A 288,358-nucleotide genomic window follows, 5' to 3' on the forward strand; every position below is an offset into this window, starting at 1 on the left:
CCCTGAAAACACTGAAAGCAACAGCTGGTAGAACAGCAGCATGTCTCTCCTGGCTAATAAAAGCAGCTGGAAACATCTGTATGTGCTGCTAATGGAACTACTCAGTGTCTCCTTCAAAGAAGATGCACATCAAACTCATGGGTGAATATAAGGGTTTAGCCACTCAGCACTCAACAGCATCATTAAGTCACAGAATCACAGAATCATGAAGATTGGAAAAGACCTTTAAGATCATCAAGTCTAACCATCAACCCAACATCACCATGCCCACTAAACCATATCCTGAAGTGCCATGTCTACAAGTTTTTTGAACACTTCCAGTGATGGTCTTTGCACAGGGCATAACTCAGCATTGATTGGATGCATGTTGTACTCAGAACTAGGTGTTGGAGTCTTCACCAGGTTATTTCTCTTGCAGATGACAGCTATCCATTCAGCATTAATGGAAGCAGCATGCACAGAGATGGTTTTATGTCACTATATAGTGGCTTATGGCCGCAGAGAGAGTTGAAACCTTTGTGCTTACAGTGCTGGAATTTGCTGCAGCTTCGTCGGCATGAAGTACAAGGTATTACTATTATGATATAGTAGGAGAAATATCCCCAAGAATCTGTACAAGAATATTATCTGGAATAATATTAGTAGCTTCTCCTGACCCTTTAGTGCTAGCATATCTAGTCTGAGGCATATCCCATTATACTAAGGTATTGCAGTGTTGGATGGAGGTCTGGTGTTGTCCATGTATTTCCCTTATATGTGACTGCCATGATGTGGAGGGGACAGAAAAGGTGAAATAATCAGGTGATTTTCCTGGGACGTAGCAGGCATTGGTCTTGTCAATATTTGCATGTTCTGCTCTTCTTAGGTGCCCTCGTCCAGAAATCTTCCCTTACCAGTAGGCACCAGGAAAAAAACGTAACAAAAGGAAGGGTACTTCTTTGTTGGTGTTTTGGGGAACATTTTTGTGCAAAGTTTTAACACTTGTTTTTGCAGAGAGATATTTACCTTAAAACACAGACAATTGACAAACAAGCTGGAGTAGGTTCCTGGGTTGTATCAAGACTGTTTGGTGACACATTAACATTTGGTGTCATGACTCCATTAATCAAAAATATTTTGGAGGAAATTCTTCCTGGTTCATTCATCCACAAATAATTCACACTGGGAGCAGTGGGTCTAAACCTCTTTGGCAGACTGAAATCAAGGAGCATGATGAACAGCTAGCCTGGCTCCTGAGTGACCAGACACCCACTGCTTGCCAGGGGTCTCATTTTTTTTTTCAGGCATGCAGTTAGTCTGTTGTGCCTGGAGGGAGCTTACAGTAGATATTTGTGAATGATAAAATAAAAAGAGGCTGAGGGCCCAGGGACTCAACAGAGGATCTTAGGTGAAAGAAAGTGCAGTTGTTAACCTTCCTGTGCCTGATATGTGGTTTGTCAATTAGGCAGCAGAAGCTGAGTTGGTTGTATATTGACCTACAAGCATTAAACAACTGGCTGGGAGCCATATCCTGTGAAGACTGTACTGTCCTTTTGATTTGAAAAGCAGCACCACAGTTGTGGTTCCACTTAGGGTTTTTGAAACACAGGCTTTAATAAAGAAAAATAAAAAAAAAAAAAGAAAGAAAAGTGTCTTTCACCAGGTGCACTTTGACTATTTACTCGGAAAAAATAAAAAGGATTTTGCACAGAAGTATCCATAGTTTTCCAAGCGTTATTAACATGCATAGCCATGCCTGGCTTGACTGTGCAGTATGCTCCTAGAAAGAATGACAAAGCTGGAAAAATGAAGTCAAGGAAATATGAGCTGATTTATTTTTTGTGCGTAACAAGCTAAACCTTGATCCAGTGCATCTGTGGAGCAAAAGAATTATTTATTCAGTTCCACCATTGAAAACACTGAGAAACACATGAGGTGAGTGTGAATTGTCTCAGCTGAACTCATGTATTCTCCAGACATAATTAAACACTGGCCCAATTTTTAATGTGGGCTACTTACTTGGATGTCAGAAATTCCACATTTGGAGGTTCAGTTTGACCTTTAGTTACATAAAAGAAGCATTTAAGAGTCTCCAGTGAGCATCAGTGTCTGAATGCAGATGCCTTATTTGAAAACTGTGCTCCTTTACAATGATGCATTCCAGGAGGAGAAAGCCCTGATCCTGCAAACAGTTTGAAGCAGGCTTCAGCTTGCTGCCCCTGCCACCAGCTTGCTGGAATCCACTGTTCCAGGGAATGGTGCACTACTAAAGACGAGCACATGTGGAAGCGGTTGCAGGGTTCAGGTCTAAATTAGCATGAGTTTTTTCTCCCATCTAAATACACCATATATTTGAGAATACACTTGTCTCAAGATGGAGACTCAAAAATAGAAAGAGAAAGTGCTCAGATAACCATCTTTCTCAAATGCCAGAGGTTTTGTAGAGAAAACCCAAATCAATCACAGTGAGACTTTCAGGAAGTGGTAGAGCTTGTTAAAACTGGTGTTACCAGGTGAAAATGGGACTTTGATAAACACACACAGGGTCATTTTTAATCCAGCCAGCCTGGAGGAGATAATAGCACTGAAACCTGGCAAGATCACCTGTAGCTCACACCATCCACCTAGGAAAAAAGCAGGGGATGTAGATGGGTATTGTTGGTCATAGCTGTTGGAGAAGTCTGTAATCCCTAGTGAAGTTTCCTGAAGGAACACTTCTGGAACAAGGAAGTCTTAAGCAGCTGAAGCTGTTTGCTCAACAAAGCTTTATCTGTGCCCCAGGACCTGAAGAGACTCTTGCAGCTCCTGCTATCTCAAGCTTGACTGCAGTCAGTGCATTGCACGGCAGAGTTAAAGCTAAGTGAAGTAGGTTATCTGCATACTGCGAACACTGCTCCCATAGATAGGCTCATATAGGTTGTGGCTGACATCAGCTACCTTTGCACACAGTCTGTGATTCCCTTTCTGTAGTTTAAAAAATGGTCTTATTACAATACCAGAAAATTAACTCATAAAGGGGAATGGTTTGCTGACTGGTTTTTAAATGCTGTGAGCTGCTTACAAGGTTTAGAAATGATGTGAGAATCTCCAGGCTTAGCTTTGGTTTCTAATATTGCTTGGATCTGTATGTACAGGTCCCCATTTACTATGACATTATGCTGAAACATGCAAACTGATGTTCTTGTACCCATATTGATTTGTTTGGTCGATTAAATTAATGTAAAAAAATGTAACTTTAAGGGTAAAAACGACATCAGTAAAAGGCATTGCTCTCTGAAGTGTGATCCTTACTTGCCAGCTACTACTTGGCAGGAATGAACAGGCAAGGTCATTAGTTTGGTACTTTCAGAAAAAGGATGCGGTAGACTTCATACAAACTGCAGAATCCAGGGGGATGCCAGACTACCAGAGTAGAGTTATTTTGTTTGCTGAGCCCCAGGGGATGTTAAAAATCTGTAGATAACTTCTCTTCTTTAAAGAAATTTTCTTACTGCATATGGCTTGCAATTCACACAGGGCAGATATCCATGAGAAAACAAAACTAGGTGAAAACTGTACCGTCAGTCAGCACTAAGTATGCTTCTCTAACTTGAATTACATCCAGAATATTTGCTAGTGCAACTATATATATGTAAGACACTTTGAATTGGCTTGTCTTAAGTGTATAAAGTACTCTAGCAAACAGGGAATTCCCCAGGAGAATTATGTTTGTCTTTAGAAGTAATTCTTTTTCTCATTGTATCTGTTTAAGAAGAAAATGTTTCACAGGTAAAGAAATGGAAGTTCTTTCCAGGCAGAAAAAATATTGCATAATAAATAAGATATGGATTGGATAATTCTAGTGATTTGATCATAGCCTATGGAATATACAAGGGAGCGATCTACAGTCTTGTTATTTCTAGTGGTTCTTAAATCACAAGTCGATCCTTGCAATATTGTAATTGGAATTTTGAAGCCTCCAACCAAGGCTTCAAAAGTAAAGACAGTTATGAAATAAAAGATTTTTAAGCAAAAGTAACTTAGGGTTCATGTTTCCAGGTTTTTCTCTGAAATTCTGTGGACTAGAAGCTAAAAGAAAAGGAATACTGAAATTCTCAAGATTCCAGGAGCTGGAGCTTTCTTTTTTTTTTCTGTTTAGAAAAAGTCCACCCAGTATCAGAATAAGTAGCAAAAATCATAAGTGTGGCAATCCTCTTGTCACACTGAATTTCCTGCACTTTTTTTTTTAAGCAGATGATGGCCCTGGTGAGGGGGTGAGACTGTGTACAAATGCTTGTGGTTTAGAGCCCAGTTTTCCAAAGAGGAGTCCAGAATACACAATACGTCACCTGTTTGTGCTCCAGCTCCATGAGGCAACTAAGACAGAATTATACAGCGTTTCCAGATCAGCTCTCCCATGGGGCTTTAAAGCTGAGTTTTGGTCTCTGCAACACACAAAAATGTTTCCCCACATGAATTCAAATATTACTTCTTGGCTGTACAGCATGCTACGGGCTTTATCCACTGGTGTTACACTTTTATACTGTTTCAACCATTCTCAAACTAAGGTGGGGAGTGTGGGTTTGGAGCATAGTGTTAGTCTGCTTTTGGCTAAGGAAGTGTTTGCATTTCTTGCTATTACTGCTAAGCAGATTATTCACTGCTTATGTGAAGAAAATTTATAATGTCTTGCAAGGTTGTAATATAAATGAATGAGAGATGGAGAGGATTTGCCTCCACCTCCAGTTTGATCCCCTTTTATGACTGACTTTGGGAGCAGCAGAAATCAGACCCAATGTGGATGTTTTTATTTGATGTTATGTGAGTTTAGAGCCCAGGTGAATACCTGGGCATGGCAAAAGAAGGATTGCCATTGTCTTCAGCAGCATTGGAGGATATCCAGTGAGTAGTACCAACAAACACTTTACTAAAATTAGGACTGATGCTGGCAGGTAGCTCCTCCTCTGTGCCTTTCTCCTAGAACTTACTTCCAGTCTGTGAAGGGAGAACTTACCCTGTGAGAATGAACAATTTTAGGATGGTACACAGATTCTCTCATCTGATAGACAGAAGGAGAATCAGCCAGTGTCCGAAGTCCCAGTGGGCATGTTTATTCTGCCCCATGGTCATCCATGCTGGGGAATCTATTGGCTCCTTTCCGACTTGTGCTCCCTTGGCCCTGCTGTGAAGACGTATGGCATGTAGGCCAGGTGCTGTCTCCCAAAACATGGAGTAAGTCCAACAAAGGTGGATTTAAGCGATCCTTCTCCTGTGTTTTCTGAATACAAACAGAAGGAGCATAGAGCATGACTATTGCGTACAGAAATGAAGAAGCTGTCGATAGATAGCTCAGTTTTTTATTACAGTTTTTACCCACTTACCTATAGTGTAGTTCCATTGATTATTATTACATTTTTAGTTTTTACAACTATTTCTAATTCTTTAGTTGTAAAAAGTTTGGCCCGGTGGCTTTAAGCTCTCAAGTGATACTTATATTAGAGACAAGTTGTGGTCATATTTTCAGGCACGTTGTGGTCATATTTTCAGTCAGGAATTAGGGCAAGAATAAGACCATTCTCCCCTCTGTAGTTACAGATGTTGGATAGAGGCATCTGTCTGGTGTCTTTTTGTGTTTGTTCATTTTGGTGTGGACAATGGACGGTGTCAATCATGCTGCCGTGTTAGTAGAGCAGAAGGACTACACAAGGAGGGGAATTGATATGTATCCTTAGACTCAAGGGAGTACATACAGTGCAAATAAATGGAGAAGGCAGGTTACTCGAGTCCACTGAGTGTTCCCTTTGTACATCAGATTGTGATTTTTGGCTTTTGAGGGCAAGTAGGTGGGCAAAATAGAGCAAAGGAGAGTTTTTCCATTAGCCAGGTCCAAGCTCGCATTTGCCAAGAAAATAACTTTTAAGTGCAAACGGAAACCAAATCATATACAACTGCATGGTGAATTTCAAGGGATGGAAATGTTGTGTGAGAGTCAGAGTCCATGTTTGCTTTTTTGGTGTGGTTTTTTTCCCTGCTCTCTTGAAGAGGAAAATGGAATTTAAAGTGGGGAAAAGAGGGGAAGGAAAGAGCTGGCAGAACTGATAAAAGCAAAATATATATTGCCACTACCTGACAATAATATGCATTTGACTGCCAACAAAGGGAATGCTAAATAAATATGGCGCACTTACCAAGTGCTGCTAGCCAGATTTATTTTGGTTTTGTGTGGGTTTTTGTTCTGCCCTCAATGTTTTTTCTAATTGTAATCTGCGACACCAAGAATATTTAATTCTGTTGAAAGGATGTGTGGCTTTTTGGGTGGTGGGTGTGAAGTAACCAGGTGTACTACAGAGGTGAGGTGTCCTAAAGTAAAGGTTTTAAAGCGTTCCCTGTCCATCTAAGTAAGCACCTTCTCGTGTGGGACTTACATGCAGCTTTACCACTGAGGCCACCTTTAGGGTATTCTCTGCGCAAACCCTTATAGTTTCAGTGATAAAACTCCATAGTTCAGCAAGGTGGTTTCAGTTACAACAGGATAGATGTCCTTATTCCAGTTTTATTTGTTTTGCTGATACATCTTTACTGATTTTAAAACCTAAATGCAGAATGCTGTTATAAAAAACTAGCGATCCTTGTATAAAAGCTGTGGAGTCTGGACCTGCGTGATGAATGTCTTTGTTGTATGTCCTTGTTCCTGTTGTTCTGCAGTGTGGTCACATCTATCTGCTTCTGGAGGCATCTGCTGTAACCTGGAGGAGTCTACTGGTGTAAAAGCGAGGGCATCAGCTTTTCTGTCAGCCTCCTCGCGAACTTCAAATGTTTGTCTGAGCAGAAGGTGAAGGAGAAAGCTAGGACACTGCTGAGTTTCCTTCAGATGTTTAAGCCATATGGAGCCTTAGACAGCTCATCTGCTTTCACATACTTTAGGCAATTTTCGAGGCTGAGGGAACTGGATGACACTGCATGCTCTGGGAACCTGAACTGGCCCTTTTTCTTCCTACCTCCACCTGGGATACCAGTTGGGAGTCTTCCTGAAAGGATTGCCCATAGCAAAATAAGTCAGTCCTAATTCACTTGGCTCGTTCCACTGCAGCCAGTGGAATCACTGTGTAAAGACGACTTGAAACGAGTTACATAGCTGCAGGCTTCTTGTAAAGTGTTGAGAGACAAGGCCCAGAATCTTATACTCTTTCTTTTTTTTTAAACCTGGAAACCCCTCCAAAGACTCCATTTCAGAGGCAAACTTATTCTATCAAGGTTTAAAAAAAATAAAATGTATTTATGACTCCTTAGAGTATGCACAGAGCTTATCTATTGGCAGGAACCAGGACAAAGTTCTCAATGTGGTTATTTTAATTCCTGTTTTATTTGTGGGGAGGTAGCTGTGAGGAAGTAACGTGGCTTCTCCACTGAAGATGTGTGCTTTGGCAATGCCTTCAGGAGGCCCATTAGTTGCTCAAATTAAAGATTCTGGTGTGTTACTGCAAACACCTGTTCTTATTAAACTTGCTTATTCAAGATAGTGATGAATAAGCCTTTAATCTCATTTGTTGATCAGTGACAAGTCAGCAAGTTGATTGAAGGTATTACTAGCTGAGGAAATGTGTGTTTGCTGCTGCTGAGTCAAAACAAAATTGAGAGTTTTTCTTTATTGCCTTGGAAATATTCTCCAAACTGTGAAGTAGATCCTGTCCCAGGCTCACTTTGTGTCTCATCTGCCGTATACATGAGGGAATTGTTAGAGGTCACAGGTAGCAATTGTTATGGCTTATCAATAACCTGTACCAGTTTCAGTTGGATTTTGGGGGACAGGACTTAGACATATAAGGGAGAGGGCCCATGACATAGAGGTATCACAGTATTCTCTGTGTTACAAGTGCTGACACAAGGCTTTTTTTTTTGTTAAAATCCTTCTATGGACTTGCCATGTAATTCTTGCAGGCTTCAGTACCACAAGAGCTGCAGAGCACTTCTGACAGTAACTCCCGCTGAAATACTTGCTGGCAGAAAATACTAATATTGTAGAACTAATTAAGTTTCTGTTATAACTGTGTGTTTATAGATAATGATCTGCTGATGGTGAGTGGTAATCTATGGTTATAAACCTAACGGAATCAGCTCAGCCATGATCCCTGTAGTCCAAGAATTCTTCTGTGGTCACAGAGACCAGTATCTCCAGAAAATATCTCAGGTGGTAGATGTTGTCTGTCTTCCTGCTGACTACAAGGGGATAGGATGCTTCAAACTTAAGTTTCTCTTAAGGAGAAGAGAAGGAAGAGTTTACTCAACCTTTAAGTTTCTAACAGTAGATAGCATGAACCTGGAACTAGGGATTTCTTTTTTCTCTCTCCTTTTTTCCCCTTTATAATGTAAGAAAGGTTTAAAAAAATGAGGAAGCATTTTCACAAATAGTAGCCAAATTATAATAGCATTTTCTTCTTTCTCCTTCTACTGCAAAGAATAACACAATTTCTTTTTCGTTGCACACTGGACATGAAGCTGAAATGAACGTTACGTTTAGAGTAACTGTGGCTGGAACGTGTAAGAACCGAAGTCATGCTTTGGGATTCAAGTTTGGAAGGAAAAAATGATTACGCTAGTCACAGCCTTGGCATTTCAGACTCAGAGCTGTGATCTTTTAGGGCCATGTCTGCTCAAATGATCTTCAACTAGCATCTTAACAGCAGTGATATTTGTATTTTCCAGGTTGATTCTACCTTTGGTCTGTTTCTCTCTACGTGTGCACTCAGGAGAAGACAGCTCTCCGTCACTTCAGATTTGGTAAGTCGTCTTTGGGATGGAAAAACCAGAAGCCTTAAGCTGAAAGCTCAAACCTAGTATGAATCTATACCAAAGCCAGTAAGTGCTGTGCGACAAGTGTCCATCTGTATCCTGATATCTCTGAAGAATGGCAAGAGTGTGGAATATCTTAGATACAGCAATCCAGTGAGTCTGTTGTATCTACCTATGTTTTGATGTGATGGGCCAGCTTCATGGTGTCTTGGTGCCTTTTCCACTCCCACAGATTAGTTTAAAGTTAAGGCTTTAACTAAAAAAGAAAAAGCAGATACTGATCTGTTGACACACAGTACAGTGTTTATTGCACCAGTGTTTTGTTGACATAAAAGCCCCCCCAAAACAGTAGGCCTGGAAATAGATGTTTCTTTCATCTTGGCAGCGGCTGGGTGGTCTGACTCCTGAATGTTTGTTACCCATTATTGAAGACCACTGTATAAAGGTGAGTGTCCACAAGTACTGGAGCTTGCACTTCTTACATAAAAGTACACTCGTTTATACACTTTTTAGCTTCCCTACATAGTTAATAGTGCATCCCATATGTAATGTTTGAGGGTTTGAGCTGCTGGAAGTCCACTGAAACCTAGTCTTCAAGTTCAAAGTTAAAGGGCTAAAACAGAGCTGGTACATTGTTGTTGTTGTTGTTATTATGATGTCAGCACTAAAGAAAGCTATCATCGCTTTTATAGCTCAAAACTACACGTTGCATGGTTACAAAGACTACATGTGGGGCTGGTCAAAGAAAAGGGAGAATACTTTTGGGAAACAATTTAAAATTCCAGAAGTGGAGTAGTGGTGCTTTTTTCAGGGTTTTAAGTACAGCTGTTCTCTTGCTAGAGAGAACCTCCCAAAACTAGGTACCTAATAGAAATTAGATATTGAATCAGGTTGTATTTTTAAAAACTTCAGTAATCATGAAAATTGGGAAATGTTAGATATGCTTTTGTCAAATACATATGCTTATACTGGAAAATCCTGCTAATTTTTTATTTATGTACTACATAGATAAATATATGTAATGTGTTTGCATTGGTATCGATGCATACAGGCACTTCGGGGACATTATTTATTACTCTAGTAATGGGTGTAGCAGACCAACTTCTGGGAGTCAAGTATGAAAATATAATTGTAGTGGCACAATCAGAGCTTACTATCACTGTGCTCTGCAGCATTAAAACATAGTGAATGAAGCGGTATGTATGCGTGCAGACTGTGTATATTATGCAGGAAACATAATCTTGCCAAAGCTGAATCAACTAAAGGGTTGGAATTGATCTGAAGTGGGAATGAATAGGGGTATGCTTTCCAAAAAGGTCAGCTGAAGATTTTCTTGCATCAATTGTCATGACAATAGGTGGCACCCTTATGCCAATAAATATAACCTTGTTTAACTTAACTAGACTTTCTTGGACTTGTGTAGTGGAATTCCTTTAATCAAAATTACTGGAATTAAAAGCAAAAGCAAGTCATCAAAGCAGAATATTCATTAGGGAAAATTGGGGACATGCCTAGAAAACAAAAATATAAACTCTGTTCTGACTCTTGAGTTTTACATGCGCCCTAACTACCAGTATTGCTCTGTCGAGGAATTTGAGAATTTTGAGTATGGGCGTATATATAGTGATGCACACAAACTGTGTAAATGTATACTTTAGAACTGAGGTTTTTTACTTCTTTGGGGTTACTTCAGAGCACAAGAGAAACAAAATGTGTCCTGTTTCATTTGCCCTTGTTACACAAACATTTGGGCGCATGGGGTATCCAGATGATCTGAAACTTACACCTGTGTAAAATCAGAAAGGGAGTCTTATAAGAATGGACTTCTCTCAGTAGAGTTTTTGTCACTTTTACTTCCAAAGTGAGCCAAAACCTGGAAAAAATTTGTTAATCAAACTTTGTCAAGCCATAAGCATTTTGGCTTGCAGTTTGGATAAATGTTCAAGTCACTTCTTACTGTACCCTGAACAGACCTTATTCACGGCTGGCTCCTCTGCTGAGATTGAAAGGAGATTAGGGAGAGGCAGAAGAGACAACATTAAAAATGCCTAAACGCATTGTAGAACAATGAGAGGACACCACATATTAGGAAGTGTGAAAAGACAACTGCTTTTATTTTTTTTGCTGATCTAACTGGGTATAAGAAAAGTTTTGCTAAGCATAAATTTTATGCATTTTTTTATTTTCATGAAAATAAAGTTTAAAGATCTGATGTAATTCTAGGACATAAATTGTCTTAGGCCTACAGATGGCCCGTAAAATTTGCAAAGCCTCGACCATTTATAAGCTGGAATTGGATCAGAAAAAGCTTCAGGATTCATTGAACTTTGCTAGTCTTGGCAATGTCTCTGTTATGCTTTTGCTGGCATTATGTTTCATCCTTACGTTACAAAAGTAACATGGTGGTAGTGCAAAACTGAAGGGGAAAAAGAATTTTGAAAGAATTGATGAAGCTAATGAGGTTCCATTCTAATTTATGAGTCTTAACACAGCTGTTCTCTTAGCTAAAATTTTGCTGAAGTAGCTATGATGTTGTAGGGAAAATTAAAATTTCCAATGTTTCATGAAATGTTATTTATTTGGACCTCTCTCCATTTCCCTTTCGTCTTCTCATGCCGATTTTTGCAGAGTTTTTTGCAAAGCAGTGTAATACCTGGACAAATTGTATTCATTAAGATGAGAGCTGTCTCCAGGCTTTGGTGACAAAATGAAATTGTTGAATTTCCGCTTAGCATTTGCTCCTCAGCAGCAGTGGATATGTTTTTTGATAGGTGGTTACAGAGCCAATAGGACCAAGAGACTATTGCAAGTCAGTTAAGTCTATAACATTGCACTTAAATGATATTAAATGAAGATGCTTTACCAAACACTCTCATCTGCTCATCCTGGACTGACAGATATCCTCTTGCCACTATTAAGTGTTTCTGTTCCTTGAATTTCACAGATGGCAAAACTGATGGGTAGAAAATGAAGTATCTTGTAACACTGTCATATTTTGCAACTTTTTATGAAAATACAAATCCTAGGCCTGATTGCTTTATGTTTTAAAAAAATCTTTTTTTGCACCTGCAAGTTCTGTTTGTGATAGCATAAAAACAGCTTAGGGAGCTGTACCCTCCCCAACCTTTCATGTGTGTGACTGCTCATCCTGCAGAAAAGATGCATGTTTCTGGATAGAAATACTTGTAATACAGTTTGGGGCCTTCGGTATTATGCTTTTTAAATAAGCTTTTCAGTATCAAGGAGAAATAAGGTAGAACTCCTAGATGGAAGGTCTGTGTCAAAGTTGCTGGTAGCACTCCAACCTGTTTGGAGACCTGTGTCATGCCTTTGCCAGCAGTAAGGAAAAATTTCCTCTTTTTCTTTTTTTTTTTTTACATCACTATTAGTGTAGGCAGGAACCATTTAATTGCAACATGTATCTTTGGGGGTGGTGAGGAGAAAGGCATGCCAATCCAAAACTTTTCCAGTGAGGCTGTCATTTGGTAGAAGTATGTTCTGCTTTTTCATGGGCAAATAATGAAATTGAAAAACTCCCATCATCTTTTCGTCTTTCATGAAGTAACTTTAGATTATTCTTTGAGAGCATAAAACATTACTCATCCACAGTACCTGAAACAAAAAGGAAGAAAAAGTATTCTATATATTGAGGGAACTGTGCAATGGGACTGTATGGAAAAACCCTTCCCGTCTGCATTTTGCTTTCACAACTAGAGTTCTCTTTACCTGGCTATGATTATTTCCCCTGGTATTTTGCATATAAAATCAGTTATAGCTGATGTAAGCTGTCAGGCTCCTGAATAGCAGTAGTAAAAACTAAACACTCACTTTGGGCGAGAAGGTGCCATCTGTCTTTAAATAACACTTTTCCTGAAGACATTCTTTCTTCATACCGTTATATGATGAAAAGTTGCACCAATCATGCACTTGTTTTAAATTTCCTGTACTTTCTTGGTGGTAGAAAAACTGCCAAAACAGTGGTGACAAAGTCGTCAACATGTGGAGTACTTAGTTTTTGGTCCTGGTGAATCACTTACAGTGTGGTCCAGGAACTTGTCCTATTTCCACTGGAAAAACGAGCTTTTCCTGGCAGTGGACGACAGCTGAAAGGCACAGACCTCTGTGGTCCTTAGTGAGTGGACAGTGGACTCTGGTTTATGTGATACAAACAATATATTAAGTTTGTATGATATCTTTGTATCTGTATAAATATACTCCAGGGAACGATTCCCTCAGGTCCAAGCTGAATATTGTAACATGACCTGTGTGCACAACGCTCTGGGCTAAGTGCATGTAGAGCTGATGTGCCATGTTCACATCACACAGCACTTACTTCTGGGCTTTATATTATCTCTTTGTGGTCCAAGACATTGCAATTACTGTTTGGTATTTTTATAGTTCAAAATGTCTTAAAAACTCTATGTAGGAGCTGTACTGCAGCCCCCCAGAGTGAGGTTCTTAAAGCATTAAATTGTTACAAGTCCTGGTACATGCAGTGATGTCCAAGGATAGACATCTTGCTGGAAAAATGGAGCCCTGCACAAGGAGGATGGAGACAAAGATGATGCAGTTGCATTCACTATGTTTCATGAGAACATTCCATGAAGTGAACCGTAGCCAGAGTTAAACCTGGATTTTGTTTCAGGAGGGATTAGTCCGCTGACTCCAGGACACTGCCTGGAAGGAAGCTGATGTTTCTGTAATTTGTGTGACTGGGGAACAGGACTTGAGGCTGAACTAGGAATTCTTGATTTTAAAGCATACACGTACCCAGTCAATGCTTTAGATAAGCTCCATGACACAATGGAGCACTGGTACTGCAAGGGGCAGGAGAAAGGAAGAAATGTCTTCCTATTACAAGTGGTAAAAAAGGAAATGTTGTTTGCCTTAAGCAAGATACTGTTGAACTACAGACTGAGTTCAGGGAGGGTAGAAGGACAAAGGCTCTTAAGATCTCAATTTTCTACGTGGCTACAGAAGCACTCTTTGCAATCCTGATTTGAAGGTTTTTTAACTGGAGTCCACCAGGAGTTGAGTCCAGAAATACATGATTGATTGTTCACACGTATGAGTGAGGTACATAAATACATTACTGGTTTTCAGGGACCTCTCTAATGATTCAGCTATGGGACAAATAGGTGGATTCCTTCCTTCTGTATAGCGGCTTCTCTAAAGCTTGTTTGTCATAACCTACCAAAGTACATCAGTATCAGAACAGTATATTGGGGGTAATCTGCATAAGCATTATTTCACAAATGTTTTAGAATTTCTAAAATCAGGATCCTGCCTAATCTAGTGGATTAAGCATTAGAATTACAAACACTGATGGTTCTAAATAGTATTTTTGACTTTGCTGTTGATGGGACAGTATTTAGGATGTCTAGAGCATACTGTACCGTGGCATTGGTGCTGGCATTGTGCTCTGTCATTTTCATGGTCATTACTTTATTTGGGTTTTTCCTTCAAGATACATTATTTGGATTTTTCACAACGCAGTCATTTTTTGTGATTTTTTTTTTTTTTTATTTCTGGACATAGAATAAGTAATTTCACATTAATTTTTACTCATTTCCATAAGAAGATTGTTCTAACTTACAGAGTCCAAAGTTTAGGAGTAAAAAATATTTACAGAAGGTAAATACTATGGTGTATCAAGCACTTGAAGAACCTTTCTTCACAAGAAAGCAAGGGCCTATTTACAGCTCACTTGTACATACACAATGTATGAAGTATTCTATCTCACTAACATCTGGCCAAATTTTGTATTTATATATTGTGTGGTTTGCAGGGAGTTGCAAAACTAAGTGAAGCACATTAAAAATACGTTTCTGGTCTAATTCCATTTTCCAAATCCACATATTAAACATGAATATAATAGCCCAGGCTTCAAAACGAACAACGGTCTCCTTAGAACTCAGCATCTTTGTTTGCATTGTGTTAGGAGTTTCCATGAGTTATGCTGTACTCATAGCACACAGAGATGGCTGTGGGTAGGAGGACGCTGGCCCTCATGTGACAGCCCAGGAAATTTTGAGCAATATGAAGGTTAGAGGTAATGTCCACGTCTGCAAGCTTCGTTACAAGTTTCTCAAGGGTTTGAGTTTCTCAGCTGGGGCCTCAGATCTAAATTCCAACCTAGACTTCAAGGATGTAAATACTTTTCTAGAAATAGGTCTTAATGCCTCTATGATTCAGTGCTCTGTTTTCTGCCTGTGGGCTGTGCCCCTTTGCCTGTTGAAACAGTAAGTTCTTTGGGCCATAGTCTTCTCCTGTGGATACATACGGATCCTTGTGTGAGGGACTCTGAGCTCATGGGGACAGGACCTCAAACTTTTTTTTCCTCTCATGGAACATTGCTCTCTGGTATGAGAATAGAGATGTAAGTCAACTGAGTGTGTCCCAGTTTTCAGGCTGGGACAACCTGCTCAGGCCTGGAAGCTTTGCAATGATATAAGTAGTTGCAGGAGATGCCTAATTACCTGGTGAAGTAGCTGTGAGAGTGAGGTATGCTTAGCCTTTTGTGAGAGTGTACAGCTTCTGATGTCCTTAGTCAGGCAAACTTTTGGCTTTCCCTTGTTTCCAGCAGTACAGCAGAGATTCCAGGTGCTTTGTTGATGCAATGGATCAGTTCACCTCTTAGTATCTCCCCTTTCTGTTCCCCCCACATTTACCAGCAAATAGCTAAATAAGGTATGATAGCATTGCTAATCTTTGACAGTCCAAGTGCCTTCATGCATCAGACGTTTCCAGAGGACCTGTGGGGAGACAACAGTAGGGTTGACCACTAAAATGTGCTATTTTATTGGACATGGACAAACAAATAGGGTTTTGGTCAAAGTGGTTAACAAAGACCAAACTGGCATGCTACTCGCTCATTTTTCTGAAAGTTTTGTGTGTACTAGGGAGCTTTGGGCTTAGCTGGAAATCTTGGATGTCGTTAATGAGCCACTGTGCTTTACTTACGAGCCTTCAGTGTAAGGTTGAAAGGTGAAAAAAAGAAATCCTGGACCTGCAAACCATAGTGCAGAGTACACATATTTATCATGCATGAATCTCTGGAGAAGTCTCCCACCAAGCTGACACTAACACCGACAGCCAGATGTGCAACTCGGATCAGAGCAACAATGAAAATAGACTGTGGTTTACAAGTGCTTGCAACAATAAACAAAGCATATCAAAGGATCCCCCAAAACACACTTTCCTTGTGGAAACCTACATGGTTTTATTATTCTAGTCTCTAACTTTAAAGCATTTTTGTCATTTTTGTAGAAGAAAAATTAAATGCTTGCAGATTCCTACAAGGGACAATTGTCAGGGACTGGACTGGGCTTACTGGTCAACCACATCCATCCCAAAGAGACTCTCTGCATAGTCAGCAAAAACTTCCTTAAGGAAGATGTTACTTGCCAAAATCTACTTTCTTAAATTTGCAATGCATTTTTATAGGGGCATTACTTATATAAGACTCTTCCCACCACCCTGTGTAAAATGTTACAAATGTCGTTTTATGTAGCTTCAGTTGGACTGTGCAATATTCAGTCCTTCACTTAAATGCTGATGAGTTCAATCTGGTTAACAGGATGAAACAAGAGGGTCCAATCCCTCCAAGCAGATATTAATTGCTTTTTACAGGTAGACACAAATATCACAATATGGCATGACGAAATGCCATTAAGAAGCCTTTGAAACACATTGCAGTATGTAAGCATTTAAAATGTGTAAGGTATAAATTGGAAGTGTTGTCCCGCAGAAAAATTAATTCAGCTTTGCAGACTGATCTGGAAGAACTAACCTGTGAATGGGAGAGGGGCAAAAGCAGCTTTAATATGAAAACACGTAAAGCCTCTGTTTCAGCTTGCTTTTTTCCTGAATCTAGTTTAAATCTTTAGCATTCTTTTAGCCTCCAGATTTCTATAAAGTTGAAAGATGCCTTGTTCTCCAAGGCTCGTATCACCTTACTAGGAAAGCCATGGAGGAGGATTCATAATGTCTTCTATTATACAGCTATATCTTTTCTTAATGTTGACACAAAATTCCGTGCTAAAGTTCTGGCAATAAAGTTGGAGAAACTTATTCCCTAAATTGTTTCAGCTGACGAAGCAAAATTTGGAATTCTCTCTATGTCCTGAGACTTCAGAAAGTTAATAGTTTGTGTTATCCTGACTCAGTCAAACTCCTGTCACTTTCCTGGAATCTTTGTGGGATTAAATACTTGGGTATTTTTGCTTTTGCATACATCTGCACTCTACCATGCAACTAAATGTGAGAAAATTTTAGTTGTGTTTTATTACTTCAGAATAGTTCCCTGTAAGACACTCTAGGTGGAAAAGAACAGACAAAACAATCATTCTTGGATTAATTTCTTCTATTCTGGCTCTCATTTTTTTGCATTGGTGTATTGCTTCTGCAAGGTTCTGGATTTTCCTGAATCAAGCTAGGAATAGTCATCAGGCAACAAAATATATAGGTGATAATTTCACCCATGCATGCTAGGTTTTCAGACTTCAAATGACCATGCACAATGTCATCCTTCCTTTGCTTCTCAGAGGTCACAATTTAGGAAGCCAGTTGTTAAGGAAGGATATCAGAAAGGAAATGCCTGCAAAGAAATCTGAGAGTTCACTGAATTACAGGAGAATGAAGGGAGTTTTTGAGCACATTGCTGAGAGGCTAAATGATATTTCTTCTAGCAGCCTTTGTCTACACTGGATGTTACCCCATGATAGCTCTTCTCTAACACTGAAGATGAAGCTCTCTAAGAAGGTTAGATGCAGAAAAAAAAAAGGTAAAAGCAATCAAAACAGATCTACCTGTCAAAGTTGGTGGCTATGAAATTCTGGATGTGGACAATTGTGACCTCTTGAGTTTTAAGATGAGATTAAAATATTCAGAAACTAGAGACAAGGACTGTGTGCCCTCGTCTCCAGGCTATACAAACACTTTTCTCACTGTCCTGAAGTCCCAGAGAGCTTGACACCCTTCGTTGCACAGTGACATGGCTACAGAAAGGAGGAGAGTTAGTCCTGGCTGCAAAGTGGGAATACAAGCATAAACATGAGACTGAAGAAGACCTAGTGCCCATGCGTCTCACCTTCTGGGCATATACTGTTCCTGGTGTCACCTGTGAGAAGGGCAGATAGTATTTGCTGGGAGTCTTTATCATCATCTGCATATTTATCATTACTGCTGTAGGTAAGCCGGTAGCTGTCCCACTATGGCCCCCTTTTCCCAGTATTCCCGATAGATTACAGGCTCGTCAATGAGTGGAAGTGGGGTGGAAGCTGGAGTGCTTTCCTAACTCACCGGATAGTCTTTACATGGTGTAACAGAAAAGCTCTTGTGGTCATGGGATTAAAATATTACAAGCATTGTTTTGAAACAATGACACAAGGAATGTTTGCAATGACTCCTTGTGCCGTGATTTGTGATTTAGCTCATGTCTGGAAACCACAGTTTCTAGATTGCAGGACAACTCATAGCTTGGGAATTTCCAAAGCGACTATTAACTGGAATGTCAGTTTATATAACTGCATCTGTGTGAGTTCAAGTTTTGTCCTTTTACAGGTGGCAGTGGTGCTGAGCAGGGGAAGGGGGAACAGGAGGAAACCTCTTACTGTTCATTTTCTGTGGGTGTAGTGGAAATTCAAACTTTGACTCTCACCCACCATGTCTGGAATTAATCTATCTGGCAAACCAAGTACAATCATGGCAAGAAATTATATTTGCTACATTGAAGCCTTTCCTATGGGACTGATCCAGCTTCTTATGAGGTCAATGGAAAAGCCTTTGTAGGCTTCAGTGGGAGTCAGAACAGCTCTAAGTGGGCTCTGTAGGTTCTTCAAGTCTTAAATGGATGCAAGAGCCTCTCATCCATTCTGAAGTTCATTCTGAACTAGACACTGCAAAATGGATGGGATCAGAAAGAGCGTAGGAGGGTATTTGAGACCCTTTGCTAAGAATGAGTCATACCATTATCTGTTGTGTCTTGGTCATATTTTTGGTTCAGTGATTACCTAAGGTAAAACACTTAGAAAGTCCTTGCGGAATACTGTGACCTAAATACGTAACAGCAAGAAATGGCTTCAGTCTGACCCTCTGGTCCTACAGAGGAACTGGACTGCATCTGTACATTAAGGACCTAACCTCAGGCAGGAGGTATGGTTTCAGACACACCTCCCCATTTAAATGGTTTGCACAGTAGTTGTTAGAGATCTCTTGTTAAGATCTCTGCTTTCTTTTTTTTTTTTTAATTTGCCTTCATCGTATATGAAACTAAGGTGCAAGTTCAGCACTATAAATGCCAGCCCTCACAGTGCTGACCAGCTCTGCTGTTTCCTTATTGAATACTTGCTGAAGCAAAACCACACAATTTCAGTTCTGCAGAACAGGACAGCTTCTTAGCATGGGACCACATAAAGTCAAAGACTGAGAAGGAGAGACTGTTACTTGCTGAAGACACCATGAGCTACATGAAAAACCCTCGTACAAATTCAGAGCATGTCTGAGCTGTCTGGATGCCAACAAGTGAGAAGAAACATTAGGAAGGAATGAGAGGCAAGAGGCTGTGTTCAGAATGTACTTTCTTAGTTTCGCTTGGGTCAGTATATCTCCAAGATGAAAATGAAAGATTCTTCAGGCACTCAAAGCTTTGTGCTTTTCTGCTTTCATTGCCACTTTCTTCCTGACAGGATTGGTGTTTGCGGCAGGTTTGGTGCTTAGGGAATGCAATAGAGAAGCCAAGAACAGATGCAGTACAGCGGCACACTTAGATCAGTGGAACTTAATGAGCTTGTGGCAGAGGTGCTTTCAGAGGACCAAACGCAGTAATCTGGTGACAACCCAGCTGTGGGCAAACACACCAGGATAAGAATTGCTTGCCTGAATTTTTCCTAAATTGCCTTCCCAGCCTCTCAAAATAGCAATACTGGCCTAAATATTAAAAAACAGAAAACCATAATATAACCACTGAATTATTTTTATTTGCCTTCTCATCTCTTTCACCTGAAGATGTCTAATTATGTGTTGTTTTCATCTTTTTGGAACTGAATGCTTTTAGACTCCCACATAAGAGGAGCTTAGCTTAGCTTAGCTTTCTCCAGTGCTTAATTAGTGCCTTTTTCTTTAGTCACCAGTGGTTCTTTGAATTTTTCCTCGTATCTATCATGACTAGAAATCTATGCTTTTAAGGTGAAAGCTCTGATTGCAGTTTAGTGTCTTTGACTGGCAGAGCCAAATCTTTTCAACAAGAACTACGAATAAAAGGGTTCCCAACACAGTGGTGAGAAGTGTTAACATTACAGACATGTCTACTGAAAAGTGGCGGAAGTATAGTGAAAATGGGGGGGTGAAAGCTAATGAACCCTGTTATAGAAACTTAAAAGCTGCACTCATAGCTGAGACCCTCATGTCAAGAAATGTGGTGACATGCTTTCTTCATAAGCATGAGTTAGCAGAGTTTATAGCAACCTGCTTCTGACCCTGGTATAGATATTTTCCAGAGATAAACTGCTGCTCAGACTCTGTGAATCTGAAGATTATTGCAAAAGAGGGACAGCAATCCTTTTTTCGGAGTAGATCTTAGATTATTTTGTAAGATGCGGAATTGTGCTAATACCTTATATGTAAGAGAACAAAATGAATGAAAGGATTTTAAGATGGATTTTATCTCGACAAGTGAGTGATGCATTTTAATGCACCATAAACATGTAACCCTCACCTCTTCTGCATTACAAGGTAACATATTGTTTTGTTTTCAGTTTACCTCCCACCCTCTAACTGTTCTGTTTTCCATTACTGCAACTTGCAGTGTAACAACAGAATCGTTGAATCATATGAGAAGGGTCCAGCAAATCTTATTTGTTCCACCAAAATTCCTTCCATGTGTCAAAGCTTCCTTTTTTCTTTTGCTAATTTTTGTCATGTGCTTAATTTTAGTAATTTCTCCCACACATTGGAGGCCAGCATCCTTCCCTCACCACTGGCAGGTTTCGAGGCCTTACAAGAAGTAACCAAAGCCTGTTGGACTTACCACATCCTTAGAAGAATGTAATCACCGTGCATAACTGAAAGCTGCCCTCAAGAAGAGGGGAGAGGAGAAGAGCAAAGAAGAATAGCAAAAAAAGAGGACTTAGGCTGGAGAATGTAATTGGTGATTCAAATTGGATATGCTAAATGGTATGAGAAAAGAACTAGACAAGAGCTAGACTTCTTACTAATATTGGAGGAACATATGATTTCAAAATGGCTAACAAGACAGAAAAATCAATTAGCTGAACTCAAATGAGGGAAAACATTGCACCTCCATGATAAACTGAGCAAACTCGTATGGGAGAGTGCAAGGCAGTGTGGGATTTTGAGCATGTTTCTGCAGTAGGCCCTTTGAAGTCTCTCAGCTAGAGCTCAGAACCATACAGGATTTTGTCAGGAACTACTGTGCACTTCATTTGCTCAACAGTGCATTTTGTGCATATAGGTTTGGCGGCAGATTTCCAAACATGTAATGCCTCTTTCTTTCCTTTGGGAAAGAATAATTTGGGTCATTGGTCTCTAAAGAACTTTTTCCAACAACGGTTTTGATTTGCTCAAGGAAAGTGAATGGGAATTCTATTAGAAGCAAATGCATAGCAGAGACATCTACTACTGCCCTTTAACTGCTGGAGTCTTTGCTCTTGTGTGTTTTATTCACCTCATAAAAAAAGCTTAGAACCTTGTAAAAAATATATATCACAGAAAAGATGTGAGACTTAGCACAAATACATGCCACACACATAGGGTGGTCTTTTCTTTGCATGTATCCAATAAACTTTCTTTTTTTACGTTGTTTTTGCCAACTTCCCATTGTTTCCTTATATATGAATTTGCTTTGGCGTGGGCCACGCTACCTCAATTGTTGTCTTTTTCTCTCTACAAATTTATAGCTACCCCATAAAAAAAAGAGTGAGGCTACACTTTGTTAGCAGCGCCAAAGTATGTAAATGTTTATAAGAAGTGATGCTTACAATAATCTTAAGTAAACTGTAAGAACATGTAAAACTTAAATGCTTAATACTTTCTGGGCACTACATTTTGGTACAGGACTAGAAGAACTTTTGCTGGCCAAAATGTTAAGGATTAGAGAACTGGAGCTGAAATCCAGTACTGTCCCATATAAGTTTTGAATATAGAAGGTTTTTAAAACAGTATTTGAAAAAGTATTTTAAATTATTTGGGTCATATTCGTAGCCAGGCCCCAGAGGAATCTTTGTATTCTTCCATTGGGTCAAAGGCCTATGTTTAGAGAGGTGGAGAACTCAGTGTGCTTCCTCATGGCCAGTCATCCATCAGTGCAACTGTCCTAGTTGCCTCTGCAGTTGCTGTTCCTCATTCACATTCTCACTGCAGAAGCCAGTGACGCTGGAATGTGGATGCTGAAGTATGGTCTAAATTATCTGTCTTTTGCAAGGCAGAAGTTTGCTTTTCAGCACAGTCTTTAATTGCCCAGAAGAAGTTAGGCAGAATATTTGCACCAGCATGCTACTTATTAGCAACGTGGCTTTCATTTGAGAACTTTTTTTTTAATCTATTTGAGATTACTCTCCTTTTTTAAGATCTTGGACTTCATTTTCTTAATCTTAGGATCTCTCAAGTTTTCTGCAGAAGAATAATTTGTCCATGACCTCCTCTATCTATTTTATTGTGCTGTTTCTCATATGAGATGAATTTGTAGTGATGCCTTTTAGTGTAAATGAAAGCTTCCAAGGATAAGAAAAGCCCATGGAAATCATTATTTTGATGTAGTGGGTGTTACTGGCCCTTGAAAATCACACCTGTAACGCTTTCTGGGCCCAATAACTCCAGTTAGACTAAAAGATTCTAGAGAAAATGACAGTTTGACCAATAGGCTTATATTACCATTCTTGTGAAACACTGTAGCAGCCCCTGTAAATTGATTTTTATTTTTTATCTTTTTTTTTTCCTGAAAAGGAATTTTTTGTTAGGAGAAAACACTTCAAATGAAAGCTATTACTTTTGCAGTTTTGTTGCAGTTTTGTATGTGTGTGTAGGGAGAACCACTATCTGGCCTATCCAGTGAGATGTCCTTCGCATAGCCTATGTCTGAAGAAATAGTGTTTTCTGAATACAGGTGTCAGCAGTTTCTGTTTCATATCAGAGCGTTTGCAGTTCTTCTACATTTAGAAATGTGTGCATAAAGAAAAAAGTGCATTTCTTCTTTCTCTGTCACCTGTGTGAGCATGACTCTGTATTTCACTAAAATGCAACTCAATCCCAGGGAGTTTTTGAAAGGAGATGGTAAGCTGTGATTTTTCAAAAATAAGTGGAATTTACTATATTTACTTCTGAAGTCATGATTTCAGTAAATCTTCATGGGCATTTTGAACACATCGCTGATGACATTGGGAGATCTGTAAAAAACTGAAGGAGTTAAATGAGCATTAATGATGCGCTGGTGCAATACAACGTGAGCTCAAACAGGCCATAAAGCAGACTGTAATATGGAGATTGAATAGTTACATAAACAGCATAAACCACTGCTTTCCCAGCGGCTACTGCTTTGTAAAGCTGGCTGGGAAGTAGCCTGCTTCCACAGGATTCCTACTCACGGGGCTGTAGTGGGGTACTGTAGTGGCTGTGCTCTCAAGAGTTATTTCTTCTTTGTCCCAGCACTGACATGCCATCTTATGACAACTTCCAGGTGTCTGAAATTTCTCTTTATTCTGCCTTGGAATGAAGACAGGTCCACCCAAACCCATGGCTCGTTCACATGCTTTCACAAGAAGCAATGGCTTCTGTTTCAAATTGAAAAACTGAAGTTTTTGACCGAACTCTCTCTTTTGTGAAAGTGACTAGAAAGCCCTCCTACATGTTAGGAACATTATTGTCAAAATCTCTCTTCATGGAACATTTTAACAGAACTGTATTCTTTTATGAAGAAAAGCTCTGTCAAAAATATTCTGACCATCTCCTACAAATGTTTCATAAGCAATTTTTAACCATCTTACTTGGATTTGCACTTTCTTCTGGCAGGGTTACGTGTCTGAAATGTGCTGCTATTCCTTTGAACTGTTACTGTTTCTGTGTTGAGATAGTCCGTTAAAGACTGAAATGATACTCTCTGAATCTCTTTTGTGCCTCTTCTCACCTCCTCCTATCTATGCCTGCCTTTATTGCCACCAAGGAAGTCTCCCCAGTGAAACCTGTCTATCTATCCATCACAACTTACTTTCTATGAGATCTGTACTCCTCCATCCAATTCAATTGAAATCAGCCAGTGGGTTCAGAAGTTCCTGTTGGGGGAGAGAACACACCCGTGCCCACAAGCACAACATGCTCACATCAGCCTCATTTCCTTCAGAAACCAGCTAAAAACCACAGAAGTGTAAATTACTGCCCGTGGTGAAAGACTTTGGCGAAAGAGGCCCTGTGGTCCAGTCTGTGCTCTGAATCACGTTAGCGTCAATGCAGATGAGATGCAGAGACATCAGGGAGGCCAAGTCCAGGTCCCACACACTCCGCAGTAAAGCTGTGGCCTTGGGAGGTTAAGGTTATGACAAAGGTTATGAGGACTCCTGGACAAGCAGCCCACACTTCTTTGGCCTTATTGGTGATTTGTGCTAATCTCAGTGCAATTCTTGCAAATAATTAACAAGAGTTACCCTTGCGGACTGCAGAAACGCTGTTCACAGTTAAACAATGTACTGACCATTCCTTACTTCAATCTTTTCTCAATGTTCCTCTCTGTCCTAAATGGAACCAAGGAAAAGTTGTTTTTACTGAAGCTGAACTTTGAAATCTTCATTACTTAAGTAGGTTTGATATTGGTTTACAGTCAGACAAAAAAGAAGTTCACAAATGTCCGCTAATAATATTTCCTTTTCACTCTCCTCAAGCTGTAGTTGTGTCTCTTTTACAGCCTGTTTCTCTTTGGTGGTCTTAAACCCAGAAGACTCCTTCCAGAGCTCTGCTGCTCATGCCAGATGCCTGCAGTGAAATTCAAGGGTGGTAGGAATGGGCTCCAGCCATTATACAACCACAAAAATCTCCTGATGATTCAAAAATTTCATTTAAACAATAAAAAGCAGGGTACAGATAACAGACAAAAGAAGAAAAAAGTAAGATGCAAGTGTGTCTCTCCTTTACATTTCATAGCCTACATCTGTTGTAGTTAAAGATTTCATTAGTGCAGCTGTTGGCTTGCACTGTCTACTTTATACTTAGTTCTTCCTATGGAAACATAATGCATTAAATCTGGGCTGACTGCATTAGATGCCCTGTTCTTAAGATGCTTGGGTGACTAGGGGATGACTCTGTCACTTTATAGATCAGCCTATTATCTGTATAGAGCTTTATAGGATATCTAGCAAAAAAAGGGGTGGTGACTTGAGTCAGCAGCTGTGTGGAAAAAAAAGGAATAAAATATTGGAACATTTCTTTTTATATGCTTGGCAATAAAATTGAGACCAAAGGCCAAACTAGCAGCTGCTCATTCTCATTGAGATGTAGATATTTCTTGGGGGGATCTTGAGTCACATTTTCCCCCTGTGACAGCCACACTAATCCACTGATTTCAACGGAGGAGGCATCTGACCTTGTGACTTTTCATTAGTAATGGTATGGCCACAGAACTACAAGAATTGCTCCTCTAGAGCAGGAATCCTCCCTTGAGTGTTTCCGATGTGCACAACTTTGTTGCTAATGCCTGTGATACTAATTCTGTCATTTTTAAGTCAGTTGTAACAGAATTGGGGGACTTAGCATAAATCAGATCGACAGCTGCTTGAGTCGGCAGTTTACCTTATCAGAGGTGTAGGTTTGTTGCAGAAACTAGTGGACTAACGGTAACCAGCTCAAAGTTTTCTTTCCTTCCAGCTTTTTTTGAGCACATCTGTTGACATAAAAGAAAGTCTTCCTGGTGGGAAAGGGAAATCAGAGCACAGGAAAATTGTAGAAACTTTAAGCCAGTAACTGTCTGATGCTGGACAATACTTTATTTCACATTCTTAGCAAAGGATGCTGGTCTGATGATATGAATAATCAGCTTTTTCTAAATTAGGAGAATAACTTTGATCTTTCTAGTCTTCTGTCAACTATGCCCCTTTCTCTAATATTCCTGTTTCAGATGGGGCTATTAGAGCCTCTCCAGTTGCATTTTACGAGTAACTCAGCTCAGTATCTGTCCCAGTGTCAGTTGTGAGTAAGATGTCTTGCGAGTCATTGTCATGACTGTTCACAGTTGGCAACAAATATTTAGACATATAGAGAAGCTGGTAACAGAGCGTTATAAACCTGTGGAATTAGTTGTCATCTGACAATGGATTTTGCCCCAAAATTTAGGTCAAATGCAACTTAATTGCCTACATTCTTTTTCTGGTTCTAGCCTAGGTTCCCCTGTCCCAATTAAATTGGTTGTGCTCCTTTGAAAAACCAAGCTGATGACTGTTAAAAGGCCTGGAAATGTTTTGGCTATGCAGGAAAAAAAAAATTCATATCCGAACTCTGAGCTTTGTGTACTGCGATCAAGAATGTTATCACATAATAATTCAGGGAAATTATCTCCACTCAAAGCATCTTCAAGTGACCGCAGATATGTTCTGTCACATTCTTTGGTACATCTTTAATGTGTTAGTGGACTTTTATATCCCATTCCATTTGTGCCTTTCCCCTTGGTCTGTCACGAGATTTTTTGTTTCATCTTATTCTTCAGCTAGCAAACAAGGTTATAGGAACAAGATTTTTAAAACTATTTGCTCTTGGGAAGTAAGTTTTAATTATTCAAATGCCTTACATGTATAACAACTGTTTTAAAACAGACAAAAATTTATGGGGAAGAATCCACACACAAATAATGCTGGGGTTTATGTTCCTTATTCAACTGAAAATATCATTGAAGTAATTCAGATTTTTGCATAACACAATATCAAACTTTTATTCTTTTAAATACGGCTTTCGCTACATTGACAGGAACATGTCTTACTTTAATATTTAAGTTCTGATGAAATAGTATCAACTAGCAGCAACGTAATTAAGGAAAAGAACAAGTGACATTCTCTACAGACTAACCACAGGCTTTGGAGAAATCTTATTATTCTCAGGCACAGTAGCAATAAGAACTTCTTTACTCCACTACATCAATATAAAGCATGATGTATGTCTATTGCTGTAAATGGGGTTCATTCACATCTACCCTGTGCATTGCATAAGGTTCAAATGCCCTTGAAGAACTTAACAATCAGACTTCTTTACTATCCCAGTCTATTTTGGGGAAAAACAACATAAAAGTTACCACTTAAAGTGAATCTGATAAGTTTTCAGGCAGATAGCCTTCTGATGGCATTATCTTCAGTGGACTCGGGGGTGACATAAAGGAGAGTTTTGATCATATCTGTTCTCCTTAGAACTTCTGTGCTAATAAAAATTTAGCTGAAAAAACCGTAATCAATTAAGAAAAGGACAAGGGAGGAATTTTTGAGGGAAATATAATTTGGAAATGCTGATTTTTTTCCAAGCCAGAACAACTTCCAGGATGAAAGTCAGTTTCAATGTTTTTGATTTTCACACTCAATTTTGGGCAAAACCAGCAAGAAGTTACACTTTTGGCATTCTTTAAATGAAAAATTTTGTTTTCCAGAGCTAAATGACTATTTGAGATGCAAACTCCTGTTAAAACAAAGAGTTAAAAGGTTAACATTGAAATATCTTGTATTCTAAAGAAGTCCTTTGAATGAAAACTGTGGAGAACCTTCATATTCATTCAGATCTAGACAGTAGCAAACAGAGAAATGGAAGTCTTGTGTATCAATAGAAAGCAAAAAGTTGTATCTTGCTGCTGTCATTATTCCCATTTTACAGATGTGAAGATTGAGGCGAAAGAGGAGAAATTATTTTTTTTTCCTCATGCCTAAAGGGGGTAGGAATCAAAAGGTACGTCAGTAGGTTCATGATATTTGTATTGTATCCTGATCACAGGAGCAGCAGTTCTGCCTAACTGCTAAAAGAGAGTGTAAATTTGCTTGGGCACAGCTCTTGAAGCACAGGCAGATGTGTTTGTGTCTGCTTGTTCGAGTGTAGATAGCAGTATCCTGTAGAAGCTGCACTGTGACCCACAGGTTAAAAGATGTTGCCTTTTCCAACCTGGTGCTTATATTTGGTCTGTTGATAACTCTAGAATGGGTGCATTTGCTTGGAAGCAAAAATAGAGATGAGAGTTGCAACTTAACCTCTATTTGTCTAGACCACAGAATAATGTTGACTGCAGGGGGACTTCTGGAAGTCATCTAGTCTAACCTCTTGTTCAAAGCAGGTCAGCTTCAAAGTGGGATCCACTTCAGAGTTAGATCAGATTGCTCAGGGGCCAGACAGCAGTTCACAGGGTTTGGAAGATACTTTAAGTAGATTTGTACTCCAGCTCTGTGCTCTGGGAGAGAAGCCATTTTACAACTCGTTCGGATAATGTGGGCAGCAGAGTTTCAGTGATGAAGAGTAAAAGTCTCACAAACTTTGGCTTTTGAACTGATGAAATTAAGAACAGAAGTCATTATCGTTCAGGCCAATATGTAATATCTATGCAAGCAGACAACTGACAGAGCAGCACCAAATGCCACAATAAATGGCTGCCCGATAGCAATAACTGGTTTGCCAGGAGGGGAAGCAACATGGACAACATTGGCAGATAACCATCAACAAGCAGTGGCCCTGATGTAACATGTGGCAGTGTTGCCAGCAGCCTAGCACAAGTGTTAGCAACTGGATTAGTGAGTCTTTTAAAGATAAGGGCTAAGTATACTTTGTTCTCTCTGTGCAAATAGTGACATTAGCTAAGTGACCCTCTGATGAGCTGGCCAGTCTATCTGCCCGTTACTCGTGTGGGGCCCAGCCCTGACCACAGACTTGTGACATGATGCTGGATCATGGCACCATGCCAAGTGGTCATGAGAGGGACCAACCACCCCCTAGAGCATCTCCTCATCGTTTCTCTAGTCTGTGTGAAATTGTGCCCTCCTGTTCAGGCTGGCCATACTGAACTGACGTGACCTAGCCGAAGAGATCCTCTGACAGTGATTCCAGGAAAGAGGCAGATCCCCAGGGAAGGTGGTTGTATATAATGGCTTCTGACCTCTGGCTGTGGTTGAAGCTGAGATGTCATAGTGGGGTGTGGGTTGCAGAGCTCGTGCTTGTGGAACAATCTGCTCATGCAGTCTTGGCATGGGATGGGGATTTAGCACTGAAGCACCATGTTGAGATGACAACTGGCTCATGGGGAACTATGCAATGGCTGCGGCAGCATCTGGATCGCCTTGAGAAAAGTCACAGGAAGCTTGGGAGGGGGTGAGAAGATTTTTAATTTGCAGGCACTGTCATTGCCCCTGGTTGTGTGAGCCTGTATGCGGCCTGACAGGCTCGTGCCTTCTGTGCTAATGGCAGCAGTAGCCTTGTTGCTAGCTGACCAGCTGCCCCTTCTGCCAGCCTCCCACTTGCTGGAGTGAGGCAGGGAAAGCTAGCAGGGACTAGCAAGGAGCAGATGCAGCCCCAGGCTGGGTCTAGGAATGGGAAAGCTGTAAGGAAGCAATCCACTAGGAGTCCAGGATCTGGTTTTGTGTGTTGGTGTAGAGGGGGTATCTATTGCAAATAGCCTCTGCAACGAGTGCTGCTCTGGAAATTGGGCCATGCCCCTATGACTGTGATGGAGCTAAAAAAGATGAGCTGAATATTTTTCTTTTGGAAATGTCCTAGAGGGATAGTTTAGTTTGTGGTGTTAATAATGTAAGAATTCAGAGACAATTGCTGGCAGAAGAGAAAGTGGATGTGGCCCTAAGCATGAGGAGTTTCTCCTTGAGGAGAAAACTCACACTTGAGTGATCTTGAGACTGAAGTAAAATCTGCTAGGCAGGAAGGGATTGCAGGTACTAAATACAAATAGGATGATTATCTGTAACCTCTGAAAAAGACCCAATAGGACAAACTGTCAGTTATTAGAAACAGGCTTTCAATTTCAGATAGTGTAATGGTTTGGGTAATATTAATAGTAAGCTGAAGTACCTGATCAGAGGGGCTCGTTGCTTACCTTCTCAAGAGGAAGGGATTGATTTAGATGGGTAGAAAAGGCTAGCATCGTCGTGTTCATAATTGAACTGGAAAACCTTTCCATCGTATCGGGAATACAAAGCCATAGCAAGGCGTATCTAGCAAGTACTGTGATCTGCTCATAAAGCATTTGCTCTACTGATAAGTAAGTACTGATAGCAGTACATTGATATATTTCAGGAATGCCAAAAGATGGGACCAAAGGAGAACTGAAGGAAATTTAACATTACAATCACTCACAGATGCTTATATGAGTTTAATAAGTTGTTACAGGAATTGTGAACATTTTCCAGAGACTGACAGTAAATGTGTCACTGCTTAGCACAGTATAACGTGTACTGAGGAGTGACAGCACTGGCAGAAGTAATGCTGAAAATGTGTCAGTATTAAAGAAGGAGCTGTAAAGATAGAAAGCAAAGGAATTAATCTTCTACCAAATACTTTTTTGTTTCCTGGAGATGAGAAATAGTGTGTCTGGGCTACTGCATAGGGAGGGAAGGTGGAATCATGGGAACTGAATACAGTGAAGCCTTGGAATACAATGGAACTCTGAGCATATTTCTTGTATAGGATAATGTCACATGTTTCTTCCAGAGCTGCAGCCTTATTAGAGCCCTCCTGTCAGCTTGTAAGGAAGGAGACAGGAAATGTCTAAAAAGCTATTTGGATAGTTCAAGCTCCCTAATGATTCTCTACCCTAGACAAGGATTTAATCTGTCATGTGGGGCATTGCCTGGAGGGTAGGGGTAGTTGTGTCACACCATTCTAGGGATTTCAGAGAATGACAAGCTGGATATGCATCCAGATACTGGCTAAAGCTGAATGGGGCAACTCCCAGAGAGAAAGAGAGCATCTATGTTTCATTTGGGAAAAATATATACTCTATAGCTTCCCGTCCCTGCCCCTCTCCCCCCTGAACACTGTCTGCATGGGAAACCTTCTAGTAAAATGACAGAGATCAAAACAGCTGTGAACTTCTCACCAGTTCTCATCTTCCTAGATATAGAGCTGTACTTCTGTCTTACTCAAGAGAGTCCATAGCACAGATCATGGGATGCCAGTCTTGATGCCATTGGCTGTCTTTGTACAACAGGTAAGAGGGGAAAATAAACTAATGAAATGCTGAATGGTAAAGGCTTCCCTGAAAATAAAAGAAATGCCAAAATTCTTGCCTTTCTTGGATCTGACAGCATCTGCTTACAAGGCTGGCAAAACTTGGTAAGGGTGAGGCGTCTTGTGAAGCATGAGATATCGTTGTTTGGTGGGATGGGATCATGTTTTCACAAACTTATGTGAAGTATGTCCTGCATTTTTCACATGAAAGCTTTGGCTTGGAGCTATTTTGGTCACCAGGAAGATCTAGAAGAAATAGTGAAATGTAATCACTGTCACTAGTTATGCCAGTAGATTGTCCTGCTGCAACGTGTGTTCCATGGAAATGGCCTGGACACCTGTAGTTGAAAGATGAACACTCGGTAGCCTTCCAGCTGGGAAAATGACTGGTTGTAATCAGCATATGCACACACTTGAAATAAGTAAAGAGTGTCTAACTCTTTACTTGTAAGTAAATAAATGAGTAAAAATGTACCTAACAACTTTCACTTCGGAAAAACTCACCCATCTTCTCACCAGCCATAGGCAGGACACTTGCTGAGTAAAAATTAAATTAAATCTATTAAAAATTTCCAGGTCACCCAGATTCAAATTACCAGGGAGGGATAGTCTTTACAGTGGAGATGAAAAGTAAATGATTAATGAGAGCTTGGAAATTATTTATTTGGAAGTCTATAAACCCAGCCCAGATTTTGATAGGAAGGAAGATTAAGTTCTCAGCATGCAAGTGGGTGTGTAAAGGAAATAATCCTCTGAAAAAGAGTCCTGGGATTTATGCCAGAGATGAAAAGTTATTTCTGAAGTTGGGTCAGTCTAGTATTAGTAGCAACTCAGTTTCCAGGCTGGATACTGGAATGGCCTGAATTCATGGTTCTTAGTGATGATCACAAGATAGGTTGATACCGGGATTTCTTGTGAATTACGTAGAAACAGCAGAGTCTTTGCACTTCAGTGGTGGCCATCTGCAGGAGCAGAGGCCAAGAGCAAGTGACATTATTTTGCAAATGCCCAAATCAGATACATCTAGAGCTGCTCTGCCAGAAGACTGCCAGAAGGCCTAAGGACAGATCCAACCAGTGTTGAGGCCTTTGAAAGAGATGTCTGGGATGTAAATGTAGAGGGGAGGGATTAAGGAGAATAGTTGTGCTAACGCTGTGTTATCCAGAGTATTACAGAGTGGTGCCATGCTTTGCTCCTCCCATACTTACATCTTCCTTTGCAAGTGGAAAGTCAGCTTCTCCTCTCAGGCACCACTGAGAAACATGAGGGTAAGGTCCTGTCTGGGGTGCTTTGAAGGAGAATTTGAAGAAGGAGAGAAGGTGGACTGTTCAAATGAGACTTTTTTTGTGTGTGTAGGGTGCCATTAGACAAATAAATCTCACTGCTGGCTCCAGAACTGAAAAACAACCTCAGAAAAGAGTTTGTCAACAAGTGAAAGACGAATCATTTGGAAGAGGGGGGAAAGGTCTAAGGAAGGCCCCCAACAAGGAAAGGAAGGTAGTCAGCTTGCTGATGTTGGAGGTTATATTTAGTTAGGGGAAGCTGATCAACGAAATCCCTTTCTATTTGTTCAGTTTTGACAGTGCTTGTGTTTTAGCGGTTTCTGAAGCTGAACCATGCCCAATGTTCATGTGATTTTGCTATCCTTTTGCTGTTTTGTTTTTTACACAGATGAATTGCATATTCAGATTGCAGGCTTCTGCGAAACTGTCAGAGTGTAGCTCATGCACAAGGCAAAGTGGAGGTGTCCTTGTCAAATACAGAGTCTGCTGTGTATAGATTCTCTATCTGTGAATGGTTCTTGTTCACAGAGTTCTGCCTCACCTAGAGCCCAATGAAAAATCATCTGGTTATTTCCTCTAGGGATGTGCAGTGTGAACTAACTGAACTGTACCCGTGCTGCCCATTTCGACAGTAATTTTTAACAAAGGAAGCATTTACACAGTGTGTTACAGGTCATTCTGTAAGGAAATCCATGAGAAGTATGTGATGACTACTCATGATGTTCAGGGCAGGAGAGTACAGACAACTTCTGCAACTGTTGGCAAATAACTGAAAAAGCATATTGTTTACTGTAAAATAAATGAACAAAAAATACAAAGGCTGTGACCTGCCTGGATAGGGGTAACTTGGACTTTTTAAAGCCTGTTTGCAGAATTCAGCCTGACACTATGGAAGCTGAACAGGATCTAATGGAAACAGGGAATTTCTTCAGTGTTGTCATAGTTAGCAATAGTGGAACTGGCTTTATCAGGGAGAAGGCTGTACGTATGTGTAGGGACCATACCACTGTTACCACCTTTGCCATTTTTGCCTCTCACCTTGCTGGCCCTCTGATGCTGTCCAGCAGAAGTCACATAGTTGCTTTGTGGCAGTGTCTGGTAGGAGGGCAATCCTCAAGCTGATCTCAGCCAGGTCACCCATGGTTGTTTTCATGTTTCTAATGCATGGAGGAAGCCCTGGCATAACTCTGCTTAGACAATCCTTTATCTTTCATGACAGCTGACAAAAAGAGCCGAGCAACTTTCCTCAGAATTTCCATTCTGAAGAAATCCTGACAAGCTGATGGTTATTTCAGTTCCAAATCTGAATGAAAAGACAATATAATGGAAGTTTTTTATGAGTGAAAAGCTCAGAGCAGTTTTCATGAGAATTAACTATTTGTCAGACTGAAGCAGTTTGGTCAAAAACTGTCTGTCCTTCCACACACTTTGAAGAAGTCATGGAGAGACGTGGTTTCAGGGCTGTTAACTTACTATTTTGCGTTTCAAATCATGGTCTTGATTTGGTTGATGTATCTTTTCATGTCTGTCATTTCCACTTTTGACCTTATCTCCAGACAAAAGTGTTGTTGATGTGCAATTTTATTATCATGAGCTCTGCACAAATCAAGACGTGCTACTTTATTGACAATACAAAATGTTTTCTTAAACACATGAAATTAAACTAGATTGATAGTGCATTGACTTTTGCTTCTGATTTTATAAAATGAATGAATGCAATTCATCCTGTAGCTTTGTACTTGAACAGTAAATGAGGTCAGAAAAGACAATTCAGGACAATGCAGACCGAATATTTCCCCATCAGAAGATGGGATTTAGTCAAAATAGAAATAAATCTCTGCATCTGTTTTGTGGTGGTGTCTCATGGGACTCATAGTTCCAAGCTTCTTTTGTTTTATTCTCTCCTCCAGAACCTGGATGGTATCTGCATTACACTGCAGGATCTGCTCTGATACTGCACAATTTTATGAGTGATGAAGTCTGGCAAAACCAGGTTTTAGGGATGCAGGTGCTGTAAGACACCCAGAACTACTCACCTTCAGCCACAGAAGAGATTCATTTATTCACTGAGATGGATATTGATATCCAAAAAAGTATTTGGATGTGATTTTTTTTCCTAATGAGAATTCTGTGGCAATTAGTTCTTTCCTGCAGAATGATAAGAATATGATTACTGATTATTTTTCAATGGGAAAAATAATTCATTGGATTTTTTTCTAATTTGTTATTATTTGGATTTCAGTCACTCTTCAAGTCTCATCTGTGTTTGGGACTCATTTCCCTGGGTACTATGCATCCTCTCAGTTAGAACCAAATGAAAAAGCAAAGTTTGTGAGTGACTGAACACATAGGTCTCTTACACTCCGTTCCTGAAGAGAATCTATAAGAGCAGGATTCAGAGTTATTACCGAGATAAAAGAAACTGAGGCATTTGCACCAGATGTTCTGCAATCTTAGGTAAAATAATTTTTATTTATTCAAAATAATCTGGTTTCAATTAAATTTTTTGATTTCTCAAATCTTCACTCTGGACTAGAAGTTTCTCCCAACCAGCTGATGACATTGGTCTTCAAACAAACCAAACAACCCCAGCTGCTCCAAGCTCCTGCTAATGTATCTCTCTTCAGATATGCCAAGGTAGGGCATTCTCTTTGCCTCCCTCACAGTGAGCAATCCCAGAGCACCAGAAATTATTCAGTGGAAGAAACTAGCAGGGTCTGGTCAAGTGATTGACCGGTTTCCTTTTTAGATTACTTGTGTCAGGGACAGATTGATGTTAAGAACTGAGAAAGGATGCTGTAATGTGCCTGAAGGGGAAAGGTGAAAAGATTTTTCAGGTTTGGGAAAGAACACTGAAACCTCTACATGCTAAGCTACACCTTATCAAGCCTTGAGACTTTACAGAGTTTACCTTTTACTCATCATTACTCAACATCACATGATACCTGGCTGTTTTCTGTATGGAGATGGTGAAATTATTGGTACTGGGCAAGTTGATGGAGATAACATGCCCCCTTCTCTTCAGCTTCCTTTATTCTAGTATGTGTGCCATCTTGGCTCAGTATTTAACCTATTTGGAAAGTGGTTATGTAGCTTTGAAATGTGACTGGGTGATACCGCTGATTTCATGGGTGCTTGAAGGGAGAGAGAGAAATAATTGGCTTCTCTGTTATATCTTGAGGCATTGGAAATGAAATTGCTTTGACTTCGGCCCAAAATAGCTCAGACCTGGTTTCCCAATATAAATTGATAAATTGATAAAACATCAAAATACCTCTGTTGAAATCAGTATTTCAAAATGCTCAGATGAAGGCGACCTGTGTGTAACCAGCTCTAAGTATATAAGGTGCGAGCAATTTCTGAAGGAAGGTCAGTCTTTAGTGAAACTTAAATATCATGGTACTCCTTATTCTGCACTGTTATCAAATTCTTCTCAGTTGTGGTTTCTGTGGAAGGCTCATTTTGTCTATCCCCTACTCTAAGAAGTTACTATTTTCCTTCACCCTAAGAAAATAAACTCAATGGAAGTATATATAAATATTTGCTTCAAGCTACTCCAGTAGAATCCAATCCAGTATGCGCAGAAGTCTTTCTAGTGACTGCAGTTTAATCATTTCCATTCAGTCCTGTAGTGAATGACAGTTTATTTTAAAGAAAAAAGATAGGAAAAAATCTTTGGTGAAAAATAACGTTTGGTATTTGTAAAATGAATCCAAGTGTAGCTGGTTTTCTGTTGGCTGACACAGTTGTGTTGTGTGTTGTACTTTCAGCAGTTCACATGTGTTCAGAAACATTGATCTGCATTGAATCCAGTTTGATCTCCAGACGCTTGTTACTTACATACCTATGTAAATTCTTAACATGAATGATTTAGCCAGCTTGAATCCTAGCAAATGATTGCTTTCTCTGACTGTATCAGCTACTTGCTGTTTTGCAAGTGCATATTCAAAGGCACCCGAACAAAACTGCATGATAAAAGCAGTTCTGAAGAGTCCTAGTTAAGTCTGCTGGGTTCAGAGGGCATAGTTCTTCCCTCATTGATACTGTGCAAGTAAGGTCCGCATGGTGCGATACTGATTTTGAATGAGTGTAATAAAAAGCAAGACCAGACTCCTCAGCTGTGAAAGGAATGGCTTTGCAGGTCATAGTCATATTTTGGTTTGCTTGTGACATGAATACCTAACTGTACACCAGTGCGTAACAATAATTTTGAATTTCTATGACATAAATGTGCAATTATTTGAACATGGCACCAAGAGAAGCAGACTGCATCAGGAGTTGAGTTATTAGAAATATCAGCAGACTCACTCATCCTCCATCTCAGGATAAACAAATCCCATGTGTTGTCACCATAGGATGAGATACCTCAGCCTCTTCTTTCATGCTTTTAAGCTGGAGCCTGAGCAGGACTGTGTGCTGCAGCTTGTCACATTATGGGGGAAGGGGAGCACCAAAGTGACCTTGGAGTGACAAGCTCTTTTTGTTGCAGTTGGTGTGCACAATGTCAGTTCAGCAAAGTCCCAAGGAGCTTACAAAGTACACCATATGTAGGACTGGTCCCATTACCTTAGACACCCGATTTCTCTTCCTGCCTTCATGTTAATCTCATAGGGTGTTTCTCCACATGTCAAATGTTTTGATTCGGATCTCCTTCTTTACCAGTCAAACCAAGTCTATACAAACTCCTTGTCTGGACAGGTTTTCTCTTGATGATGTGTCATGCAGCATGTCTCTCTCCTCCAGCCAAGCTCAGATCGTATGTCAATCATAGGAAGTTTTAAAAAACATGTGGTTGAACCACAAAACCAATTTCCAAGACAGAAAATCAAAAATAGAGATGTTACAGAGTGGGATGCCAAAGTATCATTGCCATCTGGGAAGAAGCCGTTGGGTAAATTAAATAGAATTTTTCTGTGGAGATGTAAAAAATGGCAAGTGTGTTGCAAAGCCTGCAAAAGTCTCTGTAGTCCTTGATTTGGGTGAGTGGTGGACTGGACTTTGAGTGGCTATTTGATATCCTAATTATTTATACAAAAGGTAGCATTATTATTTCCCAAGGACCTTTGCTCAACTGTTGCTTTTTACTTGTGCTAATTGCCACCACTCACACATGAGTTATTTGTGTAGAATGAAAGCATTAATACACAGGAAACGGAAGGTGTCTGGTGTACATGTTTCCCCTTACCCTCTCTGCTGCACATGTAGAAGAAAACGGCATTTAATTCTGGCATTACCTCCCAGTAGTGAGCTATTGCTGCCTGTATTGCCAATTCCTGATGCTTGGCCCACTGTCAAGATGATGTGACATATATTCACTGCAGTGTCCCAGTATCCAGAGAAGTACTCAAAACAAAACAGTCAACAATTCAAGAGGAAGTTTCATTGCTTTTATTTTGTGTGCTGACTACCAGAAGTGTAAGATGCTATTTTTCATTGCTTAGCCTAGGGCATTAGATGTGACAATCTGTTTAATAGCACTGTTTTTTAAGATATGGTCTAAGGAAAATGATCCCTTGGTATAAACTGACATCGTTTCACTGATTTTGCTAGCGAGAAGATAATTTGCGTGAAGTGAGGATCATACTTACAGTCTGTGTCCTCAAAGATCACAGGTGTATGCCAAACCGCCTGAGCCTTTTGCACTGCTGCAGCATAACTAGGCTGGTTTAACAGGATATTATGTTCAGAGATGTGGACGTACCTGTGTAGACACAGGCATGTCTGTGGATTGACCAAAGTATCCCAAGATTAGTAAGCAAGGAAGGACTGTAGAAGTCTGTCTGTTGGACTCCCAGTTTATAAAAGAAATACCTGAAGGTTTGATTCAGTCGCATGTCTTTGCCAAGGGGAAAATGGACCTGAATGTTGCATCATGCTGAGACTTCCGTCCTTCTTCTCCTTCCACCTGGAGCCTTGGTGGTGATACAAAAGCCTTGGGTGATACAAAAATGCTTTGCCAGCTCTGATGTGAACCCCTGTACTGGGTACATGGCGTCTTTTGCTATCTCGTCTGGCTGAAAAGGACACAAGAGACTTAAGCTCGTGCATGTCTTTAGAGACCTCCCCCCTAAACACACAATTCCAAAATGCTGACTTTTCTTTAGCATTCAGTACATCTGAGGGGGAAGGGTGTTATTTCTCACCAAGAAGAACACAGCCCTCAGCAGTATTGTATTTTTCATCAGAAGAAGCCCAGAGTAAGATGAGCACCAAGTTAAAGGAAACAATGGGAGTGTAAATGTCATTTAAACATATACATCTGCAAGCCATTCCCTCCAAATGCTTGGAAAGTTTACTGTCTAAATATTGCTTTTTCTTACTCTTTCCCTGCTCTGTCTAGCTCTGATTGTTCTCAGCCTCTGGACAGAAGGTGGGTGCAGCACACAATACCATGCAGCACACCATCGCTGCAGAAGTCTTTAAAGTCCAGATATCGCTCCGTGCAGAGCAGCTGAAAAGCTCTGCCATTAAACAGGCAGGTGGAAGCCTCGGCAAGGAGCCCAACGCAGGAACTAAACCATTGCATGCATGGCCCCATTAAAGTACCTTTCAGTTTGGAAATGAGAAAAATGCCTTAGGCAGACCATTCTCAAAATAGCGTTGCAGACACAAAGCCAATATAAACATTAGAAGCTCTTAAAGTACATTTGTTTGAATCATGGGTTTGAATTGACTCCTTCACCACTGACAGACAGTGCATATATCTCACTAGCACCTCTCCAGAGAGTTCTCAGCTGTTTGCATGGAGAGACAGAGACTGTTCTTCAGGGAGGTTTCTGTAACATGGCTGTTTCTAGAAGGTAGAAGGTCAAAAGCAAAGTTCTAGAAACCTAGGAAATAAAATACTATGACAGCCCTACCCATCGTCTGTGTTGACAGAATTCTCCTGGAGTTATTAGTGTTATTTATTTGTTTTTACAACAGCAGCACTAATTTATTTTTATTAGAAGCCCCAGCTGTGGTTGGGGTTCCATTGTTACAATCAGCGGAGAGGCATGTTGTAACAGACAGGTCCTCTTTGAAATAGGAATGCTTTATTCTGAGCATCGAAGACTGTGTATGGGAGGTAAGAAGGATTCTTCTTCCTGCTCTACAATTGGAAAATGGTGGCATGCAAAATTTCACAAGTTGGCCAAGGCCAAGGCCACCCACAGTCCAGAAACTGTAAGCTGGGGATTGTAAATCTGTCGTCTTTAATGAGGTGTCTGGCTGGAGAGAGTCTCATATGAGTCCATTTTAAAAATTAAACAGAAAAAGCACTGAAAAATGTACTTTAGCCAGCATATTGTGTGCGTGGTCAGTACTGCTGAAGGCAGTGCAGCATGTTTCCATGTACTCGGGGTGCACATATGTGTGAACTCCCCTTGGTCTAGATTGAAGCAGAAAAATGGAAGATTTCAAAAGAGAGAACGAAGTTTGCTGAAAATGCAGACCATACAGTTTGAAACCACAGTTTACCTCCTTTCTCAAAAGTGAAGCAGCTATAACCACTTTTACTACCATGAGTAGCATTTCTGACATGTCCCTCCATGACTGCATTAACAATGAACATAGGCTGCTCTTTCTGGACATAACGGGCCTTAATATTGTAAATCAGCATAGAGTTCCTTGACCCACTGAATTAGGTGTTTCCCCTCACACCTGCAGCAATGCAGGTGCTCGCAATTAGTTGGATGATGTTTCCTGACTTTCACCAGGAGGTCAAATACAAAGTGCAATGAGAGGGAAAATAGTCTAGCATATGGTGGTAGAGGGGGAAAAAAGAGTGGAAATAAAAATTATTTCCATTCTGAAGCTAAGAACTTTAAAAATTCATTTGTGAGCTCTTAATAGTTCCTGTCATGCCTCATTCTTTATTTTATGAAATATGAAGATAGAATATTCCAGATGGAAGTAAGTTGCCAGGATGCCGGAAGATTGTTTGTGCAAACTAAAAACCTTAAATATTTTCCTTTCTTGGGGCTGGGAAGATGGTATTCACAGGTAGCATTTGTATTGCTATGACCCCTGAAAGGACTAGGTTTCAAAAGTCATGCAGATAATCACTGATGTTGTCCTGCTTTAGTCACTGATCAGCTAGTTTGAGCTACTGCTTGGGGAAAAGCAGCAAACTGAATAGGAAAAAGTCTGTTCTCACCCAGAAACAGGGCAGAATGCTATAGAGAGGATCTGTGTTATTGAAGATGAAGGAAGTCTTAATTTCTATCACCTTTCATCATTCTTGATTTCTTTAATGGCAGCATGAATTGATGGTGTTATGGTAAGGATGTTATCACAGGTTTCCCAACACATGATTCTAATGCTGTGAGGCTGATAAGGGATCTGAAGGGAAAACAAGGAGCTCTTCTAAGGATGAGCCTGATTCATTGCCAAGTGAAGTCAATGAAAAGACTTCCATCAGCTCCAGTTAGGCTTGTTTTTGAGTGTCATCATTACATGTACATTGTGATTCTTCTTCCTGTTTTGCCTTCCAGCAGCAAATAATCCTTTACAGTCGCAAGCATTCCATTTACTGCTAGTATTGTTGTCAAGTGGGATAGGAAGTGCAGGCTTGGAGTTTGATTGCATCTGACTACTTGATGTTATCTGACTGGGAAGAGACTTTAGGGCAGCCTGCCATGACCTTGCCACTCCTCTTGACTGTTTTAGCAAGGAAGGAGCTGGGCTTGGAGGGTGAAGGCTGGCTTGCAAGTAGTGTGTCCATGCTGCTTTTATGGAGAGCTGTAAACTGAGGAAAGGCTGGGTTGGGAATATACCACTTTTACAGAGTGAGCTGTAGCAGTTCTGAGCTTGAGGTAGAGCTCTTTTTATAAGGTGATGATGTTAGCGCAGTTCTAGTCCTCATTTGTGTGATCTGAATGAAGATGCCCCCTGCACCTAAGGGGGATGATCCCCCTACACCTCTTGCCATCAGGTACATGTTTGATCATGGACCAAAGCACATGCTTGTACCTATGGATGGGCAGCTTTCATCTGTGTGCAGTGGGGTACGACCAAACCTCCTAGAAGGTAGCTTGAACAATTCCTTACTGTCAACATCTTGGGGGCCCTCAGGATATAGTAGTGCAGAAGAGAAGTAGGCTGGGTGAGCTGCACTGGCAGCCCAGCCCAAGCCTATGGCACACGTATTAGCAACCTCTGATGCAACCTACCAAAACCCTTGATACAATAAATAGGGAATATATTATTTCTCCATCTTGTCTGTATATGCTATATTAACAATTCACATTGCGAGGAAAGGAAGACACCCTTTAATTAGATGCTAAAACAGGCTACTTCAGGCCAGTCCCATGTAATAGAAAACTGTTCATCACTATCTAATTCTGTTCATCATGTTTGTTTTTCAGTCTTTACCACCGTTAAATAAAGGAACTCCTTCAATTTCAAATAAAGGGCATCTTAAAAATAGCTTTGATTCTTGTGAATCAGAAGGCTACCTAAAGCGTACACCAAACAGGCTTTTTTCCTCCTTATTGCAGCTATATCAGTGAAATCTGAAAGTAGATCCCCAATAGCCTCTGGAGGGACAGGACATAGGAGGCATTTGCACCTTTTAAGTTGTGGCCAGCCCTGCTCAACTGGCCCCACCTGCACTAGGTGTTTTAGCAAGGAAGGAGCTGGGCTTGTAGGGTGAAGGCTGGCTTGCAAGTAGTGTGTCCATGCTGCTTTTATGGAGAGCTGTAAACTGAGGAAAGGCTGGGTTGGGAATATACTACTTTTACAGAGTGAGCTGTAGCAGTTCTGAGCTTGAGGTAGAGCTCTTTTTATAAGGTGATGATGTTAGACTGAGGAGTATTGCCTGGATGAAAGCTGTTTCTGTGAAGGTACCTCGTGAGGAAGAGGAAATAGCGCGGGGAAGCAGTGAGGAATGGAGTTCTGCTGCTCTGCACAAGATTTCCTGAGACCTTGGAAGTTTTTTCCCTTGGAAAAGGGGAGACTATTGAGGGCACTGCTGAGAGCAAAGAGTAAGAATGAAAGACTTGGCCACGTGGTTGCAGCCCTGGTCCTGCAGTGGGTCTCTGGTGGTAGAAGAATGAGGCCTGGCAGGCTTGCTGTGTTGCTTGGTGCAGGTGAACAGCAGCAGCAAAGAGTAAAAATGAACCCTGCTGATTTGGGCTGGGTGAGAGATCCAAGTTGCCTTTTCCTCGAGAAAATCCTTCTTTGAAGGTCTGCGGACTTGATTAACTCGCTGTTAGTTGTCTACAAATGGCTGGCAGATGAGATCTGCTTCAGACACAGGCAGCTTGTGGAAGCAACGCAGCGTTCGTAGGTGCTTCAGAATGGTAAGTGGGTCCTGTGGGTCTTAAAGTGCAGATGTCTTTGAGAGGCTTGTTTGGGATATCACAGTCTATAATGCCCTTGGCAGAGATGATGGGCACTGGATGGCATTATTTTATGCATGTGCATACAAGAAAGTACGTGCCAACCTACTGCAGAGCTGCGGCGAGCCCGCCAACTTGCTTTGCATGGCTGTGGGTGCCCTCTGCCTGTAGCTCACCAGTGTGCGTTCTCTGCAGCCGAGGATCGAAAAAAATAAGGCTGACTTGTGATGCAGTCTGGTATTTGAGCCTTTTGTTAAACTGATGGCATGTTGTTAGGGTAATGTCTGTGAAGTTAAAGCTTTTATCAGAACAAGCAGTGATGCTTTGATTTACGTACAAGGAGGATGTTGTAAATCCTGGGGTACTGCAGGTTCAGGGAAAGGATGACATCATTTAGACATGCTTTTTAAGCAGGTTCACCATAATCTGCAGACATTTATTGGTCCAGATGAGATTGCAAGTGCCTAATGTCTGACCTTCATTTCTTTTACCCTTTGAAGAATTAAGACAGATATTGATACATACTGTTGTTATTGACTGGAAGGAATGGCTTGGAATCCTTTGTTCTAGGATGTAATTTTTTTTTTTTTGTTTGTTTGTTTGTTTTTTTTTTGTTACCAAAACTAGTTAAGACGCACTTAACTCCTGGAGCAGTAACCATGGCTTGTTATCATCATGTGAAAAGTGATGGCCAATGGGTTGCTATTCCACAGAAAAGTCTGAAGCTTGCATAAAACTCTCATGCAGCTTTCCAACAGCTTGTGCCTGAACCAATTTAAGGGGAAGCAGTAGGATTTATGGGGAAGCAGTAGGAGTGCTGGTGCTTAGCTTTTTGCTAGAAAAATCACTGTGAAACACCACCCTTACTAATGTAAGGCAGCTCTTTCTTGCCCAAGCTAGTTGTAGATCCAGACTGTGTTGGGCTGATGTGTGTTATGTTTGTAGCAGACTACTCAGTGTTTGTGATTTGCCTTGAATAGTCCCTACTCTGTGATCGTTTGAATAATCAAACTAGTAATGGTGGTAGTTATAGCACTGATGAAGTTACTAGCCTTCCCTGTCTCTGTGCTTGGGGAGGCATGCAGAATGCTTCCCTGCGTCTCACATTCTGAGCTGAGGAGGTGTCTCCCACACCTCATCTTTGTTGCAACTCTGTAAAATGCTGCTAAATTAATTTTTGGCTGCTGCTTCGTAAATATCCTTCCTTTCATTGTAAGGATAAGGAGTGAGAGTTTGAGGAAACCAGAAGACGCATTTCAAAGCTATAGGATCTTCCGCCTCTTCATTCCACTTAATTGATGTTGGCTACTGGTATTTAGCCATCCCTTCCAACTAATGGGTCATTCAGAGTGATAAGGAACACAGTCTAAGGAGTGTTAGTAATTATGTTGTGCAGCCAAATGTCCATCAGAGTGAAAATACTAGTAATGTTTTGCCTGCTCTGTGTGATGCCTGGTGCAGTTAATCCCTTCTTTTTGAAACAGACTGTGGTTTGGGCAGGACAAGGGGTAGTTGTTGTTCATGAAACCTAGCACTTTTTGATATTAGTCTGTTCCCTGATGTATCAGCAGGGATGCTGAACAATGTGTCTGTGGTCCAGAAGCTGGCTTATCTCAAGTGTATCACTTACCGGCTTGTCTGGAGTTCTGTAGTCGCCATTACTTGTGGGATTTTTTTGTTTGTTTGTGTTTTGTTTTTGCTTTCATTAACAATAATGTTGTGGTCTGTTAAGACTGTGTCCCGCAAAACTTTGTGGAGCAGATCAGTTCTGCCTAGAGACCACTGAATCTGCTTGAACAGAGAGCAGGACTGGGCAGGTAACAACATCTCAGCAGGGGTCTGAGAAACCTGCTGTTCACGGAGAGGCAGGGAAACTACTGCTTGGGAGTAGCCAACCAAGACTGAGAGCAGAATCTAAGACTTTCCCAGGGGCCTGGGCAGAACTTCTAAAACTGTTCTAGAGGGTAAAGAGGTAGGAGGAAAGGTTGGTGTACAAATGTCTTTATCTTGCATGGAAGGTAATAGGAGGTAATCTAGGAGCCAGACTCCAGATGGCTTGGGGTCCAGTTTCAGGCTATCTTGTAGCTGTTCCCTGCTTCTTGCTGTGTCCCTCCAGAGTGGTGGTGCTGTATCCCAAGACCTACAATCCGTTAGGAAGTTCTGAATCCTCCAGTGAACATGTATGTACACATACAGTTGCATTTTTATGCTTTTTCTAACCGATGTTTTGACTCAAGTGATGAATGGTGTGGTAGGAACCTGTCCTTTCCACCCTTCATATCAGCTCCAGATGCTGAGGGAGGCCTCTGCAAAGAATTTCTTCATCAAATATTTTTTCAGAGTCTCAACAGAACAGCAATAAGAAACAGAAATGGTGAGGAATAGTAAATGTAATGTGCACACTGTAATGGAGGAATAATGTTTTTTGACACTTGCAAGTTAAATGGAATGATTTTTCTAACCTCATGACTTAAATTTTGTGGAATTTCTGTCCTTGGAAATGTTCAAGACTCAACGAGACAAGTCCCTGAGCAACCTGGTCTAATTAGAACTGGAAGTTGGAGTAGATGACTTCCAGAGGTCCCTTCCTACTTAAATTATCCCATGTTTTTAATAAGAATATCCCATGCTTTGGTACCTTTCTGTGTGGTATGTGGTACATGTAACACTATTTTGGCAGGCATTTTCTGATTCGTTGAAGTCATTTACACTGAAGTAATCCTTGAAAAGCTTAATAAATATTATACCACGCAATATCATCTTACCATGTGTGCTACTCTTCATATCAATGCTTGGCTGAATTTGTGGCTGCTGTAAATAGCTTTAGCTATGTGGATAGTTAGTTGCAACACTTTAATTTCTCTTCTATATTCACATCTGAAACTTGGTTTTCTTACTACTGTGTCCGAGATACGGTGCTTAAAAGATGATTAGTGTTTGGGCGTTATCTATTGGCTTTTAAGTTCGTAATGGAACCTCTTTCTAACTTGGGCTAAGGCTCCTCAGGGGCAGCCACACAAAATTCCCGAATGCTTCTAATCGTTTCCTTATTGCTACTATGATTTAAAAGATCCTCTGTGTACATGAGAGCTGGGCCCTAGGATGCTTTCATTTTAAGATAGGAGTTAAAAATATTTATTTAATGTTAACCGCTTTCAAGCTGGTGAAATGTCACTGATCTTTATTGGCAGAGAATTTGGCATATTCTGCAGTGTTTGAGGGTTGACAGATTGAAGATCCAACCTCTGCCAGTTGGCTAGGAGGGAACACCAAGCCTTGGATGTACATAATCTTTGTGAGAACACTCTACTTCTGGAAATGAAGAAATATTTCCTTAAACTGCTGATTGCTGGGAGGCTATACCACAAGAAGGATAATTCACTTGTTTTGTTTCTGTTCCTAAACAGCTGTTTCCTGGACAGGGCTGGAAACGGGGTACTGGACTAGAAGGACCTTTGGTTTAACTCTTTCTGGTTGCTGTTATTTCTCTGTAAAGTAATAGCTGGTTGGAGCTATGCCTAATAATGGTTGCTAAAGGAGGCTCCAGACAAATGATACAGCTGGGAATTAAGGGAGGTTGCATTGATGAAGAGTGATGGAGGTGGTCATACTTGACTGTTGAAATGAGGCATAATTGCTGCTGTTCAACAAATACTGCTGCTGTTCAATGCATGTTGCTGGCTAAAGTCTTCCTTGATTTTAAGGTCTTAATCATATTGCCCTGACAATCAGCAAAATGGCCATATTATGTGGACCGCAAGATGTCAACAAGACACACCCACTGTCCACATTTGGCAGCTTTTTATAAAAAAGTGAAATAACAAGCTCCAAGAGAGCCAAACCAAACCCAAAATGAAGACAAAACCAGAAGGACCATCCAGATGGGTGTGGCACTGTCTGTTTGAAACGGACCTTTTTTCAACAGGTCTCATGACACACTTGTCCTAAACTGGAATCCAAGTCATCAGGTTTATGGTAACAAATGATTCAAACTGAGCAACTCCCTCCCCTTCTGTGTGTTCAGGTTTCTTTGGATTTCTATTGTGAGATGAAGGAAGGAAGAAATCTGTGGTTGTCTAACCTCAAACCTCTCATGCAGAATTCCATTACTGGTGATGGATTGCCTGTTGTGGGCATACTAACTGCAAAATACATTGATTAGGTTGATGCATGCCTTAATTAAGGGTTGTCTCAGACATACTTGGAGCACCCAGGTCACTCTTCTAAAGGGCTTAATGGAGGCTTTCAAAGCATGAAAATCTCATTGTGTCCCAAAATATAAGGACTAAGATGATCAAGGAGCCCTCTGAAAATGTAACTGATGTTACTGAACATGCTGTATTTACTTCTTCACCTATTGCATGACTATGAAGATGTATAGGCAGTTAATTCTTTATAACCTTCCTTTTTGTGCACCATTACTTATGTAGAACTGATCACGTTAATTTAAACATTCTTGCTATTTATTGGATATTTAAAGACACTTTTATGAAATATTCCAGAGTAGAAATCAATAGTTTAGTTCTCCATAGACAAAACTTGTTGTTAGATGTTATAAATGGAGGTGCTCTTTAGTTTTTTCCTCTGTATTGAAATATTAGCTAGGACAAAAATAATCTGCTTAACTTTTTTAGTTCAGTCTGACTCTTGTAGTACTTCATCCAGCTTTCCAAATCTGCCACAGTCAATTAAGGTTCACAGCACTTGCTTATTTTGAGTGAAATTTTGGAGCATGTGGGTTTTTCCTCTCTAATATATTGGTGTCTTGGAAGCTACTACTGTGTGCTCTCTACCTTCAGTCATAGAGAACAGAGTGGGTAAGCAAAACTTTCCATCCGTTTATGACATGTGGTCAAAGTCGCATTTCAGCATGCACTAAACAGATCTTACTCTGTTTAAGTTGGTTGACATTCAGGGATGGAAATGAAATTATAAAAATGATTCCTTATTATATATATGTTAAAGGTGTTCTCTTTTGCAATAACTTGAGAAAGCATATTAATGTTTGCTTTAATGCATAGCATATTATTAATGATAGCTCATCTGAAAATCCTCTTCTAGCTGAAGGAGGATAGAGGCTATTTAGTCTAAGTGCACACTCAGGACTAATATGTAAGCAAGGCACTTTAACTGTTTTTACGTATTGAAGACTTTGGGTAAAATTCTAATCTTGTATCGGCAAAACGTGTTGTGGATTTTTTTCTTCTGCAGAGGAAAATTTCAAATTTATATTTTGCAAAGTGATTCTTCGCAAAGTCTTGCCCGATTTCACAATTATACTGTTTCTTCCTATATTAAATAACTTCTGTACTTGTGATTTATAGAGGTCCCCAAAAAAGTGCTGAGAATGTGTGTGGGGTACTTCTTCTAGAAAACTATTCCATAAAATATGGCTTTGTGGGTTTAAAAATGTATTGCAGAAGTTCCTATGAGACTGTATCATTGTCTAGGATCATTAGGTGTAATGTAAATACAACTATAAATAGTTCTAAATAGTGATCTGAGTGGAACATCCTCCATGGAAGGATGTGATTTTATTCTTTCCTAGGCTAGAAGAAGACAAAACCTTTTAGATTTGACCATCCTTCTCTCCTGGAGAAAGTTGGAGGGACAACAAGGATTCTGAGAAGAGAAGATTAAAACCTGAGATGTCTAATCAACATTTTAACATTGGTAGTCCTTTTGCTGTCTTACAACACAGGTTATGCTGTCTGAGCATGTATACTGTCTGAGCGTGTATATAGTGTGACTTAGTCACAATTGCTTGAATAAAGCTGTTGCCATCCATAATGTAAAATGATGACAGTACAGTACTTCCGGTGGTGATCCTTCTTGGCAGGTTTTCAGAGTCCAACTACCTTTCAGGTATAATATGATGTCCTTGTGCATAGAAATCAAGAAAATTTCCCTCAGTGGCACCAAGGCTCCCTGTGTTTTATAGATGAAGGATTCATCAGTTGGAGTGGTGGGGTGCAAGAGCAAATACAGATTGGAAGCCATCCTGGCTATCTCAGAAAAGGGGTCACAAGATCTCAACAACCTATAGCAGATGGGTAAATGGACTGTGATGGGATAAACCAACAGTGATGACTTTATTTTATGTGATTGGCAAAACTTTAGGAAAGCTGAAAGAAATGTCTTTTTAATAGTGGAAAGAGTGTTTTTTCTTCTGTGTTCATTACCTTTGGATGAGTATATATTTCCCTGGGAAGATGCACTGTATTTGCAGACTAGCATGTTTGCCAAGTAGTACTCCAATTAGAATAGTAAATATTTGTTTTTGATTGAAAGCCTAGTAAATATTTGTGTATAACCCATATAAATGGCTAGAGGCATTTTTACAACTACAGCTGAGCAGACACAGCCTTGCACTGGACTTTCCAGAAAGTTTTCCTCTCTTTCTGAGAATTAAGTCATATAGTTTTGTGGGATAGATCCAGAAATAGCTGTCACGCTTTCCACCTTCCAAGGAACTGGAGATAGGGGCAGTGAAAAACCACATGAATAAAGATGATCCTCAAATGTTCAAACTTTTCTGAACATTAATATTGAGAGAGGAAGTCCTGATCCAAGTCTCTGCACCCCAGGCCCATCTCTAATTTACACAGTACAGCTTTAAAATATTGGGGTTTTTTAATGGGGAAGGAAAGAAGCAGGACAGAGGGGTGGTTGCTCCTTATTCCTTACTCTGGGTATCGTGGTTCTTTCAGCGTATTTCTGGTTTTCTGCTTGCTTCGTATAAACATTTATATTATCCTCTACTGGGATCTAAAAGGGCTATTTCTTTTCTACATCTAGAGATCATCTTGCTGCTATTCTACAAATATATCTGCTTTTGCTTAATCACAGAATCATTAAGGTTGGAAAAGACCTTTAAGATCAAGTCCAACTATCAACCCAACATCACCATGCCCAGCAAACCATGTCCTGAAGTGCCACGTCGTAGCAGAAGTTGTATAAATGCATTGGTGTTTAACTATAACTTTATCTGTGGTTCACTTTTTTTGTTCTGAATTCCTTGTGGCATCTTCATAGTGGTATAAATAACGTAGTCAAAATGCCTTCTTGATCCTCCTGTTTCAATAGAAACACAGTGCTCTCCCAGAGTCATTAAACTGATGTGAAAACTGTGTGCAAGTCATTCTGTAAGTGATTTCTCTCTCTGCTGGTTGTTAATATGCTGAGGCAGAGCTTATGCAGTAAGGTGAGTCTGCTGCAGTGTGGGTTCAACAGCAATAACACAGAAGATGCTTTCACTGCTGCTGATAGGCCTTGAAGGGGACATGAAAGGATGGTTTCTCCCCCTCCTATTTGGGGAGTCTAAAAACTAGGGACAAGTGTAGGGGAGAGGAGGAAGCTGGGAGTGTTATGATGAACACTGTGACTGTACTTGGCAATGAGAACATGCATGTTAAAACTGACATAGCAGTTCACTTCACAGTATCTGTATGCAAGATTTTTGTCTGAGGAGGAAATGTTCCACACATTATTTATTTCATACTTGTTCATTACAGGGTTTATTCTTCTACACAAAGCACCTCGTGCAGATTGTTTCTCAGGACTTGCTCAAAGATGTCTTACTGTTCTGGCAGCATCTAGCAATTTCTCCGATAGGTTCCTAAAATGTGTGAGGCATGTCTAAATGTAAGAGGGGGTAGAGTAGTAACCAGTTTATCAGTAGGCAGTATATCAGTTCCATATGAGCAATATCCATATTTGCAGTCCCCCAACTCTACTACAGGCTATAGAATGATTTTCTGCAGTTACATTAACATCGGCACAGGGATGTGGCACCAGTGATCTGTCTCTTCATAGATATACCTGCATCAAGTATTTTTAGAAGCAACTGTCTTTTATCTGCCTCCGTAACATACCTATCTTGAAAGGTTTTATTCCATGACTGTGGACTTGCAGTTTAGCAATGCACAATTAATGACATTTATCCATATTAGGTGACTTGCTGAATGTGAGTAGTTGTTGGGGTTGGTGCTTGGAAAAAACCTCCCTGGCCGAAAGTATGGATGTGCATGTCTCCATCACTAATTTAGTGACTGGGGTATGGTTATTTATGTATGATCAGATAAGTGACTACCCTTGTAAAAATTTCAAGCTCATTGTTCAGACTTGGCACTTTATATCCAGCTATTTGGAGTATTTTGTTTTTTGAGTTGTAGTCTTTCACTAATGGCAACATGAAGAAAATGTCCAACCTCTGTATTACAGGACTTAGGTTTTCCTGGAAGACTTCTGTTAAAGGTGTTACAAAATCACTAATCAATGTCTCATCCTATGGATTCATCAGCCAGTTCTGAATGCAACTCAGATAACTTTTGCAGTGTTCATTACCACAAGGTCACTAAGGCAAAACATTAACACTACTTTAAAAAACAAATGTGCTGGGCATAACTGTGGATACAATGGACATCTCGAATCATCTTGTTACATCTCCATCTTGCTTACCCGGGGTGCTTGAAAGGTAAACTCTCTTTTCTCAAACATGTAGAAATAACTGGCTCAAAGGTGTAATGTAACAACAAAACACTGATCTTGAACATGCTTGTGGTGAAACTCTTCCTTAAAGCTGAGGGTCTGGAACCAGACCTGAGGAAAACCCAAACCCTGAGAATTTTCAGGTACGTTCACTTTATAAATATTTCCATGATGTGGACTTGGTAGGTAACCAGTCTCTACAGAAATGAAAGAATAATAAAAAATGCAGCTGAGAGGAATGCAGTTGTTCTGCACATCCTCTGACTGTGAGCAGGATCAAATCAAACTATGTCACTCCTTACAGATTTTCTATAAAGCTGTCCTTAATTCTCCTAATGGTGGATGTTCTGTCCAAGAAAAACATTCCTGTGCTTCACTGTTCCTTTACTTCCAATGTTTTCCTGAATATGTGTAACTTAATCGTAATTCTATTTGTTCTGACCACCATGGATTAATTCTTTCCCCTTTTTTCAGCAGCCCATTTCTTTTCACTTTAAGCAACCCCAGTTTCTCAGTCTTTTTTGGCAGCTCATGATTTTTGAACTTCATACTGTTCCCATGACTTTTCTCTGGAATTTCTCTAAATGGTCCAAATCAGGGCATAATTATTCAGCTGAGGTCTTGCAAAAGCTGAATGAAGTGGGCACTTCATATGCCTCACAGTTTTTACTCCTGGTTATGTGTTTCAGGATGATGGTTACAGCTTTATTCAAAAGTCTGGTTCCCTTCATGTAGCCAACAGTTCTGCACAGTCCTGTTCTAGCCATGAGTATTCCTATTTCAGTGTAAAAATATTGCACTTGCGGAATTTCCTCTGACATTGTTTTTATCACATAATTTATTAATATAACTTGGAATTCTAGTCCTGTCTCCAAGGCCGATTCCCTATCTAAGTTACGTTGTGTAGGCCAGAGAATCTGCCCAAGTTAATGCCCAGTTAAATGTTGGGAACTGTGGTTGAAATGCAATTTAAAAGTCACATCTTGGCTTAACGTCCTGGCCAGTCCCTACAGGAAAGGGGTAGTAAGAGGTCTGCATCCCATTTTGAAGATGAGAAGACTAAGGCCCAGAGGAATTAGCAACTTGTTCAAGGTCATGGAGAAAGATGGCAGGGGGACAGGGTCCAACCCCAGCTGTGTCAACTCCTAAACCAGTGCCTTAACCACGAGCCCATCTTTCTGCCCAGCTGAGTTTTTCTGTCTGCCTCCTGGGCAGAGCCCAAGCCCATGGTGAAAGATCAAGATACAGTGTAAGCAAACTTGTGTTTATTTTAAAATGTGGTACTTTGCAGGCTCTCGGGTAGTCAGCATGGCTGCTGAGCTGCTGGAGATGTTGGTGTGCGTCATGGGGTTTGTGCTACATTGGTATGTGTATAAACCCTGTGACAAATACCAGTGTAGCCAAGGCAGGCTTTAGGAAGCAGGAGGCACCTCAGCTGGAGTTGATTACCACTTCTGTATATCCTGTCGGCTCGGGGAAAATCTGGCAAATACATGTTGGGAAGAGTGGATAGTGAGAATAGGAAGGAATTAGTGGTCATAGAGAGGTCACAGTGAGTGTCACAGCTTGTTAATATTAGTCCTGAAGCCAGATGGGCTCATAAGATATATTGGCTTTGGGAAAGGTGATGCACTACTCTCTTTGGATACCTGTCCTATGAATTCACTGGGACATTTGGGTAGACCAGCTTCATAGCAATCCCAGCTGTCTTGCTGTAACATGTGTCTTGGGAGTAGAGGGGTGATTATATGCCCTTCTTTGTTTTTTGCCTAGTTATCACAGGAAATGTATGTGTACTTCACTGGTGGCCCATCTCACAAATGTTGTTGAAGTACTGGGCCCTAGAACGATCAAGCAGATGTCAGTAAAGGATGGAGTTTCTGATTAAGAATGGCATCTCTTGTAACTAGGCTAGTTCTGTTGTCAGGGATTTATCTTTGAGAAGAAAGGACATCTAATTAAAAGAATATCACCTGGTTTAACCTACTTGGATATAAAGCCAGAAAAAGAAGGCCATCTCTAAGAAGAAATGTCTAATAGTGAAGTGATTTGCAGGGAAGATCCTTTTCTAGTCCACTTAGTCGTGGATCAGGCAACTCTGCGTTGCCTAACTATGTAAAGTGCTAGGTTTAAACTTGTGATGCACAAGTCCTGAGTGATTACTGGAGTGTTCAAAATGGTAGGAACCAGAAGTAAGGATGATTGTGAGATGTGCTGTCATGCTTGGGAGAAGTATCTATGCTCTAAGCTCCTCTGAGTAGGAGAAAGAAAGAAGGGGTTAATGCAGCTTGTGGGGGAGACAGGAAATGTCCCAGCTGGAACTGATTATATCTGCTGTGTAGCCTAGGCTGTTCAGATGGGAGGCACATGGCAGAGAGTAAGATGTGTTGCTTAGCTCGAAAGGATGTGCTATCAGTAAATGGGCCTTTTGCATTGGTTAGCAGTCTCCCTCCATACTTAGGGTTGGATCTGCTGGGCTATTGGCGAAGTGTCAAATCGCATTTAACCTTTTCCACTGCCCGAGAGGAGGCACGTGAAGTAAAAGTTGCATGTCTTTCTGCATCTGGTCAACAAGCTGACACGCCTGCTGCTGTGTGGTTTGAGAGCTGTCTAAATGCCTTGCTGTTCCTGCCCATTTGCCTCTGTCTTGTAAAACCGTGACACAATTGGTGAGGCAGCATGGGGCATTCAGAGATGGGAGCATGACCAGCAAAACCCTACTGTCAAACAGACTCTTTATAACTTGACAACTGCCAGGGGCATGTTAATTGTGGCTGTATCTAATTAGCAGGGCACGTGACCTCTGCACGAAGTCCTAGTTCATAAGCAGTTACAATACATGCAAGTTTCTTCTGAGTCATTACAGTAGGGCCATGTTTCTTCTAAAACAAATACAGCCATGGGCATAATCCTGTGTCCGGCAGTGGTTTCTACCAGGGTCTGTGCGTAATACTTCCTAACGAACAGCTGTGGGACACGCCATCTCCAAAATACTTGTCTGTGGCTATTTTGGTTTTAAAAAAGTATTTGTTACAGAATGCATCCTTATTTTCTTTTTTCTGTTTTTGCATGTTGTAGTGCTGAGGCAGGAGTTTCTAGAAACATTCCACTGTAGGCACCTGCTTGGCTAATTTTCTCCATCTTTACAAGGTGTCTTGCAACCTCTGTCAGATCTTGGAGTTTTTCCTTGGACTCTGGATGCAGCAGCTGGGGAGCATCAAGGCTCATGCACTAAGGCAAAGCTTTGATGTTGCTCCAGCGATACTGTTGATAACACCTGATTGTTTTCCATCTAGATCTCCCCAGAAATTGAACTTGATCGAACACATGTTAAGCCCTGTAAAACTACACAAAAGCTTCTCCAATGGGGCTAAAACAGCAGTTGCACAGCTTTGGGTTTGCTTTCTTTAATAAACTATTTTCCTTTTTTCTCTCTTTTGCTGGGGGCAGAAGCAGATGTGGGGAGAGACAGTTCACACTGGGGAGAGAGCCGATCACTTTCCTGCTGATTAGAACTGCATAAAGCAAGTAATTTTTGCCTTTGAGTAGGAGCTCTGGTATTACTACAAGAAAACTGCAGCCGAGTGCTATTCAGTGGCTCAGACAGGTTCAACTCCAGTCTCTTTTACAATAGAAGGGCTCTTCTAGCGAACTGTTGCCCCTTTCCCTAAAGAGCTATGTCCTTAATGATTCAGGCTTTGTGTCCGACCCTGGCAATTTGAGAAGATAATGAAGGTTTCCATTTTGAGCACATTGCCTGAAGTTCTGATGCTGAATGGATTTGAGCAGGTACAGTTTTTCCTCAGTTCTGGGAAACAAAATGAACACTTGTGGTGGGTTGACCCTGGCTGTATGCTAGGTGACCACCGAAGCCTCTCTATCACTCTCCCTCCTAAGCTGGACAGGGGAGAGAATATAATGAAAGGCTTGTAGGTCAAGGACAGGGAGATCACTCACGAAGTATTGTCATGGGCAAAACAGACTTGACTTGTGGGGGAGAAAACATAACTTCTTACCAATCAAGTGAGAATAGAATGATGAGAAATAAAACTAAATCTTAAAATACCTTCCCCCTCACCCCTCCCTTCATCCCAGGTTTAACTTTACCCCTGAGTTCTCTACCTCCTCCCCTGCCAGCAGCACAGGGGAATGGGGGTTGTGGTCAACTCATCACACATTTCTGCTGCTCCTTCCTCCTCACAGGGGAGGACTCCTCACATTCTTCCCCTGCTACAGCGTGGGGTCCCTCCCATGGGAGACAGTCTTCCATAGACTTCTCCAATGTGAGTCCTTATAACTCACATGAAAATTGAAAGGGTGGAAAAGATTGCATGCATGGGGATTTGATGGGGAGAAGCCAAGCCTGCCACAGACAAGGGTAATGATGTAGTGGTTCCCTCTGCCACATGAAGGTCTTGGAGAGTGGAGGTCTTGCTACCAGCCTTCCCAAACCCAATGGGAGGATTAAATTGTTCCCAGGTAGGGGGTGGGCACTTAGTCTATTTGCCACTTAAAAGGGTTGAGACAGGAGTGACCCATAGGCCCTGCTGCCTAAAGGTAGATGATTTCTATTGAATAGTACTACTCAGGATAATTAGAGGTGGCAGCTCTGGTCCCAGTTGGCTTTCATGTACCCAACCAGTTAAGGACATGTACAGCTTCAAACCCTGCAGTAGTTCAGTTGACTTGATTTTGTGCTGCTGAAACCAATGGCAAAGCTCCCATCTTGACTTTCATTACAAGAGGATCAACATCTGCGTTGGGATATGAAATGCAGTGAAGACTGTGTTAGTGGGAATTACTCCTGTACTTCTGAAATACAAATATCTGTACCATAGCGCAAGGCTAATGCAAAAATTTCCCATTTGTTGTTCTGACCAAGAATTTGCATTAGTTTTGTAATGAGTGGGAAGATTGCTGGCAGCACAGGGGAGCGTGTCTATACTGCTCTGTTCATTTTTAGCATGCAGTAAAGTCTGAATACATGACTCCAACCTTTTTTTTTTTTTTCCCTGATGGAGTTTGCCTTCACTGGGTGACCGGGCCACTTATTCTTCTCTTCCCTGCGAGTTTTATCAGGGCTCCCACACTCTGGCAAACATATCTCAAATATTTGAGGCCCTCAAATTTTTTCCTAGATTTGATTAAAGTGTGATGACACAAATGATGTAAAAGCTTTTGCTAGATGATTATTTGAGCCTTAACATCTTTAAGTGTTTTCTGATGTTCTGCAGCTCAGTATGCGACTTGCTGCTTTTTCCATGATCTGCTTTTGTGGAGATCTTGACATCCTCTGCTTGCTTGATGAAACAAATCTGGAGGCAGAACTTGAATCGTTTCAGAAAACATCTTTGGTTCCCTTAGTGATGATGATTTAAACACCACTGATAATTAGAATCTAAGTGACTTGCTGGAGTTCAGAGCAGAACTTCAAAAGACCAGGAGCCTAATGACTGAATGGCTGTTCCTATTTAAATAACTTGCAAAAATGTACTAGTTAGTAAGAAATTATGAGAAAGCACCTGAAATTTTTTTTAATAGCTTTTGGGACTTGGTGCAAGAAGAGGATGTACCCGAAATATGGTTTATGTAGTGAGCGGCTCTGCACAGTTGCAGCAGAGCTCTGCTAGATTAGTGACACAAGCTGGAACAGCAACCTGGCTGTGAGCAGGTGGAAAGGAAAGGTGGTGTGACCTCCTGGCTCAACCAGATCAAGGAAGGAAGATGGGAGGATGGTGATCTGAACTACTGGCCAATATTCATCCCTGCCCTGCTTCTGCTGCAGTAGCATTTTATTAACAAATCTTGCTGCTGAAACCAAGATGAGACTGTGACCCACATGGCAGGGGAAGAAGGAAAATAATTCCATTTTGAGTTCTCACATGCTCTTAGTGCCACATGATGGGAGGGAGGAGGTGATACTCAGTATAGCTTTACCTAATTCTGCAGGTCATGTAACTGAGGTACTCAGTGGCCTGGCCAACTGTAATGGGAAGAAAAATATTATGAGATTCTTAGCTGATCTTATCCCCCAGTTGAGAATAAAGTCCCTTTCTCTACAGATGAGCAAACCCCAGTCCAAAACAAGGAATGCATTTCTGCATAAACGTTGCTTAATGGATAAGAGTGTAACGTTTTATGCGTGATTCAGCATTCTGGCTCCCAAAAGGTTATTCAGCTAGTCTAAAATATAATATGCTTGGAACAATAACAGGACTCCTTCTGTTATACTGTAGAAACTTTTGCTGTATTTTGTTAAGGATCAGTGAAAAATGAAACATTACTCCTTAATCCCTGAAGAGTCATCTAGCAGAGCAGTTGAAATGCACAAGGAATAGCTATGAAGAAGAAAATAATGGACTGGCTGTTTAGTCCAACAGAAAGTCTTAGGTGGCTACTCCTCTTTTGCTATGAATAGCAATTTCTCTGTAGCCTTTTTATTTTGCATTGATGTAGGTCAGTAAAGCAGAAAAATTTTGTACACAGCCAGAAGTAAAAATGATGGTTAGTTATATACATAAACAGAAAAGGTTTACTTTGTATCTCTGCACTCATAAATTATGAAATGTTTACATTGAGAAGATCAGCCTCTAGTATATGGAAGCAGAAGATCTGTCTTTCTTGAGGCCATCTTCTTGGAAGGGAAAGGCATCCTCAATATAGTGATGATGAACACCTCTTGTATTTTTCTTTTGGATTCGCTGGCAAGAAACTAAGCAGATACCACTGGGCTACTGGTCCTTATAGTGTGCGGATGTTGCACTTGGGGACAAATTCTCAAGTGTACTTAAGGCAATGGAGTGTATGGTTCCTGCTAGGATTACCTGGGGGATTGGCATATCTGGTTCTCCAGGTGGCTCTGAAAATTGTACTCTAACTAGCAAATATATGCCTTCTTTCAAAAACTGCTGAGATCTACAATGTACCATAAGATATTAACCGAGGTGGGACTTTTAAGATGGGTTGTATTTCAGGAATACATTAGAAACATAAGATCTAGTAACTCATTTTCCACGCCCTCCCCGTGCTCCACCCCCCCTCCACCCCAGCACTAAGCATTCCTAAATCACATATGTACTTAAAAGTGTCATCGTCAGCCTATATGTGGGATTAAAATACTGCTGTGCCTTATGCTGCTGCCACAGTTATCAAACCTTGGGACAGAGGAGAAAGTAGACATTAAACACTGGCTTGGCATTCCTCTCGGGAAGAGCCGTGGGCTATGCAGAACCACTGCTAGTGCAAATCGGGGTGTAAAGGAGCTGTCGCCAGCTTAATAAATTGCCTGATGCTATCTCCCTCTTGGCTTGGGAGGACTGTGGTCAGGAGAATCATGCATCTGGACCATGCTTAAAAGTCAATTTTGAGCCTGCGTCAAATAATTAGCATTCAAAAGGCAATGCCTTACTCTTGCAAACTAAGACTATCCCATGTTGTTCTGCCACTTTTTTACTAATATTGTGGATCTCATGAAAAGGTAAACCAGTATCACATCGTGCTATTGACTTGACTGCAGCATGCCCTATATTTAGTTGCCACAGTATAGTATTTGTGCTGTATCCTGGCCAATGCTTACTTCTAATGATGCTATCTGTGTTTCAGTGTTGCTGGCTTTTAAAATGGGTAAAAAACATTCAAAGTAGGAACTGATAGTTAAAAATTAGTTGCAAAGTCTTTGACATGCTGCCCATTACCAAGGTGTTTGCAGAGTTGTAGAACTCAAGACACAGTGATGGAACAAGACTATAAAACTAGACAATTAACTCAGCAAAGGGGACCTTGGCAAGAAGATAATAAAAATAAGTAATCCACAGTGGTTTTTGCTTTTAAACAGAAAAGGAAAACCACAAAACCTTCCTGCCCCAAGTGGAATAAAAATAATTGCAAAACAGTCAATAACAGAAATGCAATGCTTACCAAGGGCTCTAGACAGCAAAGAAGAGGGAGAGCGTTCCACATTTTGGAGTACAGTCTGTAAAGGCATGGTCTTGTGGCTGAATGCATCCTTTAAGGTATCTTCCTTTCACACAAGCAGCAGCATCCTCAGAAATTACAGATGCTGCCATTTTAGCAAAGCATTACATGGACACTGGAGGGCAGATGGACCTTGTTGCTTTATGATTTTGGGGCAAGCAGCTCTTATTAAGACGGTAAGGATTGCATTCAAGTAATACCACTGAGGACCGTAGCACATATAAAGTCCCCTATGTCACCTTGGATGTTATCCTAAGTCCTTTCCTCCCTTTGTCTAAGTTGGGAGAGTGGCTAGCAAGTGAAAAGCTGAAGGTTGCCTCTGCTAGTTCCCATAGCAGAGTTCTGCTGCACAGGGCTACTTTGCTGCTTGTGTGGTGCAAAGGCAACCTAGGAGAACAGTGAATCCAGTCGGGGTATCACTCACGGTGAGGAGGGTTGAAGAGGTTTCATTTTTTATGTGATCTGTGCTAGACAACAAATAGCAGAATTACGTGGTGTGTTATAGCAGCACTGGGAGCACATAGCCTGTCCACAGTCTCACCACATTAGCGGATGTGATCTACATGAAGGCTTGTAAAGTCTTGAAGCTGACATAGTAGCTGACCTGAGTGGACCTCCACCCAAATACCCAGCAGCAAACTCTTCCAAGAAGGAAATGCAGAATTCCCAGGGCTGTCAGGATGCTGAATGCTTGCAAAATGCTTCTGGGTATACATCTGTTTACAGCTCAAAGTGGGAGAGACCACTTTACAAATACTTTGGGTTGGCAAGTCATGGAAGACCAAGGCTTGCTCCAAATGAGAGTATTGATTGAAACATTGTTATTGTGATTGATTAAGCAATGAATCTCCTGCTGAACTCTATGTATAATGCTGGTTTGTATGATGCAATTTTTTACTACTTTGATCCAAAGCTGTAAATAGACAGATTTGGAAATGTGTTTGTGTGTGGTGTCATGCATGTGCGCTGTTGTTCCTTCTGATCTTGAAATTATCCAGTTTTGATTGAAATATTGTGAGTTACCAGATGGATAATAAATAAGCAAGCTGATCATTTTAGAGGAAGACATAATTCTAGGGGGGAAATATCTCCAGGGTCTTGTCCAGCTGCCTGTTTAAATTTTCAATAGTGCATAGAAACTGCAAATAATAATTAAGACTGATACTTTTTGCAGGCACTGAAGAGGGGTCCCATGAGTTGATTACCAGAGCGGAGAAATGTTACAGTGGCAGAATCCTGATACAAATACAGAGCTTCAGTGGGCCAAAGCTGGACAACTTTCCAGCTATTTGTACTCTTTCTTGGCTTTATAGGTGGTCTAGGTTTGCAGCTAGTGTAGTGTAATGGTAGCAATTATATTTTTGTCTTCTAGATCTTGACATAGGTGGAAAGACCAAAGGAAAAGAACTTCTAATGCTTGCCAGGAAACTAGAGCTGCTTATACAACTTATCCCTTGAAAACAGATGTGTGCTAAAGAAAAAGGGGTGTAAAATGCTAATCAAAGATCTGTTCAGGAATGTTCTCATATGGTTAACCAGAAATATACCTTTTAGCTTTTTTATTTATTCGTTTGCTGAAAGGAGTGAATAATTGTAAGTTTTTGGGGCTGGAAGGAGAAAGAAACTAATTCTGCTCTCTGTAGATAGTACTTTGATTTGCTGTGCTTTGCTAGACTGCTGGCTTCAAATGGAATAGAAAGACTGTGCACCTTGCAAAAGCAAACCCTTTAGTGGCACAGGTTACAGGGGAAAAAAAATGTCATCTGCAAGGGTATGAGAGCAGAACTTACCATGGGATCACCACCGTAAAGTCTCGCTGTTCGTAAGTTGTTCATGTAATTCCCTTCCTCTGCTCTTATCTCCAAGATGAATTGCTTTGGCATGGCTGGTGTCTTTGCTCACAGGCAAAGAAATGTTCACAGTTTTTCCTCAAAAGGCCTTCACCTCCTGGAAGGCAATACTTAAAAATAAGGAGAATCTTTCAAGAAGCAGAATTAAAGTTTCTTATGCTTCTTACTTCTGTCTTCTAATACTGGCCTACGTATTGTGCCAATAGTTTAGTCAACCCTGGATATAGGGAGGTTAAATGCTTGAATCTCTGTGTGGAAGAATATGTAATTCTGAGCAACTGTCTAAAGCTCACTTAAAATGTTCCTGACATGGAGTTAGGCTGACTAGCTTTGACCGTGTACCATGCTCTGCTAGGAAATGAAAACTAATGAAATTGGTAAAATTTGGAAAGGATATGGGATACCAAAAAAAGTGAGCATTTCCTATTGCCTTACATCCTATTAGTGGTGAAATATAAGCTGCTGCTTAAAAAGGAATTTACATGATCACATGTAGCTGCTGCAGATAGACTCAGTGCTGCTTAACAGTAAATGATGGGGAAAAGTGAACTTCAGAAAACCCCTGGCTCCTTTCCTGAGCATTTAGACAGCTGAGTTACTGGACGGTTGCTAGAGGTTGGATGTGCATCAGACCCAAGTGGGTGAAAAATTATTTCAAGTTACTTCCAAGAAACTACACACTTTGCATGGCTCCCTGTTTCTTTCTGTACTGGGAAAATGTGAATTAACTTTGATTAAACTTCACTGATAGTATCTAAATTATGAAGTGTCTTGTTAGATTCAGCGGGCAACTTGGGCAATGAGACTGATGGGATTTTTCTTCTGAGAGGCCCGAGGCCTTCAGAACCAAGGGACTCTTGGCAGGATATCTAGTACATGGCTTCATGGGCTTTTGTATTTTTGAAAGCTAATGGAAGAAATGAGCCTAGGAACAGCTTGAAGGACCCTATCACTTACTGGATTTAATTTTCCAGAAAATAAAGTTGTAAGTGTTGATCCTGAGCCCGCATGTAAGAAAGGATGCTGAGTTGAGTAAGGAGACAATGAGGACTCAGCCTAGGTGATTTGGCTCTGGGTGGAACTTGGGAATGCTGGTGGTTGCATGCAAATCCACTTCTGGTGGCTAGCACTGATGGAGCAATGAGTGTGCTTCCCATTAGCATCTGTTGTTACACAGGAAGACAAATTGCTTTTTTGGCAAATGGCATGGGTCCTCTGCCAAAGACAAAAGTTTTGTTCTATGTCAAAACTGAGACACGCATATTTTTTTCTCATACATAAAAAAATTATAATTAATTATTTTTCTTTGCTACGTGGTCGTTTCCAACCCCAGGCTTTGACATGGAAGTCCCTGTACGTCTGGAGAGCTAAAACAAGACCTTACTTATATAGGCCTCTTGTTTATATCTTTGCCTCTTTTTGAAGGCTCATGATGGTCTAATGAAGGTTTTGTGCCAAGACTTGTGCAGTTCAACCTACCCTCCATGATCTAAAAAGAATGAATAGCAAGGTGAGAGAATTTACCTCTGATATGAAGTTATGCAGACAGTCAAAACTAAAGCTGTCAGTGGAAAAAAAGGTACGGAAAGATGTCATGACAAAGACTGATAAAGTCAAGTCAAATATAAATGAGTCCTCTGCTACTGGCTGCTATCCTGAAGCCTATTCCAAGCAGGCTTTTTCCTTCCCTAAGGAGCCAGTTCTGAGGAAAAGATGCTAATATAGTTTTTAGCATCTCTTACACCTAACTCCCTTTGGTCTTGCAGCGAAGTTCCCAAGGTTCTGCTCTTTTGGTGGAAAGTGAGAAGGCCTCTCCAGGCCTGAAGCTGGCAACAAAACGTACATCAGGATGCTGACACGGTGTTATCCCACAAGCTTCACGGGCTAATATTTGCTGTGGCTTGAAATGCGACTTCTGGGAAGTTGTGGTTGATATCTCTGCTGCTGGCAGTACCGTCGTCTTGTGGCTGTTGCTAAGGCCAACATCAGCACAGAAAAGGTGGGGTCAACCATAATTAGCCCTTTTCAGGAGGTAATGCTTTTAATGCTAGCATTGGAAGGAGGAGAAGATGTGACTGTTCAGCAGCACTGCTGTTGCTGATGACTGTGCTGCCTGTCCTGCTCATGTAGTTGGGGCAAATGTGTGCTTCCTTAAGCAGTTCAGAGGCTGCTGTGTTGTAAGAGAGCTCTCAAGGCATCAAACAACAGCCACGGTATTTGTATGCTCCTTTGTGTGTCGTGTAACGTTCGTGTGAATTGTATGTGCATTGTTATATCTTGTTTTGGTTTTCTTCCTTCATTGGTTGGTACCAGGATGTTCGGGATGTTTAAATAGAATCGAATGTTGCTGGTTTTTTCAGTGCTAGAGCCTTGTCTTGCTGCAGATTTTGCTAATATCACTTTCTCTTGCTGATTGCTGTTGAGACTTCTGACCAGCTGCTGATAGACACAAATCTCTGTATGATTTGTTACAATGGCTAGACTTAATTCAGAGCAGAAATAGATCTCAAAGAATTGTTGCTTCCCCTTGTTCCTAGTAAAGTGTGTAGAGCTTCAAATGCCCAAGAGCACGTATGGCTGCTAACTGAACAACATCCTGTTTGGATCCATCCTCCTCGCTATTGATCACAAATCCTGTGGCTGCTGCTACTGTAGTATGTTTCCTCCCTGCTCCACCCACTCCAGGCTGCTGCTGGTGGTCTGCAGCTCCATACTTCCTTCATCAAAGACTGAAATGTCCATGTCACAGATGGTGTTAATAATAACAATTGTGTTTCCAACAGTGCTAATGGCCGCGGGCTTCCTTTCATCCATCTCAAATGTTTGAAATCCTCTTCTAGCACCGACCACCCCTTTTTCAGGCAACTCAGTGGGGCGGTTTTGGCCCCAGAATACCAGCAGGCGCACTGATGATGAAACAAAATCTTAATTGCAGTACCCCATGGATTCCCCATTCCCAGTCCCTCCTCGCTGCTAGCTGAGGAACAAGATAGCAGCTATGAAGCTAGGTCTTAAAGTGTGGATACAGGTGTAGCCCATTGACCACGCTGGCCCATCTGATGTGAGCTCAGAAACTTGTTCCAAAGTTTTGTTTGAAGAATAAATGTATTTCTAGGCTTTTTATGTGATGCAGGGAAAACCTTGAAAATGAATGGAAACTTTCAAATGCAGCCTTTTTCAAATGAAGGTCACATCTTTATTTAGGAACAAACTTTTCCATTTTCATCCTTTTTTACTGTTCTTCTGTTTCTCTGACCTATTCAATCTCCCTTAAACATGTCCTCTCTTTTTCCACTGTGTGAAAGTAAGACTGGAAGGATGGGGAAGTTGCTGGCCCCTTCAGGGGCAACAGCGGGTTTTGAAAGAGTAAAACTCCTGTCATAAAGGCGGCCAGTATAGTCTGTAAGTCACAGAATACTCCAACTAAATCAGTAAATTTAACATTCCTTTGTGCTGGGTCTGGCTCAGTGTGCAGCACTACAGGGCCTTCCTCTGGGCAATGTTTTCAGCCCCCCAAGCCATCAAGGGAAAACATGAGATAGTTCTTGGAGTTGGCTCGTAGAAAATTGAGCCAGGAGTCAGCTGACCAGTATCTTATTTTAGGCTTTTCCTCTGCTCTGCTGCATGTTCATATGGATCACTTTCTGTCTACTCTTTCGCACCTCCTGAATTCTGTCTGGCTTCATAGTCTGATCTACTTTCTGATTTACTTTCTTGGGCTGCCATGCTACACACAGCTTGACTGGCCAGGATGTGTAGGCTTCCAGGTGGTACCAAGATGGTATCACAGACTGAACAAGAATAACTTGGGAGTACAATGCCCAAAGCATACGGGGAGAGAGAAAGGGAGGGGAACCAAACAAACTCCTTTATCTTTTGATTTTTCACAGTATCATATCCCTGGTTTAGATTTTATGGGACTGACTTAAGTCTTATTGGAGAGGGGAGCTTTTTGAAAATTAGGTAAGCAAAATACCATTTGACTATTTCTGCAAACTTTGAAACTGCTGAAACCATTACAGGTCTCAGCCTTAAGGGGGACTTTGATTTGAAAATATATTCAGAAAGTTCCCCCCTTTATTTTGTTTAATCTGGGCACTGCATTGCATTAAACGTGTACTAACTTAATGCTTTTTTTTGCCTTGGAAAATAGGCTTCAAATGAGGAGGTGTCTTCTGAATGTTGATGATAGATGCCAACCTCAGTTTGAACTCAGTTTGAAATAATCACAAATTCAGAAAGCATACGTTGTCCATTTTGAATTGCGAACTATTCGCGGGAAAAATAGTAATATGTTTTCAGTATTCCTTGCTGACCCTAGAAGTTAATACGATCAGTAAATATTCTGGTCAAGGTCATTTTTACAGTGAGCTGAGTTAAGCAAACTTCTTGGAGAAAACTGAGGGAAGTGATGTACAGAAAGATCCCACCAAGGCAATGATGGGTTAGAGCAAAGTGTTCAGGAGCATTCAGAGCAATCCTTTTCTTATTGAAGCTTGCAGCTATGCTCCTTGCAATACAGAATGTCATTTCCCAGTACACTGGGAGGTGAGGGAGAGGTTGGATAGAGCCACAGAAAGCATGGAAAGGTATGTACGTAAGTATGTATGCGTACAAAGCTATTGTTGCAGTTCTTGTGTTTACCTGGCCTGCAAAGCCCTTGCTGTCTTTCTCCATGAGCTTCTAGTTTTGTTGTTTTGCCTTAGATCTTCACATCCAGCATACAAGGCTTAAATCTACAAGCCAAAATACCAGGTGGTATAAAGAGTAGAGTTTCTTGAATAAGGATTTGAACCATGTCTCTTTAGGGAGGAAGACTGGGTGTTAAACTGCTGTCCCTCTGCAGGGGCTTTACTAGAGCTGTGTATTTCTATGCTCTGGAGTACCAGTCTTCATGGGATTTCACTCATCTGTTACAAAAGGCAAATGACCCTGATTTGAACTTCCTCCAAATCTTCCCCTTGTTGCTCGAAAGCCTTTATTCTAGCCAACTGAGCAACAGTTCAATCCCACCCCTTCTTCCTCAAACACCGCTTCAGTCTCTGAAAACTCTCTTGCATATCCTATTAGATACAGTGTACATTAGATACCTTGAACTGAGTCTTGCTGCTCCTGGCATTTCTGGCAGAAGGGATTCTTGATTGGTGTGGGAATAGTTGCCCAAGTTTTGCTTACTGAAGAAGGGATGCTCCCAGAGCTGCATCATGAGCAAAGACTTCACAGCAAGGATGTGGAGTTTTCAGAGCCACATGGCAAATATTGGCAATCTCTGCAGGGTTTGCCTAGGAGTCGGAATAATGAAGGGATTCCTGTTAACTCTCTTGGATATAAAGACTTAAAGAAAGAAATGGTGCTATTTCACAGTCTGCTCCCACATCATACTGTGGGCATTGACTCTGCTCCTGCTCTAGGGTTTTTTTTTAATTATTCCCACGATCCCCCAAAAATGCTCAGTTCTTGCTCTTCCTATCACCTACTACTGTTGGTTTATTGTTCTTTTATGTGAGACAAAAGAGGGGCTACACTTTAACTGAACCATATTCCCATTTCCTTCACAGCTTCCCCTGAAGTATACTGGGAGATGAACATCTCCTTTTTCCAAATGAGTATCTTGGCTTTCCTCCCGCTTTCTATCTTTGGCAATCCCTATGACAGGAACCTAGATCAAACCTTTTTTCATCAACATCAAACACCATCAACTCTATTGGATACGGCTTTTGTCTGAAGGCATTAAAGTGACAGGATGGGAGCCTATTTAGTCCTTTATTAGGTCTTACAAAATCTCTGATAACTGGAAATAGAGAATCTCTACGAGTCCATTGTGAAACTGCATAAATTCAGAACTTAATGAATTGTAATTAGTGGCATCATAATGGGCTCCATATGTTAGTAAGTCATTTAGGAAGAAATACAGTTGTTTGCCATTCTGCACAGCACTGACAAATTAGGATTCAAACCATACAAGCCTCTGTCTTTCATGGATCTCTTATACAATATGTTTGTCAAGAATGTACTAATACGAAATGATGTGCAAAGCAGGATGCACAGAACTGTTCTGTCTTGTTTCCATGTTGCCTCTTTGTATGTGAGAGAATCAACAATGTGCATGCCTGGTCTTGTGTTGCAGGAGGGTTGGACCATCATGACGCTTGGATAAAGCAGTCCTCAGACTATAGGTTACTTTCTGTATTTCACTACATCCTAGACTTAGTAAATAACTACTTCCCAGGGAGGGAAGTATTGTCTAATAGATTTGGTTGTCATGCCTGAAGGTGCTGTATAAATGACAAACAGACATATGTTTGTATAATCTTCATTACTTTTAACACAGCTCAATATAATTTCACAAAATGTTTCATTTATTTTTATTTCGAAGATTGTGACAGTTAGGATTTTGAAGTACAAGTTGCCATCTGCAATCAATTTATGATCTCTCCCTAGTGCAATTGTGGAAAAAAAAAAAAAAAAAAAAAGAGGAGAAAAAAAAGACAGAATTATTTGGAGTAAAAAGCATTGAAAAACAAGTAGAGTGGAGTAATAGCACATCTGTTTTCATAAGAAATCATGGAACCTGGACTTTTTTCAGTGTGGTATTTTACTACCACATGGCTTTAATCCTACATCTGGGCCTGTTGTTTTATGAAATATTTCCCACAGATGATGTCAATTATAATTTTTGTCCCGCTCGTCAATTTACGGACTTTTGGAATAAGACAAAATGAAACAACCAGAAAAAGAACAACTTATGTGGTCTACTCTCTGACAAAATTATAGCTGTGTGATACACTTCTAAAATCAATAACTCTGTTAATGATTAGCAGAAAACATTGCTTAGTTTATGAGCAGAGATGTGGCCCACACTCGCCAGATGTTTGGCTCTAAGTTGCATTCTTGTTTGCTGTGTATTTACCAGCAGATGTTCAGCAGTTTATTTAATACCTCTTGTATGAGCCAGTAGTAGGTCTAAGTCTGTGCGACATTTATAAGCCATCTGCCAGCAATACAGGTGGAATGCTTTTATGATTTTTCTCTTCCCTCTTTTTTTTTTTCCCAGTGGTGATCTATCAGTGAAATCATAGATAAGTCTTTATGGATTTATATAGCTGTTAGGAAGTAGAACGCTTTTCTTTGTAAGACGACCCTAAAAAGTATACCTCAGCAGATGTCTTTTCAGCTGTTCTTTAATTATTATTTTTACACTTAACCTGCAGTACTATATGAAAGATCTGATGAAACTCTCCTCAGGGATATTCCAGCTGTTTTTAAGTTTAGACCTTTATTCATGTATGAATGTTCTGAAGGCTTATGCTCATTGGAGTCTGAACCTTTTTTGAATTGGCCTTTGAAAGAAGGGCCTGGGCAAAGTAAAGATCCAGCTTGTGTTCCCAGCTTTCCCAGAGCTCAGGAGTATTTGAGTTTAGGGTTTGCAGTGAACTAGACTCAAATTGTTTCAATGCACGGGCATGCACAAATTCCAGTGCTGGTTTTAGTTGGAAATGCTCGTGGGGTCTGATCCAAATCCTACTGGAGTGAAAGACTCTTGTTGACCTCAGTGGGCTTTGGATCAGGTCCATGGAAAAGTGTTTCTATGAAAAGAATGCCTTTACTGTGGCCCTGATTCAGCAAGGTATTTGAGCATGCACATAGTGTTTCAACATGTGTATGGTCTCGTTGGTATATACATGTTTATTGTTATGCAAAGGCTTGCATTGCTCCTTGAACAGGGTCCCTCAAGAGCTGTCACCCTGTCCAAGTTGAGTGAGGGTTTTTTCCCTGGTAGGGGAGGGGTCAAGAGTCTTAGCTTCAAGTTCTGTAGCGCTTCAGAAATCTGCTCTATGTAAGGGAAATCCATGCAAAAAGCTTGTATTCCTGGCTCAAGACTTACCCTGACTGGCTCTCCAGAAGCATAGCTGGAGTAGGTAATAGGATATTATCCTGTTTTTAATGGCATATTGGGCTAGATTATACTTCAAGAAGATGGTCAAGGGAATACAGTCAGGCAAGGCAGTCCCTGGTGCATGATAAACTGCAGATCCATAAGATATCTGAGGCCAAAGCTACCCAAAAACTGCAGAATCGTATCACAAATTGTATTAGCACATGAATTTAATTTCTAGGTTGTGTATTAATATCACTTGGATATGTACATGCTCCTCCTGAGTATTTGCCACAGTATCCAAAACTGGTGCATAAGGAACCACTTTGGTAGTGAATTAAAAAAAGTTTATTGCTCTATACAGGAGGAAATATCAGAAGTAGACTATGTAAAGAAGGGCAGCAGGCAGAAATAGAGGAGACATTCAAAGACATTCCATATCAGTTGGAACAGTCATTGATATTATCACTGGCTATTGCATATTCTGGCTGTGTGAAGTGTTGCAGTATTTTCTGAACTTGGTTCCTTTCCTTGTTTTTACCTGCTTTGTGCCAGCCGTGGTCAACCCCAAATCAAGCTGATCAAAAAGGAATACTTGAGTTTTCAAGAAATAGCTTAAGGTTGGTAGAAGTCATCTGTTGGAGGTGGGAAGAGTGTGATCTGTGAAAATACTTCTTTACTTTTTCTAAGTAGAAGTATCACATATGTCAGTTAATTAGTTTCCACTATAGTGAAGATATAAACTTGATGAAGCTTTCAGCCTCCAGGCTCAGTTCAGTTCTGTGGTGAGTGTGACCTTTGAATGTATAGAAGAGTGTATACCAGCAGTGGTTTTGCCTCTCTACACAGTGTTAAGACTTGTCATTGCCCAGTCATTGTGTTCCTTCATAAGGAAGGATTCAATGTAACAATTTTCAGAGACCACCTCAAAAACGAAGCTAAGCCTAAGCATGGGGCTTTTAAATCTCAATTTATTTAGCTATCACTGCTGAAGTTGAGGTGCCTTGAGCACTGTGTGGATATTTACATGTGAAAAGATGTTGGGATGGTTCCAGTTTGCTGGCGTGCAGAAGTGAGATCTAATGGCTGGTCAGACTGCTTCAGCCTAGAGTGAAGGTGAAATTTCGTAACAGTGATGTAACTAAGTCCTGGAACAAACTAAGAAAAGAAAAAAAAAAAGTACAAAAATTGTTTCATCAGCCCTTAAGGCCCTCAAGTAAGGATTTGATTCCGATTTTTACAGAACAGCTCCAAGACACTTAAAACCTAAGGTCTCTGGAGAGATCTGGCTGAGGCTGGTCTGAAATAGGACTGTAGGTATTCCTCCCCTTCTGGAGGAGCAGGCAGGTGAGATCCCACCCACACCTCCCCAGCATCCAAAATAGCCCTAAATGTCTCCGTGCAATGGAAGCAAACCCTACATGTCTGTCTGAAGGATATCAGTCCTTTACTCCAACTACAGAGAGAAATTATTTGGTATGTGGTAGTATTCATTCCCTTCTTAGGGGAGAACAAGAAGATCTATGCTGGTTTCAGTGTGTTCCTAACCCTTTTGAAATTGAAAGCTGTAACCAAATCTCGTGTTTCAGGGCTTCAGCCTGCAGGACTTGGGAAGGATTTATTGTTTGCTTTCCACTGAGGCACCAGACTTTTTCCCAGCTGGAGGCATGACACTGGAGGTAGGCCAGTGCTTGGACGTGGTACATAACAACTTCTTTTTGCAGATGACTGGCTGGCCAAACTGATTTGATTACCAGATTTGGGAAGAAGTTTTCTTCTGCATCGCTTGGTAAGGCCTAGAACCATAACAAGGCATTTTGGTTGGAAGGGCAAAGCCGAGAAGGCCTTATGATGTGGCAACTTAACGGACGTACCTGAGCCTGACAGAAAGTCTTAAGTTGTTGGCAAAATTTCAAGGGGATGTGCTCAAATTCAACCCAACCATGAGTTCAGTAAAGTGTCTCCCAGTCCTCTTGCCTCTTTGTCCATAGGAATGGATCTAGGCTGGGCTTCACTTAGAGTCCTGAGATGAAGTTTCTAGTACTAAAATTAATGGCTCACAGAGAAGCTATGCTTCTCCCCCAGAGCCTTGGGGCTCTTAGATGACCAAGGTTATACTGGCTGGTTTTCCTGCTGCTCCATAAATGTGGTGTTCCCTTTCCTCTTCTGGGGAACGGGTGCCTCTCAGCTTGCTATGCAGTGGCATGAAGAGGCAAGAGTCCCATCAAAGGTGTAAAGAAGTTCACCTTCCTTTACATCCAGAAGCTTTCTCAGCAACCAGGGGATGCTCTGGGATCAGCTAGCAACTTTGTGTGCCACAAGGTAAAGCAAGGCTGGTGTACTCAAATCAAAAAGCTTTTTAGTCACTAAGACTCAAAGGCATTGGAGTCAATGCCTGGTGAGATGCCTATTACCAAACTAGATTTCTTGGCATTGCTCTGTTTGAATCAGTTGTTGACAAAGCCTGAAGAAAATAGCAGCAGCGGGGAAAAATGCATACACTGAGATAGTCAGCGCTACCTGCAGGATTTGGGGGATGTTCATTTCAAAACTCATAGAAATGGAGTGCCCAGGTCTTCTAGAAAGCTTTGGAAGTCTCACGGCTTACAGCTAACTGCACTCAAGCTGTATGAGAATCTGGAATAATGCTCAACAGCAGGATCTTTTCAACCAACTGAAACAAAATAGCTGTCTTGAAACTGCCTGTTGACAGAAATCACAGGTTTTCAATTAAGCTTACCTTGAAAAAAAGGCTTGCTTTCCAGGGAAACCTTTTTCTTGAAAGCTGTTTCTTGAAATCCAAAATGTTTCCATCTGGATAAGCTGAAGGGGTAGTGAGGGAATTTGTTGCTATTCTGCAGGCCTAGATCCCCATTCATTTCTCTAGTCTGTGTGTCCCACCAGGAATTAGGAAATACATCTTCGGTGATGCAGGAGCTCTTGTCTGGAAACAGGGAAATCAGCTGTATCATGGGGCTTAAAGAGAGATGAGAGTATGAGGTCTGGAACTCCATCTCCCAGGGCACCATGCAGCAGCATTTCCTAATGGAAATATTTTTGGGTTTTGGTTGAAATATTTTGGTATTTGAGTTTCAGCCAAAACATTGAAATTTTTCCTTTGAAAAATCGAGATGAAAACTATTTTGTGTTTCCATTGAAGTTTTGCCCAGGAAAAATAAAGCACTTTCCAACCAGCTCTACTGAAGATCACAAAAATTACTTTTTTTTTTTTTTTTTTTTTTTTTACCATTTAAGCAGCTGTTAGAGGATTAAGATGGATGCTACAGGCAAGAATAAAATTGAGAAGGTAGCGCATCAAAAAATGATGGCCAAATTTTTTTTTTTAGAACAGCGTTTTCATATGTGTTAGTGAATTGTATATATAAGCACAAAGCATCAAATGTGCCTCCTAAATGTGAAAATGTGCATGAAAGTTATAAAGGCTTGTCTGCTTTTTCTGTTTTGGATTTGCTACTATTTGTAAGCAGGCTGTGTCAAGATACTTACAACACTTCAGTTTAACTTGGTTTTTGAAAATGCTTATGAAAATGTTGACTGTCTCATCTAGAGTACTTCCTGGATCCATCTTTCCTCTTAGCATTACCAACCAAGGAAAAGAAGAGATCGGAGGCTTAAACTCTCAGCCTGCACACTTGTAATTTTTGCATTATCATAAGCACATACTTGACTGCTTACAATATCAACAGATCAGTATGGCTTTTGTTTTTTCTGCGCGTGCACTCTTTGTAGCTTTGAGTACCAGTCAAATATGTGTTAGATAAATGGAATAAAGCCTAAAATATGAACATCTCTCCCTGCTTTACTATTTGAGTCAACTCATTCCTTACAGAAGGGTACTTAGTAATGTTAAGAGTGACCCATCCAGGTCCTGATGCAGTCTACAGAAATTGTACAATGTCCCTTAAACACGTTTCAACTTGCCTAGTGACTCTCACTGCACCATGCTCAGCGTGCCAAAACAGCAGCAACTGTGTGCGTATGCACTGCTCTGGTGCAGCATTTCATATGTGCTTCACAGGAAACAGCTTGGACTCTCTAAGTGTAGAGGTTTTGCCGTGTCAAGAGTAGAACATGCAGGAATAGGTGACTGAAGAGGAGATTCTTTGAGGGGAAAAGGTTTAGAAAATGCTCAGCTTTGTGGGATATTTGTGTGGAGCTATAGTCATAACGTGCAGATGCAAGTCCTTGTATGGACAGCTTCACTCCAAAATAAGTCTTCTTTTGCTTAAGGCATGTCACCAGCATACAAGGAAAAACACTAATTTTTCAAAGCTTTAATGATAGATTGTGGCCATGCCATTGATAATTATAGTCTACATAAATCCTGAGACAAGGTTGAAGCTATCCTTAAGGCACCCTGACCACAAAGCGTGTTGCAATGATACTCCTCTCTGAAGATGGTCAGTTGTTATTATAGGTTTTTACCTAACATAGCAACAGCAGTTCATCCTGAGTGAACTGCTGCACGAGAAAATGAAATGGTATCCATCCACATGTGCTTGTGACAGTGCAAAGGCACAAATGTTGTCTGAGATGTTTCACGTGTTTTCAGTGCACCACTGCCTGCATTGTCGCACCTTCCTGGGAGAAAGGCTAAATCTTTTCTTATATGGCAGAAGGCCTCTTGTGTTTGGTTTTAAATATTTCCTTTTTGTGATGTAGAACCATCTTCAAATTGATAGAAAAGACCTGAGATTCTGCTAGAGGGTTAAGAAAAGCTTATAACTGTGCTGACAGGGGAAAATGCTTTGCAACTATGCTAAATCACCAGCTCTTCCTTCTTATCCTAGGCACAGGGGCACTTGCCACAGGTGTAGCATGACTAGAGGTGGGCAGTACTCTGTGGTCACTGTTACAAGACTGAGATAAGGATGTACTAGCAAGTGAGGGTTGCTTTTTGTGCCACCACTGATGGAGAAAAGGAGGGGTACAGATCTGGAGACAGTTAAAGTATCCTGGGTTGCACAGCTTGAATATTGCTAGTAACAAAATCCAGCATACCTAGAGAAGCTCAGGTTATGCATCTCAAAAAATATGCGCAAGCTATTTGGGAATTGATGCAGATAATGCTACAGTACTTACAAGAGGTGTCTTTCTGACATGTATCTGCTTGACGCATGTTCTGAAAATCTTGACGTAATGTGCAGGAATTCAGCTAGTCTTTGCACAGAAAATGGAAGAGTTAAGGCAGCTCAAATCAAATAATTTATGGTGATTTATCTTCTAAAGGATCCCAGTTTGCTGTCTGCTCTGTCAAACATCTTGCATGATCTCTTTTGTGACTGATGCAAATGGATTAACTGACAGATATATCCTAACAATCTGTGCTATGGGATCTGCTGTGGGAATTCAGGTAACGATACTACAAACGGCATGATAGTGTATTCATGGGTCATAAATTAAACTCCTGCCTGGACTTGCTCAAGCGTAATTCATAGAGGGACACTGGGTTTCTTGATTGTTTTGTGCTTTTTGTCTTAAAAAAGTGACTTACTGGGCACAAATAATTGCAGTTGGTGGTAGAGTTCTTGCAAAGAAGAAAGGTCCTGGAGATAATTTGAGTAACTGCGTCAGACTTATCTTCTGATGATTTAGAAGTGACATTGAACATAGGAGTGTTTGCAACACCAGCAATCAAGCACAATTTCAAAAGGAGCTTCTTACATCAGTGCTGTGCCTTCAAAGCACAGAGCATACGATAGTCACCGATGGTGATATGTGATATTGCAAGTGAATCAGTCATTCTACTTCAGTGACCAAATGCTGCAGAGTAGAGAGTGTTTATTGAAAAATCTCTAACTACTAAGTGCAGGCACTGCTCCAGATGCCTGTGAGACATTACTTAGACAAAAGTCATCATTGACCTCTTAGAATTAATTTGTGGATGAAAATTTAATTATAGTAATGCATTTGTAACTTTTTGTTCTTTTCCCATTAGGACATGAGGAAAATGTAGGGTAGGTAATAGCTGGATGCCACAGATTTACCCAGATCATAGGCCCTGTGGGACACTGCTCTGTGCTTCCAAAACCAACTGGAGCATTGCTGTGTTCGTATCTGCACGTAGATACACAACAGTGCTGGTGTGAATCATGGCAGCCTGAGCAAATTTTGGTGACTTTAATACTGCCTGTGATCTTTCTTCTTGCTCCAATTGCCTCGTTATTACTTAATAACACTAAAATTGCCTTTTGATTTTAGTGTCTTTTGTTTTCTCCTTACTGATCAAGATCAAGCTCTGTCCACTTGCCTTTGTTGTCTTCCCTGGATGCTGTACTCTGTGAAAGGTAGCAGTACAACAGATATTACAAAAGGTGTTGGGACACCTTAAATCCCCCTTTGGGCTATCTTTTACGATCAGTAGATTTTTGGGGAAAAAACGCCACCTTCAAAGTTTAGTATTCAGCAAACCCCATCTGTGGTTCTTACCAATTTTCTTGCTATTTTATCCAGTCTTTCAGCAATTTATTCCATGTTTCAGAATAGACTTTCTTTTCCCCTGCTTGCTGTTCCTGAATAGCCTGTATGTTCCATGTTAATTTTCCAGTCATACGAGTTATTCCATTATATGTTATGCCAGCTAACCTATAATTTTGATTATGTACTGATGCTTTCAGTTCCTCCTTTTCATTTCCCATACTACTTGCCTGAACATGCTGACATCAGCAAATCGACCCTCCATTTCCCTTTCTGTCCCTTGTATAACCCTGTTATCACTAACCACATTCCCTTCCCAAGGGTTAGGCTTTTTTCCAGGTCACCATGTTCTCCCTTGTTGCCCTGACTTTACTTCAGCAGTCAGTCAGTCAGTCATACATGCACAACCCCGATCCAGGCAATCTCTTCCCTGAACTACTTGGTAAACTTTTTTTTTGTCTGATGGTTCTTTCCACCCCTATGCTTTGGGAGGGACTGAAGAGTCTGAGAAGGAAAACAGAATTGAGGAACAAGCCAGCAAGCTGAAGAAAAATCATCGGGGTGGGTGGCAAACTATAGTCCAGTCTTAACCAGTGTTTGTGATTTGTTAGGCGAGCTGCTGTATTTAGCCTGAGTTATTGGAGTGCTGCAGTGTACCATTACCAATATCAAGTATGTCTGCTAGTAGGTCTAGGAGGTTTTATAGTCTGTCTTGCACCTAAATTATTGCAAGTGACATAGAACCCCTTCGAATGGGGCATTGCTAAAGGACTAGAGCTAATGACATGGGTGGTCTGGGGATTACTAAAGTGACTTTGAGTCATTTTAATTTTCCCTTTCATGTCTACCTGTGTGGCCCAACAGGAAGGAGAATAATGAGGGAAGCACTCATTAAATGTGGAAAAGGGATCTAGTTACCCATTTTCAGGTGTGTCGACATGTGTGGATCCTATATGGAAAAATCAATTTATAAATGAAGGGAAAAAAATACGTGAAATGTGAAAGTTTGAAATTCTGCAAGCCTTGCACCTGCCTTGCAGTGTGACATGTGACAGGCAGAGGGGAAAATTGGCTGAATTATGCCAATAAAACACTTGAGACCTAAAATAGCAGCGAGAATTTTTATGCATCAACAATCCTCGTACTGTAGGAGTTTGCTAACTGCTGGGGGAACAGGCCGTTTTGAAACCAAGGGTTTTCCACATGTCTAATAGGTGCATGACCTTTGCTACTCTAGTAGAGGAACTCGTGATAGTGTTGCTGACATTCCTCTGCAGGTGTCTTGGTATGGGAGTGCCAGTGTCTGTCTGTCTCCGTTCCAATGTGAGATGGGGAGAAGTGAAGTGACTTGTCCAAGATCAGGTATGCAGGTGTTTGTAGGCGTTGGGAGTTCCTCACATCAGCTAAGGCACTGCCATGCCCCTATTCCCCCCCATTCTGTTCTCTCTCTGCCCAGGATGGTTACGGGGCTCTGCGCTGCCTAATTCAACAGTCTTTCTAAAGCTGTGATTGTCACCCATGTGCCTTTCATTCATCCTGGGGGCCTTCAGGTGCTGCTAAAGTGAAGATGTAAGATACCTGAGCGTATCAATGCTTCCCCTAGCTTTTAAAAAAGGGAAAGTTTTACGTACCACATTTAGCATTAGAAGGAAGTTAGTTCACACCTCTGCAAGTCATGGCTAGTAATAAGAGTGTAGCATCTCCCCTGTGATATGTATTCTCCATATACAATTTTTTCACTTTTTTCCACATAGTTCTCACTACAACAATATTGACATACCTATATTTCATGAGCCCACCTGCAGCATCTGTCCCTCTTAAAGCTTTGATTTACCTCAGTGGTACAGGATCAGGCACCCTCTGAAGAAGTATGCAGTCTACAGTTTCTATTCTATGGCTGTTTCTGCGCAGAAATGCACCAGCAGGTAACACAATAAGCGAACACATGGTAGGAAAATTGTCCAGTGCACAAAAGAGATCCTGGATGACATTAAACAAATGGCCCAAAGTAGCTTTAGAAATGGTTTCATGCATCTTGGGCTGTTAGCTGTTTTATGTTTCCTGTCTGGAACGAAGAGAGAGACAGGGCAAAAGAGTCGGGGCCGGGGCCTTGTTTATGCTCGTGTGTTTATTGTATCAGAGGCATTTAAGTAGGAGGATATGACAGGTTTTCAAGGGGACAAGGTATGACTCAAATCCAGGTGCAGCTTATTTTCCATGAAATGCATCACTTGCCTATTAGACATAGATTTACCGGCGGCCAAAACAAATCTTGGCAAAGTTGGCATTCTTCTTACCGTAAATGAATGGCATCTCAGCTTGTTATTGTTATTTTACAAATACAACAGGTGTTGCTGATTTCTGCTTGATAACCTGCTGTTTAAGGGGACTTATTTAACTTATACACAGAGATAAGTGGGCTGCTAAACCAAATTCATCCCAGGTGTAACTGCAACAATTTTTTTTGGTTCCTAAGCTAAAGATTCTTATCCTAAATCTTATTTATTAAAGCTGGACAGATGTTACTGTGTTCTTCCTAAATAATGGATTTTGAGGTGTGTTTGCTTCAAGGAGTTGAGCTTTTTTTTTTTTTTTTTTCTTTTCCCTCCAATCATTTTGGTGCCTTCTATTTGCATTTGCTCAGGAATAAATGGCATGGTAAGCCCACAAAAGCATATATCAGAACTTCACATTCTTTGAAAAATAGACATTGTGCTGTGGACATGCCAGGAATCCAGGTCACAAATGGGATTTCAGCCTGTAAATGCTCCTGTACTGTGTCAGGTAAAAGAAAGCTTATTGGAAGAACTTGGAGGAATTAATTTGGATCATAAATATGTTTTAGAAATCAGTGTCCTTTGTGAGATTAAATTAACATGTCCCGTTTTAAGAAGCACCCAAGCTAAAAGCAATGTTTTAAAAACTTAAGCTAATGAAGTAACTGTCTATACATGTTAATGATTTTAATTTTTTTTTTTCAGGGGGGGACCAAACAAACACTTCTTTAAATACTGGAAGTTAAATCCAAGGGAATGGTATTTCCAGGTAGCCTGCCAGCATTGGGTGCAGATAAGATCTGCTACACAGTTTAAAGATATTTGAACACTCCCCACATTTTTGCATGCTTCCAAAGAGAGAAATACCACAGACCTGAGGTTACGGGTGTCTGTGTTGGGTTTGGTGGGAGGGAACAGATTCATCTAGTCACCCCATGGCACTGAATCATTATTTCCAGAAATGTTACCTCCTGAGTCAGTCAGTAATTTGGGGGTATCCACAAGTCCATGCCTGTAGGTGGGTACATAAGTACCCACTCACATCTAGTGTAAATACCACTGGCAGGATAACTTCTGCATGAACTACTGTGCAGTAATCCTTTAGGCGCTCAAGAGTTAGTGTTGCCTCAGTGGACCTTTGGTTATGCTAAAAACTGTCCCCCAGTTACTCTTGTCTATGGATGGAGACGGCTTGACAAACTTAGCATTTTATAATCTGAATCGTGGTAATGGTTTTACAATTATTTCAAGTTCTACCTCTGACATGATTCATCAAAACGGCATGCAGTGTAGCCCCACATGATGTTCCTGGCTTTTGTATCTCTTGGTTTAGTTCTGACTACAGTCACTAGTCTTTCCCATAAAAGAGTTTCTGAAGGGTTTTTTTTCCCAGAAGAAATGACAGTGGAAGAGACCTGTCTTTCAGTGCAGCTTTGTGAATGAAGGTACGCCACTCCTGCTGCTGCTGGCTGCTAAATCAGTTTTATTGTTGTATGTGCTTTAAAACATATACCATAGATGAGGGAGGCTCGATTGGTTTGTTTTTTAAGGGTTACTTGTTACTGCAGACTCCAGCTGATACGGTGGCCTCTCATGCTTGATACTGTATTTACAAAATTGAGACTGGTTCCTGGACTACAGAGGTTTATAAACTCAGCAGACAAGACAGACAATATGTTGTAAAATACTATTAGCCTTGTTTTATAAATACACAGAAGTCTTAGAAGACAAAGCAACTGGCCAGTAGGTGACAAAGAGAAACTGTGGCAGAAGCAGGAACTATCTGATTCTAGAGATCAGAGGAAATTCAGTCTTTGACTTAAAGCATGAAACCTGTCACAATTTATGTTCTGAGTCAGTATTTTGGTACTTACTGATAAAACATAGTTTCTCTGGTGAACTTCTAATAGGCCAACAACAAATAGGCTGCCAGCAAGAGCCTTGGGGCAAGTGTATCCAGTCATGCTGTATATGCAAACATAAAAACCAGCCAATGAAGCAGAAATCTTATCCTTCTCTTGTCCCCACTCCATACCCTCTGCAGCACACAATATACCTGATCGGAACACCTTTGTTTCATTTAGTGGCTTATTGCATTGTGCTGTGCTTATTGATGTAGCATTTGAGCACCTCCTATATTATCAGTGATATCCTATGGGGTCTCTTCAGGAAAGGGATGTATGGCTTTGGATTCTACTCTGTGTGCCAAGTGACTAACCAGGTTTTTAAAATTTGCCTCTAATCTCTAGTTTACCCCAATGTGTTCTTACCCTCGTTAATCTGCTTAGGACAATGAGGAGTGAAGGGAAAAGTATTTGTATGGTTGCTCTGTTCTCTTACCTTGTTCTTGGTGTGCTCTTTGAGAGCAGAAGTTCAAACTCTGCCTTTGTATTTGGACTGGGAGAAGCGTGTATTGCTGTAGGGATCTTGAGCTACTCCCAGATAGGAGCTTCCCACCCAGAGGCAGCTCTTGTGGCGATGTCTGTCTGCAGGTTTTCAAAAGAGCTGCCTCCAGGCTCGGACACCCAACAAACCCAGCTTGCGTTCCTCTTTCTAAATCAAAACATAACCAAATGGGTTTGGGGGTCCCTGTAAAATGACCTGGCAATCCAGTTGTGGTCAACTGTTTTCTTCTTCTGTGTGACTAACTTGGCTATTTTTCCATACTCCCCTTGTAAATGTATAATGGCTTCCCAAATATCTTTCCCCTTGTTACTTCCTACTGTTAAGTCAATTAAATTTGTCTTAACTCTTTGCCTTTATCCTGGCCAGCTTTTCTCCTGCACTCCTCGTGTATCAGTGATATACCCACCCCCTTATCCAAAGACTGAGGTATTGAGGCTGACTTCAGATGCTCTGATTACTTGGTAAATGCAGCTGTGTAAACTGGAAGCCATCTTTTCCTTCCCTGAGACATTCTTTGGGGTCTAGGAATCTTACAGACAGCTTTTGTCCTCTTCTGTACCTTTAATCCAGTTGTTTCTTGCTCTGGGAGCTGTATTTGTCAGACAGGGCTATTTTGTATGAACTCAGTATTCCTGTTGCAAAATATGCCTTCATGAGACATACTGTGCAGATGGCAAACAATAGCTGTCTCCAGCCAGGGAGGAAATCCATTTGTCACTGTTTCATCATCGGTCCCCATTGTGTTGCCTTCAGACAAATCCATTCATCAAGACAAGTTCCAAAGTGCTGGTGTTTATCAGGGATACTGCACAAACCCCATCTGTTTAAATGCAAGTCCTCCCTCTGTAGTTTATAGCATTGCTTTTTATTTCTGTTACAAGGATGTCTAGAAAGACTACCTGAGGTCAACAGCCTGTTTGCAGGTGATGGTTACTTTTGAACCCTGAGTGAGTTGTTGGCAACAGGGACAGAATCTGGGACCTTTTTCTGACAAGCTGTTCAGCCTAAGTGAGAATAGGTGGCTTTTATTTACTAACATGAAGCAGAACGTGAGCTTATATGTGCCATCCTCTACATGTTGCCCACCATGCCTGCCAAATACCTCATACTGAAAGGAGCCTGTCTTGATGGATCTTGCAACCTTTGTTGAAATGTTTGGAAAGGGGAAATGATGTCTTTGTGTTTATCGGGGTAGTCGCAGAGTTGGTTCTTCTTGTCAGTGTCCTGTCCACTCTTTAAAGCTTTCTTCTGAGGCTGGGTTCTTACCTGCTGGTGTACTGACATCTCCAGAAGAACGCATGCTCTGAAGGTGAGGAGGAACTTCTGTGGTCATGTAGAGGGACTGGATCCCTCAGACAGGGAAAGTAGCACGCAGGATTAGGTGGCTGTGTCACTAGACCCAGTAACAAATGCCGTGTGCCCCACAAGCTCAGAAGGGCTGGTGGGTACTGCAGTGTCTGTCCCACTACCCCTGAGAGCTGGCCCTTCAGCTAGGGGCAAGGCTTGGCAATGGACTGTGTGCAGAAATGCTTTTGCCGGCACCATATGAGTCTGACACACAAGTCTTTGGTCTTGCAAGCTTCACTTGTTTTGATTTGAGGTGTTTTCATCCAAATTTCCACCATTTATGGAGTATAACAGTGAGAAGTTGCCTGCCATGGGGAGGCTCAGAAAGAGACTAAGAACTGGTTGGAAAAAACATTCTTGAGATGGCAACAGCAGCCATAGAAGCAAGATCAGCTATTAAAAAAAAATCATGTAAGAAAGCTGAAGGCATTCAGTTCTGGGTGACCTGAAATGATGAGAATGCAGCTAGAAGAGAGAGGCTGGGGAGTTCATGCACAAAGCCAGAATGTGCTGGGGTGGGCGGCTTTAGCCGGAGATCGAGGCAAGGATCAGTCAAAGACTGAGGGTTATCTAGGAACACTGGTGTGGAGACTCTGTCTTGGAGGCACTGAATTAAGGGGTTTCTGGCCAGGGTGTTTAGTGAGGGAGTGTTCATAACAGTAAGCAAGCGGATGCTTTTAATCGGAACAGTATGGAGCTGGCAAGTACCCTTCATACTGCAGGGCTTTTCTTTTTCCTTTCTTTTCCCCCTCTCCTCGTCTCTCCCTAGCATGTATTTCATGTACTATATGAGGGCTTGGTGGTTTGAAATCAGTGAAGATAGGCTGCCTTACGAAGGCTGAGGATCTGGCACATGTAGACTTAATTATGAAACCTGCAAATAAAAGAAGTGTTCTGTATACCCGAGAAATCACGGAAAGGGTTAGTGTTTCACCAGGAAGCTGACAGCACCACAGTGGACCACAATTAAGACTTTAAAATATGTAACAGCATTTTTATGACATCAAAGTACTGTTGCCGCACAAGGCAGCATTTATGAAAAGATCCCTGCTCTTCACCCTACAATCATGATGTACGTATTGGCAATAAGGAAGTCAGCAATAGCTATTTACTGCTCTCCTGCAGCTGTGGACTTATAACTTGGGTCCCTAATTAAGTAGAAGCAGGGCTAACCACGAAGCACACCACAGTGCCTTAAAATGGCTTTCATACTGCGGAAATCTGGTGTTTGGTTACTCCAGAGAGTGGGTTTTTTTCCCCTTGAAAACTATATTTGCACATTCAGAAATAATTATCTGGAGATTAAAAAAAAATGCTGTCTTGATGCACCATGAGATCTAAAGAGCTTTTCATGGAAAGCATTTAAAAAAAAAAAAATTCCACCCTGTATGGGAGATATTGACACCAGCCCCATTTTTGTCATCAAATGTGAGTGATTGTTAGCAAAGAAACTAGCCATGCTGCACAAAAGAGATCACAGCATGTGCATAAATCTGCATAACCTAATTGACTATCTTGGGAACGTGATCTTCAGCTGTAAAAACCCGCTTTTGACAAAACAATAAAGTTAAAAAGGAATGTCCCATCATTATGTTCCTTAAATGTCACAGGAACTGCAGTAAGTGCATCTTGGCAGAGGCGAGCCTACATCATTAGTTCCTCTCCTGGTTGCTTTTAGGTTTTTTGTTCCACATGGCCTGACTTGACAGGACAACAAATAGGTCTTTGCATCTGTACACATTTATTAGTGGATTTTATCGTTGGACATCAAGGAAATTGAGTCTCATCTAAAGGTTTATGACTGTACACATCTGTGGATTTTACTACCCTCCTTTCAAACAAACAAACAACAGCAGCAGAAAATTATTTTTGGAAAGTACACTTTAAGATTTAATAATAATTTGATGTTCTGAGAAGTCCTTGGCTGTTTGTTCAAATATTTGCTGAACATTTGTTGAGCACTTTAGTTACTGGGGGTGGGGTGGGTAGGGAGCTGCTTGCGGGGGAGGCTTACTTCTGCCTTGAATGAAAAGGTGATTTGTGTAATCACGGTCTTCCTCTCTACCCCCAGCATAGCTATCTTCTGTTGGATCGTGTATAGAGATGACTTACTGGGAATAACCACCTTTGTACACATAGAAATTCTGTCTCTAACTGATAACATGCAAAGAAATACGGGGGGTAGGAGGATGTTAAACTGGGGCATAATATTGCCCTGTGCTGCTTTTGCTGTTATCTGTTAATAAGTAAGATTTCAACACGTTCCAACTCTTCTGGATAGCAAAAGAGAGCCTGAAATCTAGCTAACGTAAAGCAAGCCCCGAACAGTCTGAAACGCCTTGCTCATTTAAATTCCTGATGAAATTAGTGAGCTAAAGGATTTGTTCAAGATTTCCTCATAATCAAAGTACTGCACAGTTCCTATGCCAGGAACTTCACGCCTGGCTGTAGTCTGAGCTGTCACGTTTTAAAAAAATAAAATAAAAAATCAGAATCCTGAAGCGAATTTTGGAAGCAGCAGCTGGGTGTAAAATGAAATGGTGCACGCCTGACATTTCAAAGGGGCTTAAACAACAATTTTGAGTGAATTGCTGCCTATTTTTTCTTAATGCTGTGTTTATGTGGAAACCTAAAGATGACAGCTTACATGTCAACAGTCTGATATATTTTGCTGATAATAATTTGAGGGTGTGTTTCATTGGAAGAGGACTGTCCAAGGTAAAAATTCAGGTTTGAAGTTAAAGGAGCTTGTTTTGATGAATTATGCTTTGTTCATGAATATTTTGATAGCTTACATAAGGGAGGGAGGACTAGAAGCTGATTTTTTTTAATTTAGTTTTTTCAGACTGGGGAGCTGGATGGAGGAGGACTTCTGCCGAACAGGTGATTCTTAGTATCTGTCTTACAGAGGGTGCTGTTTCGTGAAAGCATCTTCAACCTACTTTATTTCAACTTGCAAGTGTTTCAGCTGAGATTAACTTTTTAGATGGAGAGACTAACTGGTATAAAGAGTCTGAGAATATGGTGCTTGTTATTCATTGTTTTGTAGTGAGGAAATACGACTCTTGGTTGACCTTATAGACTGATTTTACTCTGATGTATGCTGATGTGTTCACTTTGAGGTAGCTTTCATACACAAGCTCTTGGAGGAAGTGCTTGAAGAAGGAGATGGGATACTGGGCTACATGGCGCTTCCCTGAAGAGAGGACTCTCCTCCCTTCCTGCTGTGCTCATGGTGGCTCTGTTTTGAGGCCCACTTTGGGACAAAAGTCATGTTCAGGCTTGCTCCTGTGTAACTGCCCGAAGGTTGTGACAGAGCTTGGAGCAGGGCCAGGGCCTCCATATGGACCTCCCAAGTCCCCATGCTGCAGCCCGACCTCAGGACTGGATTGCATTGTCATCGTTCTGTTTAAATGGTGTTGTCTGGAGAAAGAGAAAACTGCACGTAGGACTAAAACAGTAATCATCTTAGACAAAGTGATGGCTAAACGTCTTTATTGGGCCCAGCAAGAAGGTCCAAGAGCAAGTCTTCAGGACAGGGGATGGAGCACTACTTATGCCTTTTGTTGAGCTATCTTAGCCAGCTCATTTACAGTTATGTAAATGCAAAGTTTAAAGAAACAGTTGCTTGCTGGGAAGAATAAATGTATGTTTTCCCTATACCACACAGTGCAAGTGAAACTGCCACTGAGGTGAAGAAAGCCTGTGGCAGTCCCTCTTCTCAGTCATTTGTAAACCTTTGAATGAGTTCCCAATGTGAATTGTTACTCCGCTCTGCAGTGGGCTACTTTTTGGCCAGCTCAAAGAAGCCCCAGAAAATATTGCACCCATATGCGCTTTTTTTACATTCTCATTAAGTTTATAAAACCCACAAATTTAGACCATCTGTCCTATAAATGTTTCTAAACTACACCAAGATGAAAAAGCTGGTTTAGCTTTTTGATATAAGCGGTCAGCAAACCAAACACAAAACCAGAGCAAAGCAAATATTTTCTTGTCATACATGCTTCCCAACCGTGACGGATGAACTGTTATTTTTGATGTGTGTTTGGATCCAAATTTTGGAGAGAAATGCCTCCTAGATATGCACACTTAACACCAAACCAGCTTGATATGGAGAATTCTTGTTGGGGAGGGGGAAACAGAGGGAAAGTTGCACCATATGCTGCCCATAGACTATATTAAAGAAGCTGTTTCTTCAATTATTTGTCTTCCAACTGCCCTGCTGACTGCTATAACAAAGCCATCCCAGGCATGGACTGTGTCAGCCATTCTCAGGGTAAGGTGTTCATGTTTCTATTCAACCCACTTCTCTCTTGAATGTTAATCCAGGCGTATTTATTGCCTCCATGTGAGACTCCGAAGCAGGATTGGAGCATGATAATGAAGAGAGGCTGTTTGAAGTGTTTGGCTGACAGGTGGGATTAAGCCCAGGTTCTTGTTCCAAGGCAAACTGAACAGCAACCCGTGTATTGCGAAAAGACTCAATAAAGCAAGTGGTAGAATGTGGAAATCTCACTTGAGATCCTTTTTCCTAGTGTTTCTATGGACATGGCAAATTCCCACGCTAAACCCTTTAGGAATGAGAAGGCACTGTTTAAATTGTACACCCTGCTTTGGTATTTACAGCTAAGTGAAAAAAAGAAGTCTCTTCTGACTGTGTCCAAGGGCATTTTTAGCTTCCTTTGCTATTAGCACATTACTGCTGTGAGAGCCAGATCCTCACCAAATCCTGGGTCAAGGAGGTCTTCTTCTATAGGAAGGACCCCGAGTTTGTACACAGAGATATTCTTACCCATTTGCTTTGGGTATGTTACAGCACTTACTATGCAATTACTACATAGTATTATGTACTAAATAGATATAGCCATGGACCTTTCTTCCTGGTGTGCTGAGGTACCATGAATGGAGCAGTTGTGAGCATTCACAGCTCCCCTTTCTACACCTGGAAAGCCATATTGAATTATTGTGTCTTTTTCGTGGAGGATGAGAGAAACAGTGGTTGAGCTCTGCAAACAGTAAGGGATAAATCGTTGCATGTGCAAGGAGTGCTGGCTTTTTGGTGTCACTGAATTCAGCTTGCCTACTGTCAGCTATTTTCTGTGCAGATATCTGCAGCTGATACAGTCCTCTGGGCCCTCTTTACCATCTGTAGGCGTTACAGGCAATACTTAGGCACACGTCATCTGACTTGTCTTAGTCTTCTATCTTGGAGGTGAATTGCAACCTAAAAGTGTATTGTTCTCTTCTGTGATTATAGGGCAATTGAGATAAATAGGTGTTAGATGCCTGCATTTGGGCTGAGGGGTGCATCCTATTTGTCAGTTCTCCACTGTATGGCCACCTGGTTTTGTCCATAAAACTGTGCTGCAAAAAAACCCAAAGTCCTAGTTAAAACAAGGTAAAAGCTGAGCAGTGTTCAACACTGCCATCACTTCCTGATTCTTCCATGGTATTCAAAGTTTCTCCATCTCTGCTTGGCCAGCCTAAGTCTGACTCCAAAAATGTACTTTTTCCAACCCTTTCCTGACAGTTATCTGCGGGTTAAACATCCTGGCTTTACAGCAGCTTTACTCCAGGAGAGCAGGGACCAGTGTGCAAGGACACACTAAATCATTTCCGTGCAGCAGGAGGTAACGGGTGTGCTGTCAGCGCCGGCTGCAGAGTTGCTGCCTGCCTCTGCATCTCTAGGGCTTGTCTCCCCCATTCATTCCTGCTATTTGTGCAAGACTCTTGCAAAAAAACCAACCAAACAAATAAATAAAAAATAACAGATCAGCACAGACAGGTGAAAGATGTTGCTGACCAGTGATTTAAATTCAGTAGCCATTTGTGCCGTGAGTAGTGTAGTTTCGTGTCAGTAGGTGAATGAGGGGAGTGCATCCACAGTGAGTTGCTCCTTTTAAAGATAAAACAAGGTGCAAAGGTTTGGTGTTGCAGTATCTCTTTTTGGAGTTCTCCCACTCTGGTCTTCCTTAAAAAAAAAATTGTGAATGGGGAGAAATTGAACCGTTTCATTTTACCTTCTATTGCACATGCCTTTGGGTTCTGCCTGCTGAACAGGGAGGTACTGGAGCCCCTTGGTAGGCTGAGCACCCAGTCCTCCTCTGCTGGCAGTGGCTAGCAGGGAGTGCATAGATGAGCACTGTGACTATGCTTTGCAGGTGAGATCCCTGGCAGAAATGGGCTGGCCTCTGTCAGAGCTCAGCTGGAGAGTCTTGCAGACATAGCACAAGTCGTTTTGTTCCATCCTCCACTGCCGTGATAATTTAGCCTTGTCTTTCAGCCCAGGATAGTGCTCTACCTGACTGTCTCAAAAGAAAATGTCATGTTTCGTAGGTAAGCAGCAGCATTCCTCTTCATAGAGCTCTGCTTCTCGTTTTGGGAAAATGAAGGTTTATTTTTCCATCTTGAGTTCAAGCCTTAACATGTTCTTCAGTACATCAGCTAAAGTGCTTGTTGAACAAAACAGTTACTTCAATGAATAGCAGATCTGCTGGAATAGATGCATTCTCTGTAAGGTTGGGACAAACTGGTAAATAATTTTGGCTAAAAGCCCTGTGTGGATGGAAGAGACATTGAAACTTTCTTTCAGTGCTTTATCGCTATATCTGTATTTTTTGAAATTTGAAATGGCTAATCTAGGTTTTAACTGCATAGAACTTTTGGCTTTTTAATTTCTATATCAGATTTTGAACATATAAAGGGACCTAACTCAAGAGAAGAAAAGTGTAAAAGGTTACAGACTAATTCATTTGGAAAACTTAGTTTTGTTAAATGCAAAATTTAAGGTTTATAGTTAAAGCAAAAATCATTTGGAATCCAACACTTTGGGCTGGTCAGGACTGGTTTTATTCTTTGTAAACCCCAAAGCTTGCATTTGACACAACCATGTTGGGCTTTTTTTCCCCTGGTCATTCAGTGGAAGAATTTACTATTTCCACAGCCTGAGTTAAAATGCTGTGGAAGAAATGCTGCATTCTGTATTTTGGCTCTGTTGACAGAGAGGCTGTGCAGTGCACTGAGGAATGGTATGACCCCACGATATGCCCTGTTTCCTACAGGGCACTCCAAGATGAATAGGAGTCTCTGCAGCAACAGCAGAGGATTTTAGATTTACAACTTTGTGGGAATTTCATAGGTCTTGTGATTTCTGCAGCCTTCTGTGTATGCCTTCTAGTGTTTTATAGGAACTGGAGTTGTGTCATCAGGCTAAGATTGTGGACTTACAAGTTGTATATACAAGTCATTAAAAAATTGTCAACTGTGATGTACCTATATATGAAACCTTTCCGTGCACACACATGCTCACATACCAAAGAAAGATCTGAATTCACTACTGAATTGCCTTACTAATCTGCCAGGCTCTGGAGCCAATCAGCAGCTCTTGATAAATCAGGTTAAAAAATAAAATACATAAATAAAATTTTTAGAACACCCCTTAAGTGAAAGAGGAGGATTGAAAAGAAACATTTTAGAGTTAAGGGTGGGTGGGGGGAACCCACAAAGAAACCATTTTGCAAAAGATTTGGAGAAAACATTAACTCTGCCCCTTTTCTCCTGCCTCCCCCTGAAAGTTGAAAAACAAATTGTCAGTGTTCTCTTCAAAGGTTTGCAAAAGTTCAGTGTGCGTCAGGTTGGCCGGTGAAACTTTCTTTGTTCATTCATTTACAACAAAAAAAAGAGGAAATTTTGCATTTCAATTCCATCCAGTAAAATCCCACTACAGAGCTTTATTGCTTTACCGTGATTCCCCCTCCCATGCAACAAAACAGGTGCATGCAGTGTTCGAACAGCTGAAACGAGTGGCTGAGCTTGAAGTGGGATCATTTATGCGAGTGAGGGTGTTGCCATGTTTATCTTAATTGGACTTTTCCAAAACAATATAGCTGACTGAAATCCCAGGTTTGCATCCAGGTGGACAATCATCCCGATGCCTTGTGCTCCGTGGAGCATCCTTCGGGCTTTCTCTGGCGACTTGTGGAGGTTTACTGGAGGCGGCCTGGGAGGGAGGAGGAGCAGAGGTGTAGTGTACTCTGTCTGATTATGAAAGAGCTTAGGAATTTGGGACACAGCGAAGCTCTCTGTTTGGTTGGCAGTGATGTCAGCTAATACCGTTGCCAGTAATGCCCAGTAGCTGCCTGCTGTATTTCTAATGCATTGACATGCTACTTCTAGCAAATTGCTTTTCCGTTTTTTTTTTTTTTTTTTTTTACAGTGTGTTTCTTTAAACACATAGAAAACTATTTTATTTTACTGCATGGGGGAAATATCCTTATTTAAAAGAACTCAAATAACTACAGTAGGGTTATACTGTTGGACTGGGAATGCATGAAGTCTTAGGAGCTGGATCCGGTCGTCGCTCTGTCCATTGCGTTCATGTGCCTGTAACGGATTCATTTAATTGCATGTCCCTGTGGCCAAATACTAATGTCTGTATTCAGCAGATTCTTATCATTGCTCCTCTGCCTAATTGTGTGTTACAGTGGGAAGGATGCTGACTACTATATCTCTTGTCTGTATCTATTTTACTTCTCTCTTGAACCTTAGATGTCCTTAATTACAACGCAGGCAGTAAGTCTTGGCTGCTGAGTTTGAATTTTTCTCCCCCTGTTGTACAGCAAGAGAGTGACAAGGTGTGTCTGTATCTGTGCAATTAAAGCAGGGGCATGCTGAATTTCTTCTGACTTGTTCCTCACCTCCATTGTGGACAGAGTTATGTGAAGATTTATGCTTGAATAGTTTTTCTACTTTGGCAAAATGCAGTAAGATATCCAGGTGTTTGAGGTACCATATGAAAATAGATTTGAACTGGTATGAAAGGTTATACTGTAATATTTAAACATATATGAGTTAATCCATATGGTTGAATTGTACAAGCGAAGATGCAATTCTTTCAGCTTTTACATTGCTTTGCATAGCAGCATTTGGCTATTTTGCACGCAAATCGGTAGCTCTGGCAAAGCCCTAGAATAGTCTGTGGTGTCTGATGCCAGGTTGTTTCCTCATCACGGGCAAGACTCAGTTTGAGCCGTGTGTCATCTTTAGCTGTTACAATTTTGCACTTGTGTGTCTTGGAGATGTGGGGATAGGAAGACATAACCCTGCAGCTAGTTCTCCATGATCTTTGGACCTTCTGAGCCATTGTACCATATGCTTGTACAAAATCAAACTTCTGCGGTAGCGTTTTTACTCCACAAGTACCACAGAGACCAGCATTTATTAGTAATTTAGTTGCTTGGATTTGTCTGTTGTGTCCTCTGTCTGTGGTTTTAGGTGAGCAGACTAAAAACAGCTATAATTTTTTTAAGTATACTTAAGAGCGTATTACTAGAAGTATTGCTATTGATAAGGAGAAATAACGCAAAACTTTGGTTTATGTCTCTTTTTGAACACATGCTTTCTCACCACAATACTTTTGACTGCACTAGCAGAGGACCCTGCTTTTCAGTTACTGGGTGTATTTCCAGCTACTCTTATCTCCAGCGCATAAGCATCATTTCAGTTGCCAAACACAGGAATTGATCCAAAGCTCACAGAAATTAACAGGAAGCATTTTTGTTAACATTGATAAAATTTGTGTCAGACTTGTGCTTCAGAAAGGCTGTTTTGCTTTCCTTGCCTCCCAAAAATAGAACAGGTGACTTGCCAGCAGTAGTGATAGTTCTCAGGCAGAACTGAGTCTTCTCCAAGAGGCACACACTGTCTGCTGGCTGATCCATCCTCCAGTTAAGAGGTTCTTCTGCCAAATTTGTCATATCTGCACTGCTTGCTTTTTGACATCTTTGTGTGTATATAGGAAGTAAGGGTTTCCCTGTCACATGTCAGAAGAGGACAACCAACTGACCCTGTTGCATGTGGTTTGAGACAAAATTATCGGTGTGCAAGCTTTTCTATTGACAGAATAGCATCAATTCACTTATCTTATTTACAGTGAGCTAGGTAGGCAGAGTTGGAAATAAAACATAGTAGTTAAACTGTTCCACTAGGACACAAACCTAGAAATTTTCTGAATTCAATATGATTTTTCAGCGGATGAGAAATTGTGGATAACAGTGTTGGACAATACATCCCAGTAATAATGCTTCCTATGCTGAATACTCCACTCCTTAAATAAGAGTATTCTTCATGCTTTTGCATGTCAGCAGGTAAAGGAACCAGGTTATGATGTGAATGAAGTTCACAGAGAGGTTAATAACTTTATAATTAGCACTGGTTGGGAGATAAGCAAATCAGCGTTCAAATATGCAAAGTAGAAAGGAAAAATTCCAGTTGGATTTTCAGGTTGCTATTAGCAGGGCTTATTTTTTTACTTTTTTGATGGGGAACAGCTGCAGATTAGCACGGGGTAATCAGAGACAGTAGACAACCTGGTAGGCTCATTGTGCACTGCTCCTTTGAAATGCTCAAGTTTATGGGGTGTCAGAGCAAGCTGGGGCATGAACTGACCGGGCTGAGTTAAAACAATAGTTTGAATCACAAAGGGCCGAACCATCAGCTGGTTGAGATCAGCAAAGCTTTGCAGTGCAGACAGATGCATTTATTCCAGGTGGGGATTGGCCCCCAAAAGCTTTATCCTTCTATATGCCAAATTTCTATCAGCGCAAAAATTTGATGTGATCTAGGTTGGGTAAATGACTGTTGGTCCTACAGTCACCCCAAATGAGTCTTTCTGTAATAAAAAGACTGTAAAATGTGACTACACTGAGCCATGACCTCATTTTTAGAAATAAGCAAACACTGCTGGTTTTGTGCAGGCTGTGTTTTGAAAAATGACTTTTTTTTTTTTTTTTACTAAATTGGAGATTGCTTTTTGAGAAAGATAATTTCTTTTTTAATTGTATGAACAGGGAGTATTTCTGGTTTTGTTTCTTTTATTCCTCTTCCTCCAGTTGTGTGGCTTTACTCCCGCCCCGCCCCGGTTGGTCTTCCTGTTTTTTTAAAGTATCTAAATTGAAAGAGAGCAGTGGAAAAAAAAAATAGAAGAGAAAAAGGAAAACAAATTACAGAAGAGGAAAATCAGAAAAAGATGGGGGGGGGCAAAAGAGTGAACTAAAATGCCAAAACAATAATCATCACATGTAAAGAAAAAACTAATTTTTAAACGCCTGTCACTTAAAGCATTTTCTGATTTTTCCACAAGCTCTGATTCCAGTTTATCATTTGCACGAAAATATGAAACCTTGTCTATCAGTGTATGGTCCATTTCAGTGTTTTAAAAGTTTTTGTGCATTGCTTAATCTCTGCCATGTCCCTTTGAGATTGAGTGTTTTGGTTGGGGTTTTTTTTTGTTTGTTTTTGTTTTTTTAAAGCAATGCTGTACTTATTAAGTTCAATGGAAGTTGTGTGAAATAAATTGCTAGACCAGTACTGAACATCTCGGCTGAGCACTTTTGGAGATGAACCAAATTTATCTAGTGGTGTTGCCTCCTTGTGCCAGATTATGGACTCTAAGGTTCACTCTTCCAAGCTGTGCAGCAAGTTCAGGAACAAGCCCTGTCTGTTAACACAGGGCTTCTGCATTCCCTTGTGTTTAGTTTCTCTCACCTAAATGAACAACGAGGTAAGTGGGTTAGAATGGGTACCTAGGGTACCTCTAAGAGAAGAGGGCCTTTCTCTTCCTTTTCTACCCATGCTTGAAATTGCTGTGGATTTGTCCACAGCACAGAACAGGAATGGTTTTTAAATCATAAAAAAATAAAATTTCTCAGTAAAAAGGGACTCTGACTAGAAATTCCATTTTTGGTGGAAATTGTGTCAGATTTGATACATTGGCTTTTCCATTGTAGCTTCTCCCACATTAGTCTCTTAGGCACTGAAGATCAATTCTGAGGGTAGTCTGTATTGGCTGTCCTTAGCCAAATTCAGGTCTTTTTATAGATACTGCAATGCCCTGGTTTCTGTGACTCACTGTCCACTCCACCGTGTCATTTGATGGTTGGACTTGATGATCTTAAAGGTGTTTTCCAACCTTAAGGATTCTGTGATCAGCTTCTTCCCTGTGTGTTGAGAATGAGGAAGGAAGCCAATGCAGAGCTGGATTGATACCTTGGTAAGAATCTGCATTTCCCTCTCCTAGCTTTCAGCATCATGTCTCTGCCAGACTACTTCAGCCTTATTTCAAGGGTTTAGTGGCCAAAAACTACATATTCAGATCTTGTCTCCTATAAGATTGGAAGGAAGAGTCATCATAAAACACTGATGGTTTGATAGAATCAAAGTAATGTTTCCTTTTAGCTTAATGAGTTCACATCTGCAGTCCAGCAGGCAGATAGGTCGTGTCTGAGCAGGAGTAGTGCTGACAAGGGTAAGAGTGAATCAGCTGTGTCTCATGTTGGGATTAAGAGTTAAATGTTGGGAAGCTTACGGTCCCCCAGTCACTGGAATTCCAGCTCTGTGGAGAGGATGATATTGCCAGTGCCTGTGTGGAGGTTATGAAATTCTTCCCAGTCCAGCAGCATGGTGTAACAGGAGGTTCACTGGTGAAAGAAAGTACAAAATTGGGGTCAAACTCGGTCAAAGAGGATAAAACTAACAGGGAAATGATGGCCAATCTTTTGAATGGGATTCTCAGCTAGTGTCAATTCCTTCAAAGTTTCTTCTGGGGAGCACCTGCCAAAGGTCTTGTCCATGGACACCTTTTGGGCACACTGGAACAGGGTGGTCCTTTCTTTTCATGCAAAATTGGGCGTTTGGGTGGAAGCACTTGTAGCAGTTGAGTAAAGATTTGGCCAAGCCTTCTCCGGCATCACCTGCTGTAATCTTTAGGAAATTTATCAAAAGCTGAACTTCCCATACACTACTTCAGAGTTCCATTCTGATAACAAAAATCTGAGTTATAGCCTGTTAATTTTAAAAATTGATTTTTTTTTTCTTGCATGCGTATTATGTGGGGTTTTTATTTTTCAAATTAGCCATGGGCAGCTATGTGAATTAATGTGCTCTTAAAACAAAAATATAGAAAGAACTGAAAGCAACCCAATTACTGTGACAAAAGATTTAGGATGATATGATAATTGAAATGTCAAGATTGTCTCCTGTAACTAGTACTGCAGTTTGCATTTTTCCCCTATTTCAAAACTTGTAGTTTATACAATCGATGTCAACGGAGCTATGCTAATTTATGTCAGCTGGTCTGATATTTTTGCTTATGATTTTTGCCTTGGCAAAACATATACAATATTGTTTTTCCCAGAAGATTGGCTGAATATTCTAAAAGTCATTATTGACTAATGCTGGGGTTAGCCAAGTAGGACTAAGATTTCTTTCAGTAGTGGAAACACCGATCATTAGGGTGGAACAGATTGTATTTTGCTGAAAGAAAAGCTACTTCTGTTTATTTGTAGGGCATAAACATCCCGTAGGTCTGTTCAGAATTACAACAGTGTAAATCCATTATAGCTGAGTGGAGACTCAAGCCCATTATTTTTCAATGAGTGATATTCACCTGTTTGCTTAAATGATGCCAGGTGGACAAAACCAACTTATATAACAAATTTAAACTGCTCATAAATAGAGCTTTAACTTCCCCTCTTTGATTTTGTAGTGCAGGCCTTGAGAACGATGGGGACATCTGTAGCTTTGTGGTGAGGCATAAGAGCAGGTGAAGGAAAAATCATTTGTCCTTATCCTCACTGTATTGAACAGATTTGCCTGCTCATGAGGCAGAAATTTAGTTACACTAATTTTTGAAAAGTTAACACTTTCTAAAACTTGAAACTCAAAGCTTGTCCCCGTTTTGCCAGCAAGCTCCTTTTGCAAACAAGTGGCCTCAACTTCAGCAGGTGTAACTGCCCTCTGACCCCTCTGAGCAATGCTCATTTACACCAGTCTGATCACATCACACACAAGCTGGTATGGGTTTGCCCTCGGTCTGGTAAAGCAGGATCTGCAGCAGATAGGAAACCTGGACAGCAGATGGAAGCAGCAAGATTTGCCATCATGTAGGTGGTGATGATGGAGGAGAAGTGGGTATCAGGTGGAGAAAAGCCACAGAAGGAGAGGCTGGGCCAGGTATAGAAAACCGCAGTAATTTGTAACTTGCGTTTTGGTGTTAGACCTGTCTCCTAAATTCATCTGAGGGTACAGAGTAACAAGGGAAGGTGATTAAGTGAGTTTCTTCCCCGGTTGATAAGACATTTCAGAACAGTGTCTGGCATTAGTATTTTGATTTTGCAGTGTTCTTTAGAGTGCCAGATACTCAGCTTACAGTAAGGTCTTCAGCTTTATTTTGGGTGAACTGAAATTTCTGTAAGAATAAGACGACTCAGGAGAAAGAATTGCAGTAATCCTTCCTGGCTGTGACAGAAACAGGTCCAGTCATTCCCAGGTCTGCAGAAGCCTGTCGGGATTAAATGTTCGCCAGAGTCCTAAAAAGACAGAAAGCTGTTTCAGGACATCTTAGTACCAGGCTTATCAGGTGTCATCATCAGGACGGTTGTGGTTCCAAGGCAAACTCACACATTTCTTACAGATGTGCAGACAAGTAGTCTTCTCCAGAAATTGCATACAGCAAGGTTTGAGTTAAGCAATGTTTTACCTGTGTTCTAAGTCAGTATTTGCACATCTGACCTTTGTTTAAACATCAAATGGAAAAATCAGACAGCAAAATGCAAGTGCCCAGTGCATGCACTCATGCTCAGAAAAGCTCTCCAGTTTTGTTCTCCTTCTTGTAGTGTCCTGGCTTTGGCAGATACTGTGTGGCTGGAGCTCTGTTGTTTCTGATGTGCTCTTGTTCTTTTAATCTGCGATTTTTTAAAATTAATTCCTAAATACTGGATGTGCCCCCTTTTGTTCCTTCTGTAACCTGGCCAGTGTCTTGAACTGACGCTGGGTTAGGTTATATATTGTAAGCAGGGAACCTTCTCAGCCTGGGGGAGGGGGTTGGTGTTTCGTTTTTTTGTTTTACCTGTGCAATTAATGGAAGGGAAACTGAGAGCCAGACATCTCAGAAATCACTCCCTGGTAGGCTAATAGTTTTTCAGCTCCTCCTCTGACACATCCACAAGCTAGGCTATTTCAAAGGGCAAATTTAGTGCTGGTATAAAAGACACAACCTTATCTGACACCCTCATCTGCCCTGTCTGCTGTTCCTGTGTACTCTGGCACTGTGGGTGAGGTATATGTGATCTGCCGCTGTTGGGAAAACCTAGCAGCTGCTCTGCTGAACAGGTACGAAACTGCTGCCGTGCTCCTGGCTGCAGGAGGAAAGGCAGGCTTCTCTCTTTAAAAACCTGTAAGCTAAGATGAGCCACCAAAGTGGGGCTGAGCAGACAGCCACTAACCACATCTATTTACACTCATAGTTATGTTTTAATTTAGGATACAGTGCATTTTTGGCAGTTCCAGGGTGTTCTCATTCAACCCATTTTAGGGGCTTATAGAAAACATTTTGTTCCAGCCATCATCAGGAGGTGTCATTACCAGATGTAAATCTTCAGTTAGGCAAACTGGTTTTGGTGCAAACTCGTCTGTGATAAAGCACACTTGACCACCTTTGAATTCTTCAGATCAAACTGCTTAGATATTTTTCATTCTCCTTCCAGCCTTTGGGTGGCAAGATAACAGTAATACACTGTTCTGTACAAGTCTACAAAACTCTAAGTGTCCAAATGGATGATTTCTATGGTTGATGTGATGCCTAGTTTACTCAGCGTAGAGTCACTATACTTGGTCCATGAGGACAGCGCAAAGAAGTCGTGTCTTGAAGGCAACAGGGGATAAAGGCTGACCAAGGCCTGACGGCAACCTATGGGAGCTGGAGTTCCTATGAAGGACAGCTTCCCATCCACCTCCCTTTGTTGAACTCAATGCTGTGCTCCCATTTCAGCTCCAGTCCATGTAGCTGATGATTTCCTATCACTCCTGTGAGTTTCATGTTGAGTCTTGGCAGCCCATGCCATCTTTACATGGTAGATGGATTTGGCTGGAAGATTATGGCTTACTTTGGTTCAGATTTCTCGTACTTTAGCTTTCCATAATAGATGTCTTACTATAAATTCTTGGCTGACCAAAGAAGTTTGGCTAATTCGAACTTCTGGATGCTTATCAAAACCAAAGCTTGAATTTCATCCACCGTGAATCCTAGTCTATTTTTAATGCTGCTGTTTGGAAGCATGACTCCATGTGCTCTTAATAAAATAGTGGAAACAACATGCAGCAACTTTGTAAACAAACTTAAAAACTTTTTTTTTGAGAGCCAACTTATTTGTAAATAATTTACACCAGATGTTGGCCATGACAAATTTCCACTATTAATATCTTTTTATATGGCCTTGGACAAATCACAAGTCTCTGCCTCAGTTCCCCACCCCAAAAAAGGTGTGGTAGCTTCTGAGGACATTAATGCTTCAGGAACAAGGGTGATTTAAATAACTAAGAGGCAAAATTTGTGCTTAGACCATAGTGATGAGTACTGGAACCTAGAGGCTCTTAAAAGAATATTTCTAATACTCACAAAATTGCCATGTTTGTAGGACTTGTAAGTCCTGTAAGCCCTGTGCAAAGGCACAGCACAGTCCTGTCTGTGTGTTTACATATTTAGTATGTATTTTGGATAATGCTACTTGTGTTGAAGTCACTGCTGTAATAGTTGGGGAAGAGCCAGCCTATTTATGCTTACAGGTTGGCTTTTCTAGAATGAAGCTTGAAGTACACCGACTTGGAATGTTTCCAGGATGTGATTTTGATTTAAAGGCAAGATTTTCCAGAGCTGGAGCCTGAAGTCAAGATGCTGGGTAAGATTTGCAAAAGAGAATTGGATATCCTCCTCATCAGAAGGTGTTGAGCTGCCAAGCTAGTTAGAGATCGCATGCTTTTTAGAGTACTGGACCTAATTACTTCAGTGGTCAAAGGTAACACCATGGTGCTGCCCCAACTGTCAGTCAATTAGGTGAGCAGCTCAAGGTCAGTGGCAAAACCCCATTGTTTGCCTAAGTGTCATCCTGGGGCTGCTGATCCTCCTGAGAAGTGACTGTGCTGGCCTTACTGCAGTTTCTAGTTTGGGGCTTGGCAGAACCAGCTCAATGATGCGTGCAACCAGCACTAATGACGTGCCCTCGGTTGCTTTCAGTTAGGATTTCAGGCTTTTGAGGCAGACGCAGACACAGCTGAATTTTCTGACTTATGTTCCTCTTAAAGCAAATAAATAAAATAGCCTGCATTTTCTATAGTGTTCAGTACCATTCACCAGCTCAAGAACGTGGCAGGAGAAGCTCGTGTTGGTTTCTGTGAGAGCTGGTGGGTATGTTCTTTCCCTACCCAAAAGCTGAATTCTTGTGATGCGGTCACTTTTTTCGATGTCAAAGTAGGAACTCTTGGGAGTGAGGTTATTTCAAGGACCTTTGTGTAGCGATGACATTGAGAGGCAACAGTGGAGAGGAAATATGTATTTCTGCAGTTACAAAGTGAATCAAATGAGACCAGGTTTTCTTAGATCTATGCTGTCCCCTCAGCAGTGCAGATGGAGTTGTGTCCTACCTTCTTGCTGAGTTTTAGATCCTTCCTCCCCCAAATAACAACAAATAACAAATTTCCCAAATGCTCAGTGCAAGTTCTGTTCCGCTCACAAATGGGATCTGTAAGGTCTAAACTGAGATATCAGCTTGGATGCATGATTAAAATAAGTATGAGCTCTAAATCAGTGTCTATTTTAGTGGAAGTGTCAGTGTTTCTGCATACCTCACAGCACTGGCACTGTTTTTGTTGCTGAGCATTCTGTTCACATAAAGAGCTTCTCTGTATTCTTGTAAAAATTAAAACACCAAAACCTTATTCTAGTCTCCTTTCAGTGCTGACTAGGTTTTGATTTCAGTTTAGTTTGTTTCACTTGTTTTTCCAGCACCATATGCAGAGATGCATGAAAACTAAAGGAAAAAACAGATTTACCAGTCAGCTGTAATATAAAGCTTCCTAACCCAGAAGTCAGCAGGACCGAATGTATCTGATAGAGCAGCAGCTAAGCAGCTTCCCTGCAGCATCCCTCAAGGAGAGATAAAAAACCCTCTGGATTGTTAGGCAGAGTTTAAAAAAACCCTATGTTTTCATTCATTCACCACACAAAGCAGCGGTGTGGATTGTAGCTGCACACCTGCAGCTGTGTTCCAGTTTGACCTTTCTTGTTATCCCTGCCAAAAAATAGATCTTGACAATAAATTCAGAAGAAGCTGGTATGGTTTAGAAAACAATAGCGGTGTCTCATTTCTCCTTTATTATTTCCACATCTGAGGGGTGACTGTGAAAGAGGAAGCAAAGCCCATGTGTAGGTGGAAATGGAATGGGTAAGGTTTAGCAGTATGCACAATGGAGCAGATCAGATGCAGCTCTCATTTCTGAGGACTTTTTTTGCCTGAACTAAGCATTCTTTTTAATAGGGAGGACATTTTCATTATATAGTCTGTGGCCATGCTTTCCCTTTTAAAATTAAGTGCAATTTATTGAAAACTGTCAAAACCTTAATTTTTTTCATTGTTAACATGAACTTTTTTGTTCTGACAAATGATTTGTACTGACAATGGCTATTCCTATAAAAGCGTTTCCTGGGGGCAAGGAAAGGAATGTTTTTCTAGGCATGCCTAGGCTGCCATGTTTTTAAGCCTTATTTAAAGTTTCTTTCCAGTTGATTTTTTTGACCCTTGCAGGAGGCAGGGAACAGGACACAAACATTGCTGCAAGCTCAGGATAGGTTTTCTAGAACTGGTAGTCAGAAAGGCCAGCAGCAGCAGATTATTTCATTATATTTACTGGTAAGTAAACAGCTTTAGAGGGGCCAGTCTGTCTCCTTTTCCCCTGGGGCCTGAGTTGGGGTGCAGGGGCTTAAGTTCAGCTCTGTGCTCCCAGCACTGCTGAGCACATGGTGGTCAGCGAGGTTTAGAGCACTTAGTTTGGGGCAGCTCTGACTCCACCGGCAGTGCTGCTGGCAGATGGCTCCGGCAAAGGGCTTAGCTACCAAGGGATGCATCTTTCCTCCGCTTCTGATGGTTGTCTCTGGGTACTGAGTCCTCATTGCTGAGCCAATCTAGCCAAGCTGCCTGCACTGTTTCTTTATCTTCTTGCAGGACCATGTCATTTTTCTTTCTATCACAACTTCATACCTCAAACATCTTTCAAAGGTTCTTCCGTATACATTTGCTTGCACTTAGTCCTGTTTTTCCCATGTTGCATCACCTCTCCTCTCAGTATAAAGAAGAAAGGATCAGTTCTGCCCCTTTTTCTTATAGTGTGCAAAGATACATATCTAACCTTAGCACAAGTTTTACCCAAAGCCTGCTGGATTCAATGAGTCTTTGGCTCACATTCTGAATTGCTTGGATTCCCCCTCTTCCTTTCTCCTAGCTACCACCTCTCTTACGGATCATTATGTCTTTACCATATCTGCAGTGTCTCCTTCCCAGAATACATTCATTAGGTGTGGTGGAATGTATGCAGAAAGTTTCAGGAGCCATGTAAGAAAAACATTAATAATGGAATTCTCTATTAAACATAAATCTAGATAATCTGTGAAAGGGACTAAGTCACAAGATTGATACCTGGGAACATGAGATGGTCGTCACTGGGACAGGTTCCCCTCGGATGTAAAATGACAGATGAAAATTTTCTCTGTATTTTGCAAGCCTGCGCCAGCCCTGGTTTATGATAAAGCATGCCCAATCTGTAAGTAGCTTTACATTTCTAGAAACAAGCCCCTTTTGCCCTTGTTGTAGTTGTAGTGCTTTAGCCTGAAATAAAAATTGGATTCAGATGAGGCCTATCGGTTAAGTGGTCTGGACTGAACCTTTTGTTCCCATCTTTGTCATATATGCAACCATATATAGTACTGGAGGAACTGGTTTTGCTGTCATTGAAGTCTATGAGATGGTTACTGTTTGCAGAGTGGAGCTGAGTTGGGCTTCTTGCTCCTGGATTGAAAGCACTTGGTGATTTTGGTTTTAGAACGGAAGCTCAGCTTGTGACTCAGACTGCTTTCAGCAAGGATTGCATGGATAAATATGGAATCAGTGAAGGTCCGTGTTAGATACCATCCAGCAATTCAGCACAACAATGGTCTTGAGTCAGCTGGAGAGTTACATCTGAGTGCAGGGAGGAGAAGAATGGGCTGGCTTGTCCCATGGACCGACCCCTTCCTCGGGGAGGGAAGTGTTCACCAAGTATTAACATACTTGTGTATTTGATTTAATTTTTCAGTGTAATTTTGCAAACTTTACCACACTCCTTATCTTAACATTTTCAGGCGATTCAGCCCTTTATTCCAAAACATAAATGTAGAAAAAACTTCCCCCTTGCACTCACTTATCTCCCACCCACCCTCCGTTTGGGCAAACAAAAACATTCAGGTAAAACTTTCCTCAATGAGCTTTGTGACTAGGGGAAAAATGTAATTACTATGTTCAAGGAAAATAGACATTTTCCTCTAATTAAAAATCCAACTTTCCATGGGGGTGGGAGAAAAGTAAAGTTCAACATTTCTAGTCACAGTATGTGCTTGAAGTGCGTGGGGAGAATTGCACAGATGGCAGCTCTGTGACTAAGCAAGCAGAGACAGCTAGAAAGCTCAAATTTTGTAGGCTGCATGTGCACGGTCTGCTTTTTAGCATCCCTTGGAGATTCTGTTATTTGGCTTTTTCCTTTTATTGTGGAATTTTCCCCCTTTTCCTTTCCTACCCTTATTTAGATAATTTAGAAAAAATGTGAAAAAGGCAGGGAGGGTAAGTCCAAATAAAACTTAATTTTTGAACAAGCTTCTTATTTTATCTTGAAACTCAGAAAAGACCTCTCTCACCCCCTGTGGAGGATATCTATGCTGGCTGCCTGTAACTGTGCTAATCCAGCATCTTGCTGCCATAACAGTCTGCCTGATGTGCGGCAGAGTTCCAGATGATTTAAAGGTGTGAATTTGGCTCTAAAGTTTCAGAATACAGATAAAGAGCCAGGTAAAGGAGGGAAGTGACCACAAGATCTAGCAAATAACCATGGCTTCCCTCCTTCCTGCTGTGTGTGTTTATGGCTAAGACTTTGGCTTGAAGGGAAGAGCAAAGACACAAAGAAGGTTCTGTAGCTTTCACAGTGGTTGTCCTCTTTCAGGGTGGTGTTTTGCTGCTTTGAAGGCATATTTCATGGGACACTACACAGAATCAATGCAACTCATCAGCAAATGGGTGCTCTGTGCACCAGGCCTGTAAGAGGGTAGGCATTTGTTTTCACTGCATGTCAGGGGCTTTCAGTCCTGCACCCAACACTGAACAGGTTGTCCTGCAGGTGATGAGAAGTTTTGCACAACCTGAAATTTGTGCTGCAAATCAGAGTTTATTCTATGGGTACAGCTGGTGCTTATCTCTGGTTAAAATCCTGGCAGAATATTTTTTGATTCTGCCAACATGACAGGCCATAACTGATTAATAAGTATTAGGTGCTAAAGTTCAGAGATGAAACTCTATCAGTGACAAAGCTTAAATTATCCTCTTCACTATTTATTTTTTCCGACGCCTCTAAAAGCTATCACGTAAATGCACCATTTTAGAGTTTGTAGATAACGTTTGTTTAAAATACTTAAACTACCACCTCCACAGGGTAGTCTTTCCTTTATAAAATAAACAGTCACCCATTTGATAATCATTAGTGCGTAGAAACTTAAATATGAGAAACTTCCAAAACCAGGCCAGCGCACAGGCTGGGGCAACACATGGGTGTCTGCGCCTTGCGCTTTGGCAGGAGTTTTGCCTGTGTTACTGTTGTGGTTTAACGTGGCAGGCAGCTAAACACCACGCAGCCGCTCGCTCTCCCCCCTAGTGGGGTGGGGGAGAGAACTGGAAGATTAAAAGTGAGAAAACTAGTGGGCTGAGATAAAGACAGTTTAATAGGTAAAGCAAAAGCCACTTACACAAGCAAAGCAAAACAAGGAATTAATTCACGGCTTCCCATGGGCAGGCAGGTGTTCAGCCATCCCCAGGGAAGCAGAGCTCCATCACACGTAACGGTTACTTGGGAAGACAGACGCCATCACTCCAGACGTCCCCCCCTTCCTCCTTCTTCCCCCAGCTTTATATGCTGAGTGTGATGCCATATGGTACAGAATATCTCTCTGGTCAGTTGGCGTCAGTTGTCCCGGCTGTGTCCCCTTCCAGCCTCTTGTGCACCCCCAGCCTCCTCGCTGGTGGGGTGGGGTGAGAAGCAGAAAAGGCCTTGACTGTGGGTAAGCACTGCTCAGCAATAATGAAAATATCCCTATATTATCGACACTGTTTCCAGCACAAATCCAAAACATAGCCCCATAGCAGCTATTACGAAGAAAATTGACTCTATCCCAGCCAAAACCAGCACAGTTACAGAGCCAGCCTCAAGCTTTCCAGGACGGTGGGTCAGCCTCCAGCATCCCTGAGAGATTAGCTGATGAAACATGAAGATATTCTAGAAGTAATAATTTGGGGAGGCTCAGTCTTTTTGTTTCCCTCTGCCTTCTGAGCCTTTTTGTGAGGGCTTACTTTTATGTTCTCTAGCGCCCTAACAGCCAGGGTTAATTTTTTCTACTTACTGTGATTAGAAAATACTAGAAGGGACAAAAGTTCTGACCAAAATGTATCCAACAAAAGGAACAGTGCAAAGAAATGTACTGCTGTATGATGAGGCTGTGTTCACCTCAGTGGCCAGTGATGTTCCCCAGCTTGCTGTCACATGGATGATCCACAAGTGGATTGCTTGGTTGGACTTTGTTGCCTAAATTCTAACTAATTTTTAAATTATTATTATTTTTTATTTAGTCCTGTATCAGTACCTTCTTTCCAGGTATATGTTTTCAGCAACTTAAGCATGCAATAAAGGAGAGCCAAATATGTTGGTCTTTCCACTTATATAGAAAAATAAGTGTGATATAGCTATTTCTCCCTGTCTTGTCTGCTTGAATTGCTAACTCCATGTAGATCCTTTCAATAAGTTTTATTTTGCTGTATTTATTTTTTTATGATGCCTAGTTCAGTAGGAGTGTGTTATCACTTAGGACCTCTAGGAACTGCTGTAACATAAATATCAGTAAACAGAATGTGGAAAAAGAAGAAAACTGAGCTACAAATGTGCTTGGGCTGGTATTTGAAGTTTATGTGGTTCATGTGGTTTTCTGTCATCTAGGGAAGTGACTATGTTCTTCTGTTGCCCCAGCTCCTGACTCAGATCTGCTTTAGACTTTTGCATGGGACAAATGCGCTGGTTTCTGTTTTTTAAAATACCTTTCTAGTGCTCTAGAAAGGGTTTGCACAGGCAGTGGCACCAACTAAATCACACTCTCACTGGCAGAGTTGTTTTGCACAGGTAACTGATATGTTATTTTGCTGGTTTAACTTGTTCCTTCTCTGGGAGGATTTGCTACTGTTGTGTTCTTGGCACAGCTTTTTATTACGGACTTCTCCTAAATGTGGATAGTGTTGCCTAACTTCATGTTAAGGAAACCAGACCCCTGTTGATTCCAGGTTGTATATGCAGTCAGGGTGCTATATTCTTTAAATTAATGAACACATCAGTTCACACAAACTGATGATCTTGTCTCAGCCAGGTTTAAATACTTATCAAAGATTAAATAACTAGGTAGTATCACGCTAAGGAATGAAGTCTGCGTATCCCTGACCTTTAGTCCTCTCGTTTTGTCACTCAGCAAGATAGTATGTCTTAAAAGGAGGGTAACATTGCTCTGTCTACAGAGCAAACTACTAGAGATGGTGTTTTCAGACAATATTTTCTAATGTATCCGTGCCTGGAAAGCCGGCAGGAAAAATTCTGCCCACATTTACACATATGCAACCCAAGTTTGCAGTTAACTGAGCACAAAATGCTGTCCTGCATACACAAATATATTAGAAAACATGTGTGTTTTATAAGGATCCTACTACTGGTTTTCAGCATGGTTTTATTTAATGAAAGTTAACATGATATATGGTAATTGTGCAGTTATGAGTCTTTGTTGACGTAAGCATGCAGTCATGAACCCACTTCCAGCACATGGTTTTAATTTTTTCTTTGTTACTTTCATGATTTGACACTCTTAGCCAAATAAAATATTTTTTGAGAATTGATTAATGAACATTCCCTGATTTATAACAAGACTGATTTATAGAGCATTAATAAAGAATAACAAAGTTTACCCTAAGATGACTTAGTCTTTCATTTCTGGTAGCTTACTAATGTGGCAGGTGGTAGAAGATAGCGAAAACATTGTAATGAAAAAGGAACAGCAAAATTCCAGATATGTTCCACAGGAATCCAGGAATGGGAAAACTTTTACTATGTATGCTAATATTTGTGCAGACCTGACTTTCAGATGACTGCAGCAGGTCTGAGTAATCTGCTAAGGAAATAGTAGTTCTCATTCTTTTAATACTATTTTCTAGTGGTGCCTAATAATGTGACTTGCACGTTGCTTGTAGTGGAAGTGAACTAAACTTGGTCATCTTACGAACTACCTTTGTAAACTGTCTGTGGTGATGTCTACACGTGTGCCCTCACTGAGACAGGGAGAATTGGGCAAAATGAGACACCTCATGACCTTCAGAAAATCAATGCATACTGCATCTGGCACCGCAGCAAGACAAGTACTAGTCTAATAGCTTTCTGGCATGCTCCCTCTGTAGACATGACGTTTGTGGAAATGTAATTACATTTCATAAAAGAAAAAAGAATTGTAACGGAATGGAAAAGAAATGCCAACTCAGTTGACACGAATAAGGAAAATCTCATATAAGGCTGAATAATAACCATGTTAGTATCAATTATATGATAATTCTTACTGTAGTTCTGCTGAGTGTCTTATCAGTGTAACTATGTAAAAATCCATCATTTTGATCCTTTTCTTCCTGCAGCAATCAAAGTTATTCTTGAATTTTTGTGTGTGGATCCACTGTGTGGAGCCTGTGCCAGATGACCAGCTTCATTTGTTGGTGTTGCAGATTTAGCAGACTGCAATAGTGTGAGCTTCTTCCATGTGCCTCTTTTGCAGTGCACCTTCATCCTGACTTGGTAAAAGCATCCCAGTCTCAGTCCAGCACTATGCCCAGCAAAGATGAAATTACTGTAGATGACTGAGATTTTTGGGGATGTTTCTACCTGTGCGCTACGCTCTGGGCTGTCAATGATAGCTCATGTCACAGGAGCCAGTTGCCATCTGCCAGATGGCAATGGCACTGTCCCTTCCACTGGGGTTGGATTCAAACCAGTGACCTACAGTTGAAAAGCAATGCAGGCTGCAGCCAACTCCTTAGTTAGGCAAACATTCTGTACTGTGGGGAGTGAGTTTGCAGATTCCTATTTAAACTTTCTCACTTTTGCAAGTCTCACTTTCTTGCTTCATGCTTCGGGGCAAAATTCTCAAGCAATTTGTGCTCTGTCTCGTATCACCAGACTGAAAATACCATTAGAGGTTTCTGCTAAGGTAGCAGTTCTCTAACTTGCTGTTTTGCTGCTTCTCCCATTTCAAACCATACAGAGGCAAAGCATGTTTTCATTTATTTATTTATTTATTTTCAAAATTCAGGGGTTTGACCCTCAGCAGATGCTCCAGACAAGTTTAAGACCAACACTTAATTTCAGCTGGAAATCAGTTCTCTGTGTTGGCTCGGTTATACGGGGGGAAAAAACGTATCTGAGTGCAGTATGTTAAATGTTATCTTACATTGGGGTGAGTTACAGAGCCATGCTACCAGCTGGCTTCAGATATCTGCTGAGGTTGTGATGCCCAAGACAGCCATTTACCCCAGCTCAGGTTCTCTCCCAGCTTTCTCATGGCCACAGTGAAGGTGTAGCCATGAGGTGCCTCTTCATGGCAGCAGGTGGTTTCCCCTAGCAAACCCTGCACCTTCCACAGCCCATCTGTGGGTAGAGTGATTCATTATAATGCTCAGTGCTCAGGTGCCCGCAGAATATCCAATTCCATGCTGAAGTGTACCCCTTGACACTGGTTTCCAAGCTTCCCTTTATTCCTAAGGAGAGATTATTCCACTAAGGCTGCTGGTGTAGTCTGGTCTCTGTAGTGGCCCAACTTTCAGGCATTAGCCTGAGTCTGTGCCATCAGAAATAGGATTTCATCTTGAGTTGCTGTGATTTCTGTGCTATAAACCTTCCAAGGTGGAAAATCAAATGTCAGGGAGAAGTGGAGAGATGAAAGAGAGATACATGTTTGGTTCTTTGCTGGAGGGCTTATGTCTAAATACAGGTGCAAATCAAAGCCACAAAGCCCCTATGTGGGGCCTGAATACTCAAAAGGGTTAATAGTGATGTGGGGAGGGGCTCTCTACAGGGCTTGGGTCCTGAAATGGCTTTGTGTTGGTATTCATTAGGCAGCAACTATGCCTTTCCAGAGCCCTGATAGCTCAGGGGAGTGACTTAGGTCAGCTGTTGACCAAAGAGCCACGATAGATTCGGCTGAGATGCAGCTCTGCCTGCCAAATCGTGTGCCCACAACCAAAATGACCAAATGGAAAGATCAGCGTTTCCTCACATAAGGCAGGCTAAGCAAACTAGTAGTCCTTAAAAAAAAAAAAGGTAATAAAAAGTAAAAACCCACTAAACTCATGCTGTACCACAGGCAGCATGTATTTACTTGCTCAACAGTCTATGTATTTACTTTGTGCCTCACTTTCTCATCTGTGAAGTTGCTAGAGTAAGACCTCTATTGCTTGTCTACTTAGATGCTGAGTGCTTCTGAGTGAGCTGTGCTTTGTATGAGACCTTGCAGAGGCTGGAATAGAAAGGCCCGGCTCTTTTTGGGTGCGCGGTGCCACAGGTAGCTGTACTTTGAAACCAGATGCAGCTGAGACCTGTGGTTGTGTTAACCAGCTTGCTGGTTACGGGCAAGCTGAATGCAAGCTCTGAATCCCACAGCAGTGTACTTAGGCGTAGCTCCGGTGCTGGTGTCGAAGGGGTTTGTAGTACTGCTTGTTGTAACAAGGATTACAATTGTCAGCACAGCAGAGCACCTACTTTTCATCTTCAATTGCACAACTTTGCTGTAATGGGCTATTTTCCCCTTACACACATTGCACTGCTCTCTCTAGCATTAAATTCTCTGAGCAGCAGTGGAATAATAAACTTCTGTGTATGTATTCTACATTCGTCCCATAGCCTGTAAATAAGCCAAAAAGAAATGTGAATTTGTGGATCTGGGTGATGTTCAGGGTTAGGGTTAGGGAGAAGAATAGAGATACAAGGTGCTAACAGATTTCAAGACTAATGTTTGGGAAAACAGGGTTCAGCTTCACTACTTCTCTCTTTTTTTTTTTTTTTTTTTTTTTATTAAAGCAAAGCAAAAGACTCGACTATTATTTAATTTTCTGGAGTGCTTAAAAAAGCACCTGAAACATTCCATCTGAAATGGACACTAAGAGAAAATGCCTGAAAGCCTGACAGTGTGATACAGAAAGCAAGCATAAGATGATGATCATTAGTCAGAATAAGGTAAATAATTAAAGAAAAACATCCAGAAAATTAAATTAAGAGATACTGTATCATCAATTTTACTAATAATAATTGCAGTCCATGTTAGGGAGTATCACACTGAAGTTACTTTCATTTGCTGTTTGATAGCAGTGAAGCAATAATATACTAAATAACATGATTCTGTTATTAACAAATATGATTCCAGGCTCAAAATACCATGTGGTTGGCCTCTCCAGAGGTTACCATAGGGTGGTCACTGGAAATACCAGACTTTGCTTACTTCTTGGATGAGAAAGTTTTCGAAGGTGCTTGGTGTTCCTGCCAGAAGACATCGCCCCGAGCACTGGTTCTGCTGCCTCTGGGACCTCAGATACACTACGTTCTTTTCTAAAGTATCTGCTAGCCGGTGACAGGCTTACCACCTCACTAAATGTGCAAACGTTTATTAGACTGCTCACTGTAGAAAAGTGTCTATGCCGCTTAATTTGTTGCACCAAGAAAACAATTTTGGTAACTAACATACAATGGTATGGGAAAGATTAGAAATGTAATGGGGACTCTGCTGTTGCTGTCATTTCTGAGTGAGCGGAATTGAGATACCAAGGGAGTCAATAACAGCAGAAAACCTTAAGCAGGTTGTTTTTAATGCTGTAGGGGTTTACATCTCACCCAAAGGCAGAGCTGATCCAAGGGAATCGCCAAGAAAGTTCTGAGTCAGCAGGGCTTGGAATGGCTGTTATATCAAACATAGACCCAACCATATGAAAGCACTTAAACAACTATGCAGTTGTTAGCACATGAATAGTTTTGATAAGAAAGATAAATTTCTTTATAATGGTGTGCTGAGGCCTTGTGACATCTCAAAAATACGTTTTACTGAAATTGTGTGTTACTTTAGTTTTAGTATTTGGGCTACATCTCTTGAGCCTTTCCTACCTGAGTGTGTCCCTACTAAACCTGGCTGCTACAGGATTGAAAGAGGCATTTCCAGATGTGCCTCAGCCAAGTGCTGGCAGCACATGCCCTGGGAATGAAGACAGTAAAGCTGGGGAGCAGAGCGTGCTGGACCACAGCCTATAGTAGCTGCTGCCAGTGAACTGAACTGTTTTGAAGCATCTCCAGCCCAGCACTGGCAATAATGACTGGAAGTGTAAGCTTGTCATGGAGGCAGGCGTTGATAAGAATGAGCAGCCAGGTGAGAGAAACTGTCTCTCCTGTTTCACATAGCGACCAGAGTGAATAGAGGAATTTTTAGGGGCTCTGTGCCCAGCACTCTCCTGAGAGAGTATAAGGAGTGTGATCCAGAATTACAAACACTAGTAAAAAGGAGGAGGAGCAAGAAAGAGGATGACAATCAAAACCATGAAAGGAGGGATTACTAGGAGAGAAAAAGAAGAAATCAGGAGAAATCAATGAACTGACCAACACACTCCAGGGAGCTGAAGGGAGATGGTCTGCATGTTCACAGTGCTGCTCTCCAGCTCAGTGCTGGCCTTTGCCTACCACCATGTTACAACTGTTGCTTATAGTGGCTATCTCTCTGTATGTCTGTGTGTGTGTGTGTATAAAAAAAAATTAAATCGACTTCATTTTGTTCCCTTTTCTTTTTTCTTCTGAAGTTGGATGCAAATGTGCAGAGCTGGGTGAGAACCAGCTCTTGAGGGTGAACAGTGCTGCTCCTTTGTAGTGGTTGTGGTGCTGTGTACTCAACTGGCACCGGGAGGGGAGGCACGGACAAGGCAAGTGCTTGACAGCAATTACTGCAATTATGGAGTAGGGACCTTAGCATTGCAAAATGCTCCCTGGACATTGCACCGTTCTCTTGACACTTGCACAAGCAAGGGATACCTGGCATTCCAGTTTCCTGATGGAGAAACTCAGATGACCTATCTTGTAAGTGAAGCTCCCAGGGACAGTCAGCACTGAGTTGAACAAAAACCTATTCCTCAAGCTAATGTCCTAATCACTGCATATAGCTTCCTACTAAAGCACTGATGTGATGCTCGAGTGAGCTGAGCTGTTATCTTCCAGGTGTCATTTTGTGTATTGCCATCCTTAAGAGACCTAATTTTCCACTCAGGGGGAAACGTTTTTCCATGGGTATTGGCATGGAGCAATGAAGACATCCGGTGGCTGGTTGTGTTAATGGCAGGTGAGTGTGCGTTCCTCACAGGGAGCCTTGCTGAGGTTTTATATAGCCAAAGGTGCTGCGCCAGATCTAGTTAAAGTTTCATGTTGCAGCCACCCACCACGGCTGGAAGCACACACCTCCCACGTACAAAGCTGCGTCCCACACCATGGGGACTGAATTACCAAGCTGCCTCTCTCTCCCTTGTTCCTGTATTCCTGAATCTACTCATATACAAAGGGAGCTGGGGAAGAGGTTTCAAGGCTGTTATATTTTTAATTCCCCCCCGCCTCCTCCCATGGCTCTTAAGCAACAGCTCGTGAGGATTTCTTCTTGAAAGCTGGTAACCAGTGGACCAGATGCTCTGGTCTTTTCCTCTGGGACTCACAGCTAGAAGTGCTACCAGTGACCTTTGAGGACTCCATAAAAAAAACCAAACCGCGCACTGTTTTCCCAGAGACCGTCACTGTGGAAACTACAGTCTTTCTTTGTGCTTCATTCATTTTCAATTTGGCCAGCCCTGCCACTGATATATGGACAAATGAGGAAGCGGCAGAAGAGAAAAGAAGACTTGACAGAGGAGATCGGCAAATAAAAACTGTTATGTTACGCTGTCAAGCTCAAGTGTGAATAGCACTGCACCTGGAGAGTGCTGACAAAGAGGCTGCATTCATGCCCAGTCCCTCGTGTGTGGGAAGCCAGCAGACGTAAAGGAGTTGCCGTGTCAAGAGCATGATTCAGGAGACCTTCCTTGTTAGGGATTAATCATATAAAAGGGAGGCATGAGTAAAAATATCCTGTTCACAAGAATGTCCTGTTGGCTGGATGTATGTATTGATATTAGCTGAGCAGAGCTGCGGAGAGGTCTGAGACATCTGGGAGATGAATCATCCCCATCCAGAACTGGAGCAATTAGCCACATTTAGACCAGCAAAAGGCCTTGAAAGGTGTCTAATTGAGTGGCTTGCAACTGCGCCAGGAAACAATGTGGATTTGACAAGAATCCCACAATTAATTTCTGTATTGACCTAGTGGGACACCATTTGCTAATGTGGACAGATCATCCTAGATAACTAATTCAATTCTTACAGCATCCACTGCAGACATAAGTGTTTTGTTAACTAGGAGGAAAGTAAAGGAGGTAGTTAATGGCAAGTGTTTCTTGCAGCCCATTATTAAATCTGTGGCCATTTAAACATAAAATGGAATTTTTGGCAAGGTCAAGGCCACACATTTCTCGGGAGCATAAAGTTCAAAATTCTGCCCTGGCAGCCCCAGTGGTTTTGAACCACTGTGTTAAACTACTTTAAACAAGCACACATTTACTTGAGGACAAATTTAGAAGCTTAATAAAGGAAGACATGTCAAATCCAATTTATAGGTATTAAAAAAATAGAAGCAAATTTTGTTCTAGGTAGGCGTGCAAACTTAATTTCCCAAGAAAAATAGCAATCATTTCCTTTATAAATACTAAAAGTAAAAGCGTTTGAGCTTACTTTAAATATTATTTTAACAGTGACAATATTTTTTAAACATCAGTCTTTATTATATGGAATTGCAATATAAGTATTAAAATTCCTGCTTTTAGTTGGACCAAAAACGCAATGGCTAGACCTGAGAACTTGTTGGCAGATTATGATTGGCAAGATTAAGCCAGAATTAATTTGTGAAATCCATAGCTTTGCCATTTATTAGTAATTATCTCTGTGTGTATATGTGAGGTGCTCCCCAAGAGGAACAGCTTTTATATAGCAAGTTAAGAAAATAAATAGTGTTCTGGGGAAAAAGGTCTAACTCAATAAGTGGGGAGGCAGAAGTAGGTTCCTTTTAATGATGGTGACTTTTGCTTTTTTCTTGGTGGTCATGTTGGAGGAGCTCTGTAGCTTAACTAATCGCATTGGACCTCAGGCTTTCCTATCAAAACCCTTTTCTGAATAAAGGAAGTTTGTATAAAATTGGCCATTATGAAGCAAAGAGGCTTATAGCTGCTCTTTCACAGTGGCCAGATGCAGAGCTGGGCTGCAAAGCAGTGCAAGTTACCTTTGGGTAAGTAGATGCAGACAGGCCAAAACTCATTGTCTGAGCCAAATTGTGAGTAGATAAGCTGGAGAGAACTACCCTTGTTATAACTTCTGAGGGAGGTGCCTATTAATACAAGGGATGGCATGTTTTATTATTTTAGTAAATGCCAAGAAGCCCTAAGGGATACCTTCCCTCCCACCCCCATTGGCATGAATGTAAACTCTCCTGAACCCCATCAGACTCAGCCCTGAGTCTGGCTCCACTTCTGCCAGCTCAGTTAAACTGTCTCTTGCTCAAGGTTTGTGGCAGTAGCAGTGACTCAAAATAGCTCCATGTTTTACTTCAGGGAGTAGGATTAGGGAGGAAGGTTAGCTTGATGACAGAAGGAGGATTAACAGGATTATTAATCTGCGGATTATTCCTGAAGCAATTACAGATGAATATGTGGCAGATGCTCAAGGTTTAAAATCAGCCCTGCTTCACACCTCACAAACAGCTCAGTCAGTCTCCTCGAGTGTCCAAGCAGCTCTTTGCACTGCAGCACTTGGAGGATGATGAGGGTCGCTGCTCTTTTTGGTGCAGCCGCATGCAGGTGCCCTGCTAAGGGGCAGTTTCAGCCTGAGAACTTGCACTCTCAGTAGATAGCACAGAGAACTGAGGGGGAGGCAAAGGGCAAGCTGGAAATCAGACCTCTGCCCAGGGGCAGAGCTCATCCCTGCTCACCCCAGGTCTGTCTGCTGAACGGTTTTTCAGTTAGGTCTGAATCTTCCCCTGCTTTGCTGTAGAAGGTAATAACAAAGGAACCATGATCTCCAGAAACAATAGAGAAAACCCATGTTTGATTTTGGCAGGAATTAAAATCTTCAAGGAAGAAAACAAATTTTGGAGTAGCTTATATGCGGGAGGTCACTAGGAATAGCAATTAGGAGTCATTTGCAGAAATATCAGTACAAAGCGGCAAGGCCAGTCCAGGCAGCAGGAAAGGCTGTAATGGTGCTGCGTTAGCTCCCGTTTGTCAAGGACTCCCAGCTCTAGATGAAATCTATTCTGGACTGAACAAATGCTGAATTTTGGTGACAAGAGCTGCATAAGTAGATAGTCTTTAATTTTTCCCCCCAGAAGTTCTTTTAAGGTAATATAGCTTTCTGACAAAGGAGATGTTTCCATAAAAAATGTTCATTCCCCTTTTCTGCGCGCCGCCCGCCCACCTCCCCCCCAAGCCTTCAACATTCAAGAAACGCACAAACAAGAGACAAGAGCAAGTTCTTGGGTCTTGCCTTGCCTTTCATTTATTTGTTTAGCTTTCATTTTAAAATAAATAACTTCATCTACCAAGGTCAAAACAACAGAGCTGTCCTAGAGGGGAACAATCCCTTCTCCTGACCTAAGTGACTCCATTAAAAGGTTATGCAATGGACCAGAACACAACTCATTTAAGCGACTAGATTGCTTTTATGACATCCCTAATACATCAGCTTAGAAATTGGACTGATTCCTGTGACGATTGGTTGAGCCCCAGAGAAGGGGATGGCAGCTCGTTCCTGCTGAGGAGTGGCTGACAGCGAGAGTATTTTGGGGCCAGTAGTGGTGGTGGTGTTTTGATATCATTAATGTGTTGGGGAATTATGTATACAACGCAATGGTGAAGTTGCTGTTGACTCTAGTTTCTGTTAGCAGCAGAATGAAGTAGCCTTAACTGGTTTGAGTCCACTGAGGAGCTGTGGCACTTGGCCCCAAAGCCAAATTTCAGCCTTAGCGTAAGTGTCCTCCTGTAACGCACGCTAATGTGATGTCAGGAGAGTGTTTACAATTTATTTCCAGTTATTTATTTTAATTATTAAAGTGGAAGTTTGGAGGTTTTGCTTGCTTGTTTTTTAAGCAAGCAGTTGTAAGCTAAGTAAGTTTAGTGGAGCTAGGTGAGGCCAGCCAATAGAGCAGATGTTATTGCCGTACACAGCAGGAAAGTTTCGTTTCATCAGTCTCTGGTAACGTGGTAGAAGAGCATTGGCAGAAACAGGCAGGATTTCTCTTGTACCCAAGCGGGTTCTGAATTTCTTAGATACTTTGAGGGGAAAAAAAAGAACTGGGAACTCATGCATACAGTTGGTGAGTTTCTACTTAATACGGTGACAGGTATAACATAAAGGATCTGGCAGGTTTTGCTCCATTAGATTTGAGAAGGATCTTCCCCATGACTGCTGCTGACTCTGGATGTGGTCCCCAGTTCTGTGGTTAGCTGTACTGAGGACACAAAATGAGTAAGAGGAAGAGATTGTGCAAGATCTTCTCCATGCTTCTCCCCATGAGGGGAAAAGGGATGTGAGCTTGTTTGAGTTGGGTAGACGAGTAACCCACTTATTTTGCTGTTAGGACAAAGGCTGAACTTCACTTGGGCCCAGAAATGACATAACAGTTCTCCTGGAAATCCTGATGAAAGAATTAATTCACAGGCTCCCAGTTCTTCAGCTCTGCTGGGCTGGGCTGGGCTGCTCTACAAGCTGTGTTTTAATGGATCCAGGAAAACTTTGTTGTCCTTCCTGCTTCCCAGCAGGAGTTATGGGAAAACACTGGAGAATTAGCGGTACTCATCTAGTCACTACTCAAATGTCTTGTCTGTGGGCCAGCCAAGGCAAGCTAACAAAGCCCACCCATTTAAGTTAAGAATTCCTCTTCTGTGTGAGGTGGTAACTCAGGTTACAGCATGAGCTAACTTTGCAGTGAAAAAGTCTTTAAAAGGAATTTTCCTAAGGCCTTTCAAATTTTGGAGGAAACATTAGAAATAGGTCACTTCTTCCTTTCACAATGAGATGATGTTTTTCAATACTACTAATAACTGAGCTTGTTTAGATGAAATAGGAAACACAAAATAAAATGATCACATTTTGATCATTCCTACTAACAGCTGCAGAAATGATTTTAAAGCTGTGGGTTTGGTCCATTGTTGTGTGAATAGACTTTGTGATGATTTTTGTTCATCCTTCATGTACAGGAAGAAATGTCAAGGAGCATGTTTTGTAATACTCTTGAACTCTTGGTAATGTGAGACCTCCTTAAAGCAATCTATTAAACCTTAGCAGAGGAGGGGGAAGAGACCACTGCTTTCTGTGTGTGAATTATGAGGTGTGCGGATTAACGATGGGAATGTTAACAAGGCTTTACTGTACTACTTCACACAGTGTATTAGTTACCTTGTCAATCTTACTGCTGCAGGAGGTCACCAAGTTAAATGTGTGAGCAGACTGGGAAATGGGATGGGTGACTCTTCTGCTACAAGAATTTAAATTTTCTTAAACTTTGCTTCTGAATTGCTTGATCCAGGGTGTCAATAAATAGCTTTGATTAAAACCAAAAAAAATTCCTCACCCACTGTCCCCCCAGTCAAACACCTGAATCAAGGTGCTTCAGTGGAACTGTCATTTTATCTGAAGGTTATTGCAAACTTGACAAGCAGCTTAAAAAAATAGTAGTTTTGGTTTTTGAGTCCTATGTGATGCTCTTTACTATCTCTGCTAAGGGCAGAGTTCCTGGAAGTTCTCTCTGAATTTAGAAGTGATAGAGCCGAAGGCTGTCACTTTGTGGATTTAGGAGACCAAGTGAAGTTGCATGTCTCTGAAAAGGCTTCCTGGAGGTCACTTGGTCTGAGTGTCTGAGAATACTCTGAAAGACTGAGGCAAGCTGGTGAATCCCAAGAGCTGTGCTCCAGAGGCTGAGCCATTCTTTGGAAGAGCTCAGATTTTATCTCTAGCAGTGCAGAACCCATAGGTACACTTGCCTGACCTATTTTGAGCCAGCTTAATTGGAATCTGTGTCAAATACCTAGTAATGATGGCTGTGGGGGAAAACAAAATTATTTGCCTGACAATTGAGTCATTTCTTTTTCATCTTCCCACAGCTATTAATTTGCTTAAATTCCCTGCATCCCTTATATGACTGTTGTCCTCCTGCCTCTGCTGTTGATTCCCATGTTTTACCTCTGGACTCGAAGTCCACTTGTACACAGTTGAATTCTTCTCCTTTTTTCCTTGCTGCTTGGAAAATTATGATGTTCTTGTAGTTAATTTATTGTTCCTTTTCACCACATGATACCATCTACATCCAGATGTCCTTTTGAGTAGATGTCAGTGATTCAGCCCTGTCTGAAACTGGCATCTGAGTCTTCCACGCACGAAAAGGAGCATGCGTCAGAAGGTATCATCATCTGTTCATAAGACTCAAGTAATCATTCATGTGCTTGGCATTTGTTGTCCTACAATTAGACTCCTTTCTTAAGGATAATAACCTAATTATAGGCTTTGCTTCAGCAATTCACTGGAGTGTGTTGGTGAATCACGGGTGAAAGGGGCAGAGGAAAATTCTGCAGCTATACAGGCAAAAGGTTGGGATGTGACAATCAAATACCTCTCTTACCTTTTCTCCTTGAGTGTAGTGCTGTCTCTGCTTCTTGTGTCCCTGGGAAGAGATTACTGTCATCTTCCTCGAAGATTGAAAATGTATTTAATGCATCATTTCCCTTCACTGTTTATACAAATTGCAGTGTCTAATCACAGAAATATCTATAACATTGATCTTCTAAAAAAGAATCGTGCCTCTTCTGTCTCTGTGGAGAACTTTTGAACATAAAAAGCAAACGCAAGTTACCAATTACTTGTTTTGTGTTTGCTTTGGGATTTTATTGCTAAATTGCTATGCTGATTTGTCATGGAGAATGCTTTAAGTTATTTCTCTAGCCTTAGTCAAAGAACATCTATCATAGTAGTACTGATGGCGTGCTAGATCCTATAGGCAGCTGTATTTAATGCACAGCACTAGAATCTTCTTGGAAAAGTGATTCTGCTACTTCTCATATAGTTCCAGTTAGCATCAGCCATTTGCATTTGGACCGATCTGTCCCACCCTAATGACAGACAAGTGTGAGGAAAGAAAGGGAGGGACAGAAAGAAAAGGGATTTTCTCAGGGTCACCCAGCAGGGCTGGGAAGAGAACTAACCTGTCCTGTTTGCAGGGGCTTCCTTCGCCTGGGGTTACAGGTACAAATCCTGATCTGGGGGAGGAGGAAGAGTGCAGTTGTACACATTCATCTGGCAGGCTTTAGAGCTCACAGGTGAAATACTGACGGAAGGCACCCTGTCATGACTGGGAAGTGAGATCTAGGTGGGGCTGATAGGTGTGACTTCAGGTGCTAAACTTCACTAACAGATTCAGAAAACAGACATTTCTAGGGCTGTACATCTGCTGGGCACTTCAGTTTCTTTTGTGCCTGTATTTTGGATCTTGCTCTTCCCTGGGTATGTAATATTCGCTTTCCTAAACAGGCACAGAAACGCTGCTTTCTGCCTTTTGTGCCCAGATCTGTCTTTAGCCAGCAATAGCTTATCTTTGCTCTGAGGTGCCCAGTTTTCACTGGTGTGTGTCTCCCTTCAGGGGCTTCCTCCCTTGGCTGCAAAAGTGAGCCAGAGACCTGGTTTTGTCTCCTGTAACTGTCCTGCTAGATCTGAACATTTGTTACTTAGGCAATAACAAATTGACTAAATTTAGGCCTCAGGTGACAGCTCTTGGCAATCTCTAACCATCCCTGCTTGAAAACATCCAAACTTTTCCAGCTGTTGTGCCCAGTGCCAGCTATTGTACACGCTATAGCCAAGATCTTACTTCTGAGAAGGTATAGCCTACACGTGCTGTGTAGTGCAATGTTTATCACTGAAGATAAAACATACTTGGGCCTTGTCTTCTGTTAACATGCTCTTACGCAGGCTAGATCCTCACCTGATAGAAATTAAAGTAGCTCCGTGCAAATCAATGGAGAAGTGCCAGTTTATACTGGTTAGGAAATATCTGTGCATTATTAATCAGGGCTGAGATAGTGTTTGTAGAAACTTCATTCCTCAGCCAGAAGATAAATAGCTAAATAAGATAGAAACGAGTAATGAGTGCAATAGGCCAGAAATTCATACTGATGTGGAAAAGTCTAAGATGTGATTGTTGGCTGTGATAGTTTCCTTTCCCAAAGGCCAGGTGGTACCTCCAGGCACAGGAGGTTAGTGCTGGGATTTGGGGGCAGCAGCCTGTTGCAGGCAGCCTCGAAAGGTTAAATCTTAAGGTTTGTCTGTGCCTGGAAATTAACCAAAACAGCTATTCCAGAGTATCTGGAATAGCTATTTTGGTGTGTTTCCAAGTGCAGGCTGCTTTGAAATGCTAATGCTTGAAGCTGTTTAGCTTTTATTTACAGTAAGAAATAAAGATAACAGCCCACTAGAAACTTGAAGGAATGGGGGGATGTTTGGAATTAAAAAAAGATGGGGTGGCTTTTATTTTATTACAAAGAGTGACTGAATATTGCTGGTTTGCACAAAGGGATAAGATGATGCTGCGGCAATGAGTTTTCTGGTTGTGCTCTGGAGGTTAATGGCCTTGTGTAATGAGGAACGTCTACCAAGATACAGGTTTCTGCAGAAGAAGGGGGGAAAATTCTGTTTGCATAGCAGCTAGGACAATTAGTGATGAGATTAAATTGCATCCAAAAAGAGTCAGGTTTAGTAGCAGGACGAACGTTCTGGCATTAGGAACAATACACCGGAGCCTCCCTGGCAGACAGCCTGGCATATTTAAGAACTGCACATGTTGAAGAACAAGATAGACTATAACTTTTTAGAACAACACTGAGAGAAATGATTCTGCCTTGGGATAGCGGATGAGTGAGGAGACATGCCAGCGCTACTTTCTGGCATCTGTCAGGTATATCTGGGCTATGGATGTGCCCTGTAAACACAACACAGGATGTCTTGCAGTGTCCTCGCTATCTGATTACATCTGCCCTGGTCCACCTGTATGGTTATGGTAGATGCCTGCAGAAAGAGGCTGTCCTGGCCCTTGGGGGCTATAGGGATGAGGAGAGAACTCTGCCAGCAGAAAATGCACTTCTGAGTGTGAGATGCTCAACAGAGAACTTGTGTGGCCATCGGGACGTCCCAGAAAGCTGCTGTAATAAAGGCTCTAGGAAAAACTGAATTACTCTGCAAAGGCCCCATGGGAAGGCAGCAGGGTCCCACCTGTTTATGTGCTGCTGACAAGGGGTTACAGCTGATCCGTGTTGTCCAGCTCTGCATTAGCAGCAGACTGCACACGGGGTATGACCATCCAGAGCATTGTGCAGGCCGATCTGCAGGAACCAAGGGCTGGAGAACTGCAGTGCACCATTTCAAATGGCTCTATCTTCTGGAGGTATTTCCTGACAGTTTCTTTGAAGCTTGAATATGAATGGGCATAATAGACTTGAATTTCCAGCAAAATCCTAACTTCAGCCTGAAGGAAGACTCTGAAACGTTCAGTCTATCTCTTCCCTTGGCATGGGGGCTGTTATGTTTGTCAAACTGTGTGTATTTACAGCGCTCTGAGTGGAGCACACATGGCAAAATGGAGACTGCCATTCCTGCAGTTTGACTGTGAGTGGTGGCCAGGGCCTGAAGTACCTGCTTCACCCAGGAAACCTGTCGCAGGGTGCCTGAAATCGTGGTCGGGCTGGCCAGGGGTTGTTTCACAAAGCCAGTTCGTGCAGGATGCCCTGTGGCTCTGTCACTACCCGTGAAGGCCTTTTCAGCGTCCGGGGTGGGAGAGGAGGAAAGCTGGCAGGCACGAACCCCCACGGCATCCTCATGCACTCGCTGGAAAGGCACACAGCGGCTCAGTCCTGCCTTGTCTGCAGGTGCCCAGCCTTTGGGGAGAAGGACTAGTGGCTAAGGTAAGTGTTGACTGTGGCAGGTACCATAATGATGAATGGCATGAATGGACAATCACTCCTGCCACAGCAAATAAATCCTGTCATACGGAATCCGGCGTTTTCCAGGGAAATCAGCTTTCACTGCGGGCTGCCAGTGCCAAATGAGCTTCATAAAGCAGCTGCAGATCTGAGCGTCAAGCAATTATTCCACTATCTTGCCTAAAAACAAAAAGGGCCCTGCCCTTGGTCACCTCCGACCTTTTCCAGCTAACATAAACTAATTATATTTGCGGCAGGAGGAGGAAGGGGGGGGGGCTAAACCCCACCATCCCAAACCTTTCTGCGGGTCTTGCGGGGGGCTGTCAGCAGCGCTGCCAGGTTTGCGGGGTGTCTTGCGGCTCCTTCATCAGCTCATAGCGCCGGGGAGCTCCTTCGCCCAAATGCTTAAAGAGATCCGGGGGAGCTGAGCCCGGTCCCGGGAGGAGCGGGACTGGGAGCGGGGCTGAGCCCCGGCCGCCCCGGGACAAGAGCGCCTTTGTTCGGCATCACTTAGCAGCAATTACAGCCCGTCAAAACAGTTTTTGTTTTACGACAACGTGTTAATGGGCCCACGGTTGGGTGTGAGAAGTAACCCAAGCCGCATGCACTGAAGCAAGGTTAGAGGTTAATTGAGACTTTCTAACACAGCGCATGAGATTTTTGCAACCTTTTGCAGCGAGGGAAGTGGGGAACAAAAAGGAGATAATGTGATACAATTAGTTGGAAAGCAGGAGGGTCAAAATTCCCAGATGGAAAGGAAAACTGGCCAAGTGAATCAGGCCAGATGGGCCACCTGGACCATAACGAATGCCAAAAATAGCTTCAGTCCTTCGTCTGGTGGACGAGGCAGTAGGTGGTATGTCTGTCCTTCACAGTGGATTTAAAGGCGGGGGGCGGGGGGAGAAAGGCAGGGTCAACATTATAAACAGCAGTAGCCTGTTGCAATTTGTATTCCAGATCTGTGATCATTAGTGTGGCTCATAGTTTTGTATTTATTTTCTGTATTTCAAAGTAATCTGATTTTAACCCAGCAGCTCCCTTCAGACATGCTCGTGGTACTGGTCTGGTGATAAACTTTGAGCTTTCAACCATTTGTATTGCTTTCCTCTGTGTGAACCTCTGGAGCATTATTAACTAAAGCTTGAAGACAGATTTGGTGGCAGGGGTTCCCCACAGTCAGCATGAGGGTGTTTTGGTGTACCCAAGGTAACCACCTGCTCCTTGCTCACCTCCCTCTGCAGCCCGTGACGGCCTGGCTGCTGTGCCTGGAGCTGGGCACCATCCCGGTTACGGTGCCCGGAGATGTGGCTCTGGGTCTGCCTTCCCTGGGAGATCGCTAGGGCTGATGTGCTCGTCCCCTTACTCTGCACTGCTTCCTTCCTCCTCTCTACTTTGTCATTTTTCAAGACCTCTGCAGGGTGACACATGTAAAACAGGAAAAAAATGTTCTTGTAAAGAACACACAAGCCTCCCAGCTTGCACTGGAAATGAACTGCAAGGTGACTGGAAGTGCCAAGTCATTTTTGGCACCTGTTCAGTGGTTATTTGTTTTCCTAGAGCCAGTGTGATTAGTTTCCTTCACTGCCTCAAGACCATATAAATTTCCTCTATGGGAGCTGAATCATCTGCTGTAGGTGCCCGTAACTCCCTTTCTGTGTCACATCCTAATGTTTGGGGAAACCGTGCATAACAAGTGTGACATGTGGGAAGTAATGCCACCCATGCATCTGTTGCAGATAGCTGCCTTTTCCTTGCTGCCTCAGCAGCTTGTACGTGCCGGACTTGACAGCCTTCACCCTCTAGTGGGCTGAATGAGGCTGATGTCTAACGAGGAGCCGGTGCCAGCCCGGGGGTACCTGGTACAAGGTCAGTGAAGCCTGGCTGGGCTTCATTAATGAGGACTGGCCTGCTGGAGAAAGAGCATTGGCAAGGGGACAATGGCACTGTGCGGCTGTCAGAGCCCAAGCCACCAGCTTGACAGCAAGGGAAAAGCAACAGCTTAGTAGGACAGTGGAATGCCAAGGCTGAGCCTAACTTTGTTGACCCTGCCCCTTTTTTTTTCCATCTCTCCTTCCCACTTCATATGCTGAAAAGTGAATGGGGATGGAGAAAAACTCGGGCAAAAGTGAAAGGGGATAACAGAAGTGGGAGAAAACGGGTTGCATTTCACATCTGTGGATTACCTAATGTGCTCTGTCTAATTTACAAGTTCAAAACAGCCTGGTGACTGCACAGAGACAAAGAGGAAAGATAGAGGTGGCTTGAAATAAAAGTGGAGCCCAGCCATTTGGAAGGCGTAAATGAGAAAAGTGACTGATTCGGACAAGCCTGGCTGTCCTCTAGCAGGATCTCACTGTGTAACTAGAACACTGCTAGGTGTTAAAAGTTATATGCAACAACCAGAGAGTTCTAGGAATGGGAATCATCAATAGGAAACATGATAAACCCCTAAGCCTTCATGAAGGACTGCAAGCAGACAAATCTTGTAGCTCTATGTTCATCTGGGATCCTTTCCTGTGCTGTAAATACTCCTAAAGTGAGTGCTTTTCAGAAGATGCTGCAGTGAAGTCATTGCAATATGGTACATAATGTGTTAGAGCCTGTGCTCACCATAATTACTTTTCTACCCAGGTGTGAATCTGAAATGAACACCACCCCTGACTTTCCCTAGCTCTTCCCCTGCTCCAGCCTGGTCTAGTCGTCGTTTGTAGGGCTGCACCTGCCTGGTGGCTGGGGAAGCCGGGGTTGAATAAAGCAAAGGGAGCTAAAAAAGACAGGCTTGAATACAATACAAGGCAAACTTGACTGCTACTCCAGGACAGTTGTTCTTGTCATTGAGCATCTCTAAAGAGGGAGTGGGAGAAAAAATGGGGGAGGAACGTGCAGGGGAAAAAGCTGGCTGCAGCTCCTTGTGCTGACACACTGCACGTGCTGTAAAGGTGGTGCACTTGGGAGCGAGTGCTGGCTGCGATGGTCTGCAACATACCTGGGTCTGCGACCCCCTGGGTTGCAACACAGGGCTGTGCAGGTGTACCTTTCTCATTGAGCTCTGGTCTGCCACTAACAGCAATGCCTTGTCCCAGGTACCGTGTAAGATCTTACGACGCTGCTTCAAAAGATACTCAGAGGCTGAAATTCAACTACATTATTTTTAACTGTACTATTTCAGTCCTAAGATTGCCAGTGTAGCTCATAAGGAACCAGGGAGACTTTCTTTTCCTTTCATTTGAACAACATGGCTTCTGTTTATTGCTCTTCCTGTTGTTGCTGATGATTTGTTAGTTGGTGTATTTGTGGGTTGGGTGGTTGGGTTTTTTTTCCTTCTTTTTGAATCATCAGTGATTTGCTGCAGCTGAAAGTAGGATGTTGGGTGACTGACGTGTGCTGGTGTTCTTGTTGCTCTTAAGCAAACTTCCCAGTATCTTTGACGTTCGTTACTCTCCTTTGGCAGGACTTGGTACTATTCCTGGGCTTGTGGTATTTTGTACTAAAAGCTTTAGATTTTTCTCCATAATGCTGGCAGGATTCTACGTCTTCTGGCACATGGGACAAACCTTTTGGGGATTCTTCTTGACTTGAGTCCACACTTGGCTGCAGTGTGGGAGGTCTGCAGGAAATTGTCCTCTCTAGTCTTTTGTTCCTTTCACCCACTAATTTTGGAAATCTGGTTAAAAAAAAAAGTCCAACCCAAAACACTTTTGAGCAAATGTTTTGGGAACTTAAAGTCTCTACTGATCCTGGCTGTTATCACAGATCACTTCAACTTTCTTTTTTCTAAATCTCTCTTTCCCAAGGTCAGCTACTTTTCCTTTGTGATTTGTCGTTCTTTACTGCATTGAAGATCTCTTCAGTGTTTCAACTACGAGTGTAAGAAAGAACCAATGCCTCATGCCTGGCCACTCTATCCGAGTAGCTAAGAAGGTCCTGTCTATATTGAACGCCAAACTGAATTAACTTAAAGTCGTGAAACACAGTGGCTATGTCTTCTCCTTGTGTAACAGCTGGAGGTCTGGCTCCTAGTAAAAACATTGCTTGGTTTAAGCCAGTTCCTCCCATGATTTCTGGCTGGTACAAATTGTCTAAAATATTAAGATATAGAAAAAGAAAACATCTCTGAGACTGTTGTGTTTCAAGCATAATTTGGCACTATAAATGGCATTAGTTTAAGGTACAGCTACTGCAAGATGTGGTATAGCTTTGACTTTGTTGGCTGGCTGTTGTAGTTGGAATAAATTGTGTTTAAACATGCTGGTGTGAATAGGTTCCAAGTGCTTTAAAAACAAGCTTGCGACAGCTATGATACGGGTCTTCTGAGGATCCCGTCAGAAAGTATATCCACTCATCACTAAGGTGATGCCGGTTGATTGTAATGGACGTGCCTCGGGAGAGGACCATAAGTAGCTGGTCTCTGTATGTGCGTGTACAAGATGGGAAATACTCCAACCACTGATCCTCTTGGTTTTGCACCCGGGGAGGGAGCAGTCATAACCTGGTACTGCAAACTGGTAACTCAGCTGCAAATCCTTATCTTTTGGGTACAAGAACGTGTAAGTTAGTTTTCATTTGAATAGCTCTTTAGGTATTAAAGCCATATGATTTAGTTCATTTGTCATCAAGAAAGGTTAAGAACATTGTTTGAACGATAAGCCAGTTATTATCTTAACTTTTGATTTTGGAACAGAGGAGTGAGGTAGGATTAATGGTCAGCTCATTTCTCCACTGTGGATGTTCAAAAGTAGCTGAAGATTTCCAACAATAAATATCTGTTTTTAAAGTTTGGGAAAAGCACAATAGGGAATAAAAATAAGGTTACTTAGCCAGTGAAATGCAGATCAGTCAGAACAAAGTGCCACTTTAAGTACAGGTACCACAGGGATACTTCTATTGTCCTTGAGTTGCCTGCTTCTGGAATGAAGGCTCAACTTAATGAGAATTATTGCTACCCAGTGCTTATGCTATCTTTTACCTGAACTTCTTTTTGAAACATCACTTGATTGCTGGCATAAAAAATAAGGTGAAATTTCAAAATTTAGAAAAGTTTTGAGCAGCTCTGACAGGATAAATAAAGGGAAGGAAATCTCCAAACAGAAGTGTGCCATTGACTTTTTTGTTTGGTGGTTGCTTGGTTCTTTTTTTTTTTGATAAATGGGGGGGGGGTGTTGATTTGGGAGCTTGGTGGCCTTTTTTTTTCCCCCCCAAGATTATGATCTGGCTGATTTTAACAGAGCTATTCCGTGCTGGTAGTGCTGTAAATAAGGGGAGAGGCAGGCATATCACTGTAAAAAAAACAAAAATCCAAAACAAAAGAACCCCAACCCACACCCCACAAAAAACCAACCCCAAAATCCCCCAAAGCATCGTACAGTGATGCTCCTCAAAGCAGCGGGTGGGGATGTCGCACCTGCAGCATTGCTCACACATTCAGCATAGGGACGGATCTTCTGTGGAAACTCTTGCTTGAACCCCTGAAAGCTGGGTGTAGGAAAAGAGCAAGAAAAGTCCATTTTCTGAGCAGCAGGGGATTTTAACCTTGCCACCTCAGTGAAGTCACTGACAGCTGCACTGTAAAAACCCAGGCAGACCTGACAGCCCCAGCGCTTTAGTTTGAGGTGTTTCCAAACACACCATTCCCTGCCTGTTGCCTCAGAGGGAACAGATGGAAAGTGTTACCAGTAAAGCACATTTTCATAGGCTTTCTGGTTCTCTTTAGCAAAAGCCTTACAAAAGTCTTCAGACAAATTAGTGCCTGAAGGTAGAGGAAGTCTTTAGTAGTGCTGGAGAAATGCTGACTCAGCCTGTTCTCAGAGCCATGTCCAAGGGGACCTGCTTTCCGCCTTCAGCGTTTCCACCACGGATGGTGATTCCTTCAGAATCAATTACATTACTCTCAAATGTCTTCTTAAGTTGAGTGAGTCCAGTTAAATCCTAAATGTTCCTCATGAGCCATAGTTCAACGAACAGCAGGCACAGCCAACAAAAGTCACTATGTGACCTGAGGAAAGATCGTCTGGATAAGCCTGATCTGGGCCGGGATGTGCACTCCTGCACTTTTCTTCCTCTTAATCTCACACCTTCCTGCCCCACACGCTGCTGAGCCAGACCATACGCGTGCCTACGAGGGGCATGCGGGTGTAGGATGGAGCCAGGTTTTAGCTTGGCCATGTGTTGACCTGTTCTGGTTCCTGGTTCAGCAGCACATCTTCCCCGGCCACAGCTGTGTGCAGGGAACAGGAGTGCGACTGCACTGCCACAGCAGAGGAGTGAAGGCCTTAATGGGAGTTTAAATGCATACACGTGTCTATATGTGTGACCATATGCACGCTGTTAGCTGTAAAAGTTCAACAGAGTAATGTACATACTTATAAAACACACAGTCATTTAAAATACAATAATTTAGCCTATTTTGCAGTGTTTGGGCTAGATACTTAATGAGCAGAGTTAGCATCAGTGTAGCTAGTCTGATGGATTTGTTCTTATATGGTTTATTTTCACCTGTGCTGTGCTGAACGTCATCTTCCCCCATCCTCTGAGAGAGCAGGTCTTCTCTCAAGTTTGGTGATCCCTGTTTGGAGTGACTCCACTGGCACTCTGGGCTGTGTGTTTGTCATGGCAAATACAAATATGTGGATATATAATGAGGCAGGGCTGACAGCATCTCTGCACAACCTGCTGCTTGCTTTGATTTCATTGAAAGCCCGGAAAAGTTTCTGAGTGCAGTGTGGAGTTACTGTAACACTGGTACTAGTTTAACAAGAGTATCACAAGGCCATACATAATATCATGTGAAAGAAGGTGTGGTAGAGGACATGGACACCCAGAATCATGACGGTCTTGGAGAGGCTACGCAGGGACTGATTGTTCACCATCTCATCTGGCATGATACTGCAGTGATACGGCATCTGCAGTGAGTTCATGGAGTCCTTGCCTGGGCTATCTGGGACAGAAATATTTCACCTTGGGGCTAAAAGGATTTCATATCTCGTATTTGATTCTGTATGCAAAATCCAGCTTGCAGCTGCAATATGCAGCATCCAAAAAATTCAAACCCATGCTTTGCGTGCCCAGAACGTAACTTTAAAACAACAATAATTATTATTTTAAAAAAAGGGTTTTGTCCTTGGTTTTGTTTTTTGTTTTGTTTTGGTTTTTTTAAGGTTTTATTTCAAACTGGGAAAATACTTAGTCTTCCATTAATCACTTGGCAAGTTCAGGTTTGAAGAAACAAAGCTGGTTTTAAATCACATGAGAACCAAAAGAAGACAACGTCTGGAAACTCTTAATTGATTCTGTGTATGTTCTGTAAAAGTCAAATATAGCTGAACTACATTTTTCAAAATATGTTAAAAAATTTGTTGCCAGGGTTGGATTGTCTCTGCCAAATTTAATCTCAGAATTAATTTTTATCCTGATATTGATTTAGAAAGACATTTCAGCAGATGAACTAATTTAAGCATTTATTTCATGGGAAGACTATGTATATGCTGAAAATCAAGCATGTTTTTAAGTCTTCTGCTAGGATAAGGAGGGAAATACTTCATGCTAAAAAGATTTTTTTTTTGAGAACTGAATATCCTGAATTTCCATACTTTCATGGTGGAGGGGTCTGTTTCTTCAAGAAAAAAAATATGATGGAATTAAAGCTCTTTGCACAGTGGAATAGTTCTACTAATAATTAGAGAAATAACTGGTCAGGGTCTTGTGGTCTCTGATTTATAGCCAAATGAATATAGCTAAAGGGAACTGTGCCTGGAGATATACCTCTCAGGCTGTTATTTCATGTGGTACTTAAAACATGTTTACATTTCTTTGTGTAAATAGTTTGCGTGAATGGATGACACCAGAAAGATTATCCTTGCCTTGAAAGTTTAGCACCTACTTGAGTACCAGGCTGATTTGAAGTCATATTCTGCAGAGACAGGAGAGCGCCTAGTTTATCACATAAACTCACTAGAGCCAAACCAGATCAGCAAAAAGGTTAGAGCTGGCAATTTTAGAGAAAACAGGGGCCGTATAAATGAGAAGAATGAAGTCTTGAAGAGTGTTTGTTCAGTAGTATGTGACTAATCAGGACAGATTTTAAAGGTAGATGTTTGAAATTAGTCTAGTTCAAAGTCTGCTGAAGTCACTTTGATTTTAAAAGGTTTTTGTTGGAGCCCACAGCGTACAGAACTGAACTATGGAGCTTGGGTGCTTGTGCTGCAGAATCTCCAGTGTCTCATCTAAAAAGATGTGGTCCCACGCTCCCGGCACAGAGCTGGTGCTTCTGGGAACGCCTTGGGTCACCCGCTGGGGTACCAGAGTTTTGTGGTACCTGGCCTCGAGCCATTACTGTCACAACTGGATCAGACTTTATTTATCCGGGCTGGTGGAACTCAGCATCTAGTGAGCAGTCTAGTTTTCCTAGTCATCTCTGTGACTTCTGTTGGATTTTGTGAAACCATTTGTGAATGCAGCAGTATGATATTCCGTGGTTTGCAATATCTTCAGCTAAGTAGGGTGCTACCAAAGGAAAAGGTTATAATATGTATTTCTGCTTTGCTGATGGATTTTGCTTATGTTGAGGGAAAAAGATCTTGATGTTGCAAATGCACTGTATCTGCTTAGGTGATTCTGATATTCCTGTTTCTGTATGGAGGGTGGCATCACACTCCATTTTTTCTTTTGTCATTCTGTAACTTTTAAAAATTTACAAAAATTTGCAAAAGCTAAAGAGGCAAGTACAAAATACAAAAGAAATTCTGTAGTTTTAAGTACTGTCAGACTTTCAAAAACCTCCGAGCTGTTGGAAAGAGTTAAAGGAGAAATCCCTGAAGAATAGAAGCTGAAAAAGTGGGGAAGGACAAGAACAGTATTTGCTTTAGCTGAGAAAAGGAAAAAAAGTGGGGAAAATAAAAATGAAGCTTACATACTTTGAGAAACTGGGATTTATTTCTGGTTTCAACCTTTAAGGAATAGAAACAGCTTCAACGTTTTCCTCCTCTTTTTTTTTTTTTCCCTCTCATGTGACACGAATCTTAGGGAGGCAAGAAGAGAAGGACCAACCCTGACCTGCACAACAGGGCTGGATAGTAGAGCCAGTCTTGTAATACTGATACCAGACAATGCAAACTTAGTTTACTGACTCTTTTAATCTGCATCTATTCATTTTAGCTGCACTGATGATCTTTAAAACAAGATAGCATGTATTTTTAAAGGTCTTCTGTAGCTCAGCTGTCTGGCATGGTTTTGAGGCAGGAATGGTGAGGCAAGCTCCTCTGTTTTGCAGGATTTCAGATTGACCCCTCCTAACCTCAAAACCTTTTCAGCTCTACCAGCCACTGAAAAGTCTCCAGATAATGCTGACTCCAAGTGGTACCATCTGGACTTCATTTGAATCAAAAGTCAGGATGGAAAATGCTCGGTAACTCTCAGACCCAAAGGCCGAGGCTGGAAAAACAGAATCCACCATGCTTATAAGAGGGCAACTATTCCTGTGCCTGTGAGCACTAACGTCTATCCCTCGCTGCTGAGAAACCACCCACAGATTCAGAAGTGTTTTGTGTTTTTTTTTTCCCAGGGTAACCAGATAGGCATGTGTGGATTATCCTTATAATAGACTAATTGGCAGAAACAGAATTATATGTGTTTAGCAAACAATGTATTTAGAAATTAAATGTAATGTATTTTTAAAACTCCTACTTGGATTTCTTGTTAAAATCAGCAACAGGAGCACATACTAATTTTCCTGATCAGTAAAGAAGTCTATGTTACTGACTTTCTGTACTCTTCTAGTTGGGGGTACAGGTAGCTGGTGTTTATATTTTAGCTCTGTTAGTTAAGATAAAATAAAATAAAAGGACGCAATTGGAACCTGAACAACAATATTACAGAACTGCATGAATTAATTATTCCAAAGAGGCGACCTTTTCCTGAATACCACTGTGGGTTTCCTCAGTGGCTAAGAAGGGAAGTGTTAACCAATGTTTGCAGCAAGTCAAGTCCTGTGTGCTTGCTGCTAACATTGGCAGATTTCTGTACACTGTTTATATATGGTTATGTGTAGAGATGGGTGAACCTCAAAAGGTTTTGGAGGTTCAATTTTAATTATTATAAGCACCTGAATGGCTGAATGCTTATCTGAAGCACAGCAAAACCTCAAAGCCAGCTGGGAGGCTCCCGGGCAGAGCCTTCTGCTTGCCCTCCGGCTTGTACCGATGCGCAGTGCTCTCCAGACCTCCCGGGAGCGGCAGGATGTCTTTCAGGAAAGCTCTGTGGAGCATGGCAGGAGCAGGAGGTCTTTGATGTGGGTCTTCGTGGTGTGTGGCTTGTTGATGGAGACCACTAAATGAGGTCTCACAGCTGTGTTGCTGAGCTAGAGCAAGTGACAGGTCTGAAGGGACAGAAGTGGATTTACTCAACTGTTCGTTATAGGAAGGGCTGCAGCTAAGGGTGGTTATTAGGGAAAAGAAAGGGTTTCCTGGTCTTTGCTCGCCATCCCTAGTGATGGCCCGAGTTTAGACTATCCTGGCCTAAGGTGTCGTATTGTTACGCAGCCGTAACACCGATGGCTCATTTCAGTCTGCCCATACCTCCAGTTTTGGCCAGGCTGAGAAACAGCACAAGACAAGTTTGTAGTCAGTGTATGAAATGAAGGTGTTGAATAAGCAAGCATCGTTGATCTTTACAAAGGTGCCTTTGGTGAATAATTTGTTGTGTTTCTCTTCCTTAACATGAACAGATCATTTTGGAAAGATACTTAATTCTGTGAGCTCTTCTCATGACACAAACCTGACTACACCACCCTTGTTGCTGCTTTCAAACAAAGAACAAATATTGCTGTGCTGTGTTTAGAAACTAAGCTGGACTTGTGTTGCCAAATGCTTGGGAATTTGGGATGTCTCTAATGTTATCCTTTGATGCTTGCTATTTGTGATCATTATGACTCATTTTCCAGCAGGAGTCAGAGGTTTTGTCTGAAAATGAGGATCCCATAGTGTACTCCCAGTGACATCTAGACCCACTTCATAAACACGCAGTCAAAATAGATCATACAGAGAGAACAGGAGCACTAGTTAGAGTCTTGGGATGGGAGCAGAGCTGGGACTGCGGTCCATGTCTGGCACAGGGATGCTGTTCCTGAGCTGGGAAATAAAGTCACATTTCACAAGACTGTCCTACTTGTTGACATTCCAAGTATTATAGAAAAATACCAACGTAGTAAGTGTTGGTACTGGCATCCCTTTGTCCAGCACACAAATAATCTTGGCTGATCCCTAAAGAAAAGGCAGAAAAAGCCAGAGTCAAGTATTTTTATCTCGTTTGCTTTTATCTCATAGTAGAAAAAGTCTTCAGCATCTTTTTCTGCATGATGTAGTTTAAAATAACACCACCATAGCCAGAAAGTTTTCTGTTAATGTGAGAGAGTTATTTCAGGAGTATTATGTTATTTAAAGACAACCAAAATGTGCCTGTTTAGTTTTATCTGAGTCCATTGTTTCTGTGCATTGCTCTGCAGAGTAAATACTATTCAAGAATTTGAGTATTAGTTCTTTTCCAAGAGAGAGAATTTAGAAAACTTTCTGGGTCATTTCATTCACTTTTTCATTGAACTCTTTTCCCACCAACCTTTTCTTAATCTGCAGTAATTTTAGCTGTATCTAACGTTCTGATGTAGTTTAATGGCATCCAGCTAACATTTGATCTCCAATAAGGCGAAGACCGTTTCTGCTTCACTTCTTGTTAAGGAGGTCAAGTCAAAGTCTAATCCCAACCATAGCCACAAGATACCTGAAGTAGCACCATAGACTCAGTCGTTTTGGGCCAGCTGCACACTGAGCTGAGCAGATTCTGACTGGGAGTCTCTGACTGCAGATGAATTTTTGTTGTGGAGATCCTGGAGAGTCCTCTAATGTCTGTGGGTCTGTTGGCAGAATTTCATAAAATCTCTCTCAAGTGATTTTTTTGGTTTTTTTTTAATTCCTCTCCCCCCCACACACCCTGGATGTTTGTTTCTTGCAGTAGCGTTTGCATGGAGTGTGTTTTCCTATGCTTTAGTCTGCTGGGAAGATAAAACAATTGGGGACTATGTTGCACGTTCTTGGTTGCTTGGTGTATTGAGTGATACCGGACACGTACCAGTGGAGGCTGCTCTTAAAAGTAAGACGTTCTGGCATGTGCATGACCCAGTGTGATAACATGCAGGATGACAGTGGCAGAGGAAGTGAGTCAGCATTCTGGGGAACCGTGACCCAGACGGTGGTTCGGCACCATGGGAACAGTGCACTTTAGGATGTCATCTGCAAAAGCACCTCATTAAGTAGACCACCAGAGAATCATGACAGCAGAGGCAATATTTTCAATTCCACAGAGGAAACACAGCTCCCATGGAAAATCTTCCTTTGATTTGTTTATGGAAAAAGACTATCTTCATCAAGATTTCGCTTTAGTACAGGATTTCTGATCAGTTCTTTTGTCTTCCAAGCCTAAAATGCCCCCTTGATCTGGCATCCCAGTGACTCTGTGCCCCTGTAACAAATGCCATCTAGGAAGATTGCACTTCCTGCTCTGGATTTGCAGCAGCACCGCTGTGAATGAGGATCACAAATCCAAGAGCAGCTGTTGCTCAACACCACAGAGCAAGACAAGGCGTTGGGTTTGGTCCAGGCCTGATGTAAGCAAGTCTTGCAGGGCTTGCAGTATTGTTGAATTTGGCCTATTCTTCATATTCAGGAACGGACTGTGCTGCCTACTTGGCTGTCCCGGTCCTTCATCCTGAGCCAGAGGAGGCTAAGGCTATTTGTGGAATCTGAAAGTGAAATCCTGGCCCTTTCCGACTCAATGGGCATTTTGGTGTTGACTTCAGCAGGGTGGGAATTTCACCCTGAGTATCCCAGATGTCAGGAATATTTTCTGGTTTTGTGATTCTTTGTGGAAGACGTTAGATGCTGTTTTTCTTACCTCTGCTTCTCTGCTCGGGCATAAGGGACCTGCCTGGATTATTTTAATTGGCAAATACATTTTTCCAGTGTCTGTGGCAGAAATAGCTCTGTGCATGAAGTGCCAGGCTAAGTAGCTCCTGTTAAGTAGCCCCTCTGCAATCCTGCAGTTAACACCAGTTGCTACTGCCAGACCCCTCTCCATGGGTTGTGTAATGTCCAAGTTTTTGGTGGCTGCTGCTGTTCTAATGTGTTTTTTTTTTTAAAAAAAAAAAAAAAAAGAAGTAATTCCTGAAGAGTATAGCCTTTGTTTTGGGGGGTAAAACAGGAACAGTGAAATCCTGGTGCCAGCACAGGTGAAGGCAAAGCTTCTGTTGGTTGAGGCAGGATAATAAGAATTTTATCTGAGAAGTCTGAAGGGAAAAAAAAAAACATATTACAGTCCTGACGCATGCTAACACTTGATGTTGCTTCTGCTGGTGTCAAACCAGGAAGCATCAGGTGGGGGGGCTTACAGCAGGGAGCTGCAAAGAGCTCCAGAGCTTTGAACTGTTTCCATGCTGAAGTCTGTGTAGGAAGGAGGACATAGTCTTAAGAGTACGTAAACTGGTTTTAAGTATTATGCTGGGTTTTGGGAGAGCTGGATTCACTCCTGGTTCTCATCTGGACTCCTGGTATGACATAGGGCAGTCACTTCAGACCAGAGTTTTTGTAATGTGTGTGTGACTGTGGACACCTCAGAGGTGGTTTAGAGTCCCAGTTCTCAGACAGATGTGAAGGATCTAGTAACCTAAACACTCCTGAAAACTCTTGAAGAAGTTTTATCTCCTCCTTACAGCATTTAAATACCTTTACATGCTTAATACATCTACAGACCTGCCTTATTCCTTCATTCCACACCTCTGAACGGGAGATAATCTTTTGCTTCTTTCATCCCATGCTTGCCAGGTCTGCGCTAGAAAATAAAATGAATGGAGGACTCTCAACTGGCCCTGAAGGCAAGTGGTCCCTCAGCAGTTCATGTCTGTGTAACTGCCTCTCTTCCCCATCAAAAAAACCAAACCGGCTCTAGTCCATAATGCTAACTGAAAGCGGTCACTGGCCCATGCTGGTGGTGGTGTCCAGAAGACTGCAAAGTGTCATGAGCCAGGACCTGCCCCCACGGAGACTAGCTGTAGGTGTGCAGGCAGCCACCTGTGGTGCCAGGGCTTTGGGTCCTCTTGGCTTCCTAGCAATGGTGTAGTCTTTGCAAACCCTCTGGGGAAGGGCCGTGTGTACGTGCAGAGGGGTAGGGAGAGCCACTGTCCCAGGAGGAAAAGGTCCATCAGCTTTCATGGTAGAGATTTATTGATATTCTTAGCTTAAGAGAATGTGGGTGCAATATGGAAATGTTTGGAAGTGAGAGTTTCCCAAAATACTTCAGTTTTTTTCTGGAGCACAAATCTCATTGTTCCTAAGATTTCCCAGAATATATGTACTGCACAAAAAATGATGGTAGGAATACTGATTTTTTGATGGGTGTTGTTTAATTGTAAAGTTCCTGACTCAAATATGCAATCCATTTGTCAGCCTTTTGGTACTTCTGGCTGGGCATCAGGGTGGTCTCTTAAAGAGTTTTAAGAGTGCCTGTGCTACACTTATTGCATCCTATTTTATAAATGTTCACCTGGAATCATAGAATCATTATTATAATTGTTAGGTCACGGTGCTCATTCCACAAGATTTTGTGTGCCCAGTTTCCAGATGAATTAAAGGTTCCTTTTCTGTTTGGTAACGTTTTGTAGCAATTAATCTTATTTTTTAAACATCAGCACCTGTTACATGACAGCTTCCTTGCTCCCTCCCCTATTTCTGACACAAGTAATTTATTTATCGAGGTTTTATTGTATTTCATAGCTGAACTCACCTTTGAAAATTTGTTGGAGAGGACCTAAATAAATCAGTAGTTCACTCAGCAACACCATTAATGTGGTTAATAAACCAAATTTTATAAATTTGTTGCGAACCTTGAAAGTGGTGCCAAAACCTTTTAAATCCAAAGCGCTACTTTTCTTCCACACACCCCTCCCACCACACTGGTCACGTTTTTTGTTTCTGCAGCAGGGTGGCTACAACACCAAGGCAGATTTTAATTCTTCAGTATATGGTAAATATGCAAAGCCCTAGATCTGTTGCCCAGATGGCAACAACCTGTAAAATCTGTCAAGTTCACTTCTTTAGAAAAAATTATAGTCGTTTATTGAAGGACTGAAATGAACTAAGTAGTCATTAAAAAAAAAAACCAAAAAACACCAAAACAAAACAACACAACACACAACAACTTATTTTCTTGGTTTTAACAAAAGAAAGTAAAATTTTAGGTCTTGTTCTTGCACAAATGTTGTGCTCTCTTTATGCTACAGATAACAACAGACTCAGTTATTCCACCTGAAAGTATTTTTGCAGAGATACCTGTTTCCTGTGAGGGACGGGAGGTCCTTTGCCAAGAGAGTTGTGTCCATGCTGCAGACCATACTAGTATAGTGATGCTGATAAAAATAAGAGGCTGCAACCCTGAATAAGTGTTATGGAAAGTGTATGGGTGGTGGAGGGCCCTTGTAGAAAAGAATTGATCAGGAAATACCTTTGCAATCAAAATTAAGACTGAAAATCAGGGATCGGGCTTGGGCATGGTGACTTTCTTTTCGCCTTACATGTAAAATGAGCATCGTCTGTTTGTGCGAAAGTCTTCTTAGCGCAAGAAAACTCTCTGTGGGATTGACACCAGTCTGTAGAAATGCATGTAAAGGCTGCCGGGGGCTTCAGCGTGAAGAGGGAGAGGTTTTCCTGAGCAGTTCCTATCTTCTGTACCCAACCCAAGCAACCTGGTTTAGAGCAGAGCCCTAACTGGCAATTGAAGATCAGGAAAATTAAATTGCAGGGCAATAATGCAACCTCTGTGTGGCAGCTTTTCCTTGCCACGCGGAAGTGTTGTCCTTTGCCAGTCCAAACTCTCCCTGTAGCTCATTTTCTCCTCCAGTCAGTGATGGAGGCTGTTCTGTAGCTGGCAGGTCCCTTTGCAGAGCCCCGGGTGCCATGAGGAGGCTGAAGCTTGTACCTTGCTCCTCCAGTCTTGGCACCCATTTTGGAAGTGCCTCCCCGCATATCTTTGCAGAACTTCGTGTGCTGTTGCGGAGCGTCTTTCCACCAGCTGCGGTGGGAGCCGGACTGTGTTCACGGGTGGCAGAAGCCGGCTGAGAAGCTCTGTGGCAAAATCTCAGGTGCAGACAGGCAAAGCCATTATTAAAAGGCAACTTGAACTGTAGCTGCGGAGGGGACTGGGGCAGTCTGCAGAGCTCCTTTAAGCTGTTAGTATCTGAATGGCTCTAGTGTTATCTCTTTCCAGTGCTCCATGCCTGCTCCATTAAGACTTTTATGTTTTTCCACTGAACAGCCAGCTGATAGTAACCAACAGGATTTTATTTTCATTTCCCAATAGAGTTTTTGTTTTTCTTGAAAAAATGACTGAGACCAGAAGGATTTTCCAGCTGGAAAATAAGACCTGTCAGTTGGAAATTCTGACTAGATCTAAGTAGACACCTCTATAATACTTTGGATGTATTATGTGGCTGGAATGGAGTGTGAGGGTACAAGGAAAATGGAGGGGGCAGGAGAAGAACTTAGGAACCTATTATGTTCATAGCTGTTTTGCATTTTCCCCTTTCCAAATAAGACTTACCTTTAGGGAGGGGGGAAAAAAGTCAAAGGGAAGTAATACTGACCACAGTAAATTGGAATGTTGAGTGACAATGGAATTTATGCTGGACCATAGTATGTGCTGATGCTGTGCTGAAACCGGTGGCATTCATGTGGTGCTGTCACTATGGCAGAGGAGGTTTTGGGAAAAGCCTCTGGGGCGTGGATGTCCCTTTCAGTCAGTGGAGCTGTGTGTTATAGAGCATTGCCATTAACTGCCAGCTTGCATCAGCTCAGCGCTTTTGGCTAGTTGGGGAGCAGAAGAGAAAAGTATTTATGGAGGAAGACTGCAGTTAATTTGCTGCTTCATCTACTTCCCCTTTTTTCACTTTTCTTCAGTGGGTCTTGTTGTCTCTCCTGGTTCACAGTCGCTGTACATGGACGCCAATGTTCTTATACAAGGAAAACACAGATTTGAAAATGTGTGTGGTTTTTTTTTTTCCTCCACAATAACATTTTTTTGAATGCAGATAACCCAAACTACTTATGGTATACTTTTATCTTTTTTGTGTGTGTGAATTGTCTGTGAAATAAAGGAAATAAAACTGTATTTTAGAAGTCTGTGGGTATCTCACTAAAAGTACTTCAGATCTATTTGAGTTCTTCAAGTTTGATGAAAAAATAACACACAAATTCTGTAAAAATTATCATAGTGGAATCTAAGCTATGTTTTACCTGCCCAAATATTCATGTTGGTCCTGAACTTTAAACTGACTAAATGTGTTGCCTGCTTTGTTAAGGTTCCCAGAGATATTTAGGGGAACCTGGGGCTTTCCTTTAGCTGTGGTGCAGGTAAATGATGCAGAATTCAGCTTTGCTAGTTTGACTTCTGTCTGATTGAGGGCTTTTTATTAGTTTCAGTATTTGTTTGAATCTGAAATGGGAAGAGAGTTTAGGGATTCAAAAGCACTGTGGACTGAAACTGAAGGAAATATTTGTACAGCTTGCTGTGACCTGAAATCCCTAAGCTTTGCACAGCTGTCGAAAGAAATCCATTTTGGAGTCGATTATGTTCGGACATGAATATAAAACACAACCTCTCAAGTATATGTCCTAAGAATGAAGAATTAGGCATTTAGGGAATGCATTCCCAGCAAATACTTTTTATACCTTAATTCATCAAGCAAGTGAAATTAAATTAAAAGTCTGGGCTGAGATTTTTTTTTTTTTTTTTTGTCATTTGTACTCAGGTAATAAGTTTATGATGTTTTAGAAACACAGCATGGAGGACAGAGAGGCTATTTCCCCAAGTCCCTGCACTGGTGCCAGAGGAAGGGCTATATCTTACCCTGTGCCTGGTACCCCGAGTCTCTGGTTGCAGCTGGGGCCTCTTACTGAAAGTTGTCCTCATTCACATCCAGGACAAATCTAAAAATAACTGTACCTGGATAATGGATTATGAAATAATTATAAAACATTTTGAGTTACAGCAAAATCAGCATGGGTCTAGAGATTAGCTGTGATGCCAAGACCTAAAACAACTGGAATAATCTAGAATGAAAACCTTACTTTAACTTGTTATTTCCATGGTTTAAAAATACACCTTCTCACTGTTGAGTCTTTGGTGTTGGTGGCCACGATGCGTCCTGTTGTTTGCACCTGGAGCCAAGCTGAGAAAATCCAGTTCTTGGCATGTAGAAGCTAATGCTTCACATCAACATGTCGTTGCCAAATTACATGGAAAGCGTTCTCTTGCCAGGTCACTAGAAATTAGATTAATTGTAACACAGAAACCACAGGGAGGGAGAGAAAAAAGTAGTGTTATGCCTCTGAATATCACTGTACACCTTGATTGTACAACAGGAAAGTTAGCCTGAAACAGAAATGCTGGGCAGCGTGCACAGAAGTATTTCTGCTGTGTTCACAGCTCCTTGGTCGTGGGGTTCAGTATGGAAATGATGAATGTGCTGGTACCAGTAACCACACGGGCCATTGAGCAGGACGGCGAAAAGGGATATGATTGACATAAGTAGATATTAATCAAGTTTCCCCACTATTAGTTTATTGTTCACTCACAACGTAGATTGCATCTGGGCCTTATTCGCCGGGACTAAACATGTGAAAATAAGTATTGCCGTGTCTGACAGCACCACTTTGAATTATGTTTTCTGAAACAATTTTTGCTTACAGAGCATAGTCCAGAAAGGCTCCAGCCACAGGCACTTAGGAGGTTGGAGATGTAGCCAGGCCAGGGTCTGTGGGAAAGTACAGAGCTGTATTGTGCCTAGCCCTTGTTGGGAGGCACAACTGTGGAAACGTCCTTACACCTTGTGTTTTCCATGGTGCCATGTTGCACAGCTCTGCAGGAGCAGACATATTTTCCAGCAGGTCTGACATTCTCAGTGTGGCCTGTCCAAACACCCCGAGTCTCAGCTGCCCTACTCAGGGTAGAATGCAAGAGCGTTCAGCTTGGCTGCCTAAGCAAACCTTCACCGCTGAGGTACAGAAACCAGGGTATAGAATAGTCGTCTCTTTTTTTTTTTTTTCCCTCTCTGCTTTCATATGTGAAATGTAAAATTCCCTTTTGGACTATAGCCTCTAGGCAATTCTTACCAGAGGTAGTTAGTGCAGTTGAACAGACAAACTTCTCTGTTGCAGAATATTTTCTCAGTTGGAGGAGGAGCCACATCTGGATTTTTCACCACCATTGACCATTTCTTGTGTGCTAAGAGTGATGGTTTTCAGGTGTGTTCAGCTTCACTGCCCTCAGCTTTCCCATTGATTTTACCAGAAGTAAGTTTGGTTAAGTCTGAGTGCTGCCATGTGGGCGCTTCACCAAGACAGGCTGGAGAGGTGACAGGCATGTACCTGACTGAGCATGCTGAGCTGGGAGGCAGGAGGCTGTTCTCCACCCTGTTATTCACCCGCCTGACAACACGAGCAAGTCTTGAAGACACCGGGCAGCCCCTGTGACTTGGTTTGCTGACTCTGAAATGTTGCAAAGACTTACTTTCCTGTTGGATACTATTTTCAGACCTGCAATAGAAAGTATAGTATGTGGCATGATTTCTGATTTTATAGCATGGTGGTATTTCCACCCATGCAACATCAAATTTAAGCATCTGACACAGAAGGAGCAGTGAACAATAAATGGCAAATAACCAGTAATTGTTTTATATACACATACCTTATCTGTAGTTACATATGGTGTGGAAACAGGTGTTTTGTGTGTATTCCCACAAAAAAAACATCCTAAGGAGCAATGCCAGCTCACAGCAAACAAAATAGGGTATTAAGACTATTGAGGGAAATAAATGCTTGGAACACAAATAAATATTCATAAATATTTGCATCCCTCCTGTGTGATGTCTGGCCATACTCTCATATGTTGTCCTTCCCCCACATTGGGAAGTTAGCTTGAGTAAGAACTTGAACTTTTAGCTTACACAAGTCTTACCTCAAATACTAAATAAAAACTGTCTTTAGTCAAATTTAACAAAGAACAATTTTGGAGAAGTCTTCATCCATCGTGGCAGACTAGTGTAATTGTTTTGAGGCCACAAAGGAGCAAAGCTCTGGTCCCAAGCCCAGAAGAGCAAGTCAATCACTACCTGAGCTTTGTATGAGGAAGCTAATCAAACTAAATAGTTCAAATAGGATTTATTTATTTATTAGATGTGCTTACGGTGTGGATTGCTTGAGAACACAGGCTTCATTTTATCTATGTGTATCTTGAAAGAAATCAAACTACTTTCTGTTGACTGTGGCCATGAGCAGTATCTGTGGAGCAATCTCTCTAAGTTATGCCTCGTGCAGCTGTGGAAAATCCCTCAAGGTTAGCAACTTTCAGATGCAGAGTTCCTTAAATGCTCTAAGATGTCTTTGAAAAAAACAAATGCTTGTCCAAAAGCAGCCAGCATATGGGTATAACATTAAAGCTGAGATGGGAAGAGAGTAGGATCCTTCAAAAAGGACCATTATTTTCTTCCCTATTTTCTGCAGAAAATACTTCCTGTGCTATAAAAAGACAGAATGACTAGTGTGTAACATAAACCCATAATAGAACAAATACTTCAAAGACACCTTGGGCCTGCTAGTAAATTCATGCTACCCCCTGCCCATGACAGTAGCCGAGAACGTTGTTTAGCAGTTTACGTCAGCACATGCTTATCCTTCTTTGACATCAGTCTGTGGCTCAGGAAGCTATTGAAGCATATGCCTGATTTCCAGTACATGAAAAGTCCCATTGATTTCAGCCTGCGATATAAAACTGGTAACTATCATAACGATTATGATGCATTCCTGAGCCCGAGACGTTCAGTGATTAATCATCTAATGTGCCCAACTGTATTTTATCACGTAAACAGCTTCCTTGTTGCAAAGAAAGCATAATAGCTGATTTGTTGCCTATAATTATAACTCTAGTTTGTTACTCAAAACTTTGTTTATGTCCAGTTATTTAAAGGTCTAGCTGATCACCTCTTGCACCCTGTTAAAAGCCGTCTACAAAATGCCAGCTGTGTGGATAAAATCACATGCCTTTTCCGCTTCCCGTAGGTTCCCTCTATGTCTTCAGTGCGAGTGAAGTACTAACGTGGGCTTGAATTTGGTTCTTGGTTTTTTATGAGGATAGAAGCACTCTGATGCCTCCTGCATAACAGATGATGCTTTTGTATGGTTGGAGGACGTGAATAATTAAAGTGTGCATCGTGTCTTAACTGTTGCAGTTTTAGAAAAGGGGTATATTTGTGGCTGAATACTTTTCTTAGCTGCAACACAGAAAATGCACGCGCAGTAGTCTTTGGCAAATAAGTTCAAAACTTCATCATTAACTGGCTGTCAAAAATTTGGAAGCAAAACACAGGAGGTGGCTAGGAAATCAAAGTATGATGTGTTTTATTCACAAAACACAAGGAAATTTTAAAAATTTATGAGTAATAAATCTATATTGTTGGTACCAAATGGCTCCCTTTGCAGTCCTTTAATGTAACACCTGCGCTTCCTCTCTGTGAGTAACGACCCATTTTTTTGACTGCCCAAGGAGCAGTGCAAGAGTAGGTTTGCAGGCTCAGGAGAACAAAGCCAGGTTCCCAGACTGAGCTCTGACTGCACTTTAGGATTCCATTTACAGTCTGTTTGGTTTGTAATTCAAATCGCTCCAGACCAGAGTTAATGTTTAGACCACAGCCACCTGAAATTTGCTTCAGGGCTGAAGCCCAGCCAGATTGCAAATGGAGGAAACACTTGAGGTTTGCTAAATACAGTTAATAGGGGATTAGAGGCTGTGTTTTTTATGCTAGCACAGGGAGGTCTGTAATGAAAAAAATACTAAAATGCAAATATACAACTTTAGCCGTGCTGAGCGGGATGCAACCGATTGCACTCTAGCCATCAAGTAGCTATTCTTCCTTTCATTAAGCAAAGGGAAAATGCAAAGATGACGATAGGAAAGTGCAAAGATGACGATAACAGGGCTCTGATACAGTTTTTAATGAGGGATGGTCAGTTACAGCCAGCAGATGGGAAATGACCCAACGGATATGTGACTGGACTGTGAGATAGAAGATTCTGGAGGTGATACCTGTCTTTCTGCTGCTAATCTGTTATGTGGACAAAAGGTTGAGCAAGCTTTCCTTTTTCTTTTCCATTTGTTTTTTTAACAGCCTCATCCATTTAGCTCCTTGGGGCTCTTTCACAGTGTGCACGTTGTGTGTGCGCAATGCCTCATGTGGTGAGGTGTGGGTGTACTCGTCGTATGAATATTTACTGCTGCCCTATAAATCACAGAGTCGCAGAAATGGAGAGCTGGAAGGAACCTCAGAGGTCGCTGAGCTGGATGAAACGGGACCAAGTGTGGCTAAGCCATGCCTACCAGATGTTTGTCTTAACGTTTTCTTTAAAACTCCGGCAAAGGAAATTCCACATTTCTGGGTTGCCTGTTCAAGTGGTATTTATCTAAACTTTGTCTGCATAATTTCAGTGAAGGAGATTCCACACTCCTAGGTTGCCTGTTCCAGTATTTCACCACTGCAGCTGAAATGTTTGTCTAATATCTGACCTAAGTTGTCTTTGCTAGAGCTTATGCTGATTCCTCCTCTTTCCTCTCCCACTGACTATGAAGAACAATCAATCATTCCTCTCTTCTTAGAAGTCCCTACGTATTGGAAGACTCTTTGTCACATTCATTCCTCAGTTTCCTTTCCTCCAGACTAAACAATACCCAAGTCTTTATCCTCCCCTCAAATGGCAGATTCAGAACTGCAGCTGGCCGTTAGAGTGATCTCTGTATTGCCAAAAATGTGTGTAGCCCTTAGTGGTTTCTCCAGAGCCAAAAGGATTTACCCTTCTGGAACTCTTTGTGAATTTAGTCCTGAGATTAAGAGGTTCAAAAGCTATTGTAGATGTAGGAGAGACCTCACAGTTGGTATGGTTAGAAAATGAACATCAGAGGACTCTGGGCAATTTCATTGGTTTTAGGGCTTGCGTGTGAGTGCGAAAGCGTATGTGTGTGTATGCAAGCAGTTTTTAATTTAACAAAATTAGGTTTTAAAAGGTGAGTTTCACTTAAAAAAAACCACAGAGGTGTTTTCTTGGAAGAAGGAACATGGATGGGGAAGAGCTGGCCTCTTGGGTTGGGGAGGGAAGCCGAAGGCTGGCAGGGATCAGGTGGGGTGGAACTGTGGGGATTACCTTGCAGGCACACACTTGCTCTGAACAGCGCTTGAGTGCCACAGTTCCCAGCCAGCAGAACTGCAGGACTTTGAAAGCCCTTACTGGCTTTTTTTCTCACTTCCTCTCTCCTCCGTGCCTTGTCACTTAATTTGTTATTTTCTGGTCCTGTGTGCAATTTCAAAAAAACCCAGAAACTCCGAAAAGAACCAAAACTTTCAAAATTCCAAACACTAAGGACATTTTTTTCCACATTTTTGCTCTTAGGGAAAAGAAGGGCTGTAAATCTCAGATACGATTCTCACAATCCCATTCTGACTTTTTGTTGTCCTTACTAGAAAAAGGAAGACATGTAATTGACAAAAAAATCCAAGTGAAAAACCCTCAAATTTTAAAGGACTCCCCCAAAATCTAGACCACGCTACCAAAGATGAACTGCTGGGATTTTTTTTCTCTAATGAAAGTCACGTTGCCACAAAAGAGTTTGTCTTATTAAGAACCAAACTTGACTTTAGGAGAGAGATTTGGTCAGAAAATTTTTAGTCAGAAAAGACCATAAAGAGTTTCTGAACCACTATCTTTGGAGACTGCAGGCAGGTAGCGCGTAGCATTGGAGGAGACGTGGGGCAGGAGCTTGGCTCCGCGAGCCTGTCCTGCGGGGACAGACTGTCATCACGATGTATCCATGTTTCTGCTGGAAGCAGAAAGCAGGAGAGGCTTTTCTGCGCCTGCAGCTGGCTCGGTGCATCTCCTGCTAAGTACAGCAGCTCTTGTGGCCAACAAATTTTATGGGGCAATGGCTTGGCTAAGTTTTTATTCTTTCTTTAAATCCAAGACAGGAAATATGCAAAGCAAGATGCACATATGCATCTTCTTTGATATCCACGGGGAACACTCTTGCCTTCTGCCTGGTGCCGGGGTTGTTGGCATGAGAGAGAAGATGATACTGCAATGCCCTCAGCTGTCTCCTCAGTCAGCTTTTGAAGAAATACGGATGATAGGCATGATTTTATATGCAGTTTTAGCATGATCCCAGTTATTCGTACTGCCTTCCACAGCAGAGGTGGGCAGTGTGCTAACTTAGGTGTTGCCAGACTAAAAGACCGGCTCTGTAGGATTTTGTGACTGACCCACCTTGTCCATGAAACTGTGGGGAAAACAAAATCAATCTAAGGAAAAAGACAAGATTCAGCACCTATGACCCAACTGCTCTACCCACTGTTTAAAAACCTTCAATCTCTCTAGAGGAGGATAGCAATAAATCCCAGCCAACGCCTTAGTACTAAACAACAAGCTCCTTCAGTGGTTAAAGCAAACCTGTAAGTGTAGTTATTCCCAAACTAACGTCAGTCGAGGTGATTCATCCGCCTGGAAGAGTGTCGTTAGCTGGCTTTGCGCAGCACTATAAATGGCCATGCCTTCCAGCAGGGTTAACAAGCCAAATTTCAGGACTGCCCTGATACAGTTGTATTATTTAAGTAACGGAACTGATTACTGTTTGTCCCCCTTATATAGGGGAACCCTGCCCTGTGCTTTAGTTCACAGTGGGGAACTGGCTGGAATTGTATGTTGTGAGAAACATACACGTATGGAAGCTTCATCTTTGTTCTTGTCTCCGATAGCCCTACCCTTGTGACCTGTTAGACGGGTGATCTTTGTTCTTCCAAAGGCTTCTGAGTATCTGAACCTAACCTGGCAGATGTAGCTAAAAAAAGATGTCTCCCGTGCTGTGTGTAAAATACATGGTAGGTCCCTGATACCTGCTTGAAGAGAAACTCTTATCTATGGTACTGACATGGAAGTTGATTGCTTTGCACCATGGTGAAGGAGCAGAGCCAGGAGAATTCCTAAAATCTGGTTTGTGAAGTGACTTAAGATTCAAATAGCTCATAGCTCTGATGATATTCATGCCTTCCTTCACTGCTTGCAAACAGGATTTAAATCAAAGAATAGAGGCACACATTAATTATTACTGTTGTTCATGATGGCAGTGAATTCAAAATTCCTCAGGGGCCAATACGATTGTCCACTTTGACCTGTGGTGTAAAAGAAGCCAAAGAATTTGACCTTGCTATTTTTATATTATTCCCTACCAAGTACATGAACTATCAATGACATTAATCTGTGACTGAGCCGTGAGCGCATCTTTTAGAAAGGCATCCAATCTTGATTTCGGATTCCAACTGATGATAGAATTACAACACCCAGGAGAAGTTACTCTCATTTGTTTTTTAAAAAAAGAAGTAAAGTATTACCTACTTGAACAAGATGAGTTTCAGCTTCCAGTCAGGAGCTCTGCATGTCCTGTCTGCTAGATTACACATCCCACTAACAGCATTTCTCTGATTTTATAGATCTCTCTGATTTATAGATTTACAGATTTTTTATAGATTTTTCTCTGATTTATAGATTTTATAGATTTTTTATAGATCTATAGATTTTATAGAATGTGAAAGAAAATGATTGGCCTTTTTTTAGGAAAAAATTGTAATTAACTCTAAATGCTGCAGAAAAAAAATCACTGTTGATATTGGATTTTTAAAAAAATTGTCTTTAAAAATACTTTTTTTTTAACAGTGATAAAAAATCCATGATATTTCAAAGAAAAGGTAGATACCCTCAATGTTTTCGTTTGAGAAGGCTGTACTGAGAAATTACAAAAGAGAAATTGTGTCCATTTTTAAATTTTTGAAACAAAAAATATCTTTGATATTTTTTAGCCGTGCTGAAATCCTTCCAGTTTTAAGCACATTCAAACTGCCTGGTTATCTGGCACAACTTTAGATTCTAAAGTCCTTGTACAAAAGGATTACCTTATTAAGCCAATGCTTATATGTATACTTTTCTCTATGTAAAAAAGATAGCTGATAATTTCTTTGTGCAATGTGAACACTGATCATCTGCATGGCCTCAACAATTTTAAAAGTGCTAGAACTACTGAAGAAGTTGCCATTTCCCTCAGTAGTGATTTTATTTGGAGCTCTGTACTAACTTAGAGCATCCTTGTCATACTTCTCTATCTGTAAACACTCCCAGATTTTTCTTCCTGAAAGCAGCCACTGAAACCCAAAAGGTTTAATCAGTGTGATGAAGAAAAGCCCAAAATTCATACGGTGAGAAAGCAGACAGTTGACTAGAAAGTGGGTGTTTGTAAAATACAGATGCAAAACCCAGACGTTTTCCTGTTTTGTTCTGCTGTTGGATTTTCAGAAACTACTTTTCTAGCCATTTCCTTGCCCATTATTCTTAATAAAGATTTTACTGGGTTATGGACTATTTTCTTTGGGCCAGGCAAAAGGTGCTAAGATGTTTCCTCTGGAATTTAAAGATTCTTTTTTTCATGAGGGTAGGTATGTTATTCTGCAATGAGTGGGAAGTCTGATGGGGAAAAGCTTACAAATAATTAATTGAAGGAAAGGTAAAATATTGTTTACTCTTTGATTGACTCCTGGGAGGGGGGAGGCAAAAATAAATCAAAACATTCCACTCTGTGAGTTCCAACTTTTATGGATTTCCCATTGGTAACATTTCACTTGCTATGGTCAAAGACTTTGTGTAATGAAGTAAGTTAATATATATAGGAAAGCATTTATGCTGACAAGGTTTGCTTGATCCTGGACCAGTAAACACAAGGTTTTCTGTTTAAGTCATTTGTGCCAGCCACCCCTTTTAGACTGTCTATTGCACTTCCACTGCAACAGCCCCATTTAAGCTGTACCTGCCAACTTGTGACTAAAAAAAAAAGAGTATATTTTTAATTTGCCCAAGATCACACTCTTTAGCATTAAACCACAAGAAGGAGCAAATTCATGGCTGCTGCTGCTGCTCCTTACTTCTCCCGTGTTACCGAAAAGGAGAAGGTGGAAGGGGGAACAGGAAAGAAGCCACGTGAGGTGTGCACACGTGCGAGAGGGATGGGGACATGGACTGAGGCTGTCCTGCTTCCCAGAGCTGGGACCGAGCCTCCTACTAGATGTTTCTCTACTACCATCCACTATGCTGTTGATGCACATTACCCCTTACCTGACGTAAATATTCCTCTGCTCTGACCACTTTACCTGATGGACTGCTTTGCTTTTGTAAGTGCAGGAATAAAGAAAATCAAAACTGCTGGTTCTTCCTGGCAGGTGTATAACCCTCTGTCCAGAATCCCTCTAGCATCAGTGTCTGCTGAATTCCTCGTGTCATATTCCAGAGAAAACAACGGCAGTTGTCTTCAACTTTTGCCTCTATTGGAGGTCCTCGTAGAGAAGCCAAGGGCTGGGGTGAATAAATTCTTGTAGTTGAGAAATAGGTTGGGATTTCTGGGCTCTTTTCCTGTCTGAGACATTAAATCCCTACGTGTTTTGTATTCATAAAATATATATGAACAGAAATGTAAACACATTTGTGTAAATAAAAGTACCTGTAAATAACATAGGTGTATTATAAAAAGAATAGAGTGGAAAAAGCTCAGGGCCTCTTCCTCCTGAGCTAATGCTGAGGCATACACATTTCATTTGAGGTCTGTTAGGGAAAACTGGAGGAAGGCACAAGTCAATCTGTTCATGTTATGAAACCTCAAGGATGCCATGGCCACGTTTTCTGAAGGGGCAAGGTGACTAATAACGCTGAGGATCCAAGTCCAAACCCTCTTCGCTGCTGAAGCTGCCAATATCTTAGCCAGTTGCTAATGCTGATGTTGCCAGCGTCTTAACTCAGCACAATTGGGTATGGAGTGATCTCTTTCCCTGTCAGGTCAGGATTCCTTCAAGTCCTTCCTTTCCCTTTAATCTTTCCCTCAACTATATTTGTGCGATGAAAGCGTTTTTCTGGGAATCACTAGCGGGCACACTTCCTTGTAGTCTTCCAAGGCTTGCTCATCTGTATTATTTTGTAAGCTTTATGCAAAGTTTCAAATATGTTGAGCTATCCCTAGGTTGTTGATGCAAATCCTGTCAGAGAAACTGTCACAACCAACAGGGAAGTGTTTTCCCTTCATCTCTTTCTGCCGAGTCCCTTAATGCAAAATTGCTTATGAGGAAATAGGCCTCTATTTCCTTCAAATTTAGTTACCTTTGCTGATATGCTTTTCCAGTTTACTGATATTTGAGGGCTGATGTAAACAGTGTAGATCCTTAACATCTCTTCTAGTCTGGTGAAATGCAGTGCACGTCAACAGACAGACAGCAGGGCTGTAACATCCCCGAGGCAGGCACTGCAATTTTATTCTGCATTTATTTGGTGGCTAGCACAGTGGGTCTGTGATAAAGGGCTCCAAGGCCTCACTTTGGTATGCATCATGCTTAACATATATGAACCTTTACTTAACCTGAACGTTTTCAGAGGCAACACTTTCTTCAAACACAAAAAACCAAATTATTTTCCCAGAAACAGTTTACAAAATTTTTTTCTTCAACAACACACGGTCCAGCATTGATTCTATACTGTAGTGCTGTCAGATCACTTTGTATTTTTTCTAGGAGACTTTTAATCTTTTCCCGATACCAAAAGCCATATAATATTATTTTACGTGCTCTTCTTTGAACCTACAGCACAGAAAATTAAAGTGTAAATATGCACGCGAACCACCCAAAAGTCATAATAAGATTATATGAATGCCTGCAACCACACAGCAGGAACAATGGGGTTGCACAATTCCTCTTCTCAGGCGCTGCTGAATTTTAATGAGGGATAGTCTGTACATGCTGATACTCCTATAGCTACCCTGGAGCCAGAACGGTGATTTAAGATGCCAGCGACATAGTGTGTAGGTGAATCTTAGCTGTAGCGTGCGTTGGAGAGTGGAGCATGATATAGCAGGCTGAAAAACGGCAGGGAAATAAGATGATTAAATTAGAGTGAGAAATGGGACTGGTAGGAGAAAGGATTGCTTAAAATTGCCAATCACCTGTGCTGCTTTCATCGGCTGTTTAGCTCCTGTCGGAGAGAATATGACACTGTTCACTGATAGGAATAATAGGAATAACCCAAATAAAGAATATATGCTGTCATGAATCAAAAATCTTACGCTGCAGGGTTTAAAGCAATCTCTTAAATATCAGGGATTAAGAGGGGAATTTAGTGAAGTGGTGTTACCTCTCTCCCATGCCAGAGTTTGTTTTTACCTTCTCTCTAATACCATTGCTGACCTAGGTGCACCTGGGAGCCACTTGGGAAAGCATTAGCAATAGGTGTACCTCTCAAAAGATGTAATTTTCAGATTTGAAGATATCCCTCTCGTTTGCAGCTAATCTAAGAATAAGCACTGCTTAGGGCGAGTTTCTTTCCAAGCGGGCTGGCTCTGTTCCTGTTGCACGCCATGGGGTCTGCATCTCCTCTGGGCCCCTGTAGGCTCTTGCAAATATTTGTAAGAATGCACATGTGTTCCTCAATGCAAAGCATTTAAAATAATGTGAAAGCTGTGTTGGGGCCTGTGAGATTGTGTTTGTGTAACATGATGCCGAGGAGAAGTATGGGGTGTGGGAGGACGGTGTCCTGCAACGTGGAGGACAGCGAGGATCAGACCTGCCCCGCTCGTGCCTTAGGGAGAGATCCTGAGCATGAACTATCGCAAGAACCACAGCAGAGATTCATTTCTGGGGAGCCTATTGATTCATTACAAATAGGGTTTTGGCCATTGAGTAATACAGATAATTATGTATTGTAATTTTCCTTATTATTGGAAACTGTCTTTCTGTGACTTTGTGTTTGGGCTCACAGTCTGTTTTGTAGTGTGGAAGGAGGAAATCTTTTCTTCTTCCATCTTAAAGCTCCTTGTGAGCAGATATAGACAAAGATGTGGCCACAGTGCATGCTTCCATAATTCTCTCAATTGCAGTAAAGTTTCTCACAGAATTATCATTAGTATACAATATTTTGCTTGGAGTAGTAGCTCTGTTTTACACAGGAATTTTATTTTGCTAATACCAGGTTATGACATCTCACTGAAGCTGTGTGCTCTTCCTTGATTGCATCCTTTCCAGAAGACAAAATCTTTAACTTCTTGAGGTGAGGTGGTGGGGTTTTTTAATATAGGGTCCCGTGTAATGGAGTTCATCAGTTCTCATCACATTGTTCTCATAATACCATGCCAAAATACGATTTTGTACCGAGGATATGTGTAGCTGTACTCACCTGTCCTTTCACAAATGTTGCCATTAAAACAACAAAAGTATGTAAGAATCGCCCTTGTCTGTTGTCCTCAGACAAGTGAACCACAGAAACTTGGAGGGAAAGCTCCTGCCCTAAATCTCTACCCAGGGGTTAGAGAAGATCATATATCCACAACCTGGTCTGCCTTGTAATGTCGTGTTTAGTAGCCTTGACCAGGGATTGCTGTGCTCAGATGACCAAAAACTGAGAAAAAAGATACTGCTCATCCTAAAGGTGCTGCCCACTGTACGATTTATAGAATGTGTTACATTTTGATGAGATGTCCTCTGTGAATGATGATACCAGCCCAATCTGTACACTGCGTGAACATTTTTCCAAGATGAAGCAGTTGAATAGACGTCTCTTGGGTTTCTCGTGAATTAGACAGGACAAACAGTTCTTTAATTCATCGAGCCCAAGTTTGCCATTCCTTTTTTTTTCCACTAACAAAGAAAATGTCACTCTTTTTCTAGATACCGAAGACAGATTTAAATCTATAGCGTGACTGACTTGAAGTCTTAAAATTATGTGAACCTTTCTTAAAGATTTCTAGATTATTTTATGAGGTTGTGTGAAGGTGTTTTCTTTTAACTGATCTTGAAAGGGAAAAAAATTTTTGGACTTGGTGTTTTGTGCATAGGAGCAGCAAAACAAAAGCTTTGCTAATCACAGTCAGTATGTGTGTCTGACTTCTTGGGGTTAGGAGCTGCCTTTCGGAAACACATCTTACTATTGGAAAAGGCAAGAAAAATTCTGGTATAAGTACAGCCACGCCTCTAAATTGATTATTCTTGTAGGATTTGCTCATCCTATTTTGGCTGTGTTATAAAACACAATAGGAGCAATTCCAGCTCTAGCACATCACTCCAGCATCAAGCAGCCCATGATGTCACGAGGAATTCCTTGTCGTAAGGGTTGTCCCCCGAGGAGAGTGTTTGCTCTGCTGGAAAACAGCCATCTCCACCCACGCACTCCATCTCCACCCAGCTACTCCATCCAAATAATGAAACCAAAGGGAGTGCTTTGACTAATCGAGTGAGTAGGAGTGATGCTATGACAATACAATAGTGCGTCTGCTGTAGACTGTTCTTGATTTGCATTTGATTGTTTGCAGTCCTACACATCTGTAGCCAAAGGCAAGAAGTGATAACCTGTCATGTTATATAAAAATACATTTGTAAAAAAGTGGAGTAATGCAAGATAAATAACGTATGCTCCCTGGGTCTATTCTTCCCAAGCAATTCTGAACTCATTCCACAAGTTGCTGATTTCTCTTTTTACTGAAGAATTTCTTTCCAGATAGTTTCCATCTGAAAAGAAATAAGGGGGGGGGGGGGAAGGGTAATTTGAGTGAATAAAAGCAATAGCCTATTGCAATTGGAAAAGAATTACTACGTAAGTGGAGCAGTAGCGCGGTGTCAGGCCCTTAGCAAATGGACAGGAAAGCAAAAGGGCAAGTGGCATCAGTCACTCAGCAGTTGGACAGAAAGACTTCTGCTCAGTCAAGGCAGTAATGCTACCTTAGCTCATGTCACAAGGACCATCTCTGTCTTCTCTGGTATTTCTCTGGTGGTGTGTCACTGGATGTTTGAGCCGGAAACAGCAGGGAATTGTGTCATACGACTCAAAAAGTTCCCCTTTTGTTCAACACATCCTTTGTTCTTCTGTAGCTGATTGTCAATCATTTAAGTTACGCAATATAATTAACCTACAGATAAAGCTTATAGTGAAATCTTGTTGGCTCTGTTTAAGCTTGTTTTGTTTGGATGTTTTAGGATGTTTTTCCATCATGTGTACAACATAGCCTCAGAGGGAGAGGGCTTTCTGTCCTATAGATATGGAGATGCAAAAATACAGACTGGAGAAGCCCTTGATAAATGGAGGATGAGATACTCACACAGCTTAAAATTACCTCTGAGAGTCATGCTCTTTTAGGTGAGGTAAATAGTAAGAGGGTCAGTCAAAGTGGAAAGCATGAGAAGCATGAATGGGAGCCAAGCCTCACTTAAAGGTAAATAGTTGTAGATCCAATTTACTGCTGAGCTGTCCATGTGTTTTGGACTGGGCTCATTTTACCACCAAGCCTAAAAATGTGAATTCTTCTTCTCTCTGAATAGAGAGTGTAGTGTGACAGCCTGAGGACCTCATTCTCCATGAAGATATCCTCTGTGAGCCTTTTCACATTTAGTCCCACTGGGTTGAGAGGTTTTCTCAAGCGAATCTGTTGCAGTGTGGTTTCCTTTACTCATCCTTCCCACCCCCATGAGGTGCCTTATTACCACTGTCCCAGCAGAGCAGTGATGGAAGTGGAGACACTCAAACCTGCACTGCTGATGGTCTCATTTCTTCATACGCACTTGTATCCTCTCCAGGTTATTTCATGATGGCTGGCTGTATTGTAAAGCTGCCTGGTGAGCCTTCATCTCTTTGGTGTTAGACCTGTAAAATACCAATTAATTATGATAGGAAGGCACGGCTACATGAATTGGTGCTGGCAGATGCGAATGAGCTCAACCCATCATTTGAACTTGTTCCAGTCTTATTTGTACATGGTATCACCATGTTAATGCTGCCTGTAATCCAACCAAATCCCTGCTGAGAGACAAGATATTTTAGTTTAAGCGCGGCACTGCATGGACATGACTTGCCAGCTCTCAGATTAGACCTAGCTTGCATTTAGCTCATGCGGAGTGGAAAGCTGAAGAGCTGTAATTATAAACAAAATCGGGGTCCGCATACTCATATGCATGTGCATGACATGTTAGGGTTTAGGATCCTCTGAACTGCGGCTCTGGTGCTAGCTTGTGGAAGCCTGTGAGACATCAGCTCATTTGTCTTTGTTTTGAAGTATCAGGTTTCTAATCCTTAGGTCTGAGAAGAGTGTGAAAATGCAAGTTACTTTTAACTGCTGTGGAGGTACGCAGGCAGTTCTTACCTGATTTGGTGAACTGCGCAGTCGTGACATCGTAACTCCCTGTGTGGCCGTTCTGGCTCTAAAATTCACATAGGGATTTTTGCTTTACCTTAACCTCCTCCAAAGAGGCTGAGCTAAACCAAAACCCAATTCTTCTGATGCAGTAAGAATTTCATTAGATCTCTATCAAGATAGGTGTAACAGTCTAAATTTACACCTCAAGTTGTTCTGATACAACCAAGTTCTGCGGATGCCTCGTGTGTGTTTGGTTTGAAAGCATAGCCATAGGTGTGGGATTGTCCTCTGCATGAGAAATGGGTGTTGGCTTCAAAATCCACTGTTCTTGGGGCTGTGCCAAGTCAACCCTAATAGAGTACCAGGTGTACGGTTGTGCGTATGAGCAAATGTATGTGCGTGCGTGTGTAGAGACTTAAAGCTGAAAACAGGGATGGGCAAAGAATGCAAATAACTGTTGAAAAAGAGTTTTGCTTTTGCTTTGTTCAGAGTGAAACTTCACAAATTGGTTAATTTCCACCAAATAATTCTCTGAGAATAAAAACACGATCAATCAGGAGATATTGTGATACTTCCTGTTAAAAATTCGGACAGTTTTTTTATACTATAACATGTAACACAAAGCTATTTTCAAATTCTTAGATATTCCCACCATCCTTTCTTATACACCTCAATGAAATGTATGTGACATCAAAACCGTATTTTCTGGTGGGCCTCCGCCTCTTTGATAGCAACTGCTTTCTAGAGGGAGAAAAGGGTGCCCTGACCCTTCTTCCCACGAGGGGAAATGGAGAACAAGAGGCCAGCTTCAGTCCAGGGAGGGTGAGGGGGCTGCACATGTCCTCTCTACACCAGCTCAGGCAGAGCAGTGAATAACCCACCAGAGCTGTTGGTGCTGGGGCACTGGATGGCACTTTGCTTCTCCTACCTGTGGAGGAGGCCTCTTCCCAATAGAGGGAGGCAAAAGATAGACAGCGGAGAGCTATTGCTTCAGTGGGAAAGAAGGTATGTGTGGGTGTATAATGAGGGGACTTTACAAATAATTCCTTGGTGATTGTTTATTTTAAAGGGATGTTCAGTTGCCGTAGAGATATTCCAAAGAGTACTTCATTTCTGGAGAAGTTTGGAGAATACAGGATTTTGATTCCAGTGCTTTTTTGTTTCCTGCCCAATGGCAAAAATAATTTTCGTAATCTGCCCTGTGGCTTGCACTGTGTCTAATACATTGGTTGTGTGCACAGCCCATTTTGAAATACAACTTTCTGTTTTGAAACTGAAATTGTTCCAAGTAATAATACCTTCCCTTCAGATTTTTATTTTTCAGAAGTGACCCACCCATTATTGAATAATAAGGCTTGATAACCATAGTTTCTCAGATAACAGGCAATGAGCTGCCAATATTGCTTTGGGACTAAATCAGGAAACCACTGGCTGGTGTTATGAAGGAGTCAGTTATCCAAATGGGATAATCTACCCTTAAAATCTTTTAAATAAGAATTTGGGTTAGAGATCGCCTTTTTTGAAGATGTCCCAGATTAGTAACGACATAAACATACAGATTTAAAGAACAGAACAAAACACATCCATTTCCAGGTCAAGAAAAACTGTGTTTCAGTCCAGAGTAAATTAAAATCACACACTTATGTGAAATCCACAATAAAGAAGGTTTATAGTGGAAACATTGACTGACCTTTAACAATAGCAGTAAGGCCAGCTCTGCTGTAACAACAATTGGAAAAAACAGGCAGTAGCATTGCAAGGCTATATAGGCTAGGGCAAGGTCTTTGCTTAATCTAGCTTGAACATTCAAAGAGAAGATCCCAGAGTGGTTGGCTGAATCTCGTCTTTTTTCCATTGATTGGCCACAGCATAGTACTTTGAAGTTGACAGAAATAACTGATACAATTAAATAACTGACAGATATTAGCCCAAGTCTAAGCATTGCCAAAAGACATTTTATTTCAAACCTCTCTGAATTACGGTATAATTTCCTATATTGCTTACCTAAGAGACCAGGAAGTTTGCTTAGTGAAAGGCTTCGTATGACATAAAACTTTATTTCTCCTATCTGTTGGGAAATGAAGTCAGGGCACTTCCAAGTAGGATGAGGATATGGGATGGTAGATAGAGCTTAGAAAGACTACAGTGATTGAGTTTTCAGATTCAGGGTCCTGGCTGCCACTGCAAGCATCTCCTGGAGACTGCACAGCTGGAAACAAAAAGATCCAACTGCTGGACCTTCTTGCTGTACACTACCTCTCCCCTTGCAGGTAGGCTGTTCCTTTCCTTCCCCTTCCCTTTCCGACCAACATATGGATGGTGTGAGGAGGCAGAGACAAGCTGTGGGGAAAACAGCGTGATGACATGTAGATCTTGCATGGTAGGATAGTTTGAACCATATACAGGGGCCCACAGTTCAGATCTTTGTTGTATTCCTGGCTCTGGAGCATGTGAAGCTGCGGGAGATACATCATCAGTCCCGCTACTGTACAAGCCCCAAGCTCTTGAAGACGAGGTTGTCTCCTCCTTGGTGGCTGCTGCTCCTAGCAAAATGGATCTCAGAGCTGCAGCCGACAGACAATTAGTAATAACACACGTGTTCCCTGATTATGATGGAACTTCAGCTTTTTGGGATGATCTAGATTAGTATTCCTTATGATAATTTAAAGGTAATACATACGTTCTCATAGCAGAGCTTGCTCATTTTCTGGGAATCTGTTAGGCTGTTCTGCTCATCCAGATGTTTAATATTAGTGACCTGTAGCTAAGCCTCTCAGACAATTCTAGTAGGACTCGTTCCTCTTGTTTACTCAAGAATATAAAACGCTACGTAGTAGGTACCTTTCCAAAGGCCAAACTCAGAGGTGAATTGAAGCAAGTTGAAATTCAGAGGCCATCTAGATTAGTGCAATATACTGCTTTTCTTGAAGACCTTTCAACTATATATTCAACAGGTATATTTCCTGAAGTCCTCAGCTTATTGAATTAGACTTTTCTGGGTTCACTCAGCCAAATTAAAAGATGTTAGATTTATCTGTTGCATTCATTTCCACTTCCCACAGCTATTTCTGTACCAAAAGCTTCAAAGATAGGAGATGTAGTATCCTCTCCCCTAAAGAAATTTGTCTATCTCTTTGGTTTTATGCCACAACTTACTTTCTCTTAGAAGTTGGTATAGTGCTTAGCTATAAAGGAGTTTAAGCATAGCTTGATCATACAGATTAAATGCTACATCTCAGCCACCTGTCTTTCCACACTGTCTCTTTCCGTCAAGAAAATGTTAAGGTCCTTCAAGGCATAAAATATTATGACAATTTTGTAAAAGGCAAAAATTAGAGAAGTCTGGACTGCTTGTACTGCAAAATACTTCAATGTTACATCAACTATTTGGGTCTTAAGTGTTCTCTTGATAGAAAATTAATTGAGAATCTAATGGCATGAAATTTATGTTTAAAAATAAAAACAGTTACTTAAATTTCCAAACTTGCATCCTGATTTTGCATATCATCTTTGTTGCTTGGCCATTCTGGTGGATGTTAACGTGTGATGCTCAGTAGCAACTGGTCCCTGAGATTCAAGACCTTTCCATTTGGATACATGGGGCACCACAACAATTATGACTAGGAATGCTGTCTGTATTTTTGAGAAGTAGAACATAACATATGTTACTTTAAATATTTCTTGCTAAAGTGGATATTCTCTTGTGGATAGAAATCCAGAAGCACATTGAAATTTACCTGAAAGTTAACCCTTGATAGAATGGTAATGTTTCCAGTTTCATTTATTAGTGTTAAACAGATGTATAACTTAATACTTATTGTTGATAGCTGCTTTTTTCAGTGGGAGTATTCCTACTTATGCTCGTTACAATTTACTGTATTTTGTAAACCTAATTTTTCATATCAAGAACGTCAACTCACCTTGGGAAAGAAATCAGGAACATCAATGGATAAATATAGTGTGATACAGACTATAATGCATGGGAGTTTATGTCAAGAAGATAATTCTTGCAGGAAGCTGGATTACATTCTTAATACAATTTTAGAAATTACTGCTGAATCACTGTAAGTATTAGTAACACTGAACATCAATAATGAAGTTCTAGGTTTTAGAAAATCTGTATGCAGGTACTTTTTCAGCTGTAGATACAATTTTTAAATGAAATCCAAATAAAATAAACTGACAATTGACTATTAAACTTCATACACTGGTATTCTTTCTTCAGGATTTTTTGCAATATTTTCCAGGTCTTTTCTCTAACAATCTAGACATGGTATCAACTTTCTTCTTTTTTTCTTGTGGGTGCTTGAGTATCTTTAAGATAAGACACCATTTCCAAAGGACCAATGAATTATATGATTTTAATGTAATATTACCATAGAACACATGGTAGGTAGTGGTAGGTGTATGGTAGAGAAGAACAATCTTGGTTGCATATCAGGATTACATATACACACACACACATATACATATATACAAATACATATAAAAAAGAATATCCTCTGAGTAAAGTCTTCGGAAGTCACAAAATAAATGCCATATTTTTCAGATCAACACCTGTTGCACAGGCATTGACAATTTATGTAACTTCCCTTGGCTTTCACTGGTAAGATGCAAGAGTAGATGGAAATGATTTGTCTGTTTCCAGTCTTTCTAGCTACCTTGCTTGAAGGCAAGCCAGAAATATTAAGAAAAGAGAATTACTCTGGGCATTTCAACTTCTGGCCAGAATCAACAAGGTGAATAGGTATATGAATTTCAAACAAAAGTAAGCCTTCTGACCATGCAGTTCTGTTCCAAGTTTGGGGCACAGATTTAAAATATTCCATTGCCTGAACAATTATGCTCCCATCCCTAGAAGGCAGCTGTTCCCCTCATTGTGGTTTAAAAAAAAAAAAAAAAAAAGTATTGAACTGGCAGTATTTTGCTCATTCAGATCCTTTGCAATCCTAGTCACTTTGGTAGAAGGATTGTCATTGAGGTGCTGTATGAGTGCTGAGTCTTTTTGCATACAAGAAAAGCAGTAGCTGTGAGGCGTTCACACAGCTCTAAACATACTTGATGTTGAAATAGCTCTGTCCAACTGGGCTAAACACAGAAGCGATATCTGAAATGGGATCCAGTGTTCACCCTTGAAAGGTGCAAAATAAAACTTCTGGTCCAAGAAAACATATACAAAGGTAATACAGTATTTCTGTACTTTCCTACACTTCTAATCCTGGATCGTGCATAGAAGTCATCAGTGGCTCAGACCTCTGTATCTGCCTATGCAGCTGGAAAAGTACATGAATTAGCTTGAATAAAATCAGGGATAATCCAAACTTCAGATCAAAACTGATCTGAGATTAAGGAGAGTGGGCAATTCCTTGTTAGTGTTTTTGAGCACCTCTTAACTTTTTTGACCTGGACATGATTGCGCTCTTTCTTCAAAAAGCAGGAAGTACAAGATAAACCTCACGTGAAAACCTCTTCCTTTGCGATTTCTAACCTGATTTTGTTGACAAACTGTGTGTATACATTCTGACTTGGAAATGTCAAAATGTTTATTTTCAGTCAAAATGTTTCAACATTTCAAACGAAAAAAAATATGTTCTGGACTTTTGATTCCATGGGGAAAAAGCTCTGGATGTTTAATCTCGATTTGAAATGAAAATCATAATTTCCTGAAGTGGACATCTTGATTATTTTTTTTTTTTAACAACTCTATTTGATGCTTTATTGCAGTACTGTCCCTCAGATGTGTACTCTTAAATATCTGCCATCCTTTCAGCTTACGCATCTGCTTAGCATTGTGCAAGTGCAGGTTAGGCATGTCCTGTTGGGCAACTACTCAGTTTTGTGAATAGTCACGTAAATAATAGGCAGCTGAAAGGCTGGATTCAGGCTGACCGAGCATCTAGCAGGTAACTGAGGTTTAAAGGATGCCAAAGAGTCCTAAAAACTTGCATGTGTTTAAGCTGATTCTGGCCTAACTTATACCTGTTTATAAAAGCTTTAACTCTGGTTATATTTATTCAGTTATTCTAAATTTACATTACCATAAATGAGACAAGGATTTGGCCTATTTATTTTTTTTTTCCGTGTTTAAACACAAGCTACTCTCTCTTCCTTCTGGATGGGACAGGTCACTTTCTGACTTGATTAAACTAGTTGTGTTTGGATTGAGGAGAAGTCTATGTTTCCAGGATGGCTACTTGGGGTATTTTTAACAGTCTACACACAGAAGCAACCCTCTTGAGCAACAGGCTGAAGTCTGGGATAGATGGTGCTGAGGATCCTTCCTTCGGGATGGCTCTGGCTGGCTGAACGTCGGCGTGGGCGATCAGCACTGCGCTGTCCTAACAGCAGCAGAGACGTGTTAATTACGGCCTTCAGATCTAATCTTTCTGGAAGGACATCTTTTTCTTTGTAAAACCCCTTTCTGTACATGACCTGGGTTTTGCATCTTGAATTCATCATTTGTGGATGACTTCAAAGTGGAGGAGACGGCACTGTGCATTTAATGATACAATCCGCAGGGCACGGGCTGGATGGGGAATAGTGAGGTGGCAGGAGAGGAAAGGCCTTTGCTACGGCGCGCTCACAACGGGGACGATCTTTGGCAACCGAACGCCACTGTAAACTCTTAGGAAGGAACGGGCAGCATGCCAGCAGGGTTTGTGAGTGATATACAAGGTGCATGCTCAGCTGTTGGCTTTGATTAATGCGTGCAAGCGATGTAGGCAATCGATTGCTGTCATGTTAATATTAATTAATGAGCAGCAATGCCTTGCTCACAGTGTCTGATAGTGGCGACCTGTTAATTCACTTACTCCCAAGGTTTGCTTTAGCAGATGGAAAAGGATTATTTTACCATATTTTCAATGGCAATTCAAGTCTATTTTTATCTGTCTTTTGGCTTGCACGAAAGGAGACTGCCACCTGTTTTTTGCAGGTTGTTTTCAGCACTGCAAGCCAGATTAAAAATTGGCCTAGTTAGTGCTTTATGGAAAACGAGTTTGCTGCTCTAGCACAGAATAATGAAAGTATGCGGGGCCAGTGCTGGCGACCGGCCCTCTGTAGTTGTGTGAACTCTGGCTCCAGCGAGCTCTTCTGGGTCGTCCGGATCCCCACTGCTGGTAGCGCCGTCTGCTCCGTAGGCTGCTCCTGCCTCCTGGTTTTGACATGAGGTGCAAAAGAATGGGAGTGGGGGGTTGAGTTACTGTTTGCGTGGCTCCATTCAGTGCTGACTTAAACATCTAGGAGAGTAAGGATGATTTAGCAGAAGATCTAGGGAGTTGTAATGACTGTTGGGAACGTTAAACTTTTCAGGCGGACAGCCTTTAACAGGGAGTTACTCACTTTCGAACTCGTTGAGGTTTAGCAGTGTCTGGTTTTAGTTTACCATTCCCCACTCTTCATGTTAGTGCGGACTGTATCTTTCTGATATTAATAGCCCTTAATTTTCCTTACCTACCATGGCCCTGATGTGGACATCTCTGAAACATCGTCACCAAGGCAGCCCAGTGGAAGGCTGTGTTTTGCCTCAGTTTAAGTCAGAGGCCCACGTTCATATCCCCTTTCACAGCCTCAAGTGGGTGGCCACCTTCTCCAGCTGCTCATAGACCTCCTCAATATGCCACTTGAGAAATTTAAGAGCGAATAATCTTCAAAGAAACTTGTGATGTTCTTGCCTGAATCAGGAGCTTTTACAGTAAGTTGAGAGGTTCCCAGGCTCTCTAAGAGGTCTCTCCTTTTCTCTCTTTCAACTTTTTTTTCACTGATTTGGTAGGTGTTAGATATGACTGTATTTACAAGCACCTGATTCAGAGCTTCTTTTATTCACCACCAGGAACTCCACCAGAAGAGCTACATCAGAGCTCGGCAGTGATGTTATTTATTCTGGCTTCTCTCATGGTGACTTTCTGGGTGGGGTTTTTTTTTTGTTTGTTTGTTTTTTATTTTTTACTTTTCAATTGTTAGGCTCTTTTCTTCTTTTTCACTTCTAGATTTACTGAAGAAGTGTGAACTCCCATATATTATGGTTTTTAAGCCCTCTTGCACTAATTAGCTTGTAACTTCATCTTCAATTTTGCTAAATTTGGTACTTATTTTACTGTAAACACCCATTTGTTCCACTGGGTAGCACAACTCTTTGAACATCTGGGAATCATCATGTGTCATGAATGACATGATGTATCCTTACTCTTAGACCAGCACAATGTTAGATCTGATGGATGGAAGAAATGTGTCAGGGCGAAGATTAATATACACTTTGGTTTGTGACTTGTGACTCACAGGGTAAACTTCGTTCTCTCTTTGATGGTACGAATCCAAGATCTGCTTTTTTCGTCTCCCATTTTGGTCCTGGTTTATAACACAGAAGCTTGTTCTAATGAGACTAGAGCTTTTGCTAGCTGGATCAGAACCCTTCGCTGGACCAACACATCTAAATAAATCCTCTCTTTGTATGCCACAGCTGTGCGTAAGGCTCTTTCCTGGAGATGGTTTGCTACCCTTAGGCTAGGTAGCTGGTGAGAATTTGGTTGTATTTGCTCCTTGCAGTGCCTTTGGAAGTGCACATGGTACAATATCCTCTTTGAGTGCCCTCTGCCTGGAGGGTTAAAGAACAACCTCTTCTAACAAAACAGGACAAAACAAAGGCATCAATATTTGATCTCCCCATTAAAGTTTCTTACTGATATATCTTTAAAATATCCATTTGTTCATTGTCCCTGCACACCCATGCTTCAGCAACATCATGAAAAGACCCCTTGGGAAGCGGCACAACAGTATCTTAAAGGGGGGGTTGTAACTTAGCTTCCTAACACATGTATAGATGCAGCTGATGTTGTAAGAAGTGTATTTTTACAAGGATAACTCATACTGTAGGAAACTAAATATACAATTTCTGGGTGCAGAAGCACTTCTTCAGGCACACTAGATCTAGGCAGGGTTTTTTGCTGCAGTCACTGGTTGCCTGTCAGTTGTACCATTAAGCAGATTCACGGCACCTCCTTCAAGAGCTATTCATATATGTTGCCTTGGGAGAAGAACAACCTGGAATATGAATCAAAGCCACTCGCGAAAGCAATGGTCACTTGTGCATGCACACGTGGGCTGTCCTCTGCCCAGCAGACCATGAGTCCAAATAGAAACGGGATTTTTTTTTTTTTTCTGCTTAGTGAAAAGACATTGCGGTCCATGTATATCTCATGGGGACATAGAGAAGGCAGCCGGGGAGGCCCTACAGGCAGGGCTAGAGCTCAAAGCAAGCCTGGAGTTTGGCAGTTTGTCCCCAGACTGGCTTGAGCAATGGCTCTAGTCTGGCCAGTGGCAGCACCAGCAGCAATGAGGAAAGTCAATGCTGGGTCCCTTTACGTTTCACACGGAACAGAAATTAGGGGCTGAGGCAAAATACAAGCGCTGTGCAAAGCTGAAAGCTGCAGAGGAGGCCTCTCCAGGTGCAGAAACATTAATAAATTTCTAGGCAGAAGCTCTGGGAATGTGAAAAGGGCACGGTCTTCAGTTACACTCTTGTTGGTATTTTGTTCCTCCCCCCCCCCCCCCCTTAATATCTTTTACCTGGAGTCCTGGATTTTTCTGATGTGATTTAATTTTTTTAAGCAGATTCCCCTTTATAGGAACTGCATTAACTCTACTTTCAGCCTGCTGTATCACTATTCATCATTACATATTTGGTAAGCAGGAAAAAAAATTGCTAGAGAAATTATTAGAGGCTGTTCAGAGTTAAAACTGTTGTGATGGTCATTAGAAGGGAAATGTGACATTTTGTCTGTGAAGTTTGTCAGAATGAGGCCAGAAACAAGTGCGCAATAATGAGGATCTTGAAACCAGTCTGCAGGTGCGTAGTGGTAAAATAATAGGCAGGTGCAGAGAGCGAGTCTTTGATCAGAGTCTTGGCAGGGATCTTGTTCAGGGTCTGCCCTGTTTGGCTTCTGTGCAAAGGGGAAAATTCAGTGGCAAAGGACTCAAACGCAAACTGCAACTTATGCTTGTGCACCAGAGAAGATTCAGGGTTTTTCCTATTTTCTTTTCAATGCACTACCATCTTGGAAAGTTGAAGGCTTGTTCCTCATAGCAGGAATAAATGAGCATGGCTCCTTGTCATGAGGGTAGCTGGCTCTGATTGAGATATGAATGCATGTCAACATTTTCCATAAACACTGCAACTTAAAAAAAAAGGGGGTTCAGAGAAATTTGCTTTAGCAACAGTTGTGATTTATTTTGGGTTCCTTACCGGTAAGTATTTGAGCAGGTAAAGTATCCTTTGTATCTCATTCAAGGACTATGCAAGGTCCTAGACAGCCTTGGGAAATGATTGGGAAAAAAGTATTTCTAACATCCCAAAATTTTAGTGTTTTGTTTAATAAGTGTATGCCAAATTAGGACAAAGTAAAAGAATTGATATCTTCTGTGCTCTGGGAAAAGTGAAGGGGGAATAACTCCGCAGCAAGAAAAGATTGTGTCCTATCATGGGAGATACAGGGGAACAAAGCATACGACTGGTCCAGAACTGCATTTTCTTCAATGCATCTTTGTGTCTGAGGATGCAACTCTGATTCCTGAGGCAAAGCAAGCAGCACTTCTTCCTGACCTCCCCAGCAGACCTGTTCCACCGCTTCCAATCTTTCCTCTGAAAAATGTTAACCCTCTCTCTTTCCTCTCTCAACTGCTTCCTTTCACCCTGGATAAAATTCCGGTTTCAAATGAGGAAAAGTTTTGTTTGAAACCAGGGCAATGAGGAAATGAAGATTAGCCCAAACCATAAGCTCATGTGCCAAAAATTCTGAACATACTGAAAAAACCCTATACCTACAGCTTGTGTGTCCAGCCAAAACTAACCATCCCAGCTCTATGGCTGTATTTCAGTGACCACAGTCCAGACATACTGGCTGTGGGGAACTTTCAGACAATAACTACTTTTAGCTATTACCAATCGCAAAAGTGTAATTAGTGACTACTCATTTTAAGACAACTGCAAGTCACCTGTTGACAATTTGGGAAGAGAAGAATGATGAATTGCCCCATTCATTTATTCAGCCCAATCTCCATAGCACGTCGTGGTCTGCTGCCCTCAAGCACCAAACCTGCAAACCTCTGCTGCAGCAGCAACTTGTCTGTGTTGACCTGAAGGTTCAGAAGCAGGACCTACTAAGGATGATGTGCAAAAATTTGTCACGTATATACCGCTGTCACAAAACCCCTCTTTGGATTCTCTCCATTTCCATCAGTTTTTTCCATGAGTCCACAAGTTTTTGTTAGTGAAGCTCCGTAGTTCAGCTGTTCACAACTCCCTGGATCTTGACTCCACTGCACTATCTGGTGACCTGAGAACACTAGGACTTTTAAACCAGACATTTCCACCCCTTCATTCACTTGTGGGCATCTTCAGAGTCTTCTAAAGATGGATGTCATGGTGTTTTTTGTGTCCTGTTATATTCAGTCATCCAAGGGGTGATGCAGTTTCTTGCCATGTGGGTTGAACCCCCCCCTTGCTGTTAAGCAGCACCCAGGACTCAAGACTTTCACAGTGGCTAAGAGACTGCCTTAACTGGCAACGTGTCGGTTGTGAACTTTCTCTTACTCGGGTGTGAACTTTCTCTCTGGGTTTAGCTTTGTGGAGGGCATGCTGCAAGCTGGGGCAAAACTAATGTGGCTATCTGATCGACAGAGATGATCTACAGCTCTACACCCATCTATATGGGCACGGAACTCACCGCATGCCTTGCACGGGGGATTCTTGGAGCTGCTGTGAATTGGTCTAAGCGGCAGGTAGTTCAGACCCCCTACATCTTTAAGCCCAAAGGGCACTGCAGGAATCTTCTGTGTGGTCTAGCCTTTATGACATTATTAGTAGGGGTTGTACTTGTCCTGCTGGCTTGTTTGCAGTAAGAGCTGTGTGGTCTTCGAAGTGCTCTTTGAAGTTAACGCGGAGTCACGAGGACACAATTAAGATGAGCTCAGAAAGGCTGATTTCAGTTGATGCTAGAACATTCAGGAGTATAACTGGTCTCGGTGCTCGCTGCACGTATCATGCGCAAAAGACAGAAAACACATGGTAAATTACAGCCATGCCTGAAAAGTAGTTTGTAAAACTACTTTAGCTGAGATTAAACTTCTGTTAGCAAGCACCTCGCAGAAGCAGAGAAATAAAAGCTTGGAGTACCTACACCTGAACTATGCTAGGCTAGTGTGTGCTTGCTGTGCTTTTGGGGCAAGCAAAGGAGTGTGAATATCCAGCAAAGCTGGAATCTAAACTAGTTTTGATTTGATCACATTCAGCTGGTTAGGGTGTAGTACAAATTTCAGATCCCTACTCTGCTCCAGAATTTCTGGCAGCTCCTGGGAAAGTCATTCATCTTCTCCATGTCTCAGTGTTTCATATTAGGTGAGGACATCAGCACCACAGTGGGCCAAAAATTCTGAGGTGCTCACACTAAGGTTATGGGAGCTACAGAAATGTTAAATACTTTGGTTTGTATTATTTTTCTGTTGCTAAGGTGAACGTAATTATCAGTCGTATCAGTACTCAATCTAAGTATATAGTAAATGATAACCACTCTTCAGAAGAACACTTCCAGTAGGGTCAGCTTGAGATGGGCTCTCCGTTATCTCTGCTGCTCTATCCTGATACTATATCATGGTTCATAGACCTCATTGGATGAAAGTAGTTCCTTGGCAAACTTAGGGAAATTTGGATGATTTGTATGTCTGAAAAAAGGTAAAAGGTGTATGTGTGGCAGGGGGAGAAGCAGAAGCTGTTTGCTGGCAGGGTTTGATTATAGCAGCAGAAAGGAAACCACTTTATTCCAAGAAGAGTGTTGTAAGGCTGCTGGTCCTGCAGTTTCAGGCAGAAAAACACTTGAAGGGATTAAGATAAAATGGGATTGTTCACACTTTCTACGGAGAAGCAAAAAGAGAGAGAAAAGTTAGCAGTGGCTCTTGGACTTTGCCAGTGTGCAGCTTCATTACAAAGAAGGGGAAAAACACTTCTATAGCTACCCCATGCGGATTCAGGAAGTCTGGTTGCTGGTCAAAAATATACAGCTTAGACTCCATGAAGTTTCTGATCAGTGTTTATGAGGGTAAATTAACAAGTCTACAGAGATGGCTTTTCCTATGAAAGTGAACATACAACATTTTCTTCCATTGCTACGCTTCTCTAATTTGTCTGATAATGCTCTCACTGAAAGCTGCCTCTCCTGCCGTGCTGTACAGAGCATATGAGTGTGGAAGGTAATTTTTTTCTTCGTAAGTGCAAAGTGAAAGCTTCTATTCTAGGATTGCTTCGTAAGGCAACTTCAATAAATGACAGAAAGTATTAATAAAACCTGCTTAATTGATATTAGCATAAATGCAAAGCCAAATAATATTATCAGTATCAATGCTGGAACAGTTCCATCACATGCTCTTTACATCTCTGTTTATCTCTTTCAGGTGATCTCAAAGGAGAATGCTCAGGGGGGAATTCAGGGACCAGAGATTTAATGGTTGCAGTTTTATAGTCTTTATCAGACCATCAAGGCTGTAATCGAAAGATAGGCGCTATCAACTCCAAGAGTTCTGTCATCTCAATGAACCTTCGAGGGAAAATCATTGCAAGACGAGCCTCTGGTAAGTCTATGAACTAATCCAGATTTTGAGGATGTTATATAATTTGTGTTATGTTAACACCTGCAAGCTCTAGTCATGGATCAGGAATTTTCTGTGATAAATACTCTTAAGAAAGCAAAACGAAAATAAAATCCTTTTCCCAAAAACAAACGAGCCAAGCAACCCAAAAGGGTGGCGTGTTATCGCGGCCATTTCTCATATGTGTTTGTTACATAGCATAATTATGGTAAGCTCATATGATGTGTAGAGTCAGCCTCGTCTTTGCAGGGAGCTAGAGACTCTGGAAATGGGGATAATCCTAGGTTTTTTCCTGTGGAACAGAGGACTTAGATAATGTAGGTGTCAGTGTGTATCTAGGTGGTTTGATTAAGAGAGAAGCACTCATTGCGACTAGAGATGATTGGTCATTAGGAATGTCAGTCTTTAACCTCCTTTCCTGGCTACAAGTACTAAGCGCTGTTACGTGATAAATACTCATTGTGGACCCCTGTACAATAACCATGAATCTGTAGATTTAATTCATTTCCATCTGTTTATCTAATTTAGTGGGAGGAGGTTGGAAAGATATTAGAAAGAGGAGCACGGCTGGGTGTCCGTGGACTTTGCAACCCTGACCATTAATGTTGTACTGGAGCACTTTTGGAAATCCAGTCCTTCCTCAGCTGCAGAGTTCAGAGTTGAGTTGCTGTGACTTTATCCCTGACTATCTAAAATAGAACATGAGCTAATTCAAGTTGTGGCCAGCAAGAGCAGAGAGGGAAAAGGCAGTTCAAAGGATCAGTCCTGCTCAGGCATTATCTGTGATTATGTACTACATCCCCTGTATTAGCCATCCGAAACAGATGTCTGCTCCTATCGGAACTGTCCACGTTGATAGCGAGGTTGCTGTGGGAGCATGCTTACTGTGCACTCGGCTGGGTATTGCACATCTGGTCAAGGTCTTGAGCTTTATTTCTCTTTCGCCTGATTTGGGACTTCAGAAGCATATACTCAGTATTAAGCCAAAGGCTTTCTTTGTTCCATGAGGCTGCCCCAGCTGGAACCTGTTGCTGGTTGACACAGTCAGATCTTATTTTGAGACTATTATATTCTTTGGCATATTACACTGCGTTTACATCTTTTAATTCACCCCAGTAAACAGATGGGTTGTTTTAAGAACCATGTGTAAGAGCTTTCATTAAAACCATTACAGGACACCAGATGGGGATGCAGAATACACAGCAACAGGGCTGATTGCTACCATGTTGGACTTCTTGCGAAATATTCAGAAGTGCATAGCTCTTGTTGACACTCAACTTGTCTGCTTTCCTGCATCGTGGTGACCCAAATGCTCCTGGGTTTGAGTTATATTTTGATGAACCAGTTGCCACTTTTTGCCAAGCAGGGTGAAACGCATCTGGGTTTCCTCATATGAGTTTTCCGGAGCTCCTAATTTCTGAATTACGCTCGCTATGGCAAATACGATTTTGGTGGGGGTATTTTATGACAAAGAATTGTCAAATAAAATCAAAATGAAAGTTTTTTTTTTTTCCCCAAAAGGTTAACTCTCAAGCTTCGCCTTTAAGTAAACAAACAAGAAAGGAGTTGACTGAGAATTTTCAGTGCCAGAGTAAATTAAGAGACAAGACTCATCAGAGCAACAGTATCACTGAGGTGTTCTCAAGTGTACTAGCATCTTAATTACACTAGAGTCTAGAGGGACTGCCAGTGGTCTTAAAAAGATAAATGTCGGATATGTTTCAAAAAGGAAGTAGATTAGTGGATCTAGTAAATCTTGACCTATTTGATGTAGATGTTTAACTGAAATGGATTAAAAAATCTCTATCTGTAGCGTTTGGACTGGAAATCTTGTGAACCAGATTCTCCTGTTAGGTGTTCCTCCTGCCACAACAGTTACTGCAAGACTGCCAAAATATTTGTGACAGTAGTTGTGGTTGTTTTTTTTTTTTTAGTTTATGAGTCTTAACATCTGCCAGAGTGAATGCAATAACTAAGAAAAATGTGAGAGTATTTGTTGTAATACTTAGGCTGAATAACAGAATTCCTAAAAAAAGGAGGTTCAGGAGTACAAAGGCTGTATCTAAATTTGGGTCACTTTTCATAAGTAGTTCTAGGGTATATTTAGAAATATCAAACCGGTTCATTTCTGTCAGGTGTCAGTCTTTCCTGCAGGTAAAAGCACAATGCTTTGCTTCAATTTTGTCAAAAGGTCATACGTAATGGTTTGCTTTTAAATCATTTTTATTGAAAAACGACCTAAACTTTAAGAGGTTTTCATAAGTGTTAAGTAACCTGAAAGGAAACTAAATAAAATAATTGAGGTTATGAACATGGATTTATTTTAACATTTATTCTGAGTGGAAAAAATGCTGTGTTTTGGTTCAACAACTGAACCCCCAAAATCTGTTGTAGCCCAAGGATAGCATAGCTATAGTTTCCTATATCTACAAATATTAGATTTTTTTTATAATTTCATATAAAATGCTTCATTGTATCTTACTTTATCTAATTGATGGATAATACAACCACTTGTTTATGTTGAATTTTGCAAATTCTGTAAATTAAAACTTTCCTATCTGAGAAGAGAAAAATTAAGAATTTCTATTTAATATCCCTCTCACGAACAAAATTTGAGTAGTTCAGCATTCAGTGGAACTGGAATTAGCTAAAATTCTGTTCTTGGAATAGGGATGAAATAGTGACATTCCTAATATCAAAATATTCAAATTTTTTTTTTGGTGTGACTGAAAAGTAATTACTTTTCAATCCTGTGAACATTAAGCTGTATTTAGCCACATGTATTGAGGGGTATGTCATGTCTTAAGGCAGCTTCAGAGTTATTCATCAACTCATTCTTTCCTGTAAGAGTGGTTCACTGGCTGATCTTTCCCCATGCACCCACACCCAACTGATCCGTGTGACACCTAACGTCAGACTAACCATCTCTGCGTAGCCTCATGGGAGGCAAAGTGGTCTGTGGATTCCAGTCTGGTAGGAAGAGAAATATTTAAGTACCTGTTCATTATAGACCTGCAATTTAATAAATCAATGGACTTTAGGTTTTAGCTTTAAAGGAAAACTTGCAGCACATTTCAGAAGTTTACAATACTGAACTATCCAACTTTTTCTAAAGATAAAACTTCAGCTCTAGCGGTCACCTATTTTGCCCATCAGACTGTTTTGACTGTTCTTAAAACTCTAGATGCTCTTTCCTTGCTACATTATCTGAAATTCCTGTCTTCAGGCTAGCCGTGGCAGTGTGAACTGAGAGAGTCCCAGCTGCTCTCTCCCAAGGAGCACATCGGTGGAGATCTGCATCCACAGGAGCGAGCGTGTAAACTCAAAGGCTAGCACGCAAATCTTACCTCCCGGTGAACTTTGCCATTTGCTAATTTATCCCTGTTCTAAGTTCTCTCTTGTGTTTGTCTTTTTCTATGATTTCTTCCAGGAAAGCCTGTGTGGGCTGGCTTCTAGTTCCCATTCAGTGCGATCTTCTAATACAGCAGTTTCACCTCCAGCTTTGAATGTAAATCAGAAAAGTCCTGCAGGTTCCTTGCATTCTGTTAGGGGAAGGAAGGAGGAATAGTGCAGATATTGAGCTAATGCTATCAAGATGCCTAAAGCAAGAGAAGAGATTGATAAGAGAAAGCATTGTATTTACGGTTTCTGGCATATAGCATAGCACAAGTTCTATTTGAATTCTTCAGAAATTAATATCAGATGACTTAGGAACTTCTGGTGTATTTGAATCTTAAGTGGTTACAGATAGTTTTGCTCAGACTTTCCTTCAGTTGTTATAAGTGCTACTTCTTTCTATTCATTTCAAGACAGCGTGAGAGTGTCTACAAAATTGTCGTGAGAATGAAAAAAACCTTGCTCTCACTGAGGCTGAATGGCAGCAGGGACACAGATCCTACCTGAGATCGGTGGTAGCCTCTCTTCTATGCATGTGTGTGCATCTGTGTGTCTGCAGCGAGATTAAATTTGCCGATGTGACTATTCATAGTGCCTTTACTTTCCAAATATGCAAGCCTGACCTTGCTGCCACCATATATGATGTGTAGATGGCAGACATCTGGTCAGGTAAAGGGTCAACTTCAAATTAACTTAGTTTTCGTCTTCAGAAAGGGGTTATTGTATGAAGCACCTGAATGAATACTTTAGAAAGAGTAAAGAAAATGAAAAATGTAAAATGAAAATTGCTTTTAGAAAATTTAAGGCATTGTTGTCATCAGAGCACCATGAAAAGCGTGGTGCAAAGGGTGCCCCAGGATGGCTGTCAAGGGGTGAATCAGTGACTAGGCACAGAGTAGAGTGGGTGCCAGTGCATTTCCCATGAGGATGGGAAAGGTGTTTTCCTCTTAGTCCTGACTACATACTGCCATGGATATGACTCGGCGGTTGGGCACACTCACTCCACCATGAGAACAGCTCAGAGGGTGTTTCCTTCCTTCTTTTCTTTGTTTGCATTACCTGTATCTGGACTGGGAGCTAAGCCTGCGCCCTGGTGTCAGATGCCCACTCAGGCAGGTGTTTTGGACATGAAACCTGTTCCCCTTCTGCTCTGCTCCCACCCAGCAGCAGCTGAGGCCTGCTGCTAGAGGTCTGCCCAGCCTGCCTTCCCAGGGGCGTGCAGAACAGCTCCATGCACCCTGCCAGTCCCCTGCACTGCCAAAGCAGCTCTTGTGAAACACGAGGACGCGTAGCAGCCCTGGTCAGCCGGACCTGCTGTGGGTCGGCACGCTGACCCGTCTGTCTGCTGGGAATCCAGCCCCTGCCACTGCCCTGCCTGTGCTACGGGATAGCCTGCGTTTTTCTTCTCCAAGCACCTACGTGTGTGTGCGGGAGCAGCTGGGCTCAGATTGATGTTTCACCAGGCTTCCTGGCCAACCTCCACTGCGCTTCAGCTGCCGTTGGCACAGCCGCTCGTCCTGCAGCCTGCCAGCAAGCGGGCAGTCCATATGGCCGGGAGCGCTCCGGGAGCCTCGGCAGCCGGGGAGAAAGCGGGCTGCGATCATGCACGGCTGTGCAAGTGCTGCGGCAGAGACCACCTGACTCCAGCCTTCCCAGCCACCCACTCCGTGGCCTCACCGGGCTCCCACAGTTACCAACCCGGCTTTGGCAAAGGATGCTCCTCTGCCTGTTCGTTGCGGTTATGGGTTGGGTCATCTGTAGAAGGAGCAGCGCTTTTCAATCTCCCTGAGGTCTCTTGAGTCCTAGGGCAATAATAACTCATTGGGATGGTTGCAGCTTGACAGGGACCTGGAGGTTTATTGCTCTAATTCCCTGGCAGTATCTTTCACCCTTGGGGCAGGACAAGTAGGAGTTTCTCCCACAACAGGAGTCTGAAATCTTCTCCTACAGGAAGCACCCAGGCCAAGAGGCCTCTATCCAAGCTAGCTCTTTTGGAGCAACACAATTCTCTTTTTTTTTTTTTAAGAGAATCTCTAAGTTAAAAGTAAGAAAGAGATCTGGTAAATAGATTTCTCATTTGCAGACTCTCATAACTGTATCATTATTATTGCCACTGATCAAAAGATCAGATGCAAATGCAAATGAAAGTAAACAAGCACATAGATCTTTGTGTTTAGAAATAACGATGGCTGGGGAAATCCCCCCTATTCTTAATCACCTTAATCATCAACCCTAAAAGATTTTGAGGCTGATTCTCCTTGACATTGAGTCAGTGTTGTCTTGACACAAAGGCAGAGAGGATAGAAGGTTGCTTTGTGAGAGTATTTTATATCCATTCTGGGCTGTTATGACTGATGATGAGTAACTACAGAATCAGGGTGTCTTACTCTATTTTATGGAAATACTGTTCTCATGCTCTTAAAAATTAATTGTTACCATACATAATTTTACTATATTACTCAAGTCCTTTTGCTATAAGTGCAGGTTTTATGTTATAGTAAAAATAGCTATAAATACATTGCATTATCTCTAAATATTGTGTCTTACATGATCTCGAAGAAAGCTCTAATATCCTGATGGAAACCAACTCTGTCCTCAGCAAGGCTTCTGCTAGATGCACAGTATCTTCTTCATTATTATCTCACTGAAGGTGTTTTTTTATGTGACTAAGAAAACTTTTTGTGTGAAATAGTCTGTAGGGAAAGAGGAAGCCTTTTCTCAGGCGCTAAAGTGCAGGCTCTACACAGGTGCAGGCAAGCACACGGTGTACTGAAGATTGTCAGAACTGTAGGGTGAAGTTGTACATATCGTAATAAATACTGTAGTTCAGACTTAATTTTGGAATATTCTGATTTCTGGTTGCTTACTTTTGTGCATTCAGGTATTCTTTTAAAGTTGTCTGTTGATTCAGTGTATGCTACAGTAACACTATCAAGGGACCTAAGTCATGCAGGGACCTTGCACCAGAAGCCGTTTTAGGGATAAATCCTGTTGCTGTTCTTGGTGACTTAAACTGTGACGATCCATATCCTTAAGGCTCTGGTGCATAATCCCTGTTGGAAGTTGTGGGGCACAGTGCCCGAATCATGCTCAGTTAATACTTTTAAAAGTTCTTAAATACCCTATGGACATCTGAAGAAATCATCTCCATTCAACGCATTCCTTCAGTTTCTCTTAACAAGAATATTAATATAATCCATGTTAGAGTTCAGCGAAAGTTATTTGGCTTGCTCATCAACATGTGTGCGTAAATGTGTATATAATTTGCAGCAGAAATATAGATTGTTTACAATATACATTAAAATATGTGTAACTACTAACTTTTTTGCATTTATAAACGGTCAGGCAATAAAAAATATTACATATAATATATATATGTAATTTTTGCTAGGAAGTTACCCCTCAATGTTTCTCTGCATTCACCAGGTTGAATGAAACACCCATGGAAGCTTGCCAGCTATGCTGACGCAAGCTCCAGGCTCATCCTATAAACATTTACGCTTCTGAGTAACTTCAGTCATGTACAAACACCGGGACGAAAGAGACCTCGTGGGTCACTGATTCCAGTCCTGTGGTATGACAGGCAAGGCTCCATCACTCTTCTCATAAAATGGCCAAGTTTTATTGTAAAGCTTTCTGAGTTTTCGCCTGCCACCCCTCCTGCTGGAAAGATATTCCATTACCTTGTTCAGTTGGTGGTTAAAAACTCTTCCCTCGTTTTCAGCCTCAGGTTGGTCATGGACGGTTTCTACCAGTTTGTTCTTATGTCAATATTGTAAGTACCTCATCTTCCTCCCTAATGTTTACCCACTGAGAACAATCGCGCAGCTGAAGTTATTTATGTGCATTTGCAGATTTGGGTCCTTGGGGGTAGATGTCCACATGTATTTTACTTAGATACATATAAACAAGGAGAGTGACTTTACAAGCCAACCCTGTCAGAGTGATTAAAACAAAGCAGAATCCTGAAGTAAATGAGTCTCAGGTTGATAAGGACTGTCTTTGGAACAAGTGTCCTTCAGCATGCAGCTATTCCTGAATGAATGCAGCCGGCTAGCTTTGGTGTTCTGTGATTTATATCAGGACAAATCTGTTGCTCACATAAAACATAGGGTGCCACAGTCCTATAGATCTGTTCGTCATGAAAGAGGATAGCTGAGTCTGTCTCTCATTTTTCTAGCAGTAAATTATATGTAAGCTGGCAGAGCCATTCATTTCTACTTTGGGTCTGAAATGAAGGGATGGTTTGCACTTTGGTATTCTGCACCAAGCGTGCCATGTTGGTATTCATCCTCGGTTAATTAACTTTTCAAAGATGGCTTTTCTTTCTTTTATGACCCTGCAATTTCTGTATCTTCTGGAACTGAGGCAGGTAGGATTTGGAAAGTTAATTAAGGTCAAACGTGTTTACTGAGAGCGAGGCAGAATGGGCTATGGGAGAACTGGACCCCATTTCCCTTCCTTCCCCTGTCTGGTCACGCACAGGCAGATTCCTGCGTCTTGCGGCACTCTCTGAAGAAGGAGGGGAGGAAGGCAGACACTGTATTTCATATGAATTGGCCACCCGACTTCTCTATCCCTTCTCTGAGGGTTACAGCGATGTGAGAACATGCAGGACGAGAGCTGGTAAAAGCAGAGTGTGACATGAGAGGGAGAAAGGGGTCTGAAGTATTACAGGCAGGGGAGTAAAAGCTGCCATGGGAGATAATATACGCACTGAAATCACATCAGTTAACAGACTTAGCAAGGAAACCAAAGACTGAACGGGACAGGTCATTTTGAGGATGCTCTTCATAAAACTGGCTTGATTTGCCATCTTCTAGTTTGTGCCTAATACCTGGATAGACTACGTTTTATTCGAAAGAAACTGATGCACTAGCATATGTAGCTGGCATTAAATAACTCAGTATTAAAAAAGAAGATATTCCTAATAAACCAAATAATTTTAAATGACTGGAAACTGAGCTGAAAAATAACATGGGCAGAAAGCTATTTTGCTGTAAGAGGACTGAGGAAGGAAACTTCCTAATTAGCCAACTGTACTCTCTGCGGGTTGCCCAGATTCAATCGCGAGAATTCAGAAGCAGAAAGTTGCTGGTGGTACAGCAGTACTGAACGTGCCATTTTGGACAGCACTGCCATACACTTGAAATAACCCCATAATAAATGAAATAAGATTTTTGAAATAAGAATGCTGGCGTTGCAAATCTGCTCTCTGTAGCTCTAGTAGAAAGTTGTTGGCAGCCTCATCCTGCAACGCCAGGTGATTTGTGCAGCAACTTGTAACAGCAGTTAAGCAATGGAATCAGGTGCCCTTCCCCAAGGCTACAGATGAATCACTGAATTACAGGGAGGGAAATGAGGCTGGGAGTAGAGTGGATACACATCAGTGAAGAAAGGAGATGGGAGAAGCTGGGGTGGACAGTCATCACCGAGACCAGAGAATGTGTCTCGATGTTTTTGTTTAAGCAAAATGTAACTAGTGGTAAGTGGAGGATAAAGTTCAGGATCCCACATCAGAAATTGTTTGGGTGTCAGTTGAGAGTAGCTTAGTGAGTGGATATCAGTGGAGTCGCACGGACATAACGTTTTGTGCAGTCGGAAGGAGGCCCCAGATCTGCTCCCCTCCTGGTTACCTGGTCTCTAAATGGAGCTTCCTTTGTCAGTCACGCGTAGCTCCCTGATGTTCATAGTTTAAATAAACTGAATAAAATTCAACTGTGTGGCCATAATTGTTGGTAGTATTCACAAGGTTTTATCATAACCTATTCTTATGCACAGCTAGATAACACAGAAAACATCCACTATGTTTTTCCTCCACATGCTTACATAGTCTGGGTTTTCCTGGCAGATCATGCAGAGGTTCTCAAGTGAAATGTGACCTAGTTTGTAGCTTCACAGCATAAGATTCCCAGGATAGGATAATTTAAATGTATTTTGCAGTCGTACTGCATTGTCAAATGACTGGTTGTGACACACTTCATAAATCTAGCCCCGCTGACACTCTGACAATGATCCTTGATGTGATAAAGCAACCAATACAGGCTCAGGCAATAAAGTAGGAGGACGGAGGCTGGAGCTGAACACGGGCCAGAACTGCCTAACTGGTTGCCTCCAAGCGCATCTCTGCACACCTTCATTTAGTTAAGGCTTCAGAGAGTGAAGCATCTGTATTCTCTGTTTGGGGAAAGTGATTGAGAATTGATTCACATTCAATTAAAATGCAGCCACCGATGGCAGTAGAAGCACTGAACAAAAGAATGAAATACGGGATGATTGCCTAGACTGAGATTTTCTCAGACAAACAGCTAACAACTTTATTTTGTCCAACCCTGCGCTGATGTGCTTTCCCACCATGAGCAGGTGATTCATTCTGTGTTTCTACTGATAGAGTACAAATCCAGAGCCTGGTGCTGTAAGTATTTTACCCAGGCATTTGGGCAGGTTTGATGTACCCAGGAAGGACAGCATCTGCTGGACTGTCTGCCTCCTCCCTGCAGTCTGCCAGGCAGTTACCTGGGCATTTGGCTAACCCGCCTGCCCTTGCATGGTTGGTAAGATCTGGTTACATCAAAGATGGAGATCCTCTGGCCCATCAGTATTTGTAATGAATAGATGTACAAGCGTAGATGTGCTTTTTTAATGTCTACTGTATTTCTTATCTAGATGAACTGCATACTTAATTCCTACTCGTTTCTGGTGGAAAAAACGGTGGTAGCTTTTTGCTTTTGGTAGCACTTGCAAATTTGTCTATCATATCTGATACCATTTCTTAGAATGGTTTCATTTCCTACATACTGAAATGAGAAATCTATATAAAGCATGAATGGTAAACATTTTAAAAAATTAAATGGCTAACATGTATGCACTTGAGTACATATTCAGCGCTGCATTTAGGCTCAAATTCTGAATCAGCTTCCCATTGATTGGAATGTTGAATTGGATACCAAAATATGCACCAAAAACCTTAACATTAAGCACTCAATGCTTTTTGAAAGCTCAACTAAATTGTAGGCTTTCTATAAACATAAATTCCAGTATCAGTTAGAAAAAAAAAGTATTTGAGAGAAAATTATGAAGTACTCTTAATACCCTTACGTTAGGCCTGTAAAGTAGCATGACTTTTAGCTAAAACGCTCAAGCAGATCTTCATTACCAACGTTTTGCTCTTTGATGTAGGTTAAAAGTTTCCCCAGTGGTTTCAAAGTTGATCTTTGTGTTCTTTGTACCAGTTTCACATCCCAGCCCTATGTTGTCCTTTAAACATCATCAGACATTAGGCCCCAGTTCAGGAGACACCCACTGAAGTTAAGCACTAAGAGGCAAGGACTAGAATCCAAACTGCTGATCTGATGGGTATGTGTATGGGGGTGGTATCTTTAAAAATAATGTGAACAGCATTCTTTTTAATCAAAATTTACAGCATAGGTCTTTACGTTAGAAGAAAAAATACTGTAGCCTACAGATCCTGGGAATATATTACTCTCTTGTCTCTGCAAAAGGTATTTTTATTATAAATAACTAACCTGCTTTGCAACACTGTGACTTCATTCAAATCTTATTCTTTAGCGTAACTGAAAATCAAACGCCTTATACAGCGGTTACAGTCGCCTCTTTTTTTATTTAATGATACTTTGATCTGTAGGTATTACATAGGTATATTATACCTATGAGTTGAAATGTTCATAAGAGCCTACAGGCTCTCATTCAAACCAGCTAGCAGCAGTTCAGTACTCCTCAGAGCAGAACAGTTCTTGCAGCTATCGTAATGGCCCTCCCTCTACAGATTTCCTATCCAAAATAAGATGCTATACTTTCCTTTTTCACTGATAAGATATTTTTGAGAAAGGTTTCACATCCAAAGTGCCTTTGCAAACCATTCTTGGAAGTTCTAAAATAAATATGTTTCTTCATACCTGTAGCTCTAATTTAATACAGATTTGTATTTTTTTTCTAAGTACTTACTACAATCTAATACTGAAACAACTGCGCCACTGGCAAGTGATCCAGATCTGCGCATCAGTGGCAACTCTGAATGGGGTCTGCATTATTCATGCTATAATTAAATGAATAGGAAAAACCTCTGCTGGTGAGCATCCCTCACTGAGAACAGGGATTTCGTAACTGGCCACTCTGTGGCTTTAAGATAGGTCAGACTAACTTCATGATGGACAAAACTACAAATCATCATAAGGAATGTTATTAGTGGCAAGGCTAGTTCATTTAATCAGCTCCAATTCACCAAGCCCCATCATGAGAAAATGTAGATCTACTTTCCTGTGGTAAAATACTGCAGGAAGTCATTTTAAAATATTTTCTAAAATATGTCTAAGAGTCAGGATGTGATGCGATGTGGATAAAACTAAGCAAAAGGGATACAGCTGGCTCTCTGTACCTTGCAGTGGAATAAAAATGGAGTCACTACCATGGAGAGGTCACTCTGAAAGCAGGTTGGGATCTAACATCAGTTATCCAGATGTATCTGTAATACTGAATATATAATTCATAATTTTATGCAACAAAATGAGCATATTGAAGTAGACATAATGTGAAGTTAGAGCTATTGAGAGACTTTTCCAAAGAACAATAGGGAGTTCTGCTTTTATTTCAACAGGACTGAAATACATCCCATTTCTTATAAGAAAAAGCAGCAAATAATATTTATTATCCTTTTGATATGGAGCCATTACTGGAAGCCATTATCATCACATTTCAGGTTACTTAATCAGCTCTGTGAACTGATAACCCACATAAATAATTGCCTCACTGCTGCCAATAGTGCTCTTGGCACACTATGAAAATAACATTATTCCTTACAAATTAAACCACAATGAGATTTTAACTGACAGATTAAAGGCTTTCTTTAGGCACCTTGAATACTTCCAAACTGAGCAAATGAGGAGAGACCTACCATTTTGCAGGTATGTGATATAGGTGAACTACGGTTGAGCTCCCTGATGGCACAGAAATGAGATGCATGTGTCCAAACATGCCAAGCAAATGGAGATGATGAAAAAGAAAGATTAACTGCTGAAGAGCCACCTGCTCTTCAGAGCATTCCAGCTAGCAGGCACACCCCAGCCGATACTGTAATGCTCAGCAGCCTATGCACAGGACTTCAGGCAGGGACTCCATTATCTATTTGGCTTTTTTCCTGTCCCGTGTGGAGCAGCATATATCTGCGGCGTTGTGCAAGATATTCATGTTTCAATAATATCCCTCACTTCTGCATTCATTTCTTTTAGTTTGAGCCTTTTCCTCTCTTCTTCTTCTTGTTGGAAATGTCCAAAATAGCCGTAGCTCAAGCGAAGTGATTGGTCTCATTTTTTTATGTTGCATTATCTAGTTATCCTTGAGTGGATGTGTGCTCGTAGCCTGCCTTTCACTGCTCGAGGTGAGAGAAAACATCTGTCCTGAAAGAAATTCTGATACATTAGTATTTCTTCTCATTATAAATTATGACAAGAAATCAGGAGATGCCAGCCTTCCTGGTACTACCAAAACCTGTGCATGGACAGGAGCTATGAGACACTTAATGTATATATATATATATAAGGCAGCCAAGAGATGGGATCTCCAGACAGGTGGGGACAAGATCTTGCCAGAAGAGGCAGCTGGTCCATTTTTGAACAGCCTGGTCTGAGTGTTGCTGAGGGGTGGCACAGCAATATCACCTGGAGAAGCTCAGTTTGACACATTTGCTGTCGTGGCAGAAGCTCAGGTTCCCCATAGGTGGGCAGCACAGACAGGGAAGCTGCCTTGAAACCCTGCCTGCATCACTTGTGTCCCAAAAGCCACAAGGGTGAGAATTTCCTGGAAATTTCAAATTGGAGGTGGCATAATATTTTTGGCCTTATTTTTCACTAAAACAAAATCAAAAGATGGAATTTGTGACTACATTTCAGTCCCTTTTGTTTTATATCATACTCTCATATGAGATCTCACCATCTTTTGTGAGTTGTAGCCCAGGTGTTTCAACCCTCCTTCCTACCTTGTATTTATGTGGCTTTTCTGATATGTTGTGTGGGAAAGAGAAGAGATACTTGATAGTTTGGGAGATGAGATCTGGCCAGGGATCTCAGACCCACAGGAAGGAATGAGGAAGGAGACACCTGAACTTAAGCGCTTTGCAGGGAAAAGTGATTTCATACTTGACTCACATGGAAAGATTTCATTTAAGCTTTTTCACTTTTCTTTTGCAACATTGGGTGGGAGGTTCTACAGAAAAGAATTCCTCTCTGAAAAATTTTTGGCCTGACCTACTTGTTAAAATCTGTGTTGCTGCGTTCAATTCAACTCTCACGGTGTGTACAAGCACCACCTATGCTTGCGAGACCTCAGCTCTCAGGGCAGGTACCTGAGCCACAGTAGGCAGTTGCCCCAGTCATCTTAAGAAATTACCTCTAGATGTCACTCATGAACCCTTCTCTTGTTTGAGGGATTTAAAGTAGGTAGGATACCTCTGACGAAGAAACCCTTCAATCACTCTGCTTGGTTACTGAAATGTTTGTATTCTGCTCCACTGCTGGAGTCAGATAAAGGCCGAAGGCAGAGAAGGCACTTCTTCAGCCGTGCAGAGCTGCCTTAGCTCACATGGAAAATGAATTTAAAGTGTTGATTAAAACAGAAAAAACCTGAACCTTAGTCAAAAGAAATAAAGACTTTTGTAGTCTTTGGTGCTGACTGAACACATTGGGGGAGCTCAGTATGAAGTTGATAGTCTCTTGATTTATTTAGATAACTATGTCTTGTTTGTGTTCTTAGCAAAGACTACAGATACTTGGTAGAGCATTTTCTACCCCTCGATTAAAATGACTTAAGTGGCTATTTCCACACTTGGTAAGGCTCAATAGAGCAGATCCCCTCCAAAAAGTAAATAATTTTTTAGATGTTTCCAATGGATTCTCTTTTTTTTATTAAAACCTGAAAATTCTTTGCTTGCTTTTCTGAGTAATTGAAAAATCCGTTCAAACAGATCTATGCTATACCTTCAATGGAGGAAAAGTGCTCATATGGAAAAGCCATTTCTATATAAAAGAAAGAAAAATTTCAATGAGAAAATTTGGGGCACCTTTAGCAGTAAGTATGGTTTCTGAGGTTTTGACAGCCTTATCTATAGCAGGTAGAATTTTATTCTGTAAATAGTTGAGCTGAAACCAGAGAGTCTTCTAATGGAGTAAAACACTTCTAGTGTGTATGAGGGTATATGAATTCTTGTACGACCTGCGGCTGATAACTGTTCCAGTTTATCTCATGTTTGGAAAAAGTTTGGCCTTGCGTTGTTCCAGTTCAAATGTTGAGTGAGTGATGTGGTTTCCCACAAAACCTTCATTAAAGCTTTTGGGGGTTCACTTAGTCCTGAACTACTTAAAGGACTACTTCTTCAATGTTATCATATCGCTAGTATGCAGCTTCCATTGAAATCGGAATGAATATGTCTGATGTCTGCATTGCAGCCAGGACTTCCCGAGGGCTGGCAGTCGGAATGGACAAGATACTAAAAAGATTCCTATCGCAGAGTAAACAAAGCTTTTAAAAATAAACAGGGGGTAATGAATGTCTGGCAGCATAAAGCAAACACATTTGCAGATCATATAACAATGAAGACAATTTGAGTTTATCACATAATTAACCTCTTTATGCATGTAAGTGGGTATGTAAACATATATATACATATAAAAAAAATGAATGTGTGGATTGTTGCCCCTTTTATTTCCTTTTTGCTTTGAATGACAAGGTCCTATATGGAGAATTCAACAGCATAATAGTTTGGTTAAAATGGACTTTTATTACTAGAAGTGCAAGGGACAATAAAAGACTTGCAACCGTACTTGAGTTTCTTATGGCCAACAGGTTTTACAAGTGCAATGTAAAAGTAATGGAAGCTGTACTTTGATGTCATGGAAATTTCAAAGTTATTTAGGTTTTATCTGTGAGGCAGGAAAAAATATTAGATTGGGTTGAGAACATCTATAAAAATCTTCAAAATATTTCTAAAAGGTTAATCTTATCATTTTTGTATGTTTGTATAAATATAACCAAATTTTTCCAACAATACTCATGGAGAGGAACAGCAGCATCTCTCAGGCATTAAAAAGTGGTAAACACTTGTCTGTGCCATCGGAAAAAATGGAGGCGTGCTGATGGATTGAGCCAAGCCTCTTCTCTAACTGTGCTGATGCCCCCCGATCAGTTTGTTGTTGTGCTGAAGTGGTAACCTAGAGGTTACCTGTAATGTTTTTAAGACACTAAGTTCAATTTGATCTTTGTTTCCTGTTTGATTATTATACACACAGCTAGGCATTTGCTGTTTCTATTCCCAGTTGTGTTTGTAGGCACCTCTCTGGCAACAGCGGGATGTTGCTCATCACCAAACAAGGATTTTTGGAGGTGTATCAGTTTGGCAGAAGGTTTCTTTGGGTCTTGAAGACACTCAGTCACTGGTAGAAGCCCAACGGGCAGCTGTCTGCTTTCCTAGGGACCATAGGGAGATGGTAAGAGTTTTTGTTGCTGCTGGGGAGAAGTACAGCGTGATACAAGCTTGCTATAGCTGCACCTACAAGAGAAGAAGCTTTCATGACTGTTTTCTCAAGCACAGAGACAGAGGGAGAAATACCACTTACAGCGGGCAGATCCAGAGGGGTTTTTTGCTGCAAATTCACCTCTTCCATTTCTGTTTTTTTTTTTGCTGCTGTTGTATCACAGATACTGGCTCTGGTCCCTAAAGATGCATGGCTGCTTTGCTCCCGATGGTCTGAGTTAAGCACCCAAAATACCTCTGGGTCTTAGTCATTAAGTGATCACAAATCAGCTATGGCAGCATAAAAAACGGGAGAGTCCTTCATCTGTATCCCTGAAGACAGGCGATTGTTAGAGAGACATTAAGCACGTCAATACACAAGTACCCATCTTGTAGATGATACTGATTTCTCTCTACTTCAAAAAAACATAGGAGCAAAGAGAAATTAGGCAGGGATTAAAAGTCAGATTGTTAAAATATCATACATCAGTTAAAATAACAAGGAAACGGTTCCTTCTTCCTGCTTCTAGAAATGGGTTGCTCTGTCTGGATTTGACGCGGGGAGGTGGAGGCTTGAGCATTCACAGGGCAATTGTGAGGTCTTGGGGCTGCAGTGAGGAAAGTTAGTTCATTTTACTTTTAAAAACCTGGAAGTTTAAATGTACAAACAAACCACATGCTGGGAAAATACGTCATTTGCAAAGTTAAGTGCTCCAGACTTAGGACATTTCTGAACTCCACAGGATTCATCCTTCTCTACTAAGCCTGATAAATGGCCAAAGGGTGTGTGAAGAATGCGCTAAGGAGGGTGAAACTAACGAAATTAAAAAACAAAAATCCTGACAACAAAACTATCTGCTCATTCCTGTACCACAGAAATTATTAGAAACTGTTTCCAGGCTCCTGGCATGATTTCTTTTTGCAAGAAAAAGCTGGAAATAGTACAAATCTGCTTCATTATCTTATCATAATTATGCAGTTACTCAAATGATGAAAACCATTTCTGAAATGATTTGTTGACGCAGCAATCTTCGAGGATTTTGCTGCTGTGTGGGGATGCCAGGTTGTTTTTAGCACAGCAGGCTGAAGATGGCAATCAGACACCCCAGGAAAAACATACTTAAAGAAAAAAGGATCGTGTAATTAGAGATTATATCATAATGAATGTGCACAGAGGGGACAAAATTAACCTTTATGCCATCGCATGGACTTGAGCCACTTGACTGAAGTGTAGAGGCAGTAGGTCACTGGGGAGATAAGCAGCAGTGAGCAGCAAAGCGCTTGGCAGGGGAGGGGGATCTGCAGGTCTCTGCTTAGCCAAGAACGGTGGGAGGCAAGTGCTCGAGCGCCGGGAACGTGCGGGAGAGGACACTTTTGCTTATTCTTTTATGGTCCACACTTCTGCGCTCCTCCCTCCCTTTTAGCCTGTTTTACCCTTGCCTGTCCCACCACTGGTGCCCCTTCCCCGTCTCCTCGGTTCCCAGCCTTCCTTTATTACTCTGACATTTAACAGCGCTTGGCTGTTATCACTAATGTGATGGAGAAATGCTTTGGTGGTACATAGCCAGGTCATACAGGGGTGGAAAGGGGGAAGGGACGTGAATTTCCTATTCCTGTGTGACCGAGGGCTATGGTTCCTTGTATGCAAGCTCTCAGCAGGGACGTGGAGGTCCCAGCGGTGGAGGAGATGCCGGACATGCTCTTGCTGGGGTGCTGGCACAGCGGTGGCATGCCAAACCTAAGCTGGTTGTGTTCCCATAGGAAGTGTTGATGATAAGCACGGCCAAAAGCAGGAAGCGCCTGGCCGCACGCCCCAGGAGTGTGCTGGGGATGGCACTTTAACCCATGTTCCTTCAGCCCTCCCCGCCTGCCAGCCACACCACATCCCCTCTCCGCCCTGTGATCCTGTGAATGAGGGGGTGGGTGTGCGAGACGGAGGGCACGGGCCTTCTGCTCGGCATGTGGGGCTACAGCCGGCGCTCCAGCTTTCGGGAATACGCGCTAGCAGCATGCGCTGTGCAATGCCACTTCAAAGCAAGCTCTGGCAGCAAGGCAGGGAATTGTCTGGCGGGATCAAACCACATTGGAACCATTTTGGAAGGGGTTCGAGTCTTTGATTCTTTCGTATACAAATCTGACATCAAAGCAAAGTCCTGGTGTCTGTCAGATATGTCCTTCATCTCTAGATAGAGATAAAACAGCCTCCTGTCAGTCAGATAACACGATAATTAGACAGTGTGATAATGCATTTATCCTGGTGCTTACAATCCTTGATCATATATTGCAATTATGTATACAGGCCACAGCAGCCAGTGTCTTTAATTATAACCTTGATGGCAAAATGATAGGAAGAAGGAATCTTCCTAAGGGTAGAAAAATGAGTCTTTTAATTCATTTTTATAGATCCTTACTGAATATAATAGAAGAGATTAATATGAGAGTCTTTGCCAGAGTGTTTGTGTGAACTGACAAATGTGTGTTTATAAAGCAGCAGTGGTGTGTGGATATTACATTAATATAGGCCAGACATTAGAGCAATATGAGATAGGTACCAACCTAGATATAACAGCAGATAGCACAGCATTTAATTTTTATGTTAATCTGCTGCCCAGAAAATTCATTTGTAAGTGCACATAATAATATTATTATTGAGATTTACTAAGGGTAGGTTTCAAAGATAAATAGGAGACTTAAACGAAGATTTCTCATTCATTTAGTCAGTAACTCCTAGGTGGCTTTGCAAATCTCAGCTAGAGAAAAACAAGTAGATGATACTATCCCTACTGCAATAAACTGCCTCTGTACCTGAGTGGACAAGGTTTCCTGGATCAGGAACCTGCTGGCTTACACCTAGTCTAAGAGTGTGTTTTTTATTGCATATCATTTAACTGCAATTACATTTTTTCAGTTATTTGTGCATTATGAAGCCCTTGATTGAAATAAATGAAGCAAGGGAAGGCAGTAGATGTTGGGAAGAAGGAATTGGTTGTAAAAGGTGTCAGTCTTTGAGTTCATAAATCTGGTGCTTGAGGTTTATCAAATTTCCACTGCTCAGTGTTTGGAATCACGAAAACCCCACAGACTGGTACATGTCTGGCTGCTGGTCCAGCCCAGATTCTCTTCAAAGTCCATTTCTGCTCTGATACCGAAAAGTGACCATGTAACCACATCCCTTGCGTAGGGTGCTGATGACCATGCCTGGGAGAGCGCCAGGAGTGGAGGCACCACAGCCTGGCCACCTTCTTGGTTCTCAGGAATGGAGGACAGAAACACAGAGGAAAGGGAAAAATGTAAAGTGAGGATTTTCCCAAGACGCCAGTGGAGGAGCCACTCTTAGTTCTTTTGGATACTGAGAAGCTGAGAAGTCTCAGCTGTTAGGAAGCGCTGAAAGGTTGCACAGTGAATATCAGGCCCCTTAAAATAAGATACTCCAAAACTGAAACATCTGGCAAAATGGTCGCTTTGGTAAAACTTAAGTTCAGCGTAGATATAATCAGCTGGTTACAGAAGGCAACTAAACCGTATCTAGATGTTTTAAAACATGGATTTACCTATGTAGGACAGGAACTGCATCTGAAGCTATAGCCCCCATTAGCATCTTCACTCTTGTAACTCTCCCAGGGCAAGTAGTGTGTTCAGCCACAGATAAACGCAACGTGAGGACAGCGTTAAGCAGGATGAGAATAAACCTTCTCGGCTGTGGCTGTGCATTTGCTTAGTAATGATCACCACCGTGACTGCTGGTGCAGTGGTGGTGTTTGTTTCTTGTTCTTCAGTACAGAACTATGTGCTTGACAGACTAAAATGGCCTCTCAATCCCCCAGTCAGGGGTTGGGGGTCCTTCTCTGCATCTCTTACTCTTGTAGGGCCTCTCCTCTCTCTCCTTATGCCACTGTAGGGCTTTCCTCTGTAGCTTCCCCTTGGGCCCTTCCCAGCAACAATGTCCTCCAGCTTATCCTCTGTGCCTGCATAGTGCCTAAATAATGTAAATCCTTGTCAGCAAACCAAGATGCATGGTATATTTGTGAAATCAGGCTGGCTAGGCAGCTGAGCCTCTCTTGCCCATGTCCTGAATCCAGACTCCCAGTAGGTGACTGCTTAAGAAATTTCCTATGGCTCCTTGAATGATCAGCAGATCTGAGGAGCTTGGGTTGCTGAGCATGCACAGTCAGAAAAGACGCATGAAATACACCGTGTATTTGCAAAACAACTGTGCCAGCATGGTTAATAAGGCTTGTGCATAGGAAAACCCCTTTCAGATTGAAAGGCCAGGATTTGGACCCTAGGGACATTCAGATGACACCGTTGATGGTCTTGTGGTTCTCCTGCAGCAATCCTTTCTTGCTCCCATCTTTCCACCCTAGAGCACCAGCCAGTGTGCCTGCAGAACCTCAGAGGAGATAAAGATTCCCCTGGCAAATCTCTGTGGAAATTCCCACTCCAAAGTTAGGGGCTTAGTCTCTGTGCTGGACAGCCACATACATGCTTGGGAAGAAGCTATAAGGCTTTTCTTACTCTCTTATTCCTTTGGTGTGCTGTGTGAAGCATTTTCTCCTAGAGTTTAATCTTACTGTTACAACACACTACCTAAAAGATAGTGATCATGTTATTTATTCATGTAAAATTTCCATTTTTAATAGGTGAAAATGACTTATGTAAAAAAAGAAAAGCTTTTTTACCTCAGTGATTCTTTTCTAGAAATAGTTTCTATCACAAAACCCAAACTATGTCTTCATGCTACTAGGAACCTAAATTAAAATTTAAAAATCAGCTGAAGTGGACACTTTTCAGCAGTCAAAAAGCAAAACGATAACAGAAAAATGAGAAAATCTTTGGGGCAAGGGACGTTTATTTTGGGGGAAGCAGACGTTACAAATTTCTGTTCTGTGAAAAATAGTGATGGGAATTTCTTAACTAGCTACATGTTTTGATACATTATTGTTGACTCCTTACTGTAATATTAAAGTGTCAAGTGGATTCAGACAACTAATGTAACTTTGTATGCCATATATAAGTGTGTATATATGTAAATATTTTTGTGTAAATATATATATGTAAATATATATACATATACATAAAAGCAACTGGTAAATGCAGTATTTCATGTTATAAATCATTCTTTCAACCATCCATTCCAATAACACCCAATGCTGCAGATCTTATAGAATATTCTGACTTGGCTGTGGGTGTTGCCTTGTGGTCATGGCCCTGTGGGGATGGATTAGCTTTCAAATACATGGGCTGAGGAGCTGCAGGGACAACACCACTTCTCCAGTTCTTGCAGTGAGGCAAGGGGATATTTATCAGTAGCTTCCATGAGGTTAGGAATTGCCTCATGAATATTTACATGTGAAAAGAGATAAACTGTGCAAATGTATCCAGGACACCAGTTTACCACTCTGGCATCTCTCTTGGTTTGAGATAAACAGGAAGCTCCCAGAGAGGTGAGCACTGTTCCTGGTGGAGGACAAAAGAGTGAGAAAACCAGCACGTGAGCACGCTGGAAGGAGGCTGGAGTAGGTGTTACGCAGGGGACGCATTTCCATTGCTCCCGGAAGAACGGGAAAAGGAAGAGGTAGCAGCCATTATGAAGGCAACAGCAGATGTAGTCATAGCTTGAAGCAGCTGCAGGGGGTACAGGGCATAGCTCCAAAACGCTGCTCTATATGTAATATAAAAAGAGCGATAATACTGATAATAACAGATTGGAGCTATGGAAATGTCGAGTTATGGGGCTGTAATTCCAACAAGGGCTTCTGGGTGACTTAACAGACCGTAAAAGGCCCCAGACAGTGGAGTTGTGGTTCTGTAGTTCGCAGTTGCCAGTGTGAGTTTTTAATATGCATCTCTCCTTTTTTGCTTGCCGATCACTTAGTAGAGACAACCTGCCATTATACAATTAACTACAAGCTGCACAGCACCAGCTCAGAAAAGATTCCTCTATTTTACTTGCATCTAAAAGTGGCGAGCCATCTTGTGGCATCTTGTGGGGCTGTGCAGGACTATAAGCTTCATTCCAAAAGTGCTACAGTATGGCTCCATGCCTGCCCTAATGAGGCATAATTAGCTTGAGCACCGGTGCAGCGGTACAGCTTTTTGTGTCAGAGCTTCACCGCATACCTTCATTACCTCTGCTTTTGCCCTGATGCTCCATGGTCTCCCATTCTGCAATGTGGACTCTTGCATGCACAGCTGGGTATTTGCTCACCAAAGCCTTTTGGCGTTTCTTCGCGTTCCTGGGAGGAGAGTGCACAACTCTCAGGCTTTTCAGTCACAGTTTTCCTGTCCTCTGACTGGGGCTGGATAGGCTGGAAGGGGCCAATTCCACATCAGAGCCATCTGATGAATCCCAATAAACCATCAGACTATTTACCTTTATTGTTTCTCCAAGCTGGATTGCATGTGTTCTTGGAAGTCACCATATTTATATTTCATTGGAGATGAGAAGGATTAAATAAATCGTGGAGGTGGATTTTTTAGCCCTGCAAGAAGATCTGCAGGGCTAGAAGCTTTCCTTCATCTGAGGTCACATGGCTTTCTCAATTAGGCATATATCTTCAGTAATAACCATAAATCATTTGAGAGTGGGATCTGCCCCTCGGTACGCTACTGCTTTCCATCACTTTTTGCAGAGTTCAGCCTATGTTTTACATGAACCAAACTGTTGTCCTGAAAAGCTCCAGGTTTTGCTCAGCACAGTGTGAGCATGTTCCACCAGCCCTGGGGGCCCCTGAAAGTGGAAACGCTTTGGTTCCAGCGGCTGTTTTCCCAGAAATACTTTAGATATTTCCTCTTCTCTGAGCAGTCTTAGACTCCAGATCCTTTCTTTTTTTAACTGCAGTACTTTAGAGCATCTCTACTCCCCTTGCTTTCTCCTTCCCACTTGTTGCTGCAGGATCTCCGAAGCCTGCTGTGTTTAAGTAGGCTCTTTTGGTTTAGAGTCCCTCTTCAGCAGCCTTTCTGCTATTGCTTTTTAAAACATTTTTACTGAAGTTGATCCAGGGCTAAAGAGATGGACATGAAGAAGAATGAAGTTCATCCCCACCAGCAAAAACATCACAGGTTAGGTTTCCAAGTTCTGAGGTACGTGCACTTGGATTTCATTGTGTGCACAGCTTGGACAAGTTGTGAATCATACGAGAAAGCTCTGCTGGCACCGTGTGGCCCCAGGGACATGCAGGGGAACGTTACATGGCTTCACCATTTGACAGTAGACATCTCCAAAGGGGCATTCAGAGAGGCCAGGAGAGGAGGTGGGTCGGCTCGTTTTTGTGTTCGGGGGCCTTAGCTGGAAGAGAGGGCAAGTAGCAGGCAGGCATTCTGCAAAACAAGAGAGTTGGTGATGTCCATCAGCTTCCACGGGGATGTTCAGCACTTCCAGCAGATCCTCAAGAGTAGCATTTCAGAATGGGAAATGAGACATTTTACACTGCATATTGATTTTTATCAGGTCTAGGACTCTTATTCAGAACTGTCCAACCTCTCAGACAATTTTTTAATCTTTTTTTTGCTTTAAAAAGCTTTAGGTGACTAAAAAATTCCCAACATATTTCAAGAAGCAACACTAGTTTAAAAATAGGCCATATTTAGATTTCATTTTTGATCTGATCTTTACAGGTATGGATGTTTCACATTTCACAGGGGAGGAACTTTGGTATGGGCTATTTTGTTAGGCATGCTACAGAAATAGGAAAAGAAGGTTTGTCTAGGTGAGAAAAAGTGTTTTTTGAAGTCAGCTAGCTTGCATCTCTTGAACATCATTTGGCAGACCTCTAAACAAACAGGATACAGTCTGTTTGAACTTTGCATTAACTGGTCATGTTGCTTCGTGATGCTCTTTCATGTAGCACAAGTCAGAGAATCGGGGCTTACAGCAACACCAACATGACAAATTGTATTTCTACAATTGCCTTTTCCATATTTCTGTTTTTTAAAACCAAATTTATATTTGGAGCCCAAACAAACATGACAGCATCATTTAATCACCTTTCCAATCATTCCCTTTAAAAAATTATTCCTTTCATTTTGTCCTCCAGCCAGGAGAATTGAGTTATAAAACAGCTTAACGCCAATTCTTCTTACTTTGACAAGGGCTAATTAAATTCATACCTCTTTGAGTAAGCTGTTAAAAGCCACAGTTAATCAATGTTTTGGCCGATACTTCCTCATTAAGAAATGTTATTTTTACCAAGAAATAAACCACACTCCTTAAAACCAAGCACATAAAGCAAGCACCCACCGATTTGCTTTGCGATCTTCACCGGGGCCAGGGTACTTACACAGCACATAGTTCACCTGGAGTTGTGTGAAGTGGTTTATTCTGCTGAAAACGTACTTTGCCTATGACTCTTCTAAAAAGAGGATTATTGCCCATGGGGCATTGTATTAGCGGGGCTGAGACATCCTGATTCCAAACAGTCATTAAGCAAATCGGAGGTAATTTATACTGTGGTGAACAAACTAATGCAAAGCCTGCCAGCTGTCTGGCCCTTCCAGTGTGCCTTCAGACAAAACTTTGAAGGTCGGTTCAGGAGCAGTTTCTCTTACGTTGTGTTGTTGTTGTGACTAGAGGAGGACAGTCAAGTTCGGAGGCAGGCCCCGATCCAGCAGAAGTTTAAACATCTACATAGTTTTGAGCATGTGAGCAATCCCATAGGAGTCAACAAGGCTACTTTAAATGCTTAGAATTAGGCATGTGCTTAAGAGCTTTGCTGGATGGGAGCCACGGTAAGAACCAGCCCCAGCTGTGACCTAAAATTAAAACTGGAACACTTTAAAGATTAATTAAGGCCTTGTCTACATGGGAAAAATTGTTCATCGTGGCATGAGAAACTTTCTTCTCATGGCGTTTGTGGCCCAACTGGATTCAGACCATTTACAGTGGAGTCGGCTCTTATGAGGTTTCCTGACCGCATTTGGGAGGTGTGGAGAGTTTGGGAACGCACCCAGTGTTTGGAAGCGAATCTTTCATTCACCAGTGCATATTAAATTTGTATGCCTTCATAGTCATCTTTCTGATAGTATCGTACTTTCAACTCTTGGGAAAATGGCAGAACCATTCAAGTTGCCAGAAAGCAAACAAACAGACACATTATACACCTCCCTTCTTCACCACAACTATTGAAAACCCCAAATACCGCGAGCCGGAACTATTCTCCTTTTAAAGCTTAAGGATTTGAGGACTTGGAAATCTGTGGATCTCGTTCTCTTTCCCAGAAGACACCTGCTTTTGCATTCCAGAGGGGCTGTAGAGTAGAATTATGAATTATGCTTGTATCAATTTGTTGCACCTTTTGTCTGCCAGAGAGAAGGAAGGGGAATCGGTGTGCATGACCAAGGCATGATGGATTACTACACATCGTGCCTGTGGCATGGTGCTGTAGCTGCAAACCCTTTCAGCAAGGGAAGGGTGGGAAAACAGAGAGACCTGTACCTGTGAGAAGCCATGAAGTATGACAAAAAGGTTGCTGCTTTGGTCTTGGATATGAAGGACCTCAACAGCTCTGAATGAGAACAGAAGATTTTGTACGTGCTGTTTTCAGCCCTCCTGCTGTTTTTTCCCGTGGGAGGACTAGCCCTGGTTTTGAGTGTCTTTACAGTAAAAATTGAAGTCAGCTGCTTTGTTGTGGCATGGACATGGAGCCTTCTTCCTTCCCTGAGGTAAAGGAGCACTGTGTCAGTGTTTTTTGAAGAATGATATGCATCTATCACTTTAACATTCAAAGAAAGACAGAAAGTTTTTAGTGACTCGGCGTCCCTCCTGATTAGGCTACATTGAAGCTTTGTTTCTTGGAGTTGGGGCTCTTTCATCTGTATCACAGCAGAGCTGGATAAATCCGTCCTAGTGGCCGATGGCCACCCTTCACCTTTAGAGACCAAACATTTGTTCGCAGACAGGGCAAGTCATCCTTCAGCTGAAGAAAATGCCTAACCTGAATTAGCAGTTCAGATCTGCCCTGATCCAAGACAGCTCATGATAGAAAAGGGGTCTCTGGATATTGAAAGTATTTGTGTCTTGTATTCCCAGTATTTTTTATATTAGTTTCTTTACAATGGTTTGGCTATTAGTTGGTATGAAAAAGCCAGCTAATGGGCAAATAGAGAGAAATAATGATACTTTGTGCTCATGTGCTGCCTTGCATTTGTAAAGTGCTTTGCAGACCTAAGGAGTAATTCATCTCTGCTGCCTTCCATGTGTGCGTAAATCTCAAATCACTTTGTACAACTCATGTACAATTTTATCCACTAAATAAATGGGTCTCAATTGTACCATTTAGGCAGGGCTTCCTAGAGGGGGTTGGAGGTGGCAAATGGAGCAGTTTGCTGTGAGGTTACAGGACTGGGTTCACCTTTCTGCTCTGTGGCCTAATAGGCGGAGGGTCACACTCCCGGCTTCTACTGCAGACCTCATGGGACCTTTTTCTGTCCCTAAGTTTCCTACAGTAAAGGCTGGCTGAGAGTTACATGAGCCGTTATATGCCCTTGTAAGGAGGCAGAAGGCTTCTTACAGCTTCCTATTCGCTGTGCACCCACACCTCTGCTACCTGCTCTGAGCTCAGATCAAGCTATTAAACCATCTCCTACACTTTTGTCTCACCACTAGCAGTTAGAAATGGAGAACACCTGCAATCACTTGAAAAAAGAATGGCAAAATTTTCCTGGCTTTCATCCCTTACCCTTCCTACAGTTTGCTTGCATAAAAGCTAGCGAGAGCCTGAACCCAGGGAGACTGAATTTATGGGAATTTAAAAAAAAACCAAAAACCAGGCAGCCTGGTTTGATTTCTTTTTTTCCCATCTTAACAAGTGGGTTCCTCAATGCAGCCAGGGATTCTTAGTGCAGTTATGAGGAACACTGAACCATATTCCCAGCATAAGGCAGTGGAGCTATTCCAGTAGGCAGCCAGCTAGTGATTTTTTTCTCTTGTATTTCTAGCTTATGTTTGATAGACTCTAAAGCTGTGTACAAAATACAGCAGGTTGGAAAATGAGGTGTTTGTTCTTACTGTCATAGTTGTGATTTTTCTGTAGAAAATGACATTGTTTCATTAAAAAGTGAGAAGTAAAAATTGGTGAAAAAACCACACAACCCAAGTATGCTCAGCTTGAAAGCTAGATTGAATTATCCATTTGGGCTGCAACATTGGAGATCTTTGTTTTCTGATGAAATAAAAAATACAGGGACAGACTGATGAAAGTAATCATATTCTGCAGATGTTTTCATTTGGTTAAGAAGAAATGGTTTTTATCTAAACATGATTCAACTTTTCAGCTGCCTCTAATTCTAAAAGCCCTGGTTGTCATGCAGGACCACTGTTATCCGTATGCTCTGATCAATTAATCAGTTGTCAAATGGGTGTTTGGGTCACTGATGGCTGTTTGAGAATAGAGTTACTAGGACACATCGGAAAGCCTCCCATCATGCAAGGGGCTACAAGTAATGGAAATCAAGAGATTCAACATCAAAAGGGAATGGAGAAAAATGAATTAGGCAGATTTGTTTATATAAATGGTTACACCCAACATTTTGAAAAAATAAATATCCTGCTCAGGACCAAAAATGAATTAAAAGTTAATTGGAAACAAACAAACAAACAAACTAGCATAAATAACTTCACAGGTATTGAGGGTGAAAATTTAAGACTGTCTGAAAAGGAAAGGTGGATAAACTGGCTTGGGTGAAATAAAAACCCATGTGAACCTTTGTCTAAAATTCAAATTCAGTCAAACTCAAATCTTTTAAGGTTCAAAAAGATCTTTTTGCTTTAATTATCACATGTGTCTCCATTCCCTGGCTTAAGGTATGACTAAAAGCCATGAAAAGGCTAGTCATGAAAATTTTTGGCTCTTCGTTTGTTAGTGCAGCACTGGTGTCTTTCAGCAACTGCTTATTTTTCCATCCATGCTACTGGCCAGGCAGGTTGCCCTAAAGAGAGACATCATCTCAGCGGTGCAGATGCCCAACACTACCTCTCCAGTGGGATTCAACCCACAGCCATCTTGAGAGAAACCAACTTCGGGTACAGTGTGACTGGGACCGTCAGCCTTTGGCAATGCTGAAACAGGAATTCTTTGTCACATAGAATATGTAAGTGGCACCCAACTTACATGCCACGGAGTCTCACTGACTGTTCAGGTTAGCTGTGTATTTATTTCAGCAGTTGTTGATTCACTGCAAACCATAGTCTGGATGTAGGTGCTGCAGGGTCCACCATAAATGGGCGGGAATATTTTGCAAACCAGGAAAGACTTTGGCATCTCTGGCAGTGACCTACTTAGCAAAAAAGTCAGTATTAAAATGTAATAAAATGGATGTACCTTGATGACACGCAGTTAAGCAATACATTTAGCTACCTATGTCCAACTCTGGCTATTTAAGGGGAATTACATGTTCTCAGCGAGTGGCACTTGCTAGAGCACAAAAGTGTCTTTATTTGCGACTGGAGACAGGTATCTATTGAATACAAGAAACAGTTGCAGGAAGATGCAATAATGGCTTTACCTTGTTTCCCCTTTGGTGTTCTTCCATGGGGACAAGCAAAACACAATACAACAGAGAGCATATTGGCTAGAAATAGTTCATCAGGTTATTTAGCCTTCTTGTTTCAGAACTGCTTCTGACTAGACTTTCATTTTCCCACTTTTTGGCGTTATCTTGAAATTATTGGATCATTTTAAAAGAGAGGAGAAAAAAGTGGTTTACTCCATGTATCCCTTTCAGTTTCTTTTGACTCTCTGGTGTCTGTGGTATATTTTGAGTTGTTTGGGTCACTGGGTGTTGCTTCTATTTCTTAATTGAATCACTGCAACTATTAAGTGTCAGAATGAAAGAAATCAAAGGGATTTAAAATATCAACAAAAACTTCCAGGAAGGATTTGCCTGACTGTGCAAGTGAAAAACATGGCAGTCTGGTCATGAAAAATGGAGTAAATTCACAAGTGTGAGTCATCTTGGAAAAAAAAATTGTAAGTTGAGCCTTGGATATTGCTAAGGCAAACCTGTGAGTGTGGGGTCCTTGTGGCTGTTGCTCGGTATCCATTTAAGGAGATTCAGTTAGATTTTTCAGTAGGTATCAAAACCACTAAGCAAATTTACAGAAGCTGAGGATCTACCCTCATATAGGCCATAAGGAGGAGTGTGGACAAACTTAAATGGAAGTGCAGGAGATTAGGGACAGGGCAGCATGAAGCAGATTATTTGCTTTTTACCAAGAAAAAAAAAAAAGGACCGGGTTGAAGTGGTAATGTTGGCAAGTCTGAAACCTATCACACAAACATTGATCAAGATTTACTATAGATTTTGTGTGTTACCATAAAGTTATGTATTTCAGCCATGTATTTGTACTTACAGGTGAGTTTCCAAGTCCAACATTTTTAGAGGTGCAAAGACAAATGCACTGAAGCCTGGGTAGGTTTCAAAACATCTCCGCTTATCAAAAGGTTTTGAGCATGGGGGCTCTGACACAAGCTTTTCAATATTTCATAATTCTGGAAAAAATTGAACCCTTCACCTTTGCATAAAAGGCTCCATTCAGTTAACATTCCTGTTTGGTTACCTTATTGGTTCACTTTTTTCCTTGACCTATTTGCACATCACTGGAACACTCTCCTATAGCTAGTGCTACACATCAGTTTTGCAAAAATGACTGCATTTGAGGCACTCAGTAAATCTTCCCAGCAGCTGAAAGGTCAAATATCTGAAATAGCTCTCCAGAAAAATGAGAAGAGAAAAACTCAAAACGTGAGAGCCGTAACATTTATTTCTGTTTTGTTACTTTCTGCAAGGTGTGTCAAAATACAGCATATGAGTATCTTCAAAATGAAGATGTAAATTACCATCCCTCTGCTTTTCCCCCTGCCCTCCAGTTGCTTTTTGCTTTGTTCTTCTTCTTCTTCTTTTCATTTTTAATTTCCTTCCCCCTCTCCCTCCCCTACTCCTTTAACTCCCTTCTCCCTGCCAAGGAGAAGGCTGCTAAAATTGCCAATCCATACCATATATGCAGCTTTTCCTATTGCGCTCCCCTTGCTTTTGTGCAGAACCCTGGTCTGAAGCCCATCACAACTACGGGGGATTCTTTCCATGTGCTTCCATGGGCTTGAGATCAAGTCGCGTAAGGAGAATTTTTTCCAGTGTGGATCTTTCAGCTTTCTGCCCCACCTGTTTCCCACCAGACCCCGTCATGGGTATTAAATGTAATTCGTGTCTAATTATGGGTATTTACACCTCAACCTCAAAGCCACCCGCTTCCACCTGCACCCTGGCCGCCGCGGGCTCGGGGAGCGGGCGAGCGGCGAGCCGGCTGGCAGCGGGAGTGACACAGGAGCAGCTGTGTTTGTTTGATCTCCGTGCTGCCAGGTCTCCGTGCTTAGGGCTGGAAGAGCGGACGGAAGCTACTAATAGAGGCAGAACTAAAGAAACATACAGAGCAGTTCAGTGTCACCAAGTACACATCCACTGTTCGAAAGAAAAGAGTGAGAACAAGAGGGAGAGAGCATGAGGAAAAAGACCAAGAAGGCTCTGGTAACTACACTGTAAATACAGACCCCATGTTGCTATGCGTTCCCTTTGGTTTCCAAACTGTTGAGAGAGCTTGGCTGTAGGCTTTCGCTTCCTCCGGAGGCAGGTGAATGGCACCGCAAGAGGACTAAGGTGTTTCTTAGTCTTAGCAAAGATCGAGGCTTTCTGCGTGAGGAAGGGAAGACCGGGGGGGCCTCCCACAGTTTTGGTTAAGATGGCTTGAGACAGCAATCAAGTGCAAAACAAATATAAACAGATTATGTGGGAGATGTTTAGTGGGTCTGGAGTCAAGAGATCCTTTTCAGGTGCGAGCCATGGTGGCTTTGGGGATTGCTTTGAGCAACCCAAAAGGGGTAGGGGATGAAATAGGGAAATGGTTAGGTTTTTTCCCAGGGAAGCAGCAGCTGGGCTTCACGTACAGTCAGAGAGAGGTTTATGGACTCAGTACTAAATACTGGTTACCACTGCAGAGCGTACCAAGCAGCTGTAGCTGTGACTTCCCACCTCTTTCAGTCTCTGTAGGCACCTGGAGCTGCTCAGATCTGGCTCTCGTGAAAGCCAGAGACAATGGATAAATAATTTCATGGGGATTTGGGGACTATGCTTTCAAACCTAGCTCCCTTAAACTGGATTCCTAACCTCTGCATTTATAAACTTAATTTTAAAAGTCTTCTATTCTGGTATGAGACTGATGAAAGTGGTGTGCTGTCCAGGCATTCAGGGTGAGCACAGAGGGACAAAAGAGCATGGGAATGGTCATGTTGGACCTCACCAAAGGTACAGTCTCCTGTCTCCAACAGGGGCTGTTCGTGGATGCTTAGAGACCCAGCAAACAAATAGTGTGTGATTTGGGTCATCCTGAAGTTGACTATATCACTTTTAAGTCAAGTCGGGGAATTTGGTTACACACATGTAAACCCAAAGTGTTGTCACTGGAATATTGTCCATTGACTTACACTACAACCCAAGTGGTGACAAAAAGCAGAATTGAGTTCTTCCAATTAATTTTTTTATCTGTCATTCACTGAATGACACCAAAATGTAGCAGGAGTTGCCCTTAGAGCTGCTGCTGTCATATGTGCTTGTTTTTCACAAAGTATCTCAGCTACCAGTTCACATTTAAATATTCCTAGCAAGCTAGAGAAAAGAGCTGGTAATTAATAAAGCAAAAGAAATTTGTGAAATGCATTGTTGGTTATGCAAACTTCTGATAAGTGTCTTTCCATTTAAGTGAACATTTTGGATGATTTAGAAATGTGGATTTTTCCCCTTGTATTTCCAAGTTTCAAAACCCTCAAAAATATCAAGAGAAGTGCCATGGGAAAATGATATTTCCCTACATTTTTGTATGGAGAAATGTATCTAATCGGAGCATGACCATGGTAGTTGGGTATCTCAGAGGGATCTCAATGGATGTGTTGTTACCCCCCATATTTTACAGAAAGGGGAGGGAAGTGCAAAGCACTCACAGCCTTGCAAATCAGGAGCTTTTGGGAAAACCCTGCTGTATCCAACTGCCTGTCCGTGCTGGCAGAACGATGCACCTCAGTTCCTGCAATGAGAGGCACTTTTGGGACCTCTCTTTCAGTGAAGCACAAGAGGGAGGCAGATGTCTCCCAGGCTTTGTCCGGCAGGGAAGTGATCTAGAGAGCACATCCAAAGAGCCTTGTCACTCATCTAGAGCAGGATGGGATGAGGGCTCCAAAAACCTCAGTTTATCCTTTCCACTTACAAATCTCTGATCAGGTTATATGACGGTCCTAGCGCTGCCTAGCTGGGTGGACGAAAAGCCAGACGTGAGCCAGAAGGAGCTGAAATCCAGCGACAACCATTGCAGCAAATATCTGTTTTCTTCATCACTCTTTCTGTAGCATGATTTCTACACCCATGTGTTTCTACAGCACTTTACTGGTGTCTTTTTTTTCTGTTACTGACAGGAGGGAAGGGAACAACAAGAACAAAACTCAGCTGAGCACGGTGTTTCTTGCAGGGATACAGGTGCTGTTAGCATGACCTGAGATAGACTCTGGAAAGCTCCGAGCCAAAGAAACAGATCAAAGTAAAAATGCTGGGAAATGCAACCGTACAGCCTGTTTTTTGACAACCTCTACACCGCACCAGCTAGCACCTCCGTAGCCGACGCTATCATCACAGAGCTGGAGACACATCCCACACAGACAAACAAGGTCGGAAACAGCAACCCGTTACTGTGAATGGGTTTTAATAGGAGAGAAAAATTCGAGTAGCAAATTGTCGAGGGATTTCAAGGGATCACAGCTAGCTTTCCAGAAGCAAAATTTAACTTGCGGCTCTTTTCTTCTTCTATTTTTTTAATAGTGTTTTCTCATTGACTGATTATGATCTTTCCAAAATGGAAAAAAAGGGTCCCTGCAGCACGCTGGGTCCGAAGGACTCAAATTAGGAGTTATCAAGAATCTCCCTGTGGCCAACCAGCTCATTTCAGCAGCAGAACAAGAGAGCTTCTGTTAACGCACTGCACTGAACTCCTGCTGCTCTTTCCATGGCAGGTGTGGGCCCAATACCTGTTTATCAAGAGTCTTACTTATATAAAAGTAAAAAGTTCAGGAAACTAAAAAATCTGAGTCACTGTCTGCTAAACTCCCAAATAAAATAGTTTTATTTTCCAACCAACCCAGTTTTCCTTATTTAAGCCCAAGGAAAAGAAAGAAAAAAAAACTTGCTGTGAACCCTGACCTTTGGAGGTGTATTCCCCCCTGGGTGATTCATCTGTTTACCTTAGGACAATTAAATGTGAGTCAGTTTAAATAAACTTTAAAACCAAAGGAAAAATACGCTAAAAACAGATCTGACCCCACCCCTTCTCCTACTAGGGACTAACCGAGAACTATGAAAAAATGCAACACAGATCACATTTTCAGGAAAATCCTAAGGAATCTGGAGCGAGGTGGCAAGTCACGGCGGCTCGTGTCCCTGGCCAGGAGCTGGAAGGTGGAGCTGCTCCAGGATGGACTATGGAAAGGCAGTCCCCACGCTGCCACCAGCAGCAACTGGCCACCACTAATAAGCTGGGGCCATCAGAGTCATTAACCCCAATGCAATATAGTTAAACGCTTCACCTTTAGGCTACCAGTGGCTTCAAGGAATTTCGGTTCAGTAATGTCCTGACAGCTTGAAATATTTGGCACCGATAGCAGTGCTGCTAGCTGGGGAAACACAGCAAGCACCCAGAGGTTTGCAGCAGATAAAAATGGAGATAAAATCGCCAGAGAATTATTAACTGAGGCCGATGAGCAAGAGCAAGAACAAAGCCCCCTTAAATAAAGCAGTGCTAAATGCTAAATGTCAGGGTTTATGCCTGCAAGAAATGTGGCAGCTGCAGGGTGTAGCTCCTAAGAGGCCAATAATGGAAAGAATCAAAGCTGCTCTCAAACGCTTCAAGCAGGATTGCCAGTGCTGTTAACAGGCATGTGTCGGCTCTGAGACTGCCCTGGAAGAGGTGGGATTAAACAGAAAGAATGTATATTTGGGGAAATTTTTTACTGATTTTTGGTTTCCAAGTTGTTAAATTACCTTCAAATCACACTAAGACTAGAGGAAAGTGAGTGCAAGAAAAAACCAGCAATATTCTGGAAGACTTCGTCCTATGGGTCTTGAAGGAAAACACCAACCACTCTCTGAAATTCACAGTACAACCCTGAGAGTTGGGGACATCGCTGAGAAGAAGTGTTGCCTAGCCTTCTCTTAACACAAAGAGGCAAAGGCTTGGGCAATTCCTCACTGTTGCTCTGAGCCCAGGCATCTGGCAGCGCCTCTGCGCCAGCAGGACACATCACTCCTCCTCTCCGAGGCATCCAGAGGTGGCAGCAGGGAGAGGTGCCATGCAGTCAGGATGCAGGCGGGAAACAGACCCAGAGAACATTCTCACCTTGGTCGAAAACAACTTTTTTTTTTTTTTGAAAGAGATCAGGCTGTTTTCTGCCGGGAGGATTTAAAACAATCCAAGGGTTTTTTTCCCATATTATTGACAAAGTGGTCTCTAATGAGATGTCAGTTGACTTACGGATTATATCTGCTGGGTGGCTCAGTCCTGACATTGCTTCTGACATTGTGATGAGAGTTGCACTTTCCATTAACTTTGGGACATTGGGACTCTTTTGGCTGTATCCACCAGAAGCTGCTGTCGGAAACTTTGCACCATGTGCATGAAGTGGAGAAGCAATGAGGACCTACCATGGCTGGTCAAGGCTCTTCCAAAATGCTTATTCCTTACCTCCCCACCATCACTTCATGCTAGAGAGGATCTGTGGGAAAGTAAGATGAGAGGAAGGTGCTGATAAAGAAACTACATGAAAAATGGGGATGGCTCCTCTTTTCATTAGCAGTCAGGGATGTGACTGTCAGGGTCTGTAGCTGCTCCTTCCCCTGCCCAGGTGTGAGCAGCCATCCACCACATGTTTTGGGACCTGTGTACAAAGAGCATAACAGCAGCCAACATTCAGAAATCATTGCCCAACATTAAGGGTCTTCATCCACTGCTTGGAGCGTTTCATTTCAAGGAGGACAAGCAGACATTTCTCACAGTGAGCAGGTATGCTCCTGGGGACCTGGGAACAAGGAAATTCTGGAAATATAAATTTCACTGGGAGGAGGCTGCGCAAAGGCAAGTCTTGTTCCCAACCAAGGCGCTGTAGGTTTAGCTGTGTGACCAGGGCTTTGTGAGTGCCAGGGCTCAGCACAAAGCTGCCGGGCTGTATTCTGAGCCTTTCCTGGGAGCTGCTGTTGGTTTCCTTTTAAATAGGGCAGAGTATGTCACACAGCACAAGCCATGGGACCTTGAGGGGTAGAAATGCAGCCCTCCTGCCTGGTTCTTCGCAGGTAGAGAATATTTTGGGGGTTATAGAGAAAGCAGGGCTCTCTCGTGGGGAGTTGCGGAAATTGGGAAAAAACCTTCAAATTCATTTTGTGCCATTGAAATACAACTGTATTTCAACACGTTGTTGAAAAGAAAAATCTTTTTTGCGCATACTCTCTGCTGTAAAAGATGTGTTTGTCACTTAATCGAGCATCTGGAGCCCTGGGAGGGGGAGTGCTGGGTTGCCTTGCTGCTAATGGGCATGTATGCAGCTGTGCTAGCTGGTCCAGAGCTAAATGCTCTGTCATAACATTGTAAAAAAAAAAAAAAAAAGTTTTGCGAACAAAATCACCGTCATTGGAACAAACAGAAATGACATGGTAGTCTAAACTGTAGGTAAGATGAAGTCATCATTTATTATTTAATGCCTCTTGAAACAGGGAGCAAAATGACCTGTATGTCCAGTAAAAATTGCTTACATGCAGAATACTGCTCACAACCTACACACAAGCCAACTGCAGTCCGCACAGACCGATGGCCTTTGGGAACCAGATGTGTCTTTTTGTTTTGCTGTTTGTCCAGTTACCCAGGAAAGCAGGACCCTAATTTGTGCCTTGGGTTGGTAAATGTTCCATGAGCCAACACACGAAGACTGTGGAGGTATTTTCAAATCACGGACAAATCTAGGAAAATGGCAATCTGCTGGTGGCAGATTTATGCATAGAGAAATTAGTAGGTTTGCAGCTAGGATTCTGGTGCTCTCTTGCAGGGATCTTGCCACACTAATGCATGTTGTTCAGGCTCAGGAGTGGGTGTAAATGCACTGTAACATTTGTGCTCCCGCCCTCTCATCCCAGAATATGAAGATGTGGGTTGTGATGGCATTTCACATGTCACAGTCACAATAACCTCATTGACTCTCTGGAAGGCTACGTATTGGTACTTGTCAGTAGATGGCACTATTTCTATTGCCTGTCCATAAGTACGGCCATGTCTCTTTATTACAGCTCCCTGTAGGGCTGAGGATGAGGGAGGAAATGAGGTTCCCCCAGGGAACAGCATTTCAGGGACCGATGGCCGGGGTTGCTGGAGTCAGAAAGGTGAAGGGACCAAGTGCAAATGGAAATATCCCTTCCTGGAGAGCAGCGCTTTTGTTTCGGCTCACTCCTGTAGCCAGCAGCCTGTGGGCTATGCGGATGAGGTGCCTCTTTTGGGAGGGCACCCATACTCCTGGGGTCTCTCATTCTCTCTCTTCTCCTGGAGTCTGATCTTGCCTCCAGTGCAGTCAAATGAAAGCGTTATGGTTTCCAATCTGGAGCAAAGCAGGACCTTGGAGCTTAAGCAGAGGAATGAAGGCTCCCTGCAGGAAAGGAAAAGGCGCCAACCCCGATCTCTGCTCAGCCAGCCACACCGTGCTGGGATGCTGTGATTTCACCCAAAGGAAAGACCACTAGGTACCAGGAAGCTTGGAGGTCCCCAAGAGGATCTCTGCTCAGCATCTGCCTGCGGTAGGATCTCCTTGCACTTACGCTTAGGACTTCTTCCTTGCCGTGCTGGCCCAAGGATGTGAACTGAGCCAGGCTTGTGGGCCCATGCACACCCATCCTGCAGATGTCAAAGTGATCCCATGGGGCTTATGTTTGGATAAAGTCAAAGTGCCAGGTGTCATCTGTGAGGCCATAAAATAAGATCTTTAGTCTACCCCTGCGTGCAGAGCAGCTTTGAATTCATCCCTCATCATTTTCTCATCTAAGTTCCTTTATGCTATTCTAAAACTATATAATTTGCTGTCAACAGCTACTCGATTCGTTTAGGCTCCACACCAGCATTACGTTTGAAAATTATTTCAGGCTATTTGGTCATCGTCACTTACACAACGTGGATCCCAGCTCCTCACCTACAAGACTTTCAGTTACACAGGCTGTACAGCTTGCTGCTGCTGAGCGCATAGTCCAACTTGCGTAGAGGAAAGGCGTGAGCGTGCGCAAGTGGATAAAATAGAGCCCGGCGTCTTGGATTGCTTCCATGCCCTGTGGATTTATGATGCACGTCTAGCAGAGTGACTCCCAGATGGATCTATGGACTGCATTGTAACGTGCTCCCTTAGCATTCACATTTACTGCTCCACATTAAAACAGTCAGCTTCTTAATTGGAGATAGCATCCTGGGATTAAAGCCCGAAACAATTATTGGACTGTTATAAAACTCCTTTAAATAGTCCTACCTAGCCATTTCTTCGTTAGGTAATGACTAGCTAGAATGTTCCTGCCCTTGTTTTCAGACCTCGTCGTTAATGACCTCAAAACAGGTGAGACTGCAGCTTCATGAGATACGGGAGTTTTAACGTAATCACTTTGCACTCAGCAGCCATTAGGTCAACAGAGCTTTACTAACATGCTGTGTGTTTACACAGCTTCCAACAGTTCAAAAAGCCAAAGGAGGATCACAAGTCTATCTTCAAGCCAAAGGGGGAAAAGATTGACACAGGGTTGTAATCATCAGTGTCTGAAAAAAGCCTTCTCATCTGTTTTTAAGCATGTTCAAACAAGACGTGACTCTTTGTACAACAGGGGCACAGGGAAGGTGGGCAAATGCCATTCTTGTGGTTTAATTAAGGACCTCAATGAGGATCTAACAAATGCAATGCGAGTTGTGCCTAGTGGGTCTCGCATGTGTGTCGGGAGGGAGGGGGGATACCGGGGAGGGTGGAAAGGGTGTGGGATGTGAAGGACGGTGTGTGGCAGCTGTTCACAGCAAATACTATTCTAGCCCATGGCTATGTGTTCCAGCCCTGTTGGAAAATTACATCTAAATAACAGATCACGAAAGAGCAACCCTGACAAGGCCTGTAATTTAGTCCCAAGAGGAAATTCTTCATTCATCAACTGTACAAGAGACAAAATTAGTTCTCTGCTGGTTGAGGCTTTGCTGGCAGTTTGCTCTGTGGGTCAGCCCTACCTTCAGAGCAGGTCCCACTGGGGAGCCACTCCTGCCAGGGACAAACCCACTCCCAGCCCATTATACCGAGAGGGGTGCCACTCTCCAAGCCCAGGGCAAGGGCTTCCTTCTCACTTGTGCTTTGTGGGCTGTGGGGAGTGACTGGCACTGTCTGAGGTTGTCGGACAAGAGGGTTGCAGTGAGGGTGAAGGCGTTTTGCCCCAGGGTGGAACATCACCTGAAGGCAGCTCTCCCTACCCATCAGAGCTCCTCACGGTGGGCTCTGTTGCTTGGTTTAGAAGGAAAAGGAAGGATGCTCTCCTGCTATAGCAGGTCTGTCACAGGAAAGCTCCTACACAGCTCACTGCATGTGCTGGTATCAAGATCTCTCTGCTTTCTCATGCTGTCTGGACAGGGAGAGGGTCCCCAAAGGGCATCCTGGCTGGAACAGCTGGTGCAACACAGACTTCCATAATCTGTGGGGCTCCATTCCTATATGTATGGATATGCATACAGAAGTGTCTCTGTTTCTTTTTGGCATTGCAATAGCAAGTTTTTTAAAACGTTGATTTGGCACTTCAGGACATGGTTTAGTGGGCATGGTGGTGTTGGATTGACAGTTGGACATGATGATCTTAAAGGTCTTTTCCAACCTTAATGATTCTGTGATTCTGTGGTAGATTTCTTGTTAATGCTTCCTTTGCACAGGAAGCATTAAAAGCAAGGTTTGTTTAGTTTCTTCCTTGACAGCAATTGCTATTTTTCAGGTGCAGTTAGCAGCTCTCCCATTTCAAGAGGTCTGGTGTGTGGGTGTGGGTGAATAAATCAAGACATACAGATCTGTAAGAGATGTACCAGGCAGTTAAAAGTACATCAAGGGTACTTTTTTCCTCTGTGCTTTGAATCTGGATCTGCCACTTTCATTCGTGCTAAGAAGTGCCATTCTCGAAGAGACATTCTGTTTGTATTGGGAAGTCATGAAAGCACTATGGAAAGTCAGGAACTGTTCAGGATCAGTCCCAAATTGTAACAGTATTACAAAAGGACAGAGTACGTAAGTGCAAGGGGACTAGCTGTATCTGCTCAGATACTTCTGAAATGCTGTCCCTGTACCTTAAGTTCTCTGTGTTCAGAGACATTCTGCTATTTTAATGCAAATCACATGCTAGTTTGCATGTTCAGAAGTTTATTCATGATAATACTTTCTTCGTCATCATCTAGAATGTCCAGTACTTCTGCCCAGTGTCTTCTTTAACCTATTGATCAGTTCCAGGTGTTTTCAGGATAGTATGAAAAAAACTTACAGATAATTATGGATGATTTCTGACAGCCTATGTTTTGTTTTTGTCTGGAAATATAGGCACTTCTGTCCACTTACAAACAAGCTGTTCATCTGCATGCTTTATGCTATTCTAAAACTATGGTTTTTTTAATATAAATTTATAAAACTTTTATTCTTACAGCTATCCTGTTTTGATGGTCTCTCAGTATTTGGTCACAGTGATTTTCTGTAGCAATGCATCTTCCAGGTTAGTTATATATGAAGGCATTGCCTTTTTTTTAGTTTTCTTTTTTTCTTTCCTTTTAGTTTCACAGAATGTTTTTTGCACCGGTGTTAAGGGATGCAAAATGCATATGAGGTGCTCCCCACACCCTTCCACTCTTTAGAGGAATACTCCTGTCACATCCCCACTTATTCGCCGTACATACAAATGAAACACCCCTACACTTTTCAGGCACTCTACAGAAGCTTCTCTGCTGCTTGTAATTTCATTTCTCTTTCATGAACCCCACACCCTCTTCAGAATCTATTACTTGCTGTTCTTCAGAGATAAGGGTGTGTTAGCAAATACAGTGAACAGTTTCCCCTTTGGTCTGAGAGGTAAATCAATATTTAAGACTTTGTGGGGTTTTTTCCTTTAGGAGGAGAAATGGGTGATACAAGCCAGGTATTCACCTTGACACAACCTGTTTATTTGCAAAGAATGCTCGTGACTGCATGAGCCCCAAACGCAACAGGAGCAAACGGTGAAAAGTCCTGTTGCTCGCAACATCCGATTCTGTTCTGCCAAACATATCTGAGCCACAGGGAGTTCTTCTGCTCTGCAGCCTGTCATCTGTTGGGTTTGCTCCTTTCTCTGACACACATCCCCTCCTAGGTCTTGCCAAGCAGTGCTTGCACCCATTCAGTAGCAGTCGGGGTAACCACCTCTGCCCAAAGATTTGTCTCCAGATCAGACCTTGGCAGGGACTGTGGCTCCTATTGTTTCCAGCTACCTCCCCACATAAATGACTTTCTCCTTTCACACACAAAAAAAGACATCTGACACCCACGGGCTTTGTGCAAAGCTGTTATTTGCTATAGACCAATGACCCAGTTGAAGGCAGCCATTAACTCCTTTCACATTAAAGAAACCCCATTACTAGAAGATGTTCAGTCTGGTTTTCTGTCACATCCTTCTACTTCTTAATACTTTATTTACTCATTTGGCTCACTGTAGCAGGTATGGAGGTTTTTCTTTCAGCTGTTTACGCTTAGTTCTCCCTGGCCACAGGCAATGACAGGTAATGTATACGCCAAAACTGAGTATGAGTAATTTTCCATTGTACTTTGTAGTAGGTATTACCTACACTTGTCATCAGGGAATTTTGTCTTCCCATTCATCTGCTCGTCCCAGGCTGTTCTGAGTTTCCCTGTAGTCTTCACTGGTATTAACGATACTGAATCACTGGTTCCCATCAGCAAATTTTGCTATCTCAGTGTGGGCCCATTTTCTGGAGAGGGTGTGTCTGTATGAAAATACACTAGCTTTGCCTGGAAGTCCATTTCTGGGTAAAAGTCATTTATAGGACTGTCCTCTCTAGGCCTGAGAATAAGCCCAGGGTTCTGATATGTAATGAGCTGTGTAATGGGACCTTTCTCTGCTCAGATAGCAGAGGAAAACTGTTTTGTTAGTGTAGTCCAAAGGAACAGAAGTGAAGCCTCAGGAGGCAGGAGTTGTGCAGCTCAGCTCCACAGCCTGGTCATTGTGCAGGGCTTTGCGAAGCCCTGCCGCAGTTTCTCAGCCCATTCCCACTTCTCTCCTGTCTCATGGGATTGTCCTGAGGGTTAACCATCAGAGGCACATCATCTTTCTTTTGTACTAAATGGAACAAAAGTGACCTATATGGAGCTGTACGGTAGCATTGCAGCACTGAGGGTAAGTTACAGTGTCTGCTTAATACTTGACAGATATTACAATGCTTGCTAGATGCAAGGCATTATTATTACTACCAGTGGAGATGGCAACACACCCTCCTGTGTCCTCAAAATTACATTGTTTTCATATTGTCTCATACCTGGCAAATCTAACTGTGGTACCTTATGTTGCTTGCTTTTTTTCCGAAAGTATTGGTTGGACTATGAAGAATGTAGTGGTTTCAGCTGAAGGTCAGGCAGCCCACAAAGCACTGAGCGAGCGCTTCTCATATTCAGTTCTTTACCACATTTATTGCAGTGAACTCACTTTCACTATTGCATTGGCCATTCATTCAGAAGAAAATGAATATCCCATTTCATAAAACAGCAATCAAGCACAATTTTCACCTCCCTCTTAGAGTTACTCGATAGAGCAATAGGATGCAACAGCATTTTCACAGGGTATTAAAGTGAAATGGTAAAGGCATGTTTTACTTTTCAGTCAAGGGTGAGGAACTGAGTCCTGGGATGTAGAGACTCATGCTGAAGGTCACATACCTTCTTGTCATGGGGCTGAGACCAGATCTCCTCAGTATTGACCTCTGCTCTCGCCGTAAGAGCACTCTTCCTTTCAAGACAGGAGCTGGTGAAAGCTGATCTCGCACGTCCAGGTGAAATTGTTACCTAGCAGCTCCTTGGAAGTATGAGTTATTCCTCTTGCTGGGAACAACTGAGGGTAAGACCTGGATTTCGTGCTGTTCTTTTAGTATTGAAGTGAAAAAAAAACAACCCAACTGGGAAAATTTAAGTTGCTGACTTGCAACCATACCCCTTACACGGCTAGCAGCTTTCATCTCAAATTGCTTTACAGTGTGGACCAGAGATTGTCCTCAAACTGAGGCCTGAAAAGTAAGCACCGCTTGCTAATGGATAGAGCAACACCAATACCACCAGCAACCCCTGCGTTTCAGAGCTTGTGTCATCAGTGTGTGCATTGCCTGTGGCCGTAGGAGCAGCAGCCGGGCCTTTGCCATCCAAAGCCAGGAGCTGAGCTCTGCAGGGTTGCCCCAGTGACTATCTCTGCACTAGCACATTATTTCGTGGTATGGCTTCATCTCAGGTTTTTCTCATTTGTGCAAAGAGTGACAGCCTCCTGGAGTGTAATTTACTTCATAAAGGCTGAAAAGTGCCCAGCTGGTGTCAGCTTTGGGCCCTGGCCAAGTGGGAGTTCGTGAACTGGTGAGCTTGTACCTGGCCCCAAAACCTGTAAAAAAGCTGTGCAAAATCATGGTCTGTGTGCTCCTTCCTAGCAGTGCAACAACATTTCACCGTTAGGCGACTAAAATTTCTTTTCCCTTCTTCCTCTTCTTTTCACCCCAGGACACTGCTACGTTTTTAACTGATTGCTTAAAAAAAGTGGCAAGTCAGATCCTTGAGGTGACATTTCTGGTTCCAAGCTAAAAGGCCGTCGGCTGGGACACGTGCACAACACTTTAGGGACTTGCGTAGCCCTATCCATATTTGGTTATTTATGTCTGGAGGACTGGTCTGTCTCATAAGGAGTCCTCCAAAGGGATGCAGAAGAAGGGATGCTCCTAGGGAGCTTATAGTCCATACACACCAGGTGGACCGCAGCACAGTCATGTTGCTTAAAATTAGGCAATAGTGAAAGTCTGTGACAGTGGGAACTTGGAGGAAGATTTTCTGTCCTTGCCCTGATGATGTGACCACAGCCTTTTCTTTTAAAAATCTCAACACATGCAATAGTTGCCAAGGATAAAAGGGTATCATCTGTTGCCTTCTGCTTAGACTGAAAGTTTCTCTGGGCAGCGCTTAACAGCATCTAAATCTGTGCGAGCTCACTTCAGCTTCTGGGTGGCAATACAGCACATAGGTTATTTCCTGAGAGGGATCTGAATGGCTTATGGGGAATCGTGTGGGGAGGGACTAGAGGAAATCCAGTGTTTTGCTCAGTTGGAATTCCCATGCCACACCGCTACAAATGTACGTAGTAAAAATAATAATGATGACCGAGGTCATGTCTAGAATAGAAACGCTTCACAGTGTTTTGCTATAACGGTAACACGCTCCTCTCCTGAACGCAGCTATACAAGGAAAGCCGTACTTCATAGCCGCACACAGCGAAACCTCCCTGCCACCCACCCTCAAGCACAACAGGCTGCAGAGCAGCTATCGTGCCAGAGCCTGTCGTCTGCGCAGGGGACAGGGCGGCACAGCCCCGCCTGGGCGCTGCCCTCCCTGCCCAGAGCGGGGTGCTGCTGGGATTCAGGAGTACAGCTGTGCCGGAGACGGCCAAGCCAGGTTGCTCACAACCTGGTCCGTTGAATGATCCCTGTGGCAAACAAGTCCCCTGAGTAACTTCAGAAAAATCTCAAGTAACTCATTCATTTTTTCAAGAGTTGCTATGACACAAATGCTGCCTTTAACTGTTGGGAATAAAGGAGGTAGCCGTATCTGCTTGCATATGGGAGACATAGATGCTGTGGACTTATAATTGCATGCACTCATGTTTAGCATCATTATCTTCTCTCATTTTATCTTTTATTCCATGAGAGCTTGCGTCACAGAGCCTTTCCGCTGCCAAATCCGTAGCATTTGCGTTAGAGCACTTCAACAAGACAGAAGTATGTGTCAGTATCTGCAGTCTGGATTGCAGTGACAGTTCTGGATGCATTGTGCTCTCCTATCTCCTTTTGTGATCCTGTATGGAAAAGGTTTTTTTTTAATATATATATATATAAGGCGTGGCATGAATCAGTTGCGGCTCTTTCTCAGCCAGGTCTCTGTTTCCTGCACAGCTGAGGACCAGGGCCAGGGTGTTTGTCTCCGCAGTGACTCAGTGATGTAGAGCATCCCGGGGTACTTAGACACCCATCTCACTTCGATTTCAGGGAAGGAGGAGCCTCGTTGTTTTGGAAGGACTTGCACCATATCTCTCTTGTGAGCACGCTCCAGAAAGTTTATGTTCCACATGAGCATGTGGAGAAGCTGATATTTGTCAGAGTCCAGAGATAAGTCAGTTTTACTGCTGATTATCTGAGATTCACTTTTTAGAGGATGGATTACAGCCCTGAGATAGGGCGATATTACTGCTGGTTGTTAAAACAAGAAGGGAGGGAAGAGGGCTGTTGCTCTTTTGGGGAGCAAGATAAGTTTCTTCTAGTGATGGCAATGATTCAAGCAGACTTTCCTATGTGCACTCTACTCAGATACATTTCCATGACCATAAAGCAAAAAAGCTTTTTACATACAAAAAGGCAAAGGGCAAGGTAAAAGTTTTGCCAGCTGTCATTTTTCACTCGATTCCCTTATTTCCACCATCATTGTGTAAAGCCTGGCTAGATAAGTCTGGAATAAACATGCCCATGTTTGCATAGGTGAATGCATACAAGCACAATTCGTATATTAATCCCCAGAGGCTTTGTTAAAGTATTGAAGGTTTACCTCCAGATTGTTTGCTTTTGAAAGAATGAACTGGTGTACGAACTGGATGCGCTCCATCCCAAAAACATTGCTTATTGTGTAAACGATTAAGAGAATAAGAGGAGATGGTGCTTGGATGCTGGTGCTATACGGCCTCATAGTTTGGCAATCACGAAAGCCACCAAATGTAACTTTTTTCCCTAATCAGGCTAAAAATCAATGTTGAGATAATAGAAATTTCCAGTGTCTGGCTAGTGATTTAAACCTCTCATAGAAAGCAAATCCTGTTCTCATGTCTGTCCTTGCAACCCGCTACATCTAGCAGAGTAAATGAAATGAATTTGAGAACAAAATTTGGTCTCACTTCAAATGAGTCCTCTAAACTACCTTAGTGGCAAAGCCCATGACAATAAAAGTGAAAATTTGGGTATTTTTCAAATTTGGGTACTTTTCAATTATTATTCTTTTCCTCATTATCATTAATAAGCTTATTAGTGCAACTCTGGGGAGGAAACCTGGTTGCACCGTTTGAGGTCACATGCCTTTCTTTGCAGTGCCTGCAGAGAATCGGGTCTCATGGCTCAGCCAGGGATGCGGTTGGCCAGGAGCCACCCCTAACAGCAGCCGAGAGAAAACATTTTTGGGGAGGAAAGTGTGAAACAGGCACATAAAAGTTAACCCATCCCCAAAGCAGTAAAGTGTAGATTTTATGCCTGGAAGATTCAAAGGGAAAGCTTTTGTTTACTTTAAAAATGCTTATTATTCATAGCTATTATATTTCTATAATATTACCCTTTGTATCGATTGTGTTTATTATTTTCCTATAGATAGAGGGGTTTTTTTATTTTCACTGCATTCATGATGGCAATGTAATCTTGTGGTGAAGAGTGGCATTATCTAGATCTGTGTTCTGGAGAAAAGGATTCCTTTCATGTTGAAAGCTCATTGTTCATGCTGTACAAGAAAGGATAAATAGTTGTTCCAGCCTACTTTCTCTGTACTGCTCCTTATTTTATGAGTTTATATTACCTCCTCTTACTCATCTTCTCATTCATATTGCTCTACCTAGGAAGTTACATGCATTTGACATTACTGGTATATGAAAAGCTACGCAGCCCCCTTAGAGTAGATGCAGGATACATGCCAGGATCTCTTTTTTCCTCCACCTGGAGTAAGTTATGCCAATATAAAGCAATTAAATATTTTTAGGAGTTACGCTTTAAAGTGTGAATTGGTTTTAAGAGAAATGATACCAAATGTCTTTAGGTTTTCTTGATGCTATCTTCATAAGCTATAGAATTAGGAAGCCTCTTTTGAACCAACAGAAACAGGAATATCTATTTCTCTACCAGACCCACAGGACAATGATATCTTTTAGGCTGCAAAAAAGAGATATACATGAATCTCAGACCAAGCTTATGAAAATATAAATGCTATAAATGAAATTGTATTAATTTTAGGTTTTAGAAATGCAGGATTTTTAGTAAAACGTTTGTTTGTGCTTGAGCTCACCGGTAGTACTTCATTAGTTTTAATTGTAATAATAACATATGTACACTTATGCGTATGCATGGGTTGCACATGTACACGTGCCTCAAAAGGGAGCCTGGTTTTGAAAGTTTTTTAAAGACTTTCCATATAGAGAAAGCAGCAGAATAAATCTAAAAGATGCACAAAACCAGCGATCATTAATAAGTGCTATTGCCAATGAACATGCTTCTTCATGAGCTCTGCAGTGTCCACAGCTTAGAGGAGCTACTAATGAACCTTATCTTTGTGTGAGATAATGGTTAGGACCGAACAAGGGAGGTGGAGGGGAATTTGACCACCCACAGAACAAATACCATTATCAAAGTGCAACTTATGCCCCAAAGCGAACTTACTTGCTGGAGTGACATTTCTTCTTGGCATTTCATCTGCTTTGCGAGGTGAGGATCGGGGAGGAGGAGGGGCGGGAGAAAGGGAAGGAGGGGGAGAAAAACAGCCCAGCTGACATTTCAAACGAGTAACTAAGTTCTGCAGGAAGCCAGCTTGCGTGGGGTTTCCACTCGTAACGTGTAGTTCACATGCCACGGGACGCAGACTGCGCGGAGCGGTGCGGGGAGGAGGGCGCGCAGGGCAGCGTCCCCGGAGTGGGCTGGGGAGGCTTTCGGCAGAGCCGGAAATCGGGGATCAGCCTTGTCAGGTCATATCTCATCAATAGCAAGGAATCGCAAGCACAGGGATTTCGTTCCCGCTGGAGACGCCATTGGTTCCTGTGCGCCTTGGAACATGAGGTCAGCTCACTTGGGTGAAAAAGGCAACACGTCCTTGCGCTGCAAAAGGCCGGGATTCAATCACCCATGACTACTTCATGCGTAACCAGAGAAGTCAGCGTTGAGAAGTGCTAGCTACTTCGGGTGGGGGGAAAATGAACACTTCAATCTCTCTTGGAGGTCCTGTAGGATTATGAGAGCATTCGGTTTCCCTGTGCGTGTTCAAAAGGAACGCCTGCTTGTTTGTACCAGCCTAGGAATCCACCTCTATCTTACAGCATCTCTTGGGAGGATATGGGCTCTTATGAAGCAAAATATTTAAGTTGTGATCAGTTACCTGTAACAGTGCAAAAGATGGAGCTAAAACAAGGTATGGTTCCTCGATTCTGTCTCAGAAACGGATATCTAGGTATAGCACTGTTGTCTTCTCCATGAGACGCAGTCAGCTGCCGGCTCCATTAGGCATGGGTTTTTCCTGCCTTGACTCCCATGAAACCGCAAAAAAGCGATAGCAAATGTATGCCAGTAAAAAACACAGTATCATTTTTCTGTGCTAACAGATAAGAAGGAAAATGAGACTTAAGCACTCAAAACACCGTCAAAACAAATGTGAAATTAGGGTTATGCACAAGATTACTTGGAGGTATGTTTTTAAACATATGAATATTAATTGCTGTATGAGCAGCAATTAAGCTCAGCACAGGTGAATCTCAGGATATTCTGCAGGAAATGTGCCTGGTGGCAGTACGGTACTGTTGCCGCTCACATTATTTCTGTTAAAATAGTGCCCTGTCAACTGCAGCTTCAGAGGAAGAGTGGTATTGATGCAGCACTGAAGAAAGGAAAACAATAATACATTGTTCCGAAAAGGAAAGTGCACCGGGAATAGCCAGTTTATGTGCTCAGTACCACATCTGGCTTCTGCCTCCAGTTCCTCCTGGCCACTTGTGGACATGCAGCTGTTTGCCCACTCCCTTATTACAGATTTCAGTAAAAATGTGAGTATCAAATCAACTTGAGGTTTCTAGTGCATCTCGCTACCTTTGGACTCTAAAGCGTTGCCATCATTCAGTTGCTTAAAATGTTCTATTAATGTTCAAGTAAAGGGCTGCAGCACTGTTTTAGTGGGGTGTCATTCTATCCCTTCGTGAGTTTATCTGGACCACAGCGATGTGCTGCCCTGGCAGTCAGCTCATGGATTTGGACCCCAGTGATTAATATTGCTTCAAAACAAAACATAGTCCATATCTCAGAGCTCTTCCACTGAACCATGCCATGCCCAGTGCTCGGTGCAATGTTGTGACACGTGGTACGGTGTCGTAGGAAGTCGCTCGCCGGTGGGGCTTGCTGAAGTACTCGTCGTGGAAGTTACTGCAAACTTGAGTCCCTTGCATGGATTCATGTAGTCGTCATGAATCCTTCTGTACTCGAGTAAATGTTTGTGATATTCAAAGGTCAGAAATTATCTTCTCAATCTTGTTTAAAGTTCTGTTCTGTGACAGTTTTAGAGGTGCTCAAAATAACTTTTCTTAGAAAATAGATTAAAAGACTGGTAGCTTTCAAGGTTTGCTTTCTCCTTCTATAAAGCAAAAATACTTTCAAGCTTTACTAAACGTTCTAGTCATTTTCCATTCATTCGTCCACAAATTAGGTTTGTTGTCCACAGTAATGGTCAAATTGTTTTCCACCAGGGATCTATTGACCCACATGGCTTTGAGAGAACTAAAGATTACTCTTCATCTCAGTGCAAAAATCTTACTTTTATCAAATAAAACAACACACTAGAGTTTTGTCACAGCTGTTACTCGGAAATACCCAGTAAAAGAGCATACCAATTGAAGGAAAGAAGAATAATCATCAAGGAATCTGCTGAATTAGGTAGTACCAACAAAGACTGTATCCTGCTGCTAATTTTTTAAAAAACATTATTGAAAAGGTTCTCACTTGGGAGAAATAAACTTCACTTGTTACATCTGTTAGATGTTTTACAGCCTCCACTGCCCAGTAGCTGCAAGTATGTGATAGTTTAAGAAAAAATATACTTTCACTGGACAGCTTTCAAATTAATCTTGACTGCAAGGAAATTGGGCTTGTTGCATTTCTGCAATTCTTCACCCTTGAAAGGCAGCAATGAGAATATAATGAAACTCTCTTCATCTCTCTAATTAAACATCTTGTGACCAAACAAGAGAAGGGTAGGAGTGGAAATACCCAACCCAGTTAGGTAATTGCTGATAATCACAAACCTGCTCTTGGTGCTTGAAAAACTGCAGGCTGAGGGCTTAATACCTGTGCGGCTGCCTGGGGCTGCCCGGGACCAGTTATCTCATCCGCATTCTGCAGCCTCGCACGAGGGTGAAGGGGAACCACCACCCTGCGTGCAGAAACACGGCCCTGCAGGGAGATTACAAGGTATCCGCCAGACGGAGAAAAGCCTTTGTACAAGAGCTGTGGGAGCGCAGGAAGGCTGGGCTGTGCTTGCGTTGCCCACTCTGCTCTTGACCACCCACGGGGCTGCTGAGGGGCTCTGAGGTCTACGCTGCATGTTAGGGACAGAGGGCTCAGCTGTAACAATCTCTGCTTTTTAGGTCCAGAGGTGTGTTTTGCAGATGGGCTGAAAAGCTATGGTTGCAAATGATCACATCTGCAGGAATTTGAATGGCTGGGGATCTCTGACACACCGTAGTGGTTTCCCGAGAAAGGTGAATGTGTTTGGGAATGTGTTTGTAGCCTGTGATGTTGCAATGTGCCACCTGGCTCTCCAGAATGGCAGGACAACGTAGAGGGTTATGGATCTGTTCGTGCCTTGCAGCCAGCAGTGCCACTGTACCAGGTACCAGATAAAGAGCAGAACAGTAGTGTCCACTGCATATCAGAGTGAAGAAGCAAGTAAGTGAGAGTATCTGTAGGAACTCATTAGGAGAGCGCCTCGCTGAAGAATGACTGAGGACAGTTGACCAATCAAAATAATTTGTAGAGTTTTATCTAAACATTTTAGATCTTCATGCTCACCTGAGGTGGGAGTAACTCAATAGGAGTTATTTACAGACATTCTGCAAGTAAACACAGGAGATTACTCTAGATGTAGATCTTCCTTTTCATAAGCATCTTCCCATTTTCCATAACTCTGTAGCAGTCATGTTAGGAGGAAACCCAACTCTCCAGGACACTTCTGCAGTGCCCTCAAACACTTCTGTGAATCCTGAAGCAGAGCTGCTAAGCTACACAGAGCTGAATGCCAAAAATATTCTAGTTTTGCACACTTAATTAAGAAACTGGGAGAAGGTGCTGTCAGCGGGTCCTTCAGGCCCTGCCGATGCCATTCCCTGCTTGGGAGGGATGTCCAGACACTGCCGTTTTCACCAGCCAGTTGACCTGAGCAAGACAGATGTGACCATTTTGGGGAGCAGCTTTCTGCAGGGCCTTTTTTCCCGGCAGTTTTGCTCAGTGACCAGAGGGCAGACAGCTATCGCTCCCCTTTATTCTCCTTCATCCTTCTCAACCTTGTGCAGACTGTAGGCTTACGCGGGCAGGCTGGTGACTTGTCAGCCATGTTATTTGAAATGAGAAGGTGAATCTTCAGCAATAACCCCTTCCCCATCATTTATGACCATTTCTGGTGAGCCTGTGGCACTGAATGAAATACCGTTGATCCTAGTGAGGGAAGGAAAAACATTGATCTCTCTGGAGTGGTATTGTAGCTGCGATAGGGAGGCAGGTCTGATCTTCTGTATAAATCAATACAGTTGTTGAGTAGATCCCTGTCACTATGTTAGTCTGTTAAATATCCTTTAGCTGAGCATAGAAACAATAGTACTTGGTGTTAGAGAAGACAAGAAAGTACCAAAAGTGACCCGAAGAGGGTTTTTTGTTTTCCAGCATAAATTGTTTCCATCACACAATTGGCTCTGAATAGTCTGTATGTCTCAGAGACATTTCATTGACTCCTTTATCTGCAGAATTCCTTTAAAGTTTAACAATGCAGAACTAATTTTGATGACTCAGTAGCACGAAAATTGTTATTTCAAGTGCCAAAAAGGTATTTTCCCTGTGGATTTTCTAGCACTTAGGCAACGTTCTGAATGTTTTGACTGCTACTTTGTCTGACAATGTAAACAGACAGGAATAATTTAATGATTAACTTGTTATCCTTGATGCGTGCCTTGATGTCTCATCTTGTTATTAACAGTTTGCCCGTGTTTTGAAATATATATAATATGAAGCAGAGCTAATTTTGCTCTGGAATGCTCTTTAACACCATTCCACAACTTTTCCACCCACCGACTGAGTTTGGTCAGTGAAGACGCTCTCTATTAACATCCCAGCAGCTCGCTCCGGCACTTAAATTAAACCTGCTAATAAGAAACTGTTCATCAAAGAACTTGAATATGTGCCTAAGTCCGTCCTTATTCAGCCTCCTATTTAAGCATATGCTTAACTTCAGTACGTACTTGTGAATTTTGCTTAAAGCAGCCAGACTTTACTTTGCTGGTTGAGTCTTTGAAATGCTTCCTGGCACCATATCCTGTTTCTGTCATCTTTAATAGTTACCTGTCTCTCTTTGCCGTTTCCACACACATTCCTCTGAGAAGCCTTTTGCAGAAGACTGCAGCCTGATACAAGATCTTGGAAAGATCACATTTATCTTTGAGCACAAGTGCTTTCTTGTTTTCCATGCAAACTGGAATGCCAAAAAATAGCAGAACACTTTTGCCGTCAGGGGGAATTTTTAATGTTTTTTCACCCAAACTTTCAGCGTGATAATATCGTCATGTACTGTTGGTTTTTTTCACATTCATTGCATTTGTGAGATGATGTGTGTGCTGCTTGTGAAGCACTGAGCCCATCTTAAATAATATTAATTCATCACATTAGCATCCAAACAGCTAACTGGGTATGCAGCATTAGCAGACCCGACACTGTGAGTGACCCCAAAGAGCAGGAAAAGCCTAAGAATCTCTTTTCCCAGTCCTTGGAAAAACATTTAAAAAATGCATCCTCTGCTAGTATTGTATAAATTGATGCACCTGAAAGCAATCAGTACATGAAAAATGGAAACTCTGGCATTAAAACAAGCAGTAAAATAATCATAAAAGCCATAATAGGCAAAGCCCTAACATACGTTTCCAGCAGATGGTGGCGTTAGCAATTTCTGCGTGCATTGTTTATCCTCCAGCGCAGAATTGCCCTGGTCCTCGTGTCAGCTCTCTCACTTTACGTGAATGCAAACTGGTGAAACAAATAATAGTAGCACAGTTATTAGCACATTTCCTCCAGAAGCCACTAATAAAAAATTGCTTCCCCTGACGTTTCCATTCTACACCAACCAACTTCACAACTGCTACAGTAAGTCAGGCAAGTAAAATGAAAAAGAAATGATCCAGCCTGATTTAATTTCTATCTGGCAATTGCCAGGCAATAGCCAAAAAAAAATTTAAAAGGTAGAAAGATAACACTGATGAATAGTTGAGAACGTGCAGCATCTTCTGTCCAAACACATCGTGATATCAGTAGCAGCTGTCAAAGCAGCACCTGCTCTTATTTTCTGATATTTCAGCCAAGTCCTTCTCTTATGCTATGAGGATTTCCCCTTTACTTGGTATTCCTAATAACTCAGGTTGATAAAAATGTGTCTTTGTGCATCTGCTAAATACCTTGAGAGAGAAGACGAGGTGCTGTAGTTCCTTCCCGTGTGCGGGCGGTAGCACTGCACCTTGGGGGTGGGATGTGGGTCTGACAGAGGGAAACCAATCTGCACAGGGAGAATGCAGAATTCATTATTTTTATTTTATCTTGTCTACATTATGGAAAACTCCAAGTGAAAGAGAAAACTAAACAGGCAATAAGCGCCAGCCGCTCCATTCACAGGTATCATCATCTGTAATTGAAATAAATGCATGAATATGAATATGCATATGTTTATGTTTGCAAAGTTTGCCCAAACACCCTTGATTGGAAGGTAGGAGCTTTGTGTTCCAAAAGCACTTTTCTGTGGCAGATATCGAGATCTGCTGCAGAAACGTGAAATCACTAAAATTATCTCGATTTAAGATGAAACGTGAAGTCTTGGCTACCTTTTGGCAAGAAACCATCAGAGACGTGGTATCTTTTAAAGAACTTTAAAAAGGCATTTCAGCTTTGTGGGAGCATTAAAGAAATGTAAACTTTGCAGGAACTATGGAAAACCACATTTGGTGCATCTTCTTCAGACACGTGCTGTCTTCTCCAGCGTCAGGCTTGCTGCCCATCAGTACGCTTAGTATCTCTGATGGCTCTCCGTGTCCTTCTTGCCTGGCTGAGAAGGTCCCCTGCTCTGCCTGGGAGAGGGAGCTGGGGCGACGGCTGGGCGCAAAGCCCCTCTCTGGACCCGAAGGACTGGGCAGAGGAGCAGAGGTGCTAAATGTGACCCGGTGCCAGATTAACTCCGACTGAACCGCTTCTCTCTCCGCAGGTGGGAAGATGGTCTGTCACAGACAAAGCCTGATGAAAATGCATCTGGGGTAGCTGAGTGTTTGTACTGCATTAGCTTCTGGCACGGCCTCTACTGTATTTATTCTTCCGCCCACCTACCTTCCACAGAATAGGGATGTATGCAGTCACCGATCTTATCAGCGCCACGCTTTGATCCAGCTGGGATGTTAGGGCCTTTGGGAATTCCCCACGTTTGATAATTCCTGATAGTTACTTTTAAGAAAATACCAGCTGAAGGATGGGGAGGGATTCTTCAAATTCCAGAAACCGAGTGAATGGTGGAATTTATCAGGCGTCCCAGCCAGATTTCCTTGGAAAGAACACATTTATTTTGAAGTGTCACATTTTCATTGTATTCAGCAAGCACTATCACTTAAGGCCAAAGAAACCCAGTCGAACAGGACATTACTAGCATTTTTAATAAGCACAGGAGCCGGCCCTGATAAAAACATTATGAGGCATATCTAAACTATGAATAGCTAAGGACCTGGTTTATCCCAAGCAGTAATTCATTACCCCTTTATGTTTTGCTTTTGAAATACCACCTCGAGAGAAACTTGACCCCAAGGAAATCTATTTCAGGAATGTGTGTGGCCCCCATCCCAGCAGGCTGTGACTGTCTTACCACCTTTAGTGTATTTTTCTCACAACCTCCCTACGAGGTAGGGCCCAGCCATTACCCCTACTTTTACGAAGAGCAAATTGAAAAACGCTCACGTGTCTCGCTCCCATTAATAGCTAAATTGTGGCGGTAAAGCAACTTTCCCAAGGTCGAGGAGGAAGTTTGTGGCAGAGCAGCTCAGGAGACCCGGTACCTGGTGCGTTCCGTGCCTGCCCGAACCTGGGGGTGATTTTCTGCTCGCAGGGTGCAGCTTCCCACCCCCCGGTAGTAGCCAGGTTACAGGGCTCTCAGAAGGTGTGTGTGTGTTTGTTTGTTTTTCCATGGGTAGCATCAGGAGAAAATATCCATCATCTCCCGAGACCAGAGGCATTCCTGAGTGAAAGTGTGGGCGGCTGCAATGTCACGCCGCGGCTCTGGGGAGGTGTTTGCTGTGGGTTGCGCCGAGGCTGTGTCCAGCTGGGCCCATGGCAGGTTTGGGCTTGCAGACGTGGAGTATCTTGCTGTGGCTTTGTCTGGCTCTTTGGAGGGGAAAAAAAGGAAGGCAAAAAAAAAAGAGCTCTATGCCTCCTTGTAGCTGCTGTGTTGATTTTGTTGGATAGACAATTAAGCCCCAGATGAAGTAATTCAGAAGATTGAAGACCCGGGGGATCATTAGGAAATCTGTTCTGACCTCCCAAGAAACACGGGGCGCTCTGCCCTGTAACTCCTGGGTGAAGTCTGGTGGCAGGGGTGGCGTTGGGCTTGTCCCCCCTGCCTGCCTTCGTGCTCCTGGCTGCTTCGTGGACTTTCCTGTATCCTGGAATGTGGGCACTGGGCATGAGGGTAGGAAAACTTGATTCATTGTGATAAAAGCAATGTGCTATGGGGAAATAAGATAATTGGAAGCGTTGATTAAATACCACACACAAGCAGAAAAAATAATACTGTGAATTTTACAGGGCTCTTTTTCATGTCTGTCTTACCCTTCTTACCAGAGGGCAATGTGTTCAGGAGCATCTAGTGTTGGTCTAAAGGCTTCTCTGAGAGCCAGTGCTTTTTTTAGGAGAGAACTACATTCAAGCTGTTGAAAATATTTATTCCTTTGTACACGGCAAACAACATAGGAGTTAGAGACCCACCAGAGGGAAAAAAGAGCAAGTGGTGGTAAAGCAGGGTGGAAGGATAGGTTTGCACGTGTCGTGGTCACAGCCATACCAGACGCCAATGACTGGAATATTTGCCTTTCGTACTTTGGTTATATTCACCATCAGTTCCTGCCTCACCTAGGAAATATGTCTGAGAAACTCCTTCTTCCCACCGGGGAGCAAACACCCATAGTCCTGTTCATTAGCGAAAAGAAAACAGAACCGTTTCACTTTGTGTACATATATTCCCACGCAATTTAAGCATTACCTGTTTATAATTGCTTGAGAAATGTTTTACAAGCATCTGCATCAGGTGATACATCTTTATTGTGGGAGACTTTTGTGAGGAGGCTTCATACGCTGCTGATCACAGGCCCTGCTTTAGAGCCCACTGGAGTCCATGGGAGGGATGCGTCTTTCCCATGACTCCAACAGCCTTTTGATCATGGCCACTACATGAAAATGTTGTACAGCACCCTAAAGTCCGCTCTCCGAGGTGTCTTTTCTGTGTACACCAGGCCAGACACACCCAGCCTCCCGTCGTGTGTAGTGAGTGCTCTGTGAGACACCCAAGAGCAGCCACATCCAGTGAGCAATGTGTGAGGTGAGTGCAAGAGGTTGAACCTACGTACTCTACAAATGCTGCAGTCGTGGAGTAGCCCCGTCCAAACATGTGTGAAGCATTTGAAAATCCTGCAGCTCTTCAGCTGGGCCACAAGACATGGGGCATGTTGGATTTGCACCTCTGCCCTTCTGGGTAAGGCTGCAGCGGTGCTGTGGGTGGGTTGTCGCCTCTCCCTTTCTCCTCGGAGGTGTTGCGTCTGAGCCGAGGTAGCCCAGGAGCCCGCAGGTCCGTGCACGTGTGAGCGAGTTAGCAGAACCAGCCGCCCTGCCAGGAGCTGGTGGCTCAGGTGCCTGGGCTTTCTGGGCTTCGTGTCCTTGTGCAAACCTCTCGCCTGCTCCCAACCGCCGTCAGATACCGGGTCAGCCTCTGGTGTCGCAGGAGGGGGATTTTTCCACTGGCATATTTTACTGTGGAGCCTTGGTCCTGCTGCAGCTGGAATCAAGGGGGCATACGGGAGTAGCTCATCTTCAGGATCACGGCCTGGGTGCAGGAGAGTGCATGAGCCATGGCGGGATTTCCCACTGTCTTGGAGACAAGCAAAGCTTTGAGGATAGTCCCTAAAAAGCTAAGGCACTGTCCAAAGCTGGGCGTACTGCTCACCTGGTGTAAATCACGGAGGATTTGCTGGTAAGGAGAGCATCCGCATCAAACGCACCAGCATTTTTTTGCAAATACCGCAAAACTCCTTTCCCCAACTAGAATTACTCATGCTAAGAAAATGTGTGATGTCCCAAGGACTGACTAATTTGGCATCCAAAGCTTCTAGCCCAGTATCTCTCCTGCCAGGACTTTTATATTATCAGTTCCATTCATTCCTACCAAAGGCTGATGGGGTGCGATAAAGCAGATGGCTAAAGTCCCAGACAAAGGCCGGGCAGAACAATTAATGACAAGCCGACAGCCCCACAAAGGGCATGGGTCCGGGATAATGTTGGCTCTGGAGGGCTGCTGACAATAACATAAAGCTGCTCCCCTCACAATGGGGAGATAAGATACAGTACTGTAATAGGAAAGCAATCATCGCAAAATGCCATCAATTATATAAAAGCTACAACAGCGGGGGACTGATTAAATATGGCTCTGTTGATGCCTCAACATACCTTCGCTGCCCTTTCTGCGTCGCTTCTCACGACGAGTCTGGTTGGGCACTGGTGTGGCTGAGGCTCCCTTACCCCAGTTCTTTCATCGGTTTTTGGGTCGTGAAATTACACTGAATAATATGCTTATTCAGGTTTTTATATCTGTGCGCCTATTTTATTACCTTTTATAATGCATACAGGGTCAGATCAACTTGCAGCAGAACAAAGCTAATTACACCTTTCATTACCTAAATATAGCATAATGACAGAGTGTCATTCAAGTGTGGCATTGAGCTGAGAAACCTCATGGCAGGCCAGGACAATGACAGAGGTTATTCAGCTCAACCTGAATTGCTGCTGGTGCAGCGAGAGTGGGGCAGGGTTAATAGACAGGTCACGACATAAATTACAGTATCGTATTGAAACGGTGAACTACTAACACTGCTCTCATCAGCAACTGTATCTTCCAGCATTAGTAACCTCCAGAGGCAGCGTTAACCTCTTGCGTTCCTCTTGTTATATGTGTATATGTATGTACGTCAAGTGTACGTCATTAATTGTAAGATCTGAGAACGAAATGACCTGTTTATGTGCGCTATGAGAAGTGCAGTAGTGCTGCGGTGCATACTGAACCGTTCAATTTTTGGATGGTGTATGAGCATCATGTCTTGACGATGAGGCAGGATGGTTGGTAGCCATTTCTAGTATGGTTGGTAGCCATTTCTAGCATCAGCTCCCAGTCTGTTATGATATTCTTGAAACTTAGTTAAGGGTTCATACCCCGTTGCAGGAAATTCTCAATCATCAGCTGGTCAGTGGACAAAGGCTTGAGGGGCTGAGCACACAAGCGAGAGCAGTGGTGTGGTCCCCATCCCCAACCAGGCTTCCTTGCCCCCACAGCCAAGTAGTAGCCACTGCCTCTGCAGTGAGACTCCAGATCAGCTGCTGTTCAAGTCCCTACTGCCAGCTGAAATTTGTCCCTGGTGACATGACAGGGTTTTCCTCCTTTTTGGGTTGGAAGCCACCGCCTTTACATCTCCACTGTCCCTTAATGTCTCATGCAAACAGAGAAGGTGATTTCCTTTCAGCTTATTTTTTCACATGTCTTTTAATAAGAGGCTTCCCTAGTTTTTAATAAAGTGATGGTGAGAGCAAAGGCCGGTAAAAACATGTTCATAAAAATTATTATCAGAAACTATTTCATTTCTGCCAAAGCAAGCAAATCACAGAAAGTTTCTACTTTCCTTGGAGTGTTTCTGTTTTTCATCAAAACCAGAAAATGAGACATTTTAATTTGCAGATTTGTTCAGGAGTTGAAGAATATTCATTCCAGTTTTCCTAGGTTCTTGCTGAGTATTTGTGTTGCTGTTAATTTTTTTTTCCTTATCTTTTTGGCTGAAGAAAAAAATACTTCTATCACAAGTCATCCTTTCCCTCCCTAGTTTCTCCCTGAAAGGTGAAAGACATTGCTGGGCTGTAACTCCACCATAGCAGTACTGCCTACAAGCAAAATTATTGGGGCCACAAACCTACGATGGGAGCAAATGAGATCATCTTACACCTTGGATGAATTTCCAGCTACCAAGAAGAGAGACATGATCTCCAGTACTTTGAGAGCTCAGGCTGATACTGGCTTCATTTCTGAGCGCAGTAAGAATGAAGCATATTGTCTTTTGACCACTGATAGGTTTTTGCTGGTTTTGTTAGTTTGTGGTTTTCTTTATAACAGCTGCATCATTAGTGTTGAAGTCATCAGCTCCCTGTTCCTATATTTCTAATGTACTAACACTTCACTTTACTAGGAGTTTTACAGTATGTTGGGGGTACTTCGGTCAAAGGAGAGTTTGAAATGCTAGAATAGATGCTATGCTTCCACCTCTTCACAAAGATGCTGGTGAGGTGCTTGAAGAGTCACAAATACAGACTGAACTCTTTCAAAATGCTGTCATTTCTTTGGTGCTTGAGGGTCCAGTATCTCCTTCAAAAAGCTGGAAGATAAAGTTTTCAGTGGCCACAGAATTAAGCAATATGTGGCAATTATTAATACTGATGTTATACCCACCTTAAGTGCCCACCAGAATAGTCCTGTGACCCGTGCTTACATTGAATTTTTGCTTCTTGCGCATGCTGAATCTTCTTAGTTCTCCTTGACAGTTGTTTGTTCTTTCTCCTGTCTGGATTCCTCTGTATTACTCAAATCTCCCCTTTGCTGAGCGCTGGACACAAAGCAGCACTGAGGTGAGTGCAAAGATCCTTGACTTTGGACCAGGAAGAGCAGCTGAAAGTTAATGACGTGTATTTTGCACAAAACCAAAATCCAAGGTTTGCAGGAGCCCGGTGCTTTGAACAAGGTGGCAGGGAAACTGACGGGACGAAAACCGATTTCAGTTTTCCAGAGCTGTGGATTAGCACCCCAACATCTGCTCACATCTGCAGGAGATGCCAGGGCCATATCTCTGACCTGATCCAGCTTAAAGTGTTGCACGGATCTGTCTGCTGCCAGCTGAGTCCACATCTGGATACAGCTCCTCCCTGTCCGTAGCACTGCGGCCTCACCCTTCCCAGGCTGTTTGTTAGGCCCTGGGGAGGACCCAGCTTTAGAAAAGCAGGGTTTTATCTCCTTTGTTGACTGCTCTGTAAAAACCAATGTTGTTTCTCATTCATTCACCTCTGTGCTTCCTGAGTGCAGCAAAGAAAAGCCTTCTAAACATGTTTACATGTGAACTTTGGAATAGCTTCAGAGTCATCCTTGAGTTATTAATTACCAGGCTAGACACTTGGGCATTTTTTTTTCTGCTATAACAAACTAAGAGGGTCCTGCTCACCCCTGCTGCACGTCTGTGAAGCTTCGTGGGGTCAAGCCCCGCGTTCCCGTGAGCGGAGCAGGCGCTCCCCGGCCGGGCTCCCCGGGCTGGGGTGCTGCTCTGTTCAGCTCCCTTCTGGCAGCCGGCAAAGGCAGCACAGGGAGTCCCGCTGGCTCTCGCCCTCGTGTGCTCCAGGGGCCACTTATTCCCCTGTCTCCATTTCAAACCGTGATCGACTTTGTAGTCGCTCTTGTGAAAGCCTGGCTGGGTCAGGGGACGCTGGTGGGTTTGGCAGGTTTTCACACTCAGGCTCTGAGCTTCAAATCAGCAAGGGAAATCCCAGCGGTTCTGAAAACACACATACGCTCTTTTTTTTCCCCCCTTCCTTTCCTTTTTTTTTTCTTTCCTTGGTCTGCAAAAGCCTCCCAGCCTCCTTTTTTCATTTCCCTTCCTGCTTTCGCCTTTATCTCTCCCCACTTGTTGTAGTTACATCCTCTGATGATAGCAGGAATGACCCCATGGGGTGACCTGGGAAGATTATTACATTAGCCGTAAATTTTGAACCCGGGCCAGCCAATACAGTAGGGATTGCTACTCCCATCCTTTAAGTGCAGGAGGATTAACGCTCGGGAACACAGGTACGTTAAACCACTCTACAGACACCAGCGACCATTCCTTTCTCTGCATATCTTTGTATTTCTGCCTTTAAGACCAGTTGGGGAATAGAGCTTTGCTATTTATGTTGAGGTGGTGAAGGGGAAGAAAAAGACAGCATTCATGACAGTCGGGGCAGAACTGCATTAAATAAAGCCTTCATCTTTCATTCTTAAGCTCAGCTCCAGGTCCTTGATGAAGACAGATTTTTCAATTAGACAGGCAATGTTTGTTCTAATATTTTATATAAGAACCGCTCAGCTGACATCTTACCCAGATTTATGAAGGAAATCGAATACAAATGGGAGTTTTAATATAAATTTATTATTCAAATTTATCACATATTTCCGCAAATAAAAATTATGGTTGTCTCAAAGAACGCATTTTAAAAAAAAGAAAGGAAGAAGTTGATAAAGTTTCTTTCCACCCGGTGAATAACAATATTGTAAGTTAAGAAAGATCTGTCATAATATAAATTATAACACACATGGAATACATTTCCCATTGAAGACAATATTTCTTTCTTATACAAATGTTGCACTCCTTCATTGAACTGAAAGGAAGTTCAGGAAGGTTGGCAAAACAAAGTAGCCCATTTTTAACACTATACAGAACAAAGTGTATTCTGCTGCCAATTACCCTTAACTGAAAATGACTGCAGCTTCTGGGAGACACAGCCAAGGGTCATGGGTGGTATAACTGCTCCCCAAAGAAAAAGAAATGTCAAGCGACATTCACATCTCAGCTATTTAAAGAAAAGGATGAAGAGAATTTAAGGGAATAAAAGGCCCTGCAACACCCATTTTTAGCCATGGGGAAATTACTGCAATTAATGCTAGGCCATTTATAGCACGCATTTCCATACCTTTGCAGATGGCATAGCTAATCTAGGAAGAGATTAATACCACAGGAGTTTTCATCTCCAGTCAGGCTGAGGAGGAAACAGAAGATTTTAAAATTTTTTTTTAACAAAATGAAATGTTAAAATGAAAGATTTATATATTTTGGTTTCTATAAACCATAACATTTTAGCTTCCTTACTCAGTTGTGGCATTGCCATGGTTTAGCTGCATTTCCAGCCTCCTATATTTCATTTAAGATTTTCCTGCTTTCCAGCTTTTTTTGAATGAAAAACGGAATGACGTGCGAAAGGCGGTCAAAATACTTCCAAAGTCTCTGCATTTTCCAGTGGGGGGAAAAAAAAAGAGGTGGGGAGAGCATGAAAGATCCTAGTAATAACATCCAAAACATTTTTTTGTTTCAAAAACTGAACGAAAATGCAAAATCTCAAATAATGTTTTTTTGGATTTCATGTTTCATCGACTTTCATTGCATTCCGTTCTAATACATACACACACGTATATATATGTATTTACAAGTCGTTGCACCTGATGTACAGGTATTTCAATGAAAAATTTCAGCCAGCTCTACCCATGCTGTAAAACATCATTTGGTGCCCTGATAAACCAAACACCAAGCAGACACATACAAAAACAAAAGGTCATATATTAATGGGCATTTCCTTGTGTAACAATCAACAGTAGAGACTGCTGGGACATTCAAAGCGTCGGGGTGGCTAACCCTGCTTGATTTCAATAGGATATGGCATCCCTGCGGGAGGGAGAGAATTCGTCTCACCTAAATTTATCCACCTACAGAGGCTGATCCTCTGAGCCACATGGGAATTAGTCACCCTGGGGCAGAGAAATGGCCATCAATTCAGCTCACCCTGAAATCGGTCAGGTGAAGGAGCCCCCAAAACGCCTTCTCGGCCATGAAGGCACGTTGGAAGGTCAACCCGGGTGCAGAGGTCTGCATTGGGTGAGGTGGCTCCCATCTGATTTTCCTATCTATAATTAGCTGTATCAGCAGGCACTTAAATGAATTAACAGGCCCAATGTTTCTGTCCCAGAGAGCACAGATTTTAGGCCAAGGCGAGTGTTTTCTCTTTGCTGTTTTAGGTGCATGCCCTTTGGTACCACTACAGGGGAAAAACTTACGCTGGGTCCCTGAGCCGCGTGTTTGGGTATTCCCTGCTCAGTGCTGCTAAGCCTGAAGGCCACCCTTCCTGGCTGTGCAGAGGGAGATTTTCAGAAGGCAGCTGGGTCCAGATCCTTCAAGGGACTGAGTCTTTGAGCTTTTTATGCTCAGCACCAGTTCATTTCAGGATTTAAATCTCCTGATTCAGTCGGAGGAAACACCCAAAGCTCTTTGACAATCTGGGTACTAACTCCTACCAAGAGCAATGAAAGTGTTGTTAGAGAAGCTTTTGAAAATCTTACTTACCTTCAATTTAAAATTGTAGTTGGTCAAACACCTTTAAAAACACCACCTGAAAATCTGGGCAGCACAGTGCTGAGCTGTGCTTAAAAACCTGTAATACCCTGGAGCATGCGCTTAACTTCGAAGTAGAAGATGATTCCTGCTGAATTTAAAGTGGCTTTAAATTATTGTCTACTGACTGTGCTACATTTTATCATGTATTTTTTTTGTACAGGAACCACTTCTAATGTCAGTGGCACCCGTAAATCAGAGGAGGCTGTTGCTAAATCAATACGCTGAGGTGTGACATGCAATGTGTGGCTGCAAAGCCAGACCTTCTGCCTTGAGATAACAGCGTAGGAACAGCAGCGAGAGGCTTAGAGATCTCCGAGCTGTTTGCTTTCACTCTGAGATGTGCTGTAAGGCAAAGCAGGGAAATAGAAAAAGAAGAAAAACCAGGAAATTTTACAGATATATTGCAGACTCTTTTAGATGTCCAGTTGTTTCTGCTTATGCCATTGCATGGCCTTGAGGTTAAAGGCTTGGCTGAGAAAGTCAAGGGCCTCTGTTCAGCTCCGATGGGGGATTCAGACAGCTCCCTATGAGCCAAGGAGGAGAATACCCTGGGAAGAAGGAGGTGAAGGGAAGGTGGGGGTTTCTTTCTCATCTTGCACCCTCTACCCCCTGATGGAGACAGAGCAGCAGTGTGGCACTGAGCACAGCTTCGCGATGCCAGGGGATGAAGGAAAAGGATTCTGTAACGCAGCATCCAGGGCACCCAGCCGGCAGGTAGGATTCCTGGCTGCTCATCCCAACTCCCAAGATTATTTCGCTTGGGTTTTGTTTTGTTTTGTTTAATCCCAAGACTGTTTATTGTAAAATACATAAACAGTCCTGGGAGAGCTCCCCACACACAGCTGAGAGCTCTGACCACAGGACGGTTGTGCAAAAGGCAGAGCATTCCCACTCGTGTCTGTCTGCACTTGGGAAAAAACGAGCCATAAACATTGACCCTCCCATGAGGGCGCTGGGCCTGAAGTGGATGGAGGCACCTCCCTGGCTGCTCCGACTCAGGCGCCTTCAGCACACCAGTGGGGTGGCAGTTCACACACATCTCTGTGCTCAGCATTTTCCATTGACTAAGGCCAAAAACTTGCTGAGGCTGGAAGGACCTCTGGAAATCATCGTGTCCACCCCCTGACTCTGAGCAGGGACAGTCTGAGCTGGTTTCCCAGGGCCATGTCCAGTCAGGGTTTGAATAGCTGCATGGATGGAGACTGCACAACCTCTCTGGGCAAGCTGCTCCAGTGTCCAGCCACCCTCTGCATTCCTCCCAGGTCACCTGTCCCTTCTTGCACCTCTTGTACACTTCCTTTTTATGTCTCAGTTTTGTCAGGAGCTCCCTGTTCATCCATATAGGCCTCTGCTGCCTTCGCTTGCTTTTCTGCTTGGTGGGATGGACCATTCTTGAGTGTGGAGAAGGTTGTCCGTGAAAATCAACCAGCTCTCCTGGACTCACTCTTCATTGCAGGGCCAGACCTGCTGTCCTCCTCCTCCCATTCCCAACAGCAGCCACTTGTGTGCTCTCCAGCTGCAGATCTTGCCTTACCTTCAAGGGTTACCACAAAACCATCACTGCTGAGAGAAGGCGGCAATTACGTCTTTTGACTAACTTCAATCGAAAAAAAATCAGGGTTGATGTAATGTTTTTTAATCTCAGGAAGCATTTTTTCCTGAAATACATGAAAATTAAGAACCCATCTATCTTTGGGCCAAGGAGCCTTGAGTTTGCTTCGCTGGGCTGGTGCCTTTGCACTCCAGTGGCAACTATTTGTCAGCTGAACAAACTTAATGTTTTCATGACTTATATTTGCCAGGCAAGACCGGCGGCTGAGGTCGGGCTGCAGGAGCTTCCCTGTACCCATCTGACTGCAGGGCAGGAGTTGTTTACGGCACTGTTTTGACTGCCAGCAAAGCCCCAGCTCTCCGAGAGCTCTATTTGACCAGTGTTGGATGAGTGGTCTCCAGAGCTGTGTGACATTATGTGTTCTGCCAGGCTGCTCGTCTGCACGATTTCTTCTATGTCCATAAAATTCATTATCATTGTAGCTCTGGCTAATTAGCCCATAAATGTTCCAGTGTAGTCAATAAATTACCCTGGCCTTAAAAGGCTTATCTAGTTAGTGTAATAAGTAAGTCCATACACTTTTTTTTCTATTATAATAGTCAGAGTATTATTTATATGACTGGGACTGAACTATGCCTGAACTGTGAAAGAAGCACCAAACTATAAATAAAGAGTGTTTTACTGTCCAAAGACTTTAAACCTAGTTCAGAGCATGTTAGCATCTACCTAAACCATCTAATTTTGCTTACACTCTGCTCCAAACAAGTAGAGGGTGGACTGACAAAGTATATCCAGAAAGCCAGATATATACTGATCTACCGTGCAGATAGACAGCGTTAGAAGTTCTAAGGATATTTTATGCTTTGAGAGGTCGGTGGGTGGACAATAGCGTGTTACAAGATTTCTGGAGCTAAGTAGGAGCTGCTGAATTTTGTTGTGGAGCTATACCCTGTATTTTTTAACGTATACCTATTTTGCCCTCTCCTTTGGGTTGATCTGTAACTAATTTGGGAGGAAAAGACGTTTTAGTTCTAAAAATATGAAGGAAGAAATCATCAACATTTTTAAAGCAGATTGTTCTAAAGGTGACACTTGTTAAGTGGTTAAAAATATCAACCCTGGTCAAATATGGAACACAATGGCATTTTTCTTCCTTCAAAATAAGCACTTCCAGCCAATTCTGTTATTTTAATGTTTTAGTACTTTAATGGGAGGTCATTTTAAAAGGTTTTCATTTTTTTGTTTGTGTGAAAACAGCATTTCAAAGGGAGTTTCTCCAAGACATCCAAGGCACGCTCCAAAGCCCAAATCCAGATGCGTGCCTAGGAAAGCACACGGCGAGGGAGGCAGGTCTCCTGCGGTGCCCTGGCTCGTTTGCTGCTCTCATTAGAAACATCTGCACTCATTATGCAAAGAGCCACCCATGCACCCACCCACACACCACAGGTGCAGGGCACTCACCTCCGTGCTAAACAGTGCTTAAGAAAAAGCCATAGCAACCAGCTATATTGCCGTGCCTTTAGGACAAATGTCTGGGGTTTAACTCAGCAGAACAAATGCAGCTAACTAGGAAATTTGGTGTTTATTCAGCAGCTGATCTCAAAGTAGTTGAGAAATCACCAGCAAAAGCATGTGCATCGTTAACTTCTACAGGTGGCACAGTTTAAGGCAATTTATTAGCCCATGACCAGGGGAACCCTGGGAGTTTGTGCCACTGAGAAGACCACCTGCAGCAGCAGCTCCTCTTTCTTTCTGCAAGGGGACTGAGGACCTGTCCTGCTACCAACACCAAAGTGGGGAGTGGGCACTGATGCTCAAGGTATTGTGCTGTAGTGGGGATGCCATGAGCTCTTGCTTGAGGTGTGATATGGGTGTCCTGTCTCAGGCTCTATGGGGGAGAGACATAACCTTGGTATGTGAAATCCTGTAACATCCTTGTCTTGGAACGGGTGGCACTTTGGTGACAAGTTGGTAGTGTGAAGGGATTTTTGTCTGACTGTGGTGATGTCTCTACCAAGAGCTTTAGCTCAGCCGCTGCAAGGAGCTCAGGGGAGGTCTGGTGCCTGTGGAGGTCTGCATTGGAGCATGGCCCGCGGTGGCTGACTGTAGGCTTTTAAGTAGCATTGTGTAACTGAGATGCTTGTGTAGATAAATGAAGGATTCCTCATAGCGTTCCCGGGATGTAACAGCAGTGCACGCCACAGATGTATTAAAAGACTTGCCTGGTTCTGTGTCTTAAATATAGGAGTATCGACCTATGTTGCCTGTCTGAGGAATACGCTCTATGGTGTGTGGGCAAATAATGCAGAGAGATGGATTTTATGTGGACACAGGTCTGAGCTCTGAGGAATTTCCCTACCAAGCAAAAGCTTCTTTTCTGTGGCGAAGACGATGTAATGAGACTTAGGAGGGCAGGGGTTTGCTTTTATTTCCACCAGCAATTCCTTTTTCGACCTCAGAGAAGTTGTTCTCCACTCTGTGTTTTATTTCTCCATTGATAAGACGGCAGCAGTGATGCTTCCCCCCATGCTTGTCTGCTTTAGGTGGTGAGGTCTCAGGGTTCCTTGTTAGTAGTGTTTGCTCTGCAGCATCATACTGAGCGCTCGCTGGCTTGGACAGGGCTGCGGGATTTAGGTGTCTGTGCACTAGACACAAATAACAGCAAGTCTATCCACCACCCGCTGGGAATTACCGCTGTCCTTTTAATTTCATTTTAAAAGGCTGACAAAAGGAAATTGGTAGGAATATTCATGTGGGGTTTTGTTTTCCTCTTTTAAAAAAAAAAAAGGCGTTTTGTTAACCATGGCTTTCTCAAGTGCTTCGTCTCTTTCCATCCCTCCTTCTGACAAATTCACCCCAGGCTAAATGAGAGTAGAAAACATAAGACTGAAGGGGAATTTGTTTCACCAAGGAAAAGCAGCAGTATCATGGAAAAGGTTTGTATTTTTTTTTTAAAATACAAAAATACATACTCTAAAACTATGCGTGTTTTGTGGTGTGCATTCCTAGCTGTGCAGCTACGAGCACCATCTCTGCACCCAGGATGACTTGCAGTTGCACAAAGCTTGTGTCAGGAAAGGGCATCCACCCATGCCACCTGCCTTTCCCGTGCTCTTACCATGTACCTGGGTGCCTTTATCATTGTGTTAGGACAGGATTGATGTGTGTAGTTTGAGATGTGTGTTGGTTTTTTTTGTGGGTTTTTTGTTGTTATTTTGATGCAAGAAGCTAAAGGAAAAGATTGACAAACGCACAGAGCTCTACTGACATGCAGCACTGAGAAGAAGCCATCTCTGGCTTCCTGAGACCGGGGTGGAGGAAACCGCGACAGGTTTCTTGCCATCGCTTTTCCTGGGTTTTAACCAGGGCTAAGCTGTTACCAGTGCAATTCAACAACCTTCCTTTTCTCAAATATTAACTGATTTAGTTCGGAGGAGCGCAAGATTGTTCCTGAACAGTGAAATAATTTTTAGTGCACTGGAACATGTTTTCTGGTCATATGTATTAGCATTCCAGCATCTCCTGCCTTGCAAGATGAACTCTGATTCTGCATGTTCTTGCCTGTGCGTGTGTGTGTTGGACTAAGGTGATTATATATTAAGCTGGTCTTAGGACTTGTTGATTATAAACACACAGAAGTTTTTTGACTTCAGGCCTCAACACTACAAAAGAAGTCAGGTTTGGAGAAAACCATTTGAGCAATGTAAACTCACCAAGGCAGATTTTACAGGTGGGGCTTTTAATTATTTGCAAACAAAAACAAGTGGTGTATCTCTATTCAAGTATGCACCAAGCAGCAAAGATTCATCTGTGGTTGTGCAGTTGGTGATATTTAAATAGCTGCAATTTTTGGTAACTAGGAAGAATTTATTTTCTCAAAGCAAACCAAGTCTGGATTCTTCAATGAGAGATCAGGTCATGGCTCATTCAAGGTTTGCTGTTGTCTTGCCTAAGAAGTTGGTAGGTGTTAATTTCTCATATTTAGGCACAAGGAAGACTTATCAGGGATATGTTTAATATTCTTCATTCCTGTGATGTGAACAATGAGACTTAACGGTTTGCAATTTAGATGCTTGGTTATGTCTGTTCTTTGGCAATAGTATTCATGTTAGAGCTGCACCAAACATTAATCTTTTCTCTTTGAATATTTGGACATGTCATAATGACATAAGTATTTATTTTGTATATGACATGGTCAGCTTCTGAACTGGCTTTGTGAAAATTACACTGGGCAAACTCCAGAGAAATTACACTCTAGGTTTACTTTTCTCCTGCATTTTGTGAACAAAAACAAACCGTATTTTCTTTCTGTGCTGCTCTCCAGTGGAGCTGTGAGGTGACAGTTGTTCTCTGGGAAGAGTTGCTAAAACTGGTCCTGAAGTACATTTCCCAACATGTCCTCAGCAATGATTATGGCTGACTTACAGTCTTACTTCATAGGAAGTATTTTAGTTTTAGCAGAATGGCCAAACAATACATTGAAACTATATGCTCTGATTGCCGCACCAAAACCGCTGTCATTCACTTCAGCAGGAGATGGGTAGAGCCTGTGTTTTTTGTCAGAGGATTATGAACTGACTTTAGCACTTTCCCAGTCTTTGGATTTGTGCAAAGACAGTACCATGGGATTGTTCCGTAAGAGTGTGGATAGATTAATTGCCTTGGTTTCATTTTCTTTTGTTATTCCCTTCAATATCTCTTTGTTCTGAGCATCTCTTCTATCTATTCTTTTCAGATGCCGTTGTGTTGGCAAAAGAAACTTTTCATAGGACAATGAGTCACTGAGTCCTTGCAGTGATTAAGTATATTTGTTTTCCAAAGCCTTCAGCAAGTGCCCCCCAGCCAAGCAGAGTAATCCAGTCCCTAATAACACAGGAGTTGCTTTAAATTATCAGATTTCTCTCTTTCCGCTCCGTTTTGGGTGACGTGTTTATGGAGAGTCCTTCAATGTGCTCACCTTTGCTGGGCTCTCCAGCATGTTGCAAGCCTGCTGGGCAACATATCATAGCTCTGGAGGGGTCACCAATCCCTGACAAGTGGCTCCAAACAGACCTGGGAGGCTGGAACAGGATCCACCACTGGGTTGCTGCCCTGACATCCAAAAATGTAACGGGTGAAATCCCAGACCTGCCTGAAGTCAATGGGAATTTTGCCACCGACTTCAGCAGAGCCAGGATTTCACCCAATATATTTCCCAGCCTCCTGCTGCATGAGTGCGTGAGGTCAGACTCTCATCGCGGTCACACTGCGCCACGGTCTGGAAGCCATTTACTGAGTCTAGTGGAATTGCTCCTCGTTCTCTGTAATGAAATTCAGCGGGAAACCTTGCCTGCGTTTTCATGGGTAGGAACCAGCTCTTGGCCGATCAGCACGGCTCCCAGTGCGCGCATGGAGGGTGGATTTGGAGGTCGTGGAGGTGTTTACTTCTTGCAGAACACTCATCCCAGTGGGGATTTTTGAGGGTCTTATTTCTAACAACTTCTTTTGGAGCTTGCTACATGCAGAGAATGAGAATTTGGCCTTTATGACAAACCTTAACTCTTGCAGGATATGTGCATGTGTTACTGCACTTTTTCTACTTTCCTATGGATAGGCTTGATCCAAAACTTGTTTTCTGGAATTTGGATGCAGCTGTAATTGAAGGATCTGGCTTGGGAGGGGGTGTTGATCCTGCCTGCTCCATGGGCAGCCATTAGCTGACTCCTCGTCTCTTGGAGATGTTCATGATGGCCCATTTGTAGGGCCATTGTCCAGGTCTCCCTGTTGATTTCTTCCATAGTAGTGAAAATTCAGTTTAAAAATTTGTTACTTTGACCAAGAAACTAGAATCAAACTAAACCAACAAAAACAGGAAAGTTCACTGTGAATTTCTGGGATGAGAGCCAGTTCTCAGCCACATGTTGTAACTGTATTATTTATGTCCTTATTTATTGACTACATTGGCACCTAGAGTTCCCCATCTCTGCCTGAGGCCCTGTTGCAGTACATGTGAGAAACTTAGTAAGAGCGAGTTCCTTGCTGTGAAGACCATACAAGACACCACAAACACAAAAAAATTCCTACTATAAATGCCATTTTACAGAGCAGGAACTGAGGCTTCTCTTTTGCAAGGTTGCACATGGAGGCAAGAGAGCAGAGGAAGCTCTGGGTGTCCTCCTATGCCCCAGGTAGGGACACTAGAGGCAGTTGCAGCTGCAATAATGCTCTCCCTCCTCTCTTCTCTTTTAATGAATAAATCTATCTTCAGTTTTTCCCCTGTATCCTGCGCTCCATTGTCGGAAGCAGTGCCACCTCTGGCACCGCAGCTGAGAGGATTAAGGGAAGGGCAACATCCTGTTCTGCATTTCCCTTGCTTCAGTGGTTGAGGGAAAATGTTAGTATTGTATAAAAATAGTCTCTGGAGTTGAAGCTAACTTATTTCAATCCGACTTCAAATACATTGAAGGAAAAAAAAGGAGATGGACATGACCTATTGTGGATTGCAGTTTGGAATCGTATTTCCTGTTGCTCGGGTACCTGTCATTGCTTTTTCCCCTCCAGGCTTTCAGTCTCTTTCAGCTCAAACTAGTAAGGTACAAACTTGGGTTTCCCCTAATAGTGAAACCCAATACTAAATTGGGAAGCTTCTTGAAAGGCTTGTAAGGGAAGTGCCCAAACATCTGGTTGATATTTAATCTAGAAATGTCAGGCCTCAGCATTTCCAACCCAGGCTTGACAGTTCCTTGGGTTGAACACCAAAACATACTTATTGAGAAAATATAGGGAAGAGGTAGATCAGAGACCAAATATTAAATTGGAAAAAGGTTTTTTAAAAAAATGTGAGCATAGGCTCTATCTGTAGAAACCTGTGTGCATTCTTGATTGTAATCAGCATACCATTAAAGGAAGGTAGTGTGCTGTGAAGAAAGCTGGGCTTAGGCTTTTTGCTGAGGTGGGGATGACCTGCAGCATGCCTTTTGTCATTTGAATAAGTCAAACCCTACAGCAGCTGGCCCAACCAGACCCCGGGGCTGAGTAGACGGCAGAAGGTCCCCAAATCCTATCTGTTACACTTGGATGCTAGGAATCATGGCATGTTCCAGTCCCATGAGGTACTGCATTTGTCCCCTGGAGTATGCTTGAGTTTTCAATTTAGCAAAGGATTTCTTGAGAGAGATGTGGTGTCTGCATTCCACTATTATCAGGATTGTCTAAACCCAACTCGATAGTACTTTGCACCTCCCTAAACCCTAGGGCCCGGTGCTTCCTATCAGCTGGCTGTGTGCTTCTTGAGGCACATGGCCTGTATGGGACGCTTTGCGCAGCTTTTTTGTTGGGGCTGAAGACATTTAGTTGCCCAAGTCCAGAAAAAACCCAATCTTAAATGTGTATTTCAGTCCCAGTTAAATTGATGAAAATTAAATATATGCCTACAAAATGCACTGCTCACTTGCTTTTGAGACCTGGCATGGATTGAGAACGTCAGGCTTCAGGTCTGATTGAAAAGCTCAGCAAGAGTTTCTCAGCCTTAGAAAAGGACAGAAGTTTTATCTTTCTCAAAGAGTAAAAGAAAATTAATAAAAGTAAATAAATTAAATAGAAGTAAGAAACAACACTCTCCTAGGAAAATACTGGTTTTGGCAGAGGTGAATTTTTTAAAGGACTTTTTTTTTACATTACTTACTCTTTTGAGTGCATTCTTCTAATTTTCCTTTCTTTATACCCCTTGGTCTCTTTAATTTGTTCCAATCTACTTCATCTTAAGGAAAAAAGAAGCAGATGTTATTCCAGGTGAAGTTCCACCATCTGCTTGTGACATAACCAGATTTGTAATACTTTACTATCCGACCCCACATTCTCTTGGCTGTCTTCACCCCTGCTGCCACGGAGCAGAGGTGCTTCTTGTGCTGCAGGCAGGGATGCCTCACTCCGTGTCCTGAGCCTGATTTTTAACTCTCTGCTTGACATATAAGTTAAGTGGTGCCCCCAAAGTGCTGTATCTAGCAACAGCCAGCAACAGGTCTTCTCTTCCGCTACCCATTCACCTTCCAGTGGAAAGTCTTTCTACTTCGTGGTGTGTCCTGCTCCTGAGTGAACTAAATAATTGCCTGTGTAGTTGCCTTCTGCCCACATCAATGGTGCATGTAGCAAACAACATCCCAGGACCTAATGCTGTGTTGTTATATCCAGCTATGGTAAAAACAGGCTCATTTTTGGAAGTAAAGATACAGGATCTGATCTGGCTTTTATTGGGATCAGTGATCGAGGTCCCACTTCAGCAAAACTCATGACTTGCCCATGGCTTGCAGCGTTTCATTTGCGCTGGTGAATGCACTGGGTTAAAACAAAGGTCATTAGAAAATGTACCCAAGAGGCCAAGACCTGTTTAAATACACATTAAGGGATGTAATGTTTGAGGGAAGTGTAGTTAAACTGAAGAAATCTGATAGGAGACCATGTCACTGTAGCTTTTAAAGGATGCCTTGGACTTTCTGAGCCTTTGTTTATTGTTGGCTGATCAATAAATGGCCTTGGGTTTGCTCTAGCAGAAACATTGGGGCAGAGAAAAGGATGGAGGGGGAATAAAACCAGTTTGTTTCAGGAAGCAGTTTCGTGTCAGCTCAGCTTGTAAGAATCACAAATTGAAAAGTTCACATGACTGGAAGGCAAAAATCTTCTGGCCACATGCCAACTAGGGAAACAAACAGTGTTTGCTGGAGGAGCTTAACCCCATTTGGGGATGGGAGGAGTGGCTGTTGGGGAGATAAGTGTGTACTCTCTGTACCCCTCTGAGCATGTTTGTGCCTTTCTGAACCCACGTTGCTGCCCCTCCTCCTCGTGAGGAGGCTGGATCTGTGATGATGATCCCAAAGGGTGCTGTTTTGCACTGTTGTTTGAGAGCCATGTAGAGGCTCCACATAGGAAGGGTTGCTCGAGCATGAGCCATCAACATCTTGATTTGTTGATGGAGCGTGATCCTTTCCAGGCAGTACAGAAAATCATGGGCAATGCGGTGCTGGGAGCTGTGGGATGGGCCCCACTGTCAGCTGGTGCCATCACAGCCCCACAGTGCTCCTGCACACCTGAGCTGGGGCTGAGCAAGACATCGGGGTGATGTTTTGAGGTCTGAACAAAAATGGACCTTTCCCTGGTCACGATCATCCCCCGGTGCATGTGGCATCCCGTTCTTTCTTTGGCAAGGAAAAGAAAAGGTTGAAGAATGGACAGGCTGTTCCTTCTCCTTGTCCCCTGGAGGGTGTATCATTTAATTAGATAAAAAAGCTGTTAAAATCAAAAGATTAAATTGGAAAGCTGCTTGATGTATAATGGCCTCCAGCAAGGGCGGGGGGGGGTGGAAATTCTGTGAAATGTTCGGTTTTATTTCATATCTTTAAATCTTTGGTCGGACAGGAAAGAAAGAAACTGGAACTAACTTCCTATGTAAAATTCAGTTTATGTTTAAAATTTTCACTTTTGGGTGTTTTTGTTAAACTCCCAAATTATTTGATGTAGTCAAACACCCAAAATTAAAAAGAATTAGTGGCAGATTACAGAACATGGAAGAAAAGGTTTTGTTGTTGGGAGTTTTTCATTGTATCATCACAAACTCATTAAAAAAGATTCCCAAGAGAGATACAATTATTTACGTACATAAAGGAAAGGAGACAGATACATCTCTTAACTTGCATACAAAACAATTGTAATTTTCCTACCAGTGATACTCCAGCTATTGGACTGGAAGCATTTTTGGGGTTGTTTTTTGCCCTGAATTCCATGTATATGTTAATACAGGACTCGGTCTGACCAGTCCAGCCTATAAAAGTCATATAGACCCAAGTTTAATTTGCTTTCAGAATTTGAATGTCTTTTGATAGGGAACTGGGTTGAGCCCCAGCTCCAAGCAATATCTGCCATATGGAAGTATTTGCAGATGCATGTTGGGGAATGTGGAGCTGACCCATGGCTCCAAATCGAGGAGTATTGCTGCCTGCTGAGCATGTTTGGAAATCCAGGTGTTTACTGAAGTAAGATATCTATTTTCTGGATCAAAAGGATGCATAATTTGGCACCCTGATCTGGTGGAAAGTCATGGAGAACTGGTTTCCTACCTGCCCTTTGTGACACTGAAAATATCTTCCTAAATGACTGAATTCAAGAGTTTGATGTTAGACATGTTTTTTTACAGTCTTGGCCCAGATAGCTTGTATGAAGAAACCAAAAGGTGCGTGTCCTGGGTCAGTACCAAAAGTAGAGCTAGACAAGAAGATGACAAGGTGTCACAAGAAGTTGGTGTGTTGCCATTTGGTATGGCCACAGCAGGCAGATATGTGCTTGTCCCACGCAAACCTGCTCTTCTCGCCCTGTGTGTCTCCATGAACTGTCACTTACCATTGAATATGGTTAAACACCTGGAAACCCCATCCTTGCACTCCCAAGTATATCCAGCTTTGCCATGTGTGAAGCGAATACGTTATCAGGTACTTTCTTTTTCTTTCTCACACTGTATACTGGTGATGTACAGGTACAGGCAGAGGAAGTGCTTTTTGGAGGGTGGGGTTGGTAAGGGTTTTCTTGGTTTGTGAATCCTTTGAGATGCACAGGCTAGAAGTAGAGATGCTTTTAGAAGTACCACCTACAGATATTGCTGGACAGCCTAGATAGACTTGCTTTCTCAGACCCTCTTGTAGACTCACAGCTAAAGTTTGTGAATGTGCCTTGGCTGAAAAACTGCTGCTGTAGAGCAATGATACGTGATGGTAACCTGTGGGGCATGAGGAAGGTGTCCTCCAAGAGTCTGTCACCTTGAGTGTGCCGCGCTTCATAAATTGTTTGCTTAAATTACTTTAGAGGTACGAAGTGAATATTGTTAATGTGACTGCAATAAAGTGCCCAAGCTTTTTGGATCCTGAAATCAGCGTGGAGCTGGAGAAGCACCACTGCTTAATGTCATGCTTGCTTTCGGCTTAAATTAGAGGTGGTTTGCAGCAGAGTTAGCAAAATGTAGAAGAATGAAGAATTAGGCTCATGGCTAAGCTGTCTGAGCTAGGCTAGGACTGGATATGATACTTAGGTCTGTTCTCTTAAATTCACAGATAGTCTTGTTTTGTGGAAGAGCCCCCATGTGTTTTCGCACTCGCATGTGAAATTTCCACCCCTTTTGCAATGATTAGGCTCATGCTGTTTGACAACACGCACACGCGCAAAGTCGCCGCGTACCGCGCAAAACCCATCGGGGGGGTGCTGTTTGTGTCTGGTGGAACTTATTTAATCATTTTCCCAAAGATATCCCCCTGATGTGAATGGTAACAGGATGTTTATAACAGAGATAAGGCTGGGATGAAATCCTATCCCTCTCTGGGAGCTAATAAAAGCAAAGATTTGGAATTAAGTATCACTTTCTCTGAGCTGCACACGAATGAGGAAATGGGGTCAGGAGGGCAAGCTGCAACATTGTAGGCACTTTATCTAAAACATAAACATTACTAGAGTGCATTCTGACCAAATTAACTCTCTCACATCTGCCATGTTAGCATTCCTGTAGTACTTAAGCCTGCCAGCTTTACTGCTCCTCTGACTGAGGGTTGAACTCCAAGTTGGGGTTGACACTCGCAAACGGGGCTTATAGTGGGGAGGGTCTGTTGAACCCTTCTGCAATTAAACATTTCCAAAGAAATGCCAATGTCATTGCTAAAAAGAAAAAGGGAACAAAAAAGGGAGGGGTGGGGGGTGGAGTCGGAGAAATAGGATCCACTGGGCTTGATCCACAAACTGCTGAAAAGTAGAGTTTGCTTTGCACAAGCGGTACAAACGGGAGTATCTGCTCTGCTGCTGTTCACTGCAAAGCACTTGGATTGGAGAGGCTGGGCTTGAGATCCCAGCCTGCCTTCAAGTCCACAGTGTGCCTTGTGATTTCCGACTGAGTGGTTTAGCCCTGTGTGATGTCAAAAGCTTCCTAAAATCAGGACGCAGCTTTGAGGTGGGAAAAATTTTGTCAAGGCTGTTGGGCAGTTCTGCTAAGCCAAAATCATCTATGTTTCTTCGTGTCACACGATTCCTGTAATAGCTGCTCACAGGTGCTCAAACCAAAGGCGAGATCCTGTTGTGCCAGGCAGCATCCAGACATCTCATCACGAAAGAAAAAGGATGGGAAGCACATGCTACCTCCATGTGTCCCACAAGGGATCGGTGGAGCTGATGCTATCTCTACCATGGAAATAGAGGAAAGAGAAGGAGGAATGTAATATTAAGATTAGCACCTCTGAAAGATCAGACGAGCACTTGGGAGCTAAATTACTTCCTTGCTGTGGGGAGGGAGCAGAGGAGGGTGGAATGTGCTCTACACCTTTCCATGGAGCAGGTGGCTCCCCACAATAGTCATGGACCCTGGCCAGGAGGGTTGGGGAGGGGTCAGCTCCAGGGTTCCTTCCAGGCCTGGCTGCAGCAGGTCCAGTTTGGAGTCTCTGTTCTACTTGCAATGCTGCCCTGGTTTTTTTTAAGTTTTCATTCTGATTCAAGATAAAAACAAGGAGTATTTTCATATGTGCTGGGCAAGAAATTTTCCTGCACCTTTTACAAAAATCAAGCCGTGCTGACTGTTTGGAGAGAAGAGACTGCTTAGGTCTGGGGCTTTTTTGAAGGAACAGATCCTCAAGCTGTCCTAAAATCCCTCCATGGTAATGACTACTTTGCTACCTCAAATTTTGCAAAACCCCGTGGTTGCCCCAAATCTCAGGACTTCCTGGGATCACTGGGAGAGTTGCAGCAGAGAGGTTGATAGGGCTGGGATTGCCACCTCCAGGACAGCATTTGTGTGGTGAGGATGCCCTGGAGATGTGAGACTGAGGAGACTTGGTGTCCTCTCTGTTCCCTTACAGGCAGATGAAAAACATGGCAATTTCCTCAGTCCAGCAGAGTTATTTAAAGTGGCTTTTCCCAGAACGCATCCTGGGTATCAGAAGAAGGATATCGGCTTGGAAGTCTTTCTGTAAAATGCCTTTGCTTCAATAGAATGAGATTTTGTGATTATAAAAGTATTTCTTATATTACTATTCTTTAATTTCCAATCCCCTCAGTTCTCACAGAACTGAGAGCTGCAATCATCCAGAGTTGAGTGAGTTGTCCAGAGCCCCACAGGCAACTGGAGGAGAGACAACCCAGACTAAGTCCTGGGTCCCTGCTTTTAAGTCGCCAAAATTACCTTTTTCCTAGCTCCTTCCTGAGAAACCCCTTGAGTTTGTAAACTGCCTGGTTGTTTTTTTTAACACAGTCACTGGAATTCTTATCATAATTCCTTATCTATGGCAAAGAGCAGTGTAAATACCTAGAGTAAAATCTCAGCTCTTCCGGGAACAGTTAGTTCTTTTTAGTTTGTGGTGGTTTATGTTGTAGATAGCATAGCTATCTGAGGAGACTTTACACAGCAGTGGGTCAAAACAAGCCTTCCCTTTGTCAGCTGATGTCCATCAAACTCCTACAGAGGACTTGCTGCTGGAGCATCCCCTGGTAGGGCGCTGATGTGCCATTGCAAGGTACAGTGGCAGGAACTGGGGCCGCAATCACCTTGAAATCTGAACTCTGCAATGTTGTGAATTAGAGGGGAGTGTTGTCTCCAGCATGAGTTGCCAAGGGATCGTGCTGCCAGCTCACTCCTTTCCTCATTTTGTTTCCCAGTGGACCAGCTTCCAGCTGGATCCCAGTCCTTCAGAAAGGAGAGGAGACTGAAGGCTGTGATTTGCTAGACATCATAAGCATGGGGAAAGAGAGTGGGGTAAAAAGAGCTGGAAGAAGTTCCTCAGGAAGCATAAAGCCACAGTGTTGTCTGGAGATGATGCTGAGCACCCTGCAGGGTAGGACCAATGTAAAACTATCCGTTTCCTTGTGGTGTTCTCTCTGGTCTAGCATCAGACACTCTGAAGAGAAGTTAGATAGGTCAGTTCACACTGGCCTTTTATTTTTTCAAGAGCACAAGGAGTTCCTAAAGTTTAAAATCATGCAGTAAAACTACAAAGCTTCTTGGGCTTGTCATGAGCTGTGTAACAAAGCTGTTAGTATTCAGGAGGAGTCCAAACTGTGTTAATCCCCAGCACTTGCAGGGATCTTGCTAGGTGAGATCTGCTCCCCTTCCAAGGCGTTCCTTTCAGTTTTCTTTGCAAACCGCAATCAAAACTCTCCTGTATTTTGTTTGAGATTTAAAACAGCCAGTGGTTCATTGATTTCACATAAAGGGCTTCTGTGCAGGGGATTGTACATCCGTTAAACTACTTAGGGCTGGTCGCCTCTTCCTGAGCAAAGCCCCCAGGGGAGGAGGCTATGAGGTTTCCACTCCAGGCATCCCGCAAGGGGAGCGAAGTGGTGCTGGTGCTCCTGGCTGTGCTGGGGCTTTGGGTTATCTACTGGGGAGCTGAGTGAGGATGCTCAAATGGGGAAAGCCAGCTAGACTGGGGCGAAAGTCTAGATTCCTTTAGTCCCATGGCTGCGGTAGGGACCTGGACTCCTAGCCACATGCCCATGGAAGTGGCCACCTTCTGCTAGTGGTTCCTCAGGCCATGGTGTATGTGGTGTGTTCTGGGCTGAATATTTGGTGTTCAAGGTGAACCTGGGGAATGCAGTCTTGTGTCACATCAGTCTTCATTAAAATATCTAATATTTTGCAAACCCCCATTGGGGGGGGGGGGTGTTTAAAAAAGTCCAGTATAGCTTCCCAGCTTGCCTGGAAACTGTATGCAGGGTGAGGTCTCCGTGCCCTTTTCTCTCTACTCGCTGTCTTCACTCTCCCCTGGGCAGCTCACTGTCCCTGTTTGGACCCATGTGGCTTTGAGGTAGCATGGCATAGTCATGCTGGACTGGGGTCAGAAACAGCCTCCCCTCTCCACCACCTCAGAGGAGCTGTCAGAAAGTTGTTCTGGAGCTTGGCAGCGCTTTGGGTAGGAGGCCAAGCTCCGTGTCTGAAACTATCGGTATCCTGATAAATAGGTCGGTCTGGTGTTTCTATATTTGGGTTTCTGTTTCTCATGGTTGCACAGAAAGATTTAAATTAAAACACGCACTGTAGGGAGCAACACAACACAAATCTATCTTGAAAAATCGTAATTGGTAAGCCAGTCTCATCCTTCAGGTAGCTAAGCAAGGATTTTTGAATGTGTCATTCTGGCAAAAATGAATACCTTATACCTTCAGCAGATAAGTTTATACCAGCTTACCCCAACTGACTGAGTTACCACACAGTTCTGCAAAATCTGCTTTGATGTAAAAAATAATTAAATAATAATTAAAGACATTGTGCTAACAACATAGTTTTGTTTAACTGGGCTGTGGTGCGTGGCAGGTTTTCCACCCCAACCACCTTTTTGCAATAACAGTGGGGTATTTGAGTTTGAGTATGACTTGCAGATATTTTTCTGCCCTCTTGAGCTGCATTCATGAAAATGTTGGTTTATGTGGATGGAAATTGTGTGTGGAACCCTCTCATTCTAAACAGTGTTGGAAATTACTACATACTAATTTAAAACTGTATAGGTACCATGGATTTCATGGAAATTGTCAAAACTCAGCCGGTTTTACAATGTGAAATCAGCTGAGAGATCAGGCCCTGAGGTTGCACTCTCCCAAAGGAGTTAAAGACTCGGGAGGAAGGAGTGTAAAGTAAAGGTAACCAGGGTTAGCAGCAACTGGGACCCACTTTGTCACTTCTACCAGAATTACCAAGTAACTTGTGCAGAGTGTAGTTATACTTGACCTAGAGTCTGTTTTATCCCAATCCCTTTTGGGCATTTTCTCTGCAGTAATTAACAAAGACCTCATTAGGCAAGAGAATCAGGTTTGGCCATGTGCTAATTTCTGTGCAGAAGTTTAGTCAAAGAACTCCTTAGAGAGTGCACCCATGGTATCGTACTGCTACTTGACAACGCTGGCTGACTGTAGCAAGAGTGTCTACCCAACAGACGGATGACTTTCACCCATATTTATTTAGCCTCTGAAGAGCCCGAGAGCACCTCAATTGTTGTGGAAACCCCTCGAGGTATTTTCTGGTTTGGTTATTTGGGCTGCAGATGCACAGCTTTCCCAGACTAGTGGGACTGGATTGATGCAACTCTAAGGAGAATTTGACCATATGCTCCTTGGAGGTCATGATACTCTTTTTCCTGTACAGCATCATGTGTATCCTCCTCTGGAGGCGAGGTGGTTTCTGTAGAGTAGTGGTGAGAAGGAGGTCTGGGCTCAATTCCCACTTCTGCTGTTGGCTTCCTGTGCAATTTTCCTCAATTGTCAGAGGTCGTGTTCTCCAGAAGGGTGCAAGGACAGACATCCAGATGCTCAGCCCTCCAGTGTTGGCCTCCCTGGGCTTTGGTTCTCCCAGTGCAAGAAGAGACTTCCCATTCATAGATGCCGTTTAGTTGTACGTACAGAAGAGTGTTTGAGGTTTGGACTGTCTGATTTTCTGTTTTCATACAGTGCCTAGCACAGAAGAGATCCAACCGTAGCACAGAGAACTGGGTCCTGCCGTTAATGGCAGCAGTAATGATAACACGGGAATTGAGACCCACCTTCTCAGTCACAGGTTACCACTCCCTCATAGCTCTCTTCCTGAACTATTTCCAATTATTTCGACGAGGAGAAAGCCTTTAATGTATATATATGCTGTACAGCTTTGGACCCATCACTTTTCTTCTCTTTGCTTAAATGCACGTTTATTTAAAAGTTCAGTGTGGGTACGTTGAGCCAAAACCCTGACATGTTGCTCTTCCTGAATGTGCTGTAAACATTTCCCTAATACTCTCCAAGGTGCCCTTTCTATCTGGACTTCAGACCAGATAAACTTCCTAGAAAATACTGTAGTCTGAGGTTTTACATCAGAGGGTCCCTCTCTCACTCCTTTCCCGTGCTCTTTTTCTTTTTTCCTTTTGAAGTGGAAACTGTATTAATTTTCAAAGTAGATATGTGCAGTCAGCAATGATGAAAATGAAGGTAGCTGTCAAAAATCCTGCCAGAAGGGATTTCTCCACTTTAATTTCTGCTTACAATATTTAGACAAGTAAATTATCTTTTCATGGAATGTTTCCTTTTTTTCTGGAAACACTACTGATAAATGATGTAATATTCAAGGCCCTTCTCCACAGCTGTTGGAAGCCCAAAATTTCTATTCCCTACACCACAAGAGATACAGATGCCAAGTAAAACCTTAACCTGACTTTCATGATTAAATGTGATGGTATCGCAGAGGGAAATAAGGAATCTACAAATATTATTCTGAAAGTAATGGATTGATTGAGCTCTTTTTTTTTTCCTGGGTATTTTTAGGAGCCTGCCGTTGTTGTTACAGGGATTAGGAAAAAGCCAAGCAGAGTTCTGAAATAGTAGCTGAGAGAGGCTTTCTGTAGCTGCGACCTGAAATACTATTTTAAAACCACCTTGACAGGAACAAGCTATAGCTGCTGTGTCAAAGCAGAAAGCTGCTATTTTTATCACTGAAATTTTAACCTGTTCCAAGGAAGGGATTTCTTTCTATGCTGCTTTCAGATTGTCCCTTTCAAACGTTAGGGGATTTTTTTTTTGTATCATGCAGGAAGATGGAGTAGTCCAGGCAGAAAAACCTCATACACTGACAGGGTAGTATAGTGTCTTTTTGTGAGAAGGGGTCCCTCTTGGTTTTTTTTCTTTCCTCCCCTAAGCTGTCCACTGAAACTTGAATAGTAGAGGCCACTTTTGCTCTGTATCTTAAATAATTTAGGCTGGTTGTTGACATTTTAGCACAAGTAGCTTATCTTAGGGGTAAGAGCTGCTTAACCTATTGCAAGGAGGAATGAATGCCTTTCCCCCACCCCAACATACACAGTCCCTGGACTTTGCAAACAGCGTTTGGGAAGTTCTCTTGACATCTGACATTGTGCAATTTACTACCCCTGTCAGGTGAATAGGTTTGTCCCCGGTGACCAACATCAGGCCACCGATGATGGGCGTCTTCTTGCCTCTGAACAGCACCTACTCCTGCTGCTTTCCTCCCTCTGTGCCCAGAAGCGCCCGCTGCCTGGGCTGTGGGGGAGTTGGCTCTGCCCTGCTTGAGGGCCTTGCCCTTCTGCTTCAAAGATCAGGAGGAAAAACGATCCCATTTAATCACTGTAATTGGTTGGAGCCTCCTTGTTTGTCTCTTTTGTATCTAGACAAGCAACCTTTAAGGGGAAAGCTGATTTGTAAACTCATAGCATTTTAAGCCTGGGAGGCTGTTATGGCCACAGAGCAATTAACAGGTGTGGGATCGCCTAATAACGCTCACCTTGACATGAGGAGAGAGTCTCTGGCTGTTTTTCATATTGAAAACATGTTAGCATTGCTGACTTCAGTATCCTATCACTGGTGCTCTGCCTGCTAAATATGGGCTATGAATTGTCAAGGGGGATCTGGCAGGGCAGGGAATTTTAGACCGGGATTAAAGTACATAAATAGTGTGAATTTTAGATAAGGATTCAAGTGACCTGTACCTGGTACTTGGTTAATCTTTACTGTTGCTCTTTGACTCTATTCCTCAAAGTAATGCTCATTTTAAATGTGGACACTATTCTTCCCACTCCCCCAAGTTTATGTAGAAGGATTCTCTGAATTTTAGAGGTTCAGAGCTAGGTATGTTTTCTCAGGTTAAATAAATTACTCAAACTAGGAAGAAAAGCAAGTATTATCTTTTTCCTGCATATACAGGAAAGACCTTCAGGTTTCAATCCAAATACACTGCTAGGACATATGAGTGAGAAACTTTCACAGCACAGATTTTTTTTTTAACTTCTTACGCTTTTGGCTAGTACCCACAATCTTCACCCCGCTTTTGGTCAGATGCAGTTACTAAATTGCCAAATGCAAATGCAGCAATGTATCCTAAACAACAAAGACCGTCTTGAAGCCATTGCAAGTGGAAAAAGGAGAGGTCTGAGTTCAGACCATGTCTGCACCAAATGGCATCAGAAGTGAGAGCGTTTGAAAATTGGGAAGCTTTTCAAGGGGTCTTCTCAGACATGTGTGAGGGGTGGGCAGCTGCTCCATCCAATTCGATTTTTCAGCCTGCAAGGAAAACAGCACAGCAAAGAGGAGGCAATGTGGAGCTGACTGACTTCTAGTACAAGCTGCAGAAGACTTGCAGGAGGCAGAAGTGCTCTGTTAAAACATTACAATGACATGGTACAATGCGTGTGGGTTTTGCTCTGCGGGTTAGTACAAATGGGAGAGGAACTGCTCGGTTATTCAGAACTTAGCCAAGCATTTCCAAACTACTTGTTTATCTGAGCACTAGTTTTCAATAGGAAAACACCATTTATGTGGATACAAGGAGGAAGAGAGGACAGGTGGTTGTTGTGATCAGCCTCTCTGAAAGTATCCAAATCCCATGTGTAGCATTCAAGATCCCACTCAAAAGTGCTGTGTGAGTTCAAAAGCAAATGCCTGACTTCCCCAAGGCACCAGTGAACCAACTTCTGACCATTAACACCCTTCAGTTGCTGTGCCTTGAGGTAGTGGCCTCAAATATATGGTCCTACATGAAATGTACTTGGGATGAATTAAATGCTAGCTTCTACAAAGGCAAAACAAGAGAAGCTAAACATGTGTGATTCATTGCACTGAGGGAGCCTGACTTAAATTTGGGTTTGGACATGGCTGGTGTAACTTCCTGGTGTGACAGTGCTCCCCAAGAAAACTTTACGCATTCTAGGTGGAGGTGCTGATTTCAGTGCATGAAGTCAAGCGATGTTTAGCAATGGGCTTTGAGAGCAGGATGGCTTCTGCTGGACCCTGAAGACATTACCTAACCATCTGCTTTCTAAATTCCTGGGAACTGCCCAGCCAAGAACTAATGGAGCCAACCAGACACATGCATGCACCGAAAATGAGTTTTGTTAAACACCTGGGGCCAGCACCTCAGCTGATGTAAATGGGCAGCAATGACACTAAGCTAATTTATAGCAACTGAAGATTTGGCCCAGGAATGCTATTATTTTCCTATTTAGAGTGGTGCTAGCAATTTGCAGGAGTTTGTTATTAGGAATGGGCCAAATACTTCAGAGGAAATTATGGAGTAATAACAACCACAGAACCTAAATTAGTTGTTTTTAAGTTACAAGAGCATAAAATAATAGCATCTGACACCACTAACCACTATGCTTTTTTGCACTCCTTAAAACTTCAGATGCACTTTGCCAAACCAATTGTTTCCAAATTCTGTCAAAAATATTGTCCTTGGGCAGAAAGCTTGGATGCTAAGTTTCAACCCAGAATGATTTTTATGGCTGAGTGACAGAAACCTTGAAAAGAGGATTTATAATGAATACAACCTTAACTACTGTGGCGTGAACAGTGCTGCAATTCTCATTAGCTGAGCTTTTTTTTCCCCTTTTTTCTCAGAATTTCAGAGGGTGGGGCTGGCCATAGGAAGTAGTTGACTTGGGTGTATGCTTCTGTCATGGCAGGAAAGGAACTCGGCAGTTTTGTTTCCCCTTTCATCTCTGGACATCTGTTGGGGTTCAGAGATTGTTGTGGGTCTGAAGCAATAGGGTTTCAGTACAGGTTTTCATGTCGTGGCCGTGAGCGTGGGCGGATGGTGTGACTGTGGCATGTGAGCCGAGAGGTTTCAGCACCAGGAGTTGACTCCTGTCCTCCTCTTTAATGAGGTTTTTGCATTGAAGGACAGTGGAAAGGCTTTGAACTTGAAAACAAGCCTTAGCAAATGAGGAGGCAGACGGACCAGCAAGTGGAGGATGTGCCAGGTTCATGTCCTGCTCAGCTCTGCTGCTAAACTCCAGATTTCAGGTTGTGGGAAAAGGAAAGAGGCTCCCTTTGTATATGTTAAACACCAGGTGTGCAGGGTTGGAAAGTGGGAGTGGAGAGCTGGCTAGAGGATTTTTTTGTGTATTTGGACTTCTGTTTCCCATAAGTGGCGAGCGTAGTCATGAAGCTCTTGCAAGAAGTGGTGCAGGTGCATCCTCTATTTTAAGGTATTTCCTCAGCATGGCACAACATTCAAGGCAAAAAAAAAAAACCTTAAAACCAGTTTGTTATAAAAACAGAAAGTCTTTATGGCTGCATGCAGCCCTGAAGCAAGATTGTGACCCTTCCTTGAAGTTCCCAATGTAAATATCGCTTTAAGTATCCAACTTAAAAGCTCTCAGGTTGGGACTTCAGCCATGGTGGTGAAAACCACATGGAAACCAAAAGCCCTAAAATAAGGAATGAGTTTTATAGTCCACTGGGTCTCCCCAGCATGGTCTCTTGGGGTTGGAAGATGGCACATGTGGTGAGTAATGCCATAATCATCGCAGAGTAGAAAACAAATTCAAGTAAAAGGTCTTAGAAGTCTTTCATCTGTACTTTCCCAAGCCACAAATGGTGAAATCTTCACATGGCTAGCTGAGATTGCTTTTGAAAGATGAGAACTTCTGTCCTCGATGGGAGAGGCAGAATGGGACTGAAATTGCCCTGTTAATGAAGAAACCATTAATAACTGACTCTGCTAGAAGCTGTTCTCATGGTACCTTCCCTTGGTACTTTTGGTAAGTAGGGAGAACATTTTGATGAACCTACAATATCTTTCCTGTCTGACTTTAAAACTGTTCAAATTCATTCAAGATGAGAAGAGAGGGTTCCCCCAAAAGGAATACCCTAGTTTTCAGCTTGATTGTGCCACATACTTTGCAGCAGATGGTTTGAAATGTTTTATCTGGCTGCTGGCACGCTGTCTTTCAGGAGCCATCTTTTTTTCCTCCTGAACTGCTTTTTTTGGTAAAAAGAAAATACCTTTCTGGTGATTAATAAAAAAAAAAATAATCTGAGAATCTTAACTAGTTACCTGGATGGGGAGAAGGTGGATTGTGTTTGAAGGGAAGACTCCGAGTTGAGTGCAGTGAGGTGTCATCATCCAGCCCTCAATACCTAAATCCATTACAAGTGTTCAAGTAACAGGAGGCTCGGGCTTGGACGCGTGTCAGCAGCCCACTGTGGGTTGTACACACTCTGCTTGCCATCTGGCTCGCGTCGAGCCCTTCCACCCTGCCTTGGTGGTGCGGCCAGGAAGCTTTCCTTGCCTCTGTTTTATGGGTGGCTGGGATATCGCTTCATGCAGTTATATGCAAACGCTTGCAAATACTACCTCTGTCACAGTGAAGCAACTCCCATAACCCAGTACAACACTGATGTATTCAGCTCAGGAAATGCGACTTTTTTTTTTTTCAGTTGGAAATAGTCATTTCATACATGGTGCACCCCGTAGTTTTCAGCAATTTTCTGTCTTCAGGGCCTGACCTGCCATTTGGGGGTTTATGTATGTGATCTCTGCTTGGCTGTTAAGATGGGCGGCTTAAGAGAAAACACCTGCCAGCATGAAGGTGTCAGGTACATGCGCTTTGTCTGGCCTCTTCTTTTGGACCCCCTTTTCCATCTGCCCCGGGTTTGTATACTCCAAAGCAAAGGCTGCACCAAGCCAATGCAGGGCAAGGGGAAGAGAATAAACAGTCATGTTTGTTTTCCATCCTCTTATTGTCAGATACAAAGCACAACTTCAAAGCAACACATAACTAAGTTAGGTGATACACCAACAATAATTAAAACGCCCCTGCAGGAAGTCATGTCACTGAAAAAACAACTGCTTCAGAAAGCAATAATGCTTTTCTGCCAAAGGCATGTGAAACTACTGTATCTGGGCTGTGGCTCAAAAAAAAAATTGGCACTGGCTTTAATCTATCCATTTTCAGGACAATTGAACTTGATTCTGAGACTGCACTGGTTACAGCAGGGTAATGCTACAGCACAGGCCGGCCATGACAGTGATTCTGAGCAGAGGGGGCTCACGGAAGGGAGGAGAAAAGGCTGTTGGAGGTGGTCTCCATGGGAGAGCCATCCGCGGGCAGAGCACAGCCTTTGCAGCTCCGGTGTTCTCTGCGGTTTTATCGACCCTGTGGCACTTGCCTCCTGCATCCGGGTCCTGCCCCGTGCAGAGGAAATTGGGACACCTCTCTGCTGAAATGCAGGAGAAATTGGGGTCAGTGGAAGGGTGGTGTGACCCCATCTTTCCTCTCTTAGCACAGAGGAGGATAAGGGTGAGGTGCCGTTATGGCACCGCTGAGTGTCTGCATCACAGATCGGTGATGTTTGGGTAGAAAACGTAGCTAGTTGCCCACCGTGATTGGTGATGACATGTGCGGACACAAAGGCATCCCTGTCCGTGCCAATACTGGTCATTTCAGCATGATATCAACTTGCTCATGTGTGTATTAAGAGCAAGACCCAGAGCCCACTAGAGCAGAGAAGACCCTCTTCAGCTCTGGATCATGCTTCGGTGCACTTCTCGCAGCTAGAAGAGATGGTCCTTTTGCAACTGTTGTGGAGTCTGTTACTATTAAAAAACATCTGCGCCGTCTGCTTTATGGCCTGTATAGCTGCCGCCCTCTGTAGATGCTGCAAATGTTAGTGCTCTGTGCTTGATTTTTTTTTTTTAAAGTCAGGATTGGAAAGGACATTAAGCTAATTAAGGAATTATCATTAAGCTGACTTTGGAAGACTTTAAAGTGAAGTTATGCTCCTTTATTTAGAGACTAGTAATTCTAAAGTGGAAGCAAATTGTTGAAAAGATCTACCTGTATGAAAAAGAAAAAGCAGCTGCTGCTGTTTTCTAATTTATTAAAGTAGTTTAAAGCATAGATGCTTAAAGAAGAAAAAAAAACCTCAAACAACTTGAATGCAAGTGACTTTGAAAAGAGGAGTTATTCAGAGCTTGAGCAGTAAGCCCAAACAATGAAGTTAAGTTACAGACAAAAACCATGTTTTATCAATCAACTGCTACTTTTAAGTTTGACAGCTTTTGTAAGCAGGAAAATGTCAATTACATAAGATATTTGAACCTGTGGAAATAGCCCATGGAAACACAAAATGTCTGTTCACACATCAAAATGATCCAGACTTGAAGGAAGTTAAAAACCAGAATGCACTAAGGAATTATCTGATGGAAAAATGGAAACTTTGTTATGAATTTTCAAGAAATATTGGCTAATTAATTTCTTCGGTGAGTTTATAAGGTTATTTAGGATTGGAGAAAATGAGGTAACTTCCCTATTTCTCCTGATGTGTAACAGCTATGGAAACACTTTGAAACGAGTGTCCCATCATTATGAATTCATTTGGTTATCCTTTTAATAACAATGATTGTACTCGGGCATTTTATATGAATGTTACATCCCATCTCTTTCAGGTGCTGCTTGGTCACTTCACTGAGCGCTTGTCAGCTGGGTCGTATTAAATTCTTATTAAGGAAGGAAGAGCTAAATACCCAGTAACAAAATTGAAAGGGGAAAAATCTAAAAAACACATAGGCTTGGACCTGGAAAATTAGTTCTTACGGAGTAGAAAAAAGTTCTATTTTAGTGAACAAAAGCACTGAAATTTACTGCTACCGTCCATTGCTGTGTGCAAAAAATTGTTGGGAACCTGGTTCTACGACACGCAATCGAATTGATTGAACGCTTGTTTTCTGCAGCAAGTCGTGCTCTTTGGTAATGTGTTTTATTAGATGCAACTGAAGTAGCTGGAAAAAGTAGACACAAACTTCCAGGCTTATGAGCTCTTCTTCAGGTCTGAAGCGTGTGATTTAATATAGTGAGTTTTGGAAAGTGCGTTAAACCAAACTACCAGCGTTTGCTAGTGCCAAGACTGTCCACATGACTATCTAATAACTTAGTAGCAAGTTTGCTTGAATTTGAATTCAAATGTCACTTCATGTTGCCTTTAATTTACAAGTTAAAGTGAACAAATTGGGATGATTTTATATCTGCTTGAATGCCCATATAGAGTTTTGATGCTGTTTTACTGGTCTGATTGAAAATAAGCAATCTCCTGTTAAAACTCCAGGCATACGAATGCTACATTACTGCCCAAAATTATATAGTCAAACAGACGTGTTTCCAGCAGTGAGGAATACAGCTTGTTGCTTATTAACATATCTGGGAAACATTTCTTTTTTCCATGGAAAATTTAACATTGTCATTAAAGACTAAACATTTTAGTCTAACCTGGAATGTTTTCAGTGTGAGACTGAAATGGGAAAGTTTTCAGCCAAAATCTTTTGTGTTGTAGACATTTTTTTCTACATATTCTGTGAAATGTTTCATTTAGCTAAACCAGACATTTTCTGTTTAAATCCAAAAATATTTGGATTTAGCCTACTTCAGATTATTTAGTTTAGGAGGGTAACAAGCTATACGGGTTTAGGACCCTCGTGTTGCATGTGGCCCAAGCATCGCTGTTCACCAGCAGTCGGTGTTCCTGTGTTTTGCCTCAATTTTCCCTCCGGCCAAGGCAAGGTGTTACATAGCCAAAATCTTTTGCAAACCCACCGCAGCCCAATGCCGCACAAGTGACTGAACACAGAACAATTAAAACACCATGTCGTTACCACCAAATACTACTTCTCGGTGAAATTAAAATATCCTGACTGCCCAAAACATTTCTTTCTGGTTGAGCTGGTCATTCCTGGGGGCCATGCACAGCACTCCCTCCAGGAGCTGGGGGCCAGGACAGCCCGAGAGATGGCAAGGTCCCAAAGGGCGGGTAAGAGCAGTTCTGCATCTGATAGAGCTGCAGCAGGTGCTACTCAGAGGGGCTGTGGCAGCCCCCAGGGCTCGGGGGAGAGGAGCAGCACCCCAGCCCTGCGCTCCAAGCCGGCCTGCCTGGGAGGGGCGGGCGCGGGGCCATGCTCAGCCCCTGGCTTGCTCAAGAAGTGACTTGGAAGTTATCCAGGGAGCCTTCAGGCTGGTTTATGCCAGTGAAGCACTGCAGGAGCGCTCTCGTTATCTCTTAACAGAAAATATCACTTTGGTGTCTCGCCCTCGGTGACTGGGGTGAACACTGAGGTGACGCTGTGCCCATTTGCTCTATTCAAATGGTGCCGTTCCACTGAGCACCATCTCCTCTGGTATAGCCCCGGGGGTGTTTCGGTGGGGAGGGAAGCACCTGGGGCTGTGTGCTTGCTGGGGCACTCTGTTGCATGAGCAAAGGGTCCTCCCACAGAGCAAATCCCAAGAGCTTGGTGGATAAACTGCATTAATGGGGTTTGCAGAATTAACCCTGTGAGATTATGGTACTTGCTCTTGTTCATGGCGGCATGAACAGCCAAGCGAGCTGTGAGGTGGTTGCTGTCTAGGGGAGACCCTTTTTATGATCACGGAGCACTGGCTTGGATAGTCATCTACAGGGAGTTCCCATCAAGCTGCCTGATGTCATTGGATATGATTACTGACACCTGTTTAGTAAATAATAAAATGACATCAGATCTTTTCAGCACCAGGTTGTTGAGAGCTCTAGTGCAGACGTAACCTCTAGTATGAATAGGAGAATTCATTAGGCATCAAGGTCTTTAAACTCATCAGCGTTAAACAGCAATTTACCTCACACCATAACTGTTAGCAAGTGATTTAGTGACAAGGGATTGACAAGGTACATTTCCCTGGAGGGCACAATAAATAATTTTTTTTCATCCCGAAGCGTTTTTGCAGAAATGTTTATATATTTGACTATTCAAAGTTAATTCATTTCCAGTAGTTTGACAGAGGGCTTTTTTTTTAATGACCGACAAAAATCTTGTGTGAGTTCATCTCTCTTTACAGTATTATTTGGTGAACTTTTCATGCATGATCTAATCTCACAGTGGAAAACCAAATAAAAATTTATTGGTAAGCAGGAATGAGTTCACTAGCCTGCTCAACTGGCATTATAGAGTCAGACAATGCTTTGATGTTTTGGAAAGAGTACTTTTCCTTGGTTTTGGAAGCCGTGATGGTCATATTGAGCAAATCACAAGCAGCGTTTCTCCAACTGTGCCGTAGCTGTCCTTTGGTAGGCCATCAGTATGATCTTAGCTGACTTTCAGACCCACTGTTTCTATTGCAAATTGAAAAAAGAAGCCTTCAGCTATTCTGGTTGTTACACGTTATCTTTCGGTTACTGTTTAAAGATTTTCTTTATGATCTGTTAGAGGGTTGGGGTTTTTTCTACTGGTTTCAGCAGGGGCTTGCTCGGGTATGAGTGATGGTGAGATCCACCATAAGACGAGAGGCATATTCTTTTAGACATCTTCCAAATGGACCAAAGTAGGAGGATTTTTGGTGCTGCCTCTTGGGTAGTCCAAGCAAAGAGCCCAGCTTACCGAAAAAAAGCCGAGGTTTTAGGGATCAAAACCTAGATTTACATCAGGCAGTATGTTGTTGTAGACTAATCTACCTGTGTGGGGTTTTTCCATTGATTCTGAACTGATTAAAAATGAAATATTTTGCCTTAAGGTGTTTTTCTGTGATTTTTAGAGTTAACAAAATGGAAATTTTCACAGAGAAAATTTTTGAGCTTTCATCACTCCAAAATTTCTCCCAGTGGAGCATTCCCAGCAAGCTCCTAGCTATTAATATATGTTAAAGCAAATGGCAGATTGAAGGGTATTTTAAACTCTCACATTAAGTCTTCAGTGCTTAATTAAACAGCGCTTTACTGTGCGCCCATTAAATTCAAATAATGCCACTCCAACGACTGATCTAAGGCTTTTAAATGCCAAAGTGCTTGGCCTGCAGCTTGATTTGTGGGTGTTAGCGACACTACTTTCCGCTTTCGCTTTCAGAGCTGTTTTGGACTTTAGAACCCAAGCCCTTTGGGTTTGCCTTTTCAGTTCAATTTTTCTGCCTACCCATGCTCCATCCTAACGTCCTGTAGTCCTCTACTGAAAAGAACATGAATTTCTCCTGCTTTTTGTTGCTTTTTGCAGTGATAGGGATTTATTATCTTTTCTGCCGGGGTGTAAGCTATGTTGACCTTTGCTAGAATGTTGGCATAGCAGCTCTTCCCATTCGCAGCAAAGGGTTTCAGCAGTTAATTTCTCTGAACTATAATGGCAAGAAATTGGAAGATGCTAGGGGCTCAGGAATGGGTCTCTTGCACACCGCTGGAGTTTTAACTGTGGCAACAGCCTTTCTGAAAATAGTTACCTTGACAACATGCAGATTCCGTGTTAGAGCAACAATCTCCCAGGGCAGGTCTAATGCAGTACATCAGTGTTGAATGGCTTGTACAAAATGCAAGAAAACTGTAATCTTATTTAACCAATGTGGACAGAAGCCTCTCGTTCTCTCTGGGACGGTTTGCTGAATTAATAACTTTCCTGTATTATGTGAATGTCCTATGTCTTTACGGAGTTTCATGTGCAAGCTCAGTCTTAGGGCTGATGATTTTGTGGGTTTTTTCATGGGCAGAGAAGTTTGCGTGTTGTTTCATACACGTGCAGTAAGTATGTCCTAAAGGTATAGCTCTGTCCTATTAGCACGGTCTCTGATGTCGCTGCCAGTTTGGGATCTCCACATTTCCCACCTTAGCTGTTATCAGACTTACAATATTGCTGCTTCAGCTCACTCTGTCCAGGTGGCCTGAGTGGAGGAAATGTGGGAGACCAAAAGCACTGCGAAGTACAAGAAGTGCTGTAGCAGGAATTTCCCTCTTCGAAATTCATAATCAACGACTCGCTTCCACTGAAAGTTGCACTTTCAATGGCCAGCCCCTCAAATGTACTGAGATACCTAAATCACGTTGTGGTGACTAACCCTCTTTGAAAGCAGGATTTAGACGTTTTAAGCCATGTAAGTGTTTCTGCAAATCACATGTTGGTTCATAAAGTAATGGTGCTGATGCTTTCTTTGGCAGTCACACTGATGGTCGTGTTCAGAAAGCTTCAGCCGGTTGTTTTCCAATCCTCGCTAATATTTTGGGTCAACAATCGTGTCTGTCAAGCCTATCCTATAGCACTTGCAAGCCTGAAATACTTTGTACAATGTTAATGAGGATGGGAGAGGACTTTTCCTGTCCTGGGAACAGACTCAGCATAATAGTTTTCTTGTGTCCATGTAAGACCTGTTCTGCCGAGGGGGTGGAAAGAAAAAGGCCTCTGCAAAAATAGTAGTTTGATTTTGCTGCTTTCTTTATACGCATCCTAGTGGCACATAACTTCTGTCCAAATGAAAGCTCATGGTGAAAGAAGAAAGCAAGAAAAGCACCAAGGTAATTTAGAGACCGCGAGGGAGGCATTCCTCCTTCCGCGAGGCCTGTCTAAATCCCTGCTGAAATATGGCGTATCATGTTTTAATCCCCAAAGGTTTCCTGTACCGTGTTATTTGTTTAGGCTGTTCTTTTCCCACCCACAAGAATGAAAGAAAACACGGGCTCCTGCTCTTACACACTTTGACTTTTCCCAAGAGTTTGGGGATTTTGACTGGGACAAACTTCCCACGCAGTTAACACCCCCTTATCTGAAGGCCAAGCGCTTGGGTGGAGGGAGAGGGAGCTGGCATGTGAGCGCGAAGCACAGTCGTGCCCGGAGTGGATGCTCCAGCTCGGCTGTCTTCTGGGGATTATTTAATGGCCTGTTTCCCAAGTGGATTAAGCTGAACGCGATAAAGGTGCTATCAGTATCCGCCCATGCAGATATTGATAAGTAGCTGTCCCATGATAGCTGGCCTAATTTGTTTTCCAAGTTAGACAAGCCCCAGAGTGAAGACTTTTGAAAGCCCCCAGGAGGTTTAACAACACACAAACTGTTTGATTTTCAGCAGTGGTCATGGTCCTCTGAAGAGCATCTCTAAAGATAGCTAAAAATGACAAAGTGAGTGTTTGCAAATACTCATTCCAGTTCTGGACAGCTGTTCCAGTCACGCACTTCATGCCTCGATTCTCGCCCGAGATGATGTTTCTGGTTTATGAATGTCTGTGGAATTCACCCAAAACCCATGCCTGCACAATACCGGCACCCATGGTGTTGTGAGACTGTCTCCTAGTACTGCAGTGGCCGGTCAAGAATCAGCAACTAATAATGAATAGCCCAAGTGAACAGTTCATTAATGTCCCACAAGGTGTAATAGAGAAATTTTCTGACAAATGCTTATGAGTAAAACAGGATTTACCTTTGTACTTATCTAAGGACGACAAAAAAATTAGGAATGGAAACTAAGCGTCCAAAATTCTTGTCTTGACTCCATTTGCGTTTTTCTCAACTATTAGAATCCTATAGATATATTTTAGGTAATACTTTGAAAATTAAGTCTCTTAACCGAGATGGGAAAAATCCCATCTTTTTAAAGCGAACCGTTTCCTTTTCTTTAATTGCTTGTTCTTCTTGAAGTGCATTTACGCAAATTTGTATTTTGAGAAATAATTGATGAAAAAAGGCAGAATTCGCCTGTTTTTTCAAAAAAGTTAACCAGCTCTGTTAAATATAGAATTCATATAATGTGTCTAGGAAATTACGTCTTTCGGTTTCTTTTGTCTCTAAAGATATAAATTCGATTTCTTATTAGAGGTTCATTCATCATAACGTAGTTACAGTATGTTTGCAGTTATGTAGTTGCAGACGGTCCATTTGATTGGAGACTAAACTTCTATGACTGAATTACTTTCATACTATATTTGCTTTTCATAAGCATCCTTTTGGAAACCTAGGGCATTACGGCAGCGCGGCCAGGCTGCCACTTCACGGCGCAGGAGTTAGCGGCCCTGACTCGGGCCGTAGCCATGAAGTTTCTGTGCAGCACCTGATGCAATGGGGCTGCCACCTTCCGTGACTGCACCATGATGTGATGCCTGGATGATTTTAATATAACTGGGGTTGTTGTTGTCTTTACAGTATTTGATAGTCATTTTCACCTCGCATGTCATTTTTTTTTAGCTGGGTTGCGGGTAGGTGTAACTAGCAGGGTTGGACAAAGGCCAAATAGGGTTGCAGGTTCCATATGCCAAAGGCAGTTGATTGCGTGGCCGTAAATGAGAAAAGGGAAAAAAGTCTGTAAAGAAGCACCAAGCATAGATTATTTGACATCGCTGGAACAATATGGCAACGTAGCACCATAAATACCTGGAGCTGGCAGTATTGTCTGCATATGGCAGGATCGGGTCTGTGGAAAGGCAGAGAAAGAGCTTTGTTTTACTCTGGGGCTCTACATCTGCTGTGCTTTGTCTTCAGTGGTTGGTCTATGACAAAACCTGGTTTAATATAGCGGGACTTGATTGAGCTTATTCTTATGAAACAAAAATTCTGCTATAAACAGCTTCTGATAGTTGCTGGTCACAGCCGCAGTCGAAGCGTTTGCTCAGCAATTGGCTTTGCTGCCTCTCGGCTCTTTTTATATAGCACTGCCGAGGTTCAGCGCTCCAGTGGGTTATACCAGGTCAGCTTTTCATTCCTTTCTTTCTCTTTCTTTCTCTCTCTCTCTCCTTCTCTCAATTTTTTTTTTTTAATAAAAAGATTTTTATTGGTGCTCTGGAAAAACAAACACAACACACTGCTGTGAGTTCTGTAACTGAACCAATAAAAAATGAATTTCACTGGATTCTTTAATAGCAGAGAGCGAGCCCAGATTCTAAATGGATTTTATATTGTGCCATTGTGTATAAACAACGTGCAACGTGATAGTCCTGTGCCAAGGGGAGCGCCCCAAGGACAGGCGAGCCCTTCCAGGCCTCTTGTTCCTTGTCTCAAGGTGTTCAGGTGTGCTTTTGGGTTAAATACACTGACGAATGGAAGTTGCTGAGCCCAGGTGCCCTAAGCCCGCTTCAAAGCTTAGCGTACATGATCTGTCCCATTTGGTGTCGCGTTCAGCGGTCGCTTTCCATGCGCCACGCCTGCGTCTGCTCAAGGTATTGCTTTCAGAGCCTCAGCAATTTTTATAAAAGCAGTTTTGAACACTTCCATTTAATGAAACAGTCCCAGAGAAAACATTCAGAGCGAGGTTTTCAAAGCCATTTAGGAACCTCTAGGCAGGCAAAGGTGCCAGCTTGGACTCTTGAAAGCATCGTAGCATTTTATATTCCCCATCATTTCTTTCTGAGGCCAGTCCCAGAGCCCAGTGAGGACAGGGGACAGGCTCAGGCTGACTTCAGGGGTAGAATCTGTTGGGACCGACGCAAAGCGATGCCGTCGCTTTGTACTGGACCCTGTCCTTGGCCGGGGTGTGCCTGTGGGGAGCTGGTGGGCCGGGGCCAGTTCTACCTCCTACAAAGCACCACGATGCAGAGCACAACAGTAAGTTCCTGGATATGTGTTGTCTGGCTCCGAAATAGAGAGATTTTTGTAGCCTTTAAAAGCCCGTGTAAGATCTTGCTCCACAAAGTGCAGTGGAAGCTGCAGAAAGCACTGGCCTGCTGTTGGCAGGGCTGGTTTGTAGGAAAATAACTGAGGATAAACGCGACTGTAAGTTCGTCTGTCATTTCTGTGGTCCGAGGCTTGGCAATGTCACCTCGGCTTCAGGAGTTACGGCCGTTCCCTCTTTCGGTTTTTCATCCCCTATGTATTTTATGCCGAAAGGTGCAGACAGGGAGCTGGGAAAAGCTCAGAGCGGCGCTGCCCGTCCTCTCCGCTTCACCTGAGGCTCAGGTATAAAGCCAGAGAGCAGTGGGCGAATAGCAGTATGTTGAAGACAGCATATTGACACAGTTTGTCTGGGGCAGATGGGGCAAAGGGTCCTGAGGGGACAGAGATGCTCATCTGCCACGGGGCACACCGGCTGCCAGGAAGGGGAGATGTTGGGGCTGTGCTGATGACTTGATTATACGATGCTTATCTGCCTGCAGTTTGGGCTAGTATCTGCACTGCATTTTGCTCAGGCTTGGTCCAAAAAAAAAAAAAGAAAAAAAAACCCCCCAAAAACCCACCAAAAAACAACACACCATAGAACAGCTGTGGGGCTGTGAAAATTATTTTCATCTGTTTGGCTTTTAAAAATGAATTTACATCAATCTTTCCATGGTTCCCTCCCACTCGCACCCTCCCCTCTCATTTCAGCTATTCTTTCAGAGAGGCGAAGGGGAAGATCTGGTCCAGGGGAACATCCCCATCCTGCTTTTTCTGTGTCCTGTGGCACACCCAGAAAATGCTAAACGCTTTACCAAGGTTGCTGGGGTGGGAGCTGTGCACAGGCTCTAACAGAGCAGTACCTCTCCTCTCTGGTGCAATGTCGTAACTTTTTTGGTCCTTTTTTAGCTTCCTCTGTGCAGAGAGGAAAGCAGTGAATACGTTGAAGACCTCTTGCTGACGCTGCAGGCAAGAAGGAACCGGGAAAGGCAGTGCTGTGACTTCCACTTTGTCTTTCATCAGCAAGGAGGGCTGAAGCAGTGTGTCATGCCCAGAGGAGTTGCTGCAAGCTCCCGAACTCCTTTGACAGCTGTTTGTCAGGTCTATTCCTTGAGGGATCTTTTGGGGGTCCGTTCTGCCCTGATCGGGTGTCGCATGAGCTCTGTGTATTCCTTTGAGTCACTGTACAGAAGCCACTGCTCACCCTGAGACTGCCGAGTATCTTTTTAAAAAGAACAGTCCCTGTGGCTTTGTGTTATTTCACAGCATTTATTTGTCCCTTTAACTGCATATTTTTCTTTGTGCCCTTTAAACCAGTGGAGGCAAGCTCTTCTACCAGACTCCTGTAAAAGATGGCTGTGTGTGCGTGTGTGTTTGCATGTGTGCGCACATAAATAATCATAGCCTGGAGAAGTACTGCTGGCTTTGGGCGAAGCCACGTTTTTGCTCATGGCATTATTGAAATTCATCTCCTGTGGACTGTAATTCCTAGAATCCTAGGGAGGGAAGAGAAAAGTAGTATCAGGTGTTTTCTCTTTCTTCTGTGTTAGAAGACTATTTAATCTTTGTTGTAGGGTGAGAAGGTGAAGCACCAGACCTCAAAGTAGGCTGCAATAGGATCCTGGCAAATTTCCCACGTTATAAACTCCGTCCATAGGCAACACTTGTTTTGTGCCAAGTTTGCTTAGCTAAAAATGACTGGGCCCAAGTTTCAAAAGTGGATATTTGGCAACAGCTAGCACTATATTATTTTTGTCTTAGCAAGGAATAAGTCACATTGTGAATGACAAAGGAAAAAGTATTGGGGTAGCTCCTTCTGGGTAAATCGATGTGACTTCATTTCTGTGATACCAACCTTCCTTGTAAAGGGGTTTTTATATCCCAAGATGAAACGTGTAAGGTAAGAGGCTGGTATTGCTATCATGAGGCAGTAATAGTAGCATGCTCGTATTCTTTATGCCGCACTCATCGTCCCGCTCTCTAGGATCAGTTGAAGTCCGTGGAGTTGTGCCAATTTTCCTTGGCTTATCTGTCTTCCTATCTTGTTTCTCAATTAGAGGAAGTAAATGATCCTTTTGTTTTCGTCTCCTCTTTCTTTGGGAAATGTTAAAGAAGGGTTCAAATTGCAGCAGAGCTGCGTTGCCGGGAGAGCCAGATGGCCGATGGGGGACCTGGAGGTAATTCAGGGGCTTGGAGCTGATGGCTGGCTGGGCGTGCGCCGATGTTCCTGAGGGTTCATGAAATCTGGATTTCTTGCCTGCCCACTTCACTGCAGGGCCTCAGCTTTGCAGGCTTGCCGTGAGCCGGAGTGCTGCAAGTGCAGCGACCGGGTTCGACTTCCTTGCTCTCCCGGGAATAGCACCTGTCTGACATTTGGCAAGCTCTAAGAATTGTGTTCTAATATTAATTATATGTAATCTTTAGTCTGCTTTCACAAGTCTTTTTAATTATTTATTAAAATAATAAATGAATGAGAGGAATAAGTGAGTAGGTGCTGGCCCTTATCGCACGTTGCCTTCAGGCTATGCCATCTTCTAAAGCATTCAGTGTAAGCCGCTGTCGGAGAACCTTTCAGCCGGCTTTCCTGTAGTGATAGCTGAGCTAGGTGAGGTAATTGAGAAGCAGAATAAATTAGCTCCAAGTTTTTGGGGCCAGATTGCTCCCAGTACCTGAACTAGGCTGTCTGAAAGGAACTGGTGTGCTCTGTTGCTGCATATGCTCACGCCCCTGAACAAGGTACTTGCAGTTGTGGTTTCTCCTTACTCCTAATAATGAATGACATTCCCAGTATGCCAACATACTTTGGTGAATGCCAGGAGCTTTCCCCCTGCCTTGAGTGGGAGTTTATTCTCTATGCACAGAGAGGATATGAAGGTCAAGACTTTCTATGACTGGAGATGTGAGGTACTTCAAGGCACCAAAAATCCAGTTCTTTAAAGGAGGCATAACCTGGGGGAGGGAGGGCAGTTGTTCAAGTCTTGTTAAAACCTCATCCTGCTGTAGGGTCTCAAGTCTGGCATTCAAAATCATTAGCACTCTTTAAATTTGGCCTAGAAATCCCTATGAAAAGTTACAGCACGTGCTGAGTAACTACTCTTCATAATGTAATAAGTTGGCCCTTTCAAAGAGTAGGTTTTAGAAGCACATACTACTGACTAAAGGCTTGCCAATTTTCTTTTTTCCTTTCCAAACTCCGAGTAATGATTCACGGAGACTCATTGATTTTGTTTCTAATAAGGTGCTGTTCCCCTGTTCATGAAACTAAGGGGAAACAGAGTGACATTTTGAAGAAATATGTTTTGTCTAGGAGTTGAGGCATTCAAAGCAATACACAAAAAGCATTTTGAGATTCAAAAAACCCACATGGTGTTATGTTAAAAATTGTATTTTAATGTGAATTTAGCATTTGCAGAAGTTTCAGGTTGATTGCACTGAGTTCTAATGTGCTCTATTTGCAAGAAAGCAAATCAATCAGCTATTCGGTAACACACGTGTACCTCGTGTGCGTGCATACATGTGTACACATCACACATCTGAACAACGCTAACAGTGGGCTGGGCCCCCTGATGCGAGTCAGTGAATTCCTAAGCGGTGAGTTCATTCATGGTTTACTCATTAGTAAAGAGTTATTAATAAAATCACTGCAGCTTCTGATAGAGCAAGGACATGCCCACCCTGAATGAGGATGGCAGCATCGAGCCCCTGGTGCCATCTTACGGGATGTGTCTCGGAGTAATCAAGCGCTGGAGCTTTATGTCTGTATGGATCAGATCTATCTCTTCACACAGGCTGTGTTTTGTCCTCAAAAAGAGTCCAGAAACATGAGGGAGCACAAAACCCGGGGAGATTAAAATGAGGAAGGTTCAAAAATCCCTTTAGTTCCTATGTGAACCTGCCATGGCTGCTGCAGAGAGACACTCTTCCAGTGCCTTCTCTGATCGCTCTAGGAGCGAGTACTTGAGACAAGAGTTCAGCTCCTCATTCTGTTCAAGGCTCTGTTAATGAAACCTGACCCAGACCTGTGCAGCTCGCTCCTCTTCTCCGGAGTCTGAAAAAGGCCAAGTCTACCTCGCTAGCGATCTTTTTTTCTTAAGTCTCTGACCAGCTGGGCAGTTTACTTCAGGGTATGATCAGATTCCAAGCCACAGTGCAAAAATGTCAAAGGTCCCTGGAAAAATATGTAATTACATTTCAGATTCGGAGGAAACAATTAATGAAATGGAATTTCTTGGCCCTTCACTCTGTCGGATGATATGTAGTAGCTTGCCTGTGAGCCGAAGCCCGAGTACACTTACGGCACAGAAGAGTTTTTATCATTTTAAAACTTAATTATATAGGCTATAATTAAGCTATATACAAAATGTCTCGTTCTTTGAAGTATATTAATTTTGGGGAAGTTCTCAAGCACCCAGTAGCTGCAGAACAATCATGAAAGAAGACAAGGCTTGAATAATGATGACAGTTGCAAGCCACAAATAATAGGAACAACCTTTCCAAAACAAAGAGTTTCACATTTTCCAAAAGTACGAGCATTATTATTTGTGTGTATTTGCAATTTGTACATGCCTTGAAGGGACTAACCTCAACTATAGTGCTTGAAATAATTGTGGCATGACATAAATGGGCACTTTTCTATTGAGGCAATCATTTTTCTTGCAGCATGCCAGTTTTTGTTTACTATTCAGCAAACCAGAAAAAAAGTGTCTAAGTCTACAATAACCAGGACAGGGTACAGGGCATAAATTAATTTGTTTTTAAAAGGGGGGGGGGGGTGCCTAAGTGGGTGTTTCATGCATGTATTTCTAGATTCCTTGCAATGACCGAGTGGTTCAGGAAGGGGGGCTGCCTGTTGCTGGTGTTCTTTACAGTACCTAGCAAGAGCGATGTTCCTGCAAGCAGCAGAAATATATCTGATGAATTTAGCATTGGAAATGAAAATACCTTCTCACCTGTTTCAGCCTTTAAGCGGCCTATATTTTAATAATAGGTTCCCCCAAAACACTTTCAGGCTTAGGTCTATATGCAGTTAGAGATGAAGGATTTTGTTTCTTCACTGAAAGGCCTGCTGTGAGCTTTAACATAAACGCAGCTCTCCCTGGAAATCCTAACTGTTTTGTCCCCCCTCGGTTTATCGGTGATGAGCGTCTGATGGGCCGCTGTGCGTGGCCCAGAGTCAGGATTTCAGTATCTCCAACTTCCTGTGTCACCTGCGGCGCTCGGGTGCCAGCGCCCATCTGAGTGCGTCTTCCTTCTACCAGCCTGGCTGGCAGCAGTGAAATTCAAGCCCCTGTCACAAAGCGGGGAGCAGAGGGGAGCGCTGCCTCTGGCTGAGGGAGCGGTGCTGCGGGCGGCCGTTCCTTTTGCAAATAGCTGTGTTGGTTGGGATGCAGCTTCCCGCTCTAGCTGCTCGTTCCCGCTCGCCGCCGGAGGCTTCCAGTCCCACGGATCTGCTAGCAGCAGCAATCGGGTGTGCTTTTCCTACGCCGCTTCAGCCAAAAATCCCAAGCTTAAAGAAAGATTATTTGCGGGCCCTTGGATGCCTCTCCCTGTGTGAGGAGGCTTCCCAAGCGTGCCCAGAGTCCTTCCAGGGATTTGGTTTCTCAGCACTGATACTTCTTGGGAAGCGTTCTCTTTACCTACTTCTCTCCAGAAAGGTTAACTCAAAATAACTTGTTGTCATCTGACTTCCTTGAAAACTACTGGAAAAGTTTTGGTTAGCTGTGGGCTTTATAAATAGTTCCCACTGTAAAATCAAAAGCAAGGTTTTTAGTGAAATGGGAGTCTCCTTAAAACTGAACCCAGGTATGGAGTGAGGAATCGTTCCTCTCCTCTCCCGTCTGTGGGAACCATCACTTTTCTGCTTGCTCACAGCAACGGGGAAGTTAATGGACTATTCCTGGCTTTCTTAGCCGCATTTCCTAAAGGCAAGTTATAGCCTGGGAAATTGGCTGTCAAGCCAATAAAATCATGCGGTTGCATTAGGCCTTTTTGCATTTACACAGGCTTAGAAACAGAGATAAGCCTGGTGAAGGGGAAAACTCTGTATGTAAGAAACAGCTATTTATGTTTCTTTACTTTTCTGTCTTCCTTTCCTTTCTAAGGGAATTCTTCTGGGGCCTGCCTTGACATAGAAAAGGCAAAATACTACCCAAAACTTTGACTCTAAACTAGAAGGGTGAGATTTTGGGGATGCTTATGTGAACTTAGGTCATTGCCTTAATATGCATACCTCCAAAGAGTAAAAATGTTCTCAAAGCAGAAACTTTTCACCCAAAAGTGCCTGTTAGACATACTTCCACGGATTTCAAAGTCTGCGTACGTTAACTTTATTAAAACAAGCAAGTCCACAGTACCACATTGGAGGCTTATTGTACATCAAGAGTCACATCAGGGCAGCTGTCTGCATGCGATCCAAGTAGGAATGCACTTTATGTTTCCAATTACAGACAATGGGCAATTAATGTGCTGAAATGGAATGAAAGGGAGGGACTATTTACAAAACCCCTGCTTCTTTCTCTCCCTATAACTCATAAATCACTTTTTTTTAGAAGAGGAACAATTCAAGAATTGCTCAGAAGCTGGAGGAAATTAATAATAATGGGTCTGCGTGCATTGCAACAAACCTCTCGCTTTCATGGAAGCAAGCAGGAATTCTCAGACCCCGGGTACGCGTCCACCAGCAGCATCCCACGGTATGTCTCTTGGGCTGCAGCAAACAATCCAGTCTTTTAGATGAGTGTATAAAAGTCGAGATCTCTTTAGCTCCCCTTCTTATTGGATTTATGTAATTTTCATTTCAGAAAAGAAGGCAAGCACCCTTTTTTTTTTTTAATTGTCTCCAATATGTTGCTACTTCCAGAGGTAAAAACCAAGCTTAAAGTCTCACTGTGCCAGGAACGTCTAAACACCCAGTTAAAGCAGTGGTGCTGCGGTAGCCTGGGCTGGCTGCAGACATAAGGCAGACAAGGCTCACAGGTACAGGTAATCTTGTTTGTTAGGTCAACTTGTACAGCTGGAACAGCTTTTGGGCACACAGACCCACACAGAAAAGGCTTGTGTGCCTGAAATGTGATTATTTTTTCCAGCCACTCTAACTCGTTTAATTAAGGTTTGTGGGGAAAGTTAGCTTCTTTCTCTGGCAAACAGAAAGTAGAAGGAATGCATTTTAAAATGTTAGGAAATATCTAGCTGGACAATCTGTATTTCTGGCCTATGGAATTTCATTAGGCATTGGAGCACGAGGCTTGTAACAGAGTGCTTGACTACAGCGCTTTGTCCAGAAAACACGTCCTTGGTCTTGCTTCAGGAGATGCGGATTTACTAGCCAGCGGCAGTGAATTCTGGGCCATCGGTTACTTGTTCTCACTGCTAAATACTCTTGCCTTCGTCTGAATGGGTCTGGTCTCTCCTCTACCTGCTGCCTCTCGCTCATCCCGTTGATGAGGATTAATATAATGACATATAACAAATTAGAAACTGAGCCTGTGAAAACTTATCATGGAATGAGCGTTGATGCTTTATGAAGGAAATAGATGATGGCTTTTAACCTCCTTTCTTAATTTTCTGTTGTGTTTCTTGTCATTTTTATTGAATGGTGTGAACTCATGACACTTTGCAAATACCCGATCTGAACTTAGAGCTGATCTTCATCAAAAATTTTATTTATAATATAAATATTATATAATTTCAGTCAGGAAGAAGAAACTATTTTGAATGGCTTTACAGCAGATTAATTCAGGGATTTTTTTGTAAAGGCTTGAAGGACAGGGCCAGGTTGCTAACTCCACCAAGCAGAAGGCTGGAAGTGGGTTTTCTGCAAGACAGCAGCTTGTGTGAGAGACAAAGGGATTCTTGGCATGCGGAAACCTAGTATTGGATCTATCCCTAGTGATCTCAGAGCTGGAAGGGAACAAGCAAAGAGCACAAGTTCATTGCGACTATCCAAGTTGGTTGAGTTTTTTTCAAAGTAAACGTGTTGTGGTTGGAAAATGCTGATGTGTCAGATCTGAAACTTCTTACAAGAAAGGGTCAGTTTCAGTCAATTTTTCATCTGCAGAAAAAGCAAGGTAGAAAAGCTCAAAATTGTCAAACCAAAAAATTTTGGCATTTTTCAGCTAAATGTTACAGCTTTCCCATCTAAAACAATATGCTGTATGGAAACATATTCTCATTGTAGTAAAAATATTGGAAAATGATTGTGTCCAAGACCTAATGAAAAGTTACAGAAATGAAATTTTTCAGTTATTCTAAATTACTTTTTTAAACTTTCATAGCACGCAAAATTGCCAAGGTTTTCATCAGAACTCACGATGGGAAATATTTTCAATGCATTAAACGTTTTATGTTCAGCGAAAACCGATTCTCGGCATGTTCAAAGTCATCTTGCACCATTACTCATTTCAATCCAACAGTTCAATGTTAGCTTGAGGTCGGCAATGTCGGAAGCTTCTGCCTTCTGGACTTTGTTTTGAGCATGCTCTGGCAGCAGGGAAAAAATCTTTGTCCCATTGTAGCAGGGTAAGTCTTCTCTGTTTTAATCCGGTTGTCCTTGTGGGCACAGCGCTTCAAGGGCCCGTTTCTGATGCCAGGTAGGAGGAGGTGTAGATCCCTTCTCTGAAGGGGAAGGAGCTGCTGTTGCAAGCAGGAGCCATCAGGGCCACAACCTGCTTTGCGCTTTGTTCCTTTCCTGCTCTGTAGACACTGAAGCTGTTGACTTGCGGCACATGGTTGCCATCTAAGCTGCCAGTGATCATCCTCGGTGTCCGAACCCAGAAGCAGATTTCTTTTCCCAGTGGCTAATGTCATTCATGCAAGGAAGAAACAGAAACACACAGGCTTGAAGCAGTCTGCTTGGCTGACAGTGGAGATGCTGAAGGCAGCCAGGGACAGGAAGAGGCATCAGATGGTATCGCGGATCCCATCCTGCTGCAGCGCAGAGCTGGGAGGAGAGAACCACCCTGTCCAGACATCGGGATGGGGGGGACTTGTCATTCACAACAGCAGTTTGCCCTCCAATAGGTATTTTAGCAAGTGAGAGAGAAGTGGGATATAGCTGCAAAGGCAAGTTCCTCTCGGCTGTACTGTGGTACCTGGCCAGGTGGGACAGGTGAGCCTTGCCCCCAGCAGGAACTGTCTGGGCTTGGCCTGCTGAGCCCAGCCTTGACCTTGGTAATGCACACAAACCTCAGCTTTGGGGGTTCTCTTTTGCCATGTTTTTTTCTCCAAGTCTAGGTCATCAGAAAAGGGGTGGCTTTGTTCCACTGATAACCTGGTAAATCAACAGCTCTTCACTCTGAACCAAAAAAAGTAACAGTTAAGTAAAAGGGTTGGAGGGGGGATTGTGTTTGGGTTTTGTTTGCTTGCTTTCATAATGCTAAATTTAGCTAGGACAGCCACTTAGTGGTCTTCCGAAGGGAAAAGGGTCTGTTAAAGTATCTTGGGAACATTGTTTCACTGTAATCAGTTACGCAAGTTTAATAGCTAGAAATGGTTTCAATATTACATTTTTTTAATTTAAATAATAAAACCATATGTTAGTGGGATAGCATCATAAGGAGATAATTCTGTGCAGGGAACTGTTACTTTGTTTTGGAATTAGATTAAGTCATAAATACTACTTTGTCTTTAAGTCAGAAAATTGTTCCCATCCAAACAGCCTCTTAAGACATTTTCCACCTGTTAAAGGACGTGTAGTATTGGGAGTCTTTCATAACAGTGGAAACTGGCTCAAACTTTCAACGGGTTTGTAAAAAATAAACCAGCGTTGATTTATGAGTTGAACTACGATGGGGAACATGTAAGCAAATAAAAACAATGAACTGAGAAAAAAGCAAATATACTGTTGATTTGGCACCGCATGAATCATACAGGCAAATCTGAGAGGAATAGGAGGAACGAGCTTCGGAGTGATGGATTGGGAAAGGGGATCCGATCCCTGGGTAATGAAATGTGAGGGGGTCTTGCCTTACGCTATTGACCTAGAGGTAGCCTGGAGGAAAGTGATTCCTTCTGACTATACAGTGTTAGTTAAAACAATCCCCTGGGCTCAAATATCAGCTATTAAAATAAATTCAGGAGACAGAGGAAGCGATGTTTATAAGTTGGAAGTTTGAGCTGCTTTTTAAACAACTGTGGATCTACAGATTCTGAACTGGAAACGTGATAGGGCGGGAAGAGGGCAAGAGGAAATGACAAGAGGGTAAACTGGGGGTGAGGTGGTAAAGAGCATGGAATGGAGAGGAAAAGCAGTGGTCTTGGGGGTGGAGGGAAGAGGCATTCTTGCAGAGCCAGGCAGAGAAACTCCCCATGCGTATTCTCACAACATTTTTCCTCCAGAAATTATTTTCATTGAAACAGGTCTTCTATGGAAAAATGGATGCGGCTTAGTTCTGGGGGGAAGGAGGGAAAAATGAACTATTTATTTAATCAGTAATAAAAACAAGGATGTTAACATCATAACAGAAACCTCTCAATTTAATTGCAGCAGCACCACCACCACCACCCCCAAAAGAAACCTTTAACAGCAAAAGAAACGGACCAATTTTGGTCTTGGAACAAGAGCTTTTTTTATAATAGTGGCATTTCCCTTAAGTGATCACTTGAGTTTCTGCACTACTCCAAAGCATTTTTGGAAAACTGAAACTCTAATTTGGGTAGCAGCATGACCCAAGCACTATGGCAACGCACGTGAAACGGCTTCGCCCCTCTCCCCTGACATTACCCTGTGATATGATATTCAAACAAGCGGCTTTTCCTGCCGTACCTATTTCTTCCAGCCTGGAAGTTGATTAAAATCTCTTCTGAGTTAATACAGTTATGCAGTGCTGATCTTGTTTTGCTTCTAACTACTATATATGCTTATAAATCTGTATTATGTAAATTATAAAAGTGAAAGTAGGAAACATTATTAGTGGGTTTGGTCTGGTTACAGTTATTGTCTTGCTTCTCTAGCAGGTGGATTTGATTGTTATTCAAAATAATACAGTGAGCCTCAGAATGTTAGAGCTTACTTTTTCTTCTCCTCTTGATGCTAGAGGTGTCCCGTGGCTTTTCCAAATGACCTTTCACCATTGAAGATCTTGCTCATGTCTGATAATGACACACACGCAAATCCCCATCTGTTCACATGCACATCCCTGTTGTATCTTTTCTTGTATTTAATATTTCCAAACAGTTGCTCCAGCAGAAAAGTCTCCTGCTGAGACTCACCTCATCTATTCCTCTGCAATTTATGAGTAGGATTGGTGCCTGGAATTTCCCGAAGCGCCGGGTGAAAGACAGGCTCGGAGACCCTTGTATACAATTCTGAAAAAAAATGTGAAAGGCAATGAAATCTGAGCTCAGGCTTCCAGAGACAACTTGACAAGTCAATTGCCCTGTTAGGAGTTGACAACAGTGACCCTGATAGTAGAAATGATCCGTTTCCTCTGGTTTAATTTATCACCGCAGGATTCTGAGTAGCTGCTCAGTAGCACAATCTCCAGATACTGGTATAGCATCGTTCCCAAATGAGACGTTTTGTGAAGGTAAAGTTTACAATCCTCAGAAAAAAAACCCACCAAGAATCCCCAGGAATGCACAACATGTTTATTGTTCAAAGCTGAATCTGATCTATGTGAAGCCCTTGCCTTTTAAAATTCCTTACACAATATTGGACGCTTGTCTGTGGTGTTGCTCTCCTAGGTGTTTCAAGCAATGTTCTCAAATAATTTTATGCTAGAGATAGAGAGAGCAATATTCTCAGTTATTCAGAACTGAAGGTGGAAAAAAAAAAAGTCCTTACAGAGTATGTTTAGGGAAGAATACTCAAATAAAATAATTTAAATTTGCTTGAGGAGTGTACAGAGGCTGCTTTTTTCATTTCAAAAACACTGACAGGGAAGACATTTAGTTTTGGGGGCCTGTTCGTGAAGCTTAGAAATTTTGTGACAGTATTTTCACAAATGTCACCAGAAGTACTTTTGCAGTTGCACTGCATTCTCAAGACCCCAGGGAGAGCCATCAGGGGAGAGCAAAAAAAGGTGAAAAAACCCACATTTATAGGCACATACTTGAAACACTTTCCTTTTATAAATTTTGGGTTGTGTTTTGTTTTTTTTTTAATCGGACAGTAGATAAATCATAGATGCCAATGAAAAATTTTAAATTGGAAATCTGATCTTGCCTGGTGTCTCCTACATCTCTCCTGAGCTGCTGAGCCAGGGGACTGGTGCTCGAGCTCACTCTGGGTACCACTTTCTTCATGTCGCTAATCCAGGACATATTTCACGGGTGAGAAGCTGAGCTCCAAGAAGGTCAGAAGGGCAGAGGTGGTTTAGAAGCCTGCTTTATGCTCTTAAATTAGGAGCCTGTGCTCCCGGTACAGTCGGTGAGCGCGCTACTCCTGGAAGTGCTCTGAATCACCTCAGCCTAGCTCGCTCCACAGGCTGTAATGGAAGCCTGAGCTCTTAATATAGGCATTGAAATTAGATGTTGTGAGTCAGATGGGTGAGTACCCCCCTGGTGCCGTGCGTCCAGATTTATACAGGAAGTCTGTGGCAGAGGCAAGAATTGAACCCAGCTTTCCTGTGACCATCTTTTTATTCCCAAGCTTCCAGTTAAACTGTAATCCATCTTGAACCACTTACTGGAAATAGTTCCCTAAAAATAAATTGAAAGTCTAAGTGATCAGGAAGTTTACCTAAACTTCAGAGGCAGGCTAATATGAGAACTCGTTGGGCTGGCTCTTCTTGCGGAGTGTGGAGCGTTAGGGGTACTCAGCACTCCCCTGCGGGACTACTTGGTTAGTCTGCTCCTGGAGATCAATCGTTCCTGCGAGATACGTCCTTCAAAATCTCACCCCTTTGGCCTCATGAAAAACAGGCAACAGTGAGATTTGGGCAAACGATTAAAAAAACAAAACCAGAGGGTCTCGGGTGGGAGAAGGCCACCGTATAAAGCACCCACAAGTGCCTTATCTGAAACATGTTGCAAACTTAGATTCAGTTCTTCAGCAGCTGCAGGAAGAGGCATTCACCATGCCAGTGGTGTTAGCCGTAAGCAGCTTGGGAGTGGGTTTGCTGGGAGGAATCAGCCTGTATCAAAGATCTAATAACTTTGAGAATTTATTTGGCCTTTTCTACTTGAGCTGTTTTATTCCTGAGCACGATATGTGTGCTACTAACAGACACGGGACTGTTAAATAAGGTGACAGGCAAAAGTTAGCTGACATAATTAAACTGCTATCATTTTTACAGGGTTGTTTAATGTCTTTTGTTTTTAAACAAAAACCAAACAACTCGGCTTGGCATAGACTCTGAGCAAATGCAGGGGGGTGCGCATTAGCAGCAGAACAACCTGGTCTCATGTGGAAGGTGCTGGTGTTGCAAACGTGCTGCTACTGGTCCTAAGCTCTGGTCAAGTGGTCCGAGGTCTCCCGTGAAGCCATGGCACGAGCCTGCGACGGCTCCTGCGACTGGTGCTCGTGGTGAGGTTTTCAATTGGGTGTTTGGGTGCAAGGATCCCCTGTGGTATGGGAGAAATCCTGAGGGCTGACAGCGGTGTGTTGGTTGCAAAACACCTGGAAATCGCAGATCTGCGCCATGTCATTTGCTGGGTGACAAGAGGACTTGATTCCTGCTGGGGCCGCCGACGGGAGCGCAGAAGGCGAGAGCTGCATAACCGGCTTCAGGGAAAGAGCCTTACAGGTTGTCCACCTTCTCAGAAAGGATCTGTGATTGTCAGTGACTTTCAGGGTTTGTCCCCATTTAGGAGATGGTGTTGTTATAATAGATACTTTGTTTTGGTGTTACACATGCATACATTTGCATACGTGTGGGTGCAATATGTTAAGATCATTTAATACAAAATGTTCAAAAGAGTTTAAATTCCAGTGAGGACACTAATTTCGCTGCACTTCATGGTTTCTGTTTGGAAGGGAATCGCAGATTACAGCTATGCAAGGGGAAAAATGGTCACTTGTGCTTCATCTAGAGCAGAGCTGTCCTTTTTAAAAAGAAAATTCTTAAACCAGCTCCATCTGGTCTGAGTATATAAAGTCAGACATTGCCTAAAACTGGTTGGAAAACAACAAAAGGGGTTTTTTTCACCCTAATGTACATAAAATCTCCATGGGAATGTTTATATTAGACAAGTGCCTGCCAGCTTTATGAGGACAGCTAAATCCCTGTTGGGGACCTCGTATACCACTGAGCCTATAGACTGAGATAAGTTCTCACCAAAGTATGATGCAGAGCCTGTTTCTGAGGTATAGGAAGCAAAGTGGCCTTGTTTTCAGGGATGCAACGTATTGGCGTCCGAGGGAGATCTAGAAACCGGGGTGAGAAGGTGGGGTGTTTGCAGTTTATTCAACATCACACAATGAACCCCACCCTATCAAAATACAAGCCCTGCTAAAGGTAGCATGAAACCTACCTGAGCTGGAAACCTCTGGACCAAAAAAATGCCACTCCCTGTGTTTCCTCCATGGAGAGATGTAGATATGGGGTTTTTTTTCCTACCCTTCTTCCCAAGGGAGCACATGAAGAGCTGTGGCCGAGCTCTCCAAGGGCAGTCGCAGCCGGCACCTTCTTTCCCACGGCACGGGGGACTGGGACTTTCTGGTCAGCAGCATCTGGCTGTATGCCCCTCTATAGCAAGTCTGTTACTACCCACTTCTAGAAAATGGAGACACGTGTTAATATTGCCTGGTGTTTCCCTACAGCTCTATTTTGGCTGCACCTTCATGGCAGGATCGCAGCATGTAGATGTCCAAAAGGCAACAAACGGGCGTACGTAGGTGCGTATATGCTGGGGCGTATGGAGGTGTGTAGCGTAAGGAGTAAGCGGCGTTGCGTGGTGCTGCTCGCAGGACGTCTGTGTTTCTAATCAAAGGCAATGGGCCACTTGGAGAGTGTCCCCCTTTAACCGGTGAGCGACGGCACAGGGTAGAACCACAGGAAGAGGCTGAGAGGGAAAGATGGAGATATGGGGTCAGTGGAAGAACAAAACGGATGAAAAGGAACGAGGGCAGCAATGTTTAACTCAGGCTATGGGAGTAACTCTCCAGAGACAACATCCTCTTTCTAATCTTAGACTTCCTTGGGAGATATATATGTCTGTGTGTCTGTATGTATAGGTATAAGAGCACATTCACATAAAAAAGAAAAAGCAGCCACAGCACTGCTGAGGGCTGCACACAGCTCTCTTCTAAGGTTTAAATCTGCTCATGATAAATGTGCTGCTATTCTGGCTGCAGATTTTTATTTCTGGGGATATCAATTGAATTCTTATTATGAAAGCAGAAAATTGGACTTACATCTGGTGACTGACGCATGTGACAGTATCACTGCAAGGAATTCTAGTTTCCTGAAGCTTTTCAATTAACTCAGTGCACTTTTCCTCAGGTGCTACGCACTCGGTTTTTCAGCGTGTGCCTGCTTCCAAGTTGTAAATCAACGAGTAGGTTATTGTACTTTCGTAGGAGCACTTGTGCCAGTAAAATGAAACAGCAAATAATAAACCCCAAGGAGATTTATATAGCCCGAGTTGATGAAACGATTACTTTCTCATTCCTAGGCTCGCTCAGAAAGGCGGGTTAAAAATAACTGAAAATTTACAAGAGCCTAAAACCGAATCTGAAAAGTACAACCTCAGCAACTTACTGGGCTCAGCCTAGCGAGTGCCAGATTTACTGTTTGCAATTTCTTCAACTTGTTTGGTCGTTTTTTTATTATTTTTTTTTTCAACTGTCCCCTCCCCAAGTTGATGACAAGGCTTGGCAAAAACATCTGCGCAAATAAAGCAGGGGAAAGAGTGAAGGAACCTGGCAAGGAGCCCCTTGTGTCTGCTATGGCAAAAATGTTTGATAAAAGCAACCGTTCCCCCAGTAGCCTGAAGTCTCCAGGGGTCATGTCTCTCACGGCGGAGGAAGAGCTTGCTTGGGTTCGGGATGCCAGGGGCCTCGGCTGGGCACGCTGGTCTCCTCACCATGGGTAAAGTGTCAGCAAGGGGCTGAGAAAGCTCCACTGGGCTTTCAGAGGTGAATGAGGAGCCCGAACCTAGGCGGGGTGGTGATGTCTCCTCCGAGGCTCCAGTCCCTCTGCCCAGCGCTGTTTATGGCTTATGCAGGGTGACTTTTCATGCGAAATGCCTGTGCAGTGCCAAGAGCAGAGACTAGATCTGCCTCCACCTGAGCCTGACCAGAAACAGCAGTGGCTAATTCGGCAGCTGAGACTGACCCGTGGCTTGCGGGCCAGGACCTGGCGTGAAGGGTGCGTGTAAGGCTTTATGCGGCAGGGGCCTAATGCTCTGACGGCAGGAGCGTACAGCAGCGAGCCGAAGGGATGCCGGGGCATCAGCAAAATGCCTGCGATCGGCACGTCTAGGACCAGGGCAGGGCAGAGACGAGCGGTGATTTGGGAGCAACGGGAGGACTAACTGCATTGCTTGGAAGGACCCGTGTTGTTTTTATCCCTACCTGTATGTTGGCTTGATAAATGCGCTGCTGACAGCATCGGGATTAAGCTGACAGCGCTTTCCATTCAAGCCACGTGGGGAGGTCCCATGTTCAGCTGGAGCACTTTGGGTCAGAAAGCAACAGGTCAGTGGCCATATCCCTCTATCCCCCTTGGTGATGGCAAAGCCCTGAAATACTGCATTCCCCCTGCTTTTTGCTCTGCTGGTACTAGTGAGTAAACCCAGCAGCCTCTCCTCTTGCACAACTAAGGTGTCTTCGTTGTCCTCTTCCTCCGTTTGAGCTTCCCGAGTGCCTGAGAACAAGTCTGTCCTCTTCTTGAGTCATTTCTGACTCACTGCCATGCCGAGGGCATGCCAGGTCCCCCCGCTCCCGGGGACAAGCAGAGGCGGTCGCCTCTGTGTGACTCCTAGGCTTCACCATGGGGGTGCAGACCCCTTGGAAGCCGCCTCGCTCTGCTTCCTGTTGAGACCTCCTGAGCAAACAGTGACATGCTCCAAAGCTCCCCTTCAGGGAACAGCTTGAGGTTTTACAGCGTTTAAACAATGGGTGCTTTTTTCCCCCCTACTCTTCCTCTTCTGGAACATGGGCAGGTGAATAAAGTATTCCAGACTGATGCAGTGAATCCTGCCCCTTCTGCTCCACATTGCACCGTGTCCCATCCCTGCAGGACCAGCCAGGACACTAGCACTTCACTGTCCAAGGCTACTGGTGATGAAAGCTTTAGTCTGCATTTTCCTGTACACCTTTTCTAGGGTTCGTTCTAAAGGCATGGGGGGAATGAAGAGATACTTTCATCTTAAATCAAGAAGAATAAAAGAACATAAAGGTTGGCTGTTGTGGGGGTAGGAGACTTTGGTCCTTCCAATGCAAAGTTGTTCTTTCCCCCCAAAAATGAAATCTCTACAAACTTGTTTAGTTTTTTGAAAAGACTTTTTTTTTTTAACCAAGAACAGGGTCAGCATATTGCTTTCAGCTGGCCCTGTGACTTCCCTGGTGTCGTGCTCCTCTCCCCGAAGAGGTTCGGCCCTCCCCAACTGGAGGGTGTTCCCCAGCTATTGTCAGGCTGCATCTATCAGTGCCACAAATCTTCGAATAAAAAATGGTGTCTAAAATAATGATATGCATTTTAATGGGCCAATTACCCTCTGACGGTTTGCATGTGATTCTTATTTTCTACATTATATAAAAGCTAAGGGTGGGATTTTCAAAACCACTCAGTGCTGGCCTCATTCCGCTCCCATTGAAGTCAATGGGGCTTTCTTACCCTCAGCTGTAATAGGAGCAGAGTTAAGCCAGTGCTGAGTGCTTATGAAAACCACATCCTAACTATGCTCCCAGACCTCACCCATATTTCTGCTTTCATGGCATGAAATTTGTTTTCATCCTATTACATGTGCTGGAATGCTGATGGCTAAGGGAAGCTACTAGGGATTGAGTTCAATATTAATTCTGACCTGGCTTGGCTTTGTGGGTTACAGCTAAAGCGTTCCTGTAAGTGCCGCGTAGAGGCTCATCACACAAATAACATCAGCGGTGTCAGGACAAGTCAGAGCTGGGCCAGGCCCTGACTTGTCCCAGGTGCTCAGGGTTTAGGGAAGGCACAGGAAGCACCTTGTCCTCCAGGCAGATACCACCTGCGTGGACCAGACTTCTTCAGCAGCCACCTCGGTACCTGTACCCTTGTTGTGGAGGAGGCAAGTCTGCTGGGAGTGTTTCGGGGGGGGACGATGCCTAAAACAGCGCATGGTGCTGTTCTCATGGAAGTCAGTGTCCCAACTCCCCTTTCTTGAGTGAAGGTCCTTGGCCGTGGGTCCCTGGAGCTCTGTCAGCTCGGGGCAGGACTGGCTTTCTGAGAACAATGCTGGGAAATAACTTGTGCAGGGTTTTTTCAGACAATTGGACATTCCACACAATATCATTTGGACAGAAGGTACCTGTTTAACTTAAACACCAGTCCTTCATAGAGAAGTGCCAGATTGCTACTCTCTGCGAACTTGGTCAACTTTTTTTTTTGGTACTTTTTGTTTTTTCCGTTTTCTCATTTGTTTGATGTGTGTGAGGAGGTTATTTGTAATTGCTATAAAAGTTCTACTTTGACTCTCAGATTCTTGATAAAATGTTAACCTCTAGTCTATTCTTTTACTAAAAAACAAACAAAAAAACAAACACCCCCAAAACAACAAAACGGTTCCCTAATCTTACCCTTTAACGTCACTATAGCACATTGGCCATCAGACAGGCTGGCAAAATCCTGTATTGTGCGCTTAGTTAATTTGCAAGTGACTGTGGAGGGGGAAGGTGGCTGTGCCAGGTGATTTGCTTGGGCTCAGCAGCAGATGGGATGTGATGGATGCCATCCCAGTGAACTCCACCATCTCGGGATTTTGTCAGGAATCTGGTGGAGTCTAAAATGACTCCACCAGTGAAAACTCAGCATAAGGAAGAGCTCCCACCCCAGTCTCCATATCCCAGAGATGAAACCAACTGGAAAGAGCTGCAATCTCTTTCCCTGTGGCCAAGAAAGTCATTTTGAGTTTCCTGCACAAGCTGGACTCAACTTGGCCCACGGATGATTGTTGCTGTTGATCCAAATCTCCCAAAAGGCTGGTGTATTTTCTTGCTAATAAATGTTCCACAAATGTTTTGAATTTCTGCACTCATTAGGGCTTAGGGAGGCTATTTGTCAGGACCAAAGAAGTCTTCTACAATAAACCAGCAGCTGTCTGCAAAGGGTGAGGAGACGTTTGTTGCCGTGAGCTGAGTCTGCTGTCAGCAACCAGGCCCCTGACCAGCCCTAGTAAATGTTTTATTGATTTAATATTAAATTAACTGCCTGGGCATAAGGAGTGCATTATTTTTAATGGCATTCTGATATTAGGGACTGCAGTTTGCTAGAATGCACCTGTAAAATTAGTATCCCCTAGTATTCTGCAGGAGCCATAAAACGTAATGCTCTCTGTGTGCAGCGCTCTGAAGCTCGACATGGGTAAAGTTACACGGCGTTCGCTTGCAGCCTATCTGATGGCTCCACCAATTCCTGCTGTGAGAGGAGGAGGAGGCAAGTCATCTTGGAAGGCTTATTCCAAGTTCGTCTCTTCTTTGCTCTGAAAAGGGATAAATGGAGCCTGTGAAGCCCGGGCACTCGTAACAGCAAGGTACCTTCCGTAGGAGGTTGGTGTTGGAAAAGTTACTTTTGGTTCCCACTAAGCACTGCAGCTTTTTTCCGTGTGGTCATCTCTTGTTTTTAACAAGTTGTCCTATTCAAGTACAAAGAGAATTTTTCTTATGCCAATAACGTGCACCTTGCTGCTCCACAATTGCCATTGGTTTTGCTTAAAATTACAGTGATTGCTGTTTTGCTGTAGCGGCCTTTTTGTTAAAATGCGCACCTAGTAAATGTTGCATTTGGTTTTATTAAGGTTGTAAAAATGCCACATTTGAGCTGTTTATATTTTTTTAACTCCCTCAGAAATGTTTAATTACGAAGTCAAATCTTCTTACACGGCGTTCAGATGGGGATTCTGAGAAATCCCAAGATTTCTGAGAAGTTTGTTTCACATCGGTTTCACAGAGATGAATCAGAACGCTGAAACAATAACGGATCCAAGATAGACTGACAAGCATAAAACCATGATCTTAGTCCTTGAGTACCCAGTTATAAAAATAAAAGCCTTAAATTAGAAGTTTCGAATGTCAGGAATGAGGTAGGATACCAAATTTTGTCATTAAAGTTGCTTTAAAAACCGGAGAGCTAAGGGGCTCTACATATAATTGAGTGACCAAATTAATTTTATGCAGCAACTATAAGTAGGCCAGCAATTTCAGTGGGTGGATTGCGATCAAAACAGGCACAATGGTAGGTGCACACAGTGCACTTTTCAGCTGCTTCATCAAATAAGAGATCACTGTCTTTGTAAATCTTGTTTGTAATGATATCTCTCTTCTGATGGCTTTCTTGGGCATATCAGTGAATGAAATCCATGTTTTATTACTCCTAAGGCAAATATTGACAAGAACCGTTCACTTTTTCTTGCGATTTTTCCAGAGTAAATATAAGTTCCTTCCAAAAAAATTGAAAATTTCACTGAATTTTTCCTTGGGGTTTTGGGGGACCAAAAATCAAATATCTTTTCTAGGGAAAAGGAGGAAAGAGGGGACAGAAAATTGAAACGTAATTTAAAAGAGATCAGTCATTGTCTGCAGATACTGTTGATTCAACAGACATAGTTTCTGTAGGAAGTTTCAAAAGAAGAGGTCCATGAGCTCTCCCTGTGAGAGGGCCCTTTTCTGATAGTTGTGACCAAGTTACAATGAACTTATCAGAAGACAAGAGTCTACCCAGCACCTCTTTAGGGCTCTGAACCATGTGGGTGCACCAAGGGTGTAGAGAAAACTCTGTAGAGTAGATCTGTGTAAACGTTCCTGTTGACTTCAGTAGGTGCTAGATCAAGACAAACTCTAGGGTTTTGTGTTGTGATGTCGGTCGTGTTCTTCCCACTCTTGTGTTCATTTTCCCTTGTGGTGTTTATGATACTCATTTGCCACCTTTCATGTAACATTCAGAGGTGAACACTTTGAGAGGCCCCAAATTCTGCACTTTGGGCCATTTGCACAGGCTTTGCAAAGATGTGGCAGCTTCGTGCTCGTTTTAGGAGCTCTTTTTGTGTTGGCTCTCAGCTCAGCTTTGAGATGGAAGATTAGGAAATTATACAAAAAGGTGAGTGACTGTTGGACGGTCGTTTTTTAGTTGACAAATACAGATAATCCACTGCCCAGGCAACTTGAGCTGACGGAGTCAAACTCTACGTCTTTTCAAAGGATGTGGTGGCTTTACTTATTCCTGTTTCTGTGTTTGATTTACTACCACATGATTTCATTAAATAAGAACTTAACATGGGGATTTCTGCCAAGCAACTTTAGGCAAGGCCCATATTCCACAAATCCCTAAATTTGAGGGTGGTGGGTGGGGGAATCATCATATTTTTCTAGCAGATGTCCATTCTGCCTGTGGACTAGAGTTTGGGGCGGTTTGTTATTACTGCTGTTGCTTTAAAACCCTTGTAAAATGATGTTTATTTTCCTCCCATTAGATAATGAACTTGCATTTTTCCATTTAGCGAAGCTGATGATAACTTGAATAACCATTAATTCTATAATTAATAACAACATTGGAGGGAATAAAAGAGAAACCTTCAAACAGGCAGTGTTTCAGGCTTGAGCTGGTTTCAAATTCAGACGGGGTTACTTGGAGCACTCTCTTGCCCTCCTCCAATGTATGGCCACACACCTCATGTTTGTTGGTATTTCTAAGTAGATAAAAGTGTGTAAGAAGGTTCCTCCCTTTAACTACTGGATAGAAATTCCATGTCCTGGGAGCTCAACTGTCCAGGTCATGTTAAATTTCTGTAGAAGAAAATGCCAAGGAAAATGCAATGAAGGAAGAAAAAGTGATGTAAGTTGGCCAAGAAGTAAGTTACATTTCTTGGCCCAGGCTCTGAGGGGGTATAAATCATTACCACACAGCTTCAGTGTAGCTATTCCACTTCACTGCAGTTTTCAATTTGACCTGTCGTCAACTTTGATCAAAGGTGATAACAGTCAAAACTACACCAGCCCCAAAGCAATTTTGCCCACTTTTGTATGCTGATCTTCACGCTCAAATGCTATTTTTGTCCCAGTCCTCAGCATTAGGGTGAATATATGCTCACAGGAGCAATGCCACTGCTGAAGGTCTGGCTTGGGAGAAAGGCACACATGGGGCAGATCTTGTTCTCTATTTCTGAGCTGGATAACTCCTCTGCTTGAGAAGGATTTCTAGATGACACCTAACAAGGCGAGATTTGAGGCGTTCTAGTGATCCCTGTCCACTGTAGTAATCCTTGGCAGACTCTTGTTTCTTTGAAATGCTCCAGAAGAGATGTTCTGGGGAACCACTCTTCGGTGCCGGTGCCAAGCACAGCTCACCTGAGCTCAGGGGTCTGGGCCAGCGCATGCAGCCCCTGACCAGAGCAGGCCAGGAAGGCAACCTTGCTGATGGTTGGCCTCAATACTTCTGTTTTCTTCTTTATTCTGCTCTCCTTTCTTGGCCATTTCAGGTCTTGGCTTCAGATGACAAATGGCACCATCAACCGTCTACCATCCAGCACCTCATGCTGCCACTCACCTTTGAAAGATCTTAAGCGTTCTGCTCATTGCCCCAAGAAATCATGTTTACGTCGTCTCTGAGAGACATTCAGAGTTAAGAGGAAAAAATGGCCAAAACAGCTTAGTGCTTTTGGCTTATTGTTTGAATATTTAAAGACATTGCATCTGGAAAGTATTCCATTGATTTGTGGCTAGCACCCATATATCAAATCCATGAGCTTCCACGTAAACAGCTGTCACTGGAGCTGCCACAGAGGGAAATTGGCACTGCTAGCTTGTGGTGAGCAGCGAGGGAACACGCTGGTACGGACTAATCCAAGGAGGAAACATTAACCCAGATGTGTAGAGGACAATGAATGAATTGTTCCTTAGAGCTCATCAACTTCTCAGCTGTATTAATAGGAAACACAATTAAAGCCTCAGACTATTATATTTGCTCACACACATACACAGAAGCGTACATATCATCATAGCCAGGAAGACTGGGTTGCATACTGTAACTGTATACCATAAAGCCGCCTCCGAGTCATCCCCACACGTGTCTTTAGGCTGGTTAGATTACATAGGCGTCTTCTGACAGTCGGCTTAAAACACAGATGTTTCATGGCTTCCTCAGGGGAGACACGGTAGAGCCAGGACCCAGCCAGGCATTGGTGTAGGGGGGGATGCCTGGGGTGCTTAATCGCAAAACTTAAGATGCTTTGGGGTTGCTGGCGGTGCCGGAGACCTCAGCTGGAATTGTGATTTCATGAACAAGCGGCTCAGAGCGGTGCACGAAGTTCTACCTGAAGCCGGGTGAAGTGCTGAGGCGAAGAACTGGGCTTCAGTTTGCAAGCGCTGCTGTTATTGGCAGAGCTGGTTGTTGTGCGGCCTAGGGCAGCGGGGTGGGGGCCTGTTATTTTCAATTACATGTTTGATCAGTCTGTTTTCTATGCGGTGCTCAAATAAATGAACTAATTAATTAAGAGGAATTGTATACATGGAAGTGGGACAGAGATGATATCGCTATTTATGTTTTCTTGGGAGGGGTGTTACGGAAGCGTTGAAAAATCCCATGGCAAGATCAGGGTCTCCGGTGGTAGGTGCTGTGGGGCATCTGGGGAGCTTCCAGCTGAAATGGAGGAAGGGCAGCAAGAAGAAGGGTTTCCCATGCCCTTTTCTGAAGGGAGGATCTGTGGCCAGGGGAGATGAGGCGAGTCCCCCGAGGCGGTGGCTATGTCAACCCCAGGGGAAGCGTGGATGACATAGGACGGAAGGGAAAACCCTTTCCCACTTCTGCCCAACAGCCGTTCCGGCATCTGCCCTAGGTGCTCTGACACTCGACCGGACTCAGGATTTACCTTCTGTTTGCTAACCAACCCAAAGTGGGTTTGAACTGGTGACCTAAAGGTGAAAGGCTCTGCATCTTATTAGAATTACTGTGAGCTGCTGAATGAGTCCCCCATGGCAGTTAAGATTTGATTATGGTTCTAGAAAATGTTCAGCTTTTACAATTAATGTCAAAGCAGTGGTAAGCCCCTCTTTGATTCCGGGGTGTAGGCTCGTGCTTTTTTTAACCTCACACATATGCTGGCATATTTACAGTAAGTGCTCAGGGGTTTGGTTTTTTTAATTTTTTTTTTTTTTTTTTGAATTAAAAATGAAAGTTCCCTAGGGAAATTATGCAATGGGAAATAGCCACTTCAATAAACTTGACTCACACATTTTATTGATTATGGTAAATTTAATTATTCCATTTAAACCTTGCTAACACACCGAAAAAAAAAAATTATCCCTTCTTCTTACATGTTTTTTCTTGTTTTTGGATCCCTCTCTGCAGACCAAAAGCGTACTATATATTATTTTA

Source organism: Phaethon aethereus (assembly GCF_964289735.1).
Source record: "Phaethon aethereus genome assembly, chromosome: 3".
Classification (NCBI taxonomy): domain Eukaryota; kingdom Metazoa; phylum Chordata; class Aves; order Phaethontiformes; family Phaethontidae; genus Phaethon; species Phaethon aethereus.